Below are 261,464 nucleotides of genomic sequence, written 5' to 3'. Positions count from 1 at the left end.
CCAAGCCCTACTCTCCGACATGGCTTTTACATACTTCGTAAACACACAAATTTTCCAACTGATCAGCCAATAATTTGTCCTCCAAGATTTGTGCACAGGTCAGGTCAGCATGACTTGGGGATTGAGGTGGATTGATTCCCCTTCAACAGCAGTATTTACAAAACTGACTTCAGTTTCAAGGCACACACCTAGTAACAGTGAAGTCAAAGGGTGGTCATGGCTAGGAAAGAAGTGTTTGACATTTCACTGCCGTAAGTTCTTCTATTTTAGTTATAGCTTAGTTTGTTTTTTTCAAATTCTCTTTATGTTAATATAAAAAGGAATCCAAGCTGAAATAGTTACCATCTGCCTGAAAGAGAACAGGAAAACATGGTTACAAAAGAATGTCTAAAGTGTGGAGCAAAATACAGTCCTGCTAATGGCAGCATTTCTGTCATTAACATTAAAGATTAAAGGCTATAATATACAGGAAAATATATTGCATGGCTTATCACATTTTTAATGAAGGGTTCAGTGTTACAGCAGGCAAGCGCTGAGAAGAAAAATGTACCTCTTGGTTTTTATTTGCTCTCTTGGGAAACTACCCTATCATGATTGTAGCCCGTAGGATCAGCCAAATGAACACCAGGCAGTAAGTCAGCAGTCCCCAAAAGGTTAACAGAGCTTCTTCCTAATGTTACAGCAATGATTAAAAAAATTAGCTCACATTAACCTTTCACCTTTCAGTGGATGGTTCAAATCTAGTATGGGTTGGTAGTGATTGAGAACGGTTACTATAAGTTTAATGTTTTTTTGGTGGCTTACGCAATGTGAGCGGGTGGTCTCACGCTGCTTCCCAGGGGAGGCGTGTCTGCCTGATTAAAACCCCAAAATACCTTGCCTCAGTTGGTGCTAATTGGAAACCTCCCTGACAATTTCAGCGGGGACCGCTGCGTGGGTACAGGACAGGCACCGAACAAGCTGCTACAGGCCATGGCTGCAGCAAAAGCTGCCCTTAGACACTCTGGCTTCCCAGCAAAGTTTTGAAGTCCTGATTTTTAAATTAAAGCAGGTTTGCCCATCTTTGGTGCTGAGCCTCCCCAGGGACCTGCTCTAGCTTTAGCCCCTTCACCGTCCCCGTTCCCCACATTCCCCAGGTCCTCCCAAGGGTGCTCCCTAGCTCCTCATCCCCACACACAGGTCGGACCAGACCTTCATGCGTGGGTCTCACTGGACAAAGTGTGGGGACAAGGCCTGGCCATTTGAGGTTAGGGGTCTGCTCTCTTCAGCTAATGTAATTTAGGACGGAGGTGACTTTTGCCCTATAATCACTGGCAATGAATGCAGCTGCAGAAACCCATTTGCCCCCTGCATTTGTGTACTTCATCCATCTCCAGCCCGTGCCCCTTGGCCACTTTCCCAAACAGATCCACAGTGTAAGCGCATCCATAGGGTGAGAGACTGCAGACAAGCATTTGCCATAAGGTAACAGGCACAGAAAGGCCCAAGAGCATGGAAGTCCGGCCCAGTGATGTGGAGTGAGAAGTACAAGGTCCAACGCGCTCCCTAAGCTTCACCATGATGACTAAGGCAACATTAGCACGACCCCAGGATGTCCTGGTTCCCCGTGTGCCTTCAAATCTTGTACCGTTTGTAAACATTTAATCAATGACACATGCACAGACACAAGCTCTCTGCAAATCCTGCTTGTTCCCCATGGAAAATCCTTTACCTGGTCTAACAAACTACTCTCCTTCCTCTTCTGTTGTATTTTACAACTAGAAAAAAATATCAGGCTCTGGTTGTGTGCATTTCTTGATTCCTGGGTGAGAAAGCAAGCAATCAGCACTCAGGGTTTTTTTCTTTCTTGGGTAAATAGTTCTTGTTAAACCAAGCTAAGTAAGGTGATTTGCAGTATGGATTTTTCCCATCTAGGTTATTAGAATAAGTTCAGTCAGCACATTCAACCCTAGTCTCTAGTGGTACATAAATTTAATGCAACACTCAACTCTCCTTCAGTATTTTTGGTGTATACTTGAGTTTTTCTTGGCACAGAGAGAAGTAGCAGGTGGAGTGATCAGAGACTTTTTTCCTTCAAAGTGAGATTAGGGATTTTTAGGTTCCTTTGTTCTGTAAAAGCCTTGGTCTAATTCACTACAAGCTATCTAGGACTGAGAATGCCATTTCTTTACTAATTTATATGTTTGGTTTAAAGCTGTGCACCGATCTCAGTGGATTTTCTCTATTTTTAGTATCCTGCTAAGAATTTTTAACCAAAGCGTTTTATGCACAAGAAGGGCAGGTTTTGTTGGGATTTCTTTATTTTCGCATTACACTATCAAAGGCAAATAGTTTCCTCTTTCTTCTCCCTGATAGCTTCTCATCTCAGCAAGAGAAAGTGGGACACCCAGGCTAGCTCGAGGCGGTGGAAATCCACCAGCATCTGTTCAGGACAACACTGACTGACTTGAGCCCAGGCTGAGCTGGGTACGTTAAAGTTAAAAATCTCCCAGTGCATGCGAGGAAGTGTGCTTGGGAAGGAGAAATAGGAGAAGGAGAAATAGGATTTGCAATGAGCTGTCTTCTCCAGGAATATACTAAATAGAATTCACCTGGCAAAGAAAATCGGAGAATGCATGCAGCTTTCTTGGCAGGTGCAGAGAAGGCCTTTGACATGATTTAATGGTATTTTAAAAGGCAAGCACTAGAAACAAATGGGAGTGCGCTGGGATGAATTAGATGGATTAAGATTCAATGCGATAACCTAACAACCTCAGGAATAACTAATGACCTACCCTAACAGAAATGTCTGCTGTGTAGGGAACAAGGCAAGGCTGTTCACTTTAATGATTTTGCTGGCACTGAAGCCTCTCATTTGGGACGTTCAGCAAGAACAGCTTATAAAAAGTATTGGCTGAAGTCCTCAATTTGTGCAAATTATCTTGGTTCCTTTGGCATCGGACGTGTGACCCTCTGGCCCATTGGAGCATCTGCCCCATTCTGGTAACAAGACAGAAATCAATGCAGGCCTCAATGTGAATGATGTATTGGTGGCTGAGATACCCTTGTTCATAGAAATGCTTTGATAATATCAGGAACAGGACAGCCTAGAATTTAACATCCAGAGGCACTAGGGACTGCCCCAAATGCTTTATGTGTGCAGAAGTGACAGCAATGGTTAAAACTTCTGAAAGGGTGACTGTGGTGTAGAGGCATTGGTCTGACACCCAGCAAGGCTCCCTTCCGTGATAAGAGTGATCCTTTGCTCCTGTGACATCTGAAATAAGAAATGGATGATAGTGTACCCAAGAACTGTCCTTAAAATGAGTACTTTGCCTCAACTTCTTTTCAGTCTGATAATTATTCACTGCATCATTTCAAAAGGAAAATTATCATGATCTTGGCTGAACAAACTAAAAAATCTCCTAGCATATCAATTAACAAATTGTATAAGAGCATTGCAATTAATTTGTTTAATTGAAGTTCCTATTTCTTAGCAGTGCCAGGCTGATTTAGTGCCTTGAAAGACACAGATACTCTGCAGAAATGGAGAGAATGTGCTGGTGACAGGAATGAAAATCCCCTTTCTGCAGTCATTTACGAGATGAGAACACTGGGACAAGTGTCCATAAATCTCAGCTTGGCCACTTGACTTGCCAGCAAGTCAGAGCTACAGAGAATCCACCTGAAAGGCGGAGGGCTGTTAACTATGCGAAGTGTTCATCACAGCTATGAGGGGCTGTGGGTGCTCTCTGTCCACGGACCTATGGGGAAAACATGGAGAGCTCCTGTACATTCAGACTGCATGGTGCATATCACAGTAGCATGCAAATATGGCTTCTGTCTCTCCCACAGCTTTCCATGGGATTAGAGCAGCCCTCAGGCTCTAAGTAGCAGTACACAGCACAACTCCCGAAGGACCAAGCATGTATTCCAAATTCAGGTGGGATGGAGTGAGATCAGTTCCTCTCTTTTCCTATGTTCTTTTAACGTATATGCTCTGTACCAGCACTGGCTCATATTGCCTTGCACAACTCTTTCTTTCTTATTGCAAAAGATGTTTCTGAGCAATGAAGAGCTGCACAGCCATTAAGCCCTTGATGGTGAAACAGCATGTACATGTGCAGATGTGGGTGTGTGGCCAGCTAATTGCAAACCGTGACTGCGTATGGCACATGCAATTTAATACAGTTGAAAGTTCAGAGCCTGACCTTCACAAAGGCCACATAAAAACGCTTCCCTGGATCAACCTCAGCTCATGATTTCAGCTGTGGTACCTCTGAGGCACTGCCCTGGGTGTGGAAGATGTCTCTGTCCTGCAGCGGGGCCCTGCGTGACATTGCGCTCTAGCAGCTATTATCAGCTCCTTTGATTACTAACAGGTATGTTAGAAAGCATCCAAGTTTTAATCAGACTGAAATGGACTTATAATGATATCTGATCTGGGAATTTAGTCCAAAGCTTTCCTTTTCCATGATGGTTTTCATTTCCTGTAATTTAGAGCTGGAAGCATTTATGGAATATCACATGGTTTTAGTTTACACAGGAAATCAGCTGCAGTTGCGGGAAGATACTGACTTAGGGGTTTTAGGGTTTGTTTTGTTGGGTTTTTTTAAGAAACGAAGATTGCTTCAGAGGAAAACATTGCAGACTTCTACCTCTGCTGTTTGAAGCCTGCATTCTGCAAAGTGATCTATGATTATATAGGAACAAGCAGTTTATTTCTGTTACATGATAATCACTTAATGTGAGTGAAGCAATAAATGCCTTTCCTTTTTACAGTGAAGAGATAAACCAAGTGCAGGAAAAGATGTGGAGGAGGGTGAGGGGAAGAGATGCTGGGCAGCTGCAGCAAGAAAAACCTCTGAAGCAGGAAGTATCAAATAGAGCGTGCATGAAAAGCCTGAGATGACCAAATCAGATTAAAATGGGAAAAGGTGGTTATGTTTCTTGAGTCACAGCCTGCCATTTTAATGACTCTCTGTGTGACTCCTGGGGAGGGGATGGGGTACGTCAGGAATAACGCATGATGCTGCACCACCCAGACCACACCGCAAAAGCCTTCTCCATTCCCAGGGGTGAAAAGCTGGTTTTTCCCCATGGTGCCAGGCACATTTCTCTTTTAGCTTGGGGCGCAAGTGCTGAAGTTTCAGTCTTGGGATGGGGAAAGCACTTTTGAACTGCATTCCCGCTGGTAACACTTCTTCTCAGCAAACTACTCCTCCAAAAGTGCCAGTGGAGCAGCTCGGTGTGCTCCGGCTGGAAGGCCAGGGCAGGGCAGGCTGGCATCCCTCGGGAGGCAGGCTGCGAAATGCCGGTCGGGAGATATCAAAGAGCAAGAAAGGCAGCAGGAAGGGGGGTGGAAGCCAGCAAACTGCAATAAAAATTCATCTCTTCCCGAAGGCAGCCCTGCCCACTCCATGGGTCTCTGGTGCCAGAGCAGAGGGAGATGGCAGGCTGCGAGAAGAAAGAGATGGACCGTGTAAGTCAATAGTGACTAATGAACCATGTTGGAAACACCATCAAAAGCAAAGGGCTGGATTTGCAGGACGGCGAGAGCAGAGGAGTGCTGGCTGCTTGCTTTTTGCACACAGAGGTACATTATGATTTTAAATGAATCCAGAACAGCTGAGGCATTTGTGGACTAAAAGCCAACATAACCATGACCACCTTAATCATCCCCTTGTAAAATGAGCAGCCATATGCGTGAAATCAGCCCATACATTTTATGGAATATCTGTTGTATGCTGGACAAGTACTTGGACTGAGGTTTATTTTCTCAGGACTTCAACTCCTGAAATATAAACCATGTAACCTTTCTCTTCATAAAACCAGAATTTAGAGAGGGGAGGGGGAATTCCCCCAAGCTTTGCACTGCGTGGCATTGCCTCTCACATGTCGCTGCACTTGACAAAGTCTGGTGCTATAGTGGACACTATAAACAATGATTCATTTACCATCCTGCGTGAACAGCCCTTGTCATGATGGGGAAGGGCATTTAAACAAAGGTGGCATGGCTTATAATATTTGTTAGCGAGGTATCAAAATATTTATGTGCGCAGTATTTCTTTGCTATACTTCTCAAAAGGCTGAGGTTAATCAAAAGGAGCCTGTTCCTTGTCTTAAAATCTTGTCCCAAGATGCCTGCTCCTTAATCCCCAGAAAGCAATATCGTATTTCCTTACTGGTTGCTTCTCAGCTAATTGATTCAGTATCAGAGGCAGTGTTACGCTGCGTTAGGATTTCTCAGGGCGAGAGAGTTCCTCCTTGACCATACCTCTCCTGGGCTCTGGTTCTGCAAAGGTTTTGTGCATGTGTTCAACCATCTGCGCCGGAGTAATTCCTCGGGCCTCAGCAGGGCCATTCATGTGCATCGTTACGCATATGCAAGGGTCTTTGCAGGACCATGGTCTGATTGTATTTTATGTTGTACCGTGTCCTGTAATATATCACATTGTCACTGGCTTATATGTCACGAGTTCCTTCAGCTCCCGGAGCAAATTGTTGGAAGCAGGGTGGTTCATGATGGCCAGAGAACACTCGTGGTCTCATCTTGGGCTTTTCTGTTTGTTCCACTTTCATCTTGTCCCATTCTGGTTCTTCAGTGTTTCTGAAAACTTCAGGCTCATTTTGCTTTCTCTCCTCCACTCTGAGGTCTGTATAAAAACACCAGGGAAAATGCCGTAGCCTATCCTACCACGTCCCAGTTGCTGGTTTTATACTACTTGGCCATCATTGAGACAGCCCCAGAGGTCTGCGCTAGATGGAAGCGAGGGTGGTGTGTAGGATTCTGTGCCCAAGAGAGAAAGGAATATTTGGGCGGGAAGTCAGTCTGTCTTCTTTTTGTATTTTGGCGCAAACCCCAGAGGACTCCCCACTTTGATTTTTTAAGTTGTCTTCTGGAGCACATAAAAATCTCTGCTTCCAGCTGTACAAGGCCATAGTCTATTTTCCCACCGCTGCAAAGAATGAATTGAGGTAGGTTGGGGTTTTCTGGCCATTTCCCTGACCTGCCTGCAGAGTGGTGTAAAAGCGTGTGCAGGCTCAGTGCTGGCAGGAGCAGGGTCCTCTCCGGTGTGAGGGAAGGTCAGCCCCACCAGAGTGGCCCTGAGAGGGGAATAAGGCAAAAAAAGCAGCCTATGCCATCCCATGAACGGTACTGGAAGGAAACATGGCCAGAGGAGAAGATCACACAGCCTGTGTGGGAAAAGAAGGTGGGATTTACCATTTATTTGGAGAAAAGGTGGTTTTTGTTAGGGAAGTGTAGGGTACGGCGTTCGGAAGATCTCGCGATGTCATGGAAAGGTAGAAGGCTAGTCGTCACCTCCCTATGACGTATCAGTAATCCCACCTACTGTTGTTAGTATAAAAGGAATTAACTGCGCAATAAAAGACGAAGTTGACGCTCACACCGTGTGTTATCTGTCTCTTCCCTGGTCCAGGCCGACCAGTGATCTAATCGCGGCACCTTGATATGTAGCAACACTACAGGGAAGGTGTAAGCAACTGTCTACGTGGGAACAGGACTCAGGGAGCAGACTGATTTATGAGAACAGGTACTGACTTTGGAAATTGGAAGAGGAACGATTTTGCACTTGTGGATGGGGGGGAGGCGGGCAGCCAGGAGGGTGAGGAAGCCACTGATGGACCCTCCCCTTCCAGAGAACAGATCTTTCTTCTTAGGGGGTCAGCAAAAAAATCCTGCTGAAACAAAGATTTGCTTTTGGGCAACAAGCAGAAAATTATTTGAGCAAGAGAGAGGAGCTGATCCAGAAGATACTATGCAACTTCACTGCTGGGGGATTTTTGAGAGGACGCTGGGGCCCCCAGAGCATCCCTCACTGTCCTCACGTGCTGGACACGGGCTTGCAGCAGCAGCTGCCTGTGGCACTGGGTGTCCCTGCCCTGCATCAGCCCAGGGGCAGAGACTCCTGCCCAGACATGAACAGCGTATGATGGGGAATAGGATGTAGACCTGGGATGAAGATCAACATTATTTTGTGGTTGACCTCAATTTCAGTTTTTCTTCATCTAAGGGAGATTTCCAGGATGTTGCAAAAGAAGATAGACTCGTAGGAAGTTTAATCACAACTTCTTAAAAAGCGAATTAGCCCCCACTTCGCTCCCTCCCTTCCCCTCCTCTTGGGATCAACCTCAAAGCTGGAGCCAGGAGTCCAGGCGGGACCTCTGCGCTCCTACCTCTTTCTCCGAGTCCTGCTGAAGTGCCTTATCTTTAAGTAGTCTCTGTGCAAACAGTGTCTGTTGGAACATGATGAATTTGCGCAGATGTATTTACCATCCTGAACTAGTTTTTAAACAAATTGACATTTTAATATGCATATATTCCTGTCGCATTAAAAAAACCTGCTGGTATTATGCCAGAATGTGATATATAATGATGTTGTTTAGCGGCAACTCTGTCATTTGGTGTTGTTGACAGTAAAATAAATTAACATAATAAACATAATTTGTTCAAAAACAGCTAAGTAAAAACAGATGGTTAAAATATTTTGGCAGGACCCGTTAGCCCAGGTTTACATGTGTGTTTAGACATTAGTTCTGTTTGCAACATATGTTACATATTTTCTTGATCCCATTTAATATGCAAATACACACCCGCTTCCACAGTTGTATAAACAGGTCCTTTACAGCATGAGCAATGGGGAGGGTGGGGGAAACAGGATTTTTTTCTTGCTTTTCTGTGTCAGGACCAATTCTCGGCTACGTAAATGGGAGAGGAAGGTAGCCATAGTACTGTGAGAAACAAATAGGGCGGAAGGTGGAGCATAGCAACATATTTGTGTACTGACACAATGGATCTATTACTGGCTGCTGATACCTACTTGTGTAAGGCACTGGTTTGTTGCTCACTCTCCCGACCACGCCAGAACGTGTTGTCCTCTTCAGGCTTCGCAGCCTTCTGCTTACCTAATTCTCACCGCACTGGCCTGAGCCCTGGCAGGATTAATGGTCACATCTAGTCCCATCCCTCCCTCCCTCCTGTTTGTGAGGGCTAATGTGAAAAAAAAAAAGGAGAAAGCAAGCTGCTCTTTTAAGAGAACCTGTCATGGCAATGGAACAAGCTGGGATTAAGTTCTTCTTTTTAACTATTTTTAAGCTGTGGCTGGATTGATACAGGCATGTGAATACTATGGAATTCTTGTCAATGTTTAACGGTTACGTGCCTGTCATTCATTTTCAAGGTATAGGGACATGGTTTACTGGCAGACTCGGCAGTGTTAGGTTAACAGTCGGCCTTGATGATCTTAAAGGTCTTTTCCAACCTAAATGATTCTATGATTCTATTGCAGATGAGAGTAATCTTTGTGCTGCAAGAGAAACTAGGGGCATCATACCTGGACATATTTTTAACGAGCTGTATATTTCATATAAATTGTATATACCTGTGTACATGTACTTAACATGTACATAAGATGCACCTTTCAGACCACAGCTCCAGAACAGAAGGAGCACGGACACATGGACATACCATGGACCATGGGTGCTTCCCAGCGCACAGCTGCTTCTGGAGAGCTTTGAGCCAGAAGGCAAAGGTGATCTTCAGTGCCCTCCTGAGAGAGCCCGGGATGTGCTCATACTAGACTGCACCAACCACACAGGGTGAGTTATGTTAAATGTGGACTGGAGAAAAAGGTGGTAGGGAGGGTAGTGCCAGTGGTGTGAGCTCTTTTCTTTAAGTCGGTAGTAAACCGTGCACACTTCAGGGTTTAGTGCATATGCAGACTTCAGTACTAGGTGACCTCAGGTTGTCCCTCTACCCAACTTTGTAACCCTCTTCCTCACTCACCTCACATTTGCAGAGGGAGAATGGCTGTTCACATCCCCTGCTCCACTCATCATCCCCAAAATCTTCTGCACCTGCCTTGGAGATCTTCCCCTGCCTGTGCCCTCCAAACACCAGCAAATATCACTGCCCATTTATCTCTCCCCACACTGGCAGCTCTCCCCTCCTGCCCCATGTCCCTGCCTGCCCCAGCACCTCCCAGCACCCTGGAGGGCAATGCTGGGGAAGGGTCTGGGCCACCCTTCTGTCTCTGGACCAGAGGGGGACGAGGGAGAGAGGGGATAGTGCCGCTACCCCACATACCGTCCATGCTGGGCCTTAAAGCAGTGACTGACGGCATCCACATCACGAGCGGCCGGGGCCTCATCCTGCAGGGAGGGCTCTGGATGCCCAGGAAGCACGGGCTGCTCTCCAGGGAGGTATGCCATCCGTCACTGCAGAAATACGTGGCACGAGGGAATGTTTTCAGAGGTTCCTCAAAATGTCACTGCCCCTTCCTTGCGTGGCTCTGCGACATATCTAATATAAAATATTATTTGTGAAACTTCTTTTTAATTGCTGTTTAATGGCTCCTAATATATTTCAAATGGGCATCTGCAAGTTCATTTTGACATTTATTAGAAGCCATTAGATACCAATTTAATGGTGATTTTATGACAAATGTCTGACATCATTAAAAATGTGATGGTTGATAAATTATAATGTGATGTGCTTTTGAGCGTCAGGGAATTAGACTGTTTCCAAATGTGACTGGTTTTGATGTTGTAAATTAAATTTTATTTGTAATTGATTTATGTTTTTGTGCTCTGAAAGTGAAGAGTATCAGAAGTTGAAGAGTTAGTGGGGAAGCAGGTTCTGATGAGGGCAAACATGGTCAGTCAAACCAGCATAGCTACTGATGGCTTGATTTGGGTGAAGGAAGATGGTATTTGGAATAACCTGCTTTTTAGAGGAATTGCTTGATCTCTCCTACCAGTGTTCCAGTAAGTACTTTCCCCTGCATTAGTCTGATTATTTGTTTACCACTTTTATTATTGTCTCACACATCACTCATCCTGGACCATCATCCCCTTGTGCCAAAGAAAGGACAAGCATTGGTCCTGCCTAGGCAGTTTACAGTACGGACAGGCCCAGGGCTGAGGGAACAGGGAGACAGAAGTAGCATCATAAGCAGCAAACACTGGTCTTTAGAAAGCTTTTCATAGACATCATAGCAGAAGAGACTTTTAGACATAATTGGCAAATGTTTATAGGAGGCTCCTCGCAAGCACGAGAGGGTAAATGGTAGAGGAGAGAGCTGCGCAAACTAAAAAATGGGTGATAGAGGCTGCCAAGGAATCCCTAAGCTACAGGATTCGGCAGATCATGGATGTGGTTACCAAAGGAAATCTCTGTCTCAAGTTGCATGGAAATCCCACATTCACATTAACATGTGCGCAAAGCAATGGAGCAGAACCATAAGTATATATCAGATTTCAAAGTGAGTACAAGACCTGCAGATGGGGGAAAAGATGCTTTCTCACAGAGGGCCCCTGGCTTTAAGGAGAACAAATTGCTAAGGCCACTGTGTATGCCTAAGTGGAAGACAGGACTTCTTGGAGATGAAGGTACAAGTCAAAGGATGTGGTGTCAGGAAGGCAAGGTCACCTGGGCCTCCAGAGGCAATAAAGAATCTGGATGTGGTGGAGGAGAGGATGCCTTTGGGATCTGTGGTATTTGAGATGAAAGAGCTGAAGCAGCCCTGGGCAATGATGCAGCTCTGGGCTCTCCTGGCCTCCCCCATGTCCAAACGTAGAGGCAGGTGCTGACAGCCCTGAGCTGCTCTGCTGCTGGAGGGCTGAACCATCTCTGTCTGATGGCCTTGTGCCTAAGGGACCCATCTTGCCTGTTTAATGACTGTCCCCATTGCCAGGTTCATTATACCCTCATGGATTGGCACGGGAACACTGAAGAGCTGCCTAGAAAAAGTACCTGGTAACTGAGGGCTTACATTTCCCACTCTGTGTTTGGGAGGAATGCCCTCAAGACCCACTCATTTGGGGGCCAGACTTCTTGGAGAATTCATTTTTGTCCTCCATGGTCCAACAGCTTGGCAGTCAGGTAGGACTGGCATAGGCAGGCATGCCTGAGCAAGCAAAAATGCTGACAGTGTGGCAGCATCTGGTTTGGTATGTGTGTCTGCAACCACCTGGGGATGCTGGGTACGATCCTGGGTAGCTTCACCTCATTGGTGGCCATAGCGCATCTTCGTTGGTGCCTGTATCTGTGCCTGCTAGATGAAGGCTATCTTTTCACAATGCACTCTGCCTGACAGCTCTGCACAGAGCACGGCACAGCCTCCATCGAGATGTCAGCCATGGCTTCTTCATTTAATTGTTCATGTGCGGCTGAAGGCAGTGGTCACAAAACTTTGGAAGGCAGGCAGGAAGAAGAGCGGGGTGTCACACACACCATTCATAAACCAGCCATGGCATGGGCTGTACGCTGCCTGCTTCTCCACAGGCTCACCTCCGGCTGGAGGACACAGCCCTGCAGCCAGTTTGGGTGAGGGGGCCCATCAGGTCCTTCCCGGCGCTGTGGAGGCAGTTGTCATCCTCCAAGCCTGGGCTGCGAGCCTTGCTCAGCTACCTTACAGCACAGCACATGATGTAGTTGCATTGCAGTGGCTCTTACACAGGCCTGGAGTCAAAAACAGTGTCCTCAGTAAAACTGTGCATCTTCCCAACTCTAATATTGAGCCACGTGGGTTTCTCAAAAACAAGATTTTTGTTAAACAAGATGCCCTTTTCTGTAGATTGCAAGCATAAACTGGAAGAGCTCCATGGAGTAATTATACAGTGTCAAAAGCTCTGTTAAAGAAAGAAGATTTTTTCAAATCCTCCCAGGCAGTGTTTTCCTAACACACTGAAGAGTCCCTTTTGGCCCCATTAACTTATTTTCTTGTCTATTTTTCAAGTCTTTGAAGTTTTTTTTTCTTTTTCCTTTGGGTAAATGTCATTTTACCATTGCATAGTTAAGGGTGGGGGTTACTTGAGACAGGTCATGCTGGAACAATAAAGGCTTGAAAAAAGAATACTTTGCATTTCTACCACCGTGGTGCATCTGAGGGTCTTCAGGTTTGATGAAGCTGAGCTTTTCTTTTCTTGACTAAGGGCCTACCTCTGCCAGGACAATTGTATACAGTACCAAGGTGGGACTTCACAGCACATTCGTCATGACACATATGCCCATGATGCTGTGCACAAACTGCCTGTATACGAGAGGTCTAAGAGCACCTTTGGGACCCCAAGCCACTCACAAGTGCAGCCATCTGCCTTGCATTTGGGCTGACCTGGGGAGTTAGCTCAAGGTAGCTGGCACATGTTAAACTTGCACTTTAAAACACCCTGTCAAAGTTCCCCCCACCCCAGTAGATAAGCCCCAAAGCGTTAAATGGCTCATTCCAAGACACAGAGAAAACAGAAGCAGACCCAGGCTGAGCGCGAATTCCCTGACGCCGAGCCCTGGTACCCTGCGGCTGGCTGAACCCCGGCCCTGCGCTGCCAGCTTGCCGGTCTGCTTGCTGCTCCCCCAGGCACAGAGCACCTCGCTGTCCTCTGCGGGATCCTGCGCCTCTTCCTTGCCTTGTATGGAGGTCCTCTGCACAAGGAAAATTGTTTTGGTTGTGCTTCCCTGGCCTTTTTCTCCCTCTCTCCCTCTGACTTTTCAGAGAGAGAGAGAGAGAGGTGCTGGCCAAAGCTGAACGCACCATTCCAGGAGAGGAAATACCATTATACTGGCATCATGAACGAGAGGGATCCTAGTGCTGTATTTAAAGCGAAGCACGAGCCTGGGTACATCTGGGTTCTGTTCTCAGTCATGCTCCGGGTTTTCTCTGAAGTTTGCCCTACTTACTCAGAGTCTCTATGCCGCAGCCTCTCTCCCTGTGAAAACAGGGCTGTAATATTTTCCCTGCATCTTAAAAATATTGGGGTTGTGAAAGACTTGGATACTTGAGTGCAGATGTAATTAAAAATGCAAGATAGGGTGGATTAATTATACCCCAGGCCTCTAGTAACAGAAGCCAAATGTCTTGTTCTGTGGTTTTATAAGGAAGAAATATGTGTTTGGACCATGCTGTGTCATCAGGCTCTTCTCACTGGTGCTGATGTATGGGGGCTGAAGCAGGGCTGGAGGCTGGGAAAGCTGCGGTGGGGAGAGCAGGGACGGGAGCTCCCCCCAGACCTGTGCTGGGATTGCTGGTGCTGCTGCTGTGATTTACTTAAGCTTGAGGGCCTGATTCGGCAAGTTGCTGAATACATCTGGAGTTGCTGAGAGAGCAGGGCGCTGATTCCAGCCTGGCTTTATAATCACCTCAGCATCAGACAGCCCCGTTTTGGTGTATGGGGCAGGTTTGAGGGTTTTTTTAGTATATAGCCATGCACGGCCATCATGCTCTCTCCATATAAGTGTGGGCATGACTGCAACACGCACGCCCTTCTTGGCCAATATGCCTGGTGGTAAAAGATGAACCCAACCGCAGATTCGGCATGCCGGGGTTAACCTCCTAATCGCTGGCAGCTGACACAGCTCCAGCCCTGTTTCTTGTTTTGAGTAAAGGGAAAAAAAACCCAACAACCCTGTTTGATTTGCTCCTGTAATAGCAGCTGATCTGGATTGGATTTTATCCAAGTCTTTATGTGATTATATGGGCCAATCCCCACAGTATGTACACAAAACTGTTAAAAAAAGATGAGACTTTTTAAAGTACAGTCGGGCTTTAAAAAGGCCTGCTTAAATTGTAAGAAATACTGAACTTCTGTCAGGGATTTTGGTATTTGGACGAAAATTGAAATCTCCTTACAAGATTTGTTACATTATTGAGCAATTATAACTATCCGTAGTTAAATAATGAAAGAAAAACAGTTTTACTGGTCTTCTGCTAGTGAGTTGTCAAGAGAAATTAAAACAAAATATGCCGGTGTATGAGCAGTGAAGCAGAGTTCCTGCAGGAGGAGAAAAGCCCGCAAGCAGATTGATGGCCATGGTGCGTCTCTCTCTTGTAGAAACATGACAACACAGAGAAAAGAGACCATAGGGGAGCTCACTTGTGGTGTGCCTAAGAATTGGCTGAGCAGCAAACCCCTTATTTTCTCTGGATAATTTTTTCCTAAGTGAGCAAATGCCTGCTATAGAAATGTCAAACATTTTCCGAGAAAGGTTCCAGGTAGAGAGTGTTGACTTGCATATCTGAGAAATCACTTAGACGGCAAACTTCATGAGCAGATGTCAGTGTTTTGAAACCGCTTGACATTATTAAAGATGCAGGTGGCACGTTGGCACTACTGACTCAGCTCTAGGCAGCGATGGGCATTGCCTGGGAGACGCAGTAGCTCATCACTCTTCCCAAAACTCCGGTCACACTCAACGAGGAAAGCCAGGCTAAGATGAACTATAAATCTCAAAATACATATTTTTAGTAAAAATTACGTGTGAAGTCCAATTTAAAAAATTATAATAATATTGATGTTACTAGCGTGTATGTCATTTTTCACGTGTAACAGGAAACACACCAGATCTTTCATGTCAGCTTAGGCCAAACCTAGTAGACTGTGAAACTCTAGAGAAGAAAGGGATTTAAAAATTGCAGTTTTGTCTCCAACCTCCTGTTTCCTTGCTGCTCCCAGATTTCCCTAGGTGCCTTCTCATTTTCATCAGCTCCCAGCAGCCAGGACCTTGTCATCTAATACATTTTTAGAGTGTATTGAATCCAAATGACCAGTACTCAATGACCAAAACATGCCTGGTCAAGGTTGCCTTGCAGGGTCTTGTCTCTATGCCCTGCCTGATCCTGCAATGTGCCCAGTACCCACAGCTCCCCCCTCACTGGCACTCTGCTGCAGGTGGCTCTTGGAATTATAGCACGGTTTGGGTTGGAAGGGACCTTAAAGATCATCTAGTTCCAACGTCGCTGCCATGGGCAGGGACACCTTCCATTGGATCAGGTTGCTCAAAGCCCCATCCAACCTGGCCTTGAACACTTCTAGGGATGGGGCATCCACAACTTCTCTGGGCAACCAGTTCCAGTGTCTCACCACTCCCATCATAAAAAAACTTCATCCTTATGTCCAGTCTCAACCTACCCTCTTTTCGTTTAGAATCGTTGCCCCTTGTCCTATTGGTACAGGCCCCTCTTCTCTGCTGGCAGCAGCTTTTCTTTTGGCTGCCTCTCCACAATATTGGGGAAGGGAGCGTGGCAGAATGTAATGCCCAGAGGAGCATTAATTCCCTTCCCGTGGGCCCCCCGAGCACCTACTAGCGAGGCTGCACTCTTGCTCCTCCTGACCAGTGATGCTGTAAGCGGAGTGGGGCAGGGGAGCAGCTCTTTGCAATTCCTACACCGATGGTTTCAATGTTGATGCTATTCCTTACACTTAAAACAACTTGTAGTGTCTCTAAAATAGGGCTTGGGGGGAGGCTGATGGGTTGGTTTGGCTTTTTGCTTGGTTGGGTTTTGTGTTGGCTTTTTTAAAGTGTGAGTGCTTTATGTCCCAGGTACAAATGTTTGCAGGGCAACAGAGGTTGCAGTGGGACTGTGTCTGTTTCTAACCGATGCTGGGTGAGATACCTGCTTGCCCTCTGCTGCCTGCGCAGGACACTGCTGCTTGCCCCTCCAGTGAAGATGGCCCAAATGGGAGAAATGAGTGTGTGTGCTGGGCCAGCTTCATGCCAGGTGGCAGCTAAAGGGCTGGGACTGAGGCATTTTCCTTAGGATTTTTTGCGTCAGGCCCTCGGGCCGATGGAGCTGGAAGGGATTGCTAGAGAAAGAATGTGAGGAGAAAGCTCTGGAAAGCACAGTAAGGTCCCATAGGTTTAATCTGAACCCTCTCAAACCGTGTGAATTTGGCACGTTGAGTTTCCAAGTTCATCTGGCTGAGACACAGAGGAATCAAAGAGAAAGAAATCTCCTTTTCACTTGGTTCCAGGTGGAGCAAGATAACTTGTTCTGGCAGCCTTTCAGTGTCCCAGAAATGTGTAATGATGTATGCCGAAGTGCGTGCCCCTACCCTCTCGGGGAGAGTTCAGCATCTGCAATAAACTTGCATAGTCTAAACCATGCCGAGAACAAGAGGATGCTTTTCAAAAGAAGCTGGCGAGTTCTCACCATTGCCTTCAGCAGTTGCAGTTCAGCCAGCTGATTTAATAAGGGACTTCAATATATGTTCTGCTTCCAAAAATCCAGATTCCCCTTTACTATTCAAAAGACAATGATCGACCTAGGGGGGAAAAAAAAAAAGTTTGCAAATATGATTGTTTCCTTCAAACTGTGAGTTACACTGCTTTCCTGCTCAGCTGGCACTGTTCTGACACGTATGTGTGAGTATTTAACATGCTAATTAAATGCCTTGTGTCACACAGGTGCTGGCTCCTTTTAGCACTTACTTGAAAATTCCCCACGGAGCCGGTGCCCGTGCCGGAGCATCACCACTGCCCGCTACCGCCTCGCACCAGGACCGAACCTCAGGGCAATGTGCACCGAGCCCGAGTCGCAGCCGCTGCCAGCTCCCCTTGGCTTTCCCTAAGAAACGTCTGGTGCAGCAGAAAATGAGAACTGAAGTAGAAGCATTAACTCTTTGCTTTTCTTTGGGGAAAACCCAGGGAAAAAATAATTCCTCAGTGATATCCGGGAAGATATTAATGTATGGGATGTTTAGCAGTGCTAAGAATCACCTAGGCTTTCATACACAATAAAATATTACGATGATTTGTTACATGAGAAACCTTTTGATTATATTTAATGAGCTTCCATTATATTGGTTTATTAGAAGAGAGACAGTCCTCATTAAAATAATTTCCAGAATTAAACTGGAAATGTTATTAGACATATTTGGGGATATGAAAGTCTCATCTATGGGAAAGGCATGTATTTGTCTGAATGTGAAAGTCCTTTTAAATGTGAGGAAGGTGACAGACAGCAATAGTTCAGTTTTCCAAACTGAAATTTTAACTCTGGTCAGTGTTTACTTTCAGGTTCTGCATTATTTCTGTGAGCAGTCTTGTTTTCCCATTAAGAAATAAGCTAGATAGATAAGGTTTGGAAGCAACTCGATAAAGAACAACTGAGTTTGTAGTAGCTGCTAACTCAATTCTGTAGTCTGAAAATAAGGGATGGAAGGGTTTTGTCCCAGAGAAGTGGAGTGACAGCTTTGTGCTCGGCTTTCAGATCACCTCAGGCTTCTCTCAGAATGATTTATTTTGCACTTCACTCTATATTTATTAAACAGTTTGTGTGATGCATTATAAAAGCTGGAAACACACCAGCAAAATCCATTTTCCTCATGTACTGCCGATCACCATGAAAGCCTTGGCACAGCCTGTCAGCGGAGCACGGGTGAGTGTCAGATACACATTTCTTTCCCGAGTCACACAAGAAAGGAAAACTTATTGAAATGTTTGTGTGTTTGTGTTGGACCGGACAGTCTGACAACTCTGCTTAATGACACGAGAGGAGTTTAACATAATTTAAAGCTACTCTGATCACTAATCTCGTCATAAAGAAAGTTGTGGGCTTTTTCTACTTCCCCAACTCCCACCGACTTCATTGTCCACTGATGTCAATAGGAATGAGCGCCCTGGGTGTGCAGTGGCGAGTCTGACATTTTAATGAGCCACAGTACAGGATCTGAGCAGCACTGAATACCCCGGCCTCTATAGATTACACAGATTTAGGGGAGTGGGAGAGGAAAAGAGACAGAGGGGGGGGGGGGGAAAAACCCTCTTCTGCCTAGCTTTACACTGACTGGAGTGGAGAGATACATCAGCAGGTGATAGGATTGCATCCAAGTCTTGATTTTTTTTTCCTTAAAAATGCCTGTAAAAGCCAGAGCCTGCAAAGGGTCTGAATAAAACATGAGGTGAAAAATTGTGCCTTACTTCTACTGTGAAGGAAAATTAGTGGTGGAACAGGAGCGCCCCTTCCCCTGTTTGATTGTTGCTGTAATCCCAAGAATTAATTACCGCTTGGCCACTGGGTACCTGGCCAACAAACACTCCCAATATGTTGTATGGAAAATTTATTTCTAGATTTGTTTAACTGCCTCAGAACATCTTTTCCTAACAAAAGTACTTGCTCCATTTTAAATCACAGAGTGCCTGGCCATTGGCTTTATTCAGAAAATAAATAAATACAGTGGATGTTTGTACTATATTTGTCAGACAGTCAGGGTGCAGTACAGCTCGGGGCACCTGAAGTTGAGCACCTGAGTTGCCTGTGTGATCACAGGACCACAAATGACACCCAAAGGTGACTCAGGACATCCAAGACAGGTGTTGAAAGGCAGGAGGGTGACTTCACCTTCTGTATCAGTTCAAGTAGGAGGTGAAGGGACCTATGCTCCTCTCATGAGCCACCTCACCATTTGCAAGATGAAGCAAATCTCTCTGAAACTCTTTTTTTTTTCCTTTTTTGTCTTTTTGTACGCTTTGCTGGCCAGAGGGGCCTGCAGTGCTAGAACATCTTACATCTGACAGCAGCGTGCAAGGTGGACTGACAGCCATGTAGGATGGACCTCTCAATAGGGCGGTATATGTGTCTCCTGCCTCTCTAAAATGGTCCAGCCATGCTGGGAAAATCTTTGGTGTAAGGATCTCTTTCCCTCCGTGGATGGGAAGGGGTCCAACCAGACCTTGCTCTCTGCAGGAACAAGACTGCAAACTCAATTTTTATGCCACTGACCCCAGCATGGAAGTTCCTTTTAGAAACGTGCAAAGCCTATTTGCCTCATTTCCCAGAGGGCAATCAACTGCCACAGCACAGGAGGAATATTTTGTCACTATCACCCTGACTTAATTTGAATTTCATTTCCAGGAATAATGCAGTGTGTGATGAAATCACCTCACCACTGCTGGCATGCTGCCAGTGATGCAGGTGATAGCTGGCTGCAGCTAACTATCCCTTTTTATGTCCTCTTGGCCATCATCAACAAAACCCACACAAAGCAGGACGTCGCACCTCCTTCACTGTACAAGCAGGGAAAGTTCCAGGTTGTGATGAGCAATGTCCTTCACCAACACGGGAAAAGAGTCTTGTCACCTACTTTTGTACTCAGCTTGCTTCCGGTGGGAATTTTAAGCAAGGCGATGAATAGGAGTTTTTCTTTTCTAGAGAACAGCAAACCTCACAGCAAAAGACCTGAAGGTAGAGAAGCTACCTCCTCTACTTCTCCTGTGCTGGACTGCTCTAACAGCACACGGCCTTGTTTTCTTTTCATACCTGGGCATGAAAAAGCAGTTTTGTACACGCCAAGAGGACTTCCACCCCTACTTTGGGAAACTTGACCACCTTCTGTTACTTTGTACCTGTGCCCTTGCACAAACCACGTTTTTTTCTGTCTGTAAATTCATCCCATTACATCAAATCTTATCCCAAATGAGCCACCCTTAGTGTTTATAGTCTTCAAATGCTTGCAGAGGGTTATCATATCCTCCTCCTTTAGTCATCATTTGGAAAAGTTGTTTATACTGAATTCTTTCAGGCTTTCCTCATCCAGCCGTTCCCTCCCACCTCTCATCTGTGGTGGTGCTCTTTGAAAGCCCTCCAGCCTGTCTGCATCACCCCAGGCCTGAGGTGCACAGTAACGATTGCAACAGCCCAGGTGCAGCTCTGGCAGAGCCCTGCTGCAGCCCCAGCACATCCTCACGCTGCGATGTGATACCTCAGTGGGCAGCCCCAAATCACACTGGCTTGTCCGGTCCTATGTTGCAGCAACGGCTGCTAACTGACTTGCCTGCTTCCCAGGTTTCTCTGTCCTATTGACTAGCAGCGTTTCAGATTATTTCCCCCAGATGTATTAACTTCAGTTTTCCCAGGCGCAGTCTAATTTGGTTAGTTCCTGCTCATATTTCTAACCGCTCCTGCTTCCCCCATATTATCGCTACATCCTCCCTCATTTGCTTTCAACTGCTTGGGCCAAATTACAGAGAAAGCAGAGATGAGCCAGGATGCGTATCCAGGCTCTCTGCCAGCCATTTTGCAAAGAAATCACCCAGGCCACAGGCTCCCACCTCTCGCAAGTCACAGCGACAAATTGTGAGTTAGCAAATGGCTTTTCTTTTTCCAGCCTACATGGTTACACGGGCAGGACATGGTTACAACGGTAGCGGTTGCCAGCTGACCCACGTGGTCACAGCGGCCTGAAGGTTTCCAACTCCTACGATGACCTGCAAGGTGCCCCTGGGTCCTCAGGGGAGACCATCAGGTGTTATTTCCAAGCAGTTATTTGAGGTTGGACACAAAAATGAACGTGTCCTGATTTTCAGATGCCAAGCGCTTATAGTTTCCGTTGGTGATTTTGGCCACCGTGCTACGTAAAGAAAGGAGCTCTGGGCACAATTTGACCGAGAGCAGAAAGGTTCACCACCTTTGAACTTCACCTTTGAAATTGCTTTCCTGTAGGTGAATGAATTTCAGCAATTTTGGAATTGTTTGCATGCATGTGTGTGCATTTGTGCATGTGTGTGTGTTCTGCTTTTGGAGGCAGAGACCAGGCAGAGGGACATTAACACTCCCCGAGAGCACAGGGACTGAATGGGCGATGACAAGGGTCACTGGAAGTCTGTGGCCTTACTTGGGAGTGGAGTGGCCTGTGCTTTAGCCAGCAAGCTGTCGCATATTTTCCCTCCTCAGAAATAGCCTGATTCGCCTCGCACCTACATAAGCTGCTTTCCAGGAGGTGACCTGCTTTCCTGACTCCAACCATTTATTCAAACTGGGCTTTATTTCTGGTTTAGTTCTTTATGTAAAGTTACTCCTGGTTCACGAACACTTTCAGCAGCTGTTCATGGCCTTTCATCATTGCGCCTCTCACTTCCTCGGGGCTTTTTCCCACTCGACGACTGAGGCATCATGTCTGCTGACGCGAAGTGAGCGTTCCTAACTTCACTGCCTTCAGCTGTTAGAAAAATGGCTCTTTAACAGGAAACGGCTTACATTTCACTAGACTGCAAACGATTCTGCAAACCAATATTTACTAAGTTGGACTCAACCTGTGGAGTCTTCCTGGTACCCAGCTGCTTGATACCTGGGCAGGCAGGGCCAGCTCCATGGAGCGGCCGGTGTGATGTGGCCCCCCAGGCCCTTAATACCCAGCGCTGGGGTGCCTGGTAGATGACACAGGACTCACCTGGCCAAGCTCCCCCTGCGTGAGCCCAGTCCCCTCCACTCTGCCCCAGCAGGCTGACATCGGGTGGTCTGGAAGATGACCGGGAAGGTAAAGACTCTGCAGCCCCTCAGGCCAGACATCAACCCCAAATCTCTCCATAGCTCCAGTTACAGTGTTATGGGGTAAATACAAGCTAGTGCTGCCTCCGCCAGCCTACTAGCAGCTGGGTCTGGTGTGCGTTGTGCAGAAACCATTAGTGGAGACCCCTGTGCCTTGGAGTCCCTCAGGCAGGGGAGGAGGACCCCGAGCTCCTCCACAGCTCTAGGCGGGACGGTGAGGAGTCCTGCTGCAATGGCAAGGGCTCAGGGCAGACCTTCTCTGCAGAGCCCTGGGTTACTGGGGAAACTTAAGCACCTCTGGACTCCAACAGAGGGATTCCTCTCTCCTCACTCTATAGTGAAGCCATGCACCCCAGGCTCCTTTAAAGTCAGTGGGGAGAGGGAAAAACCTTTTGCATACAATTCACCTGACTTGATATACCTGCCCCCTTTCGGATGAGGTGACTTCAATCCTAGAATCCAGCAGCTGAACCAAGTAGAGCTCTGCTAACTATAGATCTGAGCGGCGGTGACTTCTTCCCCAAAACCTCCTCTTAGCCCCTGTGTGGAGCCACGAGGCAGATTCAGGTGCAAGATGCTCTGCAAGTCTGAAGGCTGAACATGGACAAAAGGAAGAATGGGCAGGCAGTGCATTGCAGCAGTCACAGTGACAGAGACATTTATAGCTGCTTCCATGCCCTCCCTTAGCTAACCCATTCCTGACCATCTCCTCTTGTAGGCAGGATCAAAAGCTGAGGAATATTTGGGGCTTCAGCTTTAGTAAGTGCTACAAAAAGTGAGGGAGACTTCGAATGATGTAGCTGTCCCGGCCCTCAATTTGTCTGTGCTTACCCAGCACCAGAATCGGGGGAAACAGCCCAGAGGCATCCCGGTTGATGGGCTGGGAGCCAGCGCAGGTCCCCTGATGTCAGTGCAGTGCTGTGCCCAAGCTAACAAACCCAGGGCTTATTAGCTCAGGTGCAATGCCAGGCGAATGCGTCAGTACTGCCGTCAGACCCACTGCTGCGTCTGCGTGACACGGGGCTGCACCTCGTGTCGTTACCACCTCTCTGTGCATGGGCAGCCCTGGGCTGCTGCCTGGTTTGGAGCGTACAGGGCTCATAACCACTGCTTGCTTCAGGCCAAATGTGCAAGACCCACCCCCCTCCCCCTTCTATATATACAGTAATTAACCCCATGAAAAAGTCATAGCAAGTGAGAGAGAAGAAAGTCCAAGCCTGGTTTTGGCCACCCATTTGGATCTACGCCTTGGAAATGCACAAACTGCCGACAACCATCCGGCATGAGTAGTTTACCCTCACTCTGTTAGTTCCCATGTCCCGGACAAACGTCCTTCACTTCTCACTTGATGTTAGAGACTGCCTGTCTCCTAGGTATTAAAACGTGTCTTACAGGTTGAAGTTGTTGTGGTCCCAAAATGCTTTCAAGAGACATGATGTACGCAGGTGACAACACACACTGTCACAGGTGTAATGGGGCAAGGCGGCTGCTGTTGGTTAGTCCATTAGCCCTTCCTAACAGTGTTCCCACTGCAAGGTAAAACACACTTGAGTATTCAGCACATGAAGTGCTTAAAAATAATAGTTTTGTGTGTGTGCAGGGTGGGGGAGGTGGTTTCTCTGCAAACTGCCGCGCTGTGATCTGGCTGAATATTTCAGCAGCGGAATAAAAGCCCCTCTCCAACTCTTCTGTCCCCGAGCACCCAAATAAGGGTGTATGTATTCAGCACAAGCACTGCTCTAAACCCAAGCCCCAAACGCTAGCAGGTGCTTCTCCCTCTCTTTTCATCATCTGAGCATAGCTGACGTCTCCTGCCAATTTCAAAGGCAAGCAAACACAATGGCGATGGGGGGCGAAGCAGCTGGGGGGGTGGCAGGGCGGGGGCACGGAAGGGGCCCTGCTTGGCAAGGTGAGCGGTGCCCGCCGGGCTGGCGGGCAGCCCTGCCAGCTCTCTTTGTGCGGCTCTGGGAGGAAAGGGGGGAAGGAAGAGACGACAGCAAGCAAGCGAATTCAAAGCGAAGCGGCTGGGGCCAGCGAGCCGTGGCTGATCTGTGCCAGCTGCGAGCCACCGCTCCTCTAAGTCAACGTGCCAAGTATTTTGCTGGAGTAGGGAATAAAGAGCCACTAGACGTGTGCGCGCGTTCGTGGCCGACCGGGCTGGAGGAGGGCGGGCTGGATCTACCTTGCCCATACCCACTGACACGCAGCCATCACAAATTCCCTAGCGCCTGGCATTCGGGGTGTCCTCCGTGCACAGCCGCAGCCTGGCCGGCCCAAACCACTGGGTCCCGAAGGAGAGGGAAAGGGCGGCCATGCTCCCCACACCTGTCCCAGGGCAGGGAACGCCACAAAACCAAGCATGTGTGTGCCAGGGAGTCATTCCCCGAGCTGCTGCAGGGGACGGGACCTCAGCACTATCTTGCTTAGACCGGCAACCAGATAGCCGGCTGGCAGGGAGAACGTTTGGCCCCAAACTGCCCCTGCTGAACCGCCGGCGTCAGCACGGAAGGCAGCCCTCTCCCCTCTCCCCTGGGCCGCTCCCGTTCTCACGGCCAAGGGACGGCTTCGCCCTTTCCATGTGTTTCTGGATAGGGGAGCGGGGTTCACGTCAACCACAGCTACCGTCCCCGAGCGGGGGTTAGCGCTGCCTGCGTGGGAGGAGGGTTGGGTCCGGACAGCTCTAACGCTCCCGGCGGGGTGTCGGGGGCGAAAGGCGGCTGCTAAGGGCTTCTGGCGGGGGGCTTGCGCAGCCCGGCAGCGCCGCGGGCACGGGGCAGCCGGCGGCGGGCCTGCCCCGCGACCCGGCCAGCCCGGGGCTGCGAGCCGGGCACCGAAGCCCAGCGCCGGGCACCGAAGCCCAGCGCCGGCCGCCACGAGCCCCGGGGGCGGGAGGACGAGCCCGTCCGCGGGCAGGCGGCGGCAGCCGGCAGCCCCGGGATCCGCTTCTGGGCGCTGCCCCAAGCACCCGCCTTCTGGTACGCCGCCGCGGAGCCCGCCCGCGGAGCACCCCAGCCCGCCGCCCCGCTTTGCGCCCCGGCCGCCAGCCACCTCCCCGAGCAGCCCGGGCCCCGCGGGCGGCGCTGCCACCTGCCGGCGGCGGGTCTCCGCGGCGGCGGCGGCGGCGGCCCGCGGGCAGCGAGCGGGCTGGGCCCCGCGGCGGGGCGGGCGGGGGTTTACGGCCCAGGTGCGGCGGGAGGGCGAGGGCCGAGGCGGGGGCTTTGGGGGTGCCGGGCGCCGGCTCTCGCTGCGGGGCTGCGAGCTGTGGAGAGGGCCCTGAAGGCTCTCCCGGGCGCCCGGCGGGCGAGGCGAGGCCTGCAGCCCCGGCTCGGGGGGCGGCCTGCGGTCACCCTGGCCCGAGGCATCAGGCTGCGGCGGATGAACGCCGGACCCGGCACCCAGAGGAAGGACTTCAATGCGGCGTGAGGGCAGGAGCGGTGACAGGCAGGCAGCCACGCTCTCCTGCTCTGCGTCCCTCCCCTGGCCCTAGCCGAACGCTCGCCCAGCGATTAATTAGAGGCCGCGTCGGGAGACGCAGGCCGGCAGCGCTGAGCCTGAGCAAGCGGCTGCTGGGCCCTGCAACACCGACCACCCCGGCGCTGCGGCCGGAGGCGCTCGGCCTGACCCAGGGACGGGACGGGCAGCTCTCGTGTCCGTCTCCTGCCTCACCTCTGCACCCCTGGATTTTTAAACGCCTGTCCCGATGAAGGGCACCTAGTGAAGTCCCTCGAGGCAAAACAACAGCCTGCGTCCAGCTCGGGTTTAGCCAGAGGAAGGGTGCGAGCTGCTACGGCAAGCAAGGGGCACGAGGCAGTCCAGCGTGAGCAGGGCGTCCGTCCCAGCAGGCGGAGGTGGTAATGGGGCAGGAGCACGGCGACGTGCCCCTGTTACCAGCGTTACTCGTGGGGAACGGAAGGCACCGTGTTTGCCAGCCACGTTTTGTGTAGGGCAGCAGTAGTCTTCTGCCCAGTCACCTGCCCTCGCAAGATCCTACGGCCCTGGCTTACGTGACGTGGTGTGAACACAGAACAAGGACAAGGTCCTATTAAATTCAAACACGGCTGGCAGCCTTCAGCCACTTCTTAATATAAAATGAAAAGACGTTTTAATCACTCTGTGCTGGCATTTTTCCAACTGTTTTTCCTCATCCCTTCCCTTCCAAGAAGTCTCAGTCATTATCCCATCTACCAGGAGCACCTTCTCATTAGCAAACGTCCTCCGCTTGCCTTCACTGCGCTCTGCCTGCCTCCCCCGCACAGCTCCGTCCCTTCTTTGGAAAGTGCTGCTTTAAGGGTTTTCTAACTTCGCTTAATGAGTTTGCCGAAGAAAGGGGAAAGTTTGGTGTATGTCATTCAGGAAGAAACAAACCTGTAAGAGATCCATCAGGGGACAGAGGGAGGAGGCTGCATGCACAAGTGTGTTTCCAGAAGCTCCGCTTTCACACTCGGTTGTGTCTGGTAAGGGCCATCTCATTCTATAGATATAACCTGGAAGCAAATCTGCTGCTACCAGGCTCTCACAGACAACTGCCTGGTCTGTGTGATCAGAAATGAGTCAGCTGCGGTAACATCCTCAAATGCAAAACCACGTGTTCTTCTAGCGCTTGGTCTTATGTTCTATGAACATCAACAAGTGAGGTGTGTTGGGTAAGGTGGTATCTTATTTGTCCAACCAATACGGGCTTCTCATAAACCTCACCTTATGGAGTCTTTGCACATATATTAAGGACAAACTGTAGATCTTCTGTGGTATCTACTCTGTCCAAACTGGTGCCAAGACCAGTGGTGGTTCCAGAGGATCTTGTCTTCACAGGTCATTCCTGAAGGGCTCCAACTTGTTCCTCTGTTGCTCAGACTCTGGGCTGTCAAAGTTCGTTCCTGTTGCTGCCCTGTGTAATTTTGGCCAGTCCTTCTGTGCTTCATGTTACTCCCAGCCTTGAGTGCTACATCTGCTTCTGCAAAGTCAGTCTTGTAAGTCTTTGCTCATCTAGCAGTCATGTGTTGGCAGAACACACAGCTCTATATAAATCAAAAAGCATTGCAAAAATTAAGTCTGTTTTGCTGGAAATTTTGATACTAAAGTAAACCAGAGGCTTCTGGATAAAGTAAAAACCTCAGACTATTTCTGGTAATTTTCCTTTTGTGGAGTGTGCTACGTTCCTTAGTATTTATTCCACTGGTGTGGTGTGATACGGTGCAGCATGGTTCTGCTTTTGTTCTGCAGCCAAATTTTGAAAATCTTTTCTGAAATAGAGAATCATCTTTCCCAGATCACTAATAAACCACTTGGAAAGAATTGGGGGGAAAAATACCCCCCCCCCCAACATTAGAGTAAGGCACCAGCAATCGTATTCCTGAAATACAAAAGTTAGAATTGTTAAAAAAAACAAAAAACCCACATATTTAGATTGTAAGACTTCACTGAAATGAAGGTAGCAGTCAGAGTTGGAAAAAGAGAAAGCATTAGAACTAGCTGAGATTTTACTTGGAAACTACTTACATAAATGACTTAAGTTCAAAAAAAGCTATAGAAGTGAAATGATAAAATACTGCCTGGGCCCCCATAAATAAACCAGGCCAAATCAATTACTTTTCTGTCTATAGGTCATGAGCGATTTATAAAGTATAGAGTGAATGAACAGAGGTGCTTTAATAATAAAGTGTTACCACTTCAACAACATTATTATATATAGCATCCAGTTTCTGGAGCTAGGAAGCAGGTGCCTTTCTTCGCAGCAAGTCGCCATTACCAAGAGTAGCATTCGTATAGAGGCTACTATATGTTTAGTGGCAGCATAAAGACAATTAATAGCCCCACGCACAAACAGTTACCAGTTTATACAGCATATTTCTAAATTAAACGGATTAAATATCAGAGTGCTGCTATCACAGCACAAGTGGCTCAGCAATTACCATTGGAAAACGAGTATGCTGGTTAGCACAGCCTGGAACCCACAGGCTGCAGAGGGGGAGGCTGAGCAAACACCACCCTTTAGGGGAGTGTAACATTGAAGCTGAATAGGTATCAGCTAGTAATATGGAAAATGGGGACACTACAGGTTGCTTTCTTCTGCCTCCCCTTGCTCTTCCAGCAATGCGTGTGGTCTAGGACTTTTCTCTGGTTCAGTTACATGGTGAGTAGTTCCATGGACAGGTCCCTGCAGAGGAGGGTGAAATTTGGGGTGGTTTAGGTAATGTTTGCAGGCATAGTGTTGGCAGCCACCTAGATAGCCCTTCAAGACCCCTTCCAGCTTGGTTGGATTGGTAGAGCCACCAAGTGTAGAAATGCATGACTGCAAGGGTTTGCCCACACAGGACCTGGACTGGTGTAGCAGAGCCAGGCACCTCAGATGCACATTCAGTAGCTTTTACCGTGAATCTCTACAACTGACTCTACCTTCTATTGATGAAGGAAAGTTTTCTTCAAATACCCTGGTGTCTTATTGCAATGAGAGAGCAGAAAACAAAGCTTTCTTTTGCATAAATATTCTATCTTTTAGCAACAGAATGTAAGAAGTTTGTCCAGTCTGGTCCTTGCTGTGAAGACACATTCCTGTGCTAGTCTAAGGGACTACACTGGGTAGGAGTGATTTACAAAGCTTTATACAAGCAGCACTTTATGGTCTTGCCAAGAGAGCAACTGGTGCTTTCTGCTTTGTCAGTGCACCAGGACTGCAAGTGGACCTCAAGTCAGGGGGCTACCCTTACTTACGACTGTGGCTGTAGAAACAGGATGGGGCCATCTTTGCCCCTTGGGCTGCACATCCTTATGGAGAGCACAAGATTTGGCATGAAAGAGTGTGAACTTGCTGTCCCTGCTGCTGATCTCGTGTGCCTGCTGCCTTGGCACTTGGGCACATTGCACCGATTTCCTGAAGAATAAAGGGCAGGGAGCACCCAAAGGCAAAGTAGCCCAGCTGCAGGAAAGATCATGGTGTGCACACAGTGTGTGGCGCTCCCTCTTTTTCACCGTTCGTCTGAAATACGCTGCACTTCGGGAGAAGCACAAGCCGGAGATAAAGATTTACTTTGCTTCAGCTCCAGAGCGTGCAGCTTCGCAGACTGGTTAGGGTTGCTTCTTCAGTGGCTCTCCAGCTCTAGAAATAGTTCCCCGCATGACTGGCTCTCAGTCCACGCTGCTCTCGGCCACGCCAGAGCACAGAGGAACGTGGAGGAGGGCTGCCCTCCACCAGCTGCACGGCTGGTGAAATACTGCCACTTGGCTGCATACTCCCCCCATCTACCCCCAAGTCTCACAAAACCAAACTGGAAAATCCCCCACGAAACATTCCTGATACAGAGCAGATCCCAGAGCTGCCAAACGGAGAGTTTAAGACTGCCTGCGAGTCACAGAGCAAGTGGGATGCCTTGCAGCCGCCGCCTTTGCTAAACTGAGAGACACTGATTTTGACCTGTGGGCAGGTACCATGTGTGTCAGCAGCGGGTTCCCTCACAGGTAGGGCAGTGGCTGACCAGCACGGTCCCTGGGATTGCCCTCCTGCCTGCCAGCAGGAAGAGCTGCTGCTTCTCCCTTTGCTTTCTGGGACTGGTCATACTTACTGCTCCGGTATTTGGGCCGTGCCTCTCTCTGCGGAGAGGTTTTGCCCTTGTTCACCTCCAAGTTCAGAAGTCAGCGCCCAGAAAAACACTGCTAGCAAGAAGCCAGTACGGCACACATGCTAAGGCTTAACGTGAAGGGAAAAGTATTGATAAAATATTTTAGCTGTTTTTTGTATTATTATAGGACCAGGATAGTTAGATTAGAGAAAAACTAACACCGTAACAACACTACCCCACAGTCACAGGTTTTAACAAAGCTTAGCTGCAGAGCCAGCATGAATGAGGAAACTGCACTGACTCCCCAGACTGTTCTTCGGCCTGTTTTAGTTACTAACTCACCAGGATAGCAGCAGAAAGAGGAGTTACTCACAGTTAGCAGTTCTTCCAGGCGCTTGTCTTGCTCCACTGATCAAATCACAGGAAAACAACATAGAATCAGCATTAACCTTACAGGTCATATAAATATGAGATGAGAGGAGGGAGAACCCACCTGGCATTTCAAGCACTGCACTCCAACCTCCTTCATCCCCATCAAAGATCAATTCACACATTCAATTTCAGGAGGAAGGTTAAAAGTGTCCATCTACCCACGGCAGCATCTCAGGCTTGCATGATCAACCCCATGCTGTTGCCCTGTGAGAATCAGAGGGAACCGTGTCCCCAGAGCCAGTACTGACTGGCTGAGCACGATCCTCACCTCGTGCTCAAAAGGGATTTCCCTGCAGCATCAGCTGTCGGCTCTCAGCATTGTACTGGGAGAGTGCATCAGGTGAACAGCGGCCTCACATGTTTGAACGGTGGCTTGGGTGTACAGGCTGCTTTCTCCTACTTCTGGGCAGCAACGACCTATTATTGCATATCTACTTTAGTTTCCACACAAGGGGATGTAGAAAGCAGGCACTTTGAAGAATATTATTATTTGAGCTCTTTCTTTTCATCTGCTACTTGATCCAAAAGGGTTGTTTAGACTGAGAGTTAGTAGCAGAGGCTAGTCAAATGGTTCTTCCTGCCACTCCAGTCAAGCAGGGTTAGTGCTGCCCTGTGGGGAGCACATGTCCACCAGCCAAAGCCTCTATCCCAGAGCTCTGCAGCATTCGGACTCCACCGCATCAGCCTGCCACTGCCCCCCTCCCACAAAAAGCACAAGAGGCTGAGCAGCTTATAATCAGCTTTCACCGGTTGTGCACCTGGGTCCACAACTCCTGCTCAGCTAAAACCTGTTTGGGAGACTGGTGGGACAGTGGTGGACAGAAACAAGCTCTCCCAAACTGTTAAAGATTAGTTTTCTTTTTTCTCCCCCTACCTACCTTCCATTTTCCCTCCTCTTCTGGCTAAAGCATACAGGGTGCAGATTTTTCAGACATAACGTTTTATGTGCTGTTTTGGCATACTAATGTATTCACATTTCCAGCCCATTTCACTGCTAACAAATCCTTACGTGTGCAGGAATGCTTGTATAATCAGAGCGCAATGTTTTTAAGAGTCAGGATTGAGTAGTTCAAAACCATAGGAGATAAGAATCATGGCTCAAGGCCTGGAAGCTGCGAGATCGACAGAAAATGCAGAATGCCATGTTCAAGGTAATGCCTTTTTCACACAGAGTCTCTGCACCAGATACTTTGCCTTTGAATTCACCCTAGACATTGTGTTCTTGGGTGTCTATTTGAAACAAGCAAACAACACTAGACAAGCCATGCAAACAAACTACCCCCTCCCCATACCCAGACAAAACCTGTTTCAGCTGTATTTCCCATGCAGGGCTATAAAAACAGCTCAAGAAGATTTTAATGTCCCTTTCCAATTTCCAACCTTAAATGGCATTCCTCACAGTAGAGAGGGAAGGTAGCAGAAAATTAAAGCATAACCCACAGTTCTGTTTGAGGCCTTACACTGACTTGTTTTCTGTTGTCAGCTTCACATTTCAGGAAGGCATTTTGATAAATAACAAGTATATTAAGGACAATAAAATATTATATCTTCTGCAAAACCTTGAAGCTTTCCTAGGCAATGTTATGGGCAAAGCACTTCAGTAGGAAGTTGGGTTCTGCATCCTGGTTCCTGGAACTGGGACAAAAGATACCAAATTGTGTAAAAATTACAGGAACTCTGAGAGCTGACAACACTGAATTAAGTTTCACTGCCTGTAGGTCCTCAAGCCGGCTTGTCTTGTCTTTCAGCTGAGATTCTAAAGGCTTTAAGGGTGGGTGGATGTTGCCCTTCAGCAGCACTTGGAGGACTGACAGTGTTTTCGAAAAACAAAACCAAATGATACTACCCTGCCAGAGGGAAAAAACAAGGTCAATCATGCTATGCAAATCAGCTCTCTGTTGGAGAGAAAAATCAAAACAGAGGAACCTGCTACCCCCATGGTACAGACTGAACATGAATAAACAAAACTTAATTCCTGGTTGACTTTATCACCAGAGAGGGTGAAAGAGGAAAATATATGGGTGCAAAAATACTTAGATGAGTACAACAGTGACTTTGGAAATCTCTCAGTGCTTGAAAAATAAACTTGTCACTATAAAGCCCTGCATTTTCAAACTAAGTATATCCCATGCAGAAGACATAGTTGAGGACCTCTGAGGAACTATCAGACATCTAAACATATTTTTGCTGGAGGCTATGTAAGAAGTATCCTGGCTCTGAATATTGTTGCTACCCTTTTCTTGGGTTATTTCATTTCAGTTTTTGACAGAAACCAGTAATGAAAGGAAATACACCAGTGAGAAAATTCACCTGTAGTATCTCAGGCCAGGTGAATAGTACTTGTGTATTTCTAGGTTTTTCGTTTATTTACTTAAAAGCTAGCTTACAACTTATAAACTGATGTGTCAAAACAAGATTAATTTTAACTACGGAGCAATATTTACTGCAGATCTTGATGAAATCTACACCTCACACATTCAAAGATCCTACTTCCTTTCCCTGGGCCTAGGAGAATGACAAGAGCAGCAACAGGTACCACTGCAGGTGATCACCTTTTTACCGAGGCAGGAGGAGCTCTGAATGGCTGCAGGGCAGAAGGAAACGGAAACTTATGCTGGCAGGAACAAAAATGTGAAATCCACTAGGCTATCAGAGGAGAACCACACAAGTTGTTAACAGAAATGCCAAATGCCTGAAAAACATTTCAAACAATAGCATATTTTTACTCTATTGCTCTATTCAATGTCCTAATTAGCTGAATGAAAACAATTTTGACTCTGGTGCTTATTGAAAGAACGGACACGATGCCATACTCATTTTCAGTTCAAGTTTTACTCCCAATTGCACAAAGGTTGAAAAGATTTTTTCAAAGTTTGAAAACCAGCATAATAATTTTGGTTGCATGTATAAAACAGGAAAACCCAAAGGATACAGGAGTTGTGTGACTGTTCCAATGTTCAACATTAAAGTGTTGCACATACACTGATTATTTTCTACATTATCTGCTTCTCAAATTGTAACTGTGCAACACTTGCAGATATCTGAGGTTAAAATGTTTTGATAAAATACCATGTTATGGAAGGTTTCAGTCACTTAGTACAGATTACAGTACCAAATAATGACAAGTCAGAGCATTGCTAAGAGTTTATTCAGAAGCTTTTACTTTCGGTTCTTATATCACAAAAGACATGTTTAATGTTTACAACAAGTATTAGAAACTGAGATGTTTTTATTTCTACTATTATAAAAGTAACATAGGAGACCATTCTAAGCCATCTTCAAAATGCAGACCAATCTTTTTTTTTTGTATATAAACTGTACACAAAAACCAAGGCACTATACATTTTTGGATAATAAAGTATAAAGGTCGATTCGCATAGTTTCTCAAGAAATCCATGCTATAAATACAAACGCTTTGTTCGGTTTAGCACCTGAAGCAGCACTGAGAACAATTCATTAACTACTGCAAAGAGAAACTTTTCAGAACGCATAGGAGATACATATCGGTGGTATAGCTAATTCAGTACAAGCAACTGCCATCCAGCTACTTTTCTGCAGTTTTGACATGACAGTCTTGAAAGTGAATATATATTGCATTGTTAAATACATACTCGTTCTATGTGTTTATATAAATATAAATTCTTTGTAATCCACAAACTAACAAAATAACACTTTACAAAGAGAACTTCTTCAAAAACAAAAATGGCAAGTATTGTATATAGCCAAAGGACACCTGCAGCAGTAGCTCAAGAAACTACTGTTTCAGTGCATAGGAGAGCAGAGCTTAAAATACATTACCTTTAAGAGTCAAAACTGAATTCCATTTCCAAAGAGTTCTCTTGGCCTTTTATAATATTACACACCTCCAGACAGGTAGTCACTAATAACTTCAGATTATTTCTATTTATTCTGTAAATGTGGGGTACAACTCTTCTAAAGGGCATAGAAAGTGAAAACAGACATCCCTTTAGTACTCACTCCAATAAACACAACTTAGAAAAGTCCTTTTGCCTTCTTCAGATTAACCTGCTTCCAAGATGGCAGTGCATTGTACTCTTCTCTTGTCATCTCTAATGCAACCTGCATTTAAAATGAGAGGATATGCCATTAGTAACAACACTTGTAAGTAGCAAAACTGTCAAATGACTTCACAGCATGGTTAGACACACATGCACAGAGTAACAGTGCACCTATTCACTCCTTACCTCAAAGTCCTCATCTGAAAGATAAATTTCAAGCTTCAGTGGATCGACTCCCTCAGGTAGAGGCCTAGCTAAGAGATCTGCTAATGGATACACCGTTTTACACAGCTTGGCCAGCACATCCTCTACAAGGATTATCTGATTAGAAACATCAGCATCCTATAGGGATAAAAGGAAAATGGAGAACAGGATCACAATGCTGAAACCACCAACTGTTCCCATTGCAGTCTGCAGATGGCATGGGATCAACCTGCACTGCCTGGCCCACAGAGCACAAAGCTATACATCCAGGTCCGTACATAGGCGAACAGCCCTACCCTACAACAATTTCACAGCTTAAAAAAAGTCTGCACTTAGCAGAAGGACATCCTGTACTCTCTGTTTAAAGGCTGAATTCTGTGTTTAGTCATGAAGCCAGCATTTTCCACTAAGGATGGCTGCAGAAGACTTAGAAAACAGAAAATGTCATTTGCCTTGAGATGCCCCTTCACTGAAGGCTTTTAAAGCAGTCACGTGTAATTCGGCTGTGACTCTACTTCCCAGGTGGGTAAGTCAATGCTGAAGCTCTTGGAGCCAGGTGATCCTTTTCAGGGCATTTTGCTCCCCTGCACTTTGAGCCAGGAGAACAGACCAGAACTGCACGTTGCTGCCTGTTTCACATGATCAAAACAGTTGTTCTGCTAAACTCTAGCACATCTCTTTCTAAGAGATGATTCAGATAACACTTTCCTCCTGTTCTTAACAAAAAAAAGAATGTGAGAAGTTACATGAAAAAACAACCAGGAATGCCTCTAATATCTACACTTCCAGTTGGAATTTAGCTATGTTATTTTTTTCCTGTGCAGACTCCTGAACTGTACTTTCCAAGTTCATCTTCTGGATTTTGGGGATGACGGCACAAACAAGAAATGTTACTGACAACACAAGACATAATTACTAGCAACAGGAAACAGTCTGGGCAATGAAAAGATTTACCATTTCTGTGATCTCTGCGATGTCTTCCCTGTGTTCCCAACTTGGGAACATATTAGTGAAGGTCAGAGGCTCTAGGCCAGCATGAATTAGATAGGATTTTGGGGGCTTCTTTACATTTTTTCCTAAAAACAGTCAAAATACAAAAAAAAAAGAGAGAAATTGCAAATGGTACCATATTTTGCAATGTCACCCACTATCCAAAGCTACCTCGTAAGCATGTTTAGTTGATTCCTTCCTGAAAAGCTGAAGTAATTTAAGGCAGTAGGAATAAATTTCACCAGGATTTTTTTTTAATATAGTATGGCACCTTTTAACATGTTTTCCAGTATTCTTAAATCTGCCTTTTACTGTATCTGACCACAAAGATCAAACCATGTATGCTGAAAATCCCCCACAGTTACTTCCTAACCCAATGTATTTCTTATCTTACAAAAATAGAGTTAGAATAAAGCAGAGTGTGATGATCTGAAATTAGCCAAATTCACGTAAATGAAACCTGGTATGCTCAGCCAAAGTGTCCTGCCAGCAGCAAATAAAGCTTAAGCTTGGAGGCTTAAGGGAGAAAGTTTAAACTGTTCTTAGCTTGGGATACTGAGGTCAAACACAATAATTTTGTTATTACAAATTCAAAGGAGTGGGATCTGAAAGTTAACAGAGGTATTGCAATAGCTGGATGGTAATTACTGATGATTTTCAAAGACAGTCCTGCCTCTTTAAAACATGTATGTGTGCACACTATATAGGACATGGACATAAGCCTTCTCGTCCACATATTTTCACTGTGGTTTATTTCTTCGTTCTACCACGAACAATTCAACAAGCACTTAAAAACATTGCATTTAAAAAATGTGTGAATCTGCTCTAGTTGCACTGCTCCACTCTCAGTAATTCAGCCAAGAAATAAAAGGAGAGTGGCATTTGCTGATGTTCCAGTATAGGCAAGATGAATTTGTACGTAAATGGAGAAACATTTTCATTGCATGAACTCTGCCCTCAGCACAAGCTGATCTCCTCACTAAAAATCACTGAAGGGCAAACCAGATTCTTCCCTCTCCTAGTGGTCTGCAGCTCAGCTCTCCAGACTGCTGATTTAGCAGATAAAACCACAGAAAAACTTTCAAGACATTTTGACAAGTTAAAGAAGATTTATGCACAAGGAGAACTGCTAGGTATATTCAAGGGATATCCAGAGTTGCTAATTAATCTCTTTCATACAATCATGTAGTTAAACACTGCAAGCCAGGAAAAGAAAAAAAAAAAGGTGGGGGGGGTGAGTGGGAAAGGGGGAGAAGGACATAGATGAGGAAAGAAATGGAGAGAGATAAGCAAGAGAAAAGTGTTTTAATGCTTCTGATCACTCAACTATATTCTGGTAGTCAAAATAATTGCAGCAGCATTGGTATCTCCTGAAATACAGTTTCTCCACCTTCATAAGTAACAACACATAAGAGCTAGTCAGCCCTGACAGCTTGATGCAATGAATTTTTGAAGGGGTTGACAGAATCCCAGATCATGAAAGTGACAGACCACCAGAACAGCATAGTTTGAACAGTAGGAAACTGCTAAAGAAGTTCACATTAGCTTTGGCACAGAAGTAGTACAAGTAGAATTGGTCTTTAACAGTAAAAAACTTGTTCTGTACCTATCCAACCATACAGCCCAAAGCTCTTGAGAACTACCCCATGGCAAAGAGGATGAAGCCACAACTGATGCAAAGTCATGGCCAGAGGTAAAGTGAGCACCCAGCAAAAAAACTTGTCCTATGATACATATGCTAAAGTTCAGACCCCTGAGGAGTCACCGAAGAGCTTTCCACTGTGCATCAAACTCAGATGCAGCGAATTCAATCCAGTGCAGAAGGTATTAATCACTTTTCCCATCACCGAACTTCATGAAGTTCAAGAAATCTGGAAAAGTATCGAAACCTCAGCATGTGTGTCTGATTCCATCTCTCCTGGGTCCAGAAAACATGATTTTCCATTACCAGAGGATTACCACTGCATCAGCAACACTGAGACCAGGATCTCACTTCTCTCTCTCTTGCTAGCCTGCTGAACAACTCTGGGCACTTCTTTGCATGGGGCTCAGTTCCTCTCTGCTGACATTCACTTCTGCTGTGAAAATGATTTCAAAGAAGTGCACCTTATCACTCCTTCTGACTTGGGAAAACTGGGGGTGGTGGAGAACAAGTAACTGGCCTTTTCTTTAGGAATTCAGCAGTCGCTGCCTAAGACACTTCCAATTACTGCCCTGTCTTTAGCATCCCATTCCTAAACAAATGCTGCTATTGGGCAGGGCAGGGCAGTGCCAGGGACACCAGAGGATGAACCACAGAGCAACACCGCAGTCCAATGAAGGTCACGTTTCAGTGCCTCCAGTACTGGTTTTCAGCTGTCTCCTGCCAGATGTTACCACCTCCCATCAGTGACATGAGACAACTGAGTAGAATCACAACACGTGCGCCTACTCCTATTCAACCTGCAGATTGGGAAGGAAAGACTGGCTTATCCTCATAAAGGTGGAATCCAAGAAGGGTATCGCTTTCCCTCTTCAAATACACAAATATCTATGGGAGAAGATGACAGTTACTACCAGCTGTGTCACAAGTTGTGAAGTTTATTTGCTACAGAAAAGATCAGTGGCATCATGAGGTCTCAAGGTCTGTAAGTGATCAGGCTTTCCTTGCAAGAGGACATAGTTTGCATCAGTTAAGCTGTAGTGACTTATTCACAGTGGGAAACTGTTCTGAACTAACAGAACATGGCTGTTACTTATGCCCTCTTTCCTGGATGGTTACCCCACACCTTTGTTTAGTCATCCTTCATCAGAAGATGCAAGGTCTGTTCCCAGCCTCACATAACCTTAGATGAAGTGAGAAGAAAGCGTTACGGTGTCTCAAGGAAACTCTACTAGCACAGAAAATAATCTGGTCAGTGTGCTTTTACATGATCATCAATTGCAGCTAGAATCACTGCACACTGACTGGTAATAACTGTTTTCTAAAAATGAGTACAGAGCCCCAGCTCCGTCCTCCAGCATTTCCAATGGCCGCCTGTTTCCGTGTGAGACTTGTTCTCGATCTTCAAAGTCTTTCCACCTTGCCCACTAAATCAAAACCCAGTTACATCAGCAAACAGTATCTTCATTCAGTCTTTTGATACACAGAAGCTTATGAAATCTAAGAGGACCTAGACAGAAAGCATTCAGGTTTAAGAGGCTGCGTTCTCAGAATTCACTTTTAGGGATCTGATGTCTGAATTATTTTCCCACAGTGGGGGCACAGAAGAGAAATAAAGCCTTTCCTCTGAGAATTGAGTCAGCAGAGTATCTTGGCAATTTGGGAACAATGCCATTACTAGACAAATGGTTTGCTAAGAAAGAGTAGAGAATGCATCTTCAAATACGCTGATGTTTATCAATAGCATTGTGGAAGCACCTGAGTACCTTTCAACTCAGGACAGCAAGGCATGGAAAGGCATGACACACTCAGAACAGCCAGGCACAGCAATCTGTTACCTTTGCAGTACCGGAGCACTGTCTCCATGGCGCATTTCCTGTCTGTAGCCCACCTGATTCGAGCTGATCCAGCAATTTTGTTTTCCACAGGCCACCAGCCTTGCCACAGGTACACTTCATGGTGATTGTCAACAAGGAACAGTGCTACACAGCCAAAAAAATAACAAATCCATCATCAGCCACTTATTAGTTCTCAGAATCCCCTAAACAACCCCAGTCTTACATGCTTGTCAGCATCAGGACAGGATCATTTCAAAGCTTACCAATCCCTTTTGTTATTCATCCAGCTGAACCTCAGCTGAACTCAGGTTCTCTGATATAAACAACGTATTTTTATAGCAAGCTTTTGGGATACGTGTATGTTTGATTAGTTCTCAGCATCTTTACCACAAAAAAATTACTGTTAGTGTTTAATGCAGTATAAGCATCACATGCACACATTTTCCTGTGATAAAGCAAGTTAAAAGTGATTACAGTTACTGAATCACTGCCCAATGCAGGATACAGTTATCTGTTTTCTTGTTACTTAAGTATTTTAAAGCATATACCTGGCTGTGGGGCAGTGTAAAGATCCTCTTGCAAGAATGGCATGGAATTGATGACAGCAGGGTCTCTTGAAGGGTAAACGTACTCAGTGGCTGAGAATTCTCCTGATGAACTACTGAGGCTGAACAGGCGGGGGGTGAAATTAAACTTTCCAGGATCTTTAAAGAACAAAAATTAAGAAGATTTCCAACAGAAAATGCCAGAGGTGAATGTAAAAAATAAAAATAAAAATTAAAAAAAAAAAAATCAACTTTTAGAGTGACTGTAAATTCTCTGGTTTTTGAAAAATAAAGAAAGATGACCAGATGTCTTAGGGGACTAGCAACAGCTGTGAATAACTTGAGCTACAAGGCTGGCTGCCATCAGTTTGAATCTGATCCTGGCTAGTTACTATCAGCCATTTCATAACGGGCTGTTTTGCAGCTTAAGTGAAGCAAGCCCATCTCAGAGTTTACTTTTTAACTGACACATTTTCCACTTGGTAAATCAATCCCCCTGCTACCTTTGTTGGCAGTTTCAAAGCAAAGACTGGACAAGAATGTGTGCAGAACTGCCTCCTAAATCCCGTCAGAAGAGAAGCAAAACGTGTTGGTAACAGCGTTAACTACTGCTCTGTGCTGCATGAATACAGAGGGGCTGCAGAAGGGGGAGAGAACAAAATGAAACACTTAGTTTTCCAGCACTTTCCTTCTAGAACAGCATTACTTAACTCAGTAGATTTTTTGGAAGTATCTCTCTGAAGTGATCATCTCAACTACCAAGATGTTCTTCAAAAGCTTTACATTAAATCTCACAATACCATAGACCAGTAAAGTAAAATGTGAGTGCCAAATCCAGGAATGCAGGTCTACCTTGCAACATGCAATCGTAGGCCTTTCGATCTCTCCTTCCTAATGCGTCCCAGAATCCCAAGGGCTCTGATCCTTCATCACATTCATGTATCGTCACCTTGCTGCTGCTGTGCAGCCCTGCCTCCAGCGGACATCTACAAAACACAAAGAAGGAGAGTGAACCCAGCTTTCCTGCCCCGGACACAGCTAACACAAACCTGCTGGCCACTTGCATTATTAGAACCCAAAAGCACCCTATAGGCTTGTTGCACACTTCATGTGAACATAGGCTTTTTGAAAATGATGACAAAAATTATCAATAAACAAGATACGGAATTTCAGCAACCATTCTCATACCATTTCTGATCACATACCTAGAGTGGAGGAGATGCTCACATGAGCTCTCAGTAGGGATTCTCACTGCCTGTTTTTGTAACTACTGCTGTCCTCCTCACAAGCTTTCCCAAACACATTTCCTCTTCCTTATTTACAAGGCTTGATTCTAATCCTCCTATCAACTGGGATTTAGTTTGCTATTCAGATATTGAGCATCTCCCTCCAAATGGAGACCATTTGTTTTGCAACCATAATTAGTACATTAGGAAGAGTAAGTGCATTTGACCTTAAAGTGATTACAGAACATGTGTTTTCCCCACACCATCGAATCAACTACCCATCATTCCCCCTCCTTACCAAGCGTGCACATGCTGCAGTTGTACTCAGAGGACAGCTTTAGTTATTTCAACTTTTCTTTGAGGCAGACTATTTTAACATCTCCAAAATATAGATCAGACACTCACTGTTCTTTTATTTTATTGGCTGCTGTTCTTCCTACATCCTTGGTGTGAGATTGTGCTTTGCAGCCATGCCACAGGTAGATAAGAGCTTTATTTATATTGAGGACAATCATGGATGTCCGGGAACGCAGGCTGCTGCAGTGACATGCTACTTCAAGTAAGTTTCCTTCATTGGGAACTTCTCCTCGCACACAATATAGCCTCCAGTCACCTGGAGCAGACAGGAACAGTGCAGCAGTATTATACAGTCAGTCACATGGGGTTGAAAATTCAAGACCTCTGCTCTGGAACAGCTGTTCTCATACTGGATGAATTTCACATATCGCATGCCTATATTGTCACAGAATAAACTAGCCAAGCATCAGATTTGGCTAACACTACTCGAGAAACCCTGTTGCAGAAAAGATACCTTCTGAAACCTTGCTACAAAAGTACAAGTATTAAGAGCTGAAGAGCTTATCAGAGCAGGAGAGACAAGTTTCTGCTCGGTTTCATACAGGAAAAAAAGGGAAACAAATACAGTAGTCCTTCTATTCAACTTCTCTTCCCCTGTGCACCTTAGGTACAGGAGATCACATTCAGATGCAAACTGGAACATGTCCAAGCTACACCTGCATTGAAATTCTCCAACCTCAACTGCAGCATACAAGGAATATGTTGCAAAAAGTAACGAATGGGTAACAAAACCTTAGAGTTCTCCTTGGAGCAGGAGAACTGCTCATAAAAATACTCCTTTGCCCAGACTGTGTAGAATAGAACATATTTTAAAGCAAATGAGCACTTTGCTTAATTAAAAAACAACTAGAACAATTTATATGTGTATCAATACAATAAAGTCAGCTTGCTTTAGGGTGACAAAATGCATGCTATGCTCAAAGAAGAAACAAACTACCTTGAAACAAAGCATTGCAAAGCTGTCTCATGGGTTTCATGGCATTCATTTCCCTTTTCTACAGAGTATGGTAAGTTGAGACTAAATTCAAAGCCCTTCACAATAGATACAAAAGGATTTGGGGGCAGAAGCTCTTAACAGTAATTTACTTTGTGCATTTTCTTCTTCCTCTTCCCTTCTGCCAGCATGCACAATCATCCCTCCTTGGAAGCACTGCAGGAAGCATGGCGGTTCTTTCCCTTGAAGCACTTGTACCTGGAAATTGAAAGCACCACTCTTCATTAAAAAAATGAAGCAAGTATACAGACTCGGGAAAACTAATCTCTATGGATTATTAAAAATTATATAGTTATGGCCACCCACGAAGATGGCTTTCATTCTACTTTACAACTGCTGACTATTGTTTAAATTACCATATATATCAGCATGCAATGGATTTCGTATGTGACCTGCATATTAAAAGAAACCTCTAGCTGGAATTCAACAATCAAGAGTTTCAGAGGATAAGGAATACCAAATAAACTAATTAAAATTAGTTTAACCATTATTTGAATTCTTTACAGGACTGGGCCATCTTGCCTTATATTCTTTGAAACTATTATGGAGATAATGTAGGAACCGAAGTAGGTTCAAAATTTGCTGTAAAACTGGTTTATATGACAACATGCATATTCTTTGCTCATTAAACATTGCATTGTGATTATGAAACTGATATAGCTAATTGCTAAATCAGGTATGTTGCACAGAATCCCACACTCTGGATCAAGTGTATTTACGTATCTCCTCTATGAACTCCTGTCTTACTGGTCAGTTCTATGCTGCTGTTAAAAAACTAATTACAGCATTATCAAGGTATAGAAACTAACTTTAAGCCTCCCATCTTGTATGCTGGTAGCAGTCAAGCCACAACAAAGCCCAACTTCAGCTAAAGACAAAACAAGCTAGCCTGTCCTCTGTTTGAGCTTCAAACTAGCTGAATCTGCAGTTGATAGAATCTCTGCAAAACAAGGCAATCTAATATGTAATTACAGAGTAAACAAATTGAAAATTTCCAATGTATTTTCATGCCTTGGCCTGGCAGAAAGTGCTTTTCCTGTTCTCAGCACTAGGAAGACAGTCCTGTTATCTGAACATGTACTTGAAGTGAAGGCACAAATTTATTTAACTGTGCTTCACCTATTCCTGCAGGGAGAGGAGAGAAGACATTCTTCTTCAGCCATTCTCAGAAGTTTCATCTTTAGAAGCAGGATTTGGGAATGACAATCCATAAAGGAGCTTATCTGTCTCTGGAAGTTGGTATAAAGCCAAAAGTAATTTTGAGGTCTAGTAATCTGTACTGTCAAGAACACCTTTACAGAAAGAGAGGAGGCAAAAAAGATAATTCGCATTTACCATTGGTGGCTACTTGGGCAGGCAAGTCTTACCAGGACTGCCACCTAGGTCTGCAGGAAGCTCACCTGTGCTCCTCTCTCTTCATCAAGTTCCACTGTCATCAGTGCCGATGTCCCTTTCTCACTCACTGTGGAGTGCCTTCCTTGCCAAAAGAAATACACGCATTTCTCTTTTCCAAGAGCCCTTACTTGTTGCTCTCCTTTTTGCCTGCTTCCAACTGCAAAACAGAAAGCACATGCTTAAAAAAGTACTCTGGCTATAGGTTTAAACAGCACGTGGTTTAATCTCATCTGCCAGCTCAGCACTAGCCCATCCAGAACAGGAAAGAGAAAATGTCCAACTGGAGGAACATTAGGTCTCCAAGCCAGTAACGTCCCCCAAGTTGGCATTGTCTCATCAGGTGGATGTAAGCCTACAGAGAGAGATGCCTGTGTTGGCCAGAGAAAGAGATGTAGAAAGAACTGGTACTATCTGGAGAAAAATAACTGACATCACTTGAGCCAATTTGCATGTGAAATGGTACATCCAGTCATGTTACCAGAAGAGTGCATTATGGCTCATTTTCCACATTACACACTGTTCTTTGGCAGCAGGAGAGTAGCTGGCTGGAACAATACTGGAAACAGCAACAGTTGAGAAAGCTACAGGCATAAAAGAAAAGTCTTTCTTGGTAAAGTGATATTAGAAAGGAAAACTACAGAACAAAAGAACACCAAAGCAGTATTTTGCAGTCATAAAAAAGTTAGGATTAGGTAAGATTTATTTATTTATTTAAATTAACTCAGTATTTTGTATTGGTCTGGAAAGTGGGTTAGCAGCAAGTCTTTTTTTTTTTTTTTTTTTTAAAAAAAGGATCAGTATTTAGTTGTTACGATAAGTGAGTAATGTTTACAGCAAGTGAAGTTAAACAATACAACCAGTTACGGATTATTTTACTCTTTCCAGTGAATACTGAATAAACAGATATAATGAAATCAAAGATTTAAAAAAAACCCAAGAGCTTTAAACCAGATTCTTAAAAAAAAAAAATAATTAAAACTTCTGCCTTGATTTCAGCAGTGCTGAGCAGCATCCAACTGAAATACTTAGGAGAAAGCATCCTGTTTTTTTCAAGATGAGAATACTCAAACCACTAGTCACTTCTAAAATTTATGGTTTTCACTCTTATCTGTGCATTCACCCCATAAAAGTACTGCCTCCTGCATAAAAATTTATTCTGTTTTGAAGTGATGGAATATATTTTCATCCATTTGGATTAGGAGTCTGTTTACAGTTCAGTATTAGTGTTACCCATTTCTCCCAAGATGTACAAGCTTTTGTATTTTTCTTGGATTTGCCAGTATCTGAACTCAACAACCCTGAATGAGACCTACCTACATTTTTTGGCTAAAAGCCTGAAGCTGTATAGCTGTTACACTGCTTTCAACCAATTTTAATATTTTCCTATTTGAAACAATAATGTTTAGACTATTGCTATTTTACTTATGGCGAAAGCCACCTATTCTTAGTTTAGTGCCAAAAGGGAGAGTTCCATTGAGCACACTGAGCTGACTGATTGTCAACCTTTTACCTGCTGCTCTTAGGCTCTTGTCAGAACACTGCTAAAGTTCTCCACTTGAGACTGAAACCCATAGCAAAGGGTTTCCAGGAACAGCAAAAAGGACAGCAACAGCAATGAGTTGGCAAGGGCTTTTCCTGTCATTGTTACTGTTCTCCATTACCCAGCAAAGTCTTTCGTTGTTGCTAAGCCTACCCCTCTTGCAAGACATTCAGACCACTGTCATTAGTCCATCTGCCTAGTTATTTTGGTGTTAAGCTGTGGGCACAATTCTGGCTTAATGAGCTGTCCTGTGAACATGTACACCACCCCTATTGGGTAAAAGGAGAGATGGACAGTATTACATTTGATGTATGAAAAATAACTACAGCTTTTTTTTTTTTTATGCTTTCTTTTAAACAAAATAAAGTAATAAGCTCTACTTCTTAATGGCCTAGGAAGGCTAAATTAGCATTTCTAACCTTTAAAACAGTTTCACATCCAAGTCTAGGTCTGGATCTTACCCCTAAAACTGCACCACTATGCAGTTTTAGCTGCACTTCTCCATGTTTCAGCAGGATGAAATGGAATTGTTCACTAACCTGTAGTGCTCACCATGTACTTCCACTTCACCACATATGTGTCTCCCTCATGGAACTGCCCTATGCTTTGCTTAGGCAGTCTACTATAATCGAATTCCAGGATGTGCCAGACATCCACAGATGCAGTGATAATTTCAAACTGCCTCCCATCTTCTCCTTCTACAAGTCCATAGCCCCGGCCAATATTCATTCCATCCAAGACTGTGCCTACAGTTGTTTGGGGCACAGCTACCATTAGCATGACATCATATGGTTTAGAGTCAGATCTGGATTCTTCCTGTCAAAAAACAGAGAAGAGATTTCTTTGAGCATAGCTTTTTTCTTCTTACCCCACAATTCCACTCAAACAGTTTGACTCTCACATATTTCTGTACTTTGATATCTTGTCATCATTTGATGCCTTGTCAAAGCCACCTTGGCAGTATTCATTGAGCTGCTCGGCACTAATATAAAGCAACTCTGTGGGTTCACTGTAAGGTGGTGATGTTCTGACCCCTAGGTCAAAGCCCGCAAGATAAAGAAAGTGCTCTGGATCCTTGAGAACAAGCTTTCCTGGTTTCAGTCCCAGCTAAGTCACCTAGTTTGAAATACCTAGCATGCTTATTATATGCACCTTCTGGTGAAGGGATTCACTAGAATTCTTCTCATTGAGTTTCTTCAGCTCTGTCCAATCAAGAAATTTTTCTTTGAACAGTATCGTCTCGTTATGTTCTGTGAGTCTGCCAAACACAGCCCAGTCTGGGCGTCCTTGTCCCTTTCTGTACAAGGGAACAAAAGAAATAAAATCAAATTAAACACTGTGAAATAAGGGCAAGAAAACTAGGTTTCTGCAATGAGACCAAACTCGAGTTTTGATACCTGGGTATGAGGGGATTGCATTCCCCCGGGTCCAGAGGATTTATGTCACAGTTGGAGTAGTCAAAGGTGCCATTCCACAAGTGTTTCGCCAGCTGGAATGCCACTTTTCTTTGTGCTAAAGTAACTTCCTTTCCATGCCATACATATACTTCACTGCCAAAATCAAACACCAGCACCTAAAAACCAAATCAAAACAAAAAAACCCAACTACCATTAGGTTAGGTGATACCCTGATCCTCCAGTTTCCTAGTGCTGCAAGCTGACAGCGCATTGAACACAAAGTGCTCCAAATACCTGAGTTTCTGCAGTGACACTAACAACTAGCACTGCAATGCAAGTAAAGCCAGGGCAGTGATCTGCACTGTGATGTCTAATTGTCGAGGGTGACTGGAAGCAGGTATGGGGAGTGCTATGAGGTGTATCTTTAGGTGGTAGCTAGGTCACTAGCAGATTAGAGAGCTCTTACTACCAAGAACCTGATTCTGTTGCATAACTGATTGCCATCAAGTTACAGCAGCTTTCACTGACATTTAGACCTATGCTTTGTCCTGCAACTCGGGAAGGCTGACAGAACATACAGCGTGGGTATCTGGCTCAGCAAACAGGCAGCAACTTGAATACTTTCAAGAAAATGCATCATGTCTTTATTTTGGAAATCTGCTCTTATTTCTACTTAGATGGGTGAAATGGTTGTTTGAAAGGGAAAAGTCTGCTAAGGATAGAAATAAAAAAGCTTGAAAGGGAAAACAGGTTTTAATTTTGTTTTGTTTTTCTGAAGTGCTACCTGTTTTGCACTTCATGACTTTGGAGTGAGCTACTGATGACAAAAAGATTTACGCTTCCTAAAATACTATTTCACTTTAAAGATAACATGATCTAATTTCTTGAGACCTGCAGCACACTCTAGACAGCAAAGTGTTCAGAAGCTTTTCAGAAAAAGAGAGGACCCAATTTTCAGTGAGCCTCTCCATGAGCATTTGCAGTTACTGAAGGTCATTATCAGCTGTACATTCCTGCACTTACAACAGGACCAGTAAGTGGCACGGTACCTCTTTTGGTTGTAGCAGGGTACATTTTGGCACCTTTCCCCAGTAGTCATCCTCAGGAATGAGTTTATCCTCTACAAGGCGGTAAATGCAATTTGTTTCTATTATTGCAGCTTCATACATTTCATCTTCTTCAGGACTTCCAGCAGCTTAAGGAAACAATTGTCAAAAATAATAAAAAATTTTAACATCCAGCTATCTTTACTAAAGAGAACAGATTCAACTATTTTACTGTGATAAAACATCAGATACTATAACTGTAAGAATGCTTACACTGGTAACTTGTCTGTCCACCAAGGAGTTTCCAGAAGTCTTTGGCTGCGTGGGTATGGGTATTTATTCCTTCTTCTATAGTCTGTATATAAGAAGCTCTACAGCCAAGTTCCCTCTTTGTCTGAATTAAAGTTGCAAGTTCTGAAGCCTAAGAGATTAACAGTTATCTCAACAGAACTGCTTAAGTCTTTGGAATACTTGTGCATATCTTGTTCAGGGAGAAGGCAAAATTAGATAGGATATAGTAGAGCAAATAGCAAGAGAAATTATTATTATTTGTTGCACTAAATAAACAAACACTAGAGAAAATGTTACAGAAATACATTCATTCTTTCCTTTGCCTAAAAACAAGACTTGATCTTAATGAGCATGGGAATAAAAAGGACATCCTGCAATTCAAACTATTTTTTGTTTGAGTGCAAATCTGTTTCCTAAGGATATCCTCTTTTCTCTTGCAGCTTCACAACCTACACACTCGTATGTCAGCTTTCATTCAGTGCACAGGCTAAAACATATTTACAGGAACTCTGCATTATCTACCTGTCACTGACTATCAGTTACATGCCACTTTTTGAGACAACTGGCACCAAGGCTCAATTACATCAAAGAGACATATGCTGCAACAGTTCTAAAAATAAATAATAAAAAAAACAACTAGTACTAACCTTTGCTTTTTCTATGACATTTGCAAACTCTCCTACCCATAAGAAACAAAAATGTGGAGTTAACAACAGGAAACAGTCTCCGCTGTTCAGTGACGAGGCCCTTGGTTCAACTAATCTTGTTTGAACATGTCTTCTTCCTAAAAAGAAAACAAAGCTAATTATATTCCTTTGACTACCGCTATCAAATGCCAAGATCTAATTTCTTTTGAGTGAAATATAAACAGTCCCAGCACATTTAGCAAAATATATGGAAACAGACTGTTAAAGAAGCATTGAAAGACTACTACTGTGGAAAAAGGGTTTATTCACAGAAAGCAAAAAAAATGTTGCCTCCTATCAACTAATACTTCTATTATTTCCTGTTCTTGCTTTAACAACTTTGTGTCCTTCTGGAGATAAATTAATTAAGTAAAATGGCAGACAGCAGCCAAATTCCAGAATCCTCTACATTTGCTTAAGTGAAGCTATGGCACAGTTTCTGTAGGCAGTAAAAGTTTTAAGAATTTTACTTTGTCAAAAAAGTAGCTATTATTTTGCAGATTCAGATACATTACTATGCATTGTAAGGGGAAGTGGAGCCAGAACACTGTCATGTCACTTCCAAGTTATACTGAGCACTGGATGAATGGGACAGTTCAAAAATTTCCACCCGAGATAGCTAGAATTCCTGAAATAGTTTGTTTTCTCCTCGGAAAACACACACCAGTGGCCACAATGCAGACCAATTTGTAAGGTTTTGCATTTGCCACACAGTTCTCACTTATTCTTTTAGGTTTTGGACATAAATTTTGAGCTGGCGATCTAGAGCAAGCTAAGCATCCAACTGTGGTAGCAACTCCCATTATGTTACAGTCAGCCTATTATATATGGAAAGTAAAAGCAGTTTCAGCATACCTTTAATTTGCAGCAGCATTAGCTTCTTGTATGGCACAGCACTGTTGTTAGAGTTTTGCTCTGTTAGATTAACACTCCGCAGGCTAACGTTGCTGAAGTTCTCTTTGCTTGCCAAGCCAGCAAGTGCTACTTCTGAGAAATTTGAGTTTGTAGACACTTGTACATAAAAAGAAGTTGGAAAAAAAACCACACAAAAAACCAAAAAAAGGACAAAATTATTAAAAAATTGGTTGTTGCATTAAAAAATTGTTTCACCCCATTACTTCTAGTTTTTGTCCTTCTCAATAGCAACAGCAAAACCAGGTTGAACTTAGATTAACTGCTAGCCCAAATGCTTTCTTTTGTTTTAAATTAAAATAGCAAGACAGTGTCTTGTACAAATCATCCTGTTAGCTTACTTTTTTCTACTTTCATTCGCTTTGACTCCATGAAGGCAACATTCAGTCTTTGTTCAGTATATTCATGAAGAATATCTTCTCTTGCTGCCAGCATTTTCAGGGGGTTTCTTGAGGATTGGACTCTGCGTGTAGGCCTAACTGCACGTTTGTGCTCTGCTACAGAAGATATTAACCTGAAAAACAAGCGGTGTTCATTATCATCAGTTAATTTTCCTAGTCAGAATCATTCAATGACAAGAGATTTTCTTTGATTTTGGGTGTGACATTTGTTAGGAAATCAGGATCAGTTCCTGGATTCAGGCAGAAGAGCAATTTCAGAAGCGTGTATAAGAAATGGACATAACCAGTACTAAGATATCTACAAGATGACTTAAAGCTGAACATTTTGACAACCACCCCTACATCTACATTCACAACAACGGAAAAAACAAAACAAAACAAAAAACCACCCGATAGTTCTTACTTTGGTGCATAAGGATCAAAGATGGCATCAAAGTCCTCATCAAGGTCCAAAGGCACTGAGGAGGAAGGGAAATCCACATGGCGATAAAATTTGGAAAATGTTTCATCATCATCCAGCTTCATCACCTCTTTCACAGATTTTCCTGTAACTGTCAGCACTGTCTCTTGCATGCCAGCAACTGCAGGAAAAAAACACGTCACCCAATAAATAATCATACTAGAGTTTCTAACTCTATAAAAGGTAAACATGGCTTGTTTGGTAGTTGTTGGGGTGGCTTTTTGGGGGGTGGTGGTGGTATTTTTTGTTTGTTTTTTGTTTGTTTGTTTTTCGTTTTTTTAAATTGATGGAATTTGAAGGAGAGATGGTAGAAAAGTCTGTTGGAAAAGAACAATAAAAATGGAGTGTAACTGCTAGTCAAAAGCAATAATCTTTATCACAAAATGGTTGGGAAATATGGCTGAATAAAAAGTTAGGCACTGTCAAAAACAATTTGTTTTGGTAGGATGATATAAGCATTTTATGGTCTTGCACAGTCCATCTTGTCTCCAACCACATAATTCCTTCCTTTGAAAAGATTTACTAGAACTACAAGTGGAAAAGTCACTACTTCAGACTAGTGAGTATGGATGGCACAATCATTATCCTATGCTACTGCCTCCTCTGCTGAAATGTGAATACATTTGTTTATGGTATTTGGCACTCTACAAATTACAAAAGGATTTTTGTCTTACAAATGGAGGACAGATATATGAGATGGAAACACCTGAGAACTCTAGCCAGCTTCACAGGTAGCCAACAAGCTGTACAAGGAAGCTGTATGAGCTGCTACAGAAAGTCAGTTTTCAAAAAAGCAGGAAGGTGAATGAATTGTGCTTGGGAGCAGCTTAGCATCCTATCTTGATTTCAATAAGATTAAACTACATTTAAAGCTGTTTCACTGTATACGGCAATATGGTTCAAACTGGCTGTGTGATTTTAAGAAATTTTGCTCTCAGAAAGAACGTACATCGTGTGCAGAGAAAGAAGAAAGTAATTTTGGCGTTTGTGATTTATTCTATCATACATTTGTAATACAATAGCATAAGGCTTTTTTGTTAAAACTTAGCAAAGACTGAACCACAAAAATAAACTGGGTGATCAGTAAGTGCAGTCTGAACAAAGAAATATTCAGTTTCTGTTACCAGATATTTTAACTAAGAGGTACTTCAAGTGATTTACTGAAGTCGGGGAGTGGATACATTGCCACCTTTGGTAACTCTACCAACCTTTGTTATTCAGCCTTCCCAAGAATGACTCCAACTTGTCAAGCTTCATATCTGATTCCAATTGCATATCAGGCCTGGCTTCAATTTCTAAGCAAACCAGAAAGTAAAATGTTAAGTGATGTGATAGGAAGTAAAGAAGCCTGAACGTATTTCAGCCATTTTTATTTCTTACCTTCCAAGGGCTTTGTAACTGGAGTGGTAGACTTCTGGCGGTTACTAAAAGGGGATGCTACTGGTGTTAGCGCACTTGGAGAAGCCAGGCCTGCGTAAGAACACAGAACATAGGAAATGCAGACCTGGGTCAGCCCACCTTTCCAACAATGATGACTTGGGGAAGCTATTTAGGGAAAGCAGACAAGCCTGACCAGTTTGTACAGTCCCTCATACCTCCGCAGCCTCCACAATTGTTGTATTAAGGATGGCAGAGTGTACTGCCCTGCCTGCTCCTTAAATCAACAGCAGCCCCAGAAACCATCCCATTCACAAGAAAAAAAGCTTTGTTTCCAAGTGTCTGTAAGCAAGTTAACACAAGATACATGCTTTCTCTTGAATACAGTCATGTTGCTTGTTTTCAGGGTAGCAGTAGTTGACTTGGTCTACATTTTGGACTCCAGTTCTACCACAAGCCACATTTTAAAAACATGCAACTGTTCTGAACAAAAATATATGGTTAGCAAGGAAACTACCAAGATCTTGCTTGGCACCTTCGCTACCACCACCCCCTCAACCCCCTTTTTTAATTTCAACCCATCTCTATTAATACATGTAGCAGGATGCATCTGACCTGTGAATGCTGTCCCTGGATTAAGCAGTAATTCTTGGGCCCTGTTGTGTTTTTAAGAACACGTGGAAATAGAAGTAGAAATGGAAGTCAGAGTCCCCACCGTATCAAGCACTAGTCCCTCCCTTTTGTTGTACTCTCCTCCCACCTTTTCAGTAACTACCATAAAGCGATTCATTCTGGACCCAGTGGATAAAATGATTTTTGTTTAGTTCTTTTCATGCGAATCTATGTTGTTCCAGTAGGAGAAATGACACTCTACAGGTTTCATGTTTTTTAATTAGGTAGAAAAGCATACTGAAGCAAAGAATTGCATCTATTACCTCTTGTTGCCTAGACTTTCAGTAAATGGGGAAACTGACATTTAAACTTTCCTCTATTTTCCACTTAGCCATAGCTTACCAATTACTGAGCCACATAAATTTAAGCCTTTAGTTATTTTGATCAGATTAAACCAATACTGTGCTGGGAGAATATATACTAACCATGTTTCCACTATCTTTACTGCAAGTCCTAGCAAGTCATAATTGTCAAACACCAATATAGATTTAGAATATAATTGAGTAGCTTTTCCACAAATATTTTTTTTCCCTGTTACCTAATAGACTCAAAATTCCAGCAGGTTTTAAGTCAACCCGTAAAGCCTTCATCAAGACATATTTGAGAGGACACAGCTCTTAAGCAGCTCTCCCAGGACTTAATCCACATGACCACATTAAGAAACTGCTTCAGATGTTAGTAAAAGATCACCTTCCCATTAGGACTGAAAAATTTTCAGTCATAAGCAGCAATTAAAATACAGCATCTGTGCACATGTATATAACAAAGATTTAAATTTGCATTGCTTTCTCATTATCTCTTAAATTAAAAACTCACGATGATAATCTATTCTTTTAGGCAACAAAAATAGCACACTTCTGAATAAAATCCCACTTGGGCTACTTTTAGTGATGCAACTGTCACTGGATTACCTTGCTTCTCCAAAAGAATGATTGCACCACCTAAAGAGATCCTTTCAAGGTATTTTTCTTTTCCCATTAAGAAAAGCAAATGCTATCACCTTCTATTCCTTTCCAAAGACCAATCTATTTGGCAAAAAAAAAAAAAAAAAAAAAAAAAAAAAAAATCTCAAAAAGCCTGTCTTTGGTGACCCTCCAAAATAGGTAAGTGTTTAAACACTGACCACTGGTGTTTCTAGCAACAAAACAATGTAAGCAGCAGCTGAAATATGTTACTAATAGATGTAATTCCTAATACCGTGTATCTGCTTATCTGCCAACAGAATGTGGCTTGGATTGCAGATGGAGTTACTCCCTGTTGCAAGTGTCCTCACCTCACAATGATTTTTTTTGGTGGTTGTCATTTAACTCAAGGTTCATTGTTGTATTTAATAACCAAGTTCTTGTAACAAAGCAAAATTTAATATTCATTAACCACGAGAGATCAGTTTAGGTCCCTTCTTCCCAAGCGCACTGCATGAACAGCTGTATTTCTACCATGTACAGCTTTCAGAGACTCCTGTCCACTTCAGAAGAATGATTGTATCTGGAAACAGTGACTGAATTCAAGAGATCCTAAAAATGTCAACATTACTCCCTTGTCATTTCTACTCCCTGGTTCTGTGCAGAAATCTGTTCAGTGATTTCTTCAGCCAAACACAACACTTCAAGTTGTTGTCCAAAACAGCATCCATAAAAATAACACGTGTTTGCTAAATATTCCCAGTGATCCTAGGAGTGGGGGAAGTGCCAGCAATAGCAACAACTAGATTTCACAACTTTTCTCTAAACAGTGCACCTGGGTTTTCAAAGGAAGAATACATAAGAAAGAATAATCCAACTGTGTCCTCTGGGTTGTATTAGAAAGGAAAACAAAACATATGACAGTTCAAATGACTGACTACCACCAGTCAGACAGAGCCCAATAATAACTGGATGGTAGTGCAACAGTGCAGAACAAAATGGATCAATACCAACGGCCACAAGAGGCTAGAGTAAACAGCCTCATGACATGATATTCAGCTGAAGATAAACAGTTCTCCTCTTGCTAAACATGGATATGCTTCTGCATAGTTTTAGCTTGACTTTATTTTGACTAGACAGATAAGCAGTGACTTATTTATATTGGGATCATTTCATCACTGACCTTTTTTTACCATTCGGCCAGCTACAGTGAACTGTGTGGAGTCATTGGCTGCTCCTTTACCCTTGGACTTCCAGGCTTCTTCTCGAGCTGTAATCAGGTGTTTTCTTTCTTCAATGGTCATTTGACTCTCCTGGTTATCTGCCATTCTCTGCTTTTTGCGGGGAAAGAGAGAAAGAGATGTTTAAAAGATAAACTGGCCAGGATATAGCAAAAGACTGACTGAATGTTTCAACTGCCAGCTGTAGAGGGAAGAGAACAGGAGAACAAGCTACTGAAGTAAAGTCACAGACACAGCTTAGTGACCCTGACCCTGAGAAGCTTCATTGTCTTGCTGCCCCATTGTGAAGATAAGGTTTTGGTCTATGCTCTTTGACCTTTTCTTGAAACTACCAGCCAAGGCAAATGGCATCACTCTAAGCATTTACTCTGCGATGATAGAATTTTCCAGACCTTGTTCTTTTGAAGCATGACTTGCTACACTAGTGAGATCACTAAACTGACTTTCAGCAAATGTTTTCAAGTGTGCAAATCTGCAGGTGGCACAGGGAATAACAATGAAGTGTAACTTCAGTTGGTGATTTCTGAATCAGTCTCTTACAGTAACTCAATTCTCCAGGCAGGATTAGCAGCCTTCTCTCTCCAGAGACTGCTCAGTTTAGTTCCTGTATCAGCTTGCTCTACTGAGTATTTTTCCAATGACTGTGATCATCTCCCCCCCCCCCCCCTTTTTTTTTTTTTAGGTTACTATCAGCTTTTCTTGCTTGCTGTAGAGGGTAGCAGCCAACAGCTTGAGTGATTAGAAGCAGCTAAGGACCACTAACTATCTTAGTGCCCTCCTAACACAAAGGATTGATGAAGGTACACTAAATAGGAAAGAAACTGAATTTACATACTCTGCTGTAGCTAGGTCAGGCCAAAGAAATATTGCTTCAATGTACTCATCTTAAAAAAGTAGCAACATTTCAGGGATTATACTGCATAGAAATCAAGCATAAAAGTATTTTTAGTGCATGGGACTGTCAACACTAAAATTACTTCCAAGTTGTGTGCTATTTGGCATTTTTCTTCACCTAGCTGCTAGAATTGAAAAACCACATGAAAATCTAAAGCTTTAGCACAGCTCTAGCTCATACAACCACAGAGGGGAAACAAAAAAGTATGCAAAAGCTTGTGAACATAAAGTAAACACTCTTCTCCTTTCAAGATACAAGGAAGAGAGATAAACCCAGATATTCTTACTTATTATTTTCTTAAAATCAAACAGACTAAATAAATCAGTCACTTCATATAAAAACTATTGTGACAGCAGCAGACACACTGAAACAGATATGTTGTAGCTTTCAGCCTTTACCGAAGCAGTATTCATCAGCCAGAAGAGTAAAGACAAGCCAAGAAGTAGCTTGTACAAGGACTAGGAGATGAAAGCCCTCCAGTCCTTCCTCTAGTTCCACGTATCTCTACAGTCTTCTGCAGTAATGCTTGCTCTCAATTTAGTAGGAAAGATAGCTGGGCAGCCAGACACTATGACTGTAAGTCATGATAATCAAGATAAAAACCTCTGATTTTTCCCTAGAACTCCAAAATGTTCAATAGAAATAACAAGATGCAAGTCTATTCAATATTGCTTCCTTGTCTGTAAAAGCCTCTGAATGCTTTAAAGAAAAACACTGTAAGTAATCTCTGTTCACTTCCCCCAATCTCTGCCCATTCCAATGTCAGCACAACCACCTCTGGGATGAACAGCTGGTAGGAAAAAAACCACAGCAACATACTAAAGGAGATCTGGGCAGGAAATTAATAAATACCTAATGAAACCACAAGTGAAATTTCATACACAAAACAAATACTTTTAACTTAGTGAGGATGCTGACTTCCATTACAATATGAGGGGAATTGAGGGAGAGGCAGAAAGAAGTAGAGTCATATGGATTCCTTCATACTCTTTTTTTTTTTTTTTTTTTTAAAGGAACAGGAGGCTTAATTTTGAATTTTGCAAATACCTGAAGCTTCAGAGTCTGCAGAGCTACTGGAAATTCTGAAGACTCACACCTGGAAAGTGTGTGTGTTAATCACTACATATGTAAATTGTCAGAAAAATCAGGAGTAATTCTGGAGCTGTGTCAAAGGACAAAAGAGAGTAGCTGTCTAACAGCAGAAACAAACATATTTTTTTTAATGGAAGATTTCAAGCTGTTCCACTGGGCAAAACATCTTTGGAGTTCCTAAAAAAAAAAAAAAAATCAGACTGGACGTCTATGTTACAAAACTCTGAGCAATTCCATATTAGATTTCTTCCTAATGCATTAAGGCTCCCAACCTTCATCTATTAATGAACAAATGAACTAAAAAAATTATAAAATGAACAGACACCAAGCAATCACTAACCCATTTAATTTGCCATAACAGTCCAGGTGAAAAACGAAAAAGAGAAAATGAAAAATCACAGCATTTATGGAGGAATAAGTTGGTCAAAGCACATTTTGGTTGGGAGAAAATATGGCAAGAAAGGTAAAACTCGACAAGCTTTTAAGTGCAAATTTTATTTCCAAGTGAAAAAAAAAATTAAGATACGAAAGAAGAACATACTCAAATTCGTAACTGTGACATTTTGATAAGGGGAGCTAAATACCCCAATAAAAAGCTGAAACAAGAACTAGTGCATCAAGAATAAATAAAAGCTTAGGAAGACAACAGCTCCAATGCAATTTTTTCCATTAAAAAAGGTGGTTACATTCAATGAAATATCCTAATTTATCATGAAAAATACATCTATGTGTTCATTGATATCTTGTTTCAGACAAATGATAAATTCCTAAAATGAACTGAAACAGAAAAAGGATCAGAAGAATTGGCATCCAACAACATGAAATAACTGGAACAGGAGATGCCCCAAACACAAGCAGTGAATTTTAAAAAAAGCCTTTGAAAGTGGCAAAATGTATAGGACTGATAGAAACTCAGATAGGGACAATATGTAGAAGAAGTAAAACAAAAGCATGTAGGCACAGGTCACACAAGCTGTGTGTTGTTCCAGACACTCATGGGAAGACTGCTGTAAGACAATCAATGAAGAATCAAAGCACAGGCACGTAATTAGTGCCATTCCACATGGCATTATGTAAAAACAGGTTTAATCAAAATGGTAAGTTTGATGAGATCAAGTATGATTAAATATGTTAACACAGTTACTTCTGATTCCTTTAATATATTTGACTTAATCACAGATGACATTGAGTTTTTTTGAGCAATATAAAAATATCAGTGCGGCTTACAGGCTGCAAACTAGTTAAGTGACTGAAAAATTATTTCTAAACAGAAAAGAGCCATGCAGTGATCTGATTCATCTCAACTTTGATCAAAATATTTTCATGCACATGGAAAAAAGATATGGTTCTGCTAAGATGACTCTTGGGATGACACCAACATACAAAAGAGTGATAAAGAATAAATAATCACATAGATGGGTAAAAAAAGGTTATCAGAAAAATCTGGTAAATGAAGCTTTTGAGAGAAATGTTACTTGAAAAGGGAAACAAGCAAAAACCAGCCAATTAGGAAGATGGAAAAATATGAGAAAAATTCCCATGGAACAGTTCTGAACAGATAATCTGTACTGCAGTAGCTCATCCATTTCCAGCCTCTATACTTCTGTCCAGGATGCTGACAATTTTGAAAGGTTTTGGGAAAGGGCTAAAATATGTTTTCAAGATTTGAAAAAAACCTACCTCAGATTAAATCAGATGAGTATTTATTTTTACTGAAGAGAGGGTTAAGAGTTAAGTTTTACCCAGCAAGAATAATTACACATGAAAAATTATTTAATATTGCAGTGAATTTTCTGTATGTTGACAGTTTAGAATAAAGACTGTGTATTTTTCTAAAAGATCTGGTTTAAGTCTGAGAAGGAGTTACAGACTTGATGCAAGAACAGTCAGAAAAAAGGAACACTTTTCTTACACTGCTTGGCTAGGTTGGATGATGATATTGGTCTTTTCTAGCACTGCAACACATTTCTTGAGGGTATGCACAGGCACTGCACTGCTTTTGCAGCATCAGTTCATGCTAAGAAAGGGCCCACATCTAGGCAATGGTCCAAGTTGTACCCTACAGTTTTCCAATCCAAACAGTATCCCCTTTAGGTCACATGAACACAACTGAGAGTGGTCTGTTAGCATGCTGGCTTGTTGTTTGGGTTTTTTTTTTTTTGTTTTTTTAATGCAAGAAATAAGAGAATTCATGGTTTTCTATGCTGAAGATCAAGACCGCCCCTACCTGGTGGAGTCCAAACCAAGAATGAACATTAAAAAAATGTATTTTTCAAAAGGGGGATCCATTTAAAACCAATGTTATAAATTATATAAAAGAATCCAAAAGGTATCTTTTTCCTTTTAATACAAGTAACTTCTCTAGTTTAGGCTCCCAAGACAAAAAAAGCACAAGAAGAATCCAACAGTTGTACAAGTATGGAAAAGTTTCTGCACTGTTTTCCTCTGCAACTTTATATGGGTATTGTTTTAAAGGAGAAAACTCAAATGCACAGCTTTCTGTTCAAAAGTGGTTTGAGCAAAATAGAACATACTCAGCTCATGTTTGGTATAAACAACAAAATGATTAATTGTGCCATGCTAGGAGGAAGCAGCTTTCTAAGAGGGCAGGATGTAGCTCACCACAATCAATGGAAAGATGAACACTTTTTAGGTGTTCCCCTTTTAAGATAGATGGGATGAACAGCACATTGAAGGACCTCCTCTCACTACTGGAGGCATATTACGTTATTAAGTTAGACTATACATTTACCTTCTAGATACATACAGCTGGTAAACTCTGTCACAACAAAATGAATGTTATCTGAAGTAAATGGTAATAAAGCTATATTAAACCCAGAGCTTACAGAGAAGAGGTAACACTAACATATTTCAGTTACTAGCCCCAAATTTAATTTTTAATTAAAAAAAAATTCAGAGTAAAAGATCATCCTCAAAAATGGCTATCAAAGTGAATGTGAAGATGGTAAATATCAGTAGTCAAAATTTTTATTGTAGTTCCAGTCGCCTCTGCCATAATCATCATCCTTTGTTCTAGCAGTGAATCCCTGCCCCTTGAATTCACTGCCATTACACATGCTGGTCAGAATGCTCCCCACATGGGACATACACTGTGTTTTGTGGGGGAGTGAAGAACGCAATGGATTCCTTGTAGTACTACAACCACAGATCTGAGCTGGGAGGCAAGGGACAAGGAGGTGTAATAAAGCAGAATTAGATTTGCATAGATCTATTGAGACCATCCAGTGAACTCTCCTTGTTTGCTCGTGTTTTTCTTCAACTTGTTTCTTTGCCCACTGCTGCCTTTGCTTTTTTTACCTCTGATCACGTGAAACACGTACTGTTTGCTCAGATCAAGAATGAGTATTCTACTTCTGCTAAAAGACAACTTTGTTATGTAGCTCTAGCTGAAGAAAGTTTATATTCCTCATTATCTGTTAACTCTTCATAAGTAAGTTCTTCAAACTGTTTATAATGGAATTGCAGAGGTATGGACATGATTTTGAGGAACACTTCATGTGAAGCTTCTCTAACATTTATTGGAACAGCAGCAGAACCCTATTCCCAAGCAAACACAAAGTTAACTCTGTTGCCACAAGTTACTTTGGGAGTGTGCATCTTAGATCTGAATGTAATTTTCTGTCTTACTCCTCCCTCCAACAATTAAATAGGAAGTTTATACAGCATTTCACCTTCCATCTCCAAGGATGACGTTCATCAGAAATCAGAGAGCTTGATTCTTTCAAACTAGTACTACAGACCTTAAGGGGGGGGGGGGGGGGAGGTAGGGAGGAGGGGGGGAGAGAGAGGCGGGGGGGGGGGGGGGGGGGGGGGGGGGGGAAGAGGCAGGAAGATGCAACAGCCAGAGAATAGAAGCAGGATGTGCCAAGGCAAAAATCCTTTAGACAGGGACTAGGGAAAAGCACTACAAGAAAGTCACCTCTGAACAAAAGCAGCTTGTTTTTTTAAAGTCAATAAATTAGATGAGTTTATATCTTACATTGTATATGTGCATTACTTACAGAGAAGTCAGGGTACACAGCATTTTATTCTAAAATAAATGCTGCGCAGTTACACATTGCACATATACCCTTTTTAACAACTTGAAAGTTTCCAGTGTTATAATGAATGCAATAATGTCTCCTTCATTTACTTTCTCATCTATATAGTCTAACAGATGTGGCTGCTTTTCTAAAGGTTCTGTAAGAGAAACACTAGCAGAATGTATATTGAAGAAGAGTACACAGCATAGTGGCATAATACTATGTTTCTTTAACCAGCTTAGTAAATGCTGCTTTAATCAGTTAAGAGGATTATAATTTCCTGTGTAAAAAAAAACCCAACCCAAAATCCAAACCTGACAAAATGTGCCTACTTGAAATTGTTGAGCATTTAAATTGTGCAGAATTTTGCTCACCTGATTAATAGGTAGAAAAGGATGAAATTTATGGAGAGCGGGTATAACGGGAGAGTAAGTAGAAGCATATACAGGTTCCTATGACAAGGACAGAAGCAAAGCAAAGGAATTAGAAAAGAACTGGACTATCAGAAATGGAGATGGGGAGACATAACTCATCTTCCCCTGGTTTCTTAAAATGGAGTAAATCTGAATCTTTTAATCTTCTAGAAATGTGTTCCCTATTGGAAAGCCAGAGATCAAAAATGTTGTCACAATACAACAGCATGTTTACCAAAGCCATTCCATGCAGGAATTAAACAAGTTAGTAACAATATCATTACACCTCAACACAGAACAAAACAGCACAGCCAGAAGATACACTTTTCATATGCTGATAATTCTTCTGTCTCTGTTTTCATGCGCCATTAAATTTATGAACCATGTCAACCACAATGTAAATAATTCTGCTGCAAGTTTAATCAGACCCTGCTAAATAACAAGTCATCTATTTTCTGGATGAAAGGAAAGAACGCTTACTAAAACTGGGATACTCAAATGCCATCTGGAGGGAAATGCTAAGCCCACAGCACCCAGCGAAGGCAAGTTCACCATTCTATACAAAGCCTACAAATAACCCCTGCCTCAGAGCTGGGCTTACCCAAAGCTCATTAGACATGGCTTTATCATCTATAATTCTTCTTCCTTTCTATAGGTGAAAGCAAATGTGGAACATTGCACAGAATATGGGTAAATGCAGCTCGTTAGAGTGGCTCAAAATGAAGCCTAATCATTAGAGTTTCAGCTTTGATTAGAATGGGATACGAGCACTTGGTGGATATACCATATATGAAACGGATAAGACTATTACCACAGCAAGAGACCAATATTTTGCCTAAAGGTCACTTTTTAAGGTCTTAGCCCCTTTAAGATTTTTACACACTTCCTCTCTGAGCAATTTTGAATTGATTGTTCAGCCCTAGCCTTTAACACCAGTGCTGAGCTGCAGTTTGAACTCGCTATAAGAGGTAAGTGCATTTCAAATGTCATTCACTGCTTTAATGTGACTGTAATGCAGCTGGTAATCACATTAATCAGGGACTCTGTTAAAAATGGCTGACTATAAAATAGAAATTTTCATTCCAGTAAATCTTGCTATTTTGATACTAAGGAAAGATTTTAAAGTTAGTTAATTTTTCTACCCATGAAAAAACCCAACAAACTGGAAGTCTTCCAGCCAACCTAAGATGATAGATACAAATATACTAAATCCAAAATATTTTTCCCAAATAAAAGCGATTTTTTTTCCCCAGTAAGATATTCCTCAGTATACAGTTGTTCACCTGATGTTAGGGCTATTCTTTGAATTGTCCAAGTATGTTTTACCATACATATAAATAATTTAAGAAGTCTCACAGCTTCCAACAAATTTTCCTCCTATGTGCAGCAATCATCAAAACAGATGCTGGACCTCCAAGTAAATCTCAACTTCCCCCCTCATCTGTATCTCCTTGAGTTAATTCCTTACTCCCTTCCCCCCCAATTTGAGGTTGCCCTGTCAGCTTTTCCATGAATTTTATGGTTTCTCTACAGTTTAGCCTACATATAAATGACTATAACACATCTGGAGAAATATCTCACCATGCAGACAAGTGTGCAGAAGCATTTTGACTAGAAGTGATCAAACAGCACTATTTAATGTAACTATTTTGTTAAGAGTATGAATCTTTCAACTTTTGTTGTTTTTAAGAAAACTAAACGTACTCTAATAACTTCTATTTTATATAGCTATGCTTCAATAATTAAATCTCCAGAACAAGTTAGATAGCCTTTTAAAAGAGCACAAACAAAAGAAAACCTAAAAAGGTGTCTGACTACATTAACAGGAGTGACATACTGCAACTAAAATCTTGAGGCATTACTTCGAACCAGCAGGGCATGACAAAAGTTTACACACTCTTGCCATCAACACATGACTGCCATGTGTGGAAATGGTATTTTAACTAGCTCAAAAGACAGTAATGAATACAATTCCTGCATTTTTATTGCAATCCAGCAACAGAAAGCACTAAGATTCTTAAGTACATTGTAGTCTCAAAGCTCTTCCACAAATAGAGACTTCAGTGGCACACTGCTTCATGGTCCTCAAAGGATAATAGCCATCACATTCATTAATTATCAATAATAGTATTTCCAGATTGAAAGGCAGGCAGCTGACGTGTTGTAAGCAGTGTGGTCAACTTAGTAAAGCTTTACATTATTTATCATGTATCACATAATGAATCGGCATCACAAATATCAATACAGTTCAGGGAGTTGTGTATCTAATAAGACCAACATTTTTTCTTATACATCCCAACATTTCACCCATTGGCAGACATGCAAATCCTTTGATTTAGGCTCTAAATAGCCAAGAGCTAACATGAACCAACAGAGTAGGTGACCCAGTGTCACAGAAACTCCCACTGCTAGCATTATCACTTCAAAGCTTGTACCCTTCAAGCACTTCATGCTTGCTTACTTTCTTTAAAAGCCTAACTTGTGCTATGCTGAGTGAAGTTGCTGCACATGGTAACACAGCAGGGAGGATATGGGTGCTGGAGCTAGAAGAGAGAACAAAGGTTTTGTCTCTGTCTAAATCTTGGCAGCTGCTTAAAGCTTTTTCTCAACCCCATTGTCTTTAGTTGGAGTACATTTGTTACCTGATCTCAACAGTTGTCATTCTGGAGACTTGTCTGTTAAAAATGTGACCAGTTTTGCTTTCCTCACTGAAACTATTTTTGCTTTAGGACATCCTTCAAACTAGCAACTGGATTTTTGAGCAAGTCCACAGGGCAAAACCAAAACAAAGCCCATAAACCAAAATCCAAAAATCAGCTTTCTTGTTTTTCTGTCCAGTTAACCCACAACCATTGATAAGTCACATGTTCAGGCACAGATTTATCCTTAATAATGACAGATTGTGTAACAACTCCTTGCTTGTAATATATTGATGGAACAGGAGACTTTTTGTTATTGTTTGCCTATACTATTTAATAGAAGCAGCATTTTCACAACTAAATAATTGGATCCAGAGATTACTGTCCCCACTAGTAAAATTTACAACACAAATTTTATCTTCACTTGTCCTCTGTGAAAATACTCCTTCAAAAATTAAAAGCTTTTGAAACAGCCTATTGTATCTGACACTGTAATTTTCAAATTACTAGACTCAGAAAGGAAGCAAGTCTACATTAGTCCTGTAGTTTGAACCAGCAGTCCATTTTGAAGCAAATCTCCCAGTCATCCTCAGTTTCTGTGCTTTGGTTCACATTGCAGAACGTACAGACTTTTGGATAAAACTAACCCCTGAAGCACACTCCAGGATTCCCATGTAACACCACAGCTGCTAACGGTAGTCAGGCCACAGAAGCAGACTAAATTTAGCTTGAAGCAAAACATCACTGAAGCAAAACGAGCAAGTATGTCAAAGATGGCAGGTCCTCATCAGTAATCGTTCTGCTTTACAGATCCACTCCAGCTGGGCAACATAACTGACTCATGTATAGACATAGCCAGAGTGTGCTAACAATGTGGACTTCCCTTTCCTCTACATCTTTCTACCCATCTCCCACTCTATTCACTAACACTGACAAGACAGATAAAATCCTTGTCCAGATGGTTTTGGCTATCCACAAACACCAAAGATAACAAACATGCAAGATAACCAAAAGCCAAATGGCTCATGAATGCTCTGGTACCTGCATTTACTCAGTGTTTCTAGGATCCAAAATTACTGCTCACAAAAAAAGTATATGAACAGAGAAAACATAGCTTTAGGAATCTGAAATTTTTACAAGCTCACCCATACTAAAGACGACACCTGAACTTAAACTCTTAAGCCAATTTCATTGGGGGGAAAAACCACTTAAATCATTATATCTGTAAACATTTCAGAAGCCTTACAGGCCCACTTACTGGTTCATAATATGCTGATGTAAAGACACTGTAACCAATATTACATGTCCCAAGACAGTGAAGACATTCTCGTTTAAAGAGCTCTCATTGGGAGAATTGTTTTTTAAACAAGCCTGACAACAAGAGGAATAGCAGGACCTAGTAGCTAATATTAGGCATGCCTGTCTAGTTGGATGCATCTTCAAAAAGCTGAAGCATTTCAAGCAAGATGTTTTTTCCAAACAAGGATAGAGTTACCTTCTTCAACAGCTGCTCAACTTCTTGCATCTGCGCGCTACGATCAGTGACAGACACTTTTGCATACTCCTGCTTTTTGCCGAGCCTGCTCTTCCAATCTTCTTCACCACTCTTCTTCAGCAATGCCAATCTAGAAGAAAAAACACATGCCAACAGGTAGCTTTAAACACTGTACTTCCTGTTATCCTCAAAAACTACCCTTATTGTTTCACTAATGCTGCATTCAAGAAAATTTGAAATTAAGTTTTCTAACGTTATAGTTATTTACATTTTATACACATATACAAAGCTCACAAAGTAACATCAAGCCTTTACTGAACATGTTCAATGGGAATCATCTGTCAAAACACAGACATCTAGATTTGAGACAGACACCCCAGTTAATTTGTATAGTCAGTGGAAATTGCCAATACGGTCAAGGGAGACCAAGGTACGATGCAGATCATTGTAAAGTAGACATTTAAATAGGTTAGATTAATCACTGCCTTTTTCCCTCCCTTCTGTCAATGAGGGACAGAGATTGACTAGCTCAGCTATGGATGCTTATGCTATAGATGTCCAAAGTTGGTAAGATGAATCCTACCTTTGGTCTTTATTGTACTTAGTAAAAGATTTTAAAAATTATTTTCTTTAAAACACAAGAAGAAAGAGGTCTGTTCAGCAGGCACCCACCAATCTGGTCTCATCAGGCACAACAAATGACAACTCTGCACTTACTGCTTTCACTACAACTCCAGCAACTGAGGTTACTATCAGACTCCTATGGATCACTTAGTATCTCTTTGCTTAGCTCAGGCATTGCTGTGACACAAATCAGTAGTACCAATGCACTGGTAACTTGGTGCTAACTATACTATAGCTGTGAAATCTATCTGCAAGATTCAACTCATTTAAAGGATGTCTTATGTTTAAAATGTGGATTACCATTCATCTCAGATAAGTAGGATATATTGAAAGTGCTATTTCCTAATCTTGAGCAAAATTCTGAATATAGCACAAAGGGACACTGGCTCTGGTGGCATCAGCATGTAGATTTATTTTGCTAGAATTAGAACCTATTTGTCCATACAAACCCTGAGGTGATTACTTTTGGGAGTACAGGAAGTCAGTTAGGAATACGAGGTCTACACAGGCATGATCTTCAGCTTACCTTCCTCAGAAATTAATATTTGTACGAATCTTCTAGCTGTCAGAAATCATTCTTAGTAATCCATAAAATGTATATGTGCAGTACTTGTACAAACAGCTGCATTGGTCCACTATTTTGGTTGAATTAAGTTTTCCTACATAACTTTCTTTAATCTAGGGCATTTCAGTAAGGATTATACAAAACCCTTAACCCTATTAATATTTGTTCAGTAGTTAAACCTATTTTGACCACAAGATATGGAGATTCCTTTTTAGAGATGCGATTACTGTTACCCTCACAGTTAAGTCTTGTCTTGAAACTGAGGAGAAGGAAAGGGTAGGACCAAATAGGTCTAGCCAAAAGCCAAGTTTCAGGCAGCTGCTTCCTGCAAAAATCTAAGGGGTGCAACCATGCTACTGACCTATTCAAGGATGACCAATTGGTCCTAATGCAGTCATCTGAGAAAAACTGAGAATGCAGAAAACAGTAAATCCACAGAATACAATGGCACTAAGAGTGTTAGTATTCAAGAAAGCAGTTATTTCCTCTCTTCCTGCCCAGGCAGGCATCGCTGGCAGGCTTCACATTGCCTGGTTGCTTCATACCTCACAGCACGGGATGAGTAGGGGTGAGAAGGACTCACAATAAGGAGTTGAGGCCATGGTCATTGTTTCCAGAACGTATACAAGATTTCACTGCCCAGAACTAATCTTCTGGAGTGCATCCATGCATGTGTGAAACTGTGGAGGAGACCAAGATGGGACTGAATTGCCACCATGCAGTTGAATTATCTTCAGTAGTTACGTTCTCTCAGGTAAGCTTTGCTTAGAAGTGATCTGTGATAATTGAAGCTGGAAGGCATTTTGGTCAGCTTTGGCCTAAGATGCGTTTGGTTTCAAAAATGTCTATAGCTGCTCAGCATAGCAGGCAGAAAAAAAAAAATTAATTTTTTTTTTTTTTTTTTTTTTTTTAAACCTGACATTACTGCAGGGTAATTGCCCTAGACCTTTGCCCCAAACAGCTTGTTTGATCAGGAGGAGAAAATCTGTAACTCTGAGAATGCTTTTGTGTCTGGAGACTTTGTTTTCTCCTCTGTCATGAGGATGGATTCATACTAGCCCTCCACTCCTCACTTCTATATGTAGTGAAACAACTTGTTCTTAAGAGTGAGAACACACGTTTGTCTGTTTTGAGCAATGAAATCACCACTTAAAGGACTATATATGCCCTATATGCCATTAAAGCTTCACGGCTGTCTAAAACCTAAAGCCATGCATTTGTTTCGAACGATGGAAACAGCAATAAACTCAGACTGCCCTGACTCAGCAACAATTGGAGGGCACCCTTTTGTATGAATAAAGATGCAAGAACTACTGAATTGGTTCACACAAGCAAGCCCACCAGCTCAGTAGCTTAACTCAAAGTAGACAGCAGTTGATTCTTTGGAAAGTCTGCAAAAATAAGGCAATTATTGGGTCTAACTCTTGGATTGTTTAATTTCTGCTTCCTACTAGTTTCATTGCATACCTCTAGTTTTCCACTTTTGATAAATAATGAATTCATTATTCACTTTCACAGTTCTATTCATACTGCTTTTGCCTCCAAAAGTTCCTTTTCCAATCCAAAAAAATCAGTTTTGCTTCCTAATTAATTTCTTGTCTTGAAACTGAGGAGAAGGAAAGGGTAGGACCAAATAGGTCTAGCCAAAAGCCAAGTTTCAGGCAGCTGCTTCCTGCAAAAATCTAAGGGGTGCAACCATGCTACTGACCTATTCAAGGATGACCAATTGGTCCTAATGCAGTCATCTGAGAAAAACTGAGAATGCAGAAAACAGTAAATTTTAATTTCTGCTTCCTACTAGTTTCATTGCATACCTCTAGTTTTCCACTTTTGATAAATAATGAATTCATTATTCACTTTCACAGTTCTATTCATACTGCTTTTGCCTCCAAAAGTTCCTTTTCCAATCCAAAAAAATCAGTTTTGCTCTTTTCTTGAAAAAGAAAAGCTTTTTATATATATCTGCCCATCTTTGACAGCTTGCACTGTGTCATTTCACCTGCTACTGAGAAAGAATATCTGCCATCAAGATAGAAAGATCATCATCCCAGGGGCGTCAGGATGAGTTCAAAGCAAAAGCTTTCACAGCTGAAGGCAAAACGTTGGATTAATTCTGAAGGGAAATAGAAACAAGATTTGAACAATGGTTTTGCCTAAAGAAGGAGCGTTGTATGAAAGGCCTTGGCAAAAGTCCTGGCAAAAAAAACATCAAAAATGACACATCTTTCTTCTGTGGCAAGATTTTAGTATCTTAGCTGCTAGTGTTATCCTTGAGACAGATTAAACTGGACAAACGGTTGGCTTTCAGGCGTACTCCATTGGCTGCACTTGACCAGTTCTTTTCAGCTAAGTCATAAATCCTAGAGGCCAATATGAGATAAGTAACTACAAAAAGGAAGCTGACTGTTAAAGAGTGCATAAATTCACTATAGGTGGGACTAGTCTGCATATGGAAGTCTTGCTCTGGCATCCATACATCAAAAAAGGTTGAAAATTAAGTTTAGGCTGGGCTCTTCCCGAGAAGGAATGAATGATAGCAAGAGGTCCACCAGAAATCAGAGTTATCTGTAGTTTTTTAAATGGTGATTGTGACATGCAGCTGACTTCTAAAATGGAGCTAATAGGGTGGCCTTCTAGCAACTTTGGTCTCCATAAATGCACAAAGACAGGTAGTTACATGCAACTGATGTTCCATTCGATGTCCTCCAAGACGCTCCTTTTCCTGAAGGCAAGACAATTAAAAAAAGGTTTCCACCACTCATATATAACACATCAGTGGATTGGCCCTGGCTGCCTAAAACAAAACACAGCCAGAACTACTCAGAGATATGAGCCTTTGCTCCCTCTCACCTCCAAGCTGCATGTTTGCAGAAGAAGAGAGGATAGGTGTCTTTTCTTCCTTGAAAAATAATGATTTTCATTCTTCCACATAATATAGGTAATTCTGAAAATGCAAGGCATGCACTCACTCCACAAGGATAATATTAGTTCAGTGAAGTAAGTCTGTGGAAAATCACTTTCGTCCAGACCATCCTGCCCAAATATCATTACATCTGTGGAAAAGCTGTTCTTCCATAAGGTGAAAGAATGTCTGACACAGCCAGAAAAATCCACTGGATGGGAAGATGAAGTTAGTGAATGTGGAAGGAAAAAAAAAAAATGTCCAAAGTGTAATAGTTAATCTTTAGCAGAAATGTTCTTTGAGGTTTATGAATACTTGGCATCAGCTATAGCCAAGCAAAAGAAAATGACTGGTTGTATTTTAATTCTGGGCCAAGAAGTAGGCTACTGTGGTATTTTGGAAGGCTAAAACATTTTGATACCAGCTCTGCCATTTACAGAAGTTTGTAGAAACAGAATATACAAATTCCTGACAAGACAGCAGGTATTTTCTTTTGTCAGCTTTGGGACTGACTAGACAGTCTTGGAGGCCTAACGAAAGCAATTCCAAATTGTGTGTGTGACTGACAGTCCTTAACATCAGTTCCTCAAGAGATCAACTCAACTGAAGTGTAAAATTTAGGACTGAAACAGCTGCTAATACTCAGATCTTCCCTCCCCTCCAATCTCTTTTTCCCCACCAGGATCAGGGAAGGCAGATCATTTACCACCTATAAACCAGAATTTACTGGTCCTAAATGTTATCTGTCCAGACAGCTGATATATTTACAGAATGGGGATAGGGTGTGTGTGTGAAAGTTGCTTTAAACTAAACAACAACAGTAAACTGAAAAAGGTAGGTACATCCTGCAGAAGAGGGACTAAGACTGCACAGCTGTTGTAGCTGCCCCTGCACACGCTCCTTATGTTAAGGGTATAACAGGGAGTGGGGATGCTCTATAAATGAGGATAACTTACATACTCCTAGAAATACATGAATTTAAGAAGCATGCTTTGGAATCATGTTTAAAACAAAAAAAAAAAAGGTTAGGAGTTCCTAATATAACACCCACCTCACCAAGTGAGGGAATACTTTTACACAGTGAAAGTTTAATCAAGCAGCTATTTTTATTTATTGGTTCTGCTTTCACTGCAGAAAAACTGAAGTAGGCCTGTTTGTCAACCTGAAGCAAATAATCATAATTTTACTTACTGGACAGCTACCAGATCCTTTTGCAGTTTGAGGCTGAGTTTATACTCTCAAAATTTTAACTAAATTAGAATGAGTTTTACAAGTACTACAGCTGTTGGAGCTCCAGCCACAAACTCCTACTGTCTGCACAAACACAGAACACTTAACATTCTGTTTCGGATCAGAATGATCTTGGGTTGGAAAAAATATTTCTAATACTCTCACAAACCTGTCCAACTAATTACCCTTTTAAAATCCCTACAGTATGTTCTGAGAAGTCAAAATGCCAACCATGTACTTCTGAAGTAAAGGGAAACATCACAGAGTCTATCCCCGCCTCCCTGTACTCAGCTTATTTAAAAAGAGACTCCCATAGACCAACAAAAATCTATTAAAAAAAAAAATAAATCACATTATACCTGTTGTAACTGAAAGCAGAACCTGGGGAATTATATTGAGTATATCAGTATAAATGCAACTAGAACATATATTTTTACAACTTTCATTTTCTGAACTACTTATTGATTATTCAGGTGGCTCTTTCAAAATCAGATTATCATGTTCTTTTGAACAGTAGTTCTCATGCACCGCCATCTGCTTTATAAGCATGTCAGGCAGATTAGCTGCATGTTTCTGCTGTTAGTATTTGACATCTAATAAAGCCTAATAATCACTGCTTAGCTTTTTCAGAAACAGGTTTAAAGCTTCTCTTTATACCACCAGTCTAATAGCTGTACTTACAGAGATTATTTTTAAAAAAGTGAAATTTAAGTACCTTTCCTTAATTGACATTGTTTTGCTGGAATTATCAAGGACATCCTCCGTTGTTTGTGCTTTGTTCTCTCCAACAGAAAACATCTCACAGGAATTCTTATAAAATTTGCCTTCCAATTGTTCAGAGAGCTCCTGCAGTCTACAGGATGCCACAGCTGCAGTTTGTGAAATTGTCCTCGTTGCTGATGTGCTGGGGAGTTCAGAATCAGGCTCAGCGTGGTCTGCCCATTCAAAAGAGAAGTGTGGAATTAGACTTAGTGCTATTCTCAAACATATTTCACATTACTAATACTGAAGCAGCAAATCTGGTTTTTAACATGCAAATTGCATGCTATCCTAATGGAGGAAAAATTTCTGGCTAAGCTAGAGTACAAAGATTAATCATGCAATATTATCTGCTGCATAGACTGGCCATTTGCGACTAAAGTTCACATGAAGCCACAGAATATCATGTTCAATATACAATTCTGAGCTTCATATGGATGAGGCACAAACTGCTGCTCCTGTCATCACACCAACAGGAAAAAAAATGGACAGATGAAAGTGAGAGGGGAACAAAGAGTCAGGGAAGAGAAGCAGACAAAACTTAAATAAGAAATTAACTTATTGGTAAAGCAGTTTAATGTATTAGTAGCATACTGGCAGGACATTTAATAGCTAATAAAGGTATTATTTTCTAGGAGGGTGCTGGGGGCTTTTTTGGTTTTGTTTTTTCAAGCAGCAATTAAACCACAGGAAAAACTGCCTTGATGAAAGATAAATGCACCATTTCGGTTATCCTTAAGGAAATATAAGTGACCTTAATTTTTCTTTTTCAAATTTTACAAGCACAACACCCCTCTGATACACAACTGCTCCTGTTTTATCCCAGTCTCCATTTCCCCTGCAGTCACTGAAAGTTAATTGGATAGAACGGACACTGCTTTTGAGGAACACAGGCAGAACTATACCTTCCTCCCTACACCTGTTTGAAGATCATTACATTCAAAATAAATTAACTTCACAGGATGAAGACAAAAATGCTCCTAGCACTACAGGGTAGTGTGGTCCTGTACCCCATCATAAAAAAACAGAAAAGTAATACAACATCTTTCTAAATTCAACAGAATAGAAGGCTTTATGCAATGACCAAATTGACTGATTATTTCCAAAGTACTTTAAAGATAGGTGGGTTTACTTATTAAGTTTGAATTATGCTGTGCATATAGAAATGTAATTGCTCTGATAATTAATTGGTTTATATTTTGTTGCCACACTGAAAATAAAATAATAGTAGTTTTGCAAAATTAGTTATCTGAAAATTATCCACTACTAGCTATAGATGTACATATGTAGTTAATACGTAACTATATATGCATGAGAAGGGAACAATTAAGAGCAGACACTTGATCCAGAGCAGCAAGTTTATTTTGTTCAGCATTTTGGAGGGCAGGGGCAAGGGCAAAAGAAGAAAGGATCAATCTCAGCTTCAGCATATAATACCACTTCTTTCAAAGCAAGAAAATTTGAATAAAATTGAGCTATCTTTAAAGGCTGAAGAATTGAAAGAATAACAAAGAGAAAACTGTATTTATAAAACGTAAGATTTCACAGGTATTTCTCTACTTTTAAGCAGTGTTAAAAAAGGAAACATAACCAGCCTTGATAATGCTTTAAATAAAGATATTTAAAACTAGAGAAACACTACCATTTGCTGAATGAGACTACACCAACAGCAAGTATATACTGCACCTCTTTGCAAAGTCTTGCTTTTCGTAACACTTTCCAAATCCATCTTTTCTTCAAAGGACTGGCCTTCTTTGACTTCCCATTTACCTTGCATGCCAGTATCGATTTCCTTCTGTTCACGAGGCTGAAAAAGTGCTTGTGAACTAAACAGTTCTGTGCTGCCTTTCCTCAGGAAACTGTATGTTGTCTCTTTATGGTAGTCTCCTGTTCTTTCAGGAACAGGATGTGTGGTTTCTTCATCAAAGGAGCTGTACTTTGTAATTTCATTAGCTTCATGTGCTAGAAACCTCTTTCTCTCTTCTTCATGCTTCTTTGATGCTCTTTTGCTTTCTAGCACTTCCACTGAGGGCTGCCACTGTTCTGACTTCTGTGCGCATTTTCCTGAAGAATCCGAGTTTTCTGCTGAAGAGTGGAATCTCACATCAGCTCTAGCAGCAGTACTCACGCTTCCATCACTAGCTGGCTTTGTGTGTAGGTCTCCAGCATACAATGGAGAAAGGGTAGATGGCATCGTTGAAACCGATGTTGCAACTGCAGTTGACAAGGGAGTAATTTTTCCACTTTCATTTTGTACCTATGAACACAAAAAAACCAAAGGGACTTAAAAGCTCTGAAATCATCAGTTCCTGAAAACAGTCTAATTGCATCAGTTCTTCAGAGCTGTGCTTCTGAATGAATATAGTGCTCTATAAATATGGACTAGAAACAGATAAGGAGAGCAACAATGCCCCCTTAATTTGGCTGCAGGTGGATTATTTCACCCAGGGAAGAAACAACTGCATGTGAACAGCAACATCTTTAGTAATAAAGGGTATGTGTGTAGCATGCAACATGACATTGTGTCAGGGCTCCATGAAAAGGCTCATACTGGCATGGTACTGCGCAGCACCAAGGAAAGAAATTAGTTCAGGTTCCAGACACTGAATGACATGCCATGTGCCCGGGCTAATCAACTCTGCATCTCAGCAGGACTAATTAGCTTTGGCACAGCTCTGCTCTGATACGGTTATGCAGCTTCCAGCTCTGGAGCTAGCTCAGTGCCAGAGAGAGACTCTGCTCTGTGCTGTCCTACATAGGGCAGACATTCCTGACACTTCTGCCACATAGACTAACAGTCCTGAGTGAAGCTGATTTAAGTCTTTTTCAAATAGAAACATTGGCTTTCGTGTACATCTCTGAGCAGAGTATTTGAATCTAAGAAGCCTATTACAAAAACCTCCAAATTTGCTTTGCCGGCCTCCACAGTGGAACAATTATCTTTTCTACTCTTCTAACGTAATAATATTATAAAGTTTTTCTAGAGATGCTTAAGATGCAAAATTTTTCTGAAATGCAGAGCTTGGTTTTGTCTTCTCCAAAGGAGACAAAAGCTATAAAAAAGACTGACAAACATGCCTTCATACACATCAGGAGAGGTTTTTTGTTTGGCTTGCTTTGTTCGTTTCTTAAAATGCAGGGCTAGTGAACAGCATGCAAAAGGAATAGACAAAAGTCACACCAGTAGGAGGAAATGAACTGAAAACTTAAAATGCACATGCAAATTCCATAGAGCATGGACAACACAGTCATTCATTAAACAAATCGGAAAGCAGAGCAGAGACTACTACACTAGCTCAAAGATTCCAAAGAAAGAGTACGAAAATAGTTACCAGTTTACTCTTTTTCCATTGCATCTATCAGAATTAGAAATTTAGAGGAGATGAGAAAAAGGCTTTCAGCTTTGATTACAAGATATTTACATTTACAATTATGTATTTTGGTAACGTAACCTCTAGTTATCTATTTCAATACCTTTCTTCTGTTTCTTCCTAGAAAAACTGTAACTGCATCTCAAAACATCTCAACGCTCCAAATGAACAGTTCACTATAGAAAGTCTTTTTGAAAATACACTCCCACTGAACTTGGTTCAGAGTCAACTCTGGTTTCTTTTCCTAGGTTCAGAAAGAGATGACAAAACACGCTTCCTCTGTGTTTACTTGCTTGAAGAGCAAGTCTGTTCTGTAGAAGTCTGAGAAACTAATGTGACTGTCACTTCTTTCCCATCTGTTTCAGCCCATTTCTATTGACCACTTTCCTGGGCCCCAAAGAAGTTAGTTACATAATCATTAAAAACGCCAGGCTGTGACAGTGGTTGTCACGTGGGAAATGAATGGAAAGAGGACTATGTAAGGTCTGAAAATCTTGCTAAAATAAATTTGCCAAATGTTTACTATTACTTCATGCCTAAGTAGGCATAAAGTACAATTTTATATCTGTACAGCTTTGCACCAATATGGTCAGAGGAATCCTGCCTTCTCACTATTCTATTATTATAACATGGAAAATGTATAATTATGAATGAAACATAGAGAAAGAGATGGGTAGGAACTTTCATATTGATCCAAATCCCTGGAAATATGACATGCATAGGAGTTGTGCTTCACTGTTAAAGTGATTTCTTTTAAAACTATAATAAGGGACTGATGCTTCTGCTGTTGTGAACATCAGCTCTGAAAGACCACTGCTGGGTCATCTTATGCTCAAACTTCGCTAAAAAGGCATTCCTTTGCAGTTCCAATTATATGAAGGATTCTAGAACAGGAAGCCCAATTCCACTGCACATATTAAATAATTTCATTTTGACTTCTGAATTTCAGAAGTATTCTGCTTTTAGGGAAAAAAACCCAAAACAAAACAAAACAAACCCCCCAAAATCAATGCCCCCTCCCAGAGGAAAATGGCAGACTATGTCCTGACTAATAATGGAAATACATAGTGCTTTCAGGAAAAAGTCTAAAAGTTGCACGACAAAGCTCCAAAATTCCCTGAAAATACATCTAAAGCATGATATGTATCACAGTTTTTACCCCTTTGGTCAGAAATTTACTTTTAGAAGACGTGTAATATTCTACTGGAAAAGACAGACACTGTGAAAGGTACAGCATGCACTATTCAGGAAGAAGATATACTCTTGAATTACTTAAAAAACACACCAATGAAGTTGAACATTTTAGAGGATGTTGTTCCTCAATGTCAGAAGACTGCTTCCTGACAAGCTTTTTTTCTGTGAATAAGTCATGACCCCAGTGTGTAGCTCAGAGCGAAGAAAAGGCCAGCTGTTATAGCATCTTACACTGAAGCTATTTTCTCCAATAAAAAGAAACAAATGAAAAAGAGTGAAGATTGCACTTACCTGCTCAACTTCTCCAAGAGTGACTGGCTGAGTCTGGTAACGAGCATTCATCCTCCTGTGCCTAATATCTCCTCGACTCCTCGTGGAGATGGCCCTAGATACTGGTTGAGACAGTTTGTTAAACAAAGCCATCTTTTCTGCCAAACTTAAGGTGGAAGAATCTGGTTCATCAGACTGATCTTGCCCCATGGCCTCTTTGGCTGCTCTTATCTCCTCTTTAGCTAAAATTTTTTGGTGTGCTGATGCCTGCAAGCTGAAGAAAAAGAACTGGAAATGAGTTTTGAAGAAGCCGTTAAGAAGTTTTAAAGTCTTAACCTGATAGAAGCAGAAGAACTGCACATGAAGCACAATAGCCAATGTAATATAGCAGCCTAAGTGGTTGTGCAGTGGTTCAACATTGGCATGATGAATTCTAATTCAACAGCTGAAGATTTAAAAAAAAGTTAAATTTTCATTCACAAATTCATTTGATTAGGACACAACAATTTTTCAAAAGGCGAACACAAAACTGAAGAGAGACTTTTCAGACCAATCTCTTTATACAGAATACAGAACTATGGAGAGGCATTTAAGATGCCTGCTGTAGAACAAACACAGGTTCTACAGTTCAATTTACATAAAATTCAATTTTATTAGAAATAATTTGTGGACCATATAAGATAAAAACATTTAAAAGTTAGTGTTGCTTTTAGATTAGCATAAATTGTATTGCCTTTTATAATTTGAAGTGGAACAGAATTCAGACTATCTTTTGTTTTATCTGGGGTAACTCAATAACAAAAAAAGGTTTTGAAATATACTTCATTAATTTTGAAGATTGTTTGACCAATGCTGAAGGCAGACACATTCATTCTTAAAAGCTGTAACTGCATTTGTCTCTACAATAATATATTTTATTCACCTCTACAGTAATATATTTTATTTACCTTCAGCAACATTTATGTAATTAGTAGTGTTCTCTCTTTCCCCCGCCCTCCCCTCCCACTCCGTCGTGGTCTCTGCTAAAATTCTCTCATTCAGAACAGGCAAACAGTATTCTGCAACTTTACCTATAGGTGGTGCAATTTCTTATCTTTCCTTTAATTTTGCAAGCTAAAAAAAATAAAACTTATGTAGAGACAGACAAAAGAGGATATGTACTGCTTGTGAAATCAAGCACCCAGTTTGGTATTTGCATCTCAAGGTGACATTACCGTATAAAAACAAAGTACAAGAGCAAAGAAGGTTCTACTAGGTTTGCTTTACATGCAAATTCATTTCTTTCACAAAGAAGAATATGCTTCTAGCACAGGTAAGTGTGGTTAGAAAGGTCCTGAAAACAGATGCTTGACAAGAAAAAAGCTGCATTGTTTTATCATGCAAACATAAATGAAGTTGACGAATGTTTTAAATATTCTTGAAACAAGTATTGACTTGACACATTGAAAAGGCATTCAAGACTTTAAAGATGCATCTGCTATTGAGGAATCTTGTGCTCCATGTAACATGCATGTTTATCCCCCCCAGTACCTGATAGGTTGTACAGTGCTCTTAACTACAGTGGGACTAGGTACTCTTGTCACTACTGTGTGGGTATTCACAGAACGTGAAGCAGGGGTAGATTCACTTTAAAGAATTGCCAAGGAGGGAAAATTCACAGGGAGAGAGAAGAAAAAAGCATTAAGAAAAGCAATACATTAAGCGTTAACTACAGAAAAGACCAAAACCAAACCAAACCAAAACAGAAAAAAACCAAATAGCAATGGCTTTTAATTAACTGAGTTATCTTCTGCGACCTTTGCAAAATAACTTCAAATACTTTGAAAAGAACTAAAAGCATAGAAGAGCAAACAGGTTGTATCTTGAAGTTACTCATTACCCATAACATAAGCTATCTTTTAGTAGATCATTAAGTTAACGTCCATTCACCTTTGTTTAATTTTCCCCAAAAATGGCTTTCCTTTTTTCAGGAAAATTTCATGATGTATGACCAGAGTGCAAGAAATGCATTTCCAAAAAATACATTTGAGATTTCAGAGTGTAAAAGGTTTTCCCCAATACAAATACATTCCAGAAGAAACTGTGCAGATTTCCCTCAGCACAGACTATCTTTTTCATTTGAGTTACAAACCAATACTATGATTAATCACGTATACCTAATCTACAGGTTCATAAGCTTTCTGCCAAATTACAGTTCATAAAAGTTATGCTTTACTAGTCCCTCTACTTCTAAAAAGGAATTTCAATGTAGCTCCCCTGTGGTTCTCAAGGAAGTTGGCCCTTAACAATATATGTTTTCCTTGCTACAAAGTTGTAAACACCACATATATGGAACTTATTCCCAGATTTAAAAGCAGGAACCAAAGTTAGAGCCAACATATGTACAAGACTTACGTAGCTGCAATGACCACTTCCTCACTGGTAATTGGTTGTGTGTGCGATCTATCCTGCAAACGCCGCAGTCTTCTCTCTACTGCTGAACTTCTTGTAGGTGGTTTAGAAACATTTTTCATTTCAAATGATTTTTCCATTTCCTAAGAGGACATATGTCATAATCAAAACCATGAAAGAAAAATTCTAAACCAGTACTTTCTTTCTAGCTTTCTTGCATGCAAAGTAGTAAATTTACCAAATGCCCATCTCTGAATTAGAAGCAGGATGTAATTGCACAGTAGGCATCACAGAGTTAAAACTAACTACACATCTCTCTAAATGATATTCTTAAAGAATACATTACACTTCATTCTAATGCACTTTGGGTTCTTCAGCATTTTGTATATGAAATGTTTAACTCAGCCTTCTATTAAGAAAATGTAATACTTACTCTAAAAAGCAGCCTCTTTGCAGCTACACTTAGTTTGGCTCGGTCATCCAATTTTTCTTCATCTACACAAAAAAATAAAAGGAGGCTTAATGTAATGAATCAAGCTCATATTAAGTGCAAGGGTTTTTTTGACTAAATGATTTCTGAACTCCTCAAAAATTATGTTTTACTAAGCCAAGAAGCACCACCAGCAAATAAGCTGGCTATTACTCCCTTTTAACAAAAGACTTACCGTAAACCAAATTTTGTAAACTTTACTTGTATTTACATGTATTGCATCAGAGGAAAATTCTTGACAGGATTTGAGAACAAAAGACTTGTCTTCAGGACAGTTCACATGCTGTCAAGTTATCCAAACAACCTTTTATGAATAATCAAATTTATTATATTAGCCTATGATAGCACATGGACTAAGAAAATAATTAGACCCAAAGACTGTCTTAAAGGTCAATATTCATCCTGCTGTACAGAACATCTATTTTGTATTAGTTGACCATATGAGATGGTCTCTCTTGGAAGCTGGTCATTCTGATTACCACCTTGTATCTCCATTTTTCAGAGGCTCTACTGGTATCCTTAGGAGCTGAAATCAGCATCCTCCAGATCCAAGAGCCAACAACTCAAAGCTGCAGAGAATATCAGCTTTTAAATAGCACAAGGCATTAAATCTAAATTTAGCTACTCATGAGATTACCTACTTAATTTGTGCCAGACTTGCTGAGAGTGACAAGAGGGAAAGAGAAGCAAGATGGCAGACTGAATGATATAATTTAATAACCAGCATCTTGCAACTTCCTTAGCTAGAAAACACATTACCAATATCAGTTTCACCCTATAGTAAAGGCTTTTTTAGTTATTAGTCCTAGACCACTGATTAAAATGTGTATTTTTTTCTTCCACTAACTAGCTTATTTATTGTCTAAATCGGAAAAAAACCCAACCTATGTTGAAAAGTGTCAAGCCATTCCCTCCCTTGCCTCCCATACAAAGTTCAGTATCCATAGACAAGACTTTTGGACTTAAATGAATTTGAAATCAAGTCTGTAGTAGACATGGCCCAAGGAAAAGTGGTACTTCAGACATATTATAGGTAATGATAGTTATTTTCAAGTGGACTTTGTTTGCATTATCAAATAGTTCTCCAGTTAAAACAAAACACAACACATTTGCTCCCATTTCTTCCTTAGAAAATAGCATAGTAACATACCTTCAGCAGTTGGTATTTCCGCACTCAAAACTGATCTAGTGAAAAATTATCAAACAGAAAGAAGTTAGTTGGAAACGATATCTCACAAGTTAAATTCAAATTCCATCTGAAGTAGCAGGACCTCAAAAGTCTTAAGAGTGGGAAAACTTTATCTATTTTTCAAGTTTCAACAGTTTCCACTTTGACATCCTTTAATAAAGCAGAAAGGCAAGCAATTGCAGCCAAACTTAAATACAGTAAAGGAAAATGATTTCCAGTTCATCTTGCAGAAGATAAAAGTCTAAGATTTGCTGCCAGCTCCTTTAACAAAACATGTAGATTTGGCTGTTTACAAAAAAGTAAAAGATAAAGCAGAGTAGATAGAAAGGAAACTCTTTATATATAAACAAAAGTATTTATCATTAGACAGAACCAGACAGCTATAATACTTTATGATGATTCACTGTTCACCATTTTACGGGGGGCGGGATTTGCAATGAATTGGTTTTGTCGGCGGCGTTTTGGTTTTTATTTTATAAGAAGCTATAACAAAAACTTCATTGTTTTTAAAGAGAAACAATAACCTTGCAAAATATTTATGCTAATAATGAACAAAGTCTCTTCACAAGCTTGTTCATGTCTACCTGCACCAGAATGCTACACAGAGCTACGTACATGCCTACCTATCTGTCTCCTTTCGTTCTGCTGACGTTATAGGTTGAGTTTTAAATCTCTCGGAAGTCTTTCTATTTTCACCAGGAGAAAAATAGCGCCTTGGCCTTCGTGGCCCTCTTTCACGGTCACCATTGGCAGACAAAGTGCTACTTGCTGTTGACATCTCAAACCGAGACTCACTTTTAAACCACACGATAGAAAGCGCATAGAAAAGAAAATAGAAGAGAGAAGTAAAGCATAGATGTAAGCATCTCAACAATTCACTAGAGATCACTCTGCATGCTCCTCCGGTAACATGCGCAGACGTACACATTCCAGCTACCCCACATCACAACTTGCACTAGCAAGCAGAAGCACAAAAGCAGGATTCAAACCATCTCAGCCTCCAGTACACGCTGGTGAGAGCTAAGCTGTGTGCTTTAAGTGCCGAACACAACTGCTGTTGAGTGTGTGTAATTTTTGCCAAGGACGTGCAAGTTTCACACGAAAATACGTCTGAAATGTCACCTACAGTTCCGTTTTCTTGTTGGCATTAGCAGTCTCCAGAAAGACATTACGGAGCTGGGCAACAGAGACTTTTGTGTCAACCATGCCAATCTCACCGTTTGGTGCATTTGCTTCCATGCTCTCCTTACTTTTAGAAGCTTCTAGCTTAGGAGCCACAGTATAGTCAGACATTGAGCGAGTCAGGACTTTATGCTTTGCTGTCGACACCTTCCAAATGGGAGCTTTTGCCTTGGCAGGCTGTGATACAGACCCGCTCTGTATGTGCATAACAGCTTCACTCCTTTCTGTGTTCTCAGGGGTCTTAAATTGCTGCTTAGGAGCCTGCCTCTTATTGCACTCCAGCTCTCTCTGAACTTCTGAGTTAACTTTCAGCTTGCTTGCAAAAGAGGAACTCCCTACAGGGGTATCCAATTCTCCTCCTCCAAAGAGGCCGTCATGGTTCTTCCCTTGCTTGCGAATCTCAGATGGCAAAATTGGTCTTCTGCCTTTGGAAGCCTGTTCACCCTCCAAGGAATCTTCTTCATCGGGCTTTGCTCCATAACCAAGCACCTCTTTCTTTTCACTCTCTGATGCAGCGGCTCCTGACGATTTTATTAAGAGGCTAACATTGTCTGGTAGGAGGAGGCTGCCAACAGAGATGTTTGCTGGTTCTTCTGTTGCCATCAGCTGAGCTGTGTGAGCAATGCCAGCAGGCTGAATATAGCCATGTATTGGTTGGCGGACTGAACTGACGGGCTGATTTATAACCCTATCAAAGGCAGACGTTTCTGTCTGAAGAGGCATGTAGTGGGCTGGCACTGGATGTGATTTTCTCTGAGATACTGTGTCTGTGACAAGTTCAGGGCTTCCACGAGCACTTTCCTCTTTCACCAGTTTCTCTCTAACTTTTACTCTTTAAGAAAGAAAAAGGATTAAAGCTGTGAACAGCAATACCCAATCTGGGAAGGAACACAGACGCTGGGTACAGACAGCAACATCGTATTAAAATAAAAAGCAATCAATACATAAAAGAAAGCAATCTTATGATGCAACCCCTTCCTCCCACTTGAATCTTAGTAGTAACATTGCTTAGAAATATTCAAATGATTCACAGGCCCTAGAACATGCATGACTCCTGAGAAGGTAACTGAGCAAGCTCTGAAAATGTACAGCATGTTCCCATGAGGTCACAACTGTGTTTGTCAAACAGCACATACCCATAGTCTCAAACAAACAAGATGATCAAAACTGCTTTTCATATTATCAAACTGTTGGGTTCAGTCTGAAATTGCATATTCCATTGGCAATCATGTATGTAGTCAGATTTTTGAAGATGTCTAAACACTGAGCAGCTTACATGGTATCAAGATGCTGTTGCATTGGGGAAAGAGATGAAAAAACATGTTGTTATTCCCCACTTAGTCCTTCAGATGTTTTGCCAGAGACTTTTTATTTGTGCTTTTGTGTATCATATAAGATATCTAAAATGTTACATGTAGTGTAACTTGCTTCAGTAAGTGAGAAAAAATGTTGAAAGTACAAGCCTTAAAGCCCAAAGTGAAACTATGGCATGGCTGTTGCTCTTCAGAGGGCTTGCAGGGGAGAAAAGGATTTTTAAAAAAAAAAAAAAAAAAACAAACAAAAAAAACAAAACCAAAAAAAACCCCACCCAACCAAAAACCAAAAACCAACCCCAACCAAAACAGGCATTTTGTTATAAAGTGTTTCATTACATTTGAACATGCAAAATTTACAGGAATGTTCCCCACAAGTTACCTTACTTCAGTGTATTTTCTAGAAACACCTCTAGACTTGTGTAACATCCATGCAAAACTGAGTTGTATTCTACCTTTAGACACTTAATGCAACTGCACTAATGGAAGGCAAGCATGTGCAGCCAGAGGCAGCCTTTGCTCTATGACTACAACTGCAGGTAAGCTATCCAGCAGTTTTACAGCCACACCGAGTGTTTGGACAGCTTACAGGGCAAGTGTTTGTAAATATCACATACACAGTATTAAAAATGAAAGCCCTGTATTTTCTCCCCTCCCAGATGGGTATAAAAAAATTGATTTTAATTCTGAGAAAGGAGAGAAACTCAAGTACAATAGGATACTAGCTCTTTATTTGAAAGTAACCCAGCTCAAAGTATGTCCAATTCCAGACTTGTTACCAACAGACTTTTTGGAGTTTACATTATTAAAAAAAAGCAAGGTTTAGGAAAAAAAAGGCAAATGAGTATCTGAGAGAATAATTCAGGATATCCAGAGTTATCTGAAACACCAACCTTTCTAATATTTTGGTATTTCTTATCTCTGAGGTTTGGTGCACTTATCAGGGAAACTTCTCAAAGTTACTTAAGCATAGAAAGTGTATTCAGTCTGAAAAAGTGATTCTTTAAACTACATGTACCAAGCATTCTGCAGAACATCCACACTGATGTTAGTACTGGGTTATAAGAATTACTTTAATCAGGAACATGGAAAAGAGTCTTCCTGCAACGCTTCTCGTGGTAGGCTAACTGTATGTTACCAAACTGGGAGAAAGCAGCTGCTTGTAGCTCTGATCAAGATCTTGCTTTACTTTTCAATATAAATTTTTTACTTCCTTTGTACAATCTCCTTTGGAATTCAAGCAATTAAACTGTAGGCAATGCTAAGATGGATTGCTGTGTGGTATAAAAATCTGCTGGTTTTGCAGAGTACAAAGAGGGATAAAATAAGAAGTTATAAAAATTAGTGGAAGCCAGAATGATAGTAGCTGTGGAAGAAGCTAGGGGCATTTGTACTTTGTCATCTAAATACCAATTGGTTATAAGTTACAATAAAAGCAGATGCTTCAGAAAAGTTTCAACAGCTGTTTATCTGCAAGAAACAACACTTTAATTTTTGCTTTAACAGAAGCAAGTTAGAAAGGTAAAGTGTTAAATAAAGACAGAGTAAAGGGAAAGATAGGGGAGGTTTGTAGTCTGATTGTTAGTCACACAGCTACGTTTTATGATACCTGGAGGGCCAGCTGATAAGTGAAGGTGTGTCCCCTTCCGAATCTTTCTGAAGAAACCATTCAGGTTTTGCTTTCCCTGCACTACTACAGAAAACAGAACTTCAGGTAATTTTTTGAGATCTCAACACATGCTCCCATTGTTTCTCCCAATCTTCCCTCCCCACTGTTTTTTTTTGTTTTCTAATTACTCAATTACATAGGACTGTTCATGAAAATAAAAGCACAGCACATTAATCAAATTGAAAGGTGATAAACTGTGAAACAAACTATCATATTAATTCCACAAACACCTAAAACCAGTGTTCTGAATGTTAAATATTCTGCAAATGTAACTTTACCAAGTGTACATTGTCCAGAATTTGAGAAGTGAAAGCAACTACACAATCTTATTTTTGCCATTTGCCACTGCAGGTCAGTTTGAAGAGTTTATGTAAGGACACCTGGAAAAGTTGCTAAAACCATTCCTTTAATTTGTGATTTAAAGTGGTAAAGACCGCTGGGTCCAAAATGAAGTCGTAATATGAATTTAATGAAGTTGTAAATTCAGATGGCTACATCATACTTCCTCAGAAATTCTCAGGAGCATCTGGAACCCCTCTCTCCTTTTGTAGCCCTCTATCACAAAAGCTTCAGAAATGCAAACCCAGTTAGCTCACAGTGCTGTGTCACTGGGTGACAGAGGAAAGGAAAAGCTTAAAAAACAAAGTAACCCTTAGTTTGATCTTGTCTTGACTTTATTCTGCTTCCATTTTGGAGTTGAAAGCGTAAAAAGAAGTAAGAGCACTGCAAACTTTTAAAAGCCTGCAAGAAAGGGTGTTTGCAGACTACCTACATACAGTTTCTCAAATACTTTCCTAAAGCCCACCTTCATCTACAGATCACATCAAATACTTTTAACCTTGCAAGCACAGACTGCCAGGCCACACTAATGTTTACAGACAAACTCCCTGGAGGTGACAAGTGGCCAGGCTGCTTTCCATTACATATAGCTACATCTGAAAAAACTCCTCGCATTGCAGTAGAGCTATTTGGGATGAAAATCCCAAATTAAGCTCTGGGTCATCTACTTCAATTTTTCTTATCTGGTCTTTTAATAAATATAGTTGAAAAAGGTCAAATCAACTACTGTTCTTAAGATAACAGTGCATTTACTGCAAATAAGTTTAAATTTGAGAACTCACCTACAGTTGTCATCTCACCCAAATCAAGCTTAGAACAGAGTCAAACACCGACTGTTGAAACACCTTTTGTTTTTCCAAATGTTTTTGAATTCCTAAAAGAACTGACCAAATAGGAGGTAAAAACCTTTCACAGGAGCTGACCCAGTAGCTGGAATTGCTTTGAAGCAAGCAAACTTCCTTCTCGTCTCTTAACGTGCACTTTGGCACATTTTTATAGTAGGCATGGCCCAAGGAACAATTATTTGTTCTTGATCATTCATCCTTTGAAGAGAGCAGTCAGAAGAACACAAGCCATGTTTTGAATTTAGAGTTAATCAGCCACTTCAGCAGCCAAATGTAGACAATGTCAAATGATACCTTCTCAGCACTTTGTTGTCTTCTCAGTGATGGATAATAGGATTAATTATTAAATCTTCTTAGGATTGAAGGCAGAAAGCTTTCATATGTATTCCAAAGCAAGCTGCATTTATTTTCCAATTTGAACTCAGCAAATTTAAATTTAACAAAAACAATTTTGCAACCTATATAATGTGGAACTGACTTCAAAATGGCAGCCACCTGGAAAGTTGGCGTTAGCCCTTATTTTGCTTGTGCAATTGGCCTTATAGGAGATTGGCATACAGTAACTTTAAACAGACTGCATGGAAATAGGCAATGACTTCCTGACCACTAAAACAGGGAAAAGAGTTTGAGAGGTTATCCTTAAATCTCTGAATATCACACCAGTGAGTGTGCACTGGCACTGGAACTTGTCAGGGGTATTAAAATGAAGAACGGGCTCTTGGCAACTTGGCCTTTAAAAAAACCACCTACTGCCTACACACATATCCAAACAACAGACCAAATCCCAAGTTTAAACTCTTGGCTGCTGCAAGAGCTGCACCGCATCTTGGCGGGTGCAGATGATTTCCTTCAAAAGATAAGACAGACAGTAATTGTGGGAAACCTGTTTTACACAAATACTGACGCAAGCCTCCTCCAGGAAGAATCTGAAATCAGTGATAATGCAGTCAGTAATTTGTATTAAGTTATGACTTATTCCTGCTGCTTTTGCCCCAGTCTCTCATTTGTTAGTATGGCACTACTGCAGAGCAGAGAAGTAAAAACAACTATACCACAAATGGGATGGAGCTTAAACTCTGGAACTGTCCTAAACATCAGAACCCACCTGAAAATGGATCTTACCATTTCATTATCTGGAAACAGAGAACAACTAAGTCTCAAAAAAAGCAAAACTTTGCAGAAGGGGCCTGTGTCCAGTGCTTGCCAAACACAGTGGATCCCTTAGTGTTTCACACAGCATTAGATCTCATAGGGACATATAAATTAACAAATGAAAATGTATGCCCCCATTAAAAACACTGTTTCCTTAATTATTTCTCTTCTGTCCAACTTCTGCAGCATCTTTTATTATTAAAAAATAGGTAATGCCAGAACAGGCAACTTTAAAGAAACAGCTGGAGTTTGTGAATGATTTGATAATGCCTTCAGCCTGCTCAGTCTGAACTTGTAACTGGTTTATAGACCTGCATTAGAAGAAACACACTTGTTAGCTAAAGAAAAGTGAGCTTTATAAGGAGACCAGATTTCTCCACATTAAAGGCTAATCTGTGAATGAGCAGATTCAGGTGTCTCTCTATAGCCAGTGTGCTCTTTCACCAGGGCAACTGCCACCCCACCAATGCAGTGTGCAGCACAGCTTCTCCTGAGTTGGAAGAGGTAACAACCTAGGAGGCATTTCATTGTTCAGTATTTCATTGGTTTCCTCTCACAGAAACAGGGACTAGGATTGCTTTATAAGAGTAAAGAAGATAAACCCCCTTTTTACACTGCAGTAGACACATTCTTGGCTATAAAGTTTGATGGGCTATTCTCTTTGCTTTCTTAAGGCTGAAAACTTTGTCCCTTCCTTCACCTTATAAAACAAAGAAAACAACCTGCCAAAGGTCCGTTGCTCCAATATTCCTTCCTATCAGTAATTGGATTAGTCAAGAGATTTATTTCAAATTGAGCATTTGAACATAAGGGATAATATTTTGTAGTATCTGAGTTGAGACTGCTTCAGAAACAAGTCTTTTGGAGCCTGGAATAATGTAGTCAGTTCAAGGAGTTTCAGTACAACTCTGGTCTCAGTTGTATGGATGACCCTGTGATGACTATTTTCCTTACTGTAGTAGCAGAATGGTAAGCTTAAAACATAAACGAAATGTAAAATAGTACTTCCTAAGTATGTTGACTTACTTTCCCTCTGATTGCTTTTTTGAAATGACAATATTCCTTTAAAATTTTGGCTTAACTGGGAGAGTCCAATGATAGCTCATATAGTCACGTATCCATGCAAAAGAAGGTAAACAGGATTAGGAGTCACCTGAATAATGAAAAGCTATGAAAAAAAAAATATTAAGAGACTACTACCGGTGTGTCCTATGCAATAAAGTGAAACAAAAAAGAAGGCTAAGTACATCTGAGCAGTTTACAGGCACTGTAAATAGATGACTTAATCAATCCACCAGGTGGTTAACCTTTGACGTGGAAGATTGCTTCCTCATTCAAACTTTAAGGTATCCTTATGAGAATTAATAAGAAAGGCCACCACAAATAAGAATCAAGCTTTGTGATTTTGATGGGAAGGATAAAGAAGTCTGGTCAAGGTAGGTTGTTTCTGAACCTACTGCGAAAAATGCCAAAATGTATAAACGGTTCAGTTTATGCCAGTTCATTTCAGTTTTTTAGAAAGAGTCAGCACTGCTCAGCATGATGCAGATGTGTTTACAATTAAGTTCTCATTACAATTTACATAATTTTTAGCTGCCAAATTTTAATTTAAGTTTTTACAGTTACTATTTTCCATCCATCCACCTACCTAGAAATTAAAGAGTCACATTTAAAGAAAATCATCCTTTTTAAAAAATACTTAAGTCACATGTTGTTTTCAGTCATGATAACACTTTGACAGTCTGTTTTTGCACTACAGTGTGAAAGTACAATGTGAAATTAGTGAAAACTATTTTTTATTTCCTTCTGGAAGAATCTGGTTACCCTGTTACTGGAATAGAATTGTCAGGTCTGAAGTAATTCAGTATACAATGAGGGAGGCTAGCTTTTCCAAATTCAGCATGGAATTTTAACTCTCCCCTATGCCCCTTCACACACATAACCTGATATTACCTGAAAGATTAACTATCACAGTTCAAAAGGGTTTTTACACTTTCATGGCAGAAAAACAAATCAACTATTATTTCAACTGACCCAAGACACTTTTCAGCTTTTAACTCTGAGACCTGTTTTGTTTTGGCAGAAGCCATCATGAAGCTATTCAAATCTTCACTGAGAAACAGTCTTTACTTGGAAACCCCCACCCAAACAATTACAGGATATGGAGGAAAAAAGTTAAAGGCTTGCTCTAACAGGTTATGAAAAAAACCAAACTCGAGAAGGTTTAGAACCATAACTGCTTCAATTTCTAGTTTGTGTAAATATCTTAATCATCAGTTATTCCACTCCTCTGCCAAAAGGGCCTAATTTTAGCATAAATTCTATAAATATAAAGTAAAACCAAGGACATATCTAACCACAGAAATAGACAGCTGCTTCCTTGTATCAGAAACACATTGTGATTCAATAAACCCAACCAATCCAGTCTGAGACATCCAAACCCACTAAATACATTCTTCAAGGGTAATAAATACATTCTCATAAATACTGTAGACATTGCTGACGAAAGTGATTAAGATAAAGGAATCTACTGTATAAACAAACAAATAAAAATCATGCTTACTTTTGTCTGATGTTACTGTGCAAGGGCTGGTCATTCTGCAAATGGATTGGTGAGGCTGCCCGCTTTGGTGAAGAAAGGGACTCTCTGGGGATTTGCTTTGGTGATATTGGCACTTCATTACAAGAGGAAGATTCTCGTCCAGAAAGTGAGACAGAACTATCCAATGTTGTTGAAGGGTCAGAAGCCTGTCTAATGGCACTGTCATCATCTGTTTTTCTATCACTCTTATCATTTGAGAGGTCTTCTTTATCTGGAACACCATCTTTTTCATGGCTGGAATACTCTTTGGATTCAGAAATCACACTCTTTGACTCCTTCGTCTCAGTCCTGGACAAATATAGGGAGCCACTGTCCTTGTTTTCATCATTTTGCCTTTCACTTTTCACTCCCTTTCTTTCCATGCTGTCAGGATCTTTCCTTGCCCGTGTATATCTGGATGAGTAGTCAGAATCCAAATCAGAATCAAGAGATAATCCATACTTTTCTGCCAGCTGGCGCCGCCTCTCTGCCTTGTACCTAGCTATTCTTTCTGCTTTTGACTCTAGTTCCTGGACATCCATGCTTCCTGTACTATACAAGGGCTCTGTATTACCTCCTGTGATTTCTGCTCGGTATCTGGACGATCTGGGTTGTTTTTCTACAGAAGAATCCGAAGTTTCCTCCTCTTCATTTGATCTTCCTGTCAAAAGTACAACATATATGAGCAAGTTCATCCCAAAGCTCCAAGTACCCTACCCACCATTCACATCGAGTGAACTAAAAGCTTCCCATTTTCTTACAAATCAAAGTGTACTAGTGACTGCACAGACACATTACATTTTTGCACTTATGTCTCCAAAAGCACATAAAAATGATTAAGGAATGTGTATTAGTTATAATTCTTTAAGAGTCTCATATCAAATTATTGTTGTTTTAAAACAATATGGATAATCAACCTTTTTCAAATAAGACAACTAGAAAATTAAAAGGCAAGTTAAAAAAAAAAAAACTGCTGACCACAGCTCTTCTATAAAACTCCTCTCCATGTACTGCACAAATGACAGGGTAGTAAACATGAAGTAATTCAGCAATGCAAGATTGACTGATACATACTACTTACCTAAGTGGGGACTGTATGGATCAGTTGCACGCATGTATCTTGGTGTATCTTCCTCTAGTAAACGGTGTGTGACTGATCCTGGACAGTTTTGCAGAAGCATAGGTTGTGTATCATTTTCAATTCCCTCTAACCGTCTAGCTATTCTCTCTTTTCTGAAAAAGATGTGAAAAATGTGAAATCAGGCATCTTTGAAGATTTGAGGGGAGAGTTTCTAAGAGGAGGCAACAAAACAAGCTGTGTGTTTTGTTTTACAGGCCAAAGACTTTTTTTTTTTTTTTTTTTTACCTTTTCATTTCCAAAAAATCTTGGTTGTTTGGTTCAAACAGTTTTCTTAATTCTGAAACTGAGACAACAAAAGATTATACAGTTTATAAACTACTAGGTTTCAGAAACTCACAGAAACTTGCTAAATGCTTTAGAATAAGAAGGAACAAAGTTAAGAAGTTTGAAATAGCTTTTATTGGGGAACAAGCATTTTCCTCATTTTCCTAGTTTATTAAGCTTGTGTTATCAAAGGTGCATTAGGCATATAGGCGTAAACACCAAGGTGTCCTCCCCCTCCAGGTACTTCCAAGCTAAGCTAGAATCTGCTATGCCATCCTAGCAGTTTTCAAGATCTAGTATAAAGTGGGCAAGTTGTATTTTGATTAGCTGAGGTCAGGCTTACACACTACAGTAACCAGTTTCAAAACCAGGTAGTATGGAATTACTGCTTATCCTGTCTACACAAAGGTTGGGGACTGACTATGTTTAAAGAGAAACAGTGTCCCCTATTCCTTACTTTCCTCTACTCCACTATATTGAGCAAATCCCAAGAATTTCGCTGACTCATGATTGGAGTGAAAATTACCATGTACCCTCATGATATTCTAGTATGGTTAATCACTTTCTACTTTGCTAATTTTCCCTTGTAGTTTTAATTGGATGTATTTTCTTTCTCTCCCCCTAAACTGTCTGGTGGTTATGTGCTAGTATGCAGCTGTCACAGTTCACAAAATAGTAGTGAACCAAGAGGAGGCATGATAGATGAAGTAATCCCTATATATATATATATATATATATATATATATATACACACACACACACACACACACACACACACACACACACACACATATGTGCAGTTACCAGTGGTGTTTGCAAACCACTGCAAACTGGAGCAGTGAGTGCTACATAAACAAGTGTGGTGTGACTTCTTACCACCAGGAAGAGAAATCATACAGGCTGTCAAAGGATGCAGTGGACTGGGAGAGGGGGTGTGTGTGTGCCTAGCACCACCTGCCCCCCCCCCCCCCATCATTGCCTTGGCAAAGATGTAGTGCTAAAAGCCGTGTGCGCCTATTCTGATGCAACGCACCTCCAGGGTTCTGATCCTGTGGACCCAGGGATCAAAAGTTAAAGTAAGCTAAAGTCTACAGCCTGCTAAATCAGCCCTAGATTGCCATCAGAAATGCCTGATGAGTCAGGAGTGCCTAGTAGACACTGTTCCACACCACTGCAGAAGTAAATCTATCAGCTTTTTTCCCTACCAGACCTCATCGCTCTAGATGCTTAGAAGATAAACATTATTGAAACATCACCCTTTTAAAGGTCAGATGCACCTTCTCTCCCTTTCCCCTACTGCAAGAGCTTACATGCATAGCTATGTCAGGGGTTCAGCTCAGCTGACACTATCCAGGAAGTTTGCTGTAGTCAGTATCAGTGCTTATACTTCATAGATACAGACAGAGACTATTGATGTTGGCTGTCATATCAACCTTACGTGCCGAAAAGCCACTAGGACTCCAGGTAAAATGTCTTGGATCGGCAAAAATGAATGTATTCTGATCATGGCTACAAGAGAAGCAAATGAATAAGGTATGAATAGAGCATCTGAGGCTACAGAGGAGTGCCTACTGAGAATGTGCAATTAACAGGGGAAAGAAATCAACTGGGCCACTCTCCAAAACAACTCATTTAGTCTACATTTTTACAGAAAGCAGACTCAAGCTATCTGCTTCAATTTCTCAAGCCAGGTTAGCTCAGATTGTGATCACGCTATAAAAAAAATCTAATACATGCACATTTGATGCAACTAGCAGTGCAGAGTAGCTAAGTATGCAGCTACTTAACAGTGCTAACCCAAGGGACACCTCTTCCACACCTAGTTTCAGCATCTGTGGCAAAGCAGATTGAAGCCTATGCTGTTGACCAGGTTGACAGTGCAAGAGAGCCACTGAAAGTCAGTAAGCTCCAGGCACAGCTCTCTGGAGACAGATGGGAACTGGACTTGGGCAATGGAAAATTTGCATCCTGAACCAACACCAAAGCAAAGATGAGCCCTTACATTGTGTTTTCATAGATTTTTCTCTCAAGGCATGAGCAGTTCCTGCTGCTGCCCTGCCTACTTAAGCTGTGCTAGCAGTGGAACTGTATTAAACAGAGAACTTATCCATATGAAACCAACCTTCGTCTAATGTTCACACCAAAGGAAATGATTTCCCATAAATACTTTGCTCTCACCTCTGCCAAATCTACTGCTGTTTCAGTTTGTTCCTCTGACTATTAGAGTTTTTCTGTTCCATCTGTTGGCTATACATACATAAAATGGTCAAAAGAAACCCCATAATTGTTCTGCCACTTCAGACAGGTCAAAGGCCTCCACAGCTCACAGTTAATAAAACCACATTCCATCCAAATCCTCATCATTTTTCTTCCCTACTCACCGATTTATACAGTCCCTAAAACCATCATCAGAGAACAGGTCTTTTACACAGCTTTTGTAAAGCTCTAAAGCATAGCTTCATATACTAAAGTCTTCTTCCTCCCCCCCTCCCCTCCCCCCCCCCCCCCCAAAAAGAAGAAGAAGAAACTTGACTATAAGTCATCCGCATACAAGAAATGTGGAACATCCAAAGAACTCCCAGCAACATTAGCTCAACACCCTCTTGCTATGTGTTAGCTGAAGTTCCAGAGATTCTACTACTGCTTTGCAGTCCTAAAAAGAACACTGGCCTCATGATGCATCTCTCCAACACCTTCCCAAACAAGATGGGACAAAAATAGCATGGACTACTCTATGCTGCCTTACACTTTTTCCACACTTGAGATTCCAGACAGTAGTTTCAGCTAGGTTGGCCAACATCTGCAGAGCTTTTTTTGTGAAAGCAGTTTCAGCAATATTCTTCTTCTGGGGAGGTGGGGAAAAGAAGCACAAAAAAGCAAAAAAAGAAGATAAAATGCAGGAAGTCGTCTACTCTAGTGATTTCTTTTTGCTGAATAAAACATTTGACTTCAAAACATTAAAGCCAGTTGGAGAAATTTCACTCCCAAGGACACTGGTTGGCCCTTGCAAGCTTAGGTGATCAGGTTTCTTTCTCTTTTTTAGTTTGCAATTTGAATATGTTGGTGCCAATTTCCCATCTGTTTGTGGGACGTTTTTCCACATGACCATCAGAAACTACACCATTTCAAAGACACCCATGACAGTGTTAAAGAATAACAACACTTCTACCTAAAAGGTAGCACAAAGATCTGATTCAGCACACAAGAAAAGACTAAGAAGCCTAAAATAATTAATTTCACAGTAAAAGCTGCTTATCTAAGTTACTTCATGCCAACAGACTTTGTAAGCACTGTCGGTCAGTATATTTAAGGGCAACAGGAAGAACAGCCACAGTTCAGGAAACAGCTTTATTTTAGAATGTTGGGTAGGATGCTATGGTAGGATACCCTCTAAGGTAGGTTGTCAAGAAGCATCTTAATTTTGGTAACTGTAGACCTTCTGAGCAGAATTTACCTTATAATACAAGTATTTAGCAAAAGGAGTATTGTTCCATGTCTCGTCCCAGAATAAAAACCAAAAAGCACATTTGGAGTGCACCTTATAAAAATGTTTAACAAATTCCTTAAATTAAGGTGAATGATTTCTTACAGAATTCAGAAATCTTTCAGAAACATTTGTTACAGAATATAAATATGTTTTTGCTGAAAGCCCTCTTTGATAACTGCAGAGGGGATACATGTGGATAAAGTTGCAGGCATGTGACAGTGGTTTTATTTTTAAGATACAGAAGCTGTAAAAACTATATCAAGCCTTATAAAAGTCCCTAGTAGGAGTAAGCACATACATTTGTGAAGCCTGAATAGACATGGATCAAAAGTTTACCTGTCAGAGGCTTAACTTCTCAAAGATGGTAAATAACCATTGCAACGCAGGTATACAATTTTTCATTTTGAGGAAAATTTAACACAATAGTGAAGCCTACCAGCCTCGTTCCTACCTCCTCCTCTCCTCACCTGGAAAGATGATGGTCTACAAACCAGGCTGGAGAAGCATTTATCTATTGTTTATGCTAGCAGATGCATACTAACATGTTCAATGCTTAACTGCAGGCAGTAATGTGTGAGACTTCAGCTAGACTCTTTAAACCTCAGTTAGGTCTGTATCAGTTGAAAATTAAATACATTCCTCTGATTTTCCAACATATACAAATCTGGATCAAAGTTAGGCCCTAGATGGGAAAAATAACCTGGATTTTCAGAAAGTGTTTGGCATCAAGTATTCCCCTCAGAATATAACCATAGCTCCCACTGCTAACTTTTTCTTAAGTCTGGCACTCACCAAATCTGATGCCTTTATTATGAGAATAATTTCTTAGGAAATAGACACATCTTGGAATAGAAATTAGTTCACTGAGAAGCAACTTACAGAGAAGGTTTCTCAATTGAAGGCTCTCACAATTAACTTGTTGGCCAGCATGATTGTAAGGCTAAGTATATGGAATAACAAGGGACTACGTATTCTTACTGACTAGAGCTCTCTGGAAGTCTGTATTCTATAAATGCATATCACTCTATTACATCATTGTGTCAATGACGTCTTTCTGAACATCTGCAATAATTACATCATAAAAGCAAGCACATCACTTAAATATCACTTAAATGTTATGCTGGAAGAAGGGCTCCTTTCTAAAGGAACTCTGCAACAAACGACATTAAAAGAGCAACCCAGTTCCTTTACGTTGGGATTAGCGCACCTATTAGCCTTGTAGTTTGTCTGAAAAGGGTAAATACCATTAGAACACACATACAATTTTAATCAAAGTTCTGAGATCCACAACATCCCTGAGTGAAGGGAACATCTTTATGCCAGTTACATGTAGTTCTTCAGTCAAATGTCACCCTTTAGTGGTCAAGAACTACTTCCAAGCAGATTGTGATTTCCTCTGAATAATTCAAGAGAATTAATTCTCGGCTCTACCTCAACTGTGTCAAAAGGTAAAGATGGACCTGATGTTTTCTTTGTAAGTTATTCAGGCTAAGACAGAAGTTTAAAAAAAATACAAAAATCCCCAAACCCATATGTAGTGCAGGTTCTTTAGCATGCAAGACTAAAATTCAGTGTGTAGTCAGTTGGTTGTGCAAGCACAGTGATTCTACCGATCACCAAAGGGGACTGAAAAGAGCTTTGACTACAAGCCAAGTTAATACCTTTGAATTCAGTATTAATCTAACTGTACAAAGAAATCTCACTGAAGTTTTGAATTTCAGCTACTGCTTAACCTATTGAAAGCTAGGTAAAAAAAGGTGAACTTTATGAAGCAGGGATGTAACAAAGCCTTGTAAAAGAGTATTGTGGTTCATCCCCTGTTTCATCCCCTACACGTACTTCACAGGGAAAAGAAAACTCATTTACAAAACATCTGTGTCTAAGTGATTTTAACTGTGCCTTGCACTTGCACAGATTAAACTTCACATGCTGTTAAATTACCACTTGTGTTCATAATGTGTCTCCTGTACCTACCTTTTGGAAGTACTGCTAAGAGATTAGCATCAATATCCTTTGTGCTATTTGCAAGTTCTTCTTTATCTTCAAATGAGAACTCCTTCTGAAAACTGAAAGCAACATCTGGTTTACAGAACTGTGGATGTTTCTGCTACAAATCAAATAAAGCCAAGATGTAACCAATTTACTGCAAGAGAGTCTAACAGAGATACCAAAGAAAGTATTTTCCACAAGAATGAAATAAGAAATAACCCCAAGAAACTCACAAAGCCAAACCTAACAATCTGAAACTTGTTTGGAACTGACTGTGACACATTTTTGCATTAAATTACTGACTGGAGACTGCCTTCAAAATGCTCTCCTAGCAATTACATATGAAATAATCTATATCAAATGATTCTCCATAAATATTAAAACATATTTCATCAAATACAGTATTGTATGGTACACTCCACCTAGAAGTCTTCTGCATGACTGCCCTATTGTTGTTACTGCACTGATCTCTGGATCTTATATGGCTTATAATACACTAATATGAGCAGGACACCATTTAGTTTCATACCTTGTCTTTTCAAAACAGCAAAAATGCCCATTTAGATGAACAAAATATTTCTTTAAATATGTTCATTAAATATACAAATTTTAATTGTAAAATGTAGGTGTCACAATGGTCTAAAGTAGATAATGTCTACAGAGACTTTTTTTGACGAAGTGTTCCTCCTTGTGGGTAAACAAAGTGAGATTTTTCTCTCCAATTACTAAAAATAGAGAACTGCTGTAGTCTGCCATTATGACTTCTAAACTATCCCAACCGGGCATAAGAAAACTTATACTAGTCCTAAAACCTTTGGTAAACTATGTAGACAGGTGTAACAGATACAAATCCCCACAGTGATACCAGGCTCTTCATTTTGCCATGGTAGTGATGTGCCATACGATTTACTGTCATTCTGGCAAGACAAATTGCACAGCCTTAGTGTTGGAAAATCCTTCCTTAGGACAGTTTTTAAATGGCTTTTTAAAGAACTGAATACCCTTTCATCAAGTGTATTTGGTTAGAAAAGAAAAACTGGTAAAAAAAAAAATAAAAAAATTCCGTACTTACTATTTCAGAAGAACATTGCTCTTTGAAGAGTTTTAACATACAATGACTAATAACATTTTACATGAACTCCAAGAAGTATTTGCTTCTTTATGGTTTATAAATAATATTCCTTTGTAAGACATTGAGGAGAGAATAAAGCCCTTGAAATGACAATAAAGAAACTGGGCTGTGTCACATTCAGGCACCATGCCACCTGCTGCAAATCGTCTCCAACAACTGCACTTACAGAAATTATTCCAGGTACTGCCAAGAAAAGCAGTGTTAGCCACTACAGAAAATAGCAAATAGAAGATGAAAAGCTGCAATAAGCTGTCCATTACAGAAAACTGTGTATCCTTACAGGGTGACAACACTTTAATGGAACTAAAAAAAAACCAAATAAAATAAAAAAATAGCACACAGCAGCCACAGGCAAATGGGTGCGTGTGTCATCTGAGACTGGGCAGAGACTCAGACAGTTAACCGCATGTTTCTATATGCCTAACCCCACATTGCCAACACTCGTGATTCTTATTAGCCTCACAATATGTTATTTTCTTAGACACAGCTTCTGGAGAACCCCTAAGTGGAGTAATTCCCAGTTTCCATTTGAAAGCAGTTTCTACTCCTCTTGGCTGAGGAAGAGTTTGAAAAATGCAATATTGGCCTAAGGCTACAAATCAAACCCCAAATTTATTTTGTCAAATCAATTTGATTACTTAAGACTTGTCTCAAAAGGGACCCAGCTCATGACTTCTTAATACCTGGGCTTTATTTAGCAGCATCTCCAATTGTTTCCATAAAGCTTGTGACAATGCAACACCTTAAGTTTCCATAAACATGGGACTTTGTACAGAAAAGCATTCACTCATACAGCAAAATCCTTGTTTAAATTAACTGTGCACTAACATCCACAACTATGCCTCAGTCCCATATGAATTTCCAAGGGTAAAATCATACAGGATCAGGACTGGCACTAACTTGCTGGTTTTAAAAAGAATTGTATTATTGGATTGCTTGCGGATCCTCAACAAACTTTTAAATACTGTAAACTAGCTAGGTTCACTCCTGCCCCTTCCTCCAAACTCCAGGGAGTTCCAGAGACCCTCTAAACCCAGTCTAAATGTCTTTCACTGAATTTCCATCTATTTGTTCTCATGCCAGTGTTGTTGGTTAGCTTACTTATTTTTCTTAACTGAAGTTTTCAACATCTACTCAGCTTCCTCGAGACAGTCTCTCAGTTTCATTGATTATCTGTAAAAATGTTCTCTAGTTATTCCAGTTTTAAGTCATCTTTTTTTGTATATGGTGACCAGAATTGGACAGTCTTGATTCCAGACCTGGGTCTTAGCAGTGCCTTATAAAAATAGGAATTTTAATAGAGGAAGCATTATTATATGACTAGCCAGATGAATGCCAGGATCCACAACACATTTGCCTTTTTATATCTACGCTATACTGGTTGGTCAATCCTGCATGAGAAACCAATATGCCAAGGCTTTGCTTTCATCAGTTGCAGAAAAGTGACAGAAAAATTTATCAGCCCCCAATGCACAACAGTGCACTTAGTATTATTACATTACATCCTTTTTCTATTACTCCTCAAGGTCATCCAGTTCTTCCTGTATGTGAGCTCCCTCCTCCTTTGTACTGAGGGTGGCTTCCAACCTTTGCTCACTGGCAGATTTCATTAAAATTCTTTTAATAACCACAAACTTCTTAATCTTAACCCTTGCTGGACTACACAGCATCACAGGTTATCTCTTTTGTGAAAGTCCCTTCACAGTTTCCCTTATGCTTTCATATTCCATTTCCCTCTGGACAGATTGTCAACTTTATTTACTTGTTTACTTTTAAATTATTAACTATTTTAATATACTGACTATTTTATCCACAATGGAGGAGTTTTTCCTCTTGAGAGGCATTTTTGCTCTCTCTCACAGAGCTGCAGGTGGCATTGCTTGTTTTAACTATTCGCACATTAGAAACACAAAACGTTTTAAACTGATGTATCAATTACACTGCTTTCACTTGCACAGAGAATTCAGAGACAGAGCACGGCTCTGAAGATGACACAGTCAAGCCAAACAATTGGGTATTTATAGATACATATATAAAATTAGTTCTAAAAATGAAAGCAGGCATATTTAGGACATGTCACAGTATTCAATAAGAACATTCATTAGGAATCTAAATTGAGTCAGAATGATGTTAAAGCAATTCCAAATAGGTGTAAAAAAAAAAAGAAAAAAAAATTTACAGGACACTACTCATAAGGGTTTTAAAAAAATAGGCTCATAAGTAATTCCTCACCAAGACTTCCCCGTTTCCTCAAAGGGATCTATCCAGATGTCTCCCTGTTTTATTAGTTTCTCTGCTAAAGGAGCAGTTGCAGCATCAATTTAGTTGCTCAAGCAGAGCCAGCCAGACTTGGATTGCCAAGTATATTGTACTTTCAAACTCATACACAACCCTGTTCTAGAAGTATCACAACTACATCTACTCACCTTTGCTTTTCTTAATTTCTCAAGTCATGCTATAAATTTAGGTGCAGATTCCGAGCAGCAGCAGCACCAGGAGTTTCTGCACTTAACAGGTAGGCCATGCACATTCATTATTAAAATAATTTAAGACATACGTGGGTTTCTCTAAATGAAAAATAAAGTTTAGAAGTTTGCAAGAAATCTTTCTTCTTAAAGTCCCTGTTAAACCTGGATACTGAAAGAAGAACTTCTCCTTTGCTTGCCTGAAATATAGCCTGTGATCATGGTTCATTAAATGCAATCAACAGCATGAGGTCCCTGGAGTTTGTTTTGCACACGATTTGTGTGTGGTTTGGCCTCAGGTTCCCAACAAACTCATCATACTCTCCAATGTTCAGGAATTCATATGATTCCTATTAAAACATAGGCAACAATATTTCACAACCTCTATAGTTTTTCTTTAAAACCAATGTATAATGTGGCATTAGTAGAGTATTTGACAGTCTCAGTAGTTACACTGCTCTTGCAACTTCCAAAGTAAGTGTGGGCTGCACCTATACATCAGGGATTCCAGGCTGAAAACTTCATCTGCTGCTGCAGCAGCAGCATACAGTTTCCAAATAGCTGTCCCACTAACCTAGTTACATGCCCAAAATCAAGCAGAAGTTTGATCCAAATGCCACTGGTAGTACTGCCCTGCCACCTGGATTAAAGCTACATGATATCCTGAGATTTTGTGATTGAAATACATGCATGAAAATCCACTTGCATACCTGCCAGCCAGGTGCTTCATGTTCATTTCCCTTCTCTTTCCTTAACTCCAGGAGAATTTCCTTCCCTGGACTCTTAGGTAAAAAGTCCATTCTACAGTCACATCCTTTTCTACTACTCTCATTTCTACTCTCCCCTACCTGCCTTCCATAACACAGTGCAGCTTCTACACCTATTCCCTCCCTCTCTCTACAATACCTAAGAAACAACATGGCAGGGAATCAGGTGTGCTCCAGAAGGTGTGCGTTGACTGAAAAGATGCTTGGAAATGTGAGGCTGGGTGCCTAAGGCTGGTGGATTCCTGTGCAGCTGAACCAACAAAACAGCTGGTTGCTGAGGCAAGAGTCAGTTCCCAACTTCCTTAACTCCTCTCTGCACCATTATGAATGAGTCCAGCAAGCAGAAAGGTGGACACCAAGAGACACCAAGAGCAGTCGGAGTGAGGACGGGAAGTGAGAGGGAATGTGACCTGCCACCTTGCTTAACTGTGAACTGTATCCCCTTACTCAGGCTTGTGGAACCCTGCCCTAAGACTGCAGACACGAGGCAGCATGGCCCTGCAAGGAAGCAGCAACGTCACCTCTCCATTCATCTCTGTGGTGTCCCCCTCTCATGTGCTGGCAAAGCTCTCTGCACAGCTGTATAATTAATTCACCCGCTTCAGCCACCGTCTTTTTCAGACAGATCAGTTTTCCAAGCTGGTTCACTAAATGTCTGTACTGTGTCCGTGCCATGCAAGGAAAAATGGGCACTGCAGTGGCAGGAGGCTCAGTGCACAGTGGGACTTTTCCCTTAGCAATGCCAGCTATAAATTTGCACATTACTTAGGAGGCAGTTGGTGTTTTCAATACCTGTTCAGAGCATCTGCTTTATGCCAAAGCTTGGTCCTGCGAGAGGACCAATAATAATTTTCCCTGACAAAAGAATAAACATAGATTCAAGCAATGGCTGCAAGTTACAATCATGCAACCAGTCATCTTCACTAGGCAAGAAAAACTTGACCTTACCTTAATGCTCTCTTCCTTTGGAGCAATCGGGAAGGTTTAAATCTGACTGAGTTTCCTTTGTCAAAATCTGTGAAATGAAAAAAACCACACCATAGTGAAGATGCTTTAATAAATGGGGAACTTGTAGGAAATCAGTTTATAGTCTCCAGTCATAGCCCTTTTCCACTAGAAAAGACTGCACAAAGGTCTTCCCTCTAGTCAAAGGAGCATAAGCTGGCATGTCCAAGATGGTGATAAAACAAAGCCTTGCAAAAATGAGTACAGACAGTAAACATATCAAAAGCATCAACACTTTATGGAACTGCCATGTTCTAATCCCAGTATTCATGGTGTAGCACTGCAGCCTGGGGCTATCATTTAAACTCCTTGACTCAGTTTCCCAGCTTATAAAATGGGTGGTAGACATGTTCACGAAGCACTCTGCAAATGAGAAATGCTGCAAGCAGCAAGAGCCTTTTTGGCTGCAGCCTAGCAATACTACAAAAACTGCATATTCACTGCAGAAGTCGGAGATGCCCAGCTGAGGATCTGTTGCAACAACAGTATTACACCATCTATGACAGAAATATTTCTAAAGGTTGTCTACTGTTTGGAAGCTCCCATTTTTTTCTGAATAGCCTTAGAACATGCTTACTTTCAGAAAGGAACAGGTGTTTACACTGAGAGCAAAACTGTGTCAGATGCAGCCTTATATTCAAAAAGTATGTATTACAAAGCCACTAGGTTCCCAAACCTTTGTGAACCATAACAAGCAATGGGCAATCTCCCCTCTCCCCACCCAGATTTAACTTTTTCATTTCTGAAGTCAAGAGCATCACCAGAGGATCTAAACGATGACCAGTGGCAAGGGGGACTAGTGCTCCAAGTACCACCTCCCTCCATTCAGCAATAAGGATGCTATTAAGAGACCTTAAGAGAACTGCTAGCCCGGAAGGAGGGGAGCACCTGGTCCATGACTGCTGTTGAAAAACACATGAAGCTACTATTAATTTACTCACGATGGGAAAATTGCCGTCCGTCCCCATGTGTATTGTCAACTACCCCAAGACCCTAAATTAATAAACAATTGGTCACTGATGCAGTGTTCATTTTGCAAAGACAGACCTGAATGTTACACAAGCTGAACTTCAGAACGATTCAAAAGTAGCAGCATCCCTTTTACTCTACCTGAGAGCTGAGATTTAACTATTTCAAAGAAGAGCTAAGCGGCAAAAAAATATTTTTTGCTTATACAAAATAGTTTAAAATCTAGGCAGCCTTTCAAAACTTTTCACCCTCCTCTCCACTTCTTTCTGCCACCCCTCCAGGTAAACAGATTTAAAAAAAAAAAAAAAAGTTAAAGAAAAAAGACAATTTTAATAGTCTGATAAAGAGGCTTAAAATGTGCAAAAAGGCATTTTTTAGGCATCTGCTACAAGTTACTGCAGATTTCAAGCTGCTTTGCTAATAGCATTCTTCAACTTTAATAGGCAATTTTTTCCTGTTTTTGTTAACATTCATTTTTTCTTTCCAAGTAAATGAAGAGTAAAACACACAGATTACACTGAAAAGTCTTGTTAGACCAAAACAGAGTATTATAAGAAAAACAGTATGAATAGTATATAAATCATTATATTTTACACTACAACATTAAAAAGAATACTCTATGCCATAAGTACCCTCTAAAAAGGCCAGATTTACATTATTGTGAGAAGAGTATGCAGTAACTTAAAAAGCCCAGCTCAGTATCAGCTTAGCTAATCAGAACCAGGCATATCTTAAATTTATAGCTGTTCTAACAGGATATAACCCATCCTATAGTTTTTGGCACTAAAACAGCTGTCCACCATGAAAACCACAAGTAGACCACAGAGAAATTCTCCCCACCCTAGCCAAAACTGGAGAGGGGATATGAGAAGTAAAGAAAGTAGCTTTCATTGCTTCACTGGGAGAAGGGAGGGAGAAGGGCTGCTAAGAGGGCGTACACAAGCCAGTCCAACTCTTGCTACGCATGAAACACATTCAGTAACATTCATATATACCACATCTATAATACCTCAAAAACATCTTAGAACTGCTGTATTTCACAGGGGCAGGCTCCTCTCTTCCCCCCCCAAACACAGAAACCCAACTAGACAATTATATTCTGTTACACAGTTTTGATATTTTATGTATTTCCTCCTGTTCAAATTAAACCCCATGTGGGAGGGATTAAAGTCCAATAAAACTTACTTACTACAATATGGAAGTCTTAAAATTAAATACAAACACAGGAGAAAAAGTAAAACAACTCTGCTTCAGAAGAAAATAAACATCTCCCCAGAAGAAACGTCAGTTTAACACAGTCTTAATGCAATAGTTAATTTAAAGAAGAAAACCCACCCTCAACAGTACCTGATACACAGAAGGAAAATCTTTGCAACAACATTTTGTTCCTTCTTTCACTGAAGAATTCTAAACATTCTCGTAACCACATTAAAACAATTTTAAATATTTGTATTTAAAATTAAGAGTATATTTACTGAAGTATAAATCAAGCTTGCTCACAAGTTTAACCATTTGTTCAGTCTAGTCCCCCTCCCTCTTAGGCACAAACTACCAGATAAAACCACTATCCATAATTTAATACATAGGAAATTAAAAATGCTGAATTAAAAAAAAAAAAAAAAAGTAGATGCAACCTTCCAGTGTTACTTAGTATATTTAAAGGCCCTGAGTCGGTGGCAAGCTAAGCTAATTAAAAGATCCATCTAATCGGATCTTTCAAAAGTGTCCTTTAGAAAATAATGAAATAGCCTAGGTGACTAACTGCATACTGATTGCTAAAGTAGCTAAACGTAGCTGCAGAAGATCCAGTCAAACAATATTTACACATGCATACATATATACGAGAGAGATTAAACACACACAAATGAACTGCATTTTCTTCTATCTACTTGGAACTCTTACCTTGCTCCTCTGAGTATTTAACATTTCCCAAATAGCTGGAGATCCAAGGATTTCTGAACATGGTTGCACAAACAAAGGATTCGGCAAAGAGAAACTACAATAGCAGCTAATTCTCAACCAGCCACAGCCCTAGGCCTGTCTTAGCAATATCGTGTAGAGATTTTTCATAGCACAGGACTGGAGCTGTCAGGCTATTGCGTCCCAGGGAGTACAGTAAATGCATAGCAATAGGCTGCAAGCTGGAGCAGCTCAAGCCAGTAATCAGATTACAAACAGAAATTAGGCACATGAATGCTAAAACAGATTGGGCAATTGTGATTGGGAGATTTACAGTATTACCACTTCAAAGATCCAGCCAAATCAGACATTATATTCCTGCAAAATGAATGCAGAACCCCTAGATCTTCATATTAAAAAAAAAAAACAACAAACCAAACAACCTCCAAGAACAGGAATAATTCCTTCATATCTCTAATCAGGATAAACTGCAATGCTTGCTTAAGAAAAAAAGCATCCAGGCTGCCAAAAAAATGGACTCCGTTAATCATATCATTATGCTAAATATTTTGCCTAACTATTAGTTGGAACATTTAAAACAGACAAGATTTATGGATAACATATGAGCAAAATTACTCGTGGGGGTGGGGATTTAAGAACAGACACCATAGCTTCAAATATTTTAATTTGAGACAGAAGGTGTAAAATTGCACAAAAGTACTGTCTAGCTACCATATTTTTTTATTAAACAGTTCTGATGGATTTTGGATTGAAGAGTCAGAACCCTTTATAGTTCATTTTGAAAGCCTGGAAGTATTTGTTCGAAATAGTGTAATAACCCTCGCTCAATCTTCCACACTGAACTACCTGATCGTCTAACACACTCACACAAAGAAGCATTAAATATGTGACTGAAACAGGTCCATGCACTTAACCCCATCCAGCCAAAGGCAGTAACTGCTTACTAGCTTCCCTCCAACATACTTCTTCCCTTCAAAAAGATTTCAACTATTATCAGTAGAAAACTTACCACCAGGCTGGGGTTGTCAGGACCATGAAAAGGTAGCCTAGAAACACAAGGCTGAAGTTCTTGACTTTTCTTACCTGTTTTTATGATATCTGGTACAACCCTGATCCATGCTGGGAACCTCTATGTACAGGCAAAATATAAGCAACGATGCTGTGAAAGAGACTGCTTAACCACAATTGAAAAATATAATCTATCAAAAACCTATTAATTTCTGTTGGCTCACCATGAAGTTGTATTTAGCCTAGATCATCAAAACACTATTTTTCATGCTAACAAGTTCTTGCAATGGATAGAAGAATATGCACTCCATCTTGTCTAATGCCCCTACTATTTGTATTCATTTATTTATTTTTAAACATTAATAATGTTCAAGTCACCTTAACCAAAGCACCTTTTATTAGCCGATCTTTCAACAGTCCAGAGCTCCCTGGAACCAGAGTCACCCAACACAATGAACATGACATTGAAGCCTCTGACTCATCAAGTAACATCCTCTGTTCAGAAATACTTGATGGTACGTACCACATTTTTTTCTTTGCCTGTAATCTTACTGGCTCTCGCATTTCATTCTAACCACTTCACAGCACTACCCATAGAACACAAATCGAACACTGCTGTGGTCTCTTGACCAGCTGCGAAGGCCTACGTCTATACTTGACCCTAGCACATACAAAAGTAGTAACAAAAAAATGTAATGTCAACATGGGTCCAAACTTGCCATTAACTTGAAAATCCACTTTATGGCCTACACATAAGTGCAGGTGTGCTTAAAACACAAAAACAAGACAGTGCAGAAATTAACAAAGAAGCTGCTGGTAACAGCTAATGGAGACATTCTGGACCAATGTCTTGTGTGGGTATACCAATAAAAGAGATGTCCAGTTCTGAAAATGTCTCTTCTTTCTGAACCCTGCTTGTGTAAAGACTGCTTACTTGATCTTGTGAATAGAGACATTACTACCTGGAGTATTTTTAAGCACCTGTAACTCATCTGGTACACAGTAAGGGAACTGTTTCTCATGAAGCACAGATAAATAACAGTCATTTGATAAATCTGATGGATGCAGTCTTTAGCAAGGTTGAAGGAGAAGTTAGACTTGACAGCTGAGCTGATGTAATAGTTCATGGCTGCCAAGAAAGACAGTTCTACCCGTTTCTCTCTGCAGGACCTGTGCTAGGTCCTGCTCGCCTAGTGACCCAGTCAGATGACTAAACTGGTAATAAATGTTCCTTTTTATTTTTGCTGGGTATGCTTTTCAGGAGGTGCCAGAACAAAGAAAAAGGCACAGGATCTTATGATCAAGAAAGGGATCAACCCTTCTGGCTAACAAAGGAGGTGAGCTCAGCTCGATTGTCATCCCTGTGTCTGGCAATGTCCTGTATGACAGAAAGGAGGGGTGTGTTTGTATTTGTGGAGGGAGGGGTCAGGCTCCCACATTCCCCTCTGCTGTACATCATCGCCAACATTTTGTCCTCAGCATCCTCCTGGTTAACAAGGCGCAGAAGGTAAAGCACACAGAGCTGCAGAAAGACAGAAAAACTCTAGAGTGCCTTTCAGAAACGTGTATATTTTAAATGGGTTCTTGCTTTTGCCGTTCAAATTCTACTTACAGAACACAGTAAGAAGCTAGTTTCTCCAACAGCTCTGGCTATCATCTACAAGGAATACTTGTGATAGGCTTTGGTGCAAGTAGGACACCTTTCCCTACTGTGTACGGCTGGCATGTCAAGAATACAGGTGCCAACTCATGGGACCAAAAAGAATTATTATAGCAGAAAGTAAAATATCCAATAAAAGCAACATCTGTATCAAGGTCTTCACAAAAAAAGCCTACCCATACACTAGAGTTTGGCTTCAAGCTCTCTTTTAGGTTGGAAGGTGATCACCAGTCATTGCTCTGTGCATGGTATCTGTGAATTCACATTAACATCACTACTGTTAATACTGAAACTGTGCTACTGTACAGAATCTGTGACCCCAGAGTTTGTTCAGCATCACCACAAGACGAGGGGTATGTGCCAACACTGCTTCCAATATTAAAACTCTTAAAGCCATGAGGTGCTGGAGCCCTAGGGTATTACACCAACACTATGCACTTCACACAGATCATTAAGATATAACTGTGGGTAACTGACAACTTCCCTCCCTCCTTTCCATCAGAAAGGGATCACATATTGCAAGACCTGTCTCTGTGCTATTCCTTAACCAGCTTTGGCAGTGGAGAAGACACCTTGCTAAAAACAGTAAGGCAGCAGGGTCAAGCAACGGTATAAAGAAAATAAGTCTTAGATTTAGCTTTTTGCTGCTTGTTTGGAAACAGCAAGTTTAAGAGCTAGTCTTTCCCAGAAGAAAAGAAATACATCTCCAAATACTTGATGAGGAAAGGAGGAAGAGTCTTTTGTCCTTTAAAGAGATCCAGTGTCCAGGTCCTAGAAGAACGCTCAGGCAAACTACATTATCAAGGCTGCGTTACAAATTGGTAGTAATGTTCTTCTCCTCTGCCATCATTAATTCTTGAGCATTAGCAGTCTCCAACATAAGCAAACAAAGAGAGAACAACAGTTCAGCCATCAGAAAGGGGGGCAGCCCAGCTGGAAGTTAAGTTTGCAGTCATCTGGGCAAAAAGCTAGAGGTTAAGCATGCATACATTTCAAATCTGAGACTGCTCAAGAAAGACCAGCTGGCAGCTAAATATTGTTCTGAAGCTTCCCACAGGAAGAGAAGGAAAATATCTTCCTTTTGTCTGGCAAAACTAATCACTATAATCAAAGCTGGAGTTTAAACAGCTTGCAAAACTGTTCCCAACTTACAGGGCTGCCAACCCCAAAGCACTGAAGAGTTATGAATCAGGTCCCACCAAGATCAAGTCTTCTTTCTTTCTGAATTTTGATCACTTAAGAATTTATATTTAGAAGTGTTCCTCTGTGATAAGGAGAACTAGATACTTTGTTGTGACTTGCAGTTATCATAAAACCAAACATCAAAGAAGCCCATGACAGCTGTTTAAAGAAGCCTAAAAAAAAAAAAAAAAAAAAAACTCAAGAATGCAGAGGAAAGAAAACCCACAGTGACTGCAAAGAAACTTTCAGCAAATATGCTAGTTCGGTAAACAGGATTCTGAGCAGCACGGAATACTGAGATGATCTGTGTAAGTAAGATGATGAAATCATTTTCATACACACTTCATGGGTAGAAATCTAAAGGAGCTCATGAATTTTATTGCACTGCTGCTCTTCTGGACAAGGAGAGCACCCTTGGAAAAGCAAGTCAAAGTAAGCTGTGCCAAGATCTGAGATGCTGTGGATAATTGCAGGAATGAAGGTCAGAAGAGAGGGCTAAACCAGACCACTCTCTTCCATCGCTCCATCTGACCTCCCCTCCCAGGCCCCAGGCTACTCGCCCACCTCAAGGTACCCTGTCAGTTTCTGGCACGTAGGCATGTGTTTCTGAAGGTAAGTGGCAAGGCACTAGAAGAGCCTCCCTTTCTTATTTCCCCGTCCTCCCACTCTCCAGCAATTTCTGCCAAGGTGTTAAAGAAATAATTTAGCCCAAAGCTAAAGGACAGGTAAAAAAAAAAAAAAAAAAATCTAACAGAAGATTACTTCAGTAGAATAATCACTTAACAGGAAGTTATCATCTCAATTCATGTTCAAGCATCCTAGCGTGCAAACACAGGATGTATTACCGGTTGGCAATGGCAGTCAGTTTTGTCTTCTCTATCCGAACCCCATGTATATGGGCAAGTGATACTCTCATTTCCTAAATGGAGGCCATTCATATGAACTTTTAAGCTAGCATAAAGTTTCCTGACATGGTATCATCCCTCCAGTGGAAAGCAAATACAATCCTTTTCACTTTGCTTTTTCCCCCCCTACTTCCACTATACAAGAGGTTTTGAATAATGATCCTGGCAAGAAGATTTCTGTTTGACTAGTGATTATGTTTTGGACAAGTCTTCAGATAAACTTCAGCACTGCACCGCCTGTGTGGTATACTTTAAAACACGTCATACGCAAAGAGATCAAAAAAATGATTAGTAAGTGTTAGAAACGGGACTAAGTTTTTTAGTACAAGATGACAGATGTGTTAAAAGAATATGGCTGTTCTTTTTGTACTGGCTATTTACTTGTGTGCTCTGGGAAAAGGGAGAACAATAGGTGTTTTTCCACGCACACTAAAAAAACCCCTCAACTTTCCAGTACTATTTCAGATTTGAAGAAATCTCCCTCAAGTCATTAATTTTAGCAATAAATTGCTCCTAAAAGGAGATTTTGGTACCTTTCAATCTTGCAATGCATTTGCAGAATAAGGAACATGAAGGTAATGTCCCCTGACATTCCTACATCTCATATCACTGTTCACAAAACTGTATGGCAAGACTGTAGCATCATTAAAAGATCTTCAAGGTTTTCCTCTTTAGGAGTAAGATCAGTCTAGACTAGCTCCTTAAAGGAAGTTCAAAGGCCATGCACCCCGTTCACATGTAGTGATCAGATATACCAGTGAGGCACATCATCTGAATTGAGTCAGACATATTTGTCTGTGGGCCCCAAACAGTCAACAGAAGATATCAGGCATGCACAGGGCCAGGGTTAGGCATGGACTGAGCAAATGATTGGAAACAAGGATAAGGCAGGAACTCCTCTCCCAGCAGTACGTACAATTTAAATGATTAAACAGCCCAAGGACTTTGAGGAGACACAGGTTTTTACCTAGCAAAACAGTATCTGAGAGCATTTCACACCATGACTCACTGTAAAGCCACTGCAGTTCAGATTGTGAAGGCACAGGGTTAGCCACGGCTCTGTGGTCATCCTTCACTAAAGTCATGACAGAAGCAGCAGCTTCTTCTTTACTACTGCAGTGAACAAGAGCTTTGCTGCTGCAGTGACTGAGGACTTAAACTGCTGTTGGGAGAGACTGTCTGCAGAACTCCCACCCTCTAAACAAGTGGCCAGGGTTTCTAAGATGGGTTTCTCCATCTTCTGACACTTCTAGTCTCTTCAGTCTCCAGAAAACTTTCTGCCAGAGTGCAATACAATCAGCACAAGGCCGTCTCCCTGCCTGCAGTGGCAAGTGACCCCATGCAGTTAAGCACCTCAAAAAGCCCAGCCACGCTACTGCGTTTTCTCCCAGCTGCTCTTGAACACCTCTGCACTGCTATCTCTGCACATGTGTAAAAGCCCAATAAGGGAGCAGAGAGAGGCATGCATACCACAAAGAAGAATTTATAACAAAGTTCTTTGGCTCTTCGCAATAGTCATCTAAGGAAAACATCAGTTTTGTTTACCACTGTGATGTGACATTTCACAGGCTACATCATATCCCTGCATACTTACCTTGAAATATAACTGCCATTTTCAAGCCTCAGGCAGACAGCAACCTTGCAGACAACAAATCCATGACCCCAGCTCCCATCCTATTTATAACATGTTGCAATGCTTTCTCAGAAAATTAAATATTTAGTAAAAAAAAAAAAAAAAAAAGGCAAAAGCATTATTCAAGAGCTGCTGGTCAAGGCAGGACAGCTCACCTACAAGCTGCCACTGAAAATAATGTCACTATGAAAAAGCATGGGTACCAGGCTTAATTTGCATCCAGCATAGCTAAGCAAAAATTCATAAGGAAAGAAAATCTGGTTAGTACAGTGATGCTGCAGTTCTGGAGCCTGTTCTCTAGAGAGCAGGTTTAAACTCATAGCAGCCACGGCCTTTTCTCTTTATTGCCCTCATACACTCCTAAGGCCCCTGCAAAAATCACAAATGTGCCCTGTGCTCAGGAGGGTACTAATCACTAATAGCAAGTTAATCACAACTCAGATCTGAAGAGCTTTTCCAGAGCTGCCCAGGAAAGCTTGCACAGCATCTTCCTGTACTGTACTTGTCTAAATCTATGGGGATTTTACTAAAAAAAAAAAAACACACAGACTTTTTTTTTTTTTTTTTTTTAAAGCCTTCTTCCACATGGAATTCAGTTTTTATGAGGTGGGTATGAAGCAACCTAGTCAAGTGCTGGTCTGCACACAAGCAGTGGGTGCCAATATTCCCCTTCTCCTGGGAGAGGATCATTGCTTTAGCCAGTAACAGTATTCCAACAAAGGGCATAAAACTGCACAAGAAGAGAGAAGAAATAAGTTCTGAAGTCATACCAAAAAAAAAAAAAAAAATTCTTCTTAGTTCAGGTATGTCTCAAAGCAGGCAGCACAAGGAATGAAAACACACTTCTTAGCAAAGGCCACCACAAAGCCTTCCAGTATATGGAACGACAGTATGAACTGTCATCCTAAGGTTATAACCAAGCACATGAAAAATATGTCAGGAAAGAGAACTACAGTTATTAACACTTACACATAAGGATTTTATTTTTTAAAGCCATCTCTAGCATAATTCTTGAGATTTGCCAAGCAGAGTTCAGTCTCTCTGACAGCTGGGTTCAGACAGCAGCAGTTCCCTGGCAGCATGCTGTCAGTGCCGCAGTACTGGGTCGTATCTCCCGGGGTCTGGGCTGGATCTGTTCTGGGCTGCACGCTCTCCGCCATCATCCAGCATGTTCTGTCCCCAGACACCACCGCCGCAGCTTGCCTAATAAGGCCACGCGCAAGTTGACTGGCTGGCTTGTAGGTCACCCAGTGTTTACCTTGCAAGCCGGCAGCACAGCAGCGGCCGGAGCCTACCTACCCCTTTGCGCAGGCAGAGGGGGCTCGGCCAGTCATCCTCAACAGCTGTGCCACCCCTCTGCCATCCCTATGCTTGCAGAGCTACGGGAATCTCGCAAGCTACGGGAATCTCGGCAGATCAGTGCTGGTCAGGAGCTCTCGCTGCTCCTATGCGAGAGGTTAAGCTCAGCCAACAGCTCACAGCTGAGGGAGACATACTTCAGTTTTACCACAAGCAGCATGAAAACTGCAGCAAGTTCAGGTACAGTTTTCACCACAGTACATTTTAGGACCACTAGACTGAAAAAATAATCAGGCTTCTCACTGCATGAGTTGCTTGAAAGTAGGCCAGCAGCATGCGTATAAACAGCCACCTTCACAGCTCCAAGACAGCAGACAGGTACTTGTCAAACACCAGAACCAAGTGAACTAGATGAAAGCAAAGTACAGATACTCATTTGAACACTACTATTTAATTATTTAACACTCTTGATCAGTTATAGTGAGATTCACCGCAACTCAGACAGATGGCTTCAAAAGTAATGATTTACTCTCCCCAAAATAGCTGTCTGGCAAAAAAACCCTGCTTCTGCTGCTCACTGCCTCTCTTATGATTCAGACTAGTTTTTCCATTATACCTCTCCCAAGGTAATTTCAAGATGCTGGATTTGGACACCATCCTATCCTCTTTCCCAGCACAGAATCTGCAAGGAAAGCTACGACACCACTCTGTGGTTAGAGCCTGCAGACAGGAGAGCAGCACGGGTCACCTCCTCCCGCAGCCCTGTGGTGAGCCCCCTCCAAGGGGCTGTTCAGAGTGGCTTTTTCCCTACAGGTCAGTACAGGCAGTGCATTTCTGTCCTTCATTCCCCCCATGTCTGGCACTGAACAGTAAAATACCAGGACAGTTCAGATGTTATTTGTACCCTCATATTTCCAAAATTGGCATCCAATTTTCTAAGTGCTTTGCTGTCTTGAATGAAGCACCCCCAGCAAGCACGCTTCCGGAGGGCTGGCAGAGACTGTCCCTGGTCAGCAGTGACGGGCACAGCAAGCACAGGTCTATGGGAGGACACTGGAGAGCAAACGGAGGATCCTGCCCTTTACCCCAGAAACTTTTAGTTCTTGCATTTTGTAAATGCCATATCACAGCTCCTTAGTACTAGAAAAACAACACAACCCTGTAAGGCTTAAATACCTACCTAGTACCACCAGATGTAACATTACATTTACCAAATTATTCTCACAGCTAGAAAAATCTCTAACACGCAGGGAGTAAAACCTAAACCATTATTATCACCCCACTGAAAGAAACCAAACTGCCATGGTTATGGCCTGTTCCTGCAAGGAACCCGGGGTTCACACTATTATAATTAAAAGTGATAGCATATATGGCCAACTCACTCTTTAAATAGTGCATATTAAAAAATGCAGCTGGAAATCACGCTGACAGTTTGTAAGCTTAGCCATTATCATTTTGGGCTGAAGCTGTGCCCAGATGCATACACAGATCTTGGCTCAGAACTGCTCATTTTCTGCTAAGTCTATGCTCACCCATATATGCTTCACTAATACAAAGAAATGGGGCACACACATTCAAAAAAGGGCCAGACACGATTACACACAAGTAGTCCTAAAATAAGCTAACTCACTTTGTGTCCAATTTGCTTAGATCAGCAGCACAGTATGCTCTTATGACTAATATCAATAATGAATGATGTAGGAAACTAAACAACACACTAGGAATGAGACAGACTGGCACATGTGCATTGGACCTGTTAACAGAGTTAGAAGTCAGCATAGCTCTGAACTATGGAAGTCAGCCACACTTCACAGACAACCAGGCTGGGATGAGATAAAACCTCTCCAGCTTGCACTACTTGCTAGAGGAAATGGGTTCACCCATTCGTTTCTAGTCTCTCAGAATACACACTGAGAAACTCAAAGTACCAGGGGAGACATTGTCCTTGTGGTTAAAAAGGAGAATCTCAATAAACTCAGGCACATCCACAAAAACCACTGTGACACCCTCACAGGCGACTGCTTATTTGACACCAGTTAATTTAGGATCGTTTGTGTAACTGCACATTAGCAAATGCTTTCAAATTCTTTTACGCTTTTGCAGTTTTCATTTTAAATGGGAGGTAAAGTAACAGCTGACTTTTCTCCATTTTAACACTCCCATTTTCCATCTTTGTTCACAGACATTAAGAATTCCAAAAGACAGGCTTCAGGAAGGAATTTTTGGGACAGTTTAGAAATACAGCAGTTATCTCCTCCACTGTGCTAAAGATGGAAAAAAAAAGAAAAAAGAATTAACATTTTTTTATCTGTATTCTGAATATCTTAAATGCAAAAGGACAGCTAAGTGGTTGAGAAGTCACTCTCGTGAAGCAGCATGGCTTTTTCATTGCTCAGGCCAAAGCACGGTTATTGAACTCAGTTATACCTGACTGGTGCAGAGCTAAAGAGTAAAGCTCTCACAAATCTTCAAGAACAGGGTAGAAAAGTAATTTCAGCAAAAGCTATGCATATCAAAGGTGATGCTGAAAGAACAGAGTAATGGCTCACATAAGACCTCTGCTTTAAATCAAGGCTAAAGAATTTTTTCCGCACACGCTCCCCCAAACAGGCCGCTTCCCCCAGTGACCTTAAAAGAGTCAACTGCCACCCCAGCCCTCAGTCACACGACAGGAAACACATCTACCACGTAACCAACAATTGCGTGCTGCAGGCACACATTCAGTGAGAAGGCATATGGGGTTTCAGTGAGGTAACGGGGAGGTGCTCTCCCCTCGGTGTACAGATGGTCAGTTCAAGCTCAAAAGCAAAATATTGTGACTTTGTTCAAATGAAACGTAGTGAGCAGAGAAAACAGCCTACAAACGAAAGAACAAGGGCAGTTGCTTGGGGAGCTGAGAGGTTTGTTATAGTCCAGTCTCCCTGAGCCACCTTGGGAACGTCCAGAGGACAGCCCCCAAGGCTGCTGCAACCTTGATGCCTGTGTGATGGCTGGGAAGGAGTGCTCTGCCACACTACAGCTTTTACTGCCACATGGGAGGAGCTCAGCTGTACTTGCCCCAAAGTTCACCCATCTTCCTGAGACTAAAACTGCCTTTCCCAGCTCTACTCCTTTTAGTCTCCTAGCTCTCATCCTTGCCAATCCCTCTCCTCCAATTTTATTTCTGCTGCCTTCTGCATACCTCCACCTTCCTCCTCCACCTGTACCCCATCCTCTGGGTAATTCCACCACACTTGTATTCTTCAGTGTTTCTAAATCTACTTCCACTTCTCCCCTGGCTCTTCTTCAGCTCCCGCTGCAGATTCTCCCATTAGAGGCCCAGTCCCATCCCAGCAGCTCTCTTTACCCACTCCAGTCTGCCCCCTTGCCCACCCAGGCCACTTTCTTGAGCAGGGTTTTGTTTTTCTTCTCCAGGAGGCTTCAGTAAAGGGCTGTCCAATCTACCAGACTTGATACTTAACTCTTCCCTTTACTAGGTGAGATCTGTACATAGGAAACTAAGGATGTGCATTCGTGAGAGTTGAACTAACCTGGAGCACACAAAGCTTAACTTCAGCAGCACACTATGGAGCAGTCCAACAACCGGAGGGTGATAGTGTAAGCATGCTGATAGTCTTGGACACTTTTCATTTTCAGGTAAATTCCCTTCATCAGTCAACTTGTTTGTCCCATGAATAGCATCAAAGGAATGCTGTGCTGTTTGAAGAGAGGCACTGAGCGGGTGTAATGGGAAAAAAAGAGACATCCCTTAAAAGAGAGAAAAGACAGGCAGCTTGAACAAATTAGAGTTGGAAAGAATGAAGGACTCCCTAGATGTCTTGATGGTCATTGGTTATTATAGTAATACGCTAACAACCAGTTACAGAAAGGGTGCTGGACTAGGTCCTTGCCAGGCAGGCCTTACAACCCAGGTTTTGAAAATATACCCACAGTGGTATTTGTCTAAAAGTGAGGCAAAAACACTGCCAAGGAATGGTGCGTTATCATCAAAATCACAGACACACACAGTACAATGCTTCTTAGCCAGCAGGACACAGTGGGACACAGCCCTGTGCCAGGTGATGTTACAAAATCCTCAGTTACTAGGGGCCCGTCACATGTGAACGTGGTCTAGTGCTGAGCTAAATGTTCAGCTAGCTCAGGCGAGGCAGCAACGTGTTCAGCTGCTGCAGGACAGAGCTCAGGAGGGGCTGCAAAACCCATCAGGGAAACGGGGCAAGTTCTGCAGCAAAACTTCTCTTCACCACCCACACCACACTCTCCAAATCAAGGACCTTGCAGTTCTCAGGAGCAATGAGATGTCACAAGCCTTGGGGAATTTTGGGGTGCATGGACCCTGAGAAGCTTTGTTAAAATGCCCCGTCATCCTCACAGGCCCCACAGCCACAGCTAAGGCTGGACCCGCAGTTCATGATCCAAGCAATAAATGGCAGTTGTACATGAGCTTCAGCACCTTAACAGAGCATGTCCGGGACAGGTACGTGAGAAATTCACTGAAATGCACTTCGTTTACTGTCAGCACAGCGCCCTGCTCACAGAGTCTGCAGAAAGGTATTCTTGTATTCTTATGGCATGAAAATAGCCCTTCTTCCTACAGCAGGGAGCCTCCAGGAGCCATTTGGGAACTTTATTTTGGCATACCAGCACTACTGGCACATTTACTATTAAGTTCTACATCAATGCTCCACACAAAGGATTTTGAAGTCCAAGCAAGATGCTTGTCTTCCTCACTGCCCTTCTACACCTGGCCTGATTTTTATATGTGCTAATGGAAAAACTGAATAAAATAAAGCAGTAGAAGATCTAGGTAATCTAGCAGCTTCTCTGAATAAAGGATTTAACAATTTGTATTGCATTTCAGCATACACATATCTTGCTTTGACTTAAAAAATCAAGTTCTTAAATAGGTGAACTGAAAAAAGCTCAGTCAAGGCTACAATTCAAGACATTTAGACTATCTTGTAAGTAGGTGTATTGCTCAATGGCTTTAAGTCAAACTACAGCAGTATTTTAAACTCCCATGGAAAGTATGCCTGTATTAAAACTCAGTACAAGAAACTTAAACATCCTGACAGCATGTGGCCGTGCATGAGATCACTGTGAAAAGCTGCAGCATTCTCTTCAGCTCACTATTTTCGTTTCCTGGGAAGTTTGAAACCATAATCAGCAGCTTATACCCCAAGTCTAGATGTCAAGACAGCACAGACTGGAGTAAGTCCAGGAGTTGCATTAGCTCACAATATGCAGTAAAATAACAAAATCCTATCCAAGGAGATCCAGAACACTAGAATGCTATTTAATGAAGGCTGAACAAAACTAGCGGATTGCTCCTAGAGAAGACACTATATAGGGATTTCACTTGGAAAGCATAATTTCATTTTTATAGTCAAATTATCACTTTCTTCCCTCAAGGGAGTGTGTGTGTGTGTGTGTGTGTGTGTGTGTGTGTAAGTGTTTTATTAAACAGTTTGGCATATGTAAGTTCTCAACTAGTTGCTTTTTGTTTGCCAAGAATTATTTGTATTTCTTGCAAGTCATTACGAGGAACAGTGTGAGAGCACCCAGTTTCTGATATTTAAAGGGTCTGAGCATGTGTAAAAACCATCTGCATAGAAACTGGATTTTACAAAGGGTTCACAGGAAAAAAGTTTGGTTGGTTGTGGGTTTTTTAAAAGATTTTTTTCATCTATTGACTATAAGATAATTTTCTGTTAGAATAAACACACAACTCTTGATTGAAAGAGTCTTATTCACTGTCCTATCTTTTTGTCCTGTAATCGGGAAGCAAAGAAAAGCAGAAGGCTGGCAATGTGGTAAGTGAAAAATGAAACCTTGAAAAATGACTTCCAAACATAGAAAGGCAGGTAAGAGAGAGGAGGAGGCTAAGGGATGCCAAGGTGAATCAGCACCAGGAATGCCAGAAATCTACATCAGTGTAGACCACTGCCTTGTTTTATTTTAAAAGTCAAGCAGTTGTTTCTCTGTGTTAGTGATAAAGGGTTAGTTGCAGTGCTTTTTTTCTAATGGGTGAAGCATGCCACTGAGGGTGTTCCACGTTTGTTACTTTGTGGCAAATATCTTAACAGAACATCCAGTAACATACATTGTTAAATACTGTAACAAATTTATCCCCCCTCCAGAAGAATAAAACTTATATTTTATTTCTATTTCCTTATCTAAAGGCTTAACTGCTCCTGTTCATAGACATTTCCCCCCCCCCCCCCCCCCTTCATATCTTAGATTGTGAAGAAAATAAACAAGTGTGGGCTCCATACAGGATACTTCAGTTTTCAAATTTACAGACTGCAGCAGGACTTTGACTTCCTTTCAGTTACCCTTACTAAGAGATAGGGTTTGGAGAATAAGATGGTAAGAAGAACTCGAAACAGATTTTGGGTCCCATTACATCAGAATAATACATAGTTATACCCATCTCCATCTACTGGAATTGCTACAAATACCTTTTTTTCTCCTCCCCGTTTTTAATCCCATCAAGTGTTATGCCAGTTTATTCTTTCTTTCCAAGCACTGGTAGTATTAACGCATCAGGATGGAGTCCTATAAATACTCTTATTCCAACTTTATAAAGCACACTGGCTACCTCTCCCATAAATAAAAGCTTCTTATACAATGTGCAGCCAATATACAAACAGAGCCCGTATCTGTTAGAACTAAGCCACCACACTCCATTAAGCTCCAGTTAGATTACACTTTTTCTGTAACTTCCACATCAAAAATTATTTGAATGCCTAGTGCTGCTACTCCTTTTTGGTCAAATATTGAAACAATATATTAGCTTTAGCTTCTAATATTAGCTTCCCTGTGAACTTGCTACACAGAAGCCATACTCAAGCCAACTAATGCCTCAAGACTAGTCTTAGGGTGACTTGGGGTCCAGCTTAGGTTTTCAGGAAATGCCCTGAGACCCTAAGACAGGTTACTAACGCAGTGGTACTACTACTAAATTGGTAGTGGTGGAGGGCATTCACGACTAATTACACATAATTTCTTGAAAATCTTGAGAGCAAAACACAAAAACCTTGGCTCTAATGCTAGCCATGTGACCAAAGACTTATGTGACTGAAGCACCATGTGAAAGGGATATTTTAACATACCTTAATCTTTGAAAGTTTCTGTAAAACTGCCTTCAAGGAAGCCAAGACACAGATATGCCATATCCTATAACATCAAGGATCATAGAAGATGCAGCAGTCTCTCCCTCAATATATCCTACATGCTGTTAAACTGTTCCTAATACATGACAACTTTTTTCAAATTGTTGGTTCAGCAGGTTGGAGGAAGCTGTCTTCTAGCAGAGAAAGACAAACACTAGCACAGCTACATCCCTTTCCTGGCAAGTAATTTATCTAAATTAGATTAAGCTTTTCTGACCTCCTCCACCTACCCAGAGCTTGGGTTAAATGCAAGGGTTACCTATCCAGCCCCTGTGGTACTAACAGGACACAGCTGAGTAAACAGCTCTGCCCTCTTAACATACAGCAGCGGGGCTCAGAAAAAAGACCAGGCTGGTTCCTGGGACTCCCAACACCACTCAAACAGCATCAATCATTTGTAGCATTATAATTGATATTGAAAGTCAGTTTTGCATGATAAAGCCAGATACCATAACTTTAAAAGCAACTGTTAATATATACAGAGGTTAATTTAGAGGGCGTTTGTACGAGAGCCCATTAAAAAGAACTAAGTCAGAGGAGCAAGTTAGAAGATAACGACTTCTACTTCAATATGTTTAATCTGACATTGCTTTAACTATAATATTAACCAATGTAGGATACAGCACCACAGAAAAATAGTGAAAAGCTTTAGGAAAAGAGCACCAAATGGTTTTCCTCTGCTCTCCACAGTGTACAGTCCAATGTACATTGATGGTGCATGATCAGATGTGTATTCAAACACCACCTTGATAAAACATCCTAATTCAAAGTTTAAAAACAGCACATAGCCAAGTCTATTAGCACAAGTGAAGCATCTGTTGTTCTGCAAAGCCTTGAAATTGTTTTTTAATATTTCAACTCTGGACTTTGTTTCTGCTTGAGGGAAATTATAGATTAAAAAAACCACTAGCATTCAGGGCTTCTTGTTAGAATAGATTTGATCTGATTTTGGAAGTAAATACTTTGGACTTTTTTAAAAAAAAAGAATAAACAATGGAGGTGTTTTTTTCTTCCTGCCATTACCTTTACAACTATGAATTGACTACTAGGTAACTTCTTAAGTTGGCAGTGTAGGCTAAGGACAGAAACCAGTTGACAAAGAATGCCTGAAACTAGATTTGCCTGTTAAAGTTCCTTTATATAAACCCGACTCTATTTGTCTACAAATGACTGATCTTGCAGTCTTGATTCTCAAAAAAACCCCCAAACCAACCCTACAAAAATAAAACCTTCCAAAAAGAAGACAAAGAATTAAAATTTCCTAATTCCCCTAGATAGCGAGAACAGCCGCTGGCCCACCAGGTACTGGTTTTATAGCCTCCCCCGTCTAACAGGCTGTAAACTCCTTATTTCTTTCTCCAGTAAAACAATTATCTTCTCACCCTCCCCCCTCCACTTTAGGAATATCATACCAGCAAGCTCTTCTTTGACAGTTCAGTGCATGTCTGATTAAACTGAGTAGTTTTTCGTAACTTCTGTTTAACCTTGAAATCTGCTGCTTCTATTTCAGACCTGATGAAGTGCTAGTGTGCCTGCAAGCTTGTCTCATTTTTTCCCCCCATACCAGCTGGTCTAATAAATTACCTCTTCCTAACAACCTCATGTTAGCTATGTCCTTAGATCATACACAGCAAAACACCATTATGTCACTTCAAACTTGTATTAAACCCTGATAAAGAGTACTTCTGACTTAAGAAATAATAAAAACCAAAGTCACCCAAACTACCACCTTGCGTTACAAAGGTAGCCGTTCAACTTCTCCACATCACATAGATGAGAGTTTATATGCAAGGAAAGGCTCACTTATTAAATGCCTTCCAGGAACAGGAGCATATTCTGTTTAAACTGCTCTAAATGTAAAAGAAAATATATCGATTGGACATTTTAATAAGTTTGAGGTGACTCCAGGGCTGATGGTTAAGTTCCTAAACTGTCTGCTACAGAGCATGACTGTGAAACAACCAGCTTGCATGATTTAAATTTAAAAGCAACTTTCTCACTTAATTTGAGAAAGGGAAGGGGGGATGGGGAAGGAACAGTTTGTTGCAGACAAATCACCTCTTTTCAATCCATGGGTAAAAAGGTCCTTTTTTTTAAGGTCCCGCAGTTGGAGGCTTAACTCCGTTTTCAGACATGCCTTTATTTGGAAACAATGCAGGAGCAGGCAGGGCAGGGCAGGGCTTTTTCATAAATGCTGCCTGGCCACATGCAAACTAACAACATCTTGGCAAAATGAGTGGCAGCTCTGCACAATCAATACAGCCATATGCTCCTCTAACTGTCCCTGTACAAAAAAAACCCAAAAAAAACCCCAAAAACTGGAGTTTAGAGTCTGAAAAAGCAAACAAACAAAAAAACCCCTTTGTAATTGCTTCTTAATCATTTAAAGAAAGAGAAGAATTCTAGGCTCTGCTTTTAGGCTGAGACCAGAGCTCCATATCAATCCCGCAAAAAAGATTGAAGCTCACACAACTGTACCCTTTGGGACACTTATTGCCTGTATCAGAGTGCTAACTTCAGGATTGCAGTGTACTTGCTCTTGAGAGCAAGGACTGGCTCCGGATAAGAGGGCATAGTCATCTGAAACACACAGGCAGCACTGGTTATGAATGAGAGGGGGACGGGAAGCTAACTGAAGTACTGACAAATGACTGGACGTACACCTTCAAAGTGGGCACCATCAATGTGCCAAAACGCAGGAATAAAACACAGCTCACACATTGGTGTTAGCGCTCGTCTGTTCACTGCAATACCTGCAAGATGGCTCCCTGAGATCACATCCCCCTTCTTCCCACAGACAGGGAGAAGAGGCTATTGTTACACAGCCGCTGACTAGCCCACTTTGACAAAAATAAATGGAACTAAAACTTGAGGCCAGCCATCTTCCTGATACTCCTATCTCCCAGGAGTCTTAGGATCACTAGCGGCAGGAGACCAAGTGAGAAGATGAGACCCCAGGAATTTGAAGTTATAACCTGACATCAAGTGCAACACCAGGATCTGTTTGCATTTCCTTTCTCCACCCTGTCTTCTCTCACGCAAAGAAATACTCCCAGCTAGCAAAGTTACCGTATCTTCAGCAATTTTTCTTTTTTCTTTTTTTCTTTGGAAAAAAAGACTCGATCAAGTTCCATTCAGGTTTTCTTCCCCATCTTTGTCCTCTCAGACATTGCCAAGGTCAGATACAGGAACCATACAACAAGGCATTAAAGCAAAACATAAAGAGGAGGTATCCATTTAAAGGTACTTCCATCTTCCTCCATAATTCCATCCATAAATTGCAAGTTCACATTCTGCACAATCTTTAGCTTGGATTATCCCCTAATTTCCTCCTAGAACACTGGCTCAGTGCTGTTGAGCTGAGGAAAAAAAATGTCCACTTCATTGCAGATGCCTAACACTGATGCTGGGTGGACTATCACCACCAAGCCAGTCTCACTTCCAACCTTTCTAGACCACAGTGTTCATGGAAACGCCTGGCTTTGATGACAGAACCCATTTGCATCCATTCTTTGATGGCTGGTTGATTTATCAGTCCTTAGGCCTGTGGATACTGCTCACCTTGGGAGAGTACTCAGAATCTCTTGAACATAGACATTTTCATGCAAATGCCCCATCTAGAAAGTCTGACCAATTTAGACAAGAAAACCAATTACAATAGCAACATAACAATGAGGCAACTATGGGGGAAAGAAGTGGAAATACCTACGAAAAACTAATTTGCTAAGGAAAAGCCTCGACTGCAAACAAACAAGGCTCTTCTTCCCAGAGGACAGACTTGTGATGAAGGTTTGGCATCCATTCAGTTCCTCCTCAGCGGCAAGTAGCCTTGCTGTCTCCTGCACAGATGCAATCAACACAACTTTGCCTGCCTGTGAATTACATTCAAAATGCTCTCATCCAGAACAGTCTTGAGCTTTGTTTTCCATCATGAAACAGATCTTGCAAATGTATGTTTTTATTTTCCCTGCCTGATCTCATGTAGAGAGGCCACAGTTAAAGCATCTTTGGTAAGCTTAAAGTGAGAAGAGGTGGGTGGGGGAAAGACAGTTTTTGTGGCACAAGTCCCTTTGTAGTAAAAGGACTCAAGACTGAGCAATAAATGTGGAAGAATTCATGCTTACTTTATCACGCAAACTGCAAGATTAGGTAAGTGATAAATATGCTTTCCTCTCAGAGGACCCCAAAGGCCTCAGTCAAAAAGGCAGCTGGTGTTTTACACCCAAAAGCAGACACTGCCTCTTTAGTCACCCTACAATAAGGGCTGCTGAAAGCCAAGGTTAATAAGTGATTTTCCTTCTCTCAAAATTGCAGTACATCTCACTAGACATTAGCAATTTCCTGTTGCGCTCCCCCAGCTGGTGAGAGCTCTTGGGAGCATTATTTCTGATAAAGTATATTTCAAAATTTAAGACTTTTTGCATTTTTTATGGCCATATAGCATCTCTGTTAGACTGACTGCTGAAGAGTTGCCCCGTAACAAGAAAGATTTCAATTTCAAAACAAGTTGGAACAATTTTCTAAATCCTCCCAAACCTTCAGAATCCTATTTAGCATGTTTTGAGATTTGCAGTTGTTTTCAGGATTTTTGCTGGGATTTAAGAACTGCTTCATCTTCATCTATGTTTATAGTGTTTACTGTTCCTTGCTTTGGCAAAACGAAGCGGGTGATCAGCTGTTCGGTTCCTTGACCAAAACAAATTACTAGTTCGGTTGGGTTTAGATTTTAACTTTACACCACATCTAAAAAAAATTCCAAGTAGTATTTTGTTCCTCTTGCTCCTACAGGTTGTGCTTTCAAAAAGGTCCTGTGTTACAGATCTTGATTCAAGAAACACATTAACATGTTATTCCTTTTCACCCTTTCTATTTAAGAAAGGAAGTATGTATTATTTGAAGTGGAACAGTAACATTAATTTCAGTAAGGTCCTAAAATTTAGGACTTTAACTACCTTGATTCCAGGGTAGCTAGAATCCTGTTCAGCGTTTTTGCCCATCGTACCACTACAAGGACACATATGAGGGATTTGCTTTGGCATTTCTTCTGAAGTTTCAGTCAATATTGTGGAAAAAATTCAATAGGAAAAATATGAGTACACTGACCACTAACAAAAGTTAGAGATTTTTCAACTAGTTTCTGCCAAGTGGGACTAGAACTGTGACCTCTGTAGCTCTCTCTAACCCCCCAGGAATTCTGAAAGCATTATAAAATACTACAAAACAGAAATCAGATATTTTTCATAACTCTTTTGAGAGGAATAGAGTCTCTTAAAACAAAGAAAACAAAGCAACAATCCTTAAAACTGATTGCTACCTTGAGTAAGTAAAGTTACTGTAGTATTAGTATCCCCAGTAATAAGTTCAGTGAATGCTACAGATTGCATTTAACAACTGGCAATTTTCAAGAGAGCCACCACATGCTTCCCTGCCCAGCAGGGCACTTTATAGCAAGCGAGCAAGCCAGAAATTGTGACCAATTCAGTAACAAAAATAAGCACAAAAGAAATGATCAGCAACTCAACTACTTGAAGCTGATTTATTTCCACAGTAGCTGGATGTAAATACTTCCTTTTCTCTACACTAGACTTTCAGTTCAGGGAATATATTAAGAGATTCAGAACATACATCCAACGCTGTGGCTTGCTCTGATCGTTGTATTGTGTAAAAACTATTGTGAGAGCATGTTCAGCCTAGTTAGCCAAGAATTTTACCATCTCTATAATTAACTCTGGAGTCTGACATCATCACCCCCTCAAGGTTCTCTTAAAATTTTAATAGCCTGGTTTATGAATATTCATTTGCCAGCATTATACTTCCAGGGATTTATGAAAACCCAATGGCATGTCAGTTCCCAAATAGGTTCCATTATTCCTGCTGCTTCCTTAGCATATTTATTACAAGCCAATTTTATGCTGTCAGAAAGTGCATCAAGCCTGCAGTTGGTCCAACCATCTAGGTCATTTCATAGAGATTAACAGACACAGCAGACATCCAAGTGCTACTCCTAAGGATGTCTATTAATCCCTCCGCTGGACATGATGCTTCTTCACAGGCTTCATCGGTTCTAGGCTATAAAACCTGTTTCTCCCTTATCTCCTCCTGTTTCTCTTCTCCTACATGCCACTGCAATTACAAGCTAAGCACGCGACAAACAGCTCTTCAAAGGCAGCTCCTATGTGAGAGAACAGTCGCCCAAACCACAAAGGGTTTATGAGATGTGTACAGATAACTATTTCATGCAGTCAGCTTGCTTCAGCAAGTGCTACAAAGTCAGATGAAACTGGCACACTGCAACAGCTAAATAAAGTTTGTGACACATTATTCCATTACCAAGAGGCATAAACAGTTCTTCTGCACCAAAATGTATAATTTGTTTGATAGTTGTTCATTTTTTTCAGAACTGTGACAGTGCTGCAGTTTTAAACCACTGGCTTGGACATTACTGTATTTCACAGACATGTGACCAACAGTCCCCAGATGTAAGGCACCTCCAGTTCTGAAAGGAGAGCTCAATAGAAGTTCATAGTGCAGGTAGATCAAAAGCTCTTACGAACCTGAATCAGGCAACAAATGTTTAGAGCACAGTTTGTAAGGCATATGAAATTTAAGGCTACATTAAATGTATTAAGCCAGGTGTATTTTTAGCCAATTATTTAGAAGCTTTCTCCTAATATCCATGCAAACTGGAAAGCAAAACTAGAAAGCCAAATAGTATTTGTCATTTCTCTTATCTATTCCTTGGCTATGCTTCTCTTTTGTCAGCAGAGAGGCAGCTCAAGAAATCTCAGAACTACTTTTGTCATTTCCTAACACAATGAATCTAAATAGATCGTTCTGAAGGCATCCTCAAACCTTACCTTAGAACAATTGATGCAATTACATTATTTTACCCTCACCACCACCACTTCAGAACAAACACGGTAAGAGTTTTGATCTGCCATAAATGAGCATACAAAGTTTCTGCTTTCTGTTTCTGCTCCAAATATTTACACAGCAATGAAAAGCTCTCAATTTGGAACAGTCATTTCCAACAGTACCATTTCGCAAACACAATATTTAAAGGTGTCTCCAAATGGAACCTGTAGACTACTCAAAGTTAGCATGAGAAAAGGCAGGGCGGCGGGGGATATGCAGATAAAGAATAACTTAAGTAATAAAAAAGGGTATAATCCTTAAAGGGAAAGGGAGGGGAAATATTAGGACCAGCAACTCAGACAGTGAAGAAGAAAGGTCAGAAGTCCTGAAAGATCTAATCATGATCCTGTTTTAAAAAGGGAAAGGCTAAAATTGTGACTGACACAATGGCCTATTGGCCAGTCGAGAAAGTTTGAAGTATCCCAAATAAAATGGCTTTACAGAACATCATCACTTGCAATTTTTCACTTGATGCTTCCTCTAGCTCCCAGGCCACAGCTTTGGCCAGAGACTGGCATTTGGGAATAGAATTGTAAATTCTTACCAAAACCTGGTGAAAAGCTTTGCACTACAGGCAGTCCTGGACACTGGTCAGGGTACAGCAACCACAGCATCACTGTGGTTGAATTACAGTATTTCTGGTTTGCTTCTGTAAAGAAACCAGGGTATTTGGCCTTGTTTTTTCTTTCCCAGCCTTCTTTGGGGAGGGGAAGGAATAATTTATGCTATGTCTTCAGAACACAAAGAACTACTGTCAAAGTAACAAGCTGCCTGTTTGCCCTAACAGGGATAGGTCCTTTGTGGTGGAGGGGGAAGGGAGACCTTTCACTTATAAGAGATTTCCTTTAGAAGCAGAATGGGGGTTTTGTTATTGTTATTATTTAAAAAAAAACAACAGAAGGTTAAAATAATTTACTTCAAGAACACCTGAGCTAAAAGCTCGATTTTTGCTTTTCTAACTGCTCCAAAAGGAGGGGAAAAAAACCCAAACCAAGTCTGCCCTGCAAAACTCTACCTGCCCCCCCCCCCTTAATTTATTTATTTTTAGTGACTTGCAACCTAAATCTCTAGCCTGCAACAAAACCAGGTTTGGGTAGCTGTCAACCCCTAAAGCTAAACAGCTACAACACTTGGCAGGTGGTTGCAGGAAGGACTTTTTGCTACAAGGGAAAACATGATCAGCTGGGTAAAGCTGAATGCCCAATTTTTTTTTGGCAGCCAATACTCTCATAGGATATACAGCCATGTTGGCCAGGATCAGGGTCCTGAATTATGTAAATATTTCCAAATGTTTAGAGCTTGTCTGCCTTGCTAGACCACCCACAGGGAGTACAGTTTGATGGCCATGGGAACAGTACCACCAACTACATTGTTTTTTACTGTACTCTACTGAATACACTTAACACCCAGTGAACTGACAAAATTATTCCTCTGTGTCAGGAAGATTCATACATGTCTGCCCAGCAGGAGCTTCAGTAAAGCATCCCTTTGCAGGCAGAAGGATGCATCGCAGCTGCATCAGCTTTCATGGTTAGGTTTCAGCCTACAAATCTTGGAATACGCAACAGTAGGTCTTAAGTTTTGCTCCCCTCCTAATAGGGGAAACAAAAATACGGGTTTTTGGAAGCAATGCCAACACCAGAAAACTACTTAGTAATTCAACTAATTGTCACATGCTGCAAGAAAGAAGCAATATATTAGTGTTAATCAGTCAAGAGTTGATTCCAACCCAAAGCATTTGTTACATTCTGCAGAGGAGCAGCAGGTTGCATTTCACAGCCACTGTATCAAAGATACGAATAAGGAGCAAAATACCCAAAGTACAGAACAAGGCATTGTCAGGGTACATGGCATGTAAGTGAAGTCATGTTGAGAACTAGTTATTTACACCTCCTAGGGTGTAATCCCATGATGCAATACTCAGATTAAATCTTAGACTATTATCCTAGCATATCAACACTGTCTGTTCTCAGCAGAGAGGTGACCCAAAGATCCTGTTTAAACTAGTCCATTTATCCAATCAAGACAGTAAAAACAAAAGCATGAGAGAGCTCCTCTTCTCTAAGTACTTCCCTTGGTTCTCCTTTAAACCAGCTCGAGGTTTCAGTCTCAAAGCCTGGTCCCTAATCCTCGATCTCTCTCAACTCCTGCTTTCACTCCTCTCTCCCTCTGTCCCTCTGAAGTCTTGAAGAGGGAGCAAGTTGCTGTGGAAGGCTGCTTGCAATGCCAGGAAGACAAGCCAGGGCGACTAAGCCTAATAGTTCCTGATTTATCTTAAGTGTTTGCCAAGAGGATTGTGCGTGGAGTCACTTTTTTTCCTGACAATTACTTCCACAGAGTTGTGTTGTCATGAAATTTCATAGTCTGCATTCAGTCTCACATCATCACAGGCAATTACAAGTCACTCATAAAAGTCTACTCAATTACTTGCCCTAGGTTTAATTCAGAAATACTCATCTGTTTAATGTTTCAATATAAACTAGCTACTTGTGTGCTGGCTTCAATCAAGCTGTAAAGTTCCTGTGATATCAGACATAAGTCTTTCATAGCTGCACTTCAAAATTACGCCCTAGCTTTGCTTACACCTATTTTTACTTCAGTCCAAACATCCTAGCACAGGCAGTATGTAAGCCTTTGTAATTTAAGACAAAAGTTTCCTTACATCTCAAATGAAAGGTGCAGAACTAATTTCAAGTAGAAGACTATTCAGACTTAAGTCCCCACAACACTTTCAGAAGCATGGCACAGAGGCAAGTAGATAATTGGGCAATTTTAACACTGGGCTAGAAGAAACAGCGGTAGGCTTGGTCCAAAATCAACATGGTGTCTTAAGAGAGAAGTTCTCTTTGGCATAAGAGTATTAGCACAACACTTGCACAACACACTGTCCTACTTGCCTTTACCATGGTTCGTTTAAGCATCTAAATCAAGCAAACTGAGGCATACTGAACACAGTATGACAGACCTCAAGATGCAAACATTTAAATGCTGACATTCCACCTGATGTGGTGAAAGCAATGCAAAGCACTGAAGTACCTCACAGCTCATAGGGCCCCCAGTTTTTGTCCCTTCTGCCATCCAACCAAAGCCAACAGTGTTCCCTACTCACTTGTCCTTCATTCCCACTCCCACATCAAGCAGCTCATTTCAAACCCCGACTCCTCCCACCCCCACTAAATCAGCACCCGCACTGGCATAGCCATGGTGAGCAGTATTGGGGAACCCACAGGGCTAGAGAGGAAGAGGAAGAAAGTTCTCAGAGCGGTTTCCTGATCTGTGTGGCCATGTAGCCAACTGACACACATCGAGAGAGTGGTTCAGGAACAAACTGGGAACGGGAGGGTGAGCAAGAAGGATTCCTAAACTGGTATTTTAAAGCGAGGTTGCCACCTCCACTATTCCCATCTGCCAATCCAAACCATCAGCTGCCTACAGCAGTCAGAAGAACTTGGTATCCTGAACCTTAAACATCTGCAGGAACACGATCCAGTAGGTGTGCTAGAGTGTCTAACATAGGTGGACAACAACCATCATCCCTGACAACAGTGGGAAAGAAAGTGACTGGCCTCATCAAATGGTGTCCAAATTGCCTAGGTGTTTCCAAAAGAAATGGGGAGACCTAAATTTGAAACTCACCAGCCTGAAACCTGAACCCACTTCAAGACAACCCTAAACACCAGCCTACAAGCAAGCGAACAGCAAGGCTGCTCTTGACCTCCCTTGCTTAAGGCAGGGCAGCTATGAAGAACACAAAGTTTTATAAACAATGTTATGTTCTTCTGCAATTAGTAATTGCTATAAATCCTCCTTGTTAATACGTCTGACACACATTACTAGCTCAGAGAATAAAGTGTTGAACTGAAGTGTGTTGATGCTATGCTTTCTCCTTTGACTCAACCATTATGAATCCTTATAGGCAGCAAATACACATAATCCAAACAGCCAGAAACATGATTAACACTGGAAAAACTAAGCCTTTATGGGTCTGAGTAACTGCCAGGATGGATAATTTTTCCTGTGCCCACCTAAACAGAACCCTTACACATAAAGGGCTGTGACTTCATCTAATGACTGATCAGAAAAGGCCTCCTGGTCAGAAGAGAAATGCCAACTATATGCAGGTATGATGGGAGCTTTTTAAACTTCTCTTTTCAACAACTCTTTAAGTTACCAGAGTTCCTCTGAGCTGAACACTTATCTCTCTTATCTGGCACAATATGCTACATGTGAGCATATGAACATTTAATCGCTTCTTTTGAGCTCTGAGATAATTCAAGACAACCGATTATTTGCTAATCTTTCACAGAACCTAACCTAACCAAGTTTTCTACAACTTAAATACCCCATTTCCACCTCTGTGAGATCTCCAGCTGGACAGGTCACTCTTCAAATACACACGGCAATCAGTAGCTAGATGAAGACTTGGTGTAGATTCCTACATGCCAATGGTTAGCTCAGTTAGTCTTTCTTACTCTGAATAAGCCAAAAGACCCTTATCCTTTCTAGGAATTTCAACAAGGAAAAAAATATCAAAGTTGTTTGTATTTCGTGTGTGAACAATTTTTGCAAACAATACATTTCTTCCAGAAGTGTTCTGATTCACTAGTGTTTTGGGTACATAATAACTATAACCAGTTGAAGCACAATTCTAGATGATTACTATATAAGCAAAACTGACCACAAAAAAACCTTCTAATGGTTTTCTTCATTCTCAGTACAGTTGGTTAAGGTTGACTGAAAGTGCAATGGTCTTGATTTTTTGTAGAGGTACAGGAACATTTTTGTGTTAATTGCTCAGTTCAGTTTTAAATGGCTGAGTGGCAGGACTCACCCTGCCCCAAATACTACCAAAGCAATTGTTAAAACATCCGGAACTCCAACATTTGCATGTATAAAATGCCAAATGCATTTTGACAATATCAAAATTGCATCTGCCACAATTGCATTTGTAGTATACCTTTAGATATCTGTGTACTGATAATCAGAGTATTTTAGTACATAGAGCTCTATAACCAAAATGTATTCTGTGCTATTTTACAAGGTATAGGGTTTTTCTACTAATGTTTCCCCACTGATAAATTAGTAAGAAATGGAAGTAAGAAAACATGAGAAACCTCAACCTGAGAATTTGGTATTTAAACCTGTAACTGTAATGCAGCCTTTGAAGACTTGAGTTCATTTTACAGTTAGAAAATTAAGTTTCCCATTCAGAAACACAACCTCCAGCTATGAACGTAAAGATTCCTTGCTTGCAAAGGTGACTCTTACTATCTGATCAGAATGAAAGGATGGGAGGTGAGCTATGTTTTCAAAGTCAGCTTGTACAATTCACCCAGGTTTCACTGAGTGCAACTCAGGGAGTCGGCATATGTTTTTGTTTGAAGTAGTTTTAGTATAAACTAACTCTAGTTAGGGTTTTTAAGGCATGCAGTAATCGTTATTTCCCTCAACTTCAAGAGTTTATCATGTTGCTTAGAATTACCAACACTGAATCCTTGAGTCTGTTTCTTTCAAATGAGTTACATGCTCTGGATGGTTTGACTACAGTAAGAAATACACCATGCAAGGTTAGCTTTACTCACTGCAAAAAATAGCTACTTGTCTTCACAATGACGAGGAAGAAAAAGTGAAATCCAATGCTGCTGGAGCAACAACTGCCTCAGTTGTTCAGCTCCAGTTGCCTGCACTAACCAATAAGGCAAGGTTTTTTTATTGTTTTTTACTGGAAACTGAAGGCAGGCAGGTGTTACAATGACTGACACCAAAGCCAAGTGAACCGAGGTCTCTTAACTCCCTGAGCTAACTTGTGGCTACAGGGTTAGCATTACCAACCCCTAGTAACCACTGGAGTGCCAACAGCTGCCTGAAACTTTGCTTCCAGTAGGATCTCACCTTGTTTTCGGGGCCAGTTGGCACTTAATGGAAAACGACATTGAAATACTGTCCATTTTTCACTCTAATATAAACAGTTGGGGCAATTATTTTCTAAGAGTTAAAGAGTTATTCTAGCTGTCTCTGAGGCTAAAATAGACTTCTTGTCAGAAAGGGCAAGATTGAAAAAGTCACATGTGAAGCACATATGACTTGCATATTCCCTAGATCATTTGGTGCAACTGTTTTGAAACATTAATCCACACTCCTCCCTCCTTCTGCAGTGAGCTAATAGGAGACAGTGCTAGCTTTATTTTAGAGAATAGACAGTAATTTTGCCTAAATCTAAGGCTGATATGATGGAACAAGAATGAAATCCTGTAGATCTTTGCTGACTGCCAAGAGTTTTACAGGTATAAGCCATGAGGAGCACATTTGGCAGCCATTACATCCATGGAAGTATTATTAACTTCTCACAGTACTTTGGCACGCAATCTCTCAGCCAACACCTGAATCCAGTTTCTTTGTAACAGACCACTAGTAACAGCATGGCAGCTTTCCGCGTCAAACAGCTCAGTTCTGTCGGGAAATTACACACTTCCTGTGTAACAGTCTGATGGAGCCTTAAGTTGTTTTAGCAATGTACCTGGCCTTAGTTATTACGACACATGATGCTTCATGTCCAAGTTCATCATAATGCTATTTTGTATACCTCAAAGGAGACAGCCCCAGAAATCTGAATTATTTTAATCTGGGTCTTTGAAGTCTTACTTTACAGATATTTTTTTTTTCAACTCTGAAAACTGGCATCATTAGAGCAAAGAGACACCATCCCATCAACTAAATCCAAAAAACCAGCAAAGACTTAATGCATAGTTGCTCTACCCTGTCTACTGAAAGACTCCCTTCAACACACCACCACGTGAGTAAATGACATCAGAAGCATTTTTACCACCAGTTACCCAATGCATTCTTATCTGCTTAAGGCAGATTCCAACTAGGACATGTTTTGCTCATTAAAAATCATGACCTTCCAATCTGCCTGTTAACTCTAAACTGCCTAGTTGGGAAAGTAGCAAAACCAGTGAATTAATAAGTGGAGAGTATTTTTCCCCCTGCTTCGAGAGCATACTATTCCCCTCCATTACACCAAATGGAGGTTTCTCTGTGGAGAAACAGAAGCCTATGCATTCAGCAAGAAAACACACTGTGAACTGCGATGCCTCTGCGAAGTGAACAAACTCAGGCATTCTGTTACTGCAAACTATTCCAGAGCTTTTGCCTCTTTAAAATTGTAGTGAAATTGCCATGCACAAGAGCCAACACATTGGGGAACAAACATGAACTCCAAAAATGGTAATTTAAACTAAATAAGCTTGTGCAATTTTCACCTATGTTCATTATATGAAAGGCTTCATAGCCAAGAGCTGGTCTTGTGAACATGTTCTAAAGCAAGGAAAATGACAATGTTGCATTTAAAAAAACCAAACACAGAAGCCAGAAATTCTATACCTTCTTAACAATGTTTTGCATAAACAAATGTATTGAGACTATGAAAAGCTTTCATACCACTTCATCAACATAAATCTAACAAGAGAGAAACCTTGGCTCATCATGTGTTACAATGCCTGCAGGATAATGCACATACCCTTTCCACACAGAAAACTGGCAAAAGAGTCCTCCGACCTGTTTTGAAATGTCTTGGTCACAAATGGCTCAACTCCACCATCTCCAAGTCTACCTTGACTTGCTGTGAAGAAGAAATGTGTACTGCCATTTCACTTTTCCTCAACTAAATAGTTTTGGGGAGCTCTGTGTACAGATATAGCATAATCTCTCTTCTTGTATAAAAAGTAAAAATGGCACAGCTAGACTAAAACTGCTTGTCTGTCCCCTCTACCTTTATCCCATATAAACTATCAAATATAAGGAATTTAGCAAAGAAATGCCAAGTACAAAGCTATAGTCCTTCTGAATAAAGCTCCTAGAAATCTGAAATCCTTGTTCCCATTGGAAGTTTTTGCCAAGAATGTAATTTAGCAATGCAATCAACACAAAACATCATTGGAAGAGGTAGAATTAATGCCTAAATTGACTAACTAATCCCCCAGAGATAGCAGGGAAGAAAGTTTACCAGTTCCAACACGTTGAAGCATCTGCTGCACAGAGAAGCTGATATTGTTACTTCTCATCAATCAAAATGTTTCCTGCATTACACCCTTAGCGCATTTGAATTTGAACCTGAAGCTGAAGTTAAGGGCTCTAGCAGTGTCTTCCTGCTCCTGTGCAGACTCTGGGGTACCTAACTTCCATATCTGATGTCTTTGTGGTCTGTTTTAGGGCTTTTAAGGCACTGACATCTTCTAACAGGTTTATAGGAGCGCAACACAGGCATGCTAAAATGCTGGAGCAATTTATGTCAACTTGCTTTTTAAAATGCAAGCAGCAAAGGAAAAAAAAAATCACATCATATAAAAAAGGATGCCTATTTTACCAGAAGCAATGTAAAAACATTTTAAAGTTGGGTATTAAACTGAAGTACACATATCTTAATCCAAGACAAAAATTAACAGGCTATCTGAAGGAGGATATTGATTGGGCAGTTTCTTCCTAACCCTCACTGGCTCTGCAGGTAGAAGGATTCAGTCTCCTATAAAATATGCAGATAGAGGTGAGTATTTAAATGTATATCTAACAAGGTCTGTGTGAGAATGATTAAATATATGGGGTTTTTTATTCCAGTAAAATATTCCTATCCCTAAACTGATAAAGTAGTTTTTAAACTGTAACTCTCGAGACATTTTCTGTCTTCTGGTATGCTCTAGGCATACCAGGTTTATGTAATTCAGAATAAAAATTATAGATCCATTTGACAGAGAAATACAGACTTGTAATCCAAGGAAATGGAAGATGGCCTTAAAGTGCTAGTTCCTGAAAGGGGAACTGAAAACCAGGTAATTTATTTCCTTGGGAAGGACACTATTCTTGTGTTTCTGGAGATTAAAATATACCACCTGGAACATTCTTGAAGCAAGAAACCTCCTCTTCCTGCCCTCCTGCCCCTTATGCTCCCCTCCTTTAATAGCTGATACTGCTGCATGAGAGGAAGGTAAAACAGTGCCAGTAACTTTCACTTGTGGTCTCCTGATAATGTTTAAAAACAAGAGAATGGAAAGTTGGAGGAAGCTTTCTTCAGAACACTCCAAGTCTCAAAATACAACATCATTATCCAATGCAGCAGTATTCACATGTGTTTATAGAACTTCTTAAACATAAGAGAAAATTACTACTGAAAAATTTGGAGTTTATAGAAGTGCTCTTATAGCTGCTTGTAGTACTGTGGCTAAGGTTAACGCATTAAATCGGAAAAAGAGACACACCTCACACACAAACCAACCAGTGAGAGGACTTTCCATTCATAGCAGAATGAACTCATCCTCTAAGCAAAACCACGAGAATAAAAACACAAAATGCCTTAAGGAAGGCTGAATGACTGGCATGCACAGGCTGGAATAAACCCACTCACATTTCAACCTGACAAAGCTGCAAATATTCTCAAACAACTGGCTCAAGCGACTGCGTGCAAGCTCTCCGAATGAAGTGCTACTTACTTCAGAATCCTGTAAAAAATCCACTTGTCTGCCTTTACACAAGGGAGGAAAGAAAGAAGGTACAGATGCAGCAGAAGGGGTCAAAGTCTTCTCAAAATAGTTACTGACAATGCCTGAAGCTCTCTTTAGCCAGGTATTTCATAATTCTTGTTTTAGAGAAGTTTCTCACTTCAGCTAAGATTCCTTTCCAAAGGACCTAACACTCACCCACTAAGAAAACAGAAAAGTGACTTCACAAAAGTTACCAAATATCAACATGCAAGGCTGGCAAGTACATGTGCAGTCAAGATGATTCAGATAAGTCAGATAAATTTAGAACAGTGCTTTCCTAAAAGCATGCGTTCACCAAATGCAGTAAATATGCAGGAGCTACATCCAAGTGCTGATTCCAAACTTTAGAGCAAAAAATTTATTAGTGGAAATCTCCTTTTAAGAGTTCGCTGCCATCTGAAGTCCTCAACAATGTTATTCCTTGGTCTGCCTTTAGTATTTCCATCCATCACTAGATTTATCCACATAAAAAGCTATAGGCTCTCCAACCTTGGAGGACTAAGCCAAATGCAGTGTGGCAACTTCACATAGGACCAACCTTTTATGGTTGGAACAGTAGAGCTTTGATACAGCTAATCTACCATAAATAGCTCTTGAAACTCAGAAGGATCAAATCAGCTGTTGCAACAGTCCCAGCCTGTAGCTGCTTCAAATCCAATTATACTGTCAATGCTATCTTGCGACTTTCCTTTTTATTCCCCCCATCCAAAACTTTTTTAGTCCTGCTCCTGTGAGAAATTAAAATCTGCAAAGACAAATGCAGCAGAATAAAATGCATTTAATAAAAATTTGAAACAAATGCACAAGTATTCTTACAATTATCTTAAGGAACAGAAGTGTTATTCTGTTAAAAAACAGCTTAAGAATTTGATGCCCATTTAAAAAAAAAAAAAAATTACCAGCCCTGACTTGTAATGCAAACATACAATTTGAAATAAGCAAACAGTTCCAAGAACAGCAAGCTCAGCTTTAAAAGGTGGGTGAAACCAAGCAGATAAACTTCATGGAGCACTATCCATGTCCCAGATTAAGGCATAAGGCACCAAATTGCTTGCATATTTTTTCTGTAACTTAAATACACTTGAGAAGTACTAGAACTCGCTGTCATAAATCCTAGTATTACAATGTTTCCTTTCAGGTAGTTAGAACCATTTTCACAAAGAAGCTGAGAACTATAATTTAAGAATTCTTAAGGAACTGGGAGCTTCCAAAACATATGTTTACTAACCATACAAGTCAGTATAACTCTGAAAATTACCACTAGGACTACTAGATCACAGTAATTCCTGAGAAGCTAGTGCAGTGACACTGTTCTGGAAAAAAGATACAGGTTTGGATCCAGTGAAACACAGAGGAGCAGCATTATCTTTATGGTTCACCTCACAGTGCAACTAAACAGTGCACAATGCAAGTACATAAGTATATGCGAATAAAAGATATTTTTTTAACCATACATTATTAACGTCTCCCCAGTCTTTCCAAAACAGTGAGTTCAATTACTCCAGTGGAGTACAGGAACTCTGGTACTTCAAAGGGGAAGAAGTATTTTGTGGGCAAAGCCTGGATCCGTATCTCCCATCCTACTCCTCTCTGAGCTTGTGTTAAATTTTATCATCTCAGTTAAAGGGCCTGGGTTTTAAACTTATTTGCAAAGCATGTAATATACCTTGAACACAAAAAGAGTCACTGGTTTCAATCTTGCCTACACAGATAATGACAAAGCAACTTCAATTAAGTGTGGCTGTTTTAAATGAAGTGGTTTGCTATCTCCTCTAAATTGTGCGTGAAGAACCCAGCTGGGCCACCTTCTGGAAGTCTCAGAAGAAGTCAAAGAGCTGGAAGAAGGCACAGAGAGTTTTCCCTTTAGGCCCTAGCAAATGCCCAACTGAATCAATTCAGATGCATAGGAGACAGCGAGCTTTTCATTAGCATGGAGTAAACTGAGCATGTGACAAGTAGATAAAACAGACCAACAAGATCTGCCCGAATAAGTTTATCACTTTGAACACAGCTTGTAGAACTTGTCACATTATGCTTCTGCACTGTGGTGAAAAAAAGTAGCTGAACCAACTGCTGACAAAAGTTCAACAGAGCTCTTAAAAATGCAGCAGGCATGCTTGCAAGAGCAGCCGTGAGCATGCTGCCAGAGCACAACCACTGGTGCTTTATACCCTATCCATAACCATTTAAAATCCAAGGTCTTTTATTACGGTGGAATTTGAAGGATGTGAGTTATGACATGGAAACACACCCCCTCTCAAGGAGCAGGACTGGGATTGCTTGTTTCTTTTATAGAAACCATTCTACATTTATTCTTCCTATCACACAGAGAACTCTGTTAAAGATTTCATTCTCACACCTAATTTGAAAAAAAAAAATTCCTGTATGTGCTCTTTTCACATAGACTTCCTTGGCTATAAACACACAAAGCAGAACTGACTACGATGGAAATGCAGCAGTTTCTCCCTCTTCCTCCCCAATACAAAATTTCTGTAAACACAAGAGTAGAGGAAGCCACAGCCAATACATTAGATCACCACTAGCTCTTCACAGCAAGCGTAAGATCTAGCATGTATCTTCCAGAGACTATCAATTCTATTATCAAAAAGAGTGAGACATCATGCGCTTCTCAGGCCACAGGTTCTGTCCCAATGAAGACAGAAGTACAAATTAACAGACACACTTCTGATACCATGGTCTTGCATTGCAAGAAAGGATATGTGCTTCAATGAGTAACAGTCAAGAAATAACACCAGTGTAACACACAGTAAAGTGCACACAGCTTGAGAAGTCTGGCTTAAGCATGCATGCATTTAACAATTCAGCTTCCCAGTTACAGATATCTTCTTTTCAGCTGGAGAGGGGAGGGGAAGGAGAGACTTCCCAGAAAAAAAGACAAATTTAATAAAAAGTGACTTACCAGCATCCATTGTTAGAATCATGACCCCACTTCTGTGTCCCAGGAAGCAGGAAGCCTTACCCATCCAGTATATGCGAATGACTCAGAAGGACAGCATGGCTTTGTTTCAGCTTATATCTTCTAGCTCATTCACCCCTCCTCCCTCTCGTGGGATAAAAGTGTTGCCTGTGCATGGCCATCCCTATTGGCTCAGCTAGGGAACCACACTCATTTAGCATATTCAAGTTTCTGTGAGAGCCTAAATGACCCACAGAGGATTTTTTATTTCTCTTAAAAAAAAAACCAAAACACCAACTCATCCCCTCCCAAACCAACACAAACACTTTTTGTCTTTCCGGGAGAACAAATCGTTCATTCTTTCACTATCAGATGCATATTACAGTTGGTGTTATTGCCACAGGGCCAAACAATTCCCTACGCTCTGAATCGATGAGAAGGTGGCAAGTCAGGGAGGACAGTCCCTCACACTTCACTAATCCCCAGTTTGGCTGCACCGCCTGTCTGTGGGAATAAAGCCACATGTTTTGTGTCAAAGCCTATGCCCTCCAACCCAGCTTATCTTCAATGCAAACTGTATATACCCCCAAAACTGAGGACCTCTCGGTTTGCCAGGGAGGATTTGCTCTTCCATTTTATTTTTAAATAGGCAGAACAGTAGAAGATTGCTGTCTTACTGAAGACACACACCTGGACTCTACAGGTTGAACTCTGCAGTGAGTAAAAAGCAATTTTTTTTCTTAACCTGTAGGGTTCTCTAAATGTAATGACTTGTATAATCTAGGCTGACTGAAGAATTTAGAAAGCTGTTACTATCTATTTGTGAAGCACCACTCCAATGAGATAATACTGTGTTAAAAAAATTCACCACAATGTAAGGGAAAAACCTATCTGATCAAGAGGTATCACAACTCTTAACTTTGATCAAACCATAGGACACCCTAAAAAGTGCACTTGGAAAGACAGAAGGTGGAGGGGGAGAGGAGTTTGTTTCTTTCTGTACTCCAAAATCCTTAGGAACTTGCAGTCAGACCCTGAAAGGCGAGCTTCTGTATCTTGCAGCGTGAACTGCTGACAGACTTGATATCTGTACTTGGGGATTCAGCAAACACAGTGAATGAAACACTAGTGTTCCTTGTCTCCAATAAGAACTACCTTTTCTAAATAAAGCATGGACATATTAGGCTACTGTCTCACCATGTTAGTCACTGCTAGATAACCTAAGATTCATAACTCTGCGATACAACCACAAGTGTATTTTGGAAGTGTTGCTTGTGGTTGTTGAAATAAACAGAGTACTCCCTCTCCTCCCTCCCTCTGTTTTTAGAAAACGTATCAGTTGCAAGTCTCAAACACCAAGGTTTGTAGAGACACTAATGAAATTAGAATCCACAATTCAAAGAAACTAGCAAGAGAAGTACAACTGAGTCATCATTTCTCAGATTTCTTGACCTTCTCTTGTTTTGCATAGCTTCACATCAACACTCTTGAGTCATTACAGTTTGGGGGAAACAAAATATTCCTAAAGATGAAAATTTCTGACATTTTCAGTAGGACACTGCAAAAAAAGCTTTGGAAAGAGGCATGACTAATTTAGATCCTAGAAACAAACCTGAAATCTTTCACTGAATGGAAATTAGGAAGAGATGACCCAGGTGGACAGGTTGCTACTCAAAAGTCTTACTACAGAAAGAAGCACACTGTGTCAGAAAGGGTGTCAGACTGAATGGATTAGTGGTTTCGTCCAAAGTTTACCACTCTCAAATAGTACGGATTCCATTTTGTTGACCATAATAAATAGCTAAGGACATTTGGCAACAGCCCAGGTCATGTGCAGAAACGCATGTTAAACTTCTGGGAGTGACATGAGGCATAGCTTCCTTTCTTACCAATAGTTATTAATTTGAAGAGAGGTGCAGCAGCAAGGAAGATGCTTTTGCACTCTCCCTATCCCACCCTCTTTCACCTGGCAACATCTTTACTAAAAATTCCCAATGCTCTAAATAAACAAACAATACCCCCCCCATGACAACAAAAATCAAAGTTTTGAGTATGTCTTCAAGTAGTGCAATCCCAAAGCCTGAGAGGAACTATATGGAGAAAATAGCAAAAGACCAGTCCTTACCAGCAACATAGAAGGTGAAGAGCTGGTATGCTTTTAAGCATAACTGAAGACCTTGACTCTCTGCACAAGACACCGGGCTAATCCCAACACTGACACTTCCATCCTCAGGCAAACTGAGCATGAGCAATATTGCCAGAGAACATTAGGCACAACAGGTACTACACCAAACACACACATTTTAACAAAAGCATTATCATACATTGTGTAAGAGCAAACCACTTTCAATAGGATGACATTCCCTGTAAGCTTGGCTTTTGCAAGCAGTCTAGTGCTGTTCTGTAGCAGTAAAGCGCAAAAGTTCAAGCAAACTGTTCTCAAAGCAGCAAAAAAAAAAAAAAAAAAATCCCGAGTCAGCAAAAGATTGTGAGGTACTGCATGGCATTATTTTTTAAAACAGTGCAAGCATTAATAATTCAGCTTACAAAGTATTCACAAAAGTAGTTGAATTGAAACCATAGTAGGGGGGAACAGTCTCATTGACATCTGAGAAAATAAATAGGAAATAAATGTTTTTGCCTTTATCCTCAGAAGGGAGAGGATAAAGTTTCCAGCTAGGTTAGAGGGAACACAGCACAGGTGTTCAACATGTGACATTAACCTGAAGGATACTGCTGCACTGACAGGGGATTTATAAAAACTGGGCATCCCCAGTGTCTCAATTCTATCCTAGATGGCAGAAATGAAACAATTCACTGTTTTGCAAGCTACACCAGACAGCAAGAGTTGGCTGAAACTTCTGTAAATAAAAACAAACCAATATTAGAAGGAATACTGCATGTTTCTTCATATATAAGCAGGGCTGCTAAAGTGTCCAGCAAGACAGCACATGAACTTGCACATGAAGCCTTGGCCTTGCTGTCTTTTTTGGAAGTTACACAACAGAGGTAGTACACGATAAATGGTATGCTGCTAGCAGAGCCAACACACTGTAAATTAAAAAAAAAACACAACAGAATACCTGTTCATAAACTGTGTCTACTGGAATGATATGAAAAGAGAGTATAAGTGACTCATCTGATTGTGCCCTGCATATTTCCCAGCCTCTAAAGTCAATGGACAGTCTTACCCAGATGTAACTCCAGCAACAAAGTAGAAAGCTAGGTTATGACCTCCAGAGATCACCGATTTTCTTCCATCATTTTACGGTCTGATAATCTGGAGTCCATGTAATTGCTTACTGAATATATAAGCCAGTTATGGGTACAGTAAATACTACACAGTATTGCAAGATGCTGTGGAAAAACTTAAACACGTTCATCTGAAGGTTATATATCCAAATAGCCTGTGGTTTAGTTATCAGACCTTCTCAAGCTATGTCTTGTCTTATCTTAATCACATTCAATCTGTAAATTGTGTACTGTTAACAATCTCTGGTTGTTTAAATTGTCTACTATATAATCCCTATGGATTTTAGTTGTTGATTTTTTTTTTTTAAATACAGCCAAAATACCCATTCACATGGTCTAATAGTATCATCTTCTGAATGTTACAACCATTTTATGATGGTATATACTAAGAAGCAAGTTCAGCAAGAAATTCTCTGGAGGCTTGACTTACTTGAGTCTTTGCTGGAAGAAGTTATTTAAGTAATATTACCTTTAACAACCGAAATTCACAGGACGGTTCACATAATTTTCAGTACATGCTTTAGTCTTGCAAGAACAGGCTACATCTGCTCACCTTTATTAAATTATTCACTGCACAGAAAGTATACAGCTAATAACTGTGATGTGAATATGCTTGCTCTAAACATTTTTGGAGGAGACTTTATACAAATGCTTTAATTCAGAATCATCAAGATTCAATCCAATTTTTCCACGACCATGCTCCAAACCCAAATCTACAGGAATCAAGGTTAGGTTTTGTTTTTCTACTGCAAGCTCTTCCAACTTTTCAAGCTCTCGAGCACATGTAAGAATAAGCTCTGTCCCTAGTCCCCCACTTTTTCTTTTTTTTAATAAGATGTTAAAACCAGCAAAATAAACTTTTATTCAAACTTTCACTCTTTACACTGTGCTCCCCCAGCCTTCAGAAACTATGGGAAGTTGCAAGGAAAACAGTTCTCACATGATTTTGGAGCAACAACTGAGACAGTGCCTACCATACCTCTGAGAAAAAACATAGGCTACATGTGGCAAGAGAAATTGTAGGATGACAGCTCTTTCCAGGCATTATGGCCAGAATTAGACACCAGTTCTGTTTTAGGAAAGTTAAGAGATAGATCATCTATATATTACCAGCGAGATCTTCTTGATCATGTCCAGGAAATAACATCTCTCCACTCATCAAAATTACACAATTCTCCAAGAGCAAGATTAATCCCATGCACTACACAAGTTACAGGAGCTCTGCCTTTATGGGACTGACAGAACCTGCTACGCAAATTTATGCTCAAAAAAAGGTCCCTTTTGTTCTTGGTTTGTGTTTGTGTAGGGAAATGCTTTCCCATAGCCAAGAACTGGAACAAAAAAAACCCAACCCTGAATCAAATCTAAACTGCAAATATATCACCAAAAGTCTGCAACATGAAGAGTGGGCAACATGAAAAGTAGACTACAGATCTGTAATTAATTAAAATTTTACATTTGAAGGAATTGTCCGTAGCCTAGAATGGCTGAAGCTATTTTGTTTTACAACAAGAGGAAGAGGGAATGATAGAAAAACTGGAACAGGGGACCCATCTCAGCTGCCTGCTGCCTCTCAGTGCATACTGAGATAAAATTTTGGGAAATCTTACTGTCACTTTCATATTGAATAACATTTCTTCTTGAAGCAGCATTAACATCTCCTAGGTATTTAAATACCATCCAGCTCTTCTGAAGGTCCTAAAGGCTACTCTGGAATCTTAACTATTACACCACCGCATTTTATTAATGCTACATATATAGTAGGAGGCGCACACAGATTCTTCTTTAAATGTTTGATACAAACAACTCCAGATAAAAAAAAGAAGAAAAACAGCAACCCATAGTTCTTAGTTCACATATGCATCCATTTTTCAGCACAGGCTCACCTTAAATCCCAACCATCCAGGCCTGACCCTCTAGGTAGATCTGCATCACAATGTCCAAGTGGCTCACAATCCAAAAGGCAGTCCTCCTCCTACAAGAAATAAACACAAAAAAGTATGGGTAAGAACCACAAATACAGATGCCAGGGTATGAAAACAATTTCAGAACTACCAGGCAGTTGCACAAAGGGGATGACCTGATTGACTATAGGGAATGAAGCAGTTTAGAGTATATTGCTACCTTGCCCGTTCCTACAGACAAGATCATCACCACAAGCAACAGCACTTTTCAAAGTCCAGCTATTAATGCACTGTAGCTATATTAATAGGGAAAGAGAGGTCTTGCAAGTTTGCTAGGAACCCTGAGGAACTTGACTCTTCAGTTACTAGAGTCTGAGCCTTTAACATGAGGCACATTCTTGAACTACCAATTTCTCTAGAAATGCCGAGCTTTCACTTAACCATCTCACAGAAAGTAGACTGTGTTACACCTTTCGATAAGATCAAGCAGCCTGGAAGACAACAACAAAACAGCAGCATCTACCAAAAGACTATTACCCTCAAAATCTTTAATTTTAAACATCAGTGGATGTAACTGGAAGAGCCAGCTCTCTTCCTAGAACCACAGCAATCAGGAGAAAGACCTGAGACTTCTCCCAGTGGAGAGCACTTGACCTATCAAGCAAGTCCAGTTCTGCGGGCAACACCTGTCACGTGGCCTGATTTTTGATCCCCACATCTTGAACAACAACTGCTTTTATTTTCTTCTTTGGCAAATACAAAACACTTCTGGCTTTGCCTGTAACACTAATTGCTTTCCCAGAGGGTGATTTAGAATCATAAAATCATAGAACAGTGTGGGTTGGAAGGGACCTGATTAGTATGTGGCTCAGAGGCTAGTGCCATCAGTGGAATTTGGGGGTTTTTGATCATGAGGAGGTTTACATGGCACCGGGCTTGCTGGCGACAGATGGAGTCCAGCTGTCTCAAAGCAGAAAAAGGATTCTCGCTCATGAGATGGCGGGGCTCATAGAGAGGGCTTTAAACTAGGTTTGAAGGGGGAAGGGGATAAAACTAGGCTCACCAGAGAACGGGCCTGAGAGCGGTATGCCAATGCTGGGGGTGGAATCGATAGCCCAGCTCAAGTGCATCTATGCCAATGCACACAGCATGGGCAATAAACAGGAGGAGCTGGAAGCCATTGTGCAGCAGGATAGCTATGACTTAGTCGCCATCACAGAAACATGGTGGGATGACTCCCATGACTGCAGTGCTGCAATGGATGACTATAAGCTCTTCAGAAGGGATAGGCAGGGAAGGAGAGGTGGTGGGGTGGCTCTCTATGTTAGGGAGTGTTTTGATTGTACAGAGCCACACGATTGTGATGACAAGGTGGAGTGCTTATGGGTAAGGATGAGAGGGAAGGCCAACAAGGCAGATATCGTGCTGGGAGTCTGTTATAGACCACTCAACCGGGTTGAAGAGACAGATGAAACATTCTACAAGGGCCTGGCAGTAGTCTCACAATCATGTGCCCTTGTTCTCGTGGGGGACTTCAACTTTCCAGACGTCTGCTGGAAATACAACACGGCAGAGAGCAAGCAGTCTAGGAGGTTCCTGGAGTGTGGGGAAGATAACTTCCTGACACAGCTGGCAGGTGAGCCTACCAGGGCCCGAGCCCGGCTAGACCTACTGTTTACAAACAGGGAAGGACTGGTGGGAGGTGTGATGGTCAGAGGCCATCTCAGGCTTAGCGACCATGAAATGATAGAATTCTCAATTTTTGGTGAGGCAAGGAAGGTGGTCAGCAAAACCACCACTATCAAACTTTGGCCTTTTCAGGACACTGGTTGAGAGACTCCCTTGGGAGACAGTCCTGAAGGGCAAAGGGGTCCAGAAGGCTGGACATTCTTCAAGAAGGAAATCTTAATGGCTCAGGACCAGGCTATTCCCATGCGCCGCAAAATGAACCACCAAGGAAGATGACCGGCCTGGCTGAACAAGGAGCTTTTGCTAGGACTCAAGAAAAAAAGGAGAGTTTACCATCTTTGGAAGAAAGGGCAGGCAACTCAGGAAGAGTACAGGGATCTTGTTAGGTCATGTAGAGAGGAAATTAGAAAGGCAAAAGCTCAATCTGGCCACTATTTTAAGAGACAACAAAAAATGTTTTTACAAATATGTTAACAATAAAAAGAGAGCCAAGGAGAATATCTATCCTTTATTGGATACAGAGGGGAACATTGGCACCAGAGATGAGGAAAAGGCTGAGGTACTTAATGCCTTCTTTGCCTCAGTCTTTAATAGTGTGACCAGTTATCCTCAGGGTACTCTGCCCCCTGAGCTGGAAGGCAAGGACGGAGATAAGAATATACCCCCCATAATCCAGGAGGAAATAGTTAGTGACCTACTACACTGCCTGGACACTCACAAGTCTATGGGACCAGATGGGATCCATCCAAGAGTACTGAGGGAGCTGGCAGAGGAGCTTGCCAAGCCACTCTCCACCATTTATCAGCAATCCTGCTCAATGGGGGAGGTCCCAGATGACTGGAGGCTTGCCAATGTGATGCCCATTTACAAGAAGGTTCGGAGGGAGGATCCAGGGAACTACAGGCCTGTCAGCCTGACCTCAGTACCAGGGAAGATTATGGAGCAGTTCATTTTGAGTGCGCTCACATGGCATGTGCAGGACAACCAGGGGATCAGGCCCAGTCGGCATGGGTTCAGGAAAGGCAGGTCCTGCTTGACCAACCTGATCTCCTTCTATGACCAGCTGACCCACCTAGTGGATGAGGGAAAGGCTGTGGATGTTGTCTACCTGGACTTCAGTAAGGCCTTTGACATACTCCTTGAGAAGCTGGCAGTTCATGGCTTAGACAAGCGTACTCTTCGCTGGGTAAAAAAACTGTCTGGATGGACGACCCCAAAGAGTTGTGATGAACAGAGTTAAATCCAACTGGCAACCAGTCACAAGTGGTGTTCCCCAGGGCTCAGTACTGGGGCCAGTCCTGTTTAATATCTTTATTAATGATCTGGACAAGGGGATCAAGTGCACCCTCGGTAAGTTTGCAGATGACACCAAGCTGGGTGGGAGTCTTGATCTGCTGAAGGCTAGGAAGGCTCTACAGAGGCATCTGGACAGGCTGGATCAACGGGCGAGGCCAATTGTATGAGGTTCAACAAGGCCAAGTGCTGGATCCTGCACTTCAGTCACAAACACCCCATGTAGCGCTACAGGCTTGGGGAAGAGTGGCTGGAAAGCTGCCCGGCAGAAAAAGACCTGAGGGTGCTGGCTGATAGCCAGCTGAATATGAGCCGGCAGTGTGCCCAGGTGGCCAAGAAGGCCAACAGCATCCTGGCCTGTATCAGAAACAGTGTGGCCAGCAGGAGCAGGGAAGTGACTGTTCCCCTGTATCGGCACTGGTGAGGCCGCACCTCGAGTACTGTGTTCAGTTTTGGGCCCCTCACTACAGGAAAGACATTGAGGTGCTGGAGCGTGTCCAGAGAAGGGCAACCAAGTTGGTGAGGGGCCTGGAGCACAAGTCTTATGAGGAGCGGCTGAGGGAGCTGGGGCTGTTTAGTCTGCAGAAAAGGAGGCTGCGGGGAGACCTTATTGCTCTCTACAACAACGACCTGAAAGGAGGTTGTAGTGAGGTAGGTGCTGGTCTCTTCTGTCAGGTGGCTGGAGATAGGATGAGAGGAAATGGCCTCAAGTTGTGGCAGGGGAGGTTTAGGTTGGATATTAGGAAAAATTTATTTGCTGAAAGGGTTGTCAGGCATTGGAACAGGCTGCCCAGGGAAGTGGTTGAGTCACCATCCCTGGAGGTATTAAAAAAGTGCGTAGACAAGGCACTTCAGGACATGGTTTAGTGGGCATGGTTGACGGTTTGACTCGATGATCTTAAAGGTCTTTTCCAACCTAAATGGTTCTATGATTCTATGACCTTAAAGATCATCTAGTTCCAACCCCCCTGCCATAGGCAGGGACACCTTCGACTAGACCAGGTTGCTCAAAGCCCCATCCAACCTGGCCTTGAACACTTCCAGGGATGGGGCATCCACAACTTCTCTGGGCATTTAGCCCATATGGAGATTCATGTTGATGTGGTATCCAAGTAGGTTGTTTCAAACTAGCTGAATTATCCCAGCACCACAATGTCCTTATAGATGCCAATCTCCATAAAAACTCACAATAATAACTGCTCTGGGCTTGCTACTCTATTCTGTACCACCAATGCAGTTGTTTCTTTCCAAAGAGCAGTGAAGAGATCTCCAATGCAGACCTGAACTCCATGAAACAGTCTGTGCTGTTGAACAGATTATTGTCTCCCTCCTGTAATATACCTGGTAGCTAAAACATTTTTACTCTTGCGGGGTGAGGTTCAGCTCACCTGCATACATTTTTAGGTGCCATATATACTGCTTTCACTTTCACAGCTGCTTTATTAAACTTCCTTTTTTAATCTATAAAGAGGCACAAAATGAAGTCATGATATCCTACGTGACCAGAGCAACAACTGTTAAGAGCAGTCAGGTCACTGCTCTGCTTCCACTGCAGCTGCTGAACATGTCAGACACTAATAACAGCATCTAGAGAAGAGGTCAAAACAAACATAATTATTGAAAAGACAGAAAGACAGATAAGACAGGAATTTTGCTCGAAGTGGGAAAAATTCTGATTTTAGGAGACAAGTAAACCCCCAAACTCAGACTATCTTAGAGTCCATGGGAACAGATAAGGCAGTGATTCATTGTTCTCCCTAATGTTATGCAGCTGTTCACACATTTTAACTAAGCCAGTTTTTATGGTCTACCCACATTTACCTTTGTATTTCAGGCAAGAAGCTAGCCTAAAGTTCCCAGAATATGGTAAACCACATGCTAATATCTTCCCATTTCCAACTTCCATTCACCTCAAATGAGCATTCCTGCACTTTGGAAGGGTAAATGAGTGGGGACTCACTTCAGCCTTGTAAGAAAGTTGAAGAAAAGAGATAGTCAGCAAGGGGTAGTTGAAAGAAAGATAAACTAGTTTCTCCACCATCACATAATGCTCAGTTTCTGAATTCCTTCTTGCTACTTAACTGTAGGGCTGCCTGATTACTTCTACTGTTCCTACCTTCTTCCTCTTTATGTATTAACATTTTAAAAAGACAGAAAAAGAAGGATTTGAAATCCAGATATCGTTTTGGTCAACTACTTCACGGGTTTCCTGGGAGCTGTTGTGAGGTGGGAAGAGGTGACATTTATAATGCACAGCACACATTAAACCTGGTGCACACTGCCGCTATCCAGTAACATATTTTGTTATTTATTCTTTTATGGCAAATGCTACGGTTGTGTATTGGAACAAGAGAGAGAAGACTGTGGTGCTGTAGTTTTGAAGGCCTGCAGCTCTGAAGCCTGTCAAAGTCTATCCTTTTAAAGGAACCTTGAACATCAGGTGTGAGTTGAACTATCTTGACAGAGTTGGTTACTTTTTTATATTTGCCTATGTCACTATATTCTACACATCCTTGTTAGTGTCAGAAGTCTTACAAGAAGTGTTGGCAAGAACACACAATGAGACAAACATAAGGCCTAAGAAATACAGAGCACCTACCAGGGAACATTTGAGACTGAAATCAAAATGTGAGAGCTGGCAATTGAACTCTAAGCTTTTGAAGACTGACCTTGGCTGCGATTTTTTTGCACTCTCTCTCCAGTTCATCTGAGAAGTTTCTGGCAAGACACTTGAACTGTATATCTGATAACTCCTGCATTTCGAGAGTTTAGAACAAAAGCAGGAAAACACACTCCAAATATTAATTTTTGCCTTTTTGATGGAGTCTGCTTTATTACACAATAGATAGTTCCTGGAATCAGTCAGTAGTTGTCGTGGTTTAACCCCAGCCAGCAACTAAGCACCACGCAGCCGCTCACTCACTTCCCCCCCACCCAGTGGGATGAGGGAGAAAATCGGGAAAAGAAGCAAAACCCACGGGTTGAGATAAGAACAGTTTAATAGAACAGAAAAGAAGAAACGAATAATGATAATGGTAACACTAATAAAATGACAACAGCAATAATGAAAGGATTGGAATGTACAAATGATGCGCAGTGCAATTGCTCACCACCCGCCGACCGGCACCCAGCTAGTCCCCCGAGCGGCGATTCCCCGCCCCCACTCCCCAGTTCCTATACTAGATGGGACGTCCCATGGTATGGAATACCCCATTGGCCAGTTTGGGTCAGCTACCCTGGCTGTGTCCTGTGCCAACTTCTTGTGCCCCTCCAGCTTTCTCGCTGGCTGGGCATGAGAAGCTGAAAAATCCTTGACATTAGTCTAAACACTACTTAGCAACAACTGAAAACATCAGTGTTATCAACATTCTTCACATACTGAACTCAAAACATAGCACCGTACCAGCTACTAGGAAGACAGTTAACTCTATCCCAGCTGAAACTAGGACAGTAGTACATCATGAAGGAAAGACAGACTTCAAAATATCATTTGGATACTTGATATTATGAACTAGAAAGAGGAGCTAGTAGGTAATCGCTTCTGCTTAGCCACAAAGATCCATTTTTGATCCAGGAGAATAATCAAAGTTACAGCTCTTCTAGACAAAGATTCTTCTGGATGCAGATAGCATCAATATTTGGACTAATTTAACACCTGACCAGCTGAACCAGGAAAGACTGTCACTATGTGCACTGCAGACAGAAATATAGCTGCTCTGCAAGAATCTGCAGTGACCCATCAGGTTGTTCACTAGGCTGGCTACAGGACAGCTACAACAGCTTCTCTTCTTTAAGATAAGCCTTGTAGTTCTGGAGCTCTTATGTGCAGAACAGACTTTAAAGAGTTTCACTGAAACAAATTAAGGTTGCATCCCTCCAATGTCAAAAGGACAGGAAAAGGAAAGAAATTTTTAGGATGTTTTATTTGTTGCTTAATGACTTATATCACATCAGTTCTGCAAAACCATCATCTTCTCAGGCTCTTCAAACCCAACCCAATGAAGCCTGACACCACAAAACTTAGAGATGTTTTGCTAAGGCCCCATTCTCAAAGCCTAGGTACATCTTCATTTCTTACAGAGAATAAAAAAAATGCAGCCTGGAAAAACCTGGGAAAGAGGTAGAAGAGTGCAAAAACTTTCCTGTGAAGCCAGGAATCCTCACAGAGAGTTCAATTAAACCAGAGTCTAACACCTCCTTCACACTATCTCAACTGAGGTGTCATCCTTCTTAAAGCTCCAGAGGCACGTAACAAAATATACTGGGCAGCAGCCAAGTGCAAAGGAGATTTTCAGACTGCTGGTTATGCTTTCACAGTGTCCCCACTCCCTTCCAGCCCACCAAAAAGAAAGGCCACAAAGACTGTCATCGGTCCAGGTCTCTCCTGAACATTCAGAAAATCACTTAAGAACACCAAAATTCAGCTCTATGCCTGCACTTACCCTCTATATTGGTGCTAGCCTGTAAACTCTTAACATCTCATGTTCTTATTTTTCTTGTTTTCGAGGCACTTCATAAGAACCCTACACAAGAGTAACACGATACAGGCACTTTTCTGTGTAGGCAGTTCTCTTAGAAAACACATTCAAGAGCTCAAAACCACCCTGCTGTTATTTTTTTCTATTCCACCATCTTACTTAAATTGTCATTGTGATGTAATCTGCTCCAGTCAGCAGGAGTGTCCTTCAGTGCATTTCTCTCCCATTTGACCTCATATAACACTGTCATAGTTTGACCATCTGTTCCAGTGCCCCTAACCAATGATGTTTTCAGAAACAATCTGCTTTTGCACATTCCCGATGTTTAAAGAAATTACTTTTCTGGAGAACTGAAGAAGACCTGCTGAGGAGACAATCTCTACAAGTATCATGATAGAATCATGCCTGACTATGCTTCCCTCAACACGCAAAAGTGGAGCCATTCACCTGAAAGTTACCAGCTCAGTGCCCAAGAAGTTGACAACTACACTAAGAATAATGTGCAATTCTTTCACTATGCCCTTAGTAAGTACAGTGCACAAGTTAAGGATGACTCCTATAAATAGCATGGCATATAGAAATATATCTGAACCAAAAAGTCATGTTATTTCAATGCAAGATGAATGTTTGAGGTGCACGTTGGAACAATTGAGTGTGCATATTCATGCTTACCACATTAAAGTGCTGTTATTGATACTTGCCAAATACTCCTTAAGCAAGGAGAATTAAAAGCAGGAAGCTCAAAAAAGCCCTTTAGCCAAGAAAGTCATAAGACATGTTAATATGAAGTTTTTTCCACAGTAGTAGGCTACAGTTTGTCTTAGAATCTGGTTTCAAATTTGATGAAATAGGATTCTGCAAGAAACTCTATACCACCTCACAGAAGCTCCCATCATACACTGACCTCTAGTGTAATAAAGACTCAAGACATCAGAAGTCTCTTCAAAGCCTTAGAAAAATTATCAAATTATTTTCCCAGCACTCTGAAAGACATTTTCATGCAATAAACCAGACCGAAGTCAGAAGGGCCTCACAGGATTATTCTCAATTGTTTAACGAAACTGGAGCATGGTTAAAAGAAGCTACATAACTTAAATTGTTCTAAGGATGTGAAGCTACTGCTGTGTTTACATAAGGTAATTTACATCAAAGCTGCATTTAACTACTTTGAACACCAGCTTAACACCTAAACATTCTGGACATACAGAATTGTTTCCTAACTACAGTTTTACAAAACTCAATTAAAGAACTTTTCAAATAGAAACACTTGGTTTGGGCAAGTCCTGTACTGGACAGATCACAACTAGATCAGCCCAGATTCTGTATCAGACTTTTGGAGGGCATGTGAACAGAGCTGCTGACTCAGATGTACTTACTGTAGCCAGCATTCAAGACAACAAGTCTGCTGGAAATGCGATATAAAAATCTGCGTGGGTCCTCACTCACTAAAGACACAGGGCTCACACAGTCAGCTGCAGGTGTGGCCTCTTAGAGAGCCCAGGCAGACTGGGGTGGGAGAGTGGCTGGTTGGTTTTGACCAACAGCGTTTGAAAAGACACCAAAAGAAAAAAAAAAAAAACAACTAGTTAGTTTCAAAACTATCAACTTTATCAACTATCAACTTTATCAACTTAAAAGCCAAATAAAAATGTTCCCCCCCACAACTTTAATGATTAAAGAATCTGTATTTTGTTACAAGCTAACTATAGTTTTATGATAAAAACTATTTAATGAAAGCGTAGCAAATTCTAAGACAGCATTTCTGAACGGGACAATTAAAATGGATGCCCAAATCATTTAGGGCTTGTACACCACTTCTGTCCACTCCCTAAGCACCTGTCCTAAGCACCTGACTTTGGACAACAAATCCCAGAGATGTTCCCTTTACTTCAGACCATTTCTTATGCCTCTTTGAAAAGCAGGGCATCATTCAGAATCTGTTTCCAAGTGAAGTGACATTTTCAAAGTGCCCACATTTTCCAATGTCTGTACATGCTGCCTCCGAAATGCAGGCATATGTGGCTATGTTGGATGTCCTATGGCTATGTTGGATGTGGCTATGTAAAGGATGTCCTTTACATTTGCGCTCACAGATTCGTGTCTGTGAAGACAACCTAGAAAGTAAGGACTGAGTTTTTAAGACTGGTTTCTAGCTGTGAGTACCAGAACTCAATAAATTCTTATCTGTAATGATAATATCTGAAAGAATAGCTTTACATTACCACTACTTAACGATGTGTTCGAACCTAAATATCTAAAGTTTCAGACCACTTCTGAAATACATGCAAGTCATTATGAAGACAACTATTATTATATACCACACTTGCCTTCTGCACAGCAGTGAGCTTCTTGCCACCCCAACAATGAATTCCACCGCAACATAAGCTGTGACCTGTGTCCTGAAGTCTGCTTTTTGGAGGTACTGTATCCTGCAATCTAAACGTGGCAGCCTCTTGTCAGACCGAGGTGATAGCGCCAAGTATACAAGTCATAATGAAGTACAGCAGCCTTCATGCAATTTGGTAAGCAGTCTAGAAGAAATGCAATTCCTAGCTACTGGTCCAGAATGCTAAAGGTCAAATCTTACCCAGAAGAATTGCTTTTCTTTTCTACATCACAGTCATTTTATAGCCAAAAACTCTTACTCCAGTTATAGCATGGAGTCAAACAGTAGCACTCAGGATTTACAAGGATATCGGTCGCTAGGTAAGGTCATTTCAGGCAGAGTTATGAATAAGATTCATGTTTTAATATGAGAGATCCTGGTCAAAGCCACTCAGCCACACTTCATTTCCCATTCAAGTATGCCAACTCGGCCCACTACTTACCTCACATACAGCCCATACATCACTTAGACAAGGAACTGTATTGAGAAATCCCTTATGCTAAACTGTAATTTCTATTCAGAAGATAGTTTGCCACTGACTAGGAAAGCACGATACCACTCTCCCAGTCCAAAGGGGGCAACAGTTAATGCATAGACCACATCAGACATCTGAATAAGTGCGTGAGTGAGCTCTGACAGCTTGCACAGCAGATCCTTGCCATTGTATTTGACAGAATGTGTTCTTCCAACTATTTTTTCCCTAAATTCTTGTATTTAATTCAATGCATGTGGTGGCGGGAATGACTTTTAGAACAGTGATGTACATCAGTACACAGATGTTCCACATTTGTCATGTCGCATGAACCTTGTGGCTAACACCCAACCATTAAAAGTCTAAAAATCCTCCTACATAAAAATCCACATGATGCATTTGTTCCTAGAACATCAGACAATATATTAGATTGCTGGAGACAGATTTGTCCAATGTTATCTTTTTTTTTTTTTTTTAAACTGCAACAAACTTTCTTTGGTTTCAAGACAAAAGTAAAAAAAAAAAATACACAGAAATTAAGTCAAATGGTAGCTTGACAAAATTTGTCAGAGCTAGAAGAAAGCCTTTCAAACTGAATTAACTGTAGTGTATTGTGTAAAGAGAATGCATATATGTTACACATAATCATGTCCAGAATTTTTTGTTGATAGCCCTTTTTCTAAAGAAACTGTAAAAACACAGGAGTGAAGCAGATAGCTTCATAACCAGCACAGAGCTCTAAAGTCTTCACTCAAAGAAGTTTCCTAGTTTATTCATTCCCAAATTAATCAAAACAAAAAACAAGGCATAGAAATTGATGCCAGAATACATGACCTAAGCTCTGCCCTCTGACCCTTACATTCAGCACTGCCTTAATGATAAGGAACATAGCACAAATTGCTGTATCTGTTAAGAAATTTGTGTGTCCAGGATTAGTGAAATACTCCATTCTAAATTTTGTATTAGGCCATTGATAAAGCATCATGCTGCAGATTGCGTGAGTTATCAGGCAACTGCGCACTGACTGATTTTTTACTGAGTTGGCAATATAATACCATATAAGGATTTGTTTCAGACACTAATTCCTGAGCTATCTTTATTAAAAGGCAGTAGCCCTTAAACATAAATGTGCTGTAATCAACAGATCATTGTCCATCCAAAAATCACATTTCTAAGGGAAAGTTACCTGAAGTTAACTATGTATTCCTCCTAGAATGCACCCAGCTTACATGTGAATATCTACAGTTATGGCCAGCTCAGTATGTTTGGATTTTGGCATACACTAGAAAGCATCAATTAATTCATACATCAGTATTTCCAAGCAAACAATAAATTTAAGTAGAATAAATCTAAAGCCACTTCCTACCAGTTATTGCATGTGACAGACCTGCAGTCAGCACCCTATAACACGAGAGACATGGTTCCAATTACTTGCTGACAGAAGCTTGTGTGACCTTGAAGTCACTGGGGTTAGTCTCTGGCTCTACAGCAATCTCAGCCAACTGCTGGCTACCAGATTCCCACTACTCTCCCTGCCTGCGTGAGTCTATCCCTTCCCTGCTCCACAACATGTTTGACCCTGCACTGACTCATTTCAGACCAGCAACCATAAAACTAATTCAATTGCTTCCTTACACATTAAACACAGATGACTCAGTATGGGGTCAGAAAAGCAGAGGGGTACAAAGGGGGAAGCTGGTACATATGGGTGAGAACATGGTAGCTAGCCCCCACAATCCAGCTCCCAGTCCATCATTCAAAATGAAGAGAACTCTCCAATTTTACAGGGGTCTGGTGAGGAGGAGTAACTAATAGTTAAAAGGGCACTGAGATTCATGGTAGCTCACTGGGGCAATTTTTTAGATTATGTGCCTAAGGAAGGGAATTTTTTCTACAGAACACCTGTTTTGTACAAGTCTGTGGCTCCCATTACCCAAATTTCTAAGTTCTCTAGGGACTTTGCATCAGACACTGAAGTAAAATAAAGCTTACAGGGGGATCCATGCTGAGGCAGGAGACTCCAGGACAAACCTCTGTTTTGTGGGAAGTTCTAGTATAAGGAAGGTAATGGGGAACAGGCACCAAAGGGGCCTTCCCTTCAACAAGTCTGCATGCTCAACAAGATCACCATTTGCCGCTGTTTCTGGGATTCCTTCTGTATTTGGGTGTGGGGCATCACACAGCAGATTTATATGAACAAGTGCAAATTCCTGTATAGGAAGTATGCATGCTGCTTTATCTTGATCAGACAACACTTAGCCATAAAAAAGGAAAAGGCAATACATGGTCTTCAGGAGGTTCCCTAGATAAGATGTCCCCAAAAGCTGAATCTCATTTCTCCTCTCTCAAGAAAGGGAGGAGGCCCAATCCATTCTTCAAGCACCCCGAAGGGAAGCTACAGCTTCCTGTGATCTTCAGTGTGGTGGCTGTACCTCTGTTGCTGTTTGGGGCTGGCTACCTCAAAGGCCAGGAAAGACAATCCATTAGTAAGTCCACCAACTCCATGGCTGAACACGTCTTCTCAGCTATCTCTCTCCAACACCCGTGATCTGGGGAGCCTTTTTTTCTAGACTGCTGCAACTGTTGTTTTCTTCCTAGTTCTTCTGTTGGCACAGCTGTCTTAGGTGGCAGAATTAGATAGCATGTATGGGATCAGAACAGGTATGTGTTAATAGTACCAAAGCAGAACCAGAAACATCACAGCAAATGTTCACTTTATTAGCACAATTAGAATACAGCAGACAGAAAATATTTAGCAACATATACTATCTAGCAGAATAAGTAGCAAAAATCTTACTCAACATTTAAAGGCTATTTCATACAGAAGATTATAAAAGTGACCTGTTGGAAACACAGCTATATTGGTAAAGAAATTCAGCACATATCTAACGATAAGTTTCTTTCTCAGACATTCTTTCTACAACTGCCATGTATCTCCTCACACATACTTTAAACAATGAAGTAGTAGCCATTAACCCATCTGCAAAACCTTAAGTAGCCTCTGGAGCATTTAGTGTCCTTGTTTGTTTTACGAAATCACATCACAAACAATCTGGTCTTATTCATGAGCTAAGTTTTGGAAATTTTACTCAGTGGACTACATAATTATGGTAGAGATTATCTAGTCCTGTGGGATTTGCATAGTTCCTTGCTAACTGTCACTGCTATTAAAAAGTTTATGTTGCTTCTAGTTTATTTATGGACTTAGGTTCTCTCATTTTAAGGTAGCCATCTCAAATTATAGCTTAAGTCTAAGATTAGAGCAATTTTGTGGTGTACTTCATACAACAACTTCATGTAACAATAGCAGCCTTGTTAGTAATACAGCTGTGAATACTATATGTAGAATACAATAGTCTGAATTTAATGGAAGCAACATCATTACCACTCGATTTGCCAGTTTTGCATAAATCTGTTCAGAAGATATCTATGCTGCTTGGCAGGCAGTTGAATAAACACTGGGGGGAAAAAAGCAAGCATGATATGCAGCTCTTATTGTAGAGGAAAGTTACATATGTTTATTACAACACAAGAAGCACTTGTGGTAAGATTTTACATTTTCAAAGTGAAGTAGTCTGTCTATGCTGACAACTTCAGTTTTGAAAACGGAAGGAAGTACCATAAGCTAGAACACCAGTAACACTGGAAGAGCCATAGTTTGATTACTTTGCATGTCATTCAGCTGCTAGCGGCAAGAAGCTTCCAACAGAACAAGTGACAGAAGTACATCCTTGCCTCATGTAACTCCTGGGAAAGCTGGGCTGTGATTTTCGCAACGTGTTTACTGCGATCACCACCTGGAGGCCTTATCATTGCTGGCAAGCTCAGTCAGCACTCCTCTCCTCCCGCCTTTACGGCTGGGGAAGACATCTGAACAAGAGCAGAGCTCCCCGTTTCAGGCGCTCGAGAAACTGCAGCACAGAGACACCAGCTCATCCTGCCCTACACAGAGATGCACCCTTTTGCTTTTCCCCAACTCCATGCAAATTCATAACCTACATACTTAGGGCAGATGTTCAGTTTGCCAGTTAGCCAGCAGCAGGTAAGTGTACTTTCTGAAACACTGACAAAGGGCTACAACATAAAGGGCAACTGATTTCTTTTTTTAAATGAATTTTAGACTGCCACATTTCACTTTAAATGACTAAGATTGAGGTGGCTTTTTTTAGGCTGGTAACAAGCTTCTGAAAAGCTAGACACATCATAGAAAGGCAATTCCCTCTCAGCTAGGTAACCTGCTATGCTGGATGTAGAAGGGTAAGAACCTCAATGAATGCAAAAAATAACTATTTGCACCATCTTAGAATTTCGTCTAAATTCAAGGGAATTTCCCTACCTACAGGCTGAAAAAAAAGCAGGGAAAAAAAAACATCAACAGCACAATCCAAACAAACAGATTAAAACTGGGTTTACAGCAAAGAATCAACTATTGTTTTCAATCTCTTCCTTGCAGTTTAGAGAGTATGCTGTAAAACACCCACTTCATGTATCAGCCAACTGGCAGACCCAAGCATTCTGGATTTACGTTATCTGAGTGACTTCTAACCTGCACTTGCACAGCTCTGCTCAGCCAGACCTAGGTTATAAATCAGGACTGTACATATTTGCAACGTGCACTCTTCCTGAGACAGTTACCTCTGACATGTGCAAGTGTGCAAGTAACAGGGGTGGGAGTCTCTTCTGACAGTGTCCTGGGACAGAAACACGTATATAGTTAAAGCTTCAGTCGTGAGTTCAGAGGGCAAATCACATTGCTTGAGCTGTCTTAGGCACACTCACTCCTTAATCTTCAGCTTGAATTCCTTCTGCATCTTTTACTTATCAGTTAGATACACCAAAATAGAAGCCAAGTACTAGCTGCATAAACTAGTTCATCCCCTATATCCAATTTAAAAAAGTAACATACAGTGACTGCCACATGCTCTAGACAGTACGAGTGTGGGTATCCCACTGACAAATAGCCTAAATTCTACACAGGACCCTGGGTACAGGTTTCACTGACTGCACATTCAAGTAACTTCAGCAACTTTGACCAAGGTACACCTGGCAAACAGAAGGTTCCTTTTATATTTGTAAACCAGCTGCCATTGATTCAAGTCACAGTAGTCCATCTTGAACTCATATCCTAACATAGGCAAACACCGATGTCTAATGAGACTTGCAGTAAAGTGCGATGCTCAACTGTGTATCTGAGAAACAACATTTTTGACTTTCAAAATTTTCTCATAACACCCGTAGAAACAGAGCACACTTGTAATTAAATAAATGCCAATCTTAGCCAAAATAAAATATGATCTTAGATTTAAAGGTTTCATTATTTAATAAGCCCCTATACAACTAAAACGTGACATCAGAGGGGGTTCCATTACAGTGTCTCTCTTAGCTCCTTTCGCAGGGGCATCAATTATTTAGGACATCTTCTGAAAGGGCTGCAAAACCAAATTATAATGTTCTTAGACTTGTTAAGTAGCAACAGTTATGAAAGAGATATTTTATCAGCATGTAAACCAATGACTTCTGTGAACCTAAAAAGTACTATGGAACAGATTTCCACATATGCTCATTAGATTGTCTTCCAAGTTCTCAAAATGAATTTTTTGAAACATTCCTTCAGGCTCAGAGACATTTGCATGTTCTGATTTCATAAGAATAGCAGTTTTTTCCTTCAGAAGACACATTCGATTATGCTGCAGATTATACCACCTCTTCAAAAAAACCCATACATTCAAGACTTCATTACAGCAAGGTAAGTTTTATTTGATTTGCCCAGTTTCTCTCACTTCTCTGACTCATTTTGCTGCTGTGTTACCTCCTCATTGTAACTTAAGTCTACGGCATTCAAAGTATGTGAAGTTTCAGCATTAATACCAAGCACTAAGGTCTAGAGAATCATTCCCTCAAGCCAGAGCGTATTCCCTTTCTCCTGCTTTCATCAATTTTGATACTTGACTGTCTCCCTCAGCATGCCACTATAGGAGAAACACTGAAAATCAGATGCATCATTCATCTCTAAGAGGGTTTACAAACAAGAACTTGAGCACATTTTAGGTGAGCAACTGCTCACTTTGCATTTAACTTAATTAGTCCAAAGCCATTAGTAGCATAAGATATTCACTGCTTTAAAGATGCTGAACTTCCTATATGATGAGAAGTGGCAGTTATCAGAACTGTTTACCACGGGACCGCAGAGGAACAGACATGCTGCACCAAGCACAGAAAGTGGCAGGTAGCAAGGGAGCTGACAGCAGTGTCACTGCTGGAATTCCAGCTCATCACAAGCAACACTTGCGGTTTCAAACTTGCCAGCACTGACAAAATGGATAACAGACACAGGTGTCCATTTCTACACTTCAAGAATTTAAAAAAAAATGGAGGGGGGGCGGGGGGGAGAAATCTTTTAAAAGACAGTTCTACTTGTAAAAATTGTCCAATTTTGAACATCAAGGTTTTAGTTTTTCAAATTAGTCTGCAAGAGCTTTTTTTTTTTTTTTTCCTTTTTTTTGGACCCTCACCAGGCCTTTACCTATAGACAGAAAATCTGTTGAGACAGTATCATTCACTTAACTCATGCCCTCCTTCCAAACTCACACCACTGCCCCACTCTAGCAGAATTACTGAGTGGTGCACAAACCAAAAAATGGAATAAGATGCGCATGCTCTCTTTTGGCCTGAAGAGTAAGATACTGCAAATATGGCTAAAGGTGATTGGGTGGTGATCAGGCAAAGGTAGAAGTGCTAGAGTGGTTGGCAACTCAAAGTGCTTGGCCAGTCAAGGTGGAAGTGTTAAGTCCAGGAACATCCTATGCCAATAAAAAGTGGGAGAGGGAGGGAAGGACAAACTGTGTTTAAAGTCTTTGCTGAATAAAAGCCTTCTCGCTTGAATTGGGCAATTAGGGTTGATTTCAAAGTCTTCAGCAGTACAACAGACCAAGTTTCCATTAAATTGGTCTCCATGTGATCCATCACATATCACACACTATAAAATCTGGCAGGTAGCTCTGATCTTCAGTTACATTCAGCTATACTGTAAGATCTGCTTTGCACAGGAGTGTTAGCACATGCTCCTTTTACCTCTCTACAAAGGAGGAATCAAATTTGGGTTTGGCAGAGATAGTAATGATTGGGCCATTTCCTGCCCAAGCTACACTAGCAATCAGTGCAACTCTGCACTGAAATGACATCATTCAGTGGGTCAGCACAGCAATGGCAAAATTGTTTCGTGTATCTGGATAAAACCAGGAACAGCAGAGTAATCCCAAAAGTTTTAAATGAGAATTAAAGCTGTGCAGCTCTTGAGAGACCCATAATAGAAAAGTAGTCCCCTAAAAGTATATCTGCTTTCCAGCAGCTCTTTCCCTAAAGCTAGCAAGAGGTCACCTAATTCAGAATCCTGTTTTCCTCTTCTTTTTTCCAGAGTCATCTCTCCTGGTCAGGTTATTATGCATCATCCTAAAATGCACAAGCACATCATCCAACTCCACCAGAACACAAGATGTCTTGGCTGTTGGGATTATGTGGATCAACTGGACATGGCCTGAGTGTCTAGCAATGAACTCTTCATAGCAAGTTAGGGAGGAACACATCCAAAAAAAACCCAAACCCAAAACACCACCCCCCCAAACACCCAAGAACAGACTAATCACAGAAAAAGACCATAAAATCCAAAATAGAAACAGTTGACTATCCTACCAAAGATAACAGTCACAACTAATTACAGTCTCCAGAAAGGACAGATTCAGAAATGGAAGGAATATTAAACATTTAGTTCACTCAGACAAGGCAGAAGGACATGACTTATGCTGCATGGTCATAACCAATAGGTCATGCACTGGCCTATTCATATCATCTCTTAACAATGTATTCAAGACACATTCCCCGTGTTTAGATTCATCTCCTAGGCTTAAGCATCTTGTGACAGCATGACTGGAAACATCTCCCTTATTAATGAAATTAATTTCATCAAAAATAAATTCAATAAATGTAAGAATCCTAAAGTTTTAAAAAAGGTATTTTTCTAACAAAACAACGTAATTAGGGACATATTGGATTCATGTAGCCTACTGCACTTCTGTTCACCTATGTGAATTTTCAAAAATGCTCAATCTGTTAGTGACAACATTATGTTACACTGGAGAAGAGGAACTCTTACAGAGCTACAGTCATCTTCTGAGCTGCAACACCTGAAAGCATCTCAGCTTCCTCAACAACAACTGAGACAGCTCTCTTCACTGAGCAACTATAGAACAAGACTGAAGACATACTTACACATGAGAGTGAGAGCTGTAGTCGAAAACCCCTCCCCAAAGTTTTGGAAATGGATAGTGCCACAAAAGAAAGAAACAGAAGTGAGGCAAAGACAGTAAGACATGATGAAGCAAGACTCTCAAATGCCGAAGACAACTGGAACATAAGAGTGGTTCTTGTGAATCAGGTGCACGCACAAATGCACGCTTGTTCTAAGCAACAGCACTCAATACAGAACTTAAGAGGATTTAAAAAAAAAAAAACAAAAACAAACCAGCAATACTCAGGTTGCCATGAACAACCAAACAGTATCAGATCTTGTGCTTAAAGATCAGAGAAAGTTTGGTTTCTTCCCCTTCCTTTAATTTGAGCACACTATTTAAATGGAATTAATCAAATAGATGGTGCAATTAAATCTGGAGAAAATATAAAGTAGTATTTGTGAGCATAATCCAAACAGTCCCCACTAATTTCTAGCAGCACATTTCAGGATAAAGGTCCTCCATGTCACATCTATTAGGTTAAGTATGTTGGTGCTCTGAGACATCAGAAATAGCACTTGAACAACTAGAGTGCTGTAAGCAGTGCTCAGCTAACAAACCTTGCAGCTCAGCTGAGCAGTGATGGCACCTCTGTTAACAATTAACACTGGAACATCTCTGAACAACATGGACTTTGCTATGGAGATATTACCTTAACTTTGAGTCTAAATCCCAGATCTGAATTATGTAATATTTTGGACAATAAGATCACCAGACAATAATGTAAAAAAAATAATGAGAATCTTATCAGGACACTCCTCAAAATGAAACCTGTGACAGAGCTTTGTTTATACAAGTGAAGTTCAAGGCAGTCAAGCAGTTGCACTCTACTTATTGCCAGATGGCTCTGAAATTTATTTCATCCACCTGTAATGCAGAACACCCTCTCACATCTGGAGCTTAACACAACCATGAGTCTCCCCTTTGCACAGTGGATGTGCATCTACTGCCAGAATGAAGTGAGAAATCAGATAGTTTTATTTTGGTTAGGGTTTTTTTTTTCTTTAACTCAAATACTTCAGTTTATAACGAGCAACAGTTTTGTTAAGATGTAAAAGACGATACTGCCTTTTTATTTTAGTCAAAAATGTATATATGAATTCTCCTGGAAAATGTACTGATAGTACAGCACAGCCTTCTCTAAAACACTCGGGCAATTCAACACCTGCAGCCACCAGTAAAGCCAGCTCAGGTGTCCTTTGTAAACAAGCCTAGCAATAATCTGGAGATCTTGCTCTGGAAGATGATGTCTTAGGAGACAAGACAGCTGTACTGTGAGGTAGATGTGCAGAGTGAGTCACTGGAAGTCAACTTAGCAAGCTGCACCTGTGATGCCACAAAGTCAGCAGGCAGAAGCAATAGTTTTGTTAAACTCAGCGGGCAGTTCCTAGGAAGCCAGCACACTTGGAACTGACAATCCACCAAACTGTCCTGTTAAATCCAATTACTTTGTTTCAAGCCAATGTTTAGAAATGATTGGCTTTTACCCTATATTCAAGTGTTTTTGAGACATTCAAAAATCCTAGAGTTTATGCAGGTTGTCATAACTCTTTTGTTGTCAAATATGCATTGGTGGCACTATTGAGCAGTTACAGAAAAGGCTAGGAATCAGATCATTGCTGGGAATGTTTCCAACCAGACACTTGTATTCTGCTAACTCAAACAAGACACTTGTCTCCTTTGTGCCAAAGTAAATCCCCAATTGCAAAACTAGGTGAAAAAGCAGGCCCTCACTGATGATTACAAGCCAAAGCCATCAGGTTCAATAGCACTTATTATTCTCTCGTAAACTTCTAAGTACTCAGCCCGAGTTTAACAACGCTTCCCAAAGCTTCCTATATTGCTTATATTGACCTGAGTATAGTTATTTCAAATGTCCTTCCTCCCTAGCATTTCTTCCCCATTCTCTTTAGTTTTCTGCACCAGTACAGAAGAGACATGCTGTCGCCACAACTATTGTAACTCCAAAATATAGCAGCTCATGCTGTCTTTAAAAGATGCTAGATGCTCTCACAGCATCTTTACAATCTGATGAACAAGGAAAGGATCTGCAATTTTAGATTAATAAGTCATACACAGTTACAACCCAACAGAACCAAACAACACTATGCAACTGCAATAGTTTCTGGCCTTTCCCAGCTGTGATCTTCCCTGAAAAGTGTAAAAGTTTCCTTTAAACAACTTCTATAAAAATAGTGTGGAAAAGGAGCCACAAACAGAGAGAGAGAAAAAAAAATTCCAGTTCCAGCATTTTAAGCTTCAAATAAACACTACTTCAGTGTTCCATTCGAAAGCTTTTAATTTGTCAAATCACGGCTGAAAGGTGCGATGGGAAAACCCATGTTCATACGTAGATCTACATTAGATGAAGTGAATTGTGAAGAGCACATATTTTTTGTCCAGTCTGACTCTGCCCAACCTATCCCCACCAGCACAAAGACTAAGGCTCTAAAATCAGGAGCTGACCAAGGGGCCTTGCGCCACCAGCCCTCACTCCCTTCTCTGGCCCCACTCCCAGCTGGGCTGATCCCCACTGCCGCAGCTCCCACATGCACTGGAGGTCTGAGAACTTCCTTGGTTCACTAACACAGCAGAACACTGATGTGCTGACCCAGCAACCAAAACCTGAGATAAAGCAGCTTACAAAGTTGAAGGAGTGGACTAGAGCCACTCCAGAATAATCAGCACAGGCATACAGCTGGGAGCGGGAATGAAAGAGGGAAATGGGAGGAGTAGGGAGCTGTTAGACTCATAAAACTTCATCCCCCAAATGGTATTATTGCAAAGCCACACACACGAAGAGTTGGCTTGAAAACTGCAATACAGGTTTCAAAGCTCATTAAAATTGCCTCTAAAACAAAGTTTTCAGAGCAGGGTTTCAGTGGGAGAAGGGAAATAATGTCTCTAGATTACCCTGCCAAATCTGCCCCTTCTAGAAATGAGTTCTGAGGCACCACAGAGTAACCTCACTATCCTGCACAGGGAATATTCAATAATAGCGTAATAATATTGTAAATAGCATTTACAATAAAAGTGTGCAAACTGAACAGCTGTTGGGACATAAACCATGACTGAGAGGGCAGCCAACACTGAGGCTACCGCAAGGGAAAAGTCCCAAAGCCCAAGGAAGTCAGTACATAAGCCATGATTTCCAGAAGCAAGGGAGCAAGCCGAGGGTAGCGCACCAACAGGATGCTGCTAGGGCTGGATTCCAGAAGCCTTGGTGTGTGCAGCATGAGACAGTGTTAACACTGTTTGTCAGAAGCATGTATTTATTTTGCGCACACCCTTCCAGTACAGAAAGTTATGCCTGACCAGAAAGGAAAGTTAATTTGGCCTAGTTTAGCAAATTCTTAAAACTCTGCCAAAGCATTGTCCAGACAACACAAGACATAGCTACTGGCAAGTTCCTGCTCTCAGAAATCACAGACTTTCAAAGAGTAATTTAACCTCTCTGTAGCTTTATTTATTTGCAGTATTTTTAGGTTGTAGAAAGAGCAACAGCTACATAGGTAAAGTATAAAGGCAAGAATTGTTCAGGCTTGGGGAAATCAGACTCTAGACACATCATGACAGATGTCCTGCCTTAAATAGCAGCAGTAACGTTCCAGTACTTAAGAGCCCAGCTAACGCTCCAAAATAGTGGAACATATAAAACATTAATGAAGATGATGTGATAAGTCTGTTTCAAACAAGTAGCCTGCTCTGCAAAGAAAAGGGAAAAAAAAATATCAATTTTATCACTGCTAGCTTAGGTAATTTGCTACATCCCCACCCCTTGTTCTTTCTTCTTCCATTAAAAAGAAAAACAAGAACATGCTGTGTAATTTGAGTTATACTCTTGATAGTGTATTTGAAAGATACAAATTAAGGATGCAGTTCTGTTAACAAAGAGAGGTTTACCTTAGGTGTAGTCTGAAAAACTGATCATTTGAAATGCAGAATAGGGATTAAAAAAAAAAAAAAAAAAAAGTGAGATTGAGCAGACCAGCTCATAAATAAAGAGACCAGCATAAAGAAAAAGAGGGATGCTCAGTATAATCTGAGTGAAGTGATACAAGTTCTTTTTGAAGTCACCTGAACCTGAAGCTCCCAGCCTGTAGTACATGTATCACATACTAGTGGTACGCAAGTCACGTTGACACTGCACACAAGTGTTGGCCAAGTGTTGCCAAGGAGTGCACACAAGCGCACATATGTATATATGTGTGTGCACACTGAGTGGCACTGATCCAGGAACTACCCAACCACCACGGGCAATTTCAAGTACACCAGTTTCAGAAACCCTAACAAAGCAACTCATCAAACACATTGCTGTATTTAATACAGGGGTTGTGTTCAGTTGCTACAACTGTCATACCTAGAGACTTGAGGGGGTAAAAATAATTGAGGAATAAAGAGGGTCTCAGACTTGTAGGGATCTGACAAGTACCCAAGCCCTAGTAGCACGCACAGTGAATACAAGTGACTGGAAACATTTGAGCAAGTGATCTTCTGTTTATCAAAAGAGTAGCGTTTCTTACAGCAGCTCTCTAGAGGCCACAGCAAAAAAACCTAGAACATTCTGAACAACTTTAATACACAAAACTAATGACTGTTTTACAAGAGTTAGAAGTTTTCCACAATAAGAATTTGTGGTTTCCTGTGCAAGAAAGAATGCCAATTCATACCAACTTGTTCATGGAAAAAGAATTTTTTTAGGGCTTCCTTAAGAAACTAACCTCTGTAACACCAAGATTACTTGCTTTGTTTCAGCAGAGACTGGCATGATTATAAGTTCTCATGTCAGTTTTTGCATAAAAACATTTAATGAAATAGCATTTGTTTTATTGGAAGGATACTGTCTACTATTCCATCATGAAAGTACATTCGTATGTTACTCCAGGAATTTCACAAGTAATCATAATTCTCGAAGACAGTATTTAAGGTGTTCCCTCTCTTTATTGCATTTGGAAAGATCTTTCGGCTAGGCTGAAGTTCAGCACAAAACCACTCTCGTCCTTGGCTTCCTTACTTCACACACATATATGGGCCTTTTTGGGTTTTGCTTTTGATTTCAGCAGCTCATTGCTGGCAAATACCTCCTGGGAGCCCAGAAAGAACATGTCCAACCAAACACTGCTTTAAAGATTTCTTTTAAAAGGCTACTAGATCAAGACTCCAACAGTAGGTCAGATGAAACAAAATCACTGGTAACTTCTTTTTCGCAGCTCCCTACTGGAAGGCAGATTAGGTTCCCAAACCAGGGAATGGAAATTTGTATCTCACCTGGAATGTTTCATCTGCCATCTCCCTGCCCACACAAATCCCTTCAAGTTGTCTGTGGCTGTACTATCCCAGCAGGGTACGCTACACAGTGCATTTCAGACATGAAGTTTATTAGGCAAGTATTAGCTGAGCATTCCCCTTTTAAACCACAAGTTTTAAGAACCTGAAATGCATACCTAGCAGTAGTTAGTGATGCTATAGTTAGCTTTTATTAATGTAAGTCCTAGCAAGTTGTTTAGCTGGGTTCAGTGCCACTTAAATTCATTTTATTCAACGTAATTTAATTTCAAGCTAGAAGAATTAAACTTGCATTCCATACCAGGAATCCATATAAACAATTTATTTCCATACTCCAGGCTTTTGCTTGCAATAGGAAGCCAGAACGACTTTCTTGCCAACCCACAAAAACAATACAAAAATAGGCATTTGCATGCAAGTTGTAAAGCCAGGCATGCACCAAATATTATGGAGACAAGACAAACAAGTGTATTTAAGAAAAAACAAATCATTTTGTCTGTCAACTAGTGGCATTCTACAATATAACAGGAAGGAAGAGGACAGGCACTGGGGAGAGCATCCAGGAGAGGTTTGGTGCAATCCCACAGCCAGGGTGTTTATAAAGTTCTGGGGAGTCTTTACTCTCTGAGCTTTGCAAGGGTCAAGTTTTGTACAAACTCCTTTGAAGTAATATTTGTCACAGTATATGCTTTAAACCACAAATGACAGGATACTCAAACCGAAGTAATTTAAGCCTAAAGCCAACAGTGTGATCTAATCAAGAATACATAAGCTAAGCAGACTTGGGGAGTAAGATGGGAGAAGAAGAAATAGCTACCTTTTAGCAGTTAACACCTAAACACTGATTACAGATGAGAGCGCAGCCTCACACGCAGCACACAAACAAGGCAAAGCATCCAGAACACAAGTAACTATAACAGGCAACCCTAACAACAGCAGCCTAACTAAGCCAGATCCTTACTGATAGATACTACCTCAGTAAATATACTTTGTTTTCTTCTAATTTTGTTCATTACTGCAACTTTTGCTTAAGTAAGCTTCTTTCAAACCCTTGACTCTTTCCAGTGATAGAGACAATTGTGTGTAAGTAGGCTCTGGGATGCCATACACATGGCTGATCAGCTAGAGTTGTGAACTGCACAACCTGTGAGATAACAGGCACCCAAGCTCACGAGTGTGCAGGATAACCCACGGTAAGATCTGCAATGACCACCCTGGAGAGAAACAACTTAAGCTGCCGAAGTTACAGATGACGATTCTCATCACACATCAACCTGCACCTTGGGGAAGCAGCTTTACCTGCCGCTGCTCTATTTCTGTCTTTAACACATACTGTAATTTTTAGTTTCAGAGAGCAGTGGAAGAGTCAGTGAAGTGAGGCAGGCAAAGCAGCAGTTACCACTAGCTGTGCAAAGGAAATCATTAACAGCAGCAAAAAGAAACAAAGCTTGAAGGGAGTAATTCAAGTTACATTTTCAGAACAGCAATTTCCCTGCTGCTGGAAATGCTGCTCTCCTGTGCAATCCACAAGGTCTCCTCCTCCACTAAGCCTTACAGTTGTCAGCTTTCCTGGAGTTGGAAGGCATTACATAGACAGACATGTCTTTAAATTGGCTGAGAAGCCAATTTAAGTTTAGAGGAAACTTTAAAATAAATATTTTCCCCTGTAGGGGATGGAGAAAATTTAAGCCAAGTTAACAACATTGGCAGAACCTTTCATTTAAAAGAACGAAAAAAAAAAAAACCAAAACCTAACAAAAAGCTTTCTGCAGTGGTCTATTTTTATGCATTTCCAGAACTTCCACCAACTTAGTTAAGAACAGTTTTTTGAGGTGGGTGAGGGGGTAAGCCCTTCTTTTTCCCCCATTGCTTTTAAACATGTTTAGCAATTTACTGCCATTTAAAGTCTTATCACTTGACTTCCCACCACCTTCCATGAGAAATAAATATTTTTTTCTCCTAAAGCCTTTAATAATTGAACAGCTCTTATTAATCAGATACCGTCTTCCTCCTCTGATCAACTGAGCACAAACCAACACCTCCTTACTTTCATACTTCTCAAATTCCACTCCTCCCAAACTCCTTTATGTCCATTCCCTAGATTCACTCCAATGGGGTTTATGAATTAATCAGCAGCACTAAAAAAAAAAAAAAAAGAAAAAAAATTAAGACACACTCCCTAACCTTCTCTGTGACAGATGTTCCTCCTCCATTCCCCATCCATCTTTCCCTGCCCTCAGTATCACACTCAGTTGTCTTCCTCTATTTTTGAAGCATAGACATTCTGCTGTTCTGAATGAGAACCCCTGCTACCTGTTTCTGAAGAACCGTTCATACACGTAGCTATTAAATCCAGAATACACATTCCTTTCTACATTTTCTGTATTAACTACACATTTTAAGCTAATATCCATGACTTTGCTCAGCTAACGTAACTATGTGTCTAATATGATCATTTCAAACTATAAGCCTGTATTTCTGCTATGATTTCAGACAAATACTGATTTAGTACTCTGAAAGAGTAATTTTCCAGAAGACAAGAGCAAGCAACTAGCCAAAGACAGTGTTTCAACTCCTTTTAAGACACCAGCATTAGAATGGAAAAGTTCAAACTCTCAGCTACTTGGAGATATGAAAAACAGATCCTGAAATATGGTACCTTAAATCAAGAGACTTCTTTTTACGTTTTTGTTTTGTTTTTACAGAGCAAGGCTCTATTATTAAGCCAGTCATGCTCTTATTAGCATAATCTAGGTAGTATGGACGTTTAACATGAACAAGAAAACTACAACCAGCTAGGATAGAGTAGGCCTGGTGAAAGAAGAAAAAAAAGGTAGGAAAAAAGAAATATATCTACAGTCACCTGAACATTTCCTCTCTGAATAATAGGGTTTTCAGACCAGTTACAATGGGTAACTAGGAGCCTGGGGCAGAGGCAGCCTTTTCTGCTATCAACAGCAAGAATGCGCAAGTCATTCCCTTTCAGTCTCCTTCACCATGAAATGATTCACACAGCCAGGAAAGTTCAAATTTACATTATTCAACTACAAACTGCATTAAATATGTTTTCAAGAAAATGCCTAATTTATCCCCTTGTAAGGGAGCATGGAATACTAGTTAATGAAACCAGCTCAAGCCTCTGAAAACTTAGCTTTATCACTATCTTTAACAATCTCTTGCAGTAACAAAGTATATGCTCCTTCTCACCCAAAGTTTCAAACTGACATTGTAGAACAGGTTAAGTATTTAGAACAGTAACCTTAGTCATTAACAGAATTATCTTCCTTTTCCAAAGGTGCTTGAATTTACTGTGTTCAAAACTTTCACTGAAGTTCACCACACAAAGATAGTCTGCCTTTTAACTTCTCCAGGGAGATAGTTATGGATTCACTGCTGCAGAAAAGAGTTCAGCCACACAAAACGTTTTCTGGACATTTCCTATCGCTTTCATGGCAGGGGGAACAGGCTGGATGGGAAAAGCCAGAAGGCAGGGCTCAGCCTATGGTCCCTCACCAGGACTGAGCACTCACTACACATACGAGGCATTTCAGAGCCCCTGTTCTTTTCTCAACATCCTATCTGATCAGTGCTGCCACTGAAATAAAACTATTTCAAGAATCGGTAAATGAAAGGGTTGGCTGACAAGAGAGCAGAGGAAGCCTTGTTAAACTGAACATTGTTCAGAGAAGTAGGGAAACAAAAGAGCTGTTGACATGGGTTTAAGGGGCACCTTTTCATACCTCGGTTCTTTTGGATTAGTTACTACCACAGGCTGTGGATATACATATACATGTAAACACAATTGTATTTCATATTTGTGCCAAATCTAAGAAAATAAGATTTTTATACAATCTGCCCAACTAGTGGCAAAGAAAACTCCTGACAACTTTGATACAGTTAGAACAGTCCACTTTTGTTTTAAGTCCATTAGAAGCACGAGAGGGGCTCACAGCACCTAGCATTTAATAAAAGTCAATTTTATCTCCACTAATACTTAACACCAGAGAAACAAATGCAGCTACAGTTGCCTGTATTAAGCAGCTGGCAAGCTCAGAGATGGAAAAGTTGCGGAACAGCTGGGGAATGCGAGACCCTTTTGAACAGGCTGCTATGTGATCCAAAATAATGGTACGTGTTTACACACAACACAATGGCAGCAACAGCCAAATGCAGGTCTGGCGAATGCACTACAGCTGCTCCTTCCCTCAGACAAGGCACACCGAGTAGATACAAAAGAGTTCATATTCGCAAAAATATGGCTTTCATCTTAAAAGGCAGCAGTTTGATTTCCAAAATAGACAGCTGGCCCTCCAACTGGACTAAACCGTTCAAGATTCTGTATTAGAAGTTACCCTTTAAAACAAGTCTGGATCAGGGTCATAGAGCTTTCCAAACTGCTGCTTACTTTACCACCAACAGTTTCCAATAATGTGTTGTTCAGACCAACATGCTGCCACCTAACATATTAAAAAAACTTCTCTCGTGACAGTATTTTCCACCTAGCATCAGGAAGACAATCATATGCAAACTCTTAATATAGACACTGACTACACAGAAGTTAGCTATCCACTTTAGAGGAAGATGTTCAGTATGCTAGAAAGTAGGGTTTGAATAAACAAGGGTTATTTTACAGCTTTTTTACACTAGTGTTGCACATGGGTGTAAAAGTAAGTTGGCACCTGAAGACAATACATCCCGCTGCTTATATCTAGACAGAGGGATAGTCCTTATTTGCTGCTGCTTATGCAATGATCGATAGCATGTTGCAAGGAGCAGTCGCTGTTTCACAATTGCCATCTGAAGACAACACAATTTTGTACATGACCTTGCACAAAAATTGCATCACCTTACTTCAAGTGATCTTCCCAGTTTCCAAGTCTCAGAAGCACAGTATCAGTGGTACCATCTGTCTTGCTCAAGACAAACTGTGATCAAATAGTGCTAACAAACCGGCTACTACTTTATACTGTAACCATACCACCCCTAATTATGCTAGGCACCAAAACAGAGTTAGTAATGGAATGTTTCAACCCACTGCATCTTGATCAAAAATATATCAAACTCAAAACTCAATGAGTATTTGAGTACTCTTTTGAGTATAACTCAAAAGAAACATTCTTTGACTGATAGAAGGAAAGGGCATTGAAAGATTTCCTCCCTCTGCACATAGCCATTAATGTTACAACCCCAGTTAAGAGCTATTCAGAATATGATAGTTAAAACTGGACAAAGACAGCTGTCATAGCAACAATAACAGATGCAGGCACAATTTTTAACCTCCTTCGCTTTTACAAAGAAAAATGCCACTAATAGCCATCACAGAAAGGAGTATTTTGAAATATGGGTTGTAAGATTCTGTCTTGTAATTAATGGGACTCTGTCAATGGTAAGCACATCTCTCAGCCCACCTAAGCAACAAAATGCCACATCTGTACACTTCAATTTCAGACTTCTGATAAAGACTTTCTAGTGAAATCCATTTGTGAATTAAGCCATATTTCTAAGAAACTCCCCAAATAAATGGAATATACATACTGAATAAAGAAGGACAATAAGTAGAGCCTTGAATCACACTTCCAGGAAAGATGCTTCTGGTACCAAAATACTATTATGCTAAGTGCCCTTCCTGCAGGCAAAGCAGTAACAGGCATGCTACCTTCAAATCCTACCATCTGTAAAGGTAAGAGCACAGATTTGCTCTTCCAGCTGCACTGATGCTGCACTAGCTAGGAGCAGCTGCAACTGCTGCCATGTTGTAGCTGAGGGAGCAATGGCCTGTTGTATCCCCAAGAGACCTCAATATGAGCTCTAGAGCCCCACCTACATCAGGAGCTTTTTCTCCAGAGTTTTGAACCAGTTCTGCTACCCAGATTTATCCAGCTTTGAGCACATCCCACTACTCTAGTGTCTCTAAAGTCTTGTTCTCAAAATAAATAAAGTAAGAATGGAAGCTTGAAACAAGTGCAGGATGTTGGAATGAGTTAGGACATCAGCAAAGCTTAGCACAGTTCAGCAAACAGGTGATTTTTAACAGTTACAGGTAATGCACTGACAGTCAACCTACATAAGCAAGTGAGATGTGAATGATCTGGACCATCCATAAGCTGCATTAAACCTCTCCCAAATTACTCCCCATACTTAACCATAATGGATTACTCTTTCAACCAAGATCACAACAATAAATTAAACAAAACCCAAAAACAAATAAAAAAACCCACAAAAAACCCAAGGAACTCTAGTTCCTCATCAATTAGTCCCCACTAAACTAATTACTGCTTTAAAGGAGAAGGTATTTATCTCAAATTCCAATGCTGTACTTACCAGGTACAGACAAAATAAGTGTACTTGGAAATAATTCTGTGGTTCCACTCACCTTCTTTGGAGTCAAATCATATATTGTAGTTTATTTTCGATTAGAAGACCTATCAGGGTATTTGTGTGCATGAATGGGAGGGTGAGTTTCCATCTTCCTGAGAAGTTCTTTTTAACAAGCATTTTACATGTGGATATCAAATCAGTTCTTTCACAAAACAATTCCTGCTGTTATTTGCCACAGACGAACTAAGAAAACAATTCTTTTAATAGCTTGTTCCTGATTTTACTATAACTGCACACAGATAAGGTTTTTAAAAAAAACTGTCAGGAGGTACATCTACACCAAAGTTTACGTGCCATAACAAAGATTCCCCTACCATGTAGATCTCCTGACAGCCATGTCCCAACAGGCTCCAAATCGTTTATACATATACGAAGTATTGTTCAAAGCAGACTTGCTTTAAGCAAGATTAAATACCTGCTCAGTTTGAACTGTCCCAGCGCCAGGATAAACTACACCAAACTAGTTCAGACAGTTATCCCGCTGGGCACCAATGGCCTTTGAAACTCCCAGTACCCCAGAATCTGCTGCTTCTGGGAATTATGCCAGAAGCTGTGGGGATAGCTCTCCACAGAGGACATTACAAATTAAATATTTTAGAAGTGTGCTTGTGTTTACATGGAGCAAGGCTGCAACAGTTCAGCATATGAGTCAGCATGGTTTGCATCCACACAGAACTGAGCAGTGCAGTTGGGAACTATAAATCTTCTAGGGAAACAAAGAGCGTGAAATGATTCCCCCAGGGGAATACAGTCAGGCTGCACCTAGCAGGAGCTAACACTCACCTGAAGACAGGAATTTTGTTCAGAACTTTACTACTGAAAAGCCCATGATTTTCCTGTGGTGATTTCAGAAGTTTCTACACAGGACAGACACTGTCTTGTATCAGAGAGGTTAATAATGATACCATGGCCAGATAAACTTACAGACACACACATCCACACCAGGATACAGCTCATTAAGTCTTATAATTAACACAACTCCTTTAAAGTGAAAGCTGAAGTATATTTCCTATCAGGATAGCAAAGAATAATTTTGAATGTATTTCACTTATTACAATAACATCCAACAAAGTCTTCGGACAGTAAGCAAAGCAGAACTGAAAAAGAGCAAAGAACTCTAGGGCATCTCACCGTGCTGTTACCTACGGCCAGATGCATTTAAGGACCAGGCCAATACCCTTTTATTGAGGCCTCAAGAAGCACAGGAAAACAGGATGACATATCAGGTCTCTGAACATCCCACCAGGGAAGAATTTCTTGTGTCAGGAACAGCGGTCAGGCCTGTGTTTCAAGATCTGAGCACGTTACCACTATTTCTTCCTCTTGTCTCCACAACAGGCACCTCTGTCTCGTGGAGGCTTGACACAGACTATCAAGAAACCAGGACTGTTTCTCTGAAAACACAGGCTAGTCCTCTACCACTGTTGGTTACAGAGGGCAGCACACAGAGCCAGAGGACAACACATCCTCACCTTGAACTGCACTTTCTGGTCAGAGGTAATGACACCTCGATGTAGTAACACTGCACACAGTTCTGTTGTCATAAACCTCATCAGCCATGTGAATCAGTCAAGAGAGGTTTCCATTTTCAGGTGGCTTTTGTTCTCATTTTGAACACAAGAGATTAAGATAATTACAGGCTGAGAACATTTTTTGGTATGATATAGTTTGGTTTACTCTTAAAGAAACACACTTGCCATGATAAAAATAACCAGACTAGTTCAGAACATTTTCCATAAGCTATCAGAGGAACTGTTCGCACACCCAGAAGAGCTACATATCTACCAGGATAAGAGTACTGTCCTTCAGCACATGAGATGCTATCTGAGCTATGATCAGTCTATGATGACACTAACAGCTGTCGAAGACCGAGAACAATATCAAAACTAAATGAATAATTTTCACTTCCTATTTGCTTCCCAGGCCTCATGCTGCTGCCCCCTGCCAAGTAATAAACTCGAGTACACTCAGTCTGTGCAACAGCACTTAAGTCTCTCTTAAGAGAGTCATAATCCACGATCACGTGCAGACTTTAAGAAGCACTATTAGCAAAACGGATCCAAAGATGTTGTTAAGTAGTCAGCTCTGCAGCACTGGGTGTCCATGCTCTATGTAAAACCCTACAAGCACTGCACTCATAACTAACAGCATACCCTACTCATTTTTTTTTCCTATTAATCACAACACATCATTGTTTCCCCCCTTTCCAAACATAGTTTTCTGGAGTTTGGACAAGAAGTCGAGGCAAGCTGCAATACGACTGCTGACCCATTTAAGCCAGGGAAGGTAAGTACTCAACCCCTCCGACACAGCTATTGGGCTCTGGGCCAAAGAGGTTCCACGCATCAGGAAACAAGTAACCTGTTGATTTTGTCAGCCTTTCCCAGTATCCCCCTGTGCTGTAACCAACCAGCATCATAAAGTCCCTCTTTCTTTACACCACACGTGCACGCTGCCGCTGCTGCTGCCGCCGCCCATGCCTTTTTTCCCAGCTGAAAAAAAAAAAAAAAAAAAAAAAAAGAGAGACAAAACCCCTTCAAAAATTTCCGGGTCCCGCTGCAAAGCGGCCCTTGCGCCGAGCGCGGCAACGGGACAGCACCCTCTGCCGCGCCTCCAGCTCACTGCTCCCGCCAGCTCCGAGGATGTCCCCGCGGGGCAGCACCCCGCCGCCGCACCCGGGCGCTCCCCGCAGCCCGCCCGCCTCCCCCGGCACGGAGGACGAAGGGCCGCGGCGCCGGCGGGCGCTCGCTGCCGCTCGGCCGCCGCGCTGCGCCCGACAGCAGGTGCTCCCGCAGCCCGTGCGGGAACCCGCGGCGGGGACGGCAGGCTGGGCGCCAGCCCGGCATCCTCCACATGTTGCTGCGCTGAGGAGAAAGCCCGAAGCCGGGGTGACAGCTGGGCCCCGGGCGGGAGGGGAGGAGGGAGGAAGCGGGGAAGTTTCGTGCAGCACCTTCGCGACGGAAACCCGCTGCGGGACGAGCGAGGATCCCGCGGCGCCTCGTCAAAGGCGGCGGCCGTGCCCCGGGGGCAGCGCCCGCCCCGGCCCCACGCGGGTTTCCCTCCCGCGGGGAAGAAGCGGCGAGCGCGGCCGCCGCCGCCGCCACTCACCTCACAGCCGTGGCGGCTCGGGGGGCAGCCACAGCCTCCGGCGGCGGCGGCCTCCGTCCTGTCCGTCCGTCCGTCCGTCCGTTCGTCCCTCCGGCCGGCCGGCGGGGCGGAGTGGGGCGGGGGAAGCGGCGCGGCCCCCCGCCGCAGGGGGCCGCCTCCTCGGCGGAGCGGGGCGGGGCGGGGCAGCGCCCCTCGCCTCACCTCAGCGCCCTGGCGGGGAGCGGACGTGCCCGACCCCGGCCGGGCGCGCGGGGAGCAACGGCCGGCGCGGCGCTACACGGCCCCACGCGGGGCGGGGCGGGGTGGGGTGGGACGGGACGCGCCCCTCGCGCCGGCCTCGGCCCCGGCCCTGGCCCCGGCCCCGCCCCCGGCCCCGCCCCGCGCCCCCCGCCCGGCTCGTCCGGCTTCCGCGCGCCTCCTGGAGGCGCTGCTCCACTCCTTAAAGGGGCCGCGCCCGGCGTGGCGGGGGGCGAGGCGTGGCGGCGGGGCGCGGAGCCGGGCCACCGCGGGTGACCCGCGCTGGCGGCGAGACGAGCGGCACGTTTCGTCCGGGCGGAGCCGCCTGCCGAGAGCCCCGGGCAAAGGTAGCGGCCACCGGCGCCGGGGTGAAGCCCTTGAGGGGAGGCTGAGGTAACGCGGCGGCACCAGCTCGTCCTCGTCCCGCCGGGCCGCGAGTGGCGGGCCGGGGCTCAGCGGAGGCCTGAGGGGAGGAGTGTCGGGCCCTGCCTCGGACGCCGTCCACGCCGGCCTCGGGGCGCCTCTGCCCGAGCGAGCACCGCGGGGAGCACCGCCGGTGAAGGCCGCGATGTGGCGGGTACCGAGGTGCAGCGTCCCGGCACGTCGGTACCTCGGAGGTCACCTCAGCGGCAGGTCGGCTTCAGGCTCCCGGCCCTGCTGGCCGGGGAGCGTGAGGAGGCGGCGTGCCACGGGCTCGGGAGCCCTCGCTGACGCGGGTCTGAGGGTACCCGGGACCCGAAGCCAGGCCTTCCACCTCATCGAGCCGTGCTGGCCTCTACGGCCAACGTGTGAAGTGTGGTGGGAGTTTTTTGGGTGCCTTTCACCGTGCCTGGCCAAGAGGATATTTAATTATTTATTTAAACGGGACCAGGCCCAACGAGAGAGCTCTAGTACAGCAAAGGAGCTAGGCAGGGCTCAACAGCATGACTCACGCGTTAGTACGAGTATGGATGGCTCCTGCATGAGCAGCGTCTCTGGACAGTGTTTGTCTGTAGCGTACATTCAGAGACGTAGGACTTTGTTCTCTTTATTAACTCGCGCAACCTTTCCAGGCCATCTCAACCGAATTGCAGAGTTTGCTCCTGCTGGGCTGGAGCAGATCCTGGGAAGACCTTGTGGAGAAGGCTGTCTAGAGGAACAATTCAATGAATGTCCCGCTTTCTCCCTACTGCTGGGACCACGTGGGGTAGAAGCTGGGGGAAGCAGAAAGTCATCACCGCTTTTTATTTAAAGGGAGAAACTTTTTTTTTTTTTCTCAGATGCGCTTGTTTAAAATTGAGGCAATGTTACGAAGATTGAGGAAATACGATTATGATGTTGTAGACCTCACCTCAGTGGTGCAGCAAAAGTACTTGTCCACACAGCAAAAGGGAAACAAAGCATTCAAATTTTTTTACATTAAACAGCCCAGAAGGTAGAATCATCCTTCCTTTTATCTTCCTCTCACTCTAATTTTTTACTTTAGACAAATGTTTTTCTAAGTGAATTACGTGGAGAATTCAAGCCCTGCTTCACTTGATCAGATCTTGCAAAGCAACCTGAAACATGACCACAGCACATACCACACAGAGAATCGCGAAAGGGGGAATCATTTGAAGAATATATTAAACCTGAGAACTTAGGTAGAGAACACATGGAACTGAACAGAATACATAGAATCATTTAAGTTGGAAAAGACCTTTAAGATCATTGAGTCCAACTGCAAACCTAACACTGCCAAGTCCACCAAAAGAAGTGATGGGATGACCAAACATCCTTCTCCAGGTGCTCTCTACACCGCAGCTGGAGGTGCTTCTGTTCCATTCAGTTGCATGTGCAAGAGTAGAGCTATCTTCTCCATATCTGCGTGAAGCCTGTGCAGAGAAACAGGAGAAAATCTTAAGGTGTGGAAACATACTAAGATGAGGCAAACCTAAAAACTTTCAAATCAACACCCAGCAAGTATTTCACAAGGCACACTACAAAGTATCTTTGCAGCACTACAGCAGCTTTGTGCTCTAGATGAATATTGAGGGCTTAGCTTGAAATGTTGCTGGGTTTTATAGCTTTGTGGTAGGCAGAAGTTTCTTAATTGCAGGATAATGATGTGGTGTGGGCACATGCCTTTTGCCTAGTGGTTATGAATTACTTTGTGCAGATACATGAAACCCACATCAAAGAAGCATAGACGTGTCCTTCCAGGCTGATTGAGGGAGAGAAGGAGGAAAGCTAGCACGGAAAGGAGGTCAAAGACAAACCAAGGTTTAACCAAGGCACGGTTAAAAATCTTGGATTAAAAAAGTGACCTTGAAAATATGGTTTATCCTGCTGCCTTTCAACATAATTTGTCCTGTTGTCCAACAACCCTATTTGAAACTATCAAAGGCCTTCCCTTTCCTTAAGGAAAAAAAGAGGCAGCACTTTCTCAGTAGGATTGTCAAGGTTTAGAGATGGAATTCTGATCCTGCAAAAAATGGCCTGTAACACAGGCCTGAGAGAATTGTCTGAGTGGAGGGGAGAAAAAAGTAATTGAAATGTTAAATTTGCTTTTGTTGTGATTGATATGATGCTGTCCTTATTTGTTTTCAGATATCAGAACGGTTTCTTGATGGAACTTTTACAACTGAAAACCTGCAACTCATTTAACAAGAGCTCTGTTTTCACCCTCGTTCAGAACTGATTTTTCTGTCTGGATTGACTTTAGGCACAGTCCCTGCCATCTTCTGCCAGAGATTTTTCTCCTGCAAACTTAATCCATGATCCAGTTACATGACTATTTCAAATTTACATTAAAATGGAGTAAAAGATTGATTTGAATTCCAAGGGAAGAAAGGGAGGCACAATGATGTTGTTGAATCTTTTGTTCCCAGAAGAACCAGCAAAGAATTAAGATTATTAAAGAAGTATAATTTGGTCAGACCAACCATCTTAATCCATGTCAGTTAAAAAGATGATTTTCCCCACTTTTTTAATGTGTTAGACACAAGCATGTTTGATTTATGATGGGAGTCAAAACCATCTGTACTTTGGGGCACAAGCAAATGCTTATTTAAACAATGGGGCTCCCTGGGGGGGATATAGGAAAGAAGTGACATTCTTTTGCAAAGAATTCAGTGTTTTTCACTCCATGAAATATCTTGCTTTGTTTTGAAAAGTACTTTGCAGAAGACACAATGACTTAACCTACTATAAAGGAGTCCAGCAACTTTCACCTTTATGTGACTGGTATGAATATGAACCAGGTTAGGACCGATGAAATACTGTTACTGTTTGCTTGCCTTAGAGTGACCCGTGTGAAAAGAATTGGTCATCTCAGTCTCATTGGCAGCATACAAGTATTCACGTCTTAAAAACATTTGGAACTAGTTGGCAGTACGAGGCCTTGTCTGCACTCAGGATTAGCTCTGATTTCAGGAATTATTTTAGCTTCTGGTACAAACCCACTGAAGTTGTGCAAATTGTGACCAATGCTGCCATCTGCACCATTCGATGGCTGACGTGGGGACTAGTTCTAACTGCAGATGAGGCTGAAGGAAAGGAACCAGTTTCTGAATAGTTACATATCCTGAATCAGCTCTTGTGATGTGCTTTAGTAGTTTATTTGAGGTTTTTCAGGAAAAAAGTGTTGAGGGCATCAGAAGATAAACATCTGTAGCAGCATTTTAAGTTCAAGCCTGCACTGGGTGGAGATTCCCTTCTGTAACCAGATGCTGTGCTGTATATGCATTGATATGATTAGAAACAGGCTTGAGAGTAACATTTAAATTTACTAGTAAACTTCTCAGACTTCAGTAAGCCAGGTCTGTGAATGAATGTTGTGCCTGCTCCTTTCAAATCCATTATCTTGAATCCAGACATCTCCATGCTTAAGGGACTTTCTTGCCAAGCTTTGGAACTGACCTCTGTAGCTCAGCACAGTCAGTCTGCTATGACAAAGATGTGCCTCACTGTAGAGCCCAGTGTAAACTATTAATGTCAACAAAGAGGCCAGAGCAGAGAGACAGAAATATGTGTGTTCCTGGGAGGTTTCCACATATGGAGGAAGCAGAAAAAAAGTAACAATCTACATTTCAGCTGCTTTTCTAAATTAATGTATTCAACAATGTGGCAGGCTAGTAGCTTTCCCTTCCCAAGTAAGACTATGCCAAACTACAGTGAAGAAGCCTAGAGTCTTTTAAAAGAAGGTGTGAAAAACTCTGGGGCAAGTGTAGAATTTTAGAAAAGAGCCAAAGCCTCTGTCCAGCCTCAGAAGAGCAGAATGACAGAGCCCTGGCAGCCATTGCAGCCACCACCGATTTATTTACGAGTTCCTGGAGTCAGTCCAGTGTAATTATGGGCCTGAACTCCAGATCAGATTCACTTGACATTTGAGAAAGTCTGTGGAAAAACAGTAATAATAAACTGATAATAACCATCCATCTCATAAGCAACAAAAAATAAAGGGAAGAGAAAGGGCAGGTGGGGAGAGGGGATGGCAACATAATCCCCAAAAGATCTCCTGCTTGTCAGGAGATACTTTCAGTATATACCCCTATGTATTTTCCAAAAGGAGCTATGGAGAATTTTGGAGTAAGTCCTGACTCATGTCAATGCTATTGCAATTACTGCACTGGAAAAAATGAAAATGGGGGGTGCAAAGGAAGCTGGGATAAGTCGGGACAGCAGTTTCTTTTGGTGGAGTAGATAGTTTGTGGCCCACATGGCATTTATCCAAGCATGCTCATCACCTAAATTATATTACCATGAAGCTGTTGGCTTTGGAAAAAGATGTTTGAAGAAACTATGCTGTAGCATATGATTCGTTTTCAATTTCATGCACAGTATAGAAATACACTTTTTCTACTTTACTGCAGGGCTTTGATTCTGCTTGTTCATATCATTGGTATAACATGGATGAATATCGGGTTTAAAAATCTTTGTATTTTAAACATCTGCAGTCTTGTATCAAGATTTATATTGCACTGTTCAGTCCTTTCCATTTGAATCACTCCATATTATTTTCTACTGAATTTCTGTAAGACTGCTTTCAAAACCCAACTCTCTGGGAGTTTTCCAGAAAAAAAATATTTTTCAAGTAAGATAAGTTTATTAATATTGCTGAATGGAACAGGTGTCTTCTCTGACAAGAAAGAGGGCTGACATTTAACTTACAGTTGTCTCAAGTATTTTATTTCAGGTGATGGAATTGAATTGCAAGTTATGAGTAAAAGTTTAGCAAAGCAAGAACAGTTAGTTACCTTTATGCTACACCTAAACAGCATATTGTGAGTTTTCCTTATGTAGGTTTAAGAACTTACCACCTACATATATGCACAGGTACAAAGGATTCCATATATGTCAATGGATTTCCTCAGAGGAAGCATTCCAATTAGCTGCTTTCATCAAACAACAGCAACCAAATGTCAAGTGCCCTGGCAATCAATACCAAGCACAGTAACGCTAGACGGTGTCTGAAGGAAAAGGAATCCTGGGTGAATGAATGGGGTTATTGGCCCAGAACATGTCATCTTCAAGTGACCTGCTTTGCCATGCTCGCCTAACTTCTCAGGAACTTCCTACTCACAGCTGGAGTGAGTAACTCCAGTTCTGAAGAAGAAAGAATATTGAAAAAGGAATGGTCACAGCTGTATGCAGAACAAATTCAGTTCTCAGATATCCAGTGAATGTACACTTCTTCAGGTTAAGTGCATGGGAATCACACATATTGAAGTAGTTTAGCCCATAGTCCCTGATTTGACAATGGTATCATGTATTTCTGCTTAGGACCTATGTGTAGAACTGGAGTTCTATGTTATTTGTTGTGGTTTGTTGTTTGTTTTTTTTTTTTTTTTTAATTTGGCTTATTATTTAACTTTATTTAACTTCTTTATTTGACATTTATTTAACACTTTAGATTATTGTGTTATTTCTGTATGCTTTGATACTTTCATCTATAAATATGTCTCATACATCTTGAGGAAGTGACTTAGCAGTCTGAGGCGCTGGTGTAAGGTCAATAATAAAAGTCTAATATATAGGAATGGAATTTTTTTTGTATTTTTCTTACCTACCATACAGCTGGCTTTCACCAGACATGTCCTTTTTTTGTTCATGGTAAATTTGTTGGGGCAGAATTTGAAAATGCTGACAATTGTCTGGAACAGCTTTACCAGAATAGCAGCTCTGCCTGGGCTGCTGGATATCTGGAAATCCTAGACACATTCACTACGCATTGCAGATCAGCTCCACAAAGTATGCAGTACTTCCACAGTGTTAGATCTTCTGAGCATATGTTGCCCAGATGAACTGCACAACCCATAGTAAACCCACTTACTGTGCAAAGTCAGATTAACTATATAATTTATGCACTGTACATCTGATACTTTGAAGTGCTGGGCTTACAGTTATTTTCTGTTCTGCACATGCTCATAGATTTCTACTGGGTACTTCTTGGGTGCAAATCAACTGACTTTTTATTTACTTGTTTGCATGTCTCTCAATGATGAGACACTGTTACCTGGAAAAATTTTATTTTTGTTTGGGATCAGCGCATCAGCTGAGGTTGCATCCAAACCACAGAACTCAGTGGAATGTTGGAGCACAGGGTCACACTGAATGAAGCTTTCAGCTACTGACGGCATCTGAAGAACATCAAGAAAAAGTTGAAAGCCTTGGTAAATACCCTTCAGAAAGTAGCTGGCACTGCCATGTAGATTTCAGCAAAGGCAGTGGGCCTGTCTGCAACAGAGTTTTCTTCATGTTATTTGGTGTAACAGTCCTCATGTGGAGCTCATAGTTATTAAAATAAATAGTGCTTCTAGAATAATATGTGGGATTTTGAACTCCATTCCTCAACTTTGGCTTCCAGTATCATCTAACAGTCTCACAGCAGATATTAAAATGTGAAACAGTTAACATGCAAGAGGAACAAAAATAATAATTCCATAACAAGAAACATCACCATTAGCAATCCCAGTTTGCTGTTCATAAGACTTTTGAGAGTTATTGGCATCAAATATGCACAGTCTGTAAAGTCTAAAAGGAACTTAATATTCCAGAAGTACTGCCTTCCCTTGACAATACTGGACTGCACTCAAGTGCATCCCAGTGACTTCAGAAAGGTACACGTCTTCTGTGCAGACAGTGATACAGTCATTTACCTGTGATGTGACTGTGGCACGATGAAGACTATCATCTGTAGTGTTAACAGCTTTGAAATATGGATATATGCAAGGGCCATAAAAGGAATTCCTCAGCCTTCCAGGCCTCGGTGGGCTATGTAACTGTGGTATGAGTTTGTAGTCTATTGTTGCTTTCTGGAATGACACATGTAAAAAAGAGATGGAGCAAAATCAGCATCAGTCCATTCACATGAAGGGCTCTTCCCACATGGAAAACCCTGCAGGTTCCAGTCCTTCTTTTAAGTCTTTGCACTTGTGTAATTGAGCTTAACAGTGTATTGTTTTGTCCATATGCCATTCCAACTTCTGTTTCCACAGAGGTGTTGTTCTGCATGGGTGCGCTTGTGTTTGTTTCCAACACTTCAAGGGAGTATTCAAGTTATAAACAATGATGTAAATAAAAATACAAGCGCTTTCAGCAGTTCAGTCACAAAGTCTTAACGTATATTAGCCTTTATGAAAGCAAAAAAATACAAGCGCTTTCAGCAGTTCAGTCACAAAGTCTTAATGTATATTAGCCTTTATGAAAGCAAGGTGCTTACTTGCCAACATCTACAATTAGAGCTTTAACTGCTTCAGTGTGCACAACATTTGATTGCTTGTATGGGATAGTATGAGAGCAGTCTGCCCACTGGGAGTCCTTTTGCTGCAGAACTTCTTGGGTTTAGAGAAAAGATTGTTTTGCACTACTTTGGAGTAACAAGGATTTTATTTTACATAGTCAAGTCATTAAACAAGTTGCATTCAAGGGGACAAGAGTATTTGGGAACATCAATCTAACTTTCTTAATTGTTTCAGCTGGAAAAATAGGAGGGGAAGAATCAGAAACATTAAATGTTTCATTCTGATATTTTTAAGTAAACTCTTTTGACTTTGGATTTGGAAATGGCAGGTCAATTTTATATTTGGCTCAATTTTTAAAAGAGCTGCAAAAGTATTAAATAAATTTAAGCATGAAACAAAACACCTTGGAAAAATCAGAACTGTGAAAGTTTTTAAATTTTCTTTTTTTTCATTGTGGCTCACTGAATCAGAAATCCATGACCCATTGTCTTCATGGGCTAGCTCTGGCCACTACTCAAAGATCCAGTAATATTGTCCTCAGGAACCTGTGTCTTGGTCTCGTGAGCTGGAGCTAGAGTCATTGCGATTGAAGCTAAAAGATGCAAGTGGATGGTCCTGAATGATCCACTTGCAATAATAATTTGTCTGGAGCACTCTTATGCTTAAACACAGGCTTCCCGTGAAGACCCACAATTGCAAATACTTGAAGAGATGTGAAAGGAACAACGTTTTTGAAATAATCCCTCCCAAGTCTTACAGCTGCCGATGTCATACAAACATACAGTATGAATCATGTTAGCACTCCCAGGAAAAGCCTGAGTTTCTTGCAATCTTTCACTAGGCTCCTGCAGTTTAATAGCTTATTTATTATTTATTTTCCCTCTTACACCAGTGTGTTAGCAACAGATATGAGAGGGGCTAGGAAAAAAACCCAACAGAAAACAATGAAGTGGAAACAGTTCTTATAGGCAATCCACATCAGAGGGTATAAGACTGTAGAAGGCAAAACTGGAGCTTAGAGTGACTTCTGTCTACAAGAATGAAAATATTTGCAGTCTCATTTGCCATGTTTGTAGTCAGAAAAGCTACACGGAACCCATCCTCCTCCAAGCCAGTGTGTTCACATCTCATCTGTGTGAAATAAAGATCCCATTTTTGGCTTGCCTAAAGCAACTTTTCAGAGAAATAGAATAAGGTTATTTGAATAGGAAAGCCCTAATTTAAACAAGTAACACTCTGTACAAGTCAGAGCTTTTTCAACAAACTGAATTCATGAAGGAACAAAAAGACTGAACAGAGATGTTTTGTCTCCTAATGAAACCCCCCACCCTCTTTTAGGTCTAAATAAAACTTTCAAGGCATGAATTTAGTAGAAAGACAGATTTTATGAAGCAAGTTCTTGTTTACTACCAAGTGATATGGCAAGTACTTCGGTGACCTAGCAGTTATTCTTTATTGCATGATTGTATTGTGATCTTTCATATGCAAAACACGATCAGTGTCAATGTGTTGTGTAATGAAAATACTGTCTTCAGTAAAAACTGATTTTGCTAATGCTCTTATGTATTCACTGGTTGTCTACAACATGACTCGGATAGCAAGATTAAATAGAAAACACAGCATGGCCCATCAGCTACAACTCACAACCACAAAAATGGAGGTTAGGGTGTCATTCAGCTGAAAACTCAGTCTCTGGATATATACAGTTTGTGTGAGAATCACTGCACACGTTTCCAAAGCGATCTAGAATATTGCTGCTATATTGTAGGCAATAAGACAGAAGGTACAAAAAATGTTTTAAAAGACATGCTTGTAAATTCATTTGCAATGCTGACACAACTTTACACACATTTCCCCCGGCTCTGAAGACACTGTTGCCAAAGATTTGTCTCTGGTAATAAGCAACTGCAAAACAAGAAAACATAATAATCCCAGCTCTGACACTTTGTCAAGGAGTAATTTCTGTAACAATGATAATTTTGCAAAGATCAGAAATAATTTAGTGATAAAACACGTTTTCCAAGCCAATAGTGAAAGCACCTCAAATCAAGGACAAATTATTTTCTGCCTTGTATTTTTTTTTAATTTATTTAGTTGAACATATCAGTGAAGGACCTGAGAGCTCTCAGAGACTACATACTAATACTTAGAATAAAATAGTTACAGCTGAAGATTTAAAGTTAAGCATATGCTGAAATGATTTGCCAGACTTATGCTGAGGACTGAGCTCACAGCTCACAAGCTGTATTTGATAGGTTTGTAGCAAAAGGTGTTGGTACTTTAACCTCTGGTTTTACTTCTTTTCTTTAGCTATTTGAGGTCCTACCAAGTGCTATAATAGCTGGGGGGGGGGGGGGGGGGGGGGGGGGGGAAGCTGGAATACAGCAGCATCTGGCAACAAATATCTCTTCATTGATATACTCCAAAGTCTGGGTACTGAAGTTGGAGATGAGCAAGGGAGCACCTATGCTTGGGAAAATCCCTGGAGACCAGTTGCATTAACTGTGAACCCCATCATGTTGCTGTGACAGTAGGGAAGAGCCAGAGCAGAACCAGTCACACAGCAGAAGGTTTTTAAAAGCTTAGTGGGCTTAATGTCATGGGAAGGTCATGAGCAGTGAGCTGCCAAACTGCACTCTGAGACCTTTCTCCTACTGTGAACTAATGGCTACGTAAGGTACAAGGCAGTGGAAAATCAGGCTTTAAAGCTATCTTTCATGAAATGCAAAATGTTTATATTTTACCCAATTAAAATATCTCAGTGTGTTCAAATAATCTGTACAACCATGGTCTTGAAGGCTGTCCAAAACCAATAAAAAAAGCCAGTACCTGCAACAAAGACGTCACAAGTCAAGGAACATTAAATGTGCTGCACAGGTCTCCATAATGAACACATTTGGGTGGGATTGCTTGTAGGTTCGCAGATTTGGCCTGGCTTGAGCAGTCTTAGCTCACTACTGGAAACTGCATCCTCTTACATTACGGTTGGATCTTCTTCCTGTGCTTCTCTGGTTTTCTTCTAAGCATAATTATCACACATAATTGCCTTTACACCCAGGTCTGACTCCCTGTATTCTTCTTAATCATTCTCACTAAAGCAAATAGCCCTCCCCAATCTGATGTGAGTATAATTATATTTCATTACTTCATAACTGAGCCATAAAAGAGCCATAAAATGTTATATTTTACGCTAGAAGCAATGAGGAAAATGCTGAATAATACTACTTCTCCTCGACAGCGCTGGCATCTATGAATGGATGGGGTTCGTGGTGCTGCATGTGTGCAGATCATCAAATATGGAAGTGTGAAGGGGGAAAATTCACATAACCTAGGAGAGGCTGAACTGCCATGATGAGAGTACTTCTGCAGGCTTACCAAGTTATTTTTTCTCCGTGGAAATAATGCCAAAGACAAGAGAAAGTGTGTAGATAAACATCTCATTGATGGGGACGATGACTGTGTAAGTTTGTTCTTCAGACATCCACTGTTGTATCTCCTGCTCCTTTGTTAACATTTTAACTCGAGTGAAAATGAGCAGTTGTGAAATTTGGTGGAGACTTGAAGTTCTAGTTTCCACTACTGCATGGCCTTTTTATGCTGCCAAGGTGGCACAAAAAAGCACAAAGTGGGGAAGGGGCAGCCTGCTGCTAACACCATGTCAGGTGAAGATGTTCTGGTTGGAGCCCAGCGGGTGGTTCCAGGGCAGACTTCTTTCCAGTCTTATGGAGACAGGTGACCCTCAGGTGACCGCCCTGCTAGCTTACATGCCAAGTATGCTAAGTATAAGATGTGGAGAACACTTACATAATATTTATGGTATTTTTTAGTAAAGTTTAGTAGAAAATAGTAACCAAGGAATACTCTGAAGTAGCTCCCCAATCTATTCCTAGTGCTGGGCAAACATTTTCTGAATTAGTGTTTTCCATTTTGAAAATGCTGATTCATCAGTTGGAATATGTCAAGGTAGGTATTTCATGCTGGAAATATTCATACTTAGTAAAAAGAAATTTGGTTAAGGCTCATTGCAAAGGTTTTGGAATGGTGTATTTCTCATTTATTACTCCTCTTTCAGAAGAGCTCTTGTTCTTTAAAAAAACAAACAAGCAAAAAACTAAATGGCTTTTTTGTTTGTTTTAACAAAATGATATATTTCTATTGACATGACTTTTTTGTTTTACAGGACTTTACAAGTTCTTTACTTTTTTCCCCCTCCAAACCTGGATATATTTCAAAATGTCAGAATTTCCTGTGAAACAGAAGTTCCAGTCCTGCCACAGCCCTGTCTGTGGAGACTTTAGAATGGGGAATGATGGTTAATCTGTGTAATTACCCCAATAAACCCAAACTTGCAGGAGAGAGAAAAAAGTAAGGAAAAAAAAAAGAGAGAAGAAGTAACTTATGCAGACTTTTGTAATGAACGTGTCGTCAATAACTCAAGCATGCATGCAATTGTCCCTGTAACAGAGCTAGTTCTGCTTACATACAGGAGCTTTCTAGCCACAAGCCTGGGTCTGCCCTCTGACACTGTTGTATGAAGGAGACATCAGTGGTACAAGCCATTCTTCTAGACACTTTATTCAGCAGACTGGAGTAAGAAGATGGACTTTGTTTAAATCTGTGGCAAAAATAATCACTCATGAAATTGTGGAATCTGAATGTAACCATTTGGGGCCTTTTGAAGCTACCTTGCTTTACTTGGCTGAACTATTTCAACTGCTCATTATTGCCATACTTAAATATTCATCTACAAACTTGGAAATCCCAGTTCTCTTTCTGAACTGAGTGTCTCTAATGTATTCGCCCAAAGTCTGAGTCTTTTCTTTTTCAAGTAAATTTAACAAATGCTTTCTCTCTCTTTCTGTCAAATCCCTTTTCAGAAGATTAAAAGAGGGAGTATCTAAAGAGGAAATAATATTATAAGGCATTCACCTACTTAATAAGATTGATCCTGCCTAAGACGACTATTCAAGCCATCTGACCAAATCACTTTTCATTTCTAAAAATGCCTTGGTCAGGTTGTATACAGTAAGATGGACAAAAGGAGAGAGATGTGTAGGCAATAGTAAATACAGTCAGGTAACTTCTGGTAGACTAAAGACCAGAGAGAGAACTGCAAAGATTAGGAAGAAGGTTCTGTGCTACTGTAGCTTTTCTTTAAAGTCAAAAAGGAACCAAAAGAAAGTTCATGACTGACTTTATTCCAGGAATGTGTAAATCTGGATGCACAAAGAAGTAACATACTATCTATATAAAACATTTCCATTTGCTGGCTCCTCCCATCTGGATTTACTGGATTACGGCCAAAGAGTTGTAACTGCCAAATTTTTCTCCAACAGAAAATCCATCTGAGCAGAATTTAATATTGGCAGAGGATGTTTGGAGACATGTGTGAAAAATTAGGAACCCTTTAAGGGAAGAAGTCACCCAATTAAAAATGTGCAGAAAATAATCTATCATACATTCCCATCAAATCCCTTTTGATTTCAAGTACCAAAATAATGACTGGATCAGACCCCAGTTGAGTCTAGAGCTGGCTGGACTGTTTGTTATGGATTTACCATTCTTTTTGGAGAGAGAAAAAAATCTGAATTGAGCTTTTTAATGTTTTTAATTTTGCTTTTTACATACTTTCTTTGTGGAATACCTTGTACAAATAATTTTCAGTCCTTTGGCTCTTTGAAACAGCTTCCTTTGAGTGTTTCAGCACATTTATCCATGTTGTGTGTTTGTACTTTCAAGTATTGTTTTTCCCTGACTGGATGACTCTTAAATTTAAAACAGAATCATAAATCAAGGAATAAAAATAACAAAATGTAGCATATTCTGTTTCAAGAGGGTAATCACTTTCCTAAAATGTATGAAACATTTGTAACCACAGGCATTTGGAGGAAATGCTAAATAAGGCAACAGATTAATAATACTACTAATTAACAAATCACATTCTTCAGCTTATTAACAACCATATTTGCTAATTAAGAAGGGGGGGGGGGGGGGGTTGTCTTGCTTTGTAAATACTCACTCAGTCCTACCACAATATGTGTGGTACCGGACCTGCAGAACAGAAATCAGTGAGGCAGAATTTTTCTATTTTGTAGAGAACAACAAAAACCTGCAAAATAATTCTTTGAGGTTCCTTTTTTTTCCCTGAAATAGAGCTGTTTAATTTTGTAATTATTATCAAAAGACTTTCTTGTTTAAAGAAATAACCCACTTTTTTTAAGAAAGAAGTCAAAATAATTTCCTTATTTCCAAAGTAAATATTTAGTTTTCAGTATTCTGGAACAAAAACCTTTGGGTGGCATTCATTTGACCAGCTGTAAGAATCACAGTCTTAAATACATATCTTTGAATATGATGGAGTTAGAAAAAATGCTTAACTCAGATTTGGCTCCAGACAAGTATTCTCCCCGCAAAAAACCCACCCCTCCCAAACCTGTCTTTTTTCGAGTAGGTTTGAAATTACTTCACATATTGAACTCTTAAATTTGTGATTACTTGTCAGTTCAAACCTGAAGTATTCCACATATTTGGTCCAACCCCACTTCTGAAGCATGCCCCAGAGAGAGAGAAATGATCATACAGTATTTAATTCTCCATGTCAATAAAGATTTGAGTTCTATTATTTCATCCCCAAATATCTCTCTTTTATCATAGCTGCAGGGTGTGTTACAGAGTTACCCTTTACTCTGCTAATCAAGAAGAATGTGTCTATTATTCTTCTTCTTCCTTCTTTCATGGAGAGCACCATTTCTGGGTGTATGCAAGCAAAATGTTCACCTCACCAGACATATCACTGGAAGTCTGAACAGAAACAGCCCAGTGAATTTTCAGCCCTGTGGTTTCTGTGATTGATTAAATAGAGATCTATGCATTCCAGAATGAAAGACAAACAAAACCACGTGCTCCAGGAGCATCTTCTGTAACCAGTGTGATGCAGAGCTGAGAAACTATTCTAATATTTGGTAATGAGAATTTAGCAAAGATCTTGGCTTCACTGGGAAGCTGCTGGACCTCAGGAGCCTCAGGCATAGACTGTCACATATGGCATCCCAGATACAACCGGTGAAGATAAAATAATTTTATAATAAATATAAAATTAGTAGGCTATATTCCTATATTGGCAGAACTACTTCTTGACACAATGAAAATTAATTTAGTTTCTTTTACCTTGTGCAAGTTGTGGTATACCTGTCAAACTTGCGTTTGATTTGGTAACTAGTTACAATATTTTTCATAGAATCAAAGCACAATTCAGGTTAGAAAGAGCTTCTGGAAGTCATCCGGTCTAACCCCCTGCTTAAAACAGGACTAACTTCAATATTAGATCAGGTTGCTCAGGGTCTTGACCAGTTGAGCTTTGAGTACCTGCAGGGATGAAGTCTCTGCAAGCTCTTTGGACAACTTGTTCTGGTGTTTGGCTGCCCTCAAGGAATTTTTTTCCTAATCGGAATTTCCTTCTTGAAGTTTGTCTCTATTGCCTCTTTGGCTGCTGACCTCTAAGAAGAATGTGTCTCCATCTTCTACCCAATAATTAGGACAGCAATTAGATCCCCACTTTTGGCCTTCTCCAGGCTGAACAAACTCAATTGCCTCAGCCTCTCCTTGTAAGTCAGTCATGGGCTCCAGCCTTTTAACCATTGTAGTGGGCCTCTACTAATATATGTTACAATTTTCACATTTTCTGCAATTTCTTAGAACTGCTACCCTAAAAAATCCCAAGCCCTTGAAGTTAAAATATATTTTTGTTTGTGTAATTGCCAATGCATTTGCTGTAACCTGATCATCCCAAAAGAGAACTGCTTGAAAAATGTAACCAGCTTTTCTAGTCATCTGGTCTGTGGAAGAGTGGATTACCCCATCAAGGCAGCCAAATTTAACAAGGAAAAGAACCAGATTTAGCAACCATATCAAAAGCAGACATTGTTTCAAAAAACTTAAGACTCCTATTCCATCCAGATACCAGCCCAGGCGGACTGCACAGACAAGTTCCTAACTCCCTATTTAAAGGTGGATGGAGAATGTATTTCTTATCTAAAACTGTTTAAAATCCCAAACCAGTAATGAGTGTGTGCATAGGGTTGAAAATTACACATACATTTCTGGAGCCATGCCAGGCAGGAGTGATGACAGTGCGATCAAAATTCGTGCACTGAACCTCTTTTTGCCAGAAAATATTAGGAGTTAACATAAAGTATAGAAGGCATGTCTGGGATTAAAATACCAGTTCCTCTTTGATTTCAGTAGAATGGCACCAAGATAGACTGGCAGATTTCTCTCCCCGAAAAATCCTTAACTGCACGTTCAAACCAGAGGACATCCTCTGAGCCCAGTCCTACTTCCATGTTCATGGGAACTATTTCAAATACTGTAGCAGAATCTGGGCCTGGGCTCCTGGCTTTATCCACCACTTGCTCTTGCACGGGGAAGCCCCAGAGTTAGTGTCAGTCCAAAATCAAGCAAGTTATGAACCGAAGCGAGGAGTAAGCACTGTCCTGAAGGCCGGGGTGAGTGCCTGCCGTTCTCAAATAGGTCAGCGGCCAATTTGTGCTCCCTGCCTGGCCGTGAGCACAGGCTGCCAGCGGGGAGTGAGTCAGCTGAGCTGCAGTAGCCCTGCGCAAGCTTGCGGTCAGTGCCGAGTTCCTGCTGGTTTCCTTCTCTAAATGCTTCACCCCCTCCCTGCAGCGGGGAGAAAGTCAACCACGCTTTCCAGAGGGTTCAGGGATGGGTGTTCATTTTTGAGGGACAATCGGGGACTGGCAGTCTTGGCTGCCTGCTGGTCGCTGTCGTGCTTCTAGGCGGGAGGGCTGAGCAACTTCCCTGACCCCAAAAGCTCGAGCCACGCTCTGAGGCTGACCCGGTGCCAATACACTTCCTGTAGCTGATATATTTTTATCTCATCCTCGTAATCAGCGACACCACCAACTGCAACACCAGCTGCAGGGGAGAAGAGAACCTCTGCCAGGTACGGGGTTGTTTTCCATACGTAGCTGTATTTCACTTGTTTATTGAAGGAAGTGGGGTTGATTAGTCATGTCACAGGACTCCTGCCATTTTAGGGACCGGTGGGAAAGAATCCTTTCCCATCCCTTTAGACCAGGTGTAACTACTGGGGCAACGGGCACAAGGAGGAAGTCAACAACATCTTAATCCAGCTGTCTTAGTACTGGCTTAATCTGACTACATTTCCAGGATTTCTGGATTTATGCCTAGAAAGCAAACCCAATATATAATATAAATTATTAAGATAAATACTATTATAAAATAATATAATATATTATAGAAACTATAATAATAGCAATTGTTATTATATTTTAGAACTGAATATATAGACAAATATATGTAGCTAGCTGGGCTGCTAATAACCAGAAATTCTTCCTGTATGCATTGTGCAAAGGCAAGACTTTTCTCCTGCTCCGGTGAGCATGCAGCAAGAGTTGTTATGGTTAGTATCTGCCCTACTATGTATGTATTATGCTATTGAAGTGCATATGTGCAAGATGTCCATTATGTCCCAAACATTTCAGATTTACATGACCCACGCCCAAGAAAAAGACAAAGCAACTATGGCTCCAGCCATTTAATTTATTTGGAAAAAGAGCCCCAAGGCTCTTCCTGCATGATTCTGTCAGTTCCTTGCTGTCGAGCTGGTAACATTTTTGATCTTTCTTTCTTTCTTTCTCCTGTTAGCCTTCCCACTCTGCCTGTTTTGTTTTAAAAAAGAGTTACTGCAGAAGTTTCCAAAGAATAATTATCTGGGGAAATACTTGCGTTCTCTGGAAGCCAGTATCATTAAATACCTGTGGATTTACTTCAAAGGAGAGGGAAGTTTAAATACAGAAACACTGGCAAATTAGCTCATTTCTATTTTTTATCTGCCTATTTTAGATGTGTAGCTACAGACAAACCTTAATGTAGGGTGAACTTTGGCTTAAGGAGGCACCATTATTTGCTATGAGACGAGGGTCAGAAACATGCTCTGGAAACTATTTGTCAATAAAACCCTGATAAAACTAGGAAGCTATTCATGTGGTTTGTATTCACACTAAGTCTTTTAAAGCACTATTTATCATGGTGATAGCCACCAAATAAATCTCATAAAGGGACAGTTTCAAAACTAGAATGTTGAGTTGGAGCATCAGACACTCAGCTGAGCCATGTTCCGGGAAGACACCTGAAAAATCTCATAGCCACTTAGTGAAGGAAAGCATATGGACTCATGTAAATGAACTTTACTACACAAAAGTGATGTACCGAGCAAAGTAACAAATTATGCTTGTCACCTGTTCAGCATGAAAAGATACCTTGAAATTAGAGGAGGGTGAGAAAAGGACTCAGATGTAAAGGATACTTTTGCTGAAGATGGTTTGCAGTGGATTGTTGTCCCTGGAGAAAGATAGATATGTCTTAGCCAGGCAGTGATCCTGTACACAAACAACAGTTGCAATGTTAGCACCATGTATGCTTTTCCTGGTATGTTTAAAACATTAGGCAGCAGAGCAATGAGCTGGTCATGGGAAGAAGAGAGCCAACAGCACTTGTGGCTTTGAGACAGCTGGAGCTCTGAGGCCTGGAAAGCTCACAGCAAGTCTTGAGAGGGGTAGTTAATGAGCTGGGTAGGTAGAAGACTTTGGTCCTCTGGTTCCCTCTGTTTTTTTCCCTATTGAAAAGCATTGGGCTTACTCAGGCTGGCTTGACTTTTGGCTTAGAGAAAGGCCTGGCTTCTCCAAGGTAATGAGATTGCTTGATTTTCGGGGGGGGGGCTTCACCAAAAGAGTCTGTGCCAGCTACTATAGTATTTTCAGGGCTAGTCTGGTTCAAGGCTCTGTGGAGGCTGCTCAGAGGAGGCAAGCTGCACAGTTCCCTGGCTGGTTCTTTTCCCAGGCCAGGACAAGAGCCAGCACAGATCCCTTCTAGCAACTGTGCAAAGAGGGAAACTGGAAAGGCTGGTGCCCAACATTGTTTTAAGTAACGATCTTTTAGAAGAAAGAGAAGCCATCAGTTTCCTGCTCTGCTGCTGTTGGGCGAGTGAGCTCAGCTTTTCCTCTTGCTCGTCTTTTTTGCTCCTTTGTTTTCCCTCTCCCCACAACTCAGTTGGGGTCCTGAGTGCACCAACAGGCTTGAATTGCCCCCAACCTTTCCTCCTATTCCAATAGTCCCTCTCGTCTCCTGTTTCAACAATATTTTCCCCATGACATCCCCTGAATCCAGGTTTATGTAATATAAGTAAAGCAAATGAGTCAGAAAGAAATGGAGCCAACAAGCCATGCATCTATCATCACACCCTCCCTCGATTTGTCTCTGCTATTATATCCCACAAACCTGACCACTCTTTGTCCTTTCAGCTTGCAAGTTATTAAGGCCAAGAAGTCTATCTTTGCATGCATTTGGGCAGCACACCATTCAGTGGGGACCTAATTTCTGCTTGGGGCATTGCTAAAATATTAATTACAGTAATTGAGTGTCTCAGGTGTGCTTTGGCTGGAGTTGAACCATAACAAAAAGCAAGCCTGTAGACTATAAGCAAGGCAGAAGCTTACTGAGTCCTGACAATGGAGTTTCTCACTTTTGCCAAAGGCAAAATAACAGTTTATATTTTTCTTTCCTGAAACAGTACAGCAGCTTCCCTGCAGGAAAGCCACGGGGTTCTAGCCCAAGGTTTTCCTTAGTGAGCTGGGCACAGAGCTGAGAAGTGCCCTAGGGACACCTCCATACATCCCTCCTGGTATACCTGGATGAAAGCTGTCCACCAAGAACTCCCTAACACCACATCCCGCTTGGCCCACCTACAGTCAGTTTTCCTCTGTCCTGGGCTTCATCGTCCAGGCAGAGTACCTCAGCAAGTCCGTGTTACGCCCAGCCAGCTTCTTCAGAGAGCTTTTAACCCCAAATGGGGGTCTTGTGATTCCTTCATATTTTCACTATGCATCCAAGTACAACTGGAATTTCTGCTGATTTTAAGAGCCTTGCCTCCAAGGCAATTAGTCAGTCTGGCATCAGTTTTTAGGCAAATAAATTATTTTGACCATACATGTGCACATATTTTGTCAGGAGCGGTGCATCTATTGCTCTGCTAGGCAGCTATCTCAAGCCTGCACCTCGTAGACTAAGATATATTAGGCATTTACCGTTGTACACTGGCACTTGTCATTTGTATCCATGTATATGGCAGAACTGCCCGAGCGGCGAGTGGCAGCTCCCTTTCTGTGTAATGATAGGGGAGCGTTTTAAGATTTGTCTAATGCTCGCAATCGCTGGCTTCACTTGGTTTCCAGCTTCAAGACCAGGGCTGTCAAGCTGTCAAGCTGTTTTAACACAGCAGAAAGTATCAAGACAGAGAGCTAAGATGACGGGAATGCACAAACAGCTAGCAGGTTCATTAACTCTCAGACACTTTCCGGAAATCTGGAAATAGGGCTGTGGACTAACCTTGAATTTGGGAGACCTGGCTTATTCCCATTTCTTTGCCACTGCCACAGCACGTGAGCCTGGGCAAGAGGTTTCAATTCTCTGTTTTACTTCCTACCCGTGTTTCTTCTGTAAATAGCCAGGCCTTATTACTCAGTCCCCATAAAATTCCTGGTAGGTTAACTTATTTTTCAAATACGAAAACACATTCACAGGGAGGCTGCAAACTCATCTGAAAAGCTTGAATGCAAATGCCATCCCCATACTCTTACCAGCCTAACTCAGATGAGAATCTCTCCCTGAATGATTTCACAAAGTGATGTGGCAAACCAAGTCAGAGAACAGAAAGCTGGAGATTTTCGTCTCTAGATGTGTTCTTAGAAGATCGGATCCTTGTCCTCATTCTGCTGTCATAGCTACCATCGGCCTGAGGAAAATGATAGACTGAGAATCAGAGACACGAGAAAAAGAAGATCTTGCTGGCACAACAAGCAGGGTCAGCACTCAGCTTGGGCAGGACCTGTTTTGGCCTTGTCTGTCTCTCTTTCTGTCTCTCTTTGGAAAAGACAATTGGGTAAAGGGAAGGAGCTTTGTAGAACTTTTGGGAGTTTTTCAATATTAAAAATGTTGTCACAAAACTAAGCTAGCATGGGAAACATTTGCACCTTAATTGCACTGCATTTTCCACATTTGATCAATGATTCATCATACTTAGTTTCTTCTTTGACAGTGGTTAATACCAGGTGTTTCACAAAAATGTGCAAGTAACTTTGTAAGTAGATAGTCTAAGGTTAGCCTGCCCAGGGCACGTTTCTTCCTAAAGCCAGGTAGCTGGCTGATGGCCTGGCCCTTGAAGGTTTATTTCCCCACAGTGTTGGTTCAACGATGCAATGATACACTGATTCTATTGATTACTATTCACTGCACTCAATTATTTGTTATTCCAAACAACAAGTTATTAGAAACAGAACAGGAAGGAATGTTTTGAACTGTCTTGTTTTCTAACCTACCCAGATGAACGAAGGCACTGGAGAATTATTTTAAGTGTTCTTCAAAGGGTGTTGTAAAAGAGTGTGAGGCCTGAAAGTAGTGTCAGTTGCATCCATTTTTGGGGCCATGCCTCTATTCTCTACATGCTCCCCACTCAAAAGAAAATGAATAGTCAGAAGAAGGTTTTGGTAGTCTTCATAGTTTTCAGAGTCTGGGTTCAGTCAAGTACCTGAAAGCTAATATTTATTTGACATTTACATATACCCCATATTTCAGCAGATGAGGAACCAGTAAAACATTCTCTCACATAAAAATTTCCAGCTCTCTGACTTCTGGCAGTGGCCAAAAACGCTGCAAAACTAGCTTTTCTTGTGATATTTTGGCCTTTTTGTTCCTGGTCCCAGGAGGAAATGGGAAGTGTAAAAAACATCTAAAAACTTAGTCATGAGAGCATTTCAGGTAATTACAGTCTGCATCCAAAACAGGGTCCTTCTCCAGAAATGTCCTCAGCTGATGACACTGGCAGATCCTGGGGTACGTCTTCTGGATGGGGTAGCTCTCTTCAGCTTCCACTGCTTGTGGCTTACTGAAGTCTCTCCATGTATTTTCTAAAAGAGAAACATTCATGTTAAATTTGGTTTTAAACGTTTTCACTGTAACTGTTAGAGTTTGTTTGCTCCTTCATAGCTTGCAACTGTCTTAAAACAGACATCAGCCATACTTGTATGCTCTTCCTACTTACCTCTTTCAGCCAATATATTCCTGAAGACAAAAGAAGAAAAAAAATGCCCCTTCTCGTGTTCTCAGTCCTTCTCACAAATTCCACAACAATAATGTCCAACCTTTTGAAGTTACTGCAGCCTTTAGAGGATCGTGTCTGAGGACACTACAAAGCCAGAAATACCTATTGGTCAGTAGCAACAGTATAACTGGTGCACCCTTGCCTATGTACATGCTCTGGGGAGCACGGCTTGTTGCAGTAAAGCCATATTACTAATTCTCAGCTCTTCAAGGCATTTTCTATGCCTTGCCACTGTGGCAAGACCCTATTTGCTTGTGTAAGTTCACTGTAACCTCACTGTAAGTGAACTGTGTGTAAGTTATTTCATGGACTACAGTTGGAGTCACAGTTGGCAAACTATTTTGCTCTCATAAGCTAGTGCAGAGTCAAACATAGCCAAGCTAGGCTGAGAACTGAGCTAAAAGGATTAGCAAAGATGGCAAAGATGGTTTGTAGCCACCTTTCTGCCCCTGCCCATTACTCTGTACAGAAGCTGCTGTTAGGCCACAGGCACAATATCATAGGCATTTAAGGTTCACTGCATTGGTAAAAGATTAAGAAATATTGGAGGAACACCAGGATATTTAGAACAGTCAGATCAAGAACTGATTCTAAAAGTGAATTTAAATTCATTTGGGGTGGAAGTGCAAGTCTTGAAAAGCAGCACCTGGTCTACTGGTGGCAGATCTTCCACTGCTAGATCATTTCTTTGTGAGGAGGAGATTTTTCAACACCTACTAATTCACCAGCCAGAGTGGAAAGGACTGGCAAATTGCAAGCAAGGTGACAGGAATTTTGATCTACTCCAGATTCTGATCAACTGCCTTGAGTTTCTCCTGCATTCAATATTTTGAAGCCTCAGCTACCAGCTGGGAGTTGGGCAGAGGCAGAAAGCCAGCCGTGCAAAAATTAATGAGATGCTGAGCTAGGAGGCTGATGTCCCCTGCATAGGTAAGGCAAAGAGACCAACTCTTGCCATCACCCAGGGATTTTTGAGTGTAATACAACCTTTGGGATTTATAATTCAGGCTACTTGGGATAATGTTTTTCTGTCTTATGCTATAACGATCTCCCAGTGTGAAAGAGTTACAAAGAGGGCAGTACATAATGTTGTACACGTTCATGTTTTCCAGGCCAGTTAAACAAGCTTTCTTTTGTTTTAGAAGGAATCTATTCAAACTTTGGCAGAGCAAATCAATAATTGTGCATTTCCTTTCTTCCTCCCACTTGGAATCCAGTCTGGATCACGCTCAGAGATGGTGCAGGGGGAGGAGAGAAAGGGACCTCCAAGAAGTGAAATGCCTCCCACCATTAATTGAAGTAAAATGATCCCATTTCATGCACTGCCCTCCACAGCTACTATATTAATGCGGCACTTCACCCTGTATCAACAAAACAGAGAGGCCATCGCTCACCCTGCTGCAGTCCCAGCTCTGGCTCTTCTCTGAGTTTTTTTTTATCCATCCTACCCAGACAGACCCTCAGGCCGTGGCCCGTGGAGCCATCTGCTCCAAGGCCTGATCCAGATTTCTGGCCTTACTGCTCCTCCTGCCACTGACATCTGCTCTGTCTCCAGCATGGTTTAGGTGTCACTGGCATCCCGCTGTGCATTTCACAGGACACTGGTTTGTTCTGCACTTGCACCAGCAGCTAACTGGAGCTCTGCCCCATTAGCAGCACACCAAGCCACTGGTTTCTAGCACCGTTTAACTGAAATGAGCTGAATCCTGAAGAAATGAAACAGGCTGCATGTAAAATAGTTACTACATTTATATAAACTTGCCAGTAGCTTCCAGTTGGTAGGAGGTGAATGGAGATGGAGGGTACAACGCCTGGGAATGCAGACTCAAGGAAATGTGGGAAGTTATTGTAGGACTCTCAAAAGGCAGAGTCTGCTCCCCAGACTTTAAGTGAACCCTAACAATAAAATAGGTGGACCAGAAGCTTTCTTACATGAAAACCTGGGTTTTAATCAACTCTCCCAATAAAGCAAGCAGTCCCATGTGCAGAGTTCATATGAGCCTGATCTTTAGGGGATTTTGTGAATATGGTGGTGAACTCTGACTAAAATCCAGATAAAATCCTCTAGGATAAACCCTAATTCATGGCCTAATCCTTTGCCTCATTTTAGTCACTGAATATTCACACTTTGACTTAGTGGCAAGTTAAAAAAAGAAGTACGTTCACCTAGTACAAAGGCAGTGCAAACTGCTGGTACTCGATTAACTCTTAAAGGTTAGCATCACTGACCAAAAACCTTGCCCTCAATGCTGGGGAAGAAAAAAAAAAAAGAAAAAGCCCAGTAACTAAGAAAGTTGTACTGCACCAACACCAATCCTCTCCTAAATTTGATCTCTTGCAGGTTGGATTCTCAACCCATCTCCTTGGTCTGTTTATCCCTCAAGTGTAAACCTCTTCAACTCAAATCATTCCACTTCGAGAGCTAATTCCACGTGAGTCATGGTGCTGGAATGCCAATAAATATGGCTGTAACCATGCCCCAGCTTGTTGCTGCAGATCGTTTTGGCACAAAATTAGGCCTGTTCTTATCTTTGTTTGTGCAGCTCTTCTCAAAAAAGGAGCTTCGGGCCTGGCTGGGGCCTTTGGGTGCAAAAACAGGAGAAAGATTTCAAAACAACAGAAATAGTTCATACTTTGTTGAACCAATCTACAGAGATAGATGGGCTTTCTAGCTTATGAAACCCTCCAAAGTGGGCAAGTCCATGCTTCCCTCTATGAGGACTACCCTCCATTTCTGCTAAGTCAGGCAAAGTATTGTTACTTGCTAATTGTGATAGGAGCAGAAGAGGCCCTAATGTGAGTAATACTAGATAGGGCTCTGTTTCCCCAAAATCTGTTCCAATGATATTTGTGTGGTTAAATTTGTTGCTCATTAAGTACTCATGGAAATAAAAGGTGAATACTTTATAATCCTATTTCCTTCCCTCCTTCCTTCTTTCCTTCCTTCTTCCCTCCCTCCCTTCCTCCTTTTTTTTTCCTCTGTCTCTTGCTCTTTTTCAAGTACATCTTAAAACAATTTTTTTTGGCAACTATTCCTCAAGAATAAGTTGTCAAAAAGTCCTTCAACTGAAGCGAAATCACAAGCAGGCCCATGGCAATCCCCTTTCCTAATAAGGTTGTCCATATTGGCTGGTTAAGGCTGTCGAATGAGATCCATGTCCTTGGGGCCTGGAATGCAGTGCAGTAACTGAAGCATCTATTTATAAGCTAGCTGAGAGATAATTGTGTTTATCTAATATTTAATCATTTGTACAAAGTTTTACAAATAAATCAGTCTCTTGGATATTGTCCTAGTATGAAGAATTTCTATCCAAAAATACAAAGCAGGAAATCGGAGGCAGTGCAAAATGCAGTCAAAATGAGTTCTGTGCAGATCCCTCTGAAAATCACTTTGGTTTATATTACATTAAAAAAGCAGGGCTGTTTAGGCTGCAGTTTTCTAGGCCTAACTAGTAGGGGCATTGCATCTCAAAATACTGTGAGGTTGCACCATACCCTCTGCCCTGCCTTGATCAAGGGGACTGCAGCCGGTAGCACTCTGCGGCTGGGTGGCAGGTTGTTCCCAGACCCCAGCCCCAGCACAAAGGGGATTCTGACTCCCACATATCACTCCTGCTGCTTTGCTGTTGAGCAATACGTCTTAATGAATGAGCCATTATCTTGAAATTGCTTTGGAGTGAGTGCCGCTGGCTGGGAGCCAACACACTTTCCTCGTTTATTGAAGGGTGTTATTTTATTGGTGAACATCCTTCTTTTTCATTTCTTTTTAATGACACCAGCTTCTTGTTTCTAACTGAAGTAACACGCAGTCCCAAGGCCAGTTTTTAAGCCTGGGTCCCTGAACCTGCATTTAGTCACCTAGCAATAGTTATGTCTAGCGAGTAGCATTCAGAAATGCTTCCCAAGCGGGTCCAGGTACACACAAACGTTGCTTCCTGACTATGTTTTCTGAAGACAGCCGAGTGTGGGAGGTCAGCTGCAGGGCAGAGCCATCCCATCAAAATAAAGGAGGACATAGACTTTGTTTGTGTGTTTTCTGGGAGAAGAGAATTTCTTCATCCAAGATTTCTACATGCAGTGGTCACAGTTTCACCGCAAACTGCAAGATTCTTGATAAGAGTTAGGTAAAGTAAATAGATTGCGCTTGTGTTTGTTTACAGCACACAGTGAAGGAGTATGTATTCATGCCAGGGGAAGATCCCATTAAATCTACTTATACTGGGTTTATGCTTACGTGGTACAATGCTTATACATTCTCCTCCGGGGCAGTGTGCTGGGATTGTGACTGATGAGGACAGTGCCCTTCCTTTGACATGCTGCACTGACAGAATCCCATTCCCAGCAACTTGGGTGGACCAAAAAAGGCAAATTAAACAAGCCTCCAAAACATGTTAAAATTTTAAAGAAAATCATCTTTTGATCCTTCTGCTGCGAAAGCTAAAGCAAATGCAATGCAAAGAGCATTACCCGAGATATCTTTTGCAGTGAACTAGTCTAGTGGGAAAAACCTTACATAAATAACTGCAAAGATATATAAGTATGTATATGATATATATATATAAAATATTTATTTTTATGCATGTGCACGAATGTATGTATATATGGATGTATTGTTATATGTACTGTCCTGCATAAAGAAAATCTTTCCTTTTTTGAACAGTCCCTAAAAAATCTGCCCCCAAAGTGGAACACTCCTTAGAGGGCAGCTTGTTACCAACCTTGGCTCTGTTAACAGTAACCACTATCTTTCTCATCATTGACAGCAGCAGCCTCAAGGGATCTATAATTCATTGACAAGAAACAATTTAATTACCTTAACTGTTGTAACTTGCAGATCAGCCAGCACAGCGCCCTGAGATAAGGTCCATATGGCTTGTACCTGAGAGCTCCCTGACTCAAGTGCTTTGCCTAGATGAGCCCAGGATGCTTTGATGCGGAGCCAGGTCCCTGCCGCGCCGGCAGCACAGCACAGCCCCAGAGCCCCGCACCGAGGCCCAGGTCCTGGCTCCGGAGGCCCTTCCAGCGCTGGCCCGCAGCAGCAGCCAGGTGAGGACTGAGAGGTTTCTACATTGCTCAAAGCAGAGCTCAAGACCGCTTTTGCTTGATCTGTTTCATGTGTGAAATTCCGCCTGGCACGCTTCCTAAGTGGCTCCAGAAATGCGATCCTTCTGTATCCCACCACCTGTCGTGTGATGTATGGAGTCGATGTAATCCTACATTCATCGGCGGGGGAATATTTTCAGGCATCCAGGCTTTGATCTGTACTTGGATTATGCAGATGTTCCAAAATGAGTCTAAATGTAATGCTGAGTGGTTAAGAACATAGCTTTTTGTTTTGTCCTGGAATGAGCTGGGCTTCTTTCTTCTTCTCAGACCCTCCTCAGGAAAGGACCCACGCCAGATCAAAGTTTCTTAGAGCACACAAGGATCCATTGTTTCAAGAACTGCTACAAATTAGCAGCTGCAGTTAAAATAAAGGGTGGAGGTATTTTTCTTAGCCTCATTTAAAACTGTTTGGAGTAATTATCCTGAAGTACATTGATAAAATAAAAGTCCCTTAAGGGCTGCCAATTCTGTAGGGATCCCATTCAGCCCCACATTGTTGTCAGATATCTGATCAGGACACGATGATGTGTTGGAGGCAGAGTGGAGCTAAACTGCTCTAACTGCTCACCGAAAGACAACTTCTGTTGCCTCTGGCAGCTTTAAGGAGCTTTAGTGGCTGCACCCATGGATTTCTCCCAGAGTTAATGAGGAAAGAGGACCCACTATATACCCAGCACGAGGTGGGAAGGGAGGCACCCCTCCGGCATGCAGATGTCTAAACTAGATCCTTCACCCATGCCTGAACCCCTCTGCGATTCTGGATGTACAAAAGGCAAAATGTAGATTACATGGTCAGAAGGCTATGCTGGTTTTGCCTGGGATAGAGTTAATTTTCTTCAGAGTAGCTAGTATGAGGCTATGTTTTGGATTTGTGCTGAAAACAGTGTTGATAATACAGAGATGTTTTCCTTACTGCTGAGCAGTGCTTACCCAGAGCCAAGGCCTTTTCTGCTTCTCACCCCACCCCACCAGGGAGGAGGCTGGGGGGGCACAAGGAGTTGGGAGGGGACACAGCTGGGACAGCTGACCCCCACTGACCAGAGGGATATCCCAGACCATATGGCGTCACGCTCAGCATGTAAAGCTGGGGGAAGAAAGAGGAAGGGGGGAACGTTCAGAGTGATGGTGTTTGTCTTCCCAAGTCACCGTTATGGGTGATGGAGCCCTGCTTTCCTGGAGGTGGCTGAACACCTGCCTGCCAATGGGAAGTGGTGAATGAATTCCTTGTTTTGCTTTGCTTGCGTGCGTGGCTTTTGCTTTACCTATTAAACTGTCTTTATCTCAACCCACAAGTTTTCTCACTTTTGCTGTTCCGATTCTCTCCCCCATCTTGACGCGGGGGGAGAGAGCGAGCGGCTGCGTGGTGCTTAGTTGCCAGCTGGTGTTAAACCATGACAAAGGCCCAGAGGAGGCTTTTGTAGCTGTGGCACTACTCCTCAGTCCTGCCCTCAGCTTGACTGCAGCACAGGCAGTGACAGCCAGCCCTCCCCCTGCCTCTCCGGTACCCTCTGACCAGAAAGGCAGGGTAGAAATGGAGAGCTGCTGCGCTCAGCAGCGTGGTGGGGGTGGTGGGCTGGGGAAGGAGGCAAAGGTGTAGCTGCCCTCGTCTAGCAACTTCATGAAGAATGCTGTTTCCAGCCTGCATGACTTGAACCCTATCTGGGACTCCACTTTAATTGGTGAAGGTGTGATCCTGCTCCAGATGAGAATCTGTACCAACGCTGGCAATTTGTACTGTCCAAATGGAAAGTGCTCGTGTAAAGAGGACTCAGATGCAGCCCAGGCACTAGCGTAACCAGCTGGCACTACCAGTGAGCAGTAGTACCTTCTGCCCAGGCTGGACATTCCTCGGGACTCTATTTTTAGCTTGGGTTTGTGCGCTACCTACTGCAATGGCCAAGTAGCCCACATGTGTGCTCTGTAAGGGGATTCTGCTGTTACGGATAACAGGACAGAGAAAACCTATGCAGACACAAGGAAGATTCAACTCCATGGAGATCTCATGGGTGATGCCTTCCCTTTGCTGTCCTGGAGGTCTTGAGGAAAGCTACAGAGAAGGGATGTTCCCCCACAGCAAAGCCTGGGCTGTCACTCAGAGTTTGACACTTCAGACCTCACATTCCTGTTTTGCAGGAAATATGGGTGTTTAAAAATGAGCATTCTGAACACAAATAAACCCAGCCATTTTCAAAATTATCTGTACAAGGGGAACTCAGAAGAAATCCACCTGGAAAAAGTAATTTTTTTTTTTTTTAAATACAGGTTAAAAACAAATCATATTTTACACTTCCTTAAATCTTGTTGTTACTGTTTCATTATTTTAGGGGAAGTCACTAGTAGAGCATAATGTAAAAATATAGCAGTAAAAATATTATCTTGTGGTCATCGCAAAATCACAGCGAAAGATGTCACTTACGCTGTCCACTTCCCATTTCAGGATGATAGTACTAACAAAGTTATGGCAGGTACAACTGAGCGTACATTAGGGCTGTATTTTCTAGCTCAGAGTGTCTCCAGTTAAAATTGTTTGGGTCCAGGTTGGCTCACAGTTTTGATAATAATTTCCCTAGCATGTCCCCTCTCCTGAGGCAAATCTTGCTCATACAAAGTTAATGCCATTTTCCACTAGGTCTAGCTGGCCTGGAAAGGGGTGCAAAGCCAAAATGCTCAGGGAGCAGGCTAGTGCATCCAGCCTTCCCACGGCACCGTACCCCAGCGGTCCTCCAGGACAGGACCCTCACCCGCACCCCATGGCTGCAGAGCCGTAACGTGGGTCCACTTCTGCAGCTCGAAGGGAGGGGGAATATACTCCAGGACGTCCCAGGGACATGGGGACAGAGCACAGAGCTGGCAAAACCACAGTCATTCAACTCAGTACTGTAACCCTGGCACCAATCAAGCTTGCGGTAAAGATAGACGGGAGAGGGGAGACCACATTGCTGGGCAAACTGGGACCCCAACCTTCAGCACACAGAAAGACTTGCTCTGAAGTGGTTTGAGGACAGTTGCGTTGTCCCTTTCAGGTCTGGTAGGTACTGCTATGGACACTCCCGGCTGGACCTTCTGGAGGTCGGCAAGTGGACTCGGGCTTGTCGCGGTGGCCCTTGTGCTGCAGGGGATGCAGTGGGCTCCATGTTACGAGGGATGCTGAACACACGAGCGAAGATGGGGTTTGGCTGAGAGTGGCTCTGAGATTGTGCCGTTCGACACACAACCAGGACATGCGCTCGGGTAACAGGGCCTGGGTCCACGAGAGGGAGAGGGTTAGGGGTGCCTCACGGTTCTCCGTTTGTGGGAAGTGAATTAATGTGCACAAAACTCCACTGTGCTGGCTTAAATTATTTATGAGAAAATCATACAGATTCAGCTCCGAAGGCATCCAGAGCACTGCTAGCCTTTATTCATGGTAACGTGAAGTTTCATTCCAACCTTTGATGCACTTCCCCACTCCCTCATTATTTAAAGTGTGGTTTTACTCTAAAGATTGCCTGTATAAAATTGGCATCTGCTTCTTTAGCAGATATATTCCATGTGCAAAATCAGAATACCGGTCTAGTGACTTCAATGGCAAAAATTTTTTTCACATGCTCCTGTTTCGTGTTGATGGTGCAGAGGCTCAGTTGCACTCTTGCATCTCAGGCAGCAGCAGTACTGCTCTTCCTTTTTGACCCTAAGGTTTTAGCCAAATGAAGGATGGGTGGACTATTTCCTTTAAAAGGAAAAGTGGTGATGAGGAATGTACTTCTTTTGATGCACCTCTATTAATGCACTAAGGGTATGCACTGGTCACAAATCACAGGAAAAATCAGACAAAAGGGGATAATCTCTTTCCTTACACCTCTAACCCAGTCAGATACCCTTTCTTTCTTTCTTGCACAGCTTTTTGTGTTGCACTATTGAGGTGTTTTTATGTCAAGGGCTTCTTTTACATCTTCTCTGCTAGCTCCCCTTGGCTGCTCGGCCTCTTTCTCAAACACATAAGCCTTTGTAAAGGAGAGGCAGTAAAAGCTCTCCCCCCTTCTATGCCTCATGTGTACTTTCATCTGGGGTAGTGACACATACTTGCGTTTGATGTGAAGGTTCCTGTAGGTTTAATTATATGGTTTCTTGTGGAATGTAACAGTTTCTTCAGCTATCAAGTGGTGGTCACTGTGGCTGGCCAAAGACAGTATTAAACTTCATTAATACCTGCTCAGTCAGATTCTGCACTCATTCATCACTCTGCAATCCCACGGACGACAAAGATGGTCCCCGGTGCTGGGAGCTGGGGTACAACAGAGTGCACCACACAGGGGCAACGCAGCATAGCTTGGTCTGCAGGCTGTTTGGGGCTGGGAATGAGACACAAGGAGGGGAACCTCAGCTTCACTTTCAGATCTAAAGTGAATCTTTTTGCTTAACAAATCAGAAAATCGTGGTCGTCTGAGAAAGAACTTTGCCAAAAAATTCAGAATAATGGTATTAAGTAATTCAGAAATTTTGCCATATTTCTCTGGAGAAATCTAGCCCAGGTTTTGTGGAATTTGAGGAAGATGATTGCTTTCTCCGGAAAGGTTTGTTGGAGGCAGGTAGGTTTCAGAAAAGGATGGTGGGAAGCTTTCGTGTGTGCTGGCTACCTGGTGTGCCTCCATACGATGCTTGCTCAGCACCAAGGCACCAGGGATTGTCCAGAGTTGCAAGCTGGTCACACAAAGAGCGAAATATCTACTTGGGCCTTATTTAGAGCTAACCAAACAGAAAACGTGAAAAATACAAGAAATTTTGTCAATGTAAGGACTTGAAGACGTGACAGTTACAAACCTGGGATCAGTTCCATGCCTACTTCCCTCTCTCTTGTAGGAGAGCATCCTGCGGGATGCTGGAACCTCCATGTAGGTCACCTCCTCCCCGTAAACCTGGTAGTAAAATAGATGCCCTTGCCCTGAGCTGCCCTGTACCCCCCTGAGCCGTTAACAGCCCCCTTACGTGGTGTGGGGCTTAGAGCAGATGGGGCTCTGACTAATACCGTCTACACTAAGTCCTCCTCTCTTATAGTCCTTCCACTTTATGACAGACTTTATTACTGCAGCTGTGCGCTGGCCTCATGGTTTCAATGATTTTTCCATAATACTCTCAATCCCTTCCCTGCTCATTGCTCTGAGTGATTGGTTCCTTGCCCTCATATTAAATTATGCTACATTTTTCTGCAGCAAACTGCATTATACTGTATTACAAGCTGGTATTTACCATCTGCTGGCCCAATCTCACTAACAAGCCAAACCCTTTTGAATAAAAGGCATTTTTCTTCAGAGCTTGTACTGCCTCCAATGCCAGTATTCTCTATGAACCTGAAGCCCATAATTATTTCATGGGGTATCCTGCAAATAGACCCAAGCAGATGCCAGGGCATCCTACAGAATATATCTGTGGCAGTGTATTTGCAGGATTTGGCCTTTCCAATGCAGACAGGTAAGACAAGCAGCAATTGCAGTCTTTTTGCTGCCCTCTTATAGTAATTAAAATCTCCTTTCACAAGCACACTTTCCTTCCTTCTCCTAATCTGTTTTTTGATGTTGCTTCCAGTTTGATCAGTTTTTTAAACCAATTAGCCACAGGCCTTCCCCCAGAGGGCCCTTAATTGCTGACTGCCTCAGAACCACTGGACCATTACACTGACTGTATTTATTTAGGTTTCTGAAAGGTGCTCAATACCACCATCCAACTGCCACATCTGAGTCCAATGGAGTCTTAAGAACCATAAATGTCCCAAACCCAGGAGCCCCCCTCGGCTCTCCTCCCACCTCCCTCTGCAACACCTGGGAGAGCAAATGAGCCTCACCGGCAGGTTCCTCCCATGGGGAAAGGCAACCTCTTTCACTGCTTGATCGCTCCACCGAATCTGTTTTAGCCTTGTTGCTTTCCTTGATCTGAGTTGTTTGAAATGCAAATTGGTCTAAAAAGATAAACTTCCAGCTCAGTCTTTGGCAATGGTGGTGGGAGGGAAGGAAGGGTTGTGATGATGCTCAGAAATGACCCTGAGAGTTCAGGAAGCATCTTGTTATCCCCGGCTGGAATGAGGTTGCTGTGAACTGGGGCTTTGGGATTAAATTAAGAAAGGGTAAAGGTGGCCCCAGGCTAGGAGGATATTGAGAAGGTCAAAGTGGAGCAGGTACTTCAGGCTTTGTCGTGAACTCACATGCAAAAACCCTACGGCAAGACACCGTAGTTTAAAAGGAGCTAGCTGAAGCTAGCAACCCAGGGAATACATGTCTCAATCTTGGTGCAGATTATTTCTTCATGTTAACAAATGTGCATTTTCTCCCGTACATGGGAATGTGTAACCTTTGAGTCTTGCTTTGCAGCTCCTTTTCCAAAAGGGGTACCTCTTTTAATCATAGCAGTACGCATAGCTGTGCACAGGAACATCTGTGCGAGCCCCAGACTTGGCTGTGTTCTTCTTGCCCTGATTTCTACGCTGCTCTACACCCCTTGACTGTGCTTGCACTGCAGATTTTTAAATGACTTGAAGTGTTAGTAAAACAGGGCTTGTAAGGAAAGAAATGGCTTCCGCAGACTGAGGAATATAGTGTCAGCAAAAGAAAACTATGTCTATCAATCAGCAGCATAACAGTATGTGTGAAATGATTTCTTATAAATATGTCTGTGCCACAAGAGAAAGCACTTCCATGTATATCTGATACATTTCAACTATTTTAGGGCTTCTGGGTTCTAGTCCAGTGTTTCCACCAGTGGGCTAAAAAAGATAAACATACACATTTAAATATAAAAATATACCATTAGATGTAATAATAAAAATTACTCAAAGATATTATTATAATGCCACATTATAAGCCATTGTTATATTGTGTAATATAATTATAAATATGTAAATAAAAGCATGGGCATACTTTGAATCATTCTGCATGCTTCTGTTCAAGAACAAGGGCTCAGCCTTCCCCCTTTAGCTGTACAGAACATGGACAAATAATAAACACACGATTTTTCTGCTCTTCTGAGTCCCAATACCTGAGTGTGAGTGACCTGAGGGATAAGGAAATGGGGGAGAAGAGCCTGGGTAGAAGTTTGGGGGGCCTGAAGGTGAGAGGGTTTCTAGAGGCTTGTGCGATGCTTTGGGAAGTGTGCAAAGGAGTTGTGCTTTCACATTAGTTCTCTTAATTGTCTGCAGCTTGGGAAATTACAGGTAAATACTGGAAACTGCAGTGACAGCAAGTGTGATAACCTCTACAGAAAATGTGGAATCATCAGCTTTACTGACAGGAGTAACATGCTCCAAAATGCTTAGGAAATCAATTCCTAAGCCTGTCTCCTGGTGAGGGTAAGGCATGAAATTGTCATGAGTCCAGTACTCTCTGACCAGGTTCTTTTAGATGTTTCACACAAGGAGGGTTTGATGTTCAATATCAAATTTACTTCTTTGTAGGTATTTGACATTGCATGGGATTCTGATTTAACAGTGCTACAGCAATGTACTGAAATCACAACGCAAACACTATACAGCAAATGAGATATACAGTTGGATCGCAATACAAACATGATACCCATTGCTGGCTGAGGGCAGCTCAGGCCCATTGCTCTTTTCAGGGTTCATCTTGGTTAATTTTTAGACTCTGTGTTGGGCTGAGCCACAAATACATTTCCCCATGCTGGTCTGACTGGCCCAGGAAGATAATACTCCGTACCGATTATTTTAGGGAAGGCCATTTACACAACCAGCTGACCCACTCAACAGATAACAGCTGTTTATCTAAAACAAAGGCCACCCTCCAGTCCCCTTTGTGTTGTGATAAGTTCAGCTTTCTTTAGGACAGCTGTCGTCACTTCCTACATGCTTTTCTGAGCTTCATGAGCACATTATCCTTGCCTATCTCCTTTGAGCCTTCTGCCACTGAAGGGCTTCGTCGGTTGGTCATAGGAGTCCCCCAGGCTTCAGAGCAGGCAGTGGTTCCACCTGTGAAGTGGGAAAGTGAATTCATACCTAAAGCATTCCTGTTAGCAAAGGACAGTATCCGCACTTGCATGTTCTAGAGGCAGGATCCCCCCATCTCCACCTGATCTTTAGTTGCTATTAACCAAATCACATAGGCTAAACTCTTACTTCTGGTGGCAACCACTGGCACCGGGGCATAATCCAGCCTGACCATGTGCCCCAGGCAGCGAGCTGCTCTGCCTGCCAAGCTGTTGTGTTAAATTAGCAGACTCTTCTTCTGTAAACTGTGCTGTATGCTGCATAGCTTGAGTCCCTGCCATCAAAATAATAGTGTGCAGCATTTTTTTAATGGGTGGTCATCTTTCTGGGTTTTGTAAGCCATTTTCCCTGGCTGGAGACCATACATGGCTAAGATTTATGTACATTTATTTTCAATGGCCTATTCGCTAACCCTACAAGATTGTGCACGCAACACAGGGCATCCAGAGCTCATTTATCCCAGAACGGGGGAGGAGCAGAGAAAAAGATTGAAGATTAAACAAGTGAGACCAATATTAAGAATCATTTTTTATAGCATTCTTTTGAATGAATACACTTTTACAACATATTTTTCTCCTAAATGATGTGTTCAGGCAAAGGCCCAATGTTGTAAAAAGACACATAATTGGCACTCAAACAGGTCTGAGTTATTGCCTGGTTGGTGTAATTTTACACCTGTCACCGCCCATATATTTAGAAAGAGTGAAAAAAACAGACCTGGGGTTGTTTCCCTGCTGGTTGCCTTCAGGCCGCGCTGACATGCTCGCTGAGTTTATAGCATGCCTTTGTGAAATGTGGTGCCTGCAGAGGCGAAACCAAGAACTCATCTAAGACACAGCTCGGCGGGGTCAGCAAGTGGCCTCCGGTTGCAGCCACCACAGGAGTAGCACGGCTTTTCAGGTCTGGCCCTGCTTTCCCATATCCTTTTGCAGGAGGCAGAAGCCCGCCCTGCGGGAGCGGTGCCAATCCCCATCCCAGCGCACCCCTCCTTGCCGAGCATCGCCCTCGGGCAGCAGGGCAGCGTGCTGAGATAGACGCCTTCTAAGGGAACTTTTATTAGACAGTTTTGTGTTGGTTTTTTTTTTTTTTTTCCCCTGGGATTTGCTGAAAGTACCTAGTCTGTGGCCTCAGCTGCTTTTCTTGAGCTTAAAATATACAAATATAAGAATAGAAATCCAAAAGTGCTGCCAGCCAAGGCTGCCCAGACGTCAGTAGCATCTCTCCAGAAGAATAACAGCACAGCCCCAATCCTTCTTAATTTACCTTCTGGTAGCTGGGAACAGAAGGCTGGACAGGACCAGTTAAAAAACTTGTCCCTCTCCCTGCCATCATTTTTTGGGTCAAGGCGAGTTGTAGGGGGCTTGGGGGGCCCCTCTGCCTGGAGGCAGAAGCCCCGCCGGGAGCGGGGGAGCGGGAGAGCGGGTGCTTGGCCGCAGCGCTCCGGGAGCTTTCTGCAGGTGTCCTGACCCAGGGGGGCCAGAGATGGGGGAAGCAAATCAGCTGGAAACTCAGCTCATGAGCCCGGCTGTGCTAATCCCCTCTGCGGAAATGCTTGTCCAGGTACCTCGGGGCCCTAGGCACCGCTTCTTAATCCTCCTCCTTCGTTTGACGCAGATGGATGATTATTTTTTGATTCTTCTTCTTTTTCTAGTTAGTCAGTGAGTCAGAAACAAGGCAGCTGTCTGCAGAGCTCCAGCCATGATTTTCCTCAGAAGCTTTTGCATGACACAGCTGACTCCAGCAACTGCCGCTTGCTCATGCAAACTGGGGCAGACCCGCTGCGGGTGGCAGGTTCAGCACGGGCAGAGCAGCCTTCCTCCCGTGCCGGGCTGCCCCGCAGTCCACCACAGCCCTCCTGCATTTCCCGGGCAGGTTGTGGTCCCTCTCCTTCTCTGATGCAGCTCTGGTTCGCAGGCCCGAACAGAAATGTTCGAGCTCCAACGCAATCAGCACTGCTTTACATCTGTTTACTTAGAAGATCCATTCAACTTAAGTTGGCCAAGCTGCATTATTAGGGTGGAAAATCAGGGAATCATCCATTTTTAATAGTTTCATAATGCTGGAGAAAGAATGGCCGCGCTGGCTGTAGGACTGACACACCTCTGAATGCAGGCTGGTCAGTCAGACCCAATCAATTTGATTTAAAAATCATGGTATTTTGTACAATAACTTACTTTGGATACTTTTTCCTCTCAATTTCTTTGAGTCATTAATTGCATTCATTTTATATTTTCCAGGGTTTTTTGCAGTGCTGAGGGCAAGAAAATTGTCTTGTGAAGTGACATTTGCATTTCTTGCATGTCCAGATGGTAAGTCTCCAAGCACACCCGAAATGGCAGGACCCTTGTGACAGCAGCCAGGCTGTTAGCAGGTCCCTCGAGGCCAGGGACTGGCAATACTGAACAAGAAACAATTCTGCACGTAACATGTTTTGTTCCTCCTCAGCTTAAACTTTTTAATTTCCTGTGGCTATAAGTCACACAAGGAAAGGTCTCACCCCTCCAGGCCAGGCACTATTACCTTAGTGTTATATTATGTTCACACCTGTGGTAAATATTGAAGACATAGATCTGTTTTCTAGTTTCTATCTGTAAATTCTAGCCTAGAAAAGCAGGGAGACCTGCAAGCCCAAACCACCCAAAGTCAAGAGGGGGCCTTCGAGAGGGAAAGGTTTTCCAGAACAAGCTTTCTCATTGTGAAAGGCTAAAATTATTGCTCTCCTGTGATTTATAGTGCCTTCAGTCTTATAGAGCACCTGGAATATTCAGCAGTAATTCAGAAACAGAGACATGTGTTGTTGATACAGCATATCACTGCAGAATATATAGTATCAGAGTACCTGCACATACTTTACACACCCAGAGATTATCCTGAATGTGCTACTAATGTGTGTAAATATATTTGCTATTGTTGGCATAATTCACAAGCACAAAATGAATGTGGCTACAACAAAGCCCTCTGGCTGCTCCATCAATTACTCCTCATTTTCTAGCTGTGACGTGTATCTGCTTATATCTTCCCAGAAATGATGAAGGATGAGAGATGAGAATAATTTAATTTATGGCTTCATCACAAATTAAGTCTTAGGTTACAAGTATGTAATCTTTAGCCTTGTAACGAAGCTACTCCTCATACAGCAAGGTTCTTTACCAAACAGAAAGAACCAGTTGTTTACTTCTGAGTGCCTGCAGCACTTCTCTCCAGTGAAGGGCTGGACAGACCCACTGCCTAGGAAAAAAAAGCCTCCTGTGAGAGAGCCCAGACCATCTTTACCCTCACCCAGATGTATCAGCAGTTTAAGCACGCTTCTGAGCATAGCTGCTATTCTCCTTTCTCCCTGACCCCCTGTTCAGCCCTTGGGGCACTCCCACCTCTCAAGACCACAAAACCAGTGCTGGGCAGTGTTTGCTCACTGGTTTGAGAGACGGCTGCCATCTGCTAGCAGGGCAGACCAGCTCAGAGCCCTGCATCCCTCTGTCCCAAAATAGTTTCCTTTCCTGTCCCAAATCTGCACAGTTCACCCCTCAATCCATGGCTTGAATGAGGCAGTCAGCATGAATAAGGTGTGGGACCAAGGCTTGAGAGACCTGGAAGTGGTGCCTGCTCTGCTCCTGGTCTACTTTAGATATGTGGACACCCTCTGGACCTGAAGTCTGGATCTGGGTGCTCTGTATTGCTCTAAATCTTCCCCTTTGGCCTCCAGCTTAGCCACTGGGCAAAGACTCTGACACCTTCAGGTATAGGTGGATACCTGTAGCTCTGCTGTCCCAAGCTCCAAGAGCAATCCTGAATGCCCTGAGCTTTAAAGTCTAAGATTAAAACCTTTCTCCCCTTTCTCTGAGGTCATGGGGTTGCTGGTTAATTTTTATTCTTTCAGGGACACCTAAGCACTGAAGCTAGTACAGCCAAGGCTTTGCTGAATGTTTTCCAAATGTAAGTGAATGTAGTTGCAATAGGAAGCGGCAGGCCACCTTTCCCACCTGTGATCTTGCACTCTCTGGCACCTCGCAGTCGCTGTTGTGCATGTTTCCACGCTGCCTGTGTTTGAACTTATTTCTGGTGGGCAGCCTTCCCTTCTGTCACTCCTCTTCCCGGTCACCTCTCAATGTCCAGTGTACCCAGATTATGCTTCAGATACCTCTGATAACGCCCTACATTTTTGTTCCTCCTTTTTGCCTATTCTTTTCTGCTGCACAATGAGGAAACTAGCTTCACCCCAGTTACAGCCATATCATAGTCCTGGGTGGGGTGGGGGGGATGACATTTATTGGGCTGTCTATAGACAACCCTGTGCAACCACCCCTATGGGGTTAGAGCCGAGCACGCATTCCCTTTCCTTTAACAGAAGACATATGATGAAGTTATACCAGAAAGACCACCAGAACATAGCAAGAGATAAAGTCCCTATCATCAGAGCCGCTAGACAGATGCTCCTTGTCATGGCAGCCTGTGCAGAGTCACTACCCCATGAGAAAATGCAGCCATGGCTATAGCCATCGGAGATGGAAAGGTTAATGACATGTACTAAATGCAGCGCTGGGAGAGGCCAAGGAAGATTAGGGCTTATATGTCTTTTTTTCCTGACAATCTCATGTAGCTTCTCAGCACCATTAGTAAATATCTCATGCTACCACAGGATTTAACATCCCAGAGCCTGCTTCTGGGAAGCACTGCATGCCCCTGGGGCCAGCCCATGGCTCAGGCTGCCTGTCCCCAGCAGCTGTTGAGATGCCACAGGATTGGGCTCCCTAGCTTAGATCAGCAGGGACAGTCCAGTGTAGCACGAAAGCCAAAACATGAAGCTAGAAGAAAGTACACGAGGGAGAAAAAGCAAACCGGTGCATTTCAGGATAACTCCTGACCAAGGATCACTGAAAATGTAATCATGACCCAGGCAATTTTGCCAGCACTGGTAGCTGGGACAAACATTTGGTCTTGTTTTTTTCTATCACCAAGAGAAGGCATGGAGTTCTGCGAGGAATAATATTAAGGTTGATTGATTGCAGATTAAGAGCCTGAATAAAAGCTTAATGACGTCAATGGAAGGATTGTCATTGGCTTGAGCCAGCCCCAAGACACTGCTCGACTGATGCAACGGGATTTTTTTTTTTTTTAAATGCAATTGTTATAATGTAAAAGCTTCTGTTGGACAGAAATATCTCGTAGAAACAGAATTAAAAAGAGGCCTGGAACAAAAGGACAGATTTAGCTGTCCGAGATTGCTATTTCAGTGTGGATGTATGTTTATGTGATTTTTCACAACAACGTACTTCACTCTTTGCGTCGTACAGAGGGAAAGCTCAGGTGTGCTGGGGTATAGTTAGCATTTTGAACCTGGGAGTTTCCCTGTGTAAACTAGAACAGATCTCTCTCATACAGTAAATGGAACGTTCTTTATAAAGATTTTTCTGTGCCTCTAAGGACCTACCTGTCGTTGGGGAGATCTTTACCAGCCCAGAGTGATTCTTTTAGCCTCCATGCTCACAGGAGTGTGTCATGCTTGGCACAGAGGTATAGGTGTTGTTTGCAGGAAAGACAAGGGCCCTGTGCCCTCTTGCCTGTAACATGTATTACCCATGAGAAGCATACATATAAATATATCCAACTTTATATTACAGGTTATTGTCCTCTTTCTTCAAAGCAAAGGAATTTTCATGAAGTGTGTATGCATCTGGTACCGGATCAATTCAAGATTACGATAAAAAGATTATTTATAGCTCTGCATTGACATTTGTTTATTGTATAGATGACATCACCATGCCAGACCCTTGCTTTAACTCAACATTTCCCACTTTTATTGCATTTGTGATCCTGTATATGGCCACAAAACAAATCATTAAAGAGGATTGCATGAAGGATAATGAGTACCATAATACTGTTAAGCCTCGCATACACTCTTTAGCTGGACTCAAATTCTTTTGATCTGTTGAGCAAAGTTGCAAGAAACAGAAAATAACGGACATTGAATGACACATTTGCTTGTAATCTCAGATTTTGCAAATCCCCCTGGTGTACCTGTGTTCCCCTTTTCCTCACTAATGAATTCTGACACTGAAACAGATGTTGCCGTGTAAATTCTCTTACATTATTTTATTTCCCAGCAACACTGCTGCTCCAGATTAATTCAGTGAGAAGTAAATGCTCAAACATGCCAACCCCTTCGTCATGTCTTTCCTCTTCCTCTCCCCTTGCTGTTTGCCACATCATGGTGGACTCCATCCTGCACCATGCAAGAGTGACAAGTTTTAATATAAGCAGTGGTCAAGTTTCTATTGTTTTCTACAAACAAAACATTCTGCTGCATAATTTTTTAAAGCAGGCAGGAAAAGATAAAATATTTTTTAAAAATTCTGCATTTCTATGTTATATTTGCAGCTTTACTACTGAAGTATGCAGCTGGACCTGAGCCCGAGCCCAGTCACAGCTGTGAAATTGGGAAAGCAGCTTTGCACTGCAGGGCTGTCCAGTCCCCCGCGAGCCCTCCAGCGGTGCCTGCCCAGCCTCGGTCCCCAAACCCACCAGGGACCACCTAGAACAGCACTGCCACTGTGCTGGCTGCTGATCCAGCCATCTCTGGGCTTCCCTTCCACGTCAATTTGCCATTGCACAAGCAGCAAGCCAGTGCACCCTGTTTTGTTGTTGGGGCTGGGGCGTTGTTTTATATGACTTTACAGTTTTGCTTGTAAAACACCTTCTTTTGAGTAGCTGTAGAAAGCAGCGTTTCTACCAAGGGACTTGTTCTAGCCAATTTTTCTCTCTGTGTTCAAAATTTTACGGAAAAGAGGGGTTTATTCGTGCAAAGTAGGAAACGGGTTGCACTGGCTCTGAAATGTTTATATAAGTGACTTCACTGGCCCCAGTCTCAGACTAATTGGCCAAATTAAGTTGCCTCAGACTTCTTCGATGCATGGCATGAAATGCACTTGTAATTAAGGCACAAACATTGTGGCACAAAATCATGTCAAGCCTCTGTACAGTGGATCTGCCAGTGGAGTCAGAGGCTACACAAACTGAGTGAGGGTGGCCCTGCAATTTCCATTCAGTCTGTTCAGATTTCTGAGAAAAGGCCCATTTGCCAGATCAGAACCTGTTGATCTTTTTCTCTTGAACAACCCCTGTTCTTCTCCCCACTCATCACTTTTCTTTTCATTTTCCTTCTGCCACTCTCTAAATTTTCAAATCTTCCACATTTTTATGATGTCTTGAAAGCTTAGGGTAACAAAGGGAAAAGTGAAAAAATAAGGAAAAGTGCTACCCTGTGGCCACCACTTAGTTTATTGTATTTGGCAGCAAGTAAGAAACTCAAAGCTAAACTACCAGAAAGTTGAAATATTTTGAAAACATTCCACAAATTGTGAAAAAAGTAAAAAACTGTTCACCTCAGACTTTGCAAAATGCAAATATTTTTTATTCCATTCTGGTTAGTTTTTATTCAGTTCTGGTTTCTTATTGCATTCACTAAAACTCATAACTGCTTAGGCCTGAATTGTCCCTCCCAGTGTGGGCTGCAAGAGAAAGGTTCACAAGCATCCCTGTGGGTTTTGCTGGCTGGTTGTCATTTGGGAGGAGAGACACGGCTGTTTGTCTCTCTCTCTCTCCAGTGGGAAAGGCCTTGGTGGCCAAATCTGGTGGTTTCCCAGGAAAACGCATGAATTCAGAGGGAATTCTTGGAGTTGGCCTGCCCTTTACCTTGTGGCCAGCTCTGAGTCCATGCCCTTTTCCTCTCCTCTGGTCCACCCAACCACAGTGAAGCATGACTACCAAGGACCTGCAAAGCTGGTGGCCTTCACTTGATCCATCGCTGTGGCATCACAGGGGAGCGCTGAGTGAAAATTCCCTGTCACCTTGGGCTGCTGTACATGTGGGATTCATGAACAGCAGGAGATGAAGGCTCTGCACTGCCTTTGGGAGCCTTGTTTACATTTTATTTTGGATTTGCAGAGGCACGTAGCCCTTGCAAGCAGATCCCGGCTGCCTGCGGGGACAGCTCTCCTGCGTGAGCTGGGTCTCCCTGTGCCTAGGCGTCTGCCTTGAGGACCTCTCACCTCTCCAAACCATTGGGGCTGGTGATGCAGCGTGTGAGGAGGAGGCGTGCAGAGGGCTCCACTCCGTGCTGCTGGACCCTGGAGCTGACACCACCAGCTGCTGCTGGAAGCAAGACCTGCAGACATACAACTCTGCCCCTGCTGCTGTCATGAGAGAAGCTCGCTTGAAACCGTTTTGCCTCATGTTACACACTGTGTATGTGCAGGCAGCTAGGGGAGCTTCTTCCAAGCTCCTGCGTGGCTTTACGCGGGCTGCGCTGGGCTATCAGAGGTGCCCATGCTGCTGGTGGTCCTGGTCACCCCGGGGGACTCTCGCCTGCACCTGGGACAGGCGGCCATGGGCCATGCATCACGCAGTGGGGTGAGAAGCAGCGCAGCCTAGTATTAGCATCTCCATCGTAAATAGGTAGCACAGAGGGGGTCTTTCCTCAGGGAGGCTTCTGGATTCACAGTTGTCTGCCTATAAGCACTGCAAATCCAAGCTCTAAAGCCTTCACTTCCCTAAAACCAGTGAGAGTTTTGCCTGAGTAAAGGATTGCCATAAAAACTGCCCTTCTGGCATCTTCTCATTTCATCTTGGCTGCTGCCTACACGTGCTCAGGGGATACCTCCAGAGCTCAGTTTTTGCTGCATTTGGCTGCTAGCTGCTAGCTTTCCAGCCTAAGATCGTATGTGATTTGGCTTGGGGACACATCACATGTAGCTTTACATCAGAAATGGTATTTTGCCAATTGTAGATATAATTAACTGACCAGAACCTCCCCCCCCCCCCCCAAACAATAGCTTCAAGTAGCCTTAAGCCAAGTTGTGGGTAGAATATTAAATAGACTACATTTTTCAGAGTGTATAGAAAGAATTAAATCTGTGGCTGGGGAGTGGCTCCAGACAACCTGAGGGGAGCTTTGAAAGGCTCATTAGGCAATGCGGAGATCTAAACTTTGGATTCGTTGGGCTGTTCGAGCCCCAGGAGTATTTCCTGGGCTTTCACAATTTAGAATCAGCCCAATCACTCTTGTATTCACTTATCTTGGGAAAGAGAGAAGGCGGCAATTGCTGACGTGAGGCTTGTCAATGGTTCATGACAGCTTGTCCTGCCCTCAGGATTAATGGGGTAGTCGTGCGCATAAGACACTGTGGGGATCCAGGAGATTTGGGTTCAGCTCCCAGCTTTGCTATGGATTCTGTGGAGCCTGGCTTCTCCTGTCTGCAAAGTGGGGATAAATAGCAATTCCCTTTCTCTGCCTTGTGTCATCACATGTAATGACTTTAAAGAAAAAAGAGGCTGTCAGATCTTGATGCCACTTGGAACTAAGAAACACTTGTAATATAATTCAACAGGCACTATGGAGAACTCAGTGTCAATCAGACAAGGAAAACCAGCATGGGATTCAGGGCAGGACAAGAGCAGAATGCACAACCAGGTAATAATAATTTATGTGCATACAAAGTCACAGAAACATAGAAAAATGGAGGGGAAGGTACCCCAACGATCCCTTAGCCCTTCCCAGTTCTCCAAAAGTTTTGTCATTCCCTGCTGCTATTTGTCTAGCCTGTTCTCAAAGATGTCCACTCCCCCTATCAACACCACATTTCCATGCCTTGCTTATGAAAATGGCAAGATGCAGCATTCAGTGCCTGGCTAAAGTCGAACCCCTTCCCCCTGCCCACAAGGCCAGCTACACCACCACAGGATGAGATTCACTTCATTTCATGAATTTGTTCTTGACGAATCCATGCTGAGTGCTATTTATTTCCTTGCTATTGATTAAAAAAAATCCAAAGGACTAAAATTAACTACTAAAGGCCAAAGTCTAGCCTTTTTTTCACTAATATGAATCATGCTGTTTAGCTGGTTGCAGTGAAGACTGATAAAAAATATACAATAAATTTAAGTCTTTTGCCAACAGTTGTAACCTTGTTGAGCTGTGAAGCAGCGCGTTCCTTGACCTTTTTCTTTCTATGAGTGTATTTATCAAATGGCTTCCTCTTCCTCTAGGTGTCTCTTAGTAGCTACTAATTGACGTGTGCTGTGATCTTCTTTGTTGTCTCCTCAGGAAGGACATGCATGTCCAACATGTCATGCATTTTGTCAGCCATCTCAGGTTGTCTGATAAAGATGCTACTTCTCTGTATGAACTCAGTGTCCCAAACACTGTAGGCCACTACCACCTGCAAAGCCACCATGGTCATTGCCCCCTTTTGAGATGTTCTTGGTCTGCTCTTGCCTCTCGCTTGCCTCAGCCTTGCCTCTCTTTTTCAGACTTTATGCTTAATTCACACAATATAGTTTCCACTTTTTTGTTTCCCTGTAGTGTCCAAAGCCACTGTTTTAGCCAAGCTAGTCACTGCCCTAATTGGGATGTTTGTCCTTGTGCCCTTACTATCACTTCTTTGAGGAAATGCCAGCTCTCCTTGGCTTCTTCTCTTTCTTCCCTCCCCTGCAATCTGTCAAGCAGTTGTTTTCTCCATTTATTTATCCTCAGATATGCAGTCCCTGTTGATGTACTGTCGGAGAAGTTCTGTGCATGTCCCAGGGGCATAATTTTTCATTACTATTCCCGTAAATTAAAAAGAAAATCCAGACACACGATTAAAAAATGTAAATCTTTTGCTTGTCTTCATTAGGGATTCCATATAGACTGGGGAAATTTTCAGCCCGAGTCTTGGGGATGAACAAATAAAAGAAAAAGTAAATATAAATTCAATAAATAATATAATGTAGCTTTTCAAACCTTCTGGCAAAGTTTAATAAATCGGAGTTACTTAGACACATGTTTATCATATAACTATTTGTAGGAACATGGTATATATCAAAAAAGTAAAATTTTCTTGCATTCCTGTAGAGACATATTGTAAGGTGTGAGAAGAATGTCCTAGTCAACAACTGTCCTTTGCTTTCAAAAGCTGAAATATGTTCTCATATAAATAAAAGAACAAGCCAGTAAGTGAAGATTATTTCAGTGGAGGAAAGTAACAGCTAATCCAGGAGTTAGATTTTTCATTGCAGAGGGCATTTTACAACTCTGAAGTTTCTTTCATTCCAGAATGAATATTGCAAACGAATCCTAATTGTGAAAAATACAAGATGGTTAAAACATCTTGTGCTAACAAAAATGAAGACTTTGATTGAAATAAGCTTTTGGGAAGAGGTTATAGTTTATAATACAAAGAAAAAGAATGATGATATCAAAATAGAAAAATGTTCAATGTTATTAAAATTATATTTCCATTTTTTTCTTCAGTTGATTTTTTTTTTTTTTTTTTTTATTGAAGGCCAAAAGTATCCTCAAGACAGTTAACTGTAGTCAGCATTTTGCGAGAAAAATCTTTCCATTGGAAGACTTCCAGCCAGGTCTCCATTTCAGTTCTGTAGAACATATAATTGATTTTTCCATCTAGTTCTAGTCTATCAGATGCCTTTAAATTTGCATTATGCTGCCTATTTAATGTGGGTGGCATATTTTATTAATTTTAAAAGACAATTTCTTGTTTCCAGTTTTCTCAGTGGAATTTTGCTGTTACCATCGACAACCTGAGGTCCAGATTTTGATGCTCTTATTCTTGCTCTTGCACTGTGGCATGACCTACCTGATGCTTGTAACTACAAGTCTGTTGGGGTGACAGCATGCACAAGGACAGCTGCTCTGGACTATAACATGGGTGTTCATGTCTCAAGATGCTACGTGGTGGCCAGTGTGTATGCTCCAGCCTCCAGGCCCTCTTGGTGACTGCGCACAGAAGGCAGCAAGATCTGGCTGTGAATCCTGAGGTGGAATTCAGGCCCCAGAGCCAGACACCTAAGAGCAGGGGTCTCTAGAGGTGAAGGTGTCTGAGATCCTCCTACTGTCAGTGGCAATCTGGTCAATATATCAAAGGAGTCGGAGAGCTTTTGGTGATCAGATGTAGGCATCTAGTTGAAATGCCTCTCAACTGGTGTATTGACTAGATCACTAAGGACCATAATGGGGCTTAGACACCTAGATCACCTGTGGGCACAAGTGTCCTGATCCATGAGCTGAATCCCGCCTCTAGTTTCTTAACAAAGCGGTCGGATCTAGGAACCATGGATCTGTTGTTCTACTGCAAACTTCCCCGTCGCACACAACAAAATGGTCCAAACCCTTCCAAGAATCTAAAAAAGGAGTAAAAACCCCCTCATTTTCTGTTTCTTTATTGGATGTGTTAACCAAGATCAGAGCTGCAGAACCACTCCAGTGTGCTGGTTTGTTGTGATAGTTCCCACAAAGATACAAATCGGAACTGAGGACTGATGAGCCGAAGCTGGTTCAAGGTAAGTTTCAGGGAAGTCCCAAACTTTCGATGGCCTATTAAAGTTGGTATTTCCGGTCTTTGAAGGCTTGAGGATCATCACTCCCTCCTCATATCATTTTACCATTTCAGATAGATAGCAAGTAACAGTACAGCACATGAGGGAGCTTAGGCTGCTGCATACTTAAAAGTATCATCAACCTTTAAACAGAGGACACAGCAGGATTTGTACAGCAGGAGCTGTGAGAGGACTGACTAGTGTATTTCTTACTTCTTGTTCTCGCTGGTTCAACTTCCTTTCCTCTTACCTGGCAGTGCAATTACTGTGCTGTGTACCAGCAGTGGAAGGAAGATGGCAGCATCAAAATACCAAAATTCACATACGTACAAGTTACTCATCAAGGATTTTCCACTGGCTCCTGAGAGTTTTTAAGTGGCACTGTCTTAGCACAGTTTTGATGTTTCCCTAGTCTGAAGATGAACACAGGAAAATTGCTGAATGGTCTGCAATCTGAATGAGCAGCAAGTAAGACAAGGGGAATATTTTCTTCCACTGCAGTTGTTGAACTCATGTATGGACAGTCTGTCTCAGCAGCTTGAGAGTTCGTTGAGAAAAATCAATGCCAGCTGTATGACTCTTGGCTACAAAAAGTCTCACTGTACATCTGTCTGGACCAGCTCCAGGTCTGATCTGGAAAGCTGAGTGATCATCCCTTCAGCATCTTTCATATCACATATGCCTATCCTACTTCTGACAGCTGCAGAATAAACATGGGGTTTCATGGAGGAGAGCGTGTGAGTATTTCCTTGGATAATGGTTTCGTGCCATTTAGAGGTTAAAGTTCCCATATTTTTTTAACTAATTAATACTTCCATGAAGAAAATCTTTAAAGAAAATGGTCCTTTAGTTGTTTGGTTACTCAGCAATTGTGGGAAAAAGGGATCGCAGGACACCCACTGCAAGCTGTCTCCATGGCAGTTAACTGAATGTTTGGTTATCTGAACAGGTCTTTTTTATGACTAACTAAATGCCATTTAACATGAAATTTGCAACTGTCTCAGCTGCTCATTCATTGACTGTATCATTACTATTCTCATGTCATTCAGTTGTAATGAAGAATGAGAGACAAATTGGTTTATCACTGGCAGAAAGAATGATTGTAGCACACCTAAAATCTGATGACAGTTAGTGTGTAAATGCGACTGCCTTCTGCCTGAAAGAGAAACAGAGAAGTAAAACAGCAGAAGACTTTCTTACACACACAACTTGCTGGAGAATTCCCAAAAGAATGACAGGAAAATGTTCTTGCATGGCAACGCCACAGACCTTGCTCTGGGAAACTGGTTTCTAAGACATTATGAGCAGCAGGAACTACAGAAATGAACCAAGACCCATAATGGTCACCCAAGACTTGGGATGCATAGAGGATAGCAAAGGAAATTCAAGTTGTGTTATGACATATGGGGTAAAACTTTGAGTGACTATTAGGCTATTAGGAAGGTTAGCACTTTTTAGGAAAGTGGGTGTCTGAAGGTGATAGGATATCAAAAGCTTAGCAAGACGGACCTATCGGAAAAAACCCTGGCTCACCAAAAAACACCTGCATGTCAAGAGGAAACCCATGTCCCCACCTAAAAGACAGGCAAGGAACAACTCAATCTGTTGATATCTGCAAATACCTGTGCAGTGCACAGACTGCCTTTGGTATATATGGGAAAAGCACTGAACAATCAAGTCACTGTCTGAAACATGCATGACAGTAAACTTTGTCATTTACTGTTTCAGAAACATGATTCCAAAGATATTTCATTCTACTGAGATATTTGTTTTAATGGGCTTGTTCTGGAAGTCTATAAACAGTCAGTATCTACTGAATTTCTCAGCAAGAGCTTTGCTTCTTCTCAGCCATGTCCGTATCATTCTCTGATGGAAATGCTCAAGACTTAAGATGATGCAGTCCACTATATACTTTTGACCCAGTGTTTAACATCTAAGTACAACACCAGTCACCCAGGGTCTTCAAGCCATACATCAGAAAGGAACCTGCTCATCAGCTTCTTGCTGTGAATGCAAAAAAAAAGGAGAGTTACTTTTGTGAGCCAGATAACGCTTCTGATATTTTTGGAAGGAAGAATGTTAAATTTTCCTGGTTTAGACAAGGAAAGGTTTAGAAGGGAAAATGAAGCACAGCGTCCATTCTGTCATAAGAAAAAAGATCCCTCTGCAAATCATGTTTGCACTTTCTGCGCACTTTTGTGAAGCAGCTTTGCCATCTCAGTAAAACACAGGAAAGGTGTTTTGCTAACAAGTACCAGCCAGCACCTTCTTGCACTAAACAAGCCCTTCACCATGCAGAGGGGACAAGAAAAAGGTATCCATCTTTTTGACCAATTCAGCACTGACTGTGTAACATTATCTCTATTTAGCATCACCCAGAGAGCAAAACTGTAGAGTGGAAAGTGTTTGTGCTGAAGGCCATGCCTACGCACTAAGCCTTTCGAGGGGATCTTGCTTTGCACTAGCTGTGTGTGATACCATGGACCGAATGCCCCTGTGCCGTTGAGTACATTCCCGTTTGTTTGAAAGGGATCCAATTCACATCGTCCAAAACTCCTCTGCGATCACAGTCAAAGCACTGCACATGGAGATATTTGCTTCAAAGGTCCCACCCTGATCTGCACTAAGTTGCTAATGGAGACACAGCCAGCTCAGGGGTCTCCCACTGTCCATTCACCTGGCATGGCAGAGACACTTGGGGAGCTGAAAGGGACAGTGAATCCCCACTTTTGTAATGTGTCTGGCAACACTTCCACAACTTCTCACAGTTGTAATACTGACAGCATAATTTTCCAGCTTTAACAGTGATGGCCTCCAGGTCCATGCAGTCTGGATCTTTTTATCCCTTGAGCCCTACAAGCCAACCACGACTGCACAGAATACAAATTAAGGTTATTCTATGTTCTACATCCTTGTAAGGACATTTGTCATGCGGTCTCCCCTCGCAGAAACCAAGGGGATATCGGCATGGACCCTGAGCAGAGCCAGCTGTCTGCCCCACCAGCACCTTGAGGCCCACCAGTCCCCCTGCGCAGTCGAGCCATGCCAGTTGAGACCAGACAGAGTAAGTACTTTGACGGTGACTGATTAAATAGGGGTTATGGAGTATTCGAGGAGACTGCCAAAATGCCTCATGATTAATCAAAATCTTAAAGAAATTCAGGGAATCTGAGTGCTGCAAAATCTCACTCTGTTTTTCATCTCCCGGGAAGGTAAACAAATGAGCCTGCTCCACACCAGAAGTTAATCAGCTTGGGAGACCCTGGAGCCAACAAACCTCGTAGCCGTTCCCAAAACAGATCCCCGTCTCTTTCCTAGTGACTGGTTTTTAGCTAGTGCACTCTCTTCCCAACACCTCCTGGAGCATCTCCCTCAGCCTGGCCCCGTCACCTCTACTCCTGGCCGTCACCCACCACCTCCATGCAGTGGTGGCCCTGGCGGTCCCTTCTGAGGGCTCCCCCGGGAGATGCAGGGAAAAGCCCGTTGCACAGGGGTGATAGATACACAAACACACAATGGCAGAGGGACAGGACTCCTGGAAACACACAGCATAGCTGAGGCAGGAGAGAGGAGCTGTCTGGTTACAGAAGTGAGAGCAGTTGAGTTAGGTCAATTTATAATACAATACTTCACAATAGGTGAAATCCAGCTCTTTTCACTCAGAGGTTCCTCCATGTTCCTTCCCTTCTCTCAGGTGAAGAAGCCTGAAATATTCTTCCCTCTGTTACCTGAAATGCTCCCTGATGACTCCAAGCATGCTGGGAACAGTGCAGCTGACTGCTCTGCCATTTACTCCAAGACACTAAGACCGGAGAACCAGCAGCCAGCATGCCTCAAACACAGGGGAAGGGCAGGCAGGAGCTGCCCTTAAATTAGGAACCCAAAAGCTGTAGTTTTGGACAGGAAGACAGAGCTGGTAATACCAGTTTTATTTGTGGTGGCATTGTCTGAAAACCAGAGAGAACGTGATGCTCGTGATGCTGGGGTCCTTTGCCTGGGGTCTTCTTGCACCCCTGACTGTTCATCACAGTGCTTCAGGAAGCCTGCACTGTACTAAGCAGTTTGCTAATGACTATCGACTGCTTCATTTTACATACACCTGACTTCCAGTTTACTGAATGCGCGTTTGCTTCCTCCCTGCCCAGCGCTGTCATTCGTGGGATGCTGGAAGCAGCTGGGAAAGCAGCATGAACGCCAGCTGTCGCCCAGGGTCAAGGGCCTTGTGGGGTCTGTTTCTGCCCACAGCTGGCTGAAATACCCCATGCTGGAGAGCAGGGAGACACCAAAAAAGCTCTGGTACATATGGGCTGTGCTTTCTGCTTACACAGACTGGATAAGCAAGCACCAAGATAGAATATGGCATTTTTCTTTTAATGATTGAAGTTTAAATGTCAATGCTTTGAAACATAAAACAAACACTGGGGGGAGGTAACTTTCTGCATGGCAATGCACATGTTGGAAAAACTTTGGGCTTGTGAGTAAATAACATGTGCTTATTTGCGAGACCACAAACTTTGACACGCGCCTGCAAGCTGCTGCTCTGTCTGGGCCCAGAGCTGTAAGGGGCAGAGCTCTGTTGCTCTGGCATCGTAGGAATTTTTGTCTTTTTTTTTGGTCTCCTGTGTGCTCAGTTTCCCATGGCACCTTCTGGGTCGCAGCTTCTGTGACCGCTCTGCTTGGGGTTCATCTTCTCCCCACAGAAACAGAAAAATGAAATGAAATGAAAATATATTCTTTGCCGAAGTTTTGTTAATCTGCAGAGGGAGCCAGACAGGAAATTTGTACATTGGTCCTCACTGACATTGCAAATTATATAAACTCCTTATTTCCTCCACAGCTGGCTGGAAGCTCAGCCCCTTCGACACAATGAGGGGAAATGTAATTTTCTGTTTGTTGTGTTGTGGGAGGTTCTCGTTTTTACAGCTGCTGTTGGACTCCTTCTACTTTTTATAAAGGGCTCTTGTTTCTCCTCATATGCAGGTTACCTTCCAAAAAATAAACCTTTGGAGGATCTGCCGCACAGACCCCAGCCCTCGCATCCGTGCTCACATTGGGCATTGCCTATGGAAAGAGCGGATGAGCCATCAGCCCAGGGTGCACCTCGTGCCCCAGCCCTCCTCCCCCCTGCTTCCCAGCGCAGCCACCCCCCAGGGACTCCTCTGAAAGATGACTGAAAACAATAACATTGGTAATAGCTGATCTGGATGCGCCTCAAATATTTGCCCCATGATACAAATGCTTGTGGTTATCCCACGAACCATCCTCCAGACAAATGTTTTGAATTATCTGTTTCCAGGAACAAGCTCTCAGGAATGGCCCAGAGCAGCTTTCCCAAACACGTTAGCTACCTCGAGCCAGGCAGGTAGCTCTGCCACACAGGTAAAACCCTGCCCTCGTCCCCTGAGCGAGCTGCCTGCTCGCCCAGCAGGCGACGCGGGCAGGACGGAGCAGGCAGCGGGGACGGGGCCATGGCCCGCTGGGGCGATGCCATGGCCCGCTGGGGCGATGCGCGGTGCAGACGCCGGCTCTGCGCAGGCTGCTGCTGGGCACCGAGCAGAGGCAGGACCCGGCGGGCTGCAGTCCCAGGCGCTGTGCCGGGGTGCCGGAGGCAGGTAGCTGTACAGTTTCTGATGGCAGCCCACGGGACGGGCATCCTTGCAGGTCCTGACAGTCTCCCGGGTCTGTTCCAGTGTTATCCCTGGGACGTGACAGCGTCTCGTTATCAAACCTCTCCCTACGGGAAACTTCCCCCACAGCGGAGTTTGGTCCGCCTCTCATAATCATCACACCTAGGCTCCAGTCTGCAGGCTGTTAACAGCAGCCCAAATTAACAAAGTAAGTCCTTAGTGCCTTACGACAATAACCTTGGTTAATAAAACTGGGGAAGTATACAATCACAATAAGGCTGCTATGTATACATAAAGGCAAGATTAATAAACCATTGTTGAGCCCGGGCTAAGTCAATAAAGTGGAACTGATTGGAAGCCAGGACAGCAGGCAGGTAATCATTAATCTGTATGTGTGATATTGAGTTTAAAGACCAGATGTTACTTGAAACCTGTGCAGATGCATGGGGTGTCTGGGAGGGCACCGCAGCCGCTGTTACCTTACACCCCTGCATACAGAGCAGGAAGAGCTGCATTCTTTGTGATTAACCCAGCTTGAACTTTGAAATCCAAATCCCAAATATTTGCAAGAAAATTGCAGCTAAGACAAAGGATTGGGGTTTGAAAGGTCCTTTGGTTCTACAGTGTGGGACAAGCTTCCTACAGGGTTTGGGGCAAGTCCCTTCACCTCCTGGGACCTCACTTTCCCATGTTCAGGGTACGATTCTTCCCCAAACATATTTTCTTTGCATGTCTTATTTCCAGGGGGAATTAGTACTGAAGTTTTAGAAGGGAAAAACAAGACAGCAAAACTAAGAAATACCAAGCCCTAAACCTAAAAGTCTGGGAGAGTTTTCACTTATTTCAGAGAAGAAGAGCACAGCTGGTCACAAAAGTAGCAAACATTTCCGAGTGCAAAAGAAGTCTTTGCCTAAATACCTGGGTAGTGCTTTGTCACCCAGGTCATACTCACAATTATTGTATGAGAAGGCACCATCTTTCCAGGAATCACAACTTCACACCTGTAAATTTCATATGGAGAGAAAGAGGGTCTTATATTCTGAGGGCTTTAACAGAGCTGTTTTCCTCAGGATTGGCTGGCCAGTAAAATAACGCCCTTTCCTTTCCTCATCCCAGAGCAATCACCAGGGTCCCCAGAGGACAGGGAGAGTGAGGGCTGCGGTGCCCTGGGTGATGTGATCACCCAAAGGTGCAGTGTGCCCACACCACAGGTAGAGAAAGTCCCGGCATGGGCTCCCGCAGACCAACCCCACTGGCATCCCTTGCTTACGCAAGTCGCAGCCAGAGCAGACTACTTATTTTACCCTTGCAAAAGTGCTTTAACTTAAGAATAAAATATTGTTTTACCCTCTGCCCTGCTGCTCAGCGTAACTCCAGTGTTAGCTTCCATAACTATAACAAACCTCCTAAGCAAACAGGTTTTAAGCTCTGCTTCCAAACCAGGCTGGATAAGGAGCAAGCAAGCTCAATTAAGTGCAGTGGCCAATTCATTGCCCCGTCCTCTGCCTCCACTCCCCCCGACCCTTGAGAAACAGGTCTAAGTCTTTCCACTTTACAGCTCATCCTGAACTGAGTAAATAAGGTATTTGACTCCTCATTTGCATGGATATTTTAATTGCTTGGAGCCAACAAAAAGTCTCTGCAATGTTTAAAGCTGTGGAGTTTTGAGTGGATCATTTCCCCAGAGGAGGGCGAACATAGCCCTGCTGTGGCTGCAAGCAGCTCCAGAGTTCCCAGCTGTGTCACCCGTGTGACAAACAGGGGTGAAGAAGTCGATTTTGCAAGGTGGCAATAGCTGGTCAGACTCTTTCCAAGGTGAGGGCGAGTCTCCCCATCATGACTCCAAAGAGCACAGCCCTGGTGGCAAGCAGAGCTGGCAGCAGGGCCGGGAGGGGAGGGAGGTGAGGGAAACTTCCCAGGGGAGGGTTACTAAAGAGACTGAACAGGCTCTGGTACATCCAAGCACAAGTAACCGTAGCAATGTCAGGCCCAAGTGCCCTGTTTTGTCTCATGACAGCACCTTCGCAAACATCTCAAACATTTGTTTTCCTTTGTGCAGCCTCACATGCCACCACCCAGCACCAACAAATACAAGCTCCTCACTCATTAAGCACGGCCTTATGAGGAAATATTGTTACAATGAGCTGCAGCTCAAGCTTGGCATGAAGATAAAAATGAACACGGGAATAGCAGGCAAGCAAAAGCGCATGCAGAATAGAAGTTGGAAGGAGAAGCAGGGCCAGGAACAATTGCAATGCCTTCCAGGAGGCCCATGGGATAAAGAGGCCTTCAGATACCGAGATATTCAGGAGACCTCTTAGGAAGAACTTGCTGTGGAGTTAGTAAAAGCTGTTTTAGGACTCTTTGGACTGAGATGGCCATCAAAAATGAGCAGGTAAATTTTTTGCTGAGATGCAGTGAACTGTGTTGCTGCTGTAGTACCACCTTCACCAAAAGGAGCTGCTGTGCCACAACTCAGGGTCTGTCCTGTGGGACAGGAGCCTTGCAGAGCTCACATGAAATGTGAGGCCAGTAAGCCTGAGCCCTTGGATATATGCATCTGCTCTGCTTGACGTCTGAACAGGCCTGACTCCAGAGAACAGGTGCTTAGCATGCTCCAAAGTTCACATCTTTTGAAAGACATCCCCACTAGTCATCCCAAACCACTAATGGTTTTGCGCAACCTGGCCTCAAGTCTCAGTCTTCTCAGCAGACTAATGCCAAGGACAGTAAGGCTGGCTGAGAGAAGCAGCTGATGAGGACATCATGCAGACCCAAAGCCATGAATTTCATTGAGTTTAAGGGCAGAAGATCACCAAACTGCCTGCAGATTAGACATTTAGCCAGTAAAGTTTTGCCTAGTTACTTGTCACTTGAGCCCCTAGGCACAAATTAGACATAAGCACACGAATCCTCGGGGAACAGAGCTACTAATTGCCACCAGCAAAGAGCAGGATTGACCCTGTTAACAGCCACAACCAATTGCTCCGCCAAAATCTCCTGGTAGGGGAACCAGGCAATGTCATCCCGGTGTGGGGAAAAAGAGCTCCACTGTAGCCCCAAATTAGACGTCAGGTATGTAGATAAGGAAGATGGGGAATTCTCTGTCCATTTCACATCCCGCCTCCTCAAGACTTACAAGGTTTTCCCCACCCTTGTGCTGTGCTGTGGATCCCTCCCAACAACCCTCTAGAAGTGCAGACAAGGAAAATGTATTGCACCGATCCTACCAGGGCCGCATTGGAGAAGGACAACTCCTTCCCTATTTCTCTTTGGTGGACCTCCAGGAGACCCTGGTAGGTCCAAGACTTCCTTAAGCCCCTATTTTGCTCCAGCTTGATGTTGAGCTCCTGCTAAGGCCCTGAGAGCTGCTGCTGGAGTGATGACCTCAGCCCTTGTCCGAGCCACCTCTTGCCAAGCCCATGCATCCCACCCTGGGGCTGTCATCAGTATTTATCTCCATTTCCATTGGCAAAGAGTGATCGGTTTGAAGGAAGGGGAAGCTGAACTGCCCACGCCATCTGTGGGACCATCCATCAGCTGTGGGGGTCACAGTCTCATACCTGCACAGGAGCAGGGGGGTCGTCTTGGGCCTGGCCACCAACAGGCACTCTCCTGGAGACCTCCCCATGCCCCAGGCCTCGTGGTTGCAGACTTGGCAGCTGGTGCAAGCTGGCCCCCATGCACATCTTTCCCTAAATATTATGTTTTTCAGGGTGTTGGTTTTAGCTGTTGTATTTGGCAGGTTTCCTTCATTGCCTTTAGCAGCAACAACTTACTGATAGGAAGGAAAATTTGAGGACATTAGCGGCTTATTCCAGCTCCCCTACTTTGTCTCTTACACACACACATGCCACCCTCTTACTACCATGCCAAGAAATGGGGCCAGGTGGTAAGGATTGGTGCTCAGGGCAGTATATACCTGTATCTTCCTCCTTGCAGAACATTTCCAGGATCAGACTTTCTCTCTGTGTTTTGTGTTTTGGATAATGTTCACCAACTTCTTGATAGCATGAGATGTGGGGTAGATCAAGAGGTTCAGATTTCTCTGTTGGGAGACATGTACAGAGTTTTTGTCCTTCTTAACACTGCAGGCCGGCATTTCAAAACTCCCTCTTAAATGCCGAAAAAGTAGCTACTCTCTCATCAGAGTTCAGATCCTGTGTGCTGCCTGTCCGTAAGGACCTCAATGGATATAATGGTTGCTCCCTGCCAATTTCTGAAAAACTTGGTCTTATTTCTACAGCTACTTTTGAATGTTTCAGCCACACAAATACACGGTCAGAAGAAAGAGGAAATGGGAGCTGGAGGGAGGTGGGAAGAGAAGGAGAGAGAAGATTCATCTCTTCTTCCTAACACAGTTCTTTGATCTGCGAATAGGAGTTGTTACCCCAGCATTAGGATTTGGGCTGAAGGTTTATAGCAAAGACATGTAAAACCCCTCCCCTACTCTGAGGAAAACATGCATAAGTGGAAATAAATACATAAATATTCAACTGAGACATCAGATGCTTACCAAGGCCACCCAGTGAGTTGGCTTTTATTCTAGACCATCTTTCTGTTCTATATTTGTGCATGTCTTTCACTGTGGGGTGCTTGGCTTGAAGGGGGACCAGGACCTACCACTGCTATGCCAATGGTGAAGCGAGGCCTCCTGTGCTTCATGTGCTGAGCTTTGCTATGCTCACCTCGCCAAGTGTCCTTCAGAAACAGCCAGGAAGCTCCTCAGCGTGGAATACGTAGGGGAGGAAAGCTCTTTGGCAGGGCTGATTTCTGAACACAGTGGATGGGCTTCAACTTACTCAACACTAGCTGCTGGAAGGTAACTGCTGAGCAACGAGTCCTTCCTATTTCCATTCCCACTAGAGCAAGTGAAGAAACATGGAAGAAGAGGAATCATTTACCCTGGATCTTCATGACCTGGGACCTCTTGGGATGTGAGATGAATCCCACCCTGAGGAGCTTTCTGAGTTTCGGTCCAGTTTACTGAGAGCAGGCGTGCAGGGCCAGCCCTTGTCCCTCAGTTTGTTCTACAGACCTTGCCTTGCCTTTTGGGAGCTCCCAGTGTAGCCAAAACCAATGTCATCTCCTAGGTTTTACTCTGAAAATGGGGGGCTGTACAAAAGGGCTAGTTATTCCTAATCCCTGGTGGTTCAAGACCAGCTGGTGCGGCTTTACAGGAGCAGGGGGCTGAGTCCCCTCCCAGGACCATTGCCTGCTGTGCACTCTGCATGCTCGGGAGTTCAGCTGCAGAGACATCCAGCTCCCCTGTTTATGCTGCAGCTGCCTCCCTAACACCATTTGAGGATCCAGGCGAGACAAGAGCACTTCTTGTACTGCATGCAATATATACAACTTACAGGATAATTTCTGTCTCCAGGAATTCACAGTCTAAATTAAGACAAGACTGCAGTGAGAGATGTCACGAGAACTGGCAACAGGGAAAAAGGAGGATGGGAAATAGAACCTTGCTACAATCTCAACCTTCTTTTAGCACACTGCCTTTTGTTTAAAGCAAACTTTCCTGTTTTCTGGAATGATGTCCCAGCACATCCCACTTCTCTCCTGTTTATCTCTGTCAGTATCTGGTGCTTATATTGCATTTCTAGATACATAATGCATCAACTTCACATATGGTATTAATAAGCAGTGGGTATCTGCACAGAGTGGTCGCAAAGAGCATCTGACTGATTGCATTGCAGAAAGACGCCTGGAACTGGGGTTGTTTTCCCAGATGAACATAGGCAGGACATATCCGAGACCATTTTTTTCCCCATTCCTTCTCATCACATACATATTTTCAGGACTCAAAGTCTGGACAAGCAGAACATCGCGATGTCAACCAAGGGAAGATGTAAATCTCCTTAAGTAATTTTTAATGAAAAAAAATATTGAGTTACTCTGAGTGCCATAGTTTCTGGGTGGCTGGCTTTAACTTTAGCAATCCATACTTAAAGGGAAATTTTACAGTCTTAATATATTCCAGATGCTCTCCTAGTCCCAGATGAAAGCTCTGTTGTCGTTTACTGTTAATATTTTTGTCAGCAGTAGAATTTTATTGTAATACCCCATCTTATTTATAGTCACTATTAGTCACGAGAGAAACTTCCTCTTCAAGTAATCCCTGGGTCACTCCTTGAGTGTCCTGTCTCAGTCTATTTAATTAAAAACCATTAACTGCTTGTTGTGTCCCAGACTTGTCTATATAATGCATGTATACAATGACTTTTTACCTGATGAAAACCATTTGCTTCTAGCAGTTAGACTAAAAAAAATACAGTTATACTCTACAGTAACAATAGTTGGCTTTATAACAGCTCTCCGGTGGAATGAAAACAAGAGATTTGCTTTGAAAATAAAGCTCCATGAACTTGGATCGACAACAAGGGACAGGAAGGTTTACTGCAAAAACAAGAAATGTATTTCACGCTGTTAAACTTTGATCAGATGTTAGTTTCTCACAAGGAGAATAGTATTTAAACATGGCAATTTTGATCCTTTGTAGTGACCAATGGTCTGATTACAGAGGGAAGGGGATTTGGGTGAACACAAGAGAGCAGATTATCAAAGTACAAGTCCTCTGGATGGACATCTGAGGACCTTCCTTGCTCAATGAGGAGCAGCTAGAGTAAAAAAAAAAAGTCACGACATGATGGGCTCCATATGATATTCAGTTAGTATGCAATTGGAAGCTGCTCTGTTATTTTTTTTCTCACCACTGCCTCTGAAGATTAACCTGGATTTTGAAAAATCAAGTCTCGTGGCTCCTGCTTTTGCCTCACTACCCGGTGACACACATGCTCCCAATGCTGTGGCCAACTCTTGGGCCAGCTCCTCAGCACCAGCAGCAGGGTTCTGCTCTTTGGAAAAAAAGTCTTCCCTGGCTAGAGCGGTGGCAGGGATTAAGTTTGCTGCATCCTGAGGTGCTGCACGGGGACTTGACAAGGATGAAGCGCATCTTTTAGTCCTGGGCTGTATTATCAACATGAACACACTAGGCTATGAGCCACACCAATAGTGATCTCTCTGACACAAGGGATATTCACACGTTGGATCCCATGAGGGAAATGTTTTACAACATGATGGGAACCTGTGCAATTATACTGAAGCAACAGAAAGTGGTTGCTGGTTTTGAGTGAAGTGTCTGCTGGGCAGCACAACTCCAGGCTGTGGCGTTGCCACCACAGCCCTTTCTGTTTCCTGATGCAGCCTTGCAGATGCAGCCGGTCAGTGGTGGAGCGGGTGAACCAGCTGTGTCAGACAGGTGGAATCTGGGCATGGCTGTAGGATGGTGCGCAGTGGGACCCGGCTGTGCAAGTCTTGCACACACATTCTACATGTGATTTGGCTGGGAAAACTATCACTGAGATGTCCAAGACTGTGGACGCCCTATTCTGTGTTAATTCTGACAAACCCTGGTGATGCTGAACCTCACCAAGATGAAGCAAGGGCCTTCTAAAAGGACTTATCTTTGCACCCTGCTGTGATGTCCAGCAGCTGAACATCTCCTAAGAAGGAGATAGCTACTGGAGTCCTGTACCCCAATTTACTAAACAGTGTTTATGCTATAATTAGTGCCTTTAAGTCTTGACTAGAATCTGGTTTTGCTCAGTGACGGACGAATTTTATTCCAGAAGGGTTCCTACTCCACAAACCTAAAACCAGAAGAATATCTAGAGAACCTATTAAGTACTGGGGAGCATGGGCTCTGTGTGGAACTCCATACCCAGAAATCCCACTGCAAACAGGAGCCGTAACTTGCTAATTTAAACCTGCCTCTGGAATATGCTATGTGAAATGCAGCTGGGACATAAACCTGTAAGAAAATTGGGATGTGGACATCTTATTTAAAGCCATGGATGAATTTATCCATGAAAGGTGCAAGATGGTGGCAGGGGGGAAAGGAAATGCTGTCTATGCAAGCATGACTTTGTTGAAGGAGTCTAATTGGACTGGAACTCCCATATTTGCTCTGCCCTCTTGTCACGATCCAGACTGGACAGACCAGGGAGTCGTGTTTAATTCGAAATTCCCTTGGGCTAAATTAAGGTGAAACGACACCAAATGATCAGTTAAAGATTTTATTCATGACAGAAGCAAACTGAACTGGGGAGGTGTGGTAGTAGGTGGCAGGGTTTCTCACAACAGGAATTGGCATAAGACTACTTCTGTAAACCGTGTAACCATATACATCAATTCAGGGAATAAGGAGATCCCTCCCGTTGAGTCACGAGGTTCAGAGCAGACCCCCTTGCTTTCCAGACTCCTCCTCAGAGAAGGGCCCAGGGGCGGCTGGATCCACTCTTAGTCTCAGACTTGGTCAATGGTTTATATCTTGAAATGGATGAGGTGCAGGGATTGTGGAAAAGGAAAGAGAGAAGACAGAGAGAGAGAAAGGAAGAGAGAAAGATTTCACCGGTCCTGGGTCCAGCGTTGGTTCAGTCAGCCGAGGGGTCCGGTCCCGGTGGGCTTGCGCACCCAGGGCTTCAGTTTGTGTCCTTTTATCATCCTTGCCCCTCCTTTGGGCAGGCACCCGAACTCGTCAGGTTAATGAGCAGTTTGTGAGCCTTTGGGCTTGGGGGTCATTTGTGGAGTAACTTCTCCTTCCCTGCAGACAGGTCCATTGTTTGATCTTTGTACCAGAACAGCTTATCAGAACGGGGAGCTGCGCACCCTCCAGCACGCCCTCCCCCTCCTGTTGCTGATGTCTGAGCTGATGGGCTTTTCACCTTGGTTCCTTGCTGTGCAGGGTTCGTCTTTAAGCAGAACTTGCCCCACCTCAATGGTTGAGACATTTAACTCTTTCAGTCTCTCACACCTCTGTGTCTCATCTTCTGGTTTTGGTTGTGGGACACCCATGCTACTACGAAACCCCAGGGATATGGCTAGAAACATAACAAGATTTATTCCAAAGTCTTTGTTTATACCATCTGGATGAATTTGAGCAAGTGCAGATTCCTAAAGGGACGTGAAGGCAGGTAATAAATGCCCAAGGCCTCTGGTCTTTGGGTGCCTCATCTTCTTGTGCAGTCTGTTGGCACCTCAGCGTGTAATCAAAGCTTTTTTTTAACCTTTTCAAAAATTTCCTTTTAAGTTTACAAACATGCTTAGAGCAAGACTTAAAGTGCAAGCTAAAAAGATATTAGGGAGATAATTGTTATCCAGAGGCAGCATTCAGATTACAGCAATAACGAGATAAAGGTTTGTCAGGTTTCTTCTGTCCTGTAGCTGTAGCTGTGGTTGTATCTTCATGAAGTGGCCAGCAGAAAAGCACTCTCCATTCAGCTGAGCTGTTCACTGTGTGAAGCTATTCACAAGAACATAATGGAATCGCAACCGAAGAAAGGAAGAGGAGGATATTCTGCAGCTATAGGGCATATAATGAGCCTTCATATCATAGAGGCTTAAAAAGGTCACAGCTCATCTGAATGTCATTGAGACACTCGCGTACTGTTTCTGAATTTTCTTTTGTACACCAGTACTGTGTGCTGCTAGCAATATCAGTGAACCACATCTAATTATGGACAGTGCAAATATATCTGCTAATGTTAGGCTACTGAGTGAATTTCAGAAAGACTTTAATTGGAAGGGAATAGACCCCAGTAAGTCAACTGTGCCTTATATATACCCTCCTTTCACTGTGGCACTATTACCATCATCCAGGTGGTGTTATCGCATGTGAGCACAAAATCTCCTGCAATGCCTGCACTGAGAGATGAATGATGCCTGACAATACAAAACAGGCATGGCAGCAACTTCTGAAGCAGCCGCTGATCTTTCCTGATGTTTGTGGTTAAGATGGTCATTGGAAAACCTCATTTCTGGCTATGTGGAAATTGCTCATCAGTGTTTACCACTGACTTAAAATCATCCAGCAGACTACTGAGCCATTCTCTGACACTGAACAGATGACACCACTGCTGGATACTATATATTACACTGTCTTTGAACCCTTTATGGCTTGAGTCGCACTGATATTTTTGAAGAGAGGAACCTTCCAGCTAGTTGAAACCTGTTATGATAATCTTCCTTTTCTTTGTTACTTTCTACAAGCCCCGTGCCTGGAAGCCATAGGCTGATAACCACCTGTACTTACTTGGCACTGCAGTTGGCATACATTGTGATTTGCAATGTATTAGGGGTGAGCCAGGAGAAATATCAGACTTTACTGGATGCAGGTCAACTAACTGGCTGAATTACACATTGTCTGATGGTTAGCATCATCTCATGGTACATTCATGGACCATTACTCAGCAGTCCCATATACCAGCTTTCTCTTGCTCTTCTACTTTCTTTTCATTCTGGTTTGTTTTTTTTTTTTTTCCCTTTAGTTGCTTATGGGATCTCTTTTCCTGAGCTGTGGTCTTAATTTCCTCTTATCCTCTCATGCTTCCTCTTTCCTGACTTTTGATCTTTCTACCATGCCCCCCCAGCCCCGCAGCCCACAACTCCCTGGACCACCCTCGGGCCCCTCACCCTCTGTTCCCCAGATACAGGCTGGGCTGACTCTGGCTGTCAACAAGCAAATACCTGTTGTAGCTGCTGTGGAGGTTTGTATTTGGCAACACAGTGGTTGGTACTGCAGCCTGTATTGGTTGGAAATAAGACACAAATGTGGAACAATTCTTTGTTCAATGGGGCAGTCAGAGGCACTGTATTTCCATTAGAGATGATGCATTTTCCTCTTAAGTATACATTCCTACTGCCCTTCAATACATAATTCAGGTCTTCTTGTTTAAGACAGTACTTACAGACAGTTTTAGTCCATAGGTTTTTTTCTAATCAATTCATAAAACTCTCTGTATGTAGAGCTCTGCCCCAGCTTGTTTAGACAAGGAAAATATTCTTTCCATTCCTGCATATGAAGAGGGAAAAGGCATAATAACTCAATGCATTTTAACAAATTGAAGAATATGACTCTGAAAATAGAGCTTAGACCACTTCCTAGTACAATTCTCCTTAAACACGCACAACCTCCTTGGTAATTCACTTTCCACCTTTTGTCAACATTTTTTCCATGAAAGTGGTTGAATTGATTAATGAAATTTTGTTTGCTGAAATAAAAAAGTAGAGTCAGGTATTTGAAAGCCAATATATACACGGAATGACACTGCTTTTCATCTTTTCTGTCTTGCCATTATACTGTAAAAATAAGAATTAAATACAAGATGAAAGAATTTGCTAGCAATTTTTGGTCTCTGTTCCTTCTACATGCTGTGTGAAACATGGCAGTTCACTAATAGCTCTTCAAGAGCCTCTCCTGTAGTACCTACAATAAGCCCAATGACAATTGTTACTACTCCTAATTATCCATAGAAAATGGTTTCTTCACTCATTTTCAGCAGTGCAAAGTTCTTTTGTCTATCTTTGAGGGCATGTCTCTTGACAGGTCAAGGATGTTACTACAGCAGTCACTGTCATGACAACAACTTACACGAGAGGTAACTTGAGTAACCCAAAGTGCTTAGACCCAGTCTTGGGTCATGTTGGCTCTGTTTCCTCTGCACTGCGTGCACAACTGGTATCATAGCTCCAAGTACCTGCTCCACACTTCCAGCTTTTATCTTTTGGCTTTGGTGTATTGGGACACAAAAACGTCCCCATGTTTCACATGGTAACAACTCCCTGCGCAGAGGATTTGTTGAACCTTTGCAAGAAAACCTGTCAGCAAGTGCATGAGGTACTTGCTATTCACAAACCCAGCCAGAAATTCTCTCCCATGCATGCCATTTTCCTACCTGGCTTCCGTCTTGAAAAACAAAGGTCTGCTATATTGTCATGTTTTTACTGGCAAAGCCTCAAGCCCCAAGCCCCAGTGATTCTCATTTCAGGTGTGGAAAATGTGATGAAAAATGGAGACACCTGTTTTGTTTTTGTTTTCCTCTGCAATTAAAATCTGTTAAACTGCTGGGATTTTCTCCCTGATGAACTCTAACACAGAAAATCCAACTTAATCAGCAGTTGAGCAGCCTGGTGTCACCCTGTGATGTCCACTCAACTCTCTCTTGCCCCCTCATGACCCATGAATGAAATAGATGCTCTCTGGCGTAAATATCAGGTGTCCACCTGCATGGATAATCATGAGCTGATCTGCCAACAGGCGATGTAAATGGTGTGGATAACTGCTGAGCACTCACTGGGGGCTTTCCCCCCGGGCAGGCACTGACCTGGATCTGTGTTCTTTGTGCAGCCCCCAAGTCTTACGGGACAGGGAGGAAGAGCCTCTCTGGGACCCTCATCCTGCTCCAACCTGGCTGAATTGGCACACAAGCTGGAAAGGCGCTGGCTGGAGGAGAGGAAGGGAGTCTGACAGGCAGAGTGCAACCATGTGAGCCTCATATCCTTTGGAAAGCAGGCTCGGCAAGAAGTGCACGGGCCATTGTTTTTCTAGAGGGATTTCCTCCTGCAGCTGCTAGAAGCCTAAAGGAAAACTTCAGTCCTCTTGGACTCCTTTTACTTTACAGTTTGGGCAATTATGTGCATATTCAAGTCATTTTATACATAGGTATAAGTGATGGGTTGAACCAGGACCTCTGGACTCAAGTGTGGTCCGACGCTGCTCTGCTGGGAGAGCAGCAGTGAAGGTGTTTGCCTCTGCTGGAGCAATGGGCTCCCTCTCCGTGGGTGCAGCAGCCTACCATCCTGCTCATGGACACTGCGAGAAAGGCTGCTGCTCCTTCAGAAAACCAAAAGCTGTTGCCACAAATGCCAGGGTAATTCCCACTGCTCGCAAAAGCCCCTGCCAGAAGAGCCAGGCAGAAGGGACCATGCTGTACTTTTACTTCAAAATTCTTTTAGCCTGTATGTGTGCAAGAAAGAGACAGAAATTTGCTGTTATTTTTAACCCTACTCAACTCTTAGCTGTAAAGGGTGGGTATAACCTACACAGCCCAAACCCACAAGCCATACAACATGTATATAAACTAAGGCTGTGGCACTGAGTTGGAGATGCGGGGAGGCAGTGACACTGCTGAAGAGGAGAGCAGGGACCCTTGGTGGGTTCAGAGCCAACGCTGCCTAAGGCAGCTGCACAGATTTCACATCCAGGTGGCTTGAGCAGGGCTGGTGTGGGCACCCCCTCCATCCAGCCTGGCCAACCACCAACCTTCAGGAGCAATCACTCTAGGCGGACTCTGCAGAGCTTCTCTCCTTTTTTTGCTTGCCCCAGAAGGTACATTTCATTTCTGCGCCAACCACAAACAAGAAGTGGAGTTTCAACATGAGCTCTTTGGTGAAAATCACCCCAAGTTCACGGCATATAGTACACTCTCCTTCCCAAAGTGGAATGCAGCTTTAGAAGGGCAGCACCTTACCATAAAACAAGCTATTCTTGTCTGTGGTTGAGTGCCAGCAGATTAATGATGAATCAGCTTTTTATGAATGCCTTTTTTCATCCCTTCCTTATCCCTCACCTGTGTCTTGCTTTTAAGACAGATGGTGTAACTTCCTTTGCAAATTCAGTTCCCACTGCTCACTTCTCATTTTGCCGCTGGGGAGCACTCCCAGGTAGGGCAGCTCATAAATAAATCTTTCCTTACAATTGCTCAGTGACATGTGCAGCCTATAAACAATCCAGCAATGTTGAATAAGGAGCTAATTCAAACTGGTGACCCTTAAGCATGAACTGAATACACTGAATAAAGACAGCTGGGCTATAGGTTTTGCTACTTTTGTAAAATATGCTTTAAATTAATATAAATACATTAAATGTGAACTTAGATATGATCCAAAACAAAACCCATGTAGAGCAGAAGTATGAATTCCCAGATACACAAGACTAGCAGTCAGCTGCTTAAATGGAGTAAGTAAATCGATAAGCAATTGTCACTTCAGGGTTAAAATGTGTAATGTAATGAAATTAGATGCATTACAGAAGATCCTGCTTCAGTATTACTCTGTTCCAAATTCATTGCTCTGAAATAGTATTTCAAAGTTTCTTTTTCTGAAAGTAAAGATGAGTGTGAGTTGCAATCTTTCCACAAATGGCATACGCACTTCCTCAGGACTTGCATCACTAGGCTTGTGTTAAAAAAGCTTGTATACTGCAAAGTAAGGATTTTTTTACAGTATGGAGCCCTGTTAAAAGACAAACATTTCTCCCCCCCTCCCCAAAGATCATGGGAACTGTTTCCCATAGATCTCTGCCCAGGAGTTTCTAGTTAAATGGCAGCCATTTTATTAAAATGTCTGTTTTCTGTCAAGCAAACTTAGCACGTCTTTAACTGTCAGAAAAGGCTATACAAACATGTGCTATAGCTGAACACAGAATCCGTATACATTTGCTAATAACGTGCTCTGACTTCACCAATAAAGACAAGTTTATCAAGTCCTGGATTTACCACTGTCATCATTAAGGATCCTTGCACTTGGCCACAGCTGACCACAAAGAAGTACGGCAGGAATAATATTATCGCTACCCTCATCTTAGGGTTAGGCTGTGGTACATGTCGTTGCCTTTGTTATTTCTGTCTTATTTTGAATAGTGCCTGTTATAGCAGGAAGATATGGGGTATCTTTTCTTAATTGCAAAAATCGGTCAAGCCAAAAGCCTGGAGTCAGACCTTGTGGGGTCCCTTCCCACATCAGTACAAAGCCACTTCTTCATCCTGGCAAGCTACTCGGCTACTCTGTCCTTCCTACACTGAAACTTACACGCTCCATCACCTCATCTGAGCACGTCTCATCCTGAGGTCCCCGCTGGGATTAGCTTCTCACGTGCTTGCTTTCTTTTACTCTCTCTTCCAGTGTATACAATGATTTGAATTTTCTAACAACATACACATGTTATTATACATTTAAGAGAAGGTAACATCAAAGAAACAGAGTTTATACTGAGGGCAGAAGGTGATGAGGTATTTCCTGGGGAAGTTCACGCTACGGTATTAGAGCTGCTAAATATTGTTGTTCTGAGCAGTTAAATCTTTGGTAACCTTAGGAGTTTATGTAAGTTTATATTATGTGTGGTGGTCTTTAACCAATGTTTAGTATGCAGTATGAGTTATTTGGCTGGGATTTGTATGGCAACCCAGTGACAGGAGAGCAGAATACAGACTGTAAATTTATGGTACACAAAAGTTTCTGAAGCTCCCACTTGAAAAAGCAGTGTTCTGCGGTACAGCACAGGAACCCTTTGATACGCCCTGCCCCCAGGCATTCTGCTGAACCCACCTTTGGCAGCTTTTGCTGTCAGGCAAAAGATCACTTCCCTCTGAGTTTGTACAGCAATTCAATAAAGCCTAAATACCATGTTAATGTAGTATTAATATTTACTGCTGTTACTGGGTTTGAGAGACAACTACTAAGTTTGCAACTACTGATACCTGCAACTGGAAAAAAATGTCCCATGACTGCTGAGAGGTCCAAGAAGTGGCAGAAGAGGAGGCAGGAAAGACGAGAGACATCCTGGACTTCAACAGAGTTCTGGAGAGAAGGTCCAGGCAGCCAGTCACTTGGTTTGTACAGACTGTCAAGAGACAGGACCCAACTAGAATGCGCAGGAGAGGTGAATGAGCAGAGAAAGGGAGGTCAGGCTCAAAGCAGGGAGAACATCAGGGAGAAAAGAGAAGCAGGAGTAGGTAGAAGCAAAAGTGATGTGATGCTAAAGCAGAGAGCACTCAAGCATCGTCCTAAAGATGGCCAGGTTCCAGGTACTGCCTTTAATATAGGATGAAGCCATTTGTGAGGAGGAATATATAGCCTGAGGTAGAGTGAGAGCATTTTAGCACCACAGCAGGGGGGCAGTTTTGTAATCCTGCAAGAAATTTCATATAAAAAAGCCATATATTCCCTTTCTTATTATCGCAAACAATAAGAGAGCTGTCCAATATGTGTATGCTCCTACATGGCACTCTTTGAGGGACACACAAGGAAATAATGAAACAGAATAAGCACTCGAAGGAGTCAGATGGAGCTGCCTGGTTAGAGACCAAAACAAAGGAGCCCTAAGGATAACATGGAGGAAATGCAAAAGGAAGCAGAAAGCCAGGAGGAATTGGAGGATGCATCCAAACTGGGATGCAGAGAGCTTGGAGAGCAGGCCAGGCAGGGCACTGGAAGCTGCCATGTAGCATAGCGAGTGGGGCTCGTCACCAGTATGTCTAGGATATTTCCATGAAGCTTATTCCTTCTGTGGCGGACTAAGGAACCGCTGCTCTGGATCACACTCGCAGTCCAGCACCTCCTGTGGAAGAACAGCCGGAAGCCACGGCCACAGAGGAATGAAGCCTGAAGCTGACATTAGGGAAAAGGTGTTGCAAGGAAAGGTCTCCCCAGGAGCGAGGTGATAGGTTCTGCCCTATGGCCTCAAGTTCAGATCCTTCCCATTGCTCTTTCAGTTTTATTTTGTTTAATGGTAGAATGTAAGTGGTTATTATTGGTTTTCAAACCAACATTTAATCCTCATATTTGAAAATATCTTGAGAATTATACTGCATTCCCACTAATTACTGCACCAAATAAAATCTGTTCCAAAGTATAGAAACTATCGAGTATATGTATCGTCATTTCTTCAGTGTCAGGAATTCCAGCTTTTCCCCTGGTTTCCTGTCTCAAAGTTGCATTGTTCTAGCTGAAGAAGAAGTTGTTTCAGGATTACTTGTAAGAAACATCTGAGATGATCGCTGATTGAGACATAACCCAGCCCTGTTTCCACAGAAGTTCCTGCTGACCTTACATGTTGTGCTTTCTTTTTATTATGTAACATATTTTCTTCTTCTAGTAAGAGACATTCTCACATTTTATACTGACATTATATTTTCATGGAGATACTTTCCTAATGCTCTGCATGGGGATTTTTGATTCTTATCATTATCTGCAAAGATTTCCATCTGAAGTTATTATTTTTGTTTCATTTGGCATCTACATTTGGGAAAGAGCCAAGGAAGGAAGTGACAAATCCATCAGCTTAAGACGGGAAACCCTGTGATTTCAGAGCTGCTCATATCTCGCTAGAAGCTGCTTTTCCCTTTGGCTATTTCATACTAACATCCTTTCATGGGATAGCTTCTCCATTCACGTAATTAAAATATACCATCAAAATATTTATTCATCAAAAACTGACTGGAATAAGTCTAATCTTGCCTGTTATATACTCTACCATGTTTACACAGCACCCAAGACAACAGACCTTAATGTGACATGAGAGCATGACTATATATTAAACATAACATGGTAATAACAGCTTTACAAAAAGACTGGATCATTTGTCTAATTGCTACCCTGCTTATAAACTATTTTGCCTGGAAGATACTAAGTCAATCATGAATACCACGTTGTATGTGTATGTTCCTAATATATTTCTGTAGCATCTTTCCTCCTTTGCCTGAGGCACAGTGGAAACAAGCAGCAGTCACTCACTCTGGCTCCTTCCCTGTGAAAAACAGTGGGTATTTCAGCATCAGAGAAAGGGAGGTTTTCGGTTTGCTTCTGTCAGTAGTAACTCTCAGGGTCCCGAGATGCTTATTGCCATAGAAAAGCAAATGAGAATAACTGCATTGACTAAGTTGTGCCTAGCACAAGCCCTGGGTAGTGATTCATAATAACAATAAAAACATTGCAAAACCATGTAAATGTCAGCGCGATTAAAAAGCCCCCCTCTAAAGCGAACAAGAAGGAGTGTTACATGTAATAGCTGCCCTCAGTTGCACAATATCTAACAACTCCTATCTGAAGCTCTCACCATCCCTCAGAACAGCCTCCAGCAAGCAGAAGGCATTTTAGTCCCCAGTCACTAGTCCCAAGAGGGCTCGTTGCCTCCACGTATGTCCTCTAACTCCTCCTGTTGCATTGCAACACAACAGGGGAATGACAAGGATGTGGACAATCAGCAGCAAAGTTTGGAGTGAGGCTGCCTGAAAGAAAGGGGAGATTAGGATGAGGGCTACATTGAACCAGAGCCAACCAGTCAAACCATGGTACTTACACAGTAAATAACTGTGATGACAACTTCGCTCACCTTTCAGCACTTGCCCCTTTTAAACAATTCTGTAGTATCTTGTGCCCTTACTCCTAACAACGTATCACTGTGGGTGTTGACATTTAACCTGTTTGTCAACAGATCCATTTACATCTCATTTCACTGGCACCCCATGCAAGAGGCAGTAAGTGAAGAGCATTTTAGCACAAGTGATGAAAGATGTCATTGCTGGTGCCCTTTAGCACTGCCTGCACTGCCATGAAGTATAGCTACCATTAGTAAGAGGGATTTGAGTGTAATGTCTACTTTCACCCAGCAAGGTCAAAAATTTATGGTTCTGACCTTTTCTCTCTCATTTGATATTGGAGTGGGCTCGGGTCATGTTCACAAGGAATAACATAAAGTCAAATAGAGTTGATGCAGGTTCAGTGTGAAGTGATGCAGAGGATTCCACCTCTCCCTGATAAAAATGACTTCAACGACTTTAATAACAAGGGCCATAAAGTTCCACAAATTTTACAGAAAAGGTTGTAAGGGTGTTAAATGTTTCAGAGGGGGACACGAGAATTCCAAGAAGACCTAAATTTATTCTTGCCATTATATAGTTTCTCAGATGTATTTCTCAAGGTCTCAAATATATGTTTCAAGAAGAGCAAGTCTTGCTATGGCATAAAGGTCTGTGTTAGTTAAACCAGTATAACTTTTAAGTGCTGTGCTCTTAGCAGGCTGTAGACTGCTTTGTCTTAGTTTGGGTTGGTCACTTTGCACCTGCAAGCTAGAGAGACACACAAACCCTCGTGCTGCATTCCCCGAATTTGACCAAGTTGGCTCAGTTGGACTGCTGTCTATGCTGACAAGCCTGGGAGTTTTAATAGACTCTTATACTTTTCCCTGATTCTTATTTTTAAGGCCAACCAGAGCTGAACTATTCGGCTGAGTCACTTTTCAGCACTGGAGTCCTCTGATGTGCACAGCTGCCGTACGGTCTCCAGCACTCTCCTCTCGCCCCATCACCAGCAGCTCGGCACGCGAGGAGCAGGAGTGCTGCTCTCCGTGTACACCAGTGATGGAGGGCAACTGCCCGGCGACTGGGGGGAAGGGGTATTTTTGGGACTGTTGGCTCCTCTCTCACTAAGTGTGACAGACAAAAGTCACAAAGTGCAGCCAAGATCAATCCTGCTAGTGTTTAGGACTGGGGATTAGCTCAACCCATTGCAGATGCGGTGGCTCAGTGAGAAACCATTTTCCAAATAACAAGTTGCTCTGTGGTCTCATTATCTGGAATAGATATTTTTTCTTTTTCTTTTTTTTTTTCTTCCAAGAAGGTCATTGCTGTGTCCAAGTGCTTAAACGCATACATAGTAACTATGCAGAGATTCAAACATATAACATCTGTGATGCTATAGTACAGCTGGCATTATGCGTTTAATTTTGGTACAGTTCGGTTTACTTTTAATACTTTTTGTTGCTGTTTTCAACAAGAGTGAGACATTTTGACAAGGAAAGATTTAGAGCAATTATGGACACTCATAAAACATGCTGATACGAGAGATCTGCAGATATCCTGCAAATTTTTTGTGCTGATGTTTTTTTGCTTTGTACCTGTAGATACTCCCCCTGGCTGCAGTAGCACAAGTCTAAGAAAATGTAGCCTTCCTTGAAGATAATGTTTCCCAAACTTTCTGCTAGGAGGCATAACTTCATCAATTCCCCAAGTTTTGGACCTGAGTTTGGGACTTCTGCCAGAAAATTTAATGTCTATTTGCATTCAAGCTATCCGTTTTAGTGTGCGTACAAGCCGTCCTCCGCTGTCAGGGACTGCAGCAAGAATTGTTGCTTAACAGTGTCTTTGGAAATATCAAGTCATACATCAGCTATGAAATAGATTGTTATTGTTATAAGGATATTTTTAACACATTTGAGCATTGAGTAATTAATACAAATGCATTTTGATTCCTATTAGCTAAACCCCTTGGTATCTAGCATGCTTCCTCCCCGGCCTTCGTAGTCTAGCAGGAGATAAAATGTGTACCAGCCCACCCAGGGCAAGGGACTAAGAAATAACCTATATGTTGCATATCTGTTCTTGCTGCTTCTCACTGCTGCAGTGACCTTTCTCCCTGCTGTGAAACTTCATGTCCAAATTTCCTCCCCAGTACCACAGGATGCTGCAAGTACCAACTAAAAGAACTGCAAGGGAAAAAAACAAAGAGAAAGAGAGCTGTTGAATGGTAATTAGCAAGGATAACAAGACAAACAGGAATAGCTGTTACAACAAGGGTTCTAACCCCAGCAAGACCACTATGAGAGAATATTATATCTAGTAATGTTCCTTGTCAAACTTAATGGATTTTAAGTACCTTGGCTGTTCCTTATATAGATACTTTAAATTCACTTTGCAAAAAACATGAGACAGATATGCTAAACACCTACCTCTGGCCACCTGCTCATCGTTGTTGCAGCTCGTGACTCACCTTGCATACTGCTGTGGTCCACTATGTCCGTGCTCAGCCCTTCCTTTCTGGTCAAGAATATGGAGGCACGGAAACTTTCTTAACTATAGGGTATCTTCAGATATGCGGGTACTTCCCCAGGACCAGTGCAGCAGCATGTTGTTTTTGTTACTAGAGGTGGCCAATGTTTTTCCAGGCAGACTGATTCCTCCGGGGAATATTGTATTTTTAATGCCACTCAGTTTTCACAGTATTCGCTTTATATGAAACAAGTTGACTCCTAGAAACTACAAGAAACCAGAATCTTTTAAGTTTTGCTATTTCTAAAGTTCTGTTAGATTGAGCCCTATGCTTCTATTCTTCTGAGTCCTCCCCAGCCCACCAAGCCCCTGAGCTTAGGAAGCAGTGATGCCCAGGGCACTGTGTGAGGCTTAGCCCAGCCTGGGAGCTACACCCCTGCAGTGGAACAGGCATGTGAGCCACAACACTTGTAAATTACTGCAGTAGTATATACTTCATCAAATGCCTGGTTTTCAGCAAAAGTAAGGATAAATTTTTGTTAGCTTTTTGTGGTTTTTTTCATGTAAAAATTTCACTTTTACATTATTGTTTAGTTCTCTGCCTCCTTGCTGGATATCAACATTTCAAACTTCACCACCACAGTAGCTGCAAAGCATTACCGCTAGTACAAGAACATGACACCGTGCTCAGAAATACAATCTTTAAAGCAAGGGTTACCCCACTGAATATTTTATGCTTTTTGGTTTGCTTTTTGCTTAGCAATTAGGAAGTATCCTTTGTTTGTGTTTCGACAAAATTATTGTAGTAGGACACTCTACTAAAAAAGGCAAGAAGAGAGCTTTCATGCCAGTCAAGAGTTCTCTTTTTATTTTTCTAGCAATGACAGAGTCACAAAACAGGAGTATTTCAGATGTGGGCAATCTGGAGTTTGGTTAAACAGGAATGAAACAATCTACAAGCGACAACTTGCTTTTGTAACAAAGATTACCTCAAACCCAGGAAACATTACACAGCAAACCTCTCCTTGTTTGCGTTTCAAGGTAGTGGCTCAAATACTGCTTCTAGGTACTTGAAAATAGCCAGTGCACATATTCTTCTCATGCCCTCCTCAGCAGGGCTTCAGCAATGGATCGGCCCACCTGACTTTCCAGACCTGAGCTGCCATGCGTGTTTGTGGGTGGTTTCTCCCCCGTTTGGTGTTGCTCTGGAAGGAAAAGGTGGAGCAGTTGGGTGAAGCCAGCGCCATCCCACTCCCCCAGCCGCAGCCAGCCTAGCCCCTGGAGCAGACTATTTTCTCATCGTCGCATGACTAATATAACCACAGGCACTTGAAGTGCATGGGAATTTTTCCAGCCAGTATTCAGAGGGCAGCAGCAACCTTTCTGCTGAGGAGGGTCTTATGACACATTTTCTGTTTTTTTTCCTTTCAGTAAAGAATTTGCTGGCAGTGTTGGTGCAGCAAGACAGACCCCAAACCTGGCACCATTGGAAAATGACTTTTCTCGAATCCTTCATATACCTTGAATTTCGTGCCAGGACAGGCCACACTGGTGACAGTGACAGTCCGTACATTTTCTCAGGCATGTTCTCTAGTTAAGCTCTGCCAAAAATGGCTGAACTGATCATTTCATGGTTACTGCACAAGAGCTCACAAGACGGACAGTGAAGCCTTGCTAGGCTGTGTGATATGTTCCACAGCACAATACTGGCAGCGTGCAGTGGCGGCTCACAAGGTTGTTAAGAGTCATTTTAACTCTTGCATGTGCTGACACTGCCTTTTTGGGTTCTCCTCCGATTAGCCTGCAAGCCCCTGAGCAGGGTTAATCAGCTCCCTGCTGGCGCTCTCATTAGGAGCAGCTGAGGCATTGCTGTTTCTCCTGTGCCTCTTTTTACATCTGTTTCTATGTTTCAGAGAAGCCTTGCCAAGAACACCCCAATTTATTTAGCTCTCACGTCTGATTTGATTTGAAGCTTCTCAGCCCCTCACCCTTGGGTCTGGCCAGATCACTGGAGCAGAAATCACAAGATTTCTTAAAAAGAAAACAACAGTAAAAAAGCTGATTAGACAAAACTGTTGAAAATCTCCAAGAATTAATTTACAGACTAGATGTGATAGCTGCCCAGAATGGCATCTTTCCAACTGCAGTGTCCCTATCACTCCAGTCAATGATGGGACAGATTAGGCACTGAATTCCCGCCAGCTGATACACTAGAGGATTCTTATTTATGAGAAATGTTGCAATTTGGTAGGCTTTGACCATTCCTTTGAACTTTGGATGTTCACATTGCCTGATTTTGGCAAGTTTGCACCTCAGTGGATAGCTATGTGCTGTTCAAAATCTACATGACCACAGAACTGATACCTTTAATTTATAAACATGACCCACATGTACTTTGGCTACACGAGGCCTGGTAAATGGAGAATGCAGTTACACTTCAGCATGAGAAGAGACACAGAACTAGACTAGACCGGGGAGTTTGAATATGTCTTGCATGCTTCAATTTCAATGCTGTCTGACTGAAAGCTTGATAAAAATCCTATCTCAACCACAAAAACTGAACAGCCAATTAATTACTAACATTGTCTCAAATGACTTCTAAGTAAAGGAGAATGTGGCTGTCTCCAAGGCTGACATTTTATGTATGAAATTCAGTTTCACATTGGAGATCCTCCACTCTGTTGTGCGATGAACCCTCTGCAGGGCCAGCCCTGCTGCTGGCACTCCGCCTTGCCAGCCCAGTGGGAATTCAGTTCTGCAAAAACCTCTGAATGATGCTACTAACATCAGCCCACAGCTGATGTCTGCAAACCAGGAGCATCGCTAGCTAGTCCGTAAGATAAATATGTCAGTGAGCCTTACAGAAACACAGAAAAGTCTTCATAGAAAAGAGCATTGAAAGAAACTTCTAGCTGTGTCTTCTCTTTTGCAGCGACAGTGTGTGGTTAAAACCCAACTACCGGCGGCTAAAAGGCACAGGCCAAAATCAGATCTTTGTACTTTTGAAATATGAGGGAATTAATATTTAAACCTTCAGGCCTAATTCCTGCAGACTTACATTTCTAACTAGCTTTACAATGTCCAGTCCACAATAAGGGAAAAAAAAAGTCTTCGGCGAGCAAGGAGAAAATTTCTTGTGACTGGCTCTCCAATTTTTGCTGAACAACTTATGAAAATTACAGTCCTTTCCCTTGGTTCCGTTTGTAACTGGATCTCTGGGATAAAAATACAGATTTGGGACCAAACTCTGCTTCTTGCAATAGAAGAGATTGTTTTGTTTGACTTGTTTCCTACAGAGGTCGAAGAAGGGCAGTTATTTTTTCACAAATCTAAATGGGTATCAAGTGATGGTTAAAATAGGAAAATACCCCAGGAGCTCTGGCCTCTCTGCATAGGTGCAAATCTGTAATTCAGCTGAATTCATTCCAGAGCTATATTAACCTGAGTGCAGGTCAGCAGATGGCAGGCAGGACACAAGGGCAGAGTGGGGCAGGAGAAGAGACTTGTTAAACCCTGGACTTGCAACCGGATCTCTGCCAGCGGCTGTTCAAAGCCTCCAGAGACCGCAGGCAAGCCGGGGGCAGACAGGGCTCTGTGCCGGCACAGGCAGCCGCTGAACCAGGGCCCCGTGCATTGATTTATTTTAGAAAGCCCAGGACACAGTTACTGGACAACCTAAATATAGCTCCATCAAAGTGGAAAAACAACCTGGATTCAGCCGTGTACAATCAACAAACCTCCTCACACCTCAGACGCCGGGACATGCCGTACAATGTGTGAAAGTCAGCTCTTTGTGGGGGCAGAGGAGGAAGGAAAGTGCCAGCGGAGGGAGGACAGACCCTGAGCGGGAGCCGGGTCTCCCCTGCAAACACAGCAGCAGGTAGATGCAAGGGGACTTCAGCCTGCAGAGCAAGCTAGCTTCTACCAGAGCAAGAAACAGCAGTGCCCCAATGGCAAAAAAAGAAATCTGTAGAGAAAGCAAACGGTAATTACATGTTTCTAGAGCTCTGCTCTCCAAAAACTTATTCTGAAGCAAGATGTGGAGGAAATCTGTTTTTTACTTGTGCGAGCAGTCTTGGCCAAATGTCTTCTTTTCCCTCCCCCTTGACTACTTTGCTAGAAATCACCTTCATTACTCACACACAAACAAGGCTGTTGCCATAGAAGTCTTCTTGACTTGGTTAAAAAGTGATTCAAGAGGATCACCCGGTGGCTGAACTGGCTTATGCCAAGTGTAAGACAGCAGAAACCAGGCCCTCTCTGGTGGCTGGGGCTGCGGGGAGAGCCCGACTCTCCCGTTAGAGCTTGCCAATCTTGGTCTCTGGTTTTGCTCAGGAAGTGAAGCTGAACAGGAAATTATTGTGCTGCGTGACATGGAGAGCTGTATTATGTAGTATTAAGAAGATCATGTTTATGAAATGTTATTTTTCCACTCTAATGGTTAAAGCTTTGGACTTGTTTTCTTAATATAATTTTCATTTTCTGCAGTTATTCATGTTTTAGTGCTCTCCTCCCCCAAAGGATAAGATCCTCTCCCTTTCACTAATGCACAAACTCTGTGTCTCCATGGCAGCCCCGGGGCCGAGGGAAGGGAAGGTGAGTCCTGACATATGCTGAGCGTGTGGTGGAAATCATCCCAATGTGCCTCTACGCTACCGATCGATGCCGGAGCGGCAGGCGAGGCTCCTGGGCACACATGGGGCTTCTGGGACACCACGCAAAGTGCAGGGGGGGAGGCAAAAGGAAGGGGCTAAGGGGCTTACCATCTTCTTCCAGTGGGTAGAGATGTGGTCTCGCCTCCTTTATCTTTCAGAAATGGTCTGTAGCAAAATGCTGGCATTGCAAGGGGCCCTGTGACTTGGAGAGTGCAGTATAAAATAATTCATCCACTTCCAAGAGTAAGGCTAAAATAAAATATACACTGCTCAGCTCATTGTAAACATTGACAACCTTCCTTACAGCCTTCCTGATGAGCCTCCTCTAGCTACTGCTATGTGCTGGAGCAGCGGTTTGGCATTGCCATTGCAGATATATACCCTCCCGGGAACATTCCCTGAGTTAAGGGTCCCTCTTGCCTCAGAGAACTTGCACTTCTCGCATGCTTGTTAAGAGACAGAAGCTGCCAGGCTCCAGAGGTGCCACAGCAGTGAGCCTGCCCCGCTGCCCCTTCACTGCTGCATGGCGCTGGCCCAGACACATGCCACCACAGTGGCCGTGCTGCTGCTGCAGGCACCGAGCAGCTGAGGGCTGCCCCACGGTCCCTCTGTGCCCGGGCACCCACTCCTTCCTGGCCTCCCAAACGTCCCTTTGCCAACAGAGTGGCAAGGGGTGGGATGCAGCATCCTGCCTTTAATGGGAAGTGAAGGACAGAGAGAGATCGGCAGGCTCTGCCCACGGGAAGGAGGGAAGGATGACACAGAGCGAGAAGCCAGGTCTGTTGGGGTGGATGGGGATGCCTGGAGATGGCGGGAGGACAGCCACATCCTCACCAGCTCGCCTAGATGATGGTAACTCGCTGCTGAGCTCCAGCTGCAGGGTCTGTGGACTAACCCCGAGCTAGGCTGAGGAGGCTGCAGTACCCAAGGTGTTTGGTTACCCTCTGAGGAACGGGATGAAACCAGTCTCTTGATTAGCTGTTGGTTGATTAACGGTAGCCTGCTGTACCCCGGGTGAGACAGAGGTCCTACAGGAGATGTAATCTGGCTGTGCAACCAGAGGCACTGCCACTGTGCAGGACGTGACACAAGGAGGCACAGGAGGGTAGCATGGACATGGATATTGTCCTTTCCTAGCCCAAGGGCTTCATTTGGTAGCTACAATATTTAGTAGACATATTTTTGTGTTATTTTGAAACACACTCTGCAGTTTCACATAAACCACTGTCACAGGCCTGAAGTTGAAAAGCAAGACAGGGCTCATAGTGTATCCTGTGTGCATGTGGATCTAATTATTGGGGGAGCATTAACAAAATAATCTCTTTCTGCCGAGGCTTACTAGGGCTCCCAAGACATCGTCTGAGAGAAGTATCTGACATCTTTAGAGTGTTAAGGCTAAGGATTTTCCATATTTTTTTAGAGCTAAACATGTGGGACACATACAATATATTTTTCCATTCGAATTAGCATTTTCATTAGCCAAACTGTGCCTGGCCCTATACTTCTAAGAGACACACTGATTCCACACACCACCAAGGAAAACAGATACGCAAAGACAGTGTAATTATGCAGGATTTTAAGCAGCTTCCACTTAACCAGTGAATGGTGTAATACTAGTCTAAAAGCTTCAGCCAGCCTTTGATGTAAAATTTAACTGTTGAGAGACAGAGAGTGGAAGAGGGAGAGAGAGAAAAGAAAAAGCCTGGAACAGACTTTGCAGACTGGAGCTGTGTGAAAACTGCTGATCAAACACTGCTTGATCAGTTGAGTGCCATGATTTGGACAGGAGGAGAGCTGAACCTCTGTTTGAAAGTTGTCTCCTTCCCAGATGCAAACTCAAAAGATCACCTACCCGCTTGGTATTTAATTTGCAATACTGATGTGTTAAGCTGCTCCCACCCACAGTAAATCAAGGAGCAAGGAGCAGAAGATAACTGCCAGCCCATACAGACAGTGACTCGCTTCATTTATTACCCAGGGAAGTGTGTCCATTTTGCAAACAGAAGTGGCATTTTCCTCGCTCGGTGGCACCCAGTGTCTTATTACAGCAGGACTGTCAGGGCGAGAGACTTATTGACAGCTTGGGTTAAAAGTGCCAAGCAGCCCATGACTAACTCAGTGAAAGCCAGCCTGATGCAGAGGTGGCCACTTGTATCTCTTTCAAGGACACAAATATACTGCAGTGATGCCAGAAGTTCTTGGGCGTTATTTATCTGGGAAACAATGTGTCTGAAAGGGAAAATAAAAGAATTTTGACAAGTTGCCCATGCTGAATGTGAAGTGCTTTGCTGTCTCCTGGAAGCAAGCAGGGGTAAGCCTGAGGAGGGTATGCCTTCCCAGGCCTGCTGGGACCCAGCTGGGCTGTCAAACCTAGCCTTTGCCTCTGTTAAAACAGGCCAGAAGCTCAAGAGACGAAAAGCAAGAGATACCTGTTCCATCACCCACAACAGCACTTCTCCACGAGCAGCTTTCAAACAGCTAATCAAAAAAGCAAGCACAGACTGGTATAACGCTTGAAACATGCTGCTGCCTTTGCATGTCACTGTCATCCATCCTCATGTGCTCCAAAGCCCACAATCTGGTTTTTAGATGAGGCACTGGAAAAGCTATTGCCCATGAAGCTGAGCAGAGCATCGCACAATGATGTAGCCCTGTAGTACAGCACTGTCTCTCTCAGGAGCAGGCCAGAAGATTTGCACCGAATTTGTAAGGCCTCAGAACTAAGACTTTCGGGCTGTGCTTGTTCTGAAGTTTTCTTGACCTCCTTGTAGCTTTGTTTTACTTTGTTTTCCTTCATTTAGCTGTGGCAGCAAGTTCTCTAAGTGACCACGTATGCAAAGCTAATTTCTTTTACTTTTGTATATCTTTGCATGGTACAAGCATGCTTTTATGGAGATAGCAGTTATTCTACACAGAATCAGATATTTATGACTAATATAATAATGTAGTGTAGAGGAGGATGGGTCTGCTAAAACAGCCATCGAGAAGTGGAGACACAGAATGAGGCGCAGAAGAGCACAGGCATGGGATGATGAGAGATGGGGCACAGGCTGACACTGGTGATCCCACAGCTATAAACATCTCTCCCATAGTCAGTTCAATAAAAGTGGAGCTGGACAAAACTGGGTTTAGGGTAAAAAAGACAACAAAGAAATAGTACCAAACATATGTAAAAGGCACCACATATAGTAAATTTCAATGAAACATGTAGCTGCACACCACTGGGGAAAGAGAAAGGTGTAAAAAAACATGTTAGCAAACTTATGAAAATGACTCCAAGTGGATCCTTAGTTCGAGGAAGGAGACACCATCAACCTGAGCATCACGCTCCTCCCTGCAAAGCACTCCAGATGCGCCCGACTCGCTGCAACACTCCCAGCCCCACCAGACTGAGACCATCCACCTCAGGGCATGGAGGAGCAGGGGACGGGCGAGCCTGACACCAGGAAAAGGGGTAGAAATTAAGTGTGTGTGAAACGATTTTAACTGCACTGTTATTCTTTTTTTTTCTGTAATAATTAGATCTAGACTAGCAGTGATTCTTGAATTACTGTTAAGGTTTCAGTTAGTATAAAGTGAGCTGCTTCTTCACCTGTAAACAAGATTTTTAACATAAAAATTGCTAGAATTAATGAAATATGGTGACATCAAAATGACGGAGAGGTCACAGATAGGAAAGAGTCTACCGGTCTTCTGCGGGTTTGCTCCGGGCTGTCACAATTCCCATGACTGAGCTGTGGTACGGGGTGACTTCTGGAGGTCAGACGAGGCATGGCTGGGAGCTGCACAGCACAGCATGTTCCTTGGCGAGGGACAGCTATTTTGGCAGAGAGCGGCCACAGTGGCAAGCTTTCACCCACCACAAGGAAATCGCTGCCTTTCCCAGGAAAGGGAACACGAATGGAACCCAATGAGGAAAAGAGAATCCTGGGACAGATGAACTGAAACACACATTATTTATGTTGAAATACTAAAGATCAGGCCAGAAAATGCTATAGCCAAATTGATTTGGAAGGGCCAAGCTGGATTCATGAGAAGGAGGCTAGCAGAGGATGGTATGTGTATAATTTGTAACTTAACCCACGCTGCAGCGATATGGAGACACCAGCTGTCATACCCTTCGTGGATGCATAGAAAACATTTAACATGATTTAATGGGACTATTTGGATCAAGTGATGTTGAAGTTTGTTTTTCACAAGACCTTTGCTGATAGCGTTTTCTTTATGGACCTTCTCCTGCTAAACTGTCGCCAAAACTCAGCAGGATGAAATTTCTTCTCCATTTTCCCTGGGAAAAGAAAAGCACTGCAGTTCAGTGGGGCTAATCATACTAGCAGGTATCAAGTCTTTAACAGTCTTTTATCAAGTCCTTTTTTTTTTTTTTCTTCACAAATAGGGAAAGGGGTATTTGCAGCTGCTAGGTTAAAGCACCTGGGAAACACCAACTGCAAAAAAAATAGAGGCTTGGGAGGCCAGCATCCAATGCATTATCATGCAAACTGCATCATGAAGAGCACCAACTACCAGTTCTGTAATCACAGCTTTTATGAACTCCAGGAGCTGCAACGTGCTTTGAAAACTTAGTTTTTGGATGGACGTATCTGGATGATGGATCCAAGTCAGCCTAGTCAGCTCAGTGGAATGAAACTTACAGATACCATCAAGCTTTGGATCAATAGAAGCACAAGACTCTGGCAACTCTTCAGATGGGCCAACATTTTCAAAGGTCACTGCCAATTTTGCAATACCAGATTTTTAGTCTAATGCTCAGACCTATGCCACCTGCTTTACAGATACACAGAAAAGCTGGTCTTTGCTCCAGAGACCTTACTTTCTAAACACATGGATCCCATACAGGCAAGGCTGCTGCTAGAATTAATAGTCTACTAATCATGTTAGCTTTTACTTTTCAGCATATGCTGATGCCATATTTCTGCAGCCAAGTTATCTATAACATGATGGATAGTTTTGTCTGCTTCTAATTTTCAAGTAATAGTGGGAAAATTTTAGATTTAATCAGAAGAACCTGACATTATTCTACAGTTTTGTCCTTGGCATTGCTTTCACGATTCAAAAACATCCCCAGTGCCCCGCTTTCAAACTCTTAATAGAGATAGGGGTGGGTAGACCCAAAACTTCCTGTCTCCATCATTATGAGCGGGACTCACTCAAGAGGTGAGTCGGTTTCCCATTACTTGCTTCAGGGCCTAGACCTCCCATGTCGCCAGCCCAGCACCAAGGCTGCTCTCACAGTGTCCAACCCAGCCACCACCCTGTGCCTTGGACAGGGGCCACAGGGCAGGAGAGAGGCTGCTGCTGGGAAATATTCTTCCTTGAGCCTTTCTGGAAAGCAGTCTAACTGTAGGACCCACTGCAGTGCCATATTGCCCTTGCGAAGCAGCTGGCGGTGGGGAGGGCAGGCACGGTGGCTCTCCGGTGCTGGCAGACGGAGGAGTCGGGAGGGTGTAGTACTCTGCGGGTACTGCCACGGTCCTTGCCCAAGTTGGACTGCGTGCTGCCGAACGAAAGCACTGGGGAATGTTTTGCTGCGGTACGTTCCCTTTCCCATCCTGGCAAGATAAGTCATAGAGCAGGGCGAGTTCATTATGTTCCATGTTTGTTGATCTAAGTGAGACAGAATGAACTAAGACTGATTTTATTTGGCTGGAAAGGTCTGAACAGCAGCTAATATTAAACACCTCTCATGTGAAGCAGGGACATTGGTACTGAAAGAATTATAATGACTTAATGTGAACATTAATAAAGTGTTCATGAATAATACATTTTAAATTATTACCTAGGTATTGGCTGGCTGGAGCTCCGACCTTAGCCCATATTTCTCTGGCACTATTTAACCTCATCACTAATTTAGGGAATTAGAGGCACTAGAAATCCTACCTGTGGGGGAATATGGATAAAGTTAATAGTATAATCCTTGTCCCATTCACACACAGTTTCCCTTTTTCTCCTATAAAAGAGGGTAACAGATAAAATGAAGTCTATGACTGTAGTCCATAAAATGAAGTCTACACTGGGTCTGTAGCCTCTTCACACAGTGAGATGGGACTTCAACCAACCCAGGCCATGCAGCGTCCATAGGAGCTCATCAGAAGTGCAGGAGCCATTTTCCTGTGAGGCTGCAAGTGCCTCCAGCAGGTCCCTGCTAGTTCCACGTGCTGTTGACGTGGCCAATAACTGCATCGTGTCTGATGGAGCAGACAGCAAATTCAGCCCACCTCCTTTTGATTTTAAGAATCAAGATTAGGATTCATTTGGAAAACATCCCCTCGGCCAGAACTTTCCAAGCAATGGATGGAGGAGGCAGATAACACCGTAATACATAGGCTCGTAAAGTGACACACTGGACTTCTCTCCTCTTTCCCTGTTGGCTGCTCAAGTAGCTGTATCCATTTCCAATACCCAGCACACTCCACATGTACCTCCTGCACAGCTGCTTCTTGCAGCCATGAAACTGCACCTCTAGCAAGTGTATTAGTAACACAGGGTACAG

At 42.2% G+C, this 261,464-nt stretch overlaps 1 protein-coding gene and 1 long non-coding RNA gene across 7 annotated transcripts; one reads left to right on the top strand and one right to left on the bottom strand.

The window, feature by feature from the left end:
• Window positions 1-32,841: 32,841 nt before the first annotated feature.
• SVIL (supervillin) lies at window positions 32,842-176,962 on the bottom strand. Of its 6 annotated transcripts, XM_030008287.2 has the most exons (41): window positions 176,704-176,962; window positions 143,311-143,399; window positions 101,000-101,066; window positions 95,673-95,764; window positions 90,173-90,230; window positions 89,888-90,039; window positions 88,789-89,467; window positions 83,830-83,913; window positions 80,852-81,739; window positions 80,349-80,519; window positions 79,687-79,721; window positions 78,480-78,541; window positions 78,050-78,189; window positions 77,186-77,281; window positions 75,677-75,929; window positions 74,153-74,176; window positions 72,507-73,077; window positions 70,777-70,996; window positions 64,741-64,870; window positions 60,568-60,645; window positions 54,106-54,256; window positions 51,352-51,441; window positions 51,180-51,266; window positions 49,915-50,092; window positions 49,452-49,624; window positions 49,054-49,209; window positions 48,160-48,296; window positions 47,495-47,642; window positions 47,225-47,370; window positions 46,176-46,351; window positions 45,931-46,075; window positions 45,318-45,594; window positions 43,244-43,395; window positions 41,936-42,041; window positions 40,898-41,105; window positions 40,119-40,252; window positions 39,270-39,425; window positions 38,722-38,865; window positions 35,206-35,327; window positions 34,234-34,389; window positions 32,842-34,108 (listed from the first exon to the last, which is right to left on the bottom strand). In XM_030008287.2, exons 5-41 carry the CDS (start codon window positions 90,178-90,180, stop codon window positions 34,022-34,024), a joined length of 6,720 nt encoding a protein of 2,239 aa, XP_029864147.1. In that variant the 5' UTR covers window positions 90,181-90,230; window positions 95,673-95,764; window positions 101,000-101,066; window positions 143,311-143,399; window positions 176,704-176,962; the 3' UTR covers window positions 32,842-34,021. The 6 variants fall into 6 exon arrangements, with proteins under 6 accessions (XP_029864147.1, XP_029864149.1, XP_029864145.1 ...); XM_030008289.2 differs by lacking the exon at window positions 90,173-90,230; XM_030008285.2 differs by lacking the exons at window positions 143,311-143,399; window positions 176,704-176,962 and adding an exon at window positions 138,176-138,283.
• A 203-nt stretch (window positions 176,963-177,165) lies between these two features.
• Window positions 177,166-182,944, top strand: LOC121233214. The gene is made up of 2 exons (XR_005932134.1): window positions 177,166-177,287; window positions 178,200-182,944. It is a non-coding gene; the product is annotated as an uncharacterized LOC121233214 (long non-coding RNA).
• The last annotated feature ends 78,520 nt before the right edge of the window (window positions 182,945-261,464 follow it).

This window comes from Aquila chrysaetos, chromosome 3 (genome assembly GCF_900496995.4).
Source record: "Aquila chrysaetos chrysaetos chromosome 3, bAquChr1.4, whole genome shotgun sequence".
Lineage (NCBI taxonomy): Eukaryota > Metazoa > Chordata > Aves > Accipitriformes > Accipitridae > Aquila > Aquila chrysaetos.
This window is presented reverse-complemented; position numbering and strand designations above follow the sequence as displayed.

What these genes read in the sequence shown, in the direction of transcription:
- SVIL (XM_030008285.2), bottom strand. Translation starts at nt 138,239, where the DNA reads ATGGGTAAGGCTTCCTGCTTCCTGGGACACAGAAGTGGGGTCATGATT. An exon ending in TGGCCGAATGGTAAAAAAAG is followed by an intron (nt 51,442 to 54,105) that starts GTCAGTGATGAA and finishes GTTCTTACGCAG; the next exon opens with GCCTGGCTTCTCCAAGTGCG. An exon ending in TGCAATCCCCTCATACCCAG is followed by an intron (nt 46,076 to 46,175) that starts GTATCAAAACTC and finishes TCCCTTGTACAG; the next exon opens with AAAGGGACAAGGACGCCCAG.